The 288,358-nt window shown below is 47.8% G+C and overlaps 2 protein-coding genes across 2 annotated transcripts; one reads left to right on the plus strand and one right to left on the minus strand.

Moving 5' to 3' along the window:
- Positions 1 to 235: 235 nt before the first annotated feature.
- Positions 236 to 177,235, minus strand: VWF (von Willebrand factor). Its single transcript, XM_010330022.3, has 52 exons — positions 177,039 to 177,235; positions 175,706 to 175,760; positions 173,711 to 173,875; positions 162,907 to 163,009; positions 162,415 to 162,623; positions 146,712 to 146,836; positions 124,157 to 124,373; positions 122,468 to 122,590; positions 121,188 to 121,299; positions 120,210 to 120,256; positions 111,981 to 112,117; positions 111,094 to 111,232; positions 109,808 to 109,908; positions 104,342 to 104,537; positions 103,365 to 103,580; positions 99,813 to 100,053; positions 94,058 to 94,152; positions 91,239 to 91,399; positions 83,171 to 83,274; positions 81,210 to 81,348; positions 77,407 to 77,541; positions 74,946 to 75,092; positions 72,179 to 72,319; positions 71,856 to 71,969; positions 69,903 to 70,059; positions 69,044 to 69,202; positions 68,222 to 68,357; positions 64,408 to 65,786; positions 62,556 to 62,672; positions 62,318 to 62,458; positions 61,891 to 62,034; positions 58,134 to 58,298; positions 57,085 to 57,128; positions 56,611 to 56,788; positions 41,408 to 41,628; positions 39,826 to 40,018; positions 39,274 to 39,615; positions 36,864 to 37,063; positions 29,333 to 29,435; positions 28,814 to 28,888; positions 27,343 to 27,447; positions 25,959 to 26,164; positions 20,059 to 20,208; positions 16,900 to 17,010; positions 14,227 to 14,407; positions 13,121 to 13,161; positions 12,479 to 12,595; positions 4,554 to 4,652; positions 3,753 to 3,881; positions 3,203 to 3,242; positions 1,144 to 1,241; positions 236 to 558 (listed from the first exon to the last, which is right to left on the minus strand). The coding sequence occupies exons 2-52, from the start codon at positions 175,758 to 175,760 to the stop codon at positions 370 to 372; spliced, it is 8,442 nt and encodes a 2,813-aa protein (XP_010328324.3). The 5' UTR covers positions 177,039 to 177,235; the 3' UTR covers positions 236 to 369.
- Positions 177,236 to 245,474: 68,239 nt separating this feature from the next.
- On the plus strand, positions 245,475 to 285,006 carry CD9 (CD9 molecule). Its single transcript, XM_003942175.4, has 8 exons — positions 245,475 to 245,692; positions 271,933 to 272,041; positions 279,428 to 279,525; positions 280,262 to 280,336; positions 282,111 to 282,209; positions 282,354 to 282,443; positions 283,066 to 283,149; positions 284,533 to 285,006. The coding sequence occupies exons 1-8, from the start codon at positions 245,627 to 245,629 to the stop codon at positions 284,596 to 284,598; spliced, it is 687 nt and encodes a 228-aa protein (XP_003942224.1). The 5' UTR covers positions 245,475 to 245,626; the 3' UTR covers positions 284,599 to 285,006.
- The last annotated feature ends 3,352 nt before the right edge of the window (positions 285,007 to 288,358 follow it).

Raw genomic sequence — 288,358 nt, forward strand, 5'->3', positions numbered from 1 at the left:
CTAGGAAAATCGCTTTTACTTTGGGCTGAGTTTTGGAACAGGCCTACCCGACACTATGCCTTTTCCCACCCCTGGAGGCAAAGGCATCACTTTTTCCCAGAGGCTGGCAGTATCTTGCACTGACGCTGAGTCTTGCAACGGGGCCTGAGGGGCTTCCTCCCTCAGAACCACTCTCAGAACTCAGCCCCTGCCCACAGTTGGCATCTCAGCCCTAAGACACAGTGCACCCGCAGCCTTTTGCAAGATGAGAGTTGAGCCTTTATTGTGGGCCCAGAAGGGCACGAGAGCAGAACAGGCAGAGGACTGGCAGCGCTCTGGCCTGTCAGGCCAAGGCAGGCAGCAGCAGGCACCCATCCAGCTGCAGCAGCATCACTTGCTGCACTTCCTAGGAGAACATTTGCACTGCATGGCGTTGAGAACCTCATGGTACACAACAGAGCCATTGGTGCAGCGCAGGGGCACCCGCATGGGCTCCGTCCGTGTCGGAGAGCAGCAGGAGCACTGGTCCTGCACATCCTCGATGTCAATGGAGTACATGGCTTTGCTGGCACATTTGCCCTGCAAGAAAGCAAAGGAAGATGGGGGATTCACAATGGTGGGAAGTCCCAGCCTAGGCAGGGCTTTGGGGCAGCCTGCTTTCTCCCTGACCCCTCCAAGCCAGGCAGGTCTGATCTCACCCAGAAGCACTCAGGACAGCTGGGCAATTTGTAAAGGGAGGTCAGAGGCACATCTGACACGTCCTCCACTCTACAGCAATAATATCACACCCACATCCCTCCAGCTGCAATTTTATGCATGTTAATGCATAAAATGTTTTATGCCTGATTATGCATGTTTTATGCAGGCAATTTTTATATGTTTGATTGATCGTCAGGAAATGTAGCCTCCATCTTGCATAAATAACTGTCCATTCTCTTTAAAGGATTTGTTGAGTCTTTCTTCCATTTTTGTTTGTCCTGTAGTCAAAAGTTCCCAGTTACTTCAATAAGGCATTTACTTTAAAAAAGAAATGCTTCCAGTTTACTTCCCTTCTCCTCCCTGTGAATTTTCCAGATCCTTCTAGAATGTAACTAAGGAGATGTATCCAAGCATGAGGAAGGCTCAGCCCTCCCCACCCAGGCCTTATTGAAGCAGAACCCTTACCTGGCAGTAGTGGATGTCCACCTGTACTTCGGACTTACAGCTTCCCACCTTGACATACTGCAGGCGGGCAGTGATGTCTTTGCACTCGGGCACCTCACCTATAGGACAGGTGAAACGTGAAACTTGAGGACTGGCTGGGGTTCTACAGGGCACTCTTCAGCTCCGGTGCCCTCACTGGACTGGAAACTAGGTCCCTTTCACAATAACCAAATAACCAAAGCCCGCCACAGGGAGGGAATTCACTTATCCTGGTTCACCTTGGCCATTCCTGGCCCCACATATGCAGAGATATAGTTATTGCTGGACTTACTTAATGGTACGGTTTTAATTGCAGGAAGAGCCTAAATTCTCTGTGCTATGGTGATGTAAAATGAGCAAGACTTGCCTTTATATCATTGTAGACTCTAAAAACCAAAATGACTAAAGTGACCCTCATGTGCTTGTAACTACATTCAGAAGCTAAAGGGCAATGAAGTAGCCAGTAAATATAATTACTATCTATTCATCCCTCCCTTGGGGTAAGAGGAAAGGCAAAGTCATGGTGATTTAAGGGCATACCCTGCCTCTGTGGGGACCGAGAAGATCCCCAGGCACCTTTGTAAAGGTACTGCTGACTCCGGGTTGCAGACATGGGTTTCCTTTGGCACAGGAGTTAGTGGCATTCAGATCGGAATCTCTACCTGGCCCACTAGGAATTCAAAAATTTAATGATAGCTTACCATTCCAATCTGAACACTGGGAGTTTTCTGTCCTTAGATGACTCCAAATCTAAATCAACCCTAAATACATATTAATCTGCCTCCCAATTTCCAGATAATTTCATTGTAAAAGGGAAAGCCTGCCAATTACCTTAAAAGGATAAATAAGAAAAACATATTTAGGTCAACATACTATATTATATTGCTGTGGATTTAAATCCCTGAGGCTGGCTTATTGTCCTCATTAAGGATCTCGAAGTCTCTTGAATACACTGACCAACAAAGGCCCTTTGAGGTGCTTCTGAAGATAACAGTCCCTTAACCAAACTCCACATGCAGTGTGCCTAGAGAGAAATCCTCTCCTCTGATGGTTTCCTGACTTCACATTCTTAAACCATTCAAATGGGAATCACAGAAAGACATGCTTTCAGAGTTTTTCCTGGATCTGAGATTTGGTTACAGCAATGGCAGGGGCTGTCACAGTAAGCCATCAAGAAAAGAAGGAACTATTGAAGACTGAGGGATTTCTTGTTTTCACTCTTCCTTTCTCTACCTGAAAATAAGCATGGACCTGTGAACCCAGGACAAAAAAATCATCATAAACCCTAGCCTAAAAAAGTATTAGTCCAGGCAAGTAATTCTATATTCAGGAAATTCGGCATTAGCACTGGGATCCTGAAAGTTATTTGTGCTCATGAACACAAACGTGTATGGGAAGAACACTGTCTAATGTGCAGACTTGTGTCTCGTCTCCAAAGCTGCTGCTGTGAGCAATGAGAACCCAGCAGTATGACGCAACTACAAGGTCAAGAGGAGCTCAGAGTGAAGAGGTGGGGGGGGGAAACCTAGGCCAGCCCCCAAAGCACATGCGGGCTGTTGTTAGCCAGCCGGTGGCTTCCCTTTCTCTTTGAGATAGCTTTAGCACACTCATAAATAGATACGTGTTGAGAGTCGACCCCCGCAAGATCATAGATCCGAGGTGCCTGTCTTCAAGAAGCTTTGGTTGGAGAGGGAACACATTGTCCCAGGACAGGACTATGCACAATCAAAGACCCTAAGAGGGGAAAGGCAGGTAAGAAGCTGGAGACAGGAGGGAGTTTGCAGGAGGAAAGAGAGTGGTCCATGGGCATCTGAAAGGGGTCTCAAGAGGACAGTCTGATGACATCCAGGAAGGGGAGGCTGCTCCCTGCAAGACTGAACATAATGACTGACCAGTGGTCAGAAATATGTTTTTGGAATACAGCTTACTCCAAAGAACAGTCACTGGGCTTGCTCCAATGGGCTTCAAGGAGCAAGCTGAGAAAACCCAGTAGACTTGCTCTGGTGGGTTTCAACGGACAAGATAATAGTAATGTACTCACATCTGTCACAGCAGGTGCCTGGAGTTTTCATAATTTTACCCTAAGAAAACAGCAACATCACAGGTTAGGCACAAACAGTACAGAGCGGACAGCTTTCAGGTCACTCCGGGCCAATTTTTAGCTGTAAACTCACAGCCCTGGCTTAAGTGTCCAGATGTAAACTATGCTTTCCTACCAAAAATGTGAACAGCTCGACCACCCTACCTGACCAGGCTGAAACAATTTTGATTACTCTGAATGCTCTTCCAATTGAGTCATCAGGATCATCATTCCCAGGGAGACTGGAAATCAGTTTGATCTCACATCTTCCTATTTAAGAATCAAAAGTCAGGCTCCCTCAAGGAAAATATATATTTTTTTAACATCCTATATTGTGGAGAATTTTCTCTCTCCATAGGCTTTGATTTTATAAGCCCACTGATTCTTCAAGTAGGCCAGAGATCTGCCTTGGACACTGGGAAATTATGCCAGAGCTAGGATCCAGGCTGTTCAGAAGGATCATGTTCTCAGAGACTGAGGCAGTGAAGAGGAAAGCAGGATGAGTACTCACTCCGTCAGCCAGACACTCGTGTTCATCAAAGGGCGGGCAGCTTGCAACCCTCTTCTCCCAGATGTACTCTCCTACCTCATTGACCTTACAGGAATGACTATCACAGCCATCCTGGAGCGTCTCATCACGCTGGAAGGAAAGAGGAGTAAAGTCAGAGACAGCGTTTGGTTCACAAAGCCACTTAAACCACAAGCTTGACCCCACGGAGCTGATGAAACAATCTGGAGGACCATGATATAAGAATGAGACGGGGTATTACAAAGCCCCCACACCCAGAACACAGACCAGAAGTGGAGTCTCAGTTTTACAGCTTATATCCTATGAACGCGGCTGCTTAAAGTAGACAATATGTAGACTCTTCTGACCAGTTAAATGCTGATAGGATTGAGAAACAGCAACAGCAAGCTGGCTGGTCGGTAAGTGAACTAGAGATGAACCAAGGGCACTACCTCCCAGCCCCCCAGCTAGTCCCGATTTCCTAGCTCAGAGTTTGTTTCACCCTGACGGCCTATCCAGTCTTACAAACTCCTAAGGCTAGAGAAAAAAAGATCAACCAACTTCAGATCACGTGGCCCTACACCAACTACACTCTTGTCAAGAAGAGCAACAAAATAACTAAATAATTGAGAAAATTCTGTGCCTGCAATAAGTCATCTGTCTTTTCTTTATAAAATCAGAAAGAAGTGGAAAAAGAAGCTGATACTGAACCAAACTTAGTCCCTCTTTCTTGAAGAAAAATGTCCAAAAAAGGAAGCTAGATGGTGACACGAGAGGGAGCCCCGGCGTTCAGCTCGCTCCTACCTTCAGCATCATGATCTGCCCTCCTCTCAGCTGAATGGTGCAAGCTGTAGGCAAACACCTCCCGCAGCATTCACCTGGGTTATTTTCTTCCTTGTAACCCTGTATCCAGAGGGGGTAAAAGCAGCCTCAGTTAACCTCCCTTAAACATCCCAATAAGTAGGCTTACTTTGCTGGCCTCTTACCTCTCCTACCCAGTAGTTTCACCTAGAATTCAGAAAGTCAACATCCAACCAGCTTTTGTCAGTTCTCAGTCCCCTACGTAGCATTCCGTCCCTCTGCATATGTACATCTCACTCAAGTTGTGGCAGCCAGAGCTATTAAATTAGCCCTTTTCTCTGAGCTTCAGACTTACAAATTCAATTGTTTCCTGGACAATTATTTTACTGTCATACTGAGACTTGCATCCAAAACGAAATTTGATTTTTGCCCTAACTCTCATCCTTCTATGGTATTCCCTGTTTTGGTAAATGGTGTTATCACCCAGTCTTTCAAACAAGAAATCTGAGAGTTATCCTTGACTTCGCCCTTTTTCTCATTCTGTGCTTAGCACCAAATCTTGCCAAAAATGTATCTCAAACTCATCCATTGCTTGTCCTGCCCTGTCTCCTCTTTCATCATCAAGTCTATTATACAACCATTATCTACCAGAGATTCTGGTAACAGTCTTCTTTTGTCTTCCTACCTTCATTCTTGCCCCCCTGCTACAGGTCACCACACATCTGCCGGAATGACCTTCTTAAAGCCTAGGTCTACTCCTGTCACTCATCAGCTTAGAAACTTCTGATGAAGGTCCAGCTCTAGTTACGACACAGTGGCTTGCATTGGACTAAATCTCCTGCAGATGATGATTATAAACAATTAACTAAATATTTAAAGCAACTGTTCAAAAGCTTTGGAAGAAGACCAAAATCAAAAATGAAGTATAGATTATTTGATCCTTGAAATGCAGAATCATAATGGACAAGATTCATGTTTAAATGGCTTTTCCCACAAGGACTGTCTGTATGCCACTGGACAGCCAGAACTCAAGCAGAAAACCGTAGTTGCATTTGCCTGAGGACTCAGCAGGCAGAGCTTGGAACTGCTAGAATAGCTAGAAACTGAAGGGAAAAACATCAGAAAAGAGGAAGTCAGAAAGAAGAAGCCCCCAAATCTGCATATAAACTCCTCTGAACTCTTTGGTTGATTCCTTAATTAGACATCTATATTAGAGCTACAAGGAGCCCAGAGACAAAACAACAGCTGGAAAGCTCAAAGACCTGAGCAGACATTTCAGTTGCCACACACCACACAGGAGAGTTTGCAGTGTGAATTCTAACAAGTTGGAGGGGCTAGGTAAACACCTAGGTTTCCACTGGAATTTCATAAGGGCTACACCTTCAGAGTAAAGACTATGTCTCAGAACTAAAATATTCAGCCTAGGGCTAAGAAAAATGCAGAAATAGACCCTCTACAATGTAGTTTCAAAATCAAGACTTCTATAGTTCAAAATGAACCACCAACAATCTAATCACCTTCTAGAACCAAACTTAACCTTTATTATAAAGAAACAGCAGAATTAAGAGTCTCTTAAATATATCTTTCACCAATGTCTAATACATAGTAAAAAAAAAATCTTCATGCAAAGAAATAGAAAAATTTGATCTGCACCAAGAGAATCAACACTCAGTATAAACAGACACACAAATGGCCCTGATATTTCAGTTAGCAGGCAGGAAACTTAAAATAACTATGATAAACATGTTAAAGAGTTTAAAGGAAATGATGGATATAATGAAAAAAGAGGCAGGGAATTTTAGGAACAACCTGGAAACTTTAGAAAAAAAATCAAATGGAAATCCTAGAACAAGAAAACACAACACTCTAAATCAAAAATTTACTGGATTGATTTAACTGCAGACTGGACACAAGAAAAGAAAGGATCCTTGAATTTTGAATTATAAGATAGATCAATAGAAATTGCCCAAACAGAAGCAAGAGAGGAATAAAGATGCAAAAATATATATACAGAGCCCCAGGGACCAATGGAATAGTATCAACTGTTTAATAATATATGGTCATGAGTTACAAAACAATGTTTCAGTCAACAACAGACTGCATGTATGACAATGGTCCCATAAAATAATAATGGAGCAGAAAAATTCCTATTGCCTAGTGACTTAATAGAACAACACATTATTCACCTGTTTGTGGTGATGCAGATGCTGCCAGTCATATAAAAGTATAAGACATTCAATTACATACTTGATAATAACAAACAACTATGTTACTGCTTTATCAATATTTTAGATATACTCCTATTAATTAAAAATATAAAAAAGTTAACTGTAATACAGCCTCAGGTAGGCCCTGTAAGAGTATTCCAGAAGAAGGCATTGTTATCACAGAAGACAACCTCTGTGAATGTTACTTCCCCTGAAGACTTTCCGGTGGAACAAGATGTGGAGGTAGAAGACTGATATTGATGGGTCAGCTATGGGTGGGCCTAGACTATTGTGCATGCTGAGTTTTCATTTTTAACAAAATAGTTTAAGGATTTTTTTAAATGCCTATAGTTCTACCTGTTTGGGAGCCTGAGGCAGGAGAATCAGTTGATCCCAAAAATTTAAGCCGCAATGAGCTATGATAATGCCTCTGCACTCCAGCCAGGGTAACAGAATGAGACCCTGTCTCAAAAAAAAAAAAAAAAAAAAAAGTTAAAAACATTAAAAATTTTAAAAATAGGAAAAAGCTTTTAAAATAAGGATATAAAGAAAAAATATTTTTGTACAGCTGTACATGTGTTTGTGTTTGAAGCTAAGTGTTATTACAAGAATCAAAATGCTCTAAAAATTTTTAAACTTCATAATGTAAAAAAACCTACAGTGAGCTAAAGTTAATTTATTGTTGAAAAAAAGTCATTGCAAAGAAAAATTAAAGAAGACTGCTAAGATGTGAGTGTGTGTGTCCCTCCAAAATTCCTACACTGGGATTTAAACTCCAAATGATGATATTAAGAGATGGGGCCTAAGTGATTAAGTCATGAGGGTTCCACTCTGATGAGTGAATTTGTGCTGTTATTTAAAAAATAAAAAATTTAAAAAAAAAAGGTAAAAGGGAATGCCCTCTGCCTTCTGCCTCTCCACCTTCTGCCACACGTGGATGCCATGAGAAAACCCTGCCTATGAGGAACAGGACATCATCAGACATCAGATCTGCTGGTACCTTAATCTTGGACCTCTAGAACTGTGAGAAAATTAATTTCTGTTCTTAATCACTCAATCTCAGGCATTGTGTTACAGCAGCACAGACTGAGAGCAGGACCTAAATAATTTAAGAGACATACGATGTTCATAGACTGAAAAACTCAACATTGTCTCGACATCCTTTATCTCCAAATTAACCTATGTATGTATTCAATACAATGCAGCACACCTTAAACACTTTCTTTAAATAAAAATTAATAAGATGACTCTAAATTTAGAGAGAAATTGAAAGGACATAAAATAGCCAAAACAATATTGAAAAAGAACAAAGTTGAAGAACTTAAATTATCTAATTTCAAGGTTAACCATAAAATTACAGTAATCATGACAGTGGTATGACCATAAACATAGACAAATTGAGGATCAGAAAAAAAAGGAAGCTAGCAATAGATCCATATATACACAGGCAATTCATTTTTTACAAAGGCACCAGCATAATTCAATGAGGTAGGGGATAATCTTTCAACAAATGGTGCTGGAACCACTGGATTGCCATATGGGAGACCCCTACTTTATACCATATTTAAAATTTAATTCCTCATGAATCATAGAACTAAACACAAAACTAAACTATAAAGCTTCTAAAAGAAAATATAGGGGCTATCTTCATGACCTTAAAATGGACAAAAATTTCTTAAACAGGACATAAGAAGCACTAACCATAAAAGAAAAACAACTAAAAACTGAATTTTATCAAAATTTAAACTTCTGATCTTCAAAAGACACAAGTGAGAAAAATAAAAGCTGAGCCATTGGCTGAAAGAAAATACTACATTAGATACCTTATAAAGGACTAGTATCCAAAATACAGAAAAAAAACTCATAATCAATAATTAAAGTGCCAACAACCCAATTTAAAAATGGCCAAAAGCTTGAACAAACACGTCACAAAAGATGATATGGACAGTAAGTATGTAAGATGCTCTACATCATTAGCCAACAGAGGAACACGGATTTAAAATACTAGAAGATTCTGAAATTACAGAAGCAGTAAGGAAAAAACGCTAGCAGGTATCACTTTCACAAAGGCTAAACTTAAAAAGCCTGACAATACCAAGCATGGGTGAGGACGTAACTGGAACCCCCGTACAATGCTGGAAAAGACTTCTCCCGGGGGACCATGTAAGTTGCAAACTGCGTCTCCGCTGTTTCCTTGTATCCCCAGCATCTGGCCCCTCGTTGGCTCTCCTCCACTCACAGAGGAGAGAAGTTCAGCTAGGAACTTGTTTTCTTGTTTGTTTTGTGTTGTTTCTGAGACAAGGTCTCGCTCTGTCGTGCAGGCCAGAGTGCAAGTGGTGTGATCATAGCTCAGTGAAGCCTCGAACTTCTGGGATCAGCTAGGGACTTGTTGACAGTGGCATAAGGGAAGAGCCCTTTACTTATCTCTGTATCAGACAAAGAAGCAGCTTCAAGATAGCAGGACTGGGTGACAAACAGGGTTGGCAACTTTTTATTTCGCAAAGTAAGAGTGTCCTAAACAATTTTAATGCAATAAAAACCAAAAAGCTACCATCCACTGTCTCATCATTCCCTAAAAATTAGTATCAGTGTTGCTTTCCTTAGAAGAAAAAAAATTAAAGTTCTTTTGACCGTTTCCACTTTTGTACCCCTCACAAAGAGAAAAAAACGTAATCACATAATCACTGAATTTTTTAAAGAATAAATTTCGTTCTGTGAGAAACCAACTCCGTTGTCATTCTTTTTCTCACTTCGCCACATTTAGTGATCACCATTCAGCGATCCAGTCATTGGAGTGCTGAGGCTTTTCTATTATGAATCACCAAGTCAGTGTGGAGCCCAGACAGACAACCTGTCCCAAGATCAAGGTTAGGAGTCAGTAAGCTTGCTCAGAGATTAAACCATTTGCCCTCATAAATCAAGCCATGAATTTGACATGTCTTCAGGGAGCAGGCAGGAGGGAAGGTCAGTGAGGACAGAGCAGTCAGGGAGGCAAAATCCACACAGCAGGAGGCAGAGGGCAAAGTTAAGCCAAGAAAAGGAAAGGTGGAGGGCTGTTTACAGGAGAAGAAAGATTTAGAAGAAAAGGGAAAAGGGGCAGAAAAAAAAAACAGAAGGGGGCAATGGTGGTGAGGGTGTGGCAGGGGCTTGGAAGAGGCAAGGTTGGCGAGGAGACGGCATGGAAGTGAGTGGAGGAAATGGCCCGCCCTGCAGCACTCCTGCTGCCCGGCAGGGCCAGACCACAGCTGCACACGACGGACAGGACTTGTTTGGGCACTGCTGGATTTCCTGGCTGCTGCTGCCTGCGGGTATGTGTTCCACAGGCCTCTGCACACGGAGAGGGCAGAGCTGCCCTCTGGGTTTTCCCCAGAACATTTAATCACTGCAAGAAACATCCTTCTCAGAAGCAGCCCCTTCCTCCTCCTGCTGAGTCACGTGCCCAGCCAGCCCCGGAGTCCACTTGTTTAAGTCTGAGCAGCCAATTAGTCCTGCCTTCCTCACCCAGTGGTCCTCCTAAAACTGCCTTGCACACCCCACCTGGCCCCTTTCCACGCATTGCATCGGCTGTGCACAGCCCTCCCATCCCTCTCCCCACACTTCCCTTTTCTAGCCCTGGCTTCTGGCTGTCCGTCATTCATTCACCATGCCCTTCCATGGAAGGTCTGTTCGACATTAACCCATTCATTGCTGTAGGTCTGCTCAGAGTCACCCTCCTCCGGGACGCCTTTCCAGGGTTCCACGGCAGGGTGGCCTCTCCCGCTCATGCTTTCCTGGAGGGGTCGGCTGTCAAGCCTTATCTCAACCACCATCAGCACAAACCGCCTTCTTCCGGTCCCACTTTAGTAGAAGCACTGTCTCCCCTGGGGGGCCACAGAAGACTCCTATCTCGGGCAGTGCTGGCACTTCAGCTGGATGTGGGCAGTTCAAGCTGACCTACCTGGACTTAATTCATCACAGCTACCCCCGCCCCCAGGAAGTGTCCCAGAGACCCTTCATGGCCGAGGACATAGTAGGACCAGCAGAGGATGCTGAGCGAGAACGGAATCAGCCGAGGCTGACTTCAGCAAGTCTTGAGAGATGCATAGGGGCGGGGTGAATCTAAGGGATCTCAAGAGGAAGGAGCACCTGCACTCCCCTGGGGAGACACCAGAATTTTGGAGGAAAAGAAGAAGAATACACAAGCCAAACTGGGCCATGGATTTTAGAATATTTGGAAACCTACACCCGAGACTGGATTCTGAAGCTGGATTTCTCCAGACACGGAGGAAGTGGCTGTGGGTCCCTCTGAACACCAGAGGGTGCCGCAGGAAGCGGGCGGGTGAGCCCTCCCCAGGCCGGGATTGGGGTGGGCCTCCCCCTCCCCACCCCGGTCTCCTGGCTGCCTTGACTGGACTTGGAGGGACATCCCAGGAAAAAGGGAAGCCACAGGACTCCAGGCAGCATCGTTCCAGTCCACGTGGAAGTGCAGATCTGTTCTAGCAGGGCTGTTACACAATACGCACAAGCACACACCCGTGCACGCAACTGAGCCCCAAACCCTAAAACATCAACTGGAATTAAAAACAAAAAAAAAAAAAATAAGCAAAAGCAAAAACACACACTTAGCTTCTTCCTAATTAAGAAACGCTCTCTCTGAACCATTCTCTCAGAAACAGCTGTGTCTCCTACAGACCCCTCCACTCCATACATCGGTTATGAAGCCTGTACTTTGAGCCTGATACCTCTAAGTGCCATGGAGAACACCGACACAGAACACCTGTCCCTTGTCCTCAACAGTGTAAAACGCACCTGCACAACCTCCTGGCCCCCACCCCCTCCCCTCTGGCCACCGGGCTGCCTGCTTATAAGGGGCTCCACCCCACGTTGCTGGAGCCCCCCGACTGCCTCACAGAGCTGAGAGAGACAAGCACTTCCCCGTAACCTCTGAAAGGGCCATCATCATGGTTCACGCATCTAGCTCACAAGAAACTCCTCTGATCAATGGCATTTTCTAAAACAGCAGAAGCCCCACATACAGAAGGGGGCTCAAGGAAGAGGCCAAGACCCCCTCCTGAGCTGCAGACTCTGCCCTCCCTCCATGGGTCTCAAAACTTCCCAGTGAGCTGGGACTAAAAGTCACAACTGAAACCATGGAATGCCAGTTTCATCTCCCAAACTAGACACGATGAGTCCGCCTCTCAGAACCACCTGGAAGGAAGTATTCAGAACTAGCATCGTCAGCATGGCCTGGCAAAAACAGGGTGAAATATTTGAAACCACCTAAATGTCCCATCCTAATAGCTCAGTTGTATACATGAGGCGCATCCATCGAAAGGAATATTGTGCAAGTCTTACACATAGGAGGTGTCTGATAAATATTTGTTGACTAATTTTCAGTATTTTCAAAGATTGGTAGTGATGTTTCTTCAAATATATACAAAGGGATACAGAACTGTAAACAGTATCATAGGCCTGGCAAATATTGTGTTCGTGTTGAAAACTCAGGAAGAAAATTGTGTTTATGTTGAAAACTCAGGAAGAAAAACTCTTTGCCACTTCAAAAATTGTCATTATTTCTGAGGCATGCGATTTGGGTGGGTAACTTTTAGTTTCCTCTTTATTATGGTCAAATATTGTTTATAATCTGAAAATTATGAAAGCTTTATTTATTTAAAGACCCCAGTGAGGTCCCACCGCCTGGGTCCCAGTCCATGCCTTCGGTCCCCGTGGAGCCTGTCTTACCAGGGGGCAGGGCTTGCAAGTGGTCTTCCTGCACTCCAGCTGGAATCCAGAGGCAGCCCCCGCCTCCACGATGCAGTGGCAGGCGGTGCACACATCCACCATCACACTCTTCCCGGGCTGGAACCAGAGGCACGATGGTCAGGCAGCCCCAGCATCCCCTGACCCGCCCCCCCATGTCATTCCCATAAGCCATCTCCTGCCCATCCACCCACAGCTCCCATGAGCCATCACTCTGCGGCTCCTCCTGTCTCTGTGGCCCACTGCCTTCCTGTCCTCCCACCTCCAGTACAGAGATGGTAGGAGTGAGAACTTTCATGCCAAAGAGGCAGACCAGGCAGCGGCAGAGGGGACAGACTGACGTGTGCACAGTGACCTCAGAGCGCTTCTCTGTGCACAGAAGAAATGCCCAGGAGCCTCAGGTGGGGGCCAGGAAGTGAGTGTGAGATGGGCCTGGAGAACTGGGAAGATGGTCCTAGGCTGGGCTCCAGGATGCCAGGGATGTCCCGCAGGCAGTGGGGGGCTGCGGTTAGGTCTCTCCGGTTTCTTTCATTTCTGCTTTACAATGACTGGCCTGCTACCCTTCCTGCAGCACCCCGTTCCCCGTCCCCACCACTTGCTCTGGAGAAGAGGGCAGCAGCTCACCCCGATGATTGTGCCATTGAGCATGCAGGCCTCCACGGGCTCTGGGGGAGAGAGAAGCACAGAGTGAGCATGGGCAGAACACGCCCTGGTGAGAACGGCCAGCGGCTGCTCTCTCTGGGGCTCCTCCTCCCTGTCCGGGCCTCCCTCCTGTATCTGCTGGCCCTTTCTCGCACCCCACACCCCAGCGCTGGGGGTCCTACTGCTGGAGCCCACGGCAGCCTCCCTTCCCCAAGCAGCCCACAGTGAGAAGAGTTCCATACATTCTCCAAGCAACAGTGCTTGCTTATGTGAATTTACATTTAAGGGATGGGACGAATGGGAGGATGTTTGGGTTTATGAAAGAATGAAATGCTACTCTTAAAACTTCCAGTTTCAAGAATTCAGTGGCTGGGCACAGTGGCTCAAGACTGTAAGCCCAGCACTTTGGGAGGCCAACGTGGGCATATCACTTGAGGTCAGGAGTTCGAGACCAGCCTGGCCAACACAGAGAAACCCCATCTCTACTAGAAACACAAAAATTAGCCAGGCATAGTGGCACATGCCTGTAATCCCAGCTACTGGGGAGGCTGAGGCAGGAAAATCGCTTGAACCCAGGAGGCAGAGGTTGCAGTGAGCCAAAATCACACTACTGCACTCCAGCCTATTCAGAGATAGTGCCACTGACTCCAGAATGAGAATCCGCTTTAAATAAATAAATAAAATACAGAGCAGGATGGCAGGGTGAACTGGTTTCTTTTGTTGTTGCGTTCGTTTGCTGAGAGGGTCAGGGTGGCAAGCTGAACGCCTTCCCCTAGGTGGGACATCACAGCATACAAAGGTGGTCTCCAGATCAGAGAAGCCTAGGATCAAATCCCAGTCCTGCCATGAAGTGACCTTCAGGAAATTCCTATGGTTTTCTCATTTTGTTTGCTTTCTCATAAAAGCATTAGGAGGAGATGGGAAGATTTTGGTCCTATCAGTTTCCCTAAGTTGCTAAAAAGGCAAGGAATTCAGGAGCCAAAGGTAGAAGGAGAGGCGTAAAGATGGGGCCCAGACCTGCCTGGCCCAACTCCCCCCTCCACCCCCCCAGCACCGCCCCCAGCCCAGCCCCGGCCTGCATGCCTTACCACAGCCACAGCGGGGACAGCATTTGGAGGTCTTACAGCTCAGCTGGAAGCCCGGGGGGCAGAAGGGGACCTCCAGCTGGGGGCAGGAGACGTTCCTTTGTTGTACAAAGACCTCCTCCTTCACTCGGACACACTCATTGATGAGGCAGGGGTTCTCCAGCGAGGCCCAGCGGGAGCCGACCTGCAGAGCACCAGAGTTAGTCCAGGAGGCTGGGGCAGGGCTGGGGCCCAGGGGCCCCTTGGGAATGTGCTCTGCTCTTAGAGAGTTGGTTTGGACGCTGGATGTGAGGTGTGGCTTAACATCCCGGTGAGCACCAATCAAAGAGTCTGGGTCAAAATCACCTGACTGAGTTTGCACCCAGGCAGGCACCTTGGAGAAGCCAGGGGACTCGCTCTGCCTTTCTCAGCATTGATTTGAGCTGAGCTCAGACACTCTGGCCAAGAAGCAGCAGCATGGGCCATCACAGGAAGGTACCGAGGGGAAGCTCATCCCCCTTCCCAGCCTGGTGCCACTTCCTGTGATAGGGGGAGACAGGGAGCTGGCAGAAGCCTGGCAAGGCTGGCCCGGGACCCCTACAGCCCTGCAATCTTCCATGAAGAGTCTGGGGCTGCGCATGGGTAGCCTGACCTCAGGGTTGTCACCATGGGCAAAAAGCACTGGAAGGACCTGAGACCATGCTTCAGAAAAGTCACCAGGGAGGCCGCCAGGGGGATCTCCCCCGGAAAATATCTCTCCGAGTGCCCTCAGTGTTGGCCAACACCCAGATATGTAACTAGGCGCACTCTGCCGCCGTCTCAGGCCTGAACCCACTTCTCTTGGTGCCTGCTTATTTCTTCTCCTTCCAGATGAGGTACAGAAAATGTGGCTCACACCTGTAATCCCAGCACTTTGGGAGGCCGAGGCGGGTGGATCACGAGGTCAAGAGATCGAGACCACCCTGGTCAACATGGTGAAACCCCGTCTCTACTAAAAATGCAAAACATTAGCTGGGCATGGTGGCGCGTGCCTGTAATCCCAGCTACTCAGGAGGCTGAGGCAGGAGAATTGCCTGAACCCAGGAGGCGGAGGTTACGGTGAGCCGAGATCGCGCCATTGCACTCCAGCCTGGGTAACAAGAGCGAAACTCCGTCTCAAAAAAAAAAAAAAAAAAGAAAAGAAAGAAAGAAAAAAGGAAATGCCCAACGCTTGCAACCATTCTCTTCGCCTCCCACTTCTGACTCCCCGTGGCCAAACCTTCTCATCACAGGCCTGATTCCACCCTCCAGACCTCTCGCTCCTCTGATTACTCACTCATTGAGCCTTGGCCATGGGTGCATTAAGAGGACCCATTGTCATCACCCCCGCTGACCCCTAACACAGTTCAGCAGCAAGACCATTGCCAACGCCCAAGTCTTTTGGGTAGGACAGAGACTCGAGGCAGAGGAGAGAAGCCCAGGTCACCTTACGCTTTGCCAACACTGATGAGGGGCGGGGCGGGGTGAATCTTGAAGGGAGATGAGAGATGGGGAGTGGGGCAGGAATACTGAGTGCAAAGGGACTGGCTCTCGGCCCCACCAGGATGGGGCAGCCTCTGATCTGAGCTGGACCTTGGCCCTGGGGAGGAGGAATAAAACCTGCTCCATCCAGGGCGCACGGGGGCAGAAGCACTAAAAGGTGGGGTGGGGGTAACACAGGGAAGGGAACCCACAGGCAACTCCGACCAGACGAGGAAGTGGAAACCCACCTGGAAAAGCCCAGTGAGTCATTCTGTTATCACCGGGGAGGAGGAAGGCAACGGGCCTGGGCAGGAGACGGGGAAGGCTCAGGACAAGACAGCAGACCCTTGGCTTTCCTCTCTAAAGGAAGCGCATTGGCCTTGCTGAGGGACACTGAGGGAAGGCCCCTACAGGGAGCTCACCTCTTCCCAACTCCCAGGACTTGGCACTACCCACCTTATCCTTCTGGCCAGACTGAAAGAACTGTGATTCTCCTAGCATCTGGACTAAAATCCCAAAAATGGAATCCTCTGTGTTTAAGAAAATGGCCTGATGAGCATCAGAGTCTAAGAGAGCACCTCGCGGCACACAAGGGACAGCTGAACTGCTCTGTCAGAAGAAGGGATGGGCAGGGGTGGTGGGCCAGGCAGGAGAGGACGAGAGTGGGGTGATGGGGGGCTGGCAAGATGCCCCAAACAGACCTTCAGAAATAGCTGAGGGACTGTGAGAACAGAAATACTGTTTCCTTTTCTGGGTTGTAAAGTTTCCCACCTCCCTAAAACCACCAGGGAGGTTTCAATGGAAATCAGTGAAAAGGTCTGGGGACTCTGCCTGAGTCAGTGTGGTCTAGAACAGTACTTGCAGCCCCTGGCACTTCGGAGGGGTGGTGAGGCCATCCCAAAACCAACCACTCACGTGACACAGCACCTCAGATTCACGGGTGAATGAGAGAGCATGAATCCCCCTGGGAGGGCCCTGGACTTCTCCCGAAATCTACAAAATGGGAAGCCTGAGGTAGTCTTAACTAGTTCCTAAGGGGCAAGGTCATCCCAGCTGGCATCTGGATAACACCAACAGCTGGGTAAAATGCCCTGTGCGGAAAGCAAAGGGCAGGGAATGAGATGAAACCAAAATTAGTGCTGGTCCCCAGAGTGGCCCCAGTCTGCCCTCCTCCCCCTCCCCAGGGCCTGGACCTACGCTCTTCCAGGAAGACTGGGAGTCCCCCCGACGTGAGCCTGTCACCACCTCACAGGCAGATGGCAGACACCTTCCACAGCACTCGCCCTCATGCAGAACGTAAGTGAAGCCCTGGAGAAGCAGAAAAAAAACAGAGTAAGGACAGGCCAGCAGCAAAGACACAGGGGCTCTTGCCTACGCCTCCTGCATACTGAGACCTGGGGTTCTGCTGCGAGATGGCTGCTCTGGGCATTTTCATCTTTGTTGTCAACCAGCCTCAGCACCATGTCAAGAAGCAGCAAACACTGGGTCACTAAACGAAGTCTTACGTCAGCTACAGAGACAATTCTGCCCCCTGAAAGATCCCACTTTGAGAGGGAACGTGATCCGGTCCATGGGAGTGTTCAAGACAGCCCAGAGTTCACCTAGCAGCAGCTTACGAACCTGGCCCTTATCATGGCCAACTCTAGGGCCCTTCACTGACCGGGGAGAACATTCAGGATGGCTGGGATCCAGTCTCTGCTCTCACAGGGCTAGCCTTCCATACAACATGAACGCTTGATCCCAATACTGCTCATCAACGTGCAGAGCTGGGCTTCCCCAAGAGGTTACTTGACATTTACCTAGTAACATATAGGATACGGTGTTCTTTCCAAAAGAAAAGTGAGATGACAGAGCAACAGACAACCCTTCCCCAGAAAGCATGCCAGGGAGACCAGCATCCTGGGAGTTTGTCAGCCCATCTTGTCTCTAGAAGGTCTTCCAATCTGGCCAAAGCATCAGGAACATGGACTGAAACCCTCCTCTGAAAAGTCTATACAAAGAACAGTAGTCAAAGCAGTGACACTGTGTGTGTGTCCCGGGAGCCAAGAGGAAAGAACCCAGGACTAAGCTCCATCCTGGAGCTGCATTCTTAAGAGAAAAAGAGTAACCACAGCTGCTCAGGACGAGCGCAGACAACAGCCTACTCTGCTCCCCATGTGCCTCTCTCTGGAAGGGCTCAACACTCCCAAGACTCGGCTCAACCCCTCCCAATCTCCACGAGACCTACTGACATCCCTGCCCATCTCCCAGCAGTGTGCACTGAGCTGTCTCCAGACTTTCACCAGCCAAGATTCTAGTCATTTATTGTGCACCTATGATGTGCTAGGTACTACGGAGGAGACAACAAATTAGGATGACTCAGGCTACACACCCTCCACGATACAGCAGAGCACGCAAATGCCATTAAAGAAAGAAACAAGGAAACGAGGTCTCAGGGGCAACAGAAACAGAGGCTCAAAGAACACAGAAGAGAGTAATTAACACCTTTAGGGATCTGCTATCACTCTCGCATACCTCTCTAGAAGGCTGAGTGATGGGGATTTGCATAGTATTTTTGTTTCCTCTTGACTCTGACCACGCACAAACAGTGTCAATAGTACAGATGGCTCCCAGGCCAGATTCCTGTTCCCCAGCCCCACTAGCTTCTCACATCCAGATACTCTTAGCCATGCCTCCAAATTTCCATCTTTCTAAGTTTCCCTAGAGCAATCACATGGTCGAGAGTTCTAGGCATGTTTTCTCCTCCACTCCCGCCATGACCTCCGTACTCATCGTCTTTTTGAAACTGCCTTGAGCTTCACTGCCTCTACACAGCCAGGATTACACCCCAAGACCTGAAGCTCCCCCAGCAGGTGACTGGACCAAAGCATGAACTGGACAGTGGACCTGATCCAAGGTCTGAGCTGGGCCTGTCAACTTTCCTCTTGAGAAGCGAATCCATAAAACACAAAGACAACTAAGTCTGATTGGACAGAGAGGAACTGTGGATCTGAAAAGCCACAGCTGAAGTGAAACTTGACAAAGCTGTGTGCAAACGAAATGTATGAAAAAGCAAACTTCTGCATAGAGGAAGGCTGGCCTGCAGCAAGGAGCTGGAGCCGATGGACAGACATCCCGGCTCTTAGGACAAATGGAGAGAAACGCTGTAGGACTGTGGTGCCCATCTACAAATCCTGCATTTCATGTCTGAGAGATCCTCCTGTTTCTGCTCTTCAAATCCCCTTGTATTGTAGCTAGCCTGAATGGGTTCTGTTCTTTGCAAGCAAAACTCCCCATTGAAACATGAAACATACTGGGTGTCAATTTTCTAAAAATGAACTCTAAACAGCACTCTCTCTATTTGACAGCAAGTTATTTCCCCGGCCTCAGGGGACCTGGGAGAGGAGATGAAAACCAAAGCGTTTCCAAAACTTAGTGTTTTCCAAAGGACACCCGCATACCACGGCAGCATCCTCTCCCAACGGTACGGAGCACCTCTTCTCACTCTCCATACCCAAATGCAGGCAGAAAAGCAGGTGAAGGGCCTGGACTCTCTCCTTTCTGGATTTGCCCCCAGACCCTCATCTGTCATCAAACCATTCACCTCCAAAACACCATCAGGAGCTCTGTCTTCACCCCCGCTGATATTTGCAAAAGCAACCACAAGATGTAAGTGCTTGCCTGCCCTGGCACCTCTTCTCCTAACATCATTATGTGCTGATAGTAATGCAGTAATCACAATCGCCTTAAACCAGCAAGCAGAACTTGACCCACAATCCTCCCTGCAGACTGCTGCTCCCGTTTTCTCGGGTCTGATCAGTCTTAAATGCACAAGAATAGGGGGCCCCAGCACACACAGGGGCCTCAGGGTCAGCCACCACAAACTGGATTTGGGGAACAGGGATGATGTTTTCCATATCTCAGATTATAAACACGGCCTGAAAATCCACACTCTACATGGAAACACCAGAGTGCACTGAAACCAGGACAATCCCAGAAAATTCAGAGCATACATTTGTTGTAGGGACAGGCGAAGGTGATACATGAGAGTGGAAGAAAAAGGAAAGAATCGAGTCCTCTTTTCTAGGCATTTAGTCCTCCCCATGTCTCTGCTCAAACTTACTCCGCCAGTCCTTTAGACTTAAGGCCGTACAACAGACATGATGGTTCGCCAAGGCCTGAACCACAGAAGGATTACATAGAAACCCTTCCCTCGTGCCTTTTCTTCTTATCCAGACCTAACCCCCTCCTTCTTCCTCATCCCTGGCCTTGAACCAGAGGTCACTAAAGAACTTTTCTTGCCCTTTCTGAGATGCCCTCCTCTACTTTCCTGCCCTGATTGGCTCCAGGCGTGTCCAGCCCCTCTGCCCCACTCACCGAGCGACAGCTGTCCTCACAGGGCTTCTGGGAGCACTGGGCCACGCGGAGGCCCATCACGGCATCCTCCATGTCGGTGCAGGTGCACACATCGCAGCCCTCCTCCCAGAACTGGCCCACAGGGTAGATGGTGCCTCGGTGAACACACACCTGTAGACATAAGTTTTCATGAGTGAACTAATTCAGTTCATTGAAACAGGTGGTCAGTTAGCACCTGCTACATGGAAGCCACTCTAGGTGCTGAGAAGGTGGCAATAAATAAACCCAAATATGGTCTCTGCCCACATGCAGGGCTGCTTATGGGGCAGATTCCACCCTCTTCCCTTCCCACCCCACCAGCCATAGAAAAGCCATCCCCAGTCTACTCGGGAGCGGCCCCTCGTGAGGTCTTCATGGTCCACAGACTTGAATACAACGCTCTGGCTGCCTTGGTCTTGCTTCGTCACTGCCTTAACTGCACTCTACTCCTTCCTGTGTCACAAAGAAGCTGCACCCGGATTCCCAGACCCAGTTATGCCCTTGAACTGGCAGCCCCTCTTCATCTAGCCCTCTGCTCACTTGGGAGCTATGAATGTGTGTCCCCCGGCCCACAAATGACTAGGAAAATAACAAGCAAAGGCTCTGGGGCACAGAGCATGGGCTACGTTTGGGACACAAGGGGTCCTGTTTGGAAGAACCATAGGCTCTAGGAGAGATGTGGGAAAGGAGATTACAGACATTGGTTGAATGGGAAGTGTGGAAAGCCTGGGACATACACCACAGACAGTGCTCAGACATCGTTTTGTTAGAATGAGGGGCCAAGGAAGCTGCTTGATCAGGGGACTGTGGGGGATGTTCCCGTGTGAGACCCCCAAAAGGCATGGGTCTCACTATACGGTGAGCTTGATCTCAAACACAGTTTCCTGCTGGAGGCAGTCGAGCTATGGGGAAGAAGGAACTGAAAGATGGATGATCAGTTTCTAATATCAACCACGATATCGTTTGGGCCTAAACTATGCGGTGCTGCTAGACTGAGTGACTCCATACCAGCAAACAGTTTCTGCTTTTAACTTTTTTTTTTTTTTTTTTTTTTTTTTTTGAGATGGAGTTTCGCTCTTGTTACCCAAGCTGGAGTGCAATGGCGCGATCTCGGCTCACCGCAACCTCCGCCTCCTGGGTTCAGGCAATTCTCCTGCCTCAGCCTCCTGAGTAGCTGGGATTACAGGCACGTGCCACCATGCCCAGCTGATTTTTTGTATTTTTAGTAGAGACGGGGTTTCACCATGTGACCCGGATGGTCTTGATCTCCTGACCTCGTGATCCACCCGCCTCAGCCTCCCAAAGTGCTGGGATTACAGGCGTGAGCCACCACGCCCGGCCACCTTTAACTTTTATGACTCTTTCTTTAAGAAAAGCTTTAACCTTTTCTTTACTTGCATGACTGCCTTGTACCCTAGATAATGGTTTAACGACTTAGCTTGTGACTTTCTGATATTGTCATCTGGACAGAGACCCCTTCTGGAAAAATAGATGAAGTACACCACCTGGTCACTTTTATGAGCTGCGATCATAAACCCCCTGCACAACAAAATGTACTTGTGACTTTTTGATTTTGTAACTTTCTGTTCCCTTTTATTGTTCTTCGCATACTGTGAGGATGATGTCATTCACTTTGATCTTAAAATACATAATGAGACCCTGGACAAGAATAAGCTCGCTGTTTAGGCACTGCCTTCTCAGCCCTCCAGACCCTGGTTCTCTCTTTCTTTATTTCTATAAGTGCACGCTCTCTTCCAGGTTTTGGAACCCTCTTGCAGGTCGAGAGATCCCCGGCAGCCGTGCCATCCCGACCATCCCCAAGAGGGGACTTCATGTCAGTTTTGAAATTAATCCCAAGTATTCCCTCCAAAGCTATGCAAAATAGGTCTCCACCCTGTGAATGTCAGAGTAGCAATTCAAACATTTTGAAACCATTATCATGTATCTTCTCAGTCTTCTAGTTTCTATATAATGAACTTATTGAATGAGACCCCTCATTCCATCAAAGGGCCTGCAGGAAAGTGTTACCATCCCTATAGAGAAGAACTGTTTAGCAATACTTGGCAAAAGTAAATATATATTTACCATTTGACCCAGAATCTCACTTCTAGGAATCTATCCCAAAGAAACACTGGCAAGACCACAAAATGACAGATGCATATGACTGTTTGTTACTGTAATTAATAATAGCAAAAGGCTGAAGCTACTCAAATGTCCACCAATAGGGGACTTGTTGAAAGAAACTACAGTGCTACCATACAATGGAGTACTATGCAGCTATGAGAAAGAGTGAGGCTGATCTCCACACACCAATATAGAATAATCTCCATCAAATATTGTTAAATGAGGAATGAACAATTTAAAATATAATTCATAATATGCTTCCTTTCTATGAGAAATGGGAAAAAAACATACATTTATAAAATTCAGTTATATTTCAGAAAGAAAAAACACTAATAAAAATTGTAACAGCTGGGCACGGTGGCTCAGGTCTATAATCCCAGCACTTTGGGAGGCTGAAGCAGGCAGATTGCTTGAGCTCAGGTGTTCCAGACCAGCCTGGGCAACGTGATGAAATCCTGTCTCTACAAACAAATGCAAAAATCAGCCCAATGCGGTGGCACATGCCTGTAGTCCCAGCTACTCAGGAGCTGAGGTGAGAGTATCGTCTGAGCTTAGGGGTGGAGGTTGCAGTTAGTTGAGGTTGCATCACTGCACTCCAGCCTGGGTGACAGAGCAAGACACTGTCTCTCTCTCTCTCTCTCTCTCTCTTTATATATATATTATATGTATATGTATAATATATTCACATATATAAATTATGGGGGTGGGGGAGGAATAAGGTAGAGAAAACAGAGTAAGACTCCTGGGAATATGTCTTGTTTTATAATTTGGGCTTTAAAATCATGTATATGTTTTACAACATAGTAATTTTCAATTCTAAAAGAAATAAAAAGAAATCCCTAAAAATGGGAAAAAAAATTGAAATATCTCATTGACTAGATATCAAGTTAGTGGCACAATCACACAGGGAAAATAATTATTTCAAATAACTTCAAAACCTAGTATTTACACCATATATTCCCCACTGAGGTTTTATGACAAGACAAACTGAAAGGAAATTTTAAACAACTTTCAGTAGTCATAAATTAGTAGTAGTAATATTAACACTATTATTTTTGAAACTATTACAGGTATATTGCAAGATAAAGTAAGTAATTAGTTAATCATGTAGGAAACCAGAACTTTCAGCTTAGAAGAGAAGTGATACAAGCAAAATATCAAAGAAGGGAAGCCCTGTAATTAAATTTGAATCAGAAATACAAATTTACGAGTCTTTATCCTCTCTAAATATATGCATTTCTTAGCTCTGTTCACCAAAAAGGCCTGAAGGCAATGGCAACCCAAGAGCCATAAATTTTCCCAGCTCCCAGATCATACTGAAGAAGGAGACCCAGACATGTCAGATCAACTTCCCCTTTTCATTGCTAAGACTGTAAACTTCCCCTTTCCATTCCTAAGACTGTAAACTGAAACCCTTTTCATATGTAATTCCTAAGACTGTAAACTGAAACCCTTTTCATATGTAATTCCTAAGACTGTAAACTGAAACCCTTTTCATATGTTAAGCTATAAACCTAAGATTCTTCCACGTGTAACATCTAAAAGCATAAGCCTATATAAAGAAGGAATCTTCCTTTGTTAGGCGAGCTTGGCTATTAGGCAAACATGCCACCTTGCTCCCGGCTGAATAAACTCCTTCCTCCTGTATTCGGTGTCCAGGAGATCCGTTTCCCGCGGCTGCTCCTGCTACAATACCGCCTAGACACCACTTTTACTAAAAAGTAGAGAGACTTTTGTCAAAACGGCAGATCCGAGGACTAGGGCGGGAAATGCCGAGGGTGAGCCTAGCACGCCTTTACTGTTTAAGAAAGCAAGAAAGCTATGGAAGACTAATGAGGCCATGCCAACAAGCTCCAGAGCTGACTTTAAGGAGCCCTCATTTACTCCAGGGAGGACAACCTGAATATCGAAAAAAATTAAATAAAGTTTACAATGAATCAACACACATCAAATACATAAGCATCCATGAGTTCATAATGATGCTAAAAACAACAACAACAAAAAACTCTTTGGCTGTCCTTGATAGTTGCTGGGGCATCAACTCATGGCTCTGAAAACTGGTAAAGAAAAAAATCAAGCACTTATTCAGCTTTACCTAAATTAATTTTATTTCAGGGTAACTGAAAGCAGCTGGGAGATAGTTCTTTCTTATGGAAGAATTCCAGTTAATAAACCCAATGAGTATGACAGAAGTAGAGAAAAGTCACAATTTTGAAACTCCTAATGACATACTAAATCTTATACAACACCTATACATGTTAAAACTATAAATTGTTGAAGGGGTAAACTTCATGATGCAGAAATAGACTGACCTCATCTGAACCCATAATCAGTCTTATCTTTGAAAGTGGGAAAGCTAAGTCATTATGTGCCTCTGGGTGTGATGTGCATGGCACCTTTGATCAGGTATTCTTGCCTCCCCACTGCATTGACCTTGAATATAATGAACCCCCTGTGTCTAACTTCTAGTTTACTGGAAATACGGGGGATAGAGGAACACATTATGCAATACCATGAGGTAGCTGCTAGTCAGATCCAGAATTCAAGACATTCTACAGAACAAATGACCCAGCTTCCCCAACAAATCAAAGGCATAAAAAGGGGGCATGGCATTACGATAGATTAAAAAGAGAAACATTGATAGAAGAATGGCAAGGTGGGAGGGGTGGGCAGGAAGATGAGGAGAACAGAGACATAAGAAAGCAACAGTAGACTTGTTCCCACTTCTCCAGAAACTGCATGCTTAGAACCCCTGAGCTGGAAGCGCATCCAGAGGAGAACAGAGGTCTTAAGCATTCCAGACAAATAAAGATCTGTTCCAGCTCTAACAGGCTCCAGGGAAAGAGGTCTGCGGCTTCTCTGTCATTCATGTCAGGACTTCCCTCAGTGCAGCAGCTGTGACTATGCTGAGGTCTTCCTGCTGTTCTGGTCCATTTCAGCTCTCACTCTGCCACTTTCACACCCTTCACTTCCCACCCCACCAACTAAATCCTTCAAGATAGCTCACCTTGGTGGCCCTTTCCCCTATTAGACTGCTATTTGCATTAAAAATCTGCACCACTTGTTGACACTTTTTTGTATTCAGTTTATAGACTATTGTCATATATACTAATAAGAGCACACATAGGCACCTCATCTTAACATTTCTCCCATAGCACCTAACACAGTACCAATTCTGTTAGAACATAGTAATTGCTTAGTAAATATTGGATGGGTAGATAGATGGATGAATGGATGGGTGGATAGATAAATAAACTGACAGCAATAAATAAATAAATGAGTAAACTATTAACCGATCTTAGCCACATGTGGTAGAGTACACTTGTAATCTCAGCTACTGGGGAGGCAGAGGTGGGAGGATCACTTGAGCCCAGGAGTCCCAAACCAAAACCAGCCTGGGCAACATAGCAAGACCTCATCTCAACAAATAAATAAGTATATATATGTACAACAATTAACTGATCTCTACATAATTCACCCAATCACATTATTTCCTTAGCTAACCTGAAAATAAGCTCTATAAAGGTAAAGACCATGTCTTACGCATTATTCGAAACCTCAGCATGTAGCCATGCTTAGTACATAGTAGGCTCACAAGAAATGCCTCCTGAGTTAACTAAAATTCCATTCAGGCTGAGCTGGAATGCTGACTGCCCACCCACCAAGCCTTGTAGGAAGGGAAGGCTGAGTAGGATGCAAACCTTCCACGAGGAGCGCGTGTTTGGCCATTGTCCCAGCCCAAGCTGAGCAGCCCTTACCTTGTCGGGAAGGCAGGTGGTGGTGGAGCAGCCACAGTCATTGGTGGCAGTTGAGGCCAAGTACCCGAGGGGACAGCTCACTGTGGAGTTGACACAGTTGCAGGCGCACTCATACTCATCACAGCACTGGGTCTTCCGAAGGGTGAGGAAACGGTGAGGGGGGCAGGAGGGTGGAGACGCCTTTTCACACTCCTCCTTCCTGCAGGCTGAGGGTAGGACAGGGACACACTGAGCACTGCGCCCAGGTGGGGCTCGTGAGTACTCAGCTATGCTATACGGTGCTGGGGAGCTAGACTCAGAAGACTAAGTCCAAAATGCATGAGAGCCAAGCTCGGGGCTGGGAGACATTCAATGTTGCCAAAAAAGCAGTCCATCTGCAGAAAAATATGAACATTAGTCAAAAAGGGACATGTGAAGCTAGGAACGGCGGAGAAGTGAAGGCTGCTCCGTCCCTGCTCTATCACTTTCCCACCTAAGTCTGGAAGGGGTGGGTTCCTTGATTCTCAGAGGCGTCAGATGTAGAATCCATAAGGCTGGGTGGGCCTGGGTGCACCATGTCCTCCTAAGCACTGTTCTATGCCTGGGGCTTTTGTGATCCTATCCCCACCTCAGTACCTTGAACGATACCCTCAGTTTTAGGCCAGCCAGCAATCAGTGTGGAATGTAAGATTGCCAGCAATCTTGTCAAAGCCGCAATGTCGCTTAAAAAAAAAAACAACAAAAAACAGATCCTGTCCCTGTGTCCTTTGCCTGTTTCCAGCTCCCTTTGAACACAACATGTTCTCCTCCCACCCTTGAAGTCTCACATCTAGGAAGTCAGGTGAGAGCCCACACCAGCAGAACAAGAACACCAATGGAGTAAGGGTGGGTATTCTCAGGAGCCACATACAGAATTTGGTTTCTTGTCGTGTCTTACGTTAGTCCAACTCTATGTTTAAATTATTGTACATAGTGATTAAATGTATACATCTTCAGAGAGGAAAAAACGATCAATTTGTCTGGAAATAAGATCCAAGGATGAGGGGAAGGCAAGGAAACATTCCCTCTCCTCAATGACATACAGGAGGATGGGTGTAAATAAAGATTAGATTTGGAGGCCTCCTCATCTCAGCCCCAGCTGCTTCTTCATAAACCCAAGAAGGAGGTGCCCATGGCTGTGCCCACACCTCGTGTCCTTCAGTAACATGCAGCCAGAAGAATTCTTGTAGGATTCAGTGCAGGTGTGACCCTAACCAATCTGTTCTAGATGTACTCCAAACCCAGACTGAGCTAGGTGGAAAACAGGAAATGACATGATCTTGGAACAAGTCCCTGAAAAAGAGGATGGCCTCTCCACACCAGGAGAGAGAGGCCGCAACACCCTCCTCATCCGTAGAGGCCTTACCACAGGTGAACTTGGGTCTGCACTCGCCAGGGTTGGTCAGTATGGGCTGGAGGCCACCTTCGCAGTGAGGCACCGCGGGCAGGTCACAGCTCACTGGGTCACACACTGAGGGCCAGAAAGAGAGACGTCCATGCAGAGTTCAGCAAGGTTACTCTTTTATTACCTGTGAGTGGGACACTACACTCCTATTCATGCAGACTTCTACTATCTTAGGTAAGTGTTGATGATGGAGACAGAGATTAGGGTCAGAGACAGAGAAAACAGGGGAGAGATATAGATAGATAGATACAAAGATAGATACATAGATACATAGATACATAGATGATAAATAGATACATGAGATAGATAATAGATTAGATAGATGATAAATAGATACATGAGATAGATACATAGATACATAGGTTAGACAGAGATAGGATGATAAATTGATACATAGGTTAGACAGATCAGACAGACAGATAGATGATAGATATATAGGTAGGTAGATAGATAGAGATCAATCAATTCAACTCATATATTGACTATTCTTATCATCTATTAGGGCTTCCACATCTCAGCCAAATCTACCTGGATCCTTTAGACCTCAGTTTCCTCTTCTGGAAGGTGAGAACTCTACCTTATAGGGTCGGTCTGAGGATTTCACAAAATAATGAGGGCAAAGCACCCGGCACGTTGTAGGAGCCTACCAATGTCTATCAAATGAGGGCCTTGAAGTAAATGGTCCCTCTAGTTCTCTCTACTGCAAACATTCTGAGTCCCCCTTTACATAAAGTGTTCTCAAGCCACATCTCCCTCCCCATGGGACTTCTGTTTATTTCTGATCAATTTCATGAGCATCAATAAATTTCTCCTATTATATGATTTTCTTGTAGTGGCTTGGACTGTCTCCTGATGCTCTCCCTTGAAGATCTGCATCACTGCAAATGCTACAAGCCTGTGCTTTACATCTTCATCTGTACAAGCAATAAGCACACCGGACAGCGCAGGGGCAAGGCACTAGTGATTTCCCACCATGTTAACCGCGATTTCATCAGCTCTGAATTCACGGACTTAGACCATCACTCACCCCGCTATTCCCCGAGTAGCCTGTCAGGCTAGCACGAAAGCCTCTAGCAGATAGCCTGCTGCCTTCTCTGTATCTGGTGGCCTCAGAGTCTTATTGAAAAGGAAAACGAGTTGCTTTGGCATGAGCTTTTCTTCAGCATAGCTCTGTAGCCCCCAGCAATCACCCCATTCTTGTATTAATGCTGCCAAACCTATGTTTAATAATTTACACCAGATTCTTCTAGGAAGCAAATCCTATTCTCCAGAGGTAACCCTTCCTCTATTTTTGGAATATCTAGTCAGTCCTTACCCACCTCCTGCCACACACCCTGTGCCTGGGAACAGAGCCACCTTTCAGCACCCTCAACCTGGTGCCCCCCGGAGCTGGGGTTGTACCCGGAAGACACCCTTCCCATGGGACACATACCACACTCAAACTCTGGGCAACACTGGTCTGCATTCTGGCGGAGGCGGGCCACTTCACACAGGCCACATGTGGGAGCTGGAGGAAAGGAACAGCCACAAAAGTCAGAGAAGTACGTAGTGGGACAGCCTCAGAGAGGTTTGAAATGCTCTCATTCACTGAAAACCAGTAGGAGCTCGGTGTGGCCGTCCCACAAGGATCCAGGCCACAGGACCTCTGGCAGATGAGTGCCCTCCCCACGTCCCTGTTGACACCCTCGCATTTACCCTCCAGGGGACTCTAAGTCTAAGCGTTGCTGGGGACCGGATGGGAAAGTTAATCTCAGAGTGTCTGCCCCAGGTGCGGAATGGGGCTCCCAAGCCTGGCGAGGCGAAATGCAGGCTGAGCAAGGAAGCCCACCCACTCTAGGACTCCAGATGCCAGCGTTTGGGTCTGATCTGCCAGGGGTGAAGATGGGTGGCTGGGGGGCCTTGTGGGGGCCCTTGTTCCTCCATTAAGGCAGGGAGGGGTGGACTCTCTCACCTTTGGCCGTGGGGCAGGGCTGCGTTGTGCAATTGATCTTCCGCCCACTGAGGCATGTGCAGATCTGACAGGGCTGGTGGTCCGGGACCCAGGCTTCCAGGAACTGAGGAGAAAGCAACGTTCAGAGAGGACACAGGACATTCTAGGTAGAAAGCCCAGAGCTGATACAGGTCAGCTCTCCCTGTCTCCAGCAAGGGCTAGTTTCTGAGCCAGCCCTCTGACAGAGCCTCACAGACGAACAAAAGCACATTAAAAGGAGGTTGTGAGGTTCTAAGGGCTTCCAGAAAGGTGGGTCGCCATACTGCTTCGTAAACTCAGGAAAACGACAAACTACAGATCCTGGAAAGTGCACTTCCACTTCCGCCTTCTCTGTCGGCAGTGCTCAAACCAAGCAAAGAAGGAAAATGAGGGTTCTTGGATCACACTGCTAGTCGTTTCTCAAGCCAAAGGAGAAATCGGGATGTTGCCTGGGGAAAAAAATCCCATTTATCTCTGAAATTGACTTTAGACAATAGGATAGGAAGAGTTGTGGGGAGGACAGCAAAACTCTTGAAAACATCACACTCTTGATGCCAGCCATGACTTTGGAGGCCTGAGAACAGTTCTCTGATTTTTCAAATGAGAGACAGCCCAGCGCACAGAGCAGCCTTCTCAAAGTTACACACAGCCCCACAGCACAAAGCTTTGAAGTCGGGAACTCCCGAACTCTAATGCAGGCTGCATTCTGCTGTGCCTCAGTAAAACGAGGGTGCTCAAGCCAGCCTTGCAGGACGGTTGTAAGGAGTAAGAAACTGTGATTAGCACAGGGTACACAGCAAAGACCTCCACTAAGAAGCAGCAGCGCCAGGACTCAGTCTCCCTCTGGATTCAACCATGAAGTTAAATTTAAACTTAAAATTAAATTCAAGTGAAATTGCCCTGAAGAAACACATTCTTATCCAGTAGCTCAAAGGCCTCTAAGAAGTTCCCAGGTCAAGAAGGTCTTACTTATTACTTCCACGGTCAGCAATCAGTCAGCTAAGAAGGAAGATCAAAGACCCCCAAGTAAGGCCCTCTTCCCCCAAAGTGCCCTGCCCTCCTTCAGGATTAACCCCTCTGGTCCTGCCCTTGACACCTTTCACTCACTCAATAAATGATAGCAGCTAACATTCAAATACCACCTGCTATGTGCCATGGTGTTGAGGGTTTTATTTAAATCACTCATGTAATCCTCACTGCAGTCCTGTGGTGAGGGTATTTTTTACCATTATCCTCACTTTTCCAGTGAGAAACCTAAGGCACTTGCTAGGTTTGCACAGTTACAGTGACAGAGTGAGGATTTGAACCCAAATCCATGGTTTCTTTCTTTGTTGTTTATGTTTTGTTTTGTTTTGTTATGAAATGGAGTCTTGGTCGCTCTGCCACCCAGGCTGGAATGCAGTGCCATGATCTCAGCTCACTGCGACCTCTGCCTCCCAGATTTAAGCGATTCTCCTGCCTCAACCTCCCAAGTAGCTGGGACTATAGGCACGAGCCACCATACCCAGCTAATTTTTGTATTTTAGTAGAGATGGGATTTCACCATGTTGGCCAGGCTGGTCTTGAATTCCTGACCTCAAGTGATCCACCTGCCTCAGACTCCCAAAATGCTGGGATTACAGGCATGAGCTACCACATCCGGCCCAAATTCATGATTTTAAACCATTATACCCTGCTGTCTCCCACAATAACTAATAAAAAATATGTTCAAGATACGTTTCTAAGAGCTTTACATTTATTTACTTTATTTTCTTAATATTGGTGGTATTATCTATATGTACAAATAACCAAGAAGTTAAGAAATTTAACCAAGTGGCACATCCAGGCTTTGAACCTAGCATTCCGGGCCCAGACACCACAGGCCCGTCCTCTGCACTACAGCTGCTTCTCATCAACAGACACAGTGCCCGTCATGGGCAGATCTGAACACAACACACCATCCCAGCCCTCAAATGGCTGACAGTCAAGTTGAGAAAATAAGACTCACTGGTGAACATCTGAATGAGAAAAAAAAATCGTGATACACAGACACCATGGAATACTACCTAGCAAGAAGAAAGAGAAAACTATCAAAACACACAGCAGCATGGATGAATCCCAAAAAGCGTTATGCTGGGTGAAGGAAGCCAGGCAGAGAAGAAGTGTATACGCATGGTTCCATGTATGCGAAATTCCAGAAAATGTAAACGAATCTATAGTGACAGAAAGTAGACCAGTGGTTGTCTAGGGTTGAGGGATACATTTAAAAGGGGCATAAGCGGCTGGGCGCAGCGGCTCATGCCTGTAATCCCAGCACTTTGGGAGGCTGAGGTGGGTGGATCCTGAGGTCAGGCATTCAAGACCAGCCTGGCCAAGATGGTGAAACCCCATCTCTACTGAAATACAAAAATTAGCTGGGCATGGTGGCATGCACCTGTAATCCCAGCTACTCGGGAGGCTGAGGCAGAGAATTGCTTGAACCCAGGAGGCGGAGGCAGAGGTGAGCTGAGTTGGTGCCACTGCACTCCAGCCCGGGCGACAGTGCGAGACTCCATCTCAAAAAAAAGCGGAGGGTAGGGGGGCATAAGCTAACTTTTGGGGGATGGAAGTTCATTATCTTGGTTATGAAGATGGTTTCACAAGTGTGTACATATGTCAAAACCTATCAAATTGTACACTTTAAATATGTGCTGTTTGTGGCATGTAAATTATACCTCAATAAAGCTGTTTATAACAATAAAAAATTAAAGAACAATAAGACTGTAAAAGGAGAGTCCGATAAGGTTGGGCGCTCCAGAGAGGTCTCACAAGGACATAGGAATTCCAGGTGGGAAAGAGCTAACAAAGGCACAGATGAGGGCGGGGGCAGTGGCTCACGCCTGTAATCCCAGCACTTTGAGAGGTAGAGGTGGGTGGATCACAAGATCAGGTGATCGAGACCATCCTGGCCAACATGGTGAAACCCTGTCTCTACTAAAATACAAAAAATTAGCCAGGTGTGGTGGTACACGCCTGTAGTCCCAGCTACTCAGGAGGCTGAGGCAGGGGAATGGCTTGAACTCAAGAGGCAGAGATTACAGTGGGCTGAGATCACGCCACTGCACTCCAGCCTGGCGACAGAGCAAGACTCGCCTGGAAAAAAAAGCACAGACGTAGGAACGCTGGTGTGGTGCCCAGCACCAGAGGTGAGGCAGGTGGCTGAAGACAACGGAAGAGGCCCCACATGCTCACTGCAGGAACTTGCCTTACCTCAGCAGACAGGTGTGGGCCCGGAGGCACAAGCAGGACCCTGATCACCGAGAAGAGCTAAGTAAAGATAACCCTGGCGACAGCGTGCAGGATACAAAAGGGAAGGACTAGGACTAGAAAACCAGAAAATATTAGTTCAACCATTGTGGAAAACAGTGGGGCGATTCCTCAAAGATCTAGAAACAGAAATTCCATTTGATCCAGCAATCCCATTACTGGGTATATACCCAAAGGATTATAAATTGTTCTATCATAAAGACACATGCACATGTATGTTCGTTGTGGCACTGTTTATGATAGCAAAGACCTGGAACCAACCCAAATGCCCATCGACGATAGACTGGACAAGGAAAATGTGGCACATATACACCATGGAATACTACGCAGCCATAAAAAACGATGAGTTCATGTCCTTTGTAGAGACATGGATGAACCTGGAAACCATCACTCTCAGCAAACTGACACAAGAACAGAAAACCAAACACCACATGTTCTCACTTACAGGCGGGTGATGAACAATGAGAACACTTGGGCACAAGGAAGGGAACAACACTCACAGGGCTAGGTGGCGGGGGAAGGGGACGGGGGGACCACACGGGGTAGGGAGGATGAGGAGGGGTAACACCAGGAGAAATGCCTGATGTAGGTGACCGGGATTGGGGGGATGGAGACAGCAAACCAGCATGGCACGTATGTACCTATGCAGCAATCCTGCAGGATGCAGGACGTGCACATGTACCCCACAGCCGAAATACAATTTTTTAAAAAAATTAACATAAGCCGATTAAAAAAAAAAGAAAGAAAGAAAACCAGAAAAGGTGCAGCGGCTGCCATTCCATCTGGGAAGGTGGAGGGAGGGGCCCGGGGTGCTGGTCTCAGAGAGCTGGGGCAGAGGGTCAAAATGGCAGGCGTGAGGGGATGAGGAAGGAGAGGGTCATGTTTTACATATGCTTCACTTTTTTTTCTCTCTTTAAATGTAGACCTCAGATTTTTAAACTGAAGAATAAATCACACAATTTTCCAGCTATCCCGAGAATGGGGAACACACAAATGACCAAAAGCAGGTGTCCGACCTCCTTCACTGGGGATCTTCATTCCCCAGGAAGTTTAAGGCCCACCCAAAGCAGGGGAAATAATAAGAGTAAAAATTAAAATTATAAAACAAGGTAAGGCCAAGCTTCTAAAAGCAACTGTGGCCGCCCTCTGGGCCTGGCCAGGCTCTGCCGCGAGGCGGCCGGCAGATGGCGCTGCTGCACAAGCTCCGGCCAACCGCAGGCCGGCCTGCGGCAATCGCCGGGTGCCAGGGCCCAGGCGAAACTATCGCCAGGCCGGAACGGGTCTGAGAGCCAGCAGGAGTCAAAGCTTGAACAAAGGTGACAAAAGAGCGGCCTGCAGAGAATACGGTGGGGAAAACTGAAATCGTCAAGGCCCAAGGTCAAAGAAGGACACAAGCAATTCACATGCACCACTCATCACCAGCCAGTGTGACGGGAGACGCGAATGAAACGCACACACGGAGCCCAGCTAGGGGCAGCAGAAACTCTGAGAGAGTAAAGGAGGCCACAGGCCAGAGCTTCTGGGCAATGGACGTGGTTCCTGCTAAGCTTGTGCCTGTCAGTACAGCACCCACCACTACCAGCAGCTGTACTGAGCCAGGGACAGCCTGTGCAGGCTCTTGGTCCCTTCTGAGCCTGCTGCAAAGCCCCACCTCTTTAGACTATGTTTTGTAAAATAAACAAGAGCTATGGGAAACGAGTGAATACTTTGCTCTTCTGAAAGTACTACAATAGTTTTATACCCTGGTTGATTTCCCTCAATAAAAGGTTTTCTGGGCTTTGTTCTTCAGGCAAAAAAGTTTGTTTAATGGAAATGTTCTTCATATTAGGTTTTTATTCTTTCTCTGCTTTGAAAGTCAAAGCTGAAAATGCACGTGGCTGGATACGATCTTTGTTTTCATCCATTTAAAGTATATTTTCTGAAATCACTACAAGTGGCTATGTTCTATTCAAAGTTTTCAATTAACTAATTTTATTTGATTTGATTTTTAAGATATATTTACAAGACAGTTTCTACATCCAAAATATTTGGATGAACCCTTTATACAACTTGAATGTATATTCTAATGTGTTGGACGGAAGATGAGGGCAGTGAAAGGGGAAAATAGGGCCAAAGAGAAGAAGCAAAGGGCAGGGGTTTGGACACAGTACGATAAAGCTGACAAGCTTCCTACTCTCAAGACCCCGCAGACATCTGACATCCATGGAGTCAGAAACACTGCAAACTTGACCTCACCTCCTATCACAGAATGCCAAGGAAGATACCCTTTCTGTCTCCTTCTGAGAGCAAGCATTTTGCCACTACTAGTCAAACCAGTCTGAAATTAGCACAGGATGCTAGCCCCATTATGTAAATAGTTCACATCCTTCACGCCCTGCAGGAGCTCAAGGGCTATACAAATCAGGGAGAGGAATCTCAGGTTCTGTCAATTCATTTAGGGAACGAGTCGGGAATATCACAGAACAGGCAATTACTTAACCTGGCAAGCTGAAATGTGGTAGCAGAGTGGACTGCAGCTCACCTATTCCTCAGTGCAGGCAAACTGGATCCGCTAGGATGAAGCCCAACAACTAAACCAGAGCCGATGAGATCACTATAAGTAATAGCCCTAATGGATACCATGCTCCAGTGAACGTGAGTTAGCCCATAGTTCAGTTCACGGTTCCAGTGAGGTCAATGACAGGGTCGGGACACTATGGGACAGCTGGTGTTAAGACTGTAAATCCCAGCTTTGTCACCTCATGCCACTGAGCTTCAGTCTCATCCACTCAATAGGATGTGCGATTATGACCCCACAGAGCTTTGGGGAGAATCAAATAAAATGGTCCATTTCCCGGCTTACAACATCAGAGACGGAATAGTGTAGTTACTGAAATGTTGTTTTCCTTATTCTCCAGGTTGGTTAACTAGATTTTCTGTGCTTCCTCCCATTTGTGGTTGAATACAGTGGGAAGTCACTCTTCTTAGTCCACTTAGCGAGAATGGTCCTCCTTGGTGATGAAGACATTAGGTCTTGGGTGCAGCCCATGATCACGGAACACTTTCTCCTTTCCTAGAAGCCAAATATGCTTTCTACCTCTACCATGCTCTGTGGTATCACTGTCAAGGATGAAGGACAGGACCACTGCACACATTCACATGTGCACAGACACACACGGCCCCAGATCCTACAAATATATGTGGGGTCAACTTTGAAGAGAGATGATATCCATTTTAGGCCAAGATGGGGGTATTTGGTAAATCTCCTCTCAAAATATACTCAATAACTCCCAAAGCGCAAAAAAAAAAAAAAAAAAAAAAAAAAATTGATGACTCCCAAGCAAATCAGCCCAAAAGAGATGCAGCAGAAGAGCCATTTCATATAGTCGAAAGAGCCAGACCTCTGGAGTCACACAGAGCTTCGAATTCTGAGACCAAATCCATTACTTACAAATCGTGTCCATGGGCAACTTACTAAGCTCCTTAGGTCTTAGTTTCTTCACAGAATGTTTGTATTTATGAGTGATATAGGATACACTAGTATATTCTGTGGAACTCCAGTCCCAAGGAATTCTCTCTCTCTCTCTCTCTCTCTCTCTCTCTCTCTCTCTCTCTCACACACACACACACACACACACACACACACACACACATGCTCCATGGTCAAATAAGTTTACGAAACAAAAACCCTCTTAAATATCTGCAATGTACAGTATTATATTAAAAACTCTGAAGAGTTCTGCAATAAAGAAACCTGTTTAACTATGGTTAGCTAGTGTTCTTTAAACTCACTTGACCACAGGTAACTGAAAATACCCTGCAAAATACACCTTTGAAAAACACTGAGATAATGACTATATTGCATTTAGTACAATCAAGGTACACTATTTCTCTTAATAATGGCAGACATTACCATACAAATATTACTTTCCCTTTCCCCCCTGGGTTCCTATATCATTCTACTTAAATGACAACAATAATAAAGACAATAGTAATAATAATAGTAATAATGTGGTAATACCACTTTGGTGCTTAATCCCACAGGTGACACATGACAGCTGCAGGATTTGAACCGAGAGCTATCTGAATGCAAAGCCATTATGCAATACTCCTCCCTATCCCTAATGATCCCCTTAAGAGTCAGCCCTGCTGCCGCAGTTGGAAGAGGCCAATCATTGGGGAACGCGCTTCTCCCTTTTGACCCAAGAAGAAAGCAGCCCCATGGGAGGTGAAAGGTAAAGGCTCCTACCTGGTGTCGGACTCCATCCTCACCAATGCACTGAGTGCACGCCTCTTTAGGAACACAGCTGCCTTCCAACATGACCTGGTTTGGAGGGCAGAAGCAGCCTTCCGAGGGATGATCCCCACAGGAGCTCACGTTGCCATCACAGTGCCGGGGACAGCCATGCTCACAGTGGTTGTAGACCAGGGATGACGGACATGACATAGCTATATACAGAGAAGGAGTTCACTCACAAAGGTCCACGCCAGCCAGAGTGAAGCAGGCACAGCTGATTCAACACGGTTAATCATCAGACAAATTTGCTAGGGCAGAGATGGCTATTTTCTACCAATCTGCATCCTCCTCATCTTCCATAGAAACAGAACTTTAGGCTGGGCATATGATCGCCAGAATGAGGACTACATTTCCCAACCTTTCTTGCAGCTAAATGCAGTTACGTGACTAGTTCTGACCAATGAACTGTAAGAGGAAGTATATATATATATCCCATGGCAGCCTCCAGGAGTCCGTTTAAAAAGACAGCTGTGCATGCTCCTTGTCCCACTTCCCTCCTTCCCTCAGCTTGTTGCTTGGAGAATGAATGTCATGGCTAAACCTCCATTTTAAACTGTGGAGAAAAATAACAACACCCAAGTGAAGGCAGAGCAAAGAGCTAGAATCCAGTTTCAGGCCCAGAATCCGCTGGAGCCACTGCCTCCAATCAGCTATATGACAGAAAAATTTAACTCTCTGCTACTTGGAGCCAAATCTAGTTCTAACAAATGATGTGAACCTGTGTGTCTGTAGCAGGTTTTGTGGTCCTTTCTTGAATACAGATGTCTTTTATGCTTAAAAAGCATCTTGAAATTAATTTAGGAATCCACAGCTATGAAGAACGGCCTTGGGAGAGAAGCTACGAGGTGATCCATTTCCCTCATTCTGATTCACTCAACTTCCTCACATTCTCAAGGCACCGAGGCAGGCAGGTGGCAGAGGAAGTTTCCAAGGATTTGGAGTACCAAGGATTTCCCCCTGTGTGCACGGTAAACCAGGAGGTACGTAAAGAAATTAGTACGCAGAGAAAGTGCTTCCAGTAACTTGGAAACTAACATTTGCCATTTGATTTGCAGGCTGATTGGGAGGAGGCAATATCATCCACATGGAGTCAGAAAATCAGAGTCCAAAGGAACCTAGGGGTTATGTAGGCCAACTATCTCGTTCTAGGATGCAGAAACTGAGGTCCAGGAAGATTAAGAGGACAGCCCACCCACCAGCTGAGCTGGGACTAGGATGCTCAAGTCCTATAGCCCCAGCTCAGAGCTGCTGACAGTTCTATGATGATAAACTCTAAGACTCCAACGTGCTTGCACGTATTGATTTCCCTCAAAACACAGTAGGGGATATTTGACGACTGGGGATTTCAAGTGCAGTGTTCTTTTCTCTCTAGCACCCTTGTGGTACAGGAGCCATATCTGATTCATTTCAGTTGCCCCTACACTTTAAATAAATGCCAAGCCCAGGTAGGGAAGCTGACCTTGGGGAGCTTCAAGCAGTAGCAATCCTGCAGTGTTTGTAATTAAGAAGATTCTTGGCAACCAAATGGCAAGATTCTACTCGCCCTTCAAAATCCTGCTCAGTCACGCCTGTAATCCCAGCACTTTGGGAGGCTGAGGCAGGTCGATCACAAGGTCAAGAGATCGAGATCATCCTGGTCAACATGGTGAAACCCCGTCTCTACTAAAAATACTAAAAAATTAGCTGGGCAAGGTGGCGCGTGCCTGTAATCCCAGCTACTCAGGAGGCTGAGGCAGGAGAATTGCCTGAACCCAGGAGGCGGAGGTTGCGGTGAGCCGAGACCGCGCCATTGCACTCCAGCCTGGGTAACAAGAGCGAAACTCCGTCTCAAAAAAAAAAAAAAAAAAAAAAAATCCTGCTCAGGCATGGCCTATCCTGTGAGCATGTGCTAAAGCCTGGTGGAATTTCAAATTCAATGTGACTGCTTACACAGCGCTTTGCAGATGCTTATATGTGTCTAATGTGTTTAACACATTAAAATCACATTTGTCCAAACTATAGAAATACTAATGGAAAGAATCAGCATTCATTTACATACAATTCTACATGCAGAGAGTGTGTGTGTATATATATATATATATATATCTCAAATAAGATGATATATATATCAAATAACATGATATATATAGATCAAATAAGATGGAAGACATACATATATGATACATATAAGATACATTCATTTTATATATATATATATATATGTATATCTCCCGTCTTATTTGATCCTAACTGGAATCCCAGGTCATACAACATACAGCGATTTTCATACTTATTAGCCAGATAAACAATGTGGGGCACAGAGCGGCTAAGCAAGCCCAGTCAGTTGGTCTCCAGGATTTTCAGAGGTAACCTGGAAACTCACCACAGAAATCAGGTGTCCTCCAGTCAACGCAGACCCCACTGGTCCGACAGAGGTGGGCATAAGAGGCGATCACCTCACACACTTGCTCCTGGTGGCAACTGTCCTGCTGGCAGATGGCATAGAATGTGGCTGGCGCCAGGACTTTGTGGCACTCGGCAAACAGTGCTGAGAGGAGGACCTGGCACTGGGAGCTGTCGGACACAGGGCACTGCTCCTCCAGAATGGGCTGGCATGTCTGCCCAGACTGCTGCACGGTCCATTCCTGAACAAGTGTTTTCCAGTCTGTGGTGACCGTGCCATCCCTCAGCATGAAGTCATTGGCTCCGTTCTCATCACAGATCCCTAGGGAAACAAAACAAAAAAAAAGATAAACTGAGCATCCCTGGGTACAAGAACACTGATGCCAGAGACAGGCTATTTTTCATCCTCATCAGATTCTGACCCTTGCTACTGGACCCAGAAATATAAGCATCCAAGAGCCCTCAGAGTACAGCAAGTAAGGTTCCTAAATGTATAGCAAGGCGAGAAGAGGAGACGAAAACATGTTCTTACCGCAGAGACCATACGTCTTTGAAGCGAAAGTCTTGGGGCTGAGCTGCAGTTGGAATTCATTGTTTTGTGGAGTGAATGTGAAGATGTGACCAAGATGGTTGAATCTGACCTCGTGCATGATGGCACCATAGATGCTGACTTCCATGTTCCCACCCACGTAAGGAACAGAGACCAGTCTCCCATTCACTGCCACCTGAGCAAAGAAGAAAGAGCTCATTGGGAGTCCTAGCAATGAGGAATCCTAGAACTTCACCCTTAGGTTTTTAGTGAAGTTACTGAGAGTCCCACTCAACCACAACAGTAGCCCGCAAACCTTGGTATCTGTCGGCAGCTCTTCTAAGATAAAGAAGAGCTTGATTAGAAAACAGAGCTTGACTTCACAGAGCTTGGCCAGAAAACAAACTGTTACAATACTGACCAGGTGGCCACGCACCACGAACCTGAAAGCCCAGGGATGAAAGGGAACCTTGGGTCTACCTGACTCAACAGGGAAGGGCCATGCCTTTAAGACAGGCTGGGAAAGTCACCTCGGTGCCAACTCATCAGGGCAGTGTCTCCAGGAGCATCTAGCAGCCGTGTCCAACGCTTTGAATGCAAGGACATTTTTGCTTCTCTGTGGTGGTGGATATCACAAAAATTATGCACAGACTTTTTTTTTTTTTTTTTTTTTTTAGCTCATCAGCTACCGTTAGTGTTAGTGCATTTTATGTGTGGCCCAAGACAATTCTTCTTCCAGTATGGCCCAGGGAAGCAGTGTTTTAATGGGACCACTTGAAGTCTTTTTTGTGTGTTTGTGTGCCACTGGAAGCTCTTTTCTTGGGTGGTCCCACCATCTATCATATCAAACATGCTAAAATGTACTCACATTCCACGATGCATATAATTTTCCTGTAAAAATTTTGGAAGGATTTTTTAATCATTTTGATTTTTTAATTTTTGGCTATGAGTTACTCACTTGATATATGACTATGATTTTTATGCAATTATTGTTCAAATTCAGGAATCTTTGCAAAGTGAGAAAATCTAGCCTACAAGTTGTTTTCACACAATGAAATATTTATGATTTCTACATGAACAAGGAAAGAAGTTGGCATAATGTAACCTTTTGTAAGCATTTAACCAATCATGTATGTATCAGTTTTGCAGTTTTCTTTTCAAATTCTGGAGCCCGACATTTTATGCAGGCCTTAAATATTTACAAAGGACCTAATTTAGGCGGTAAGTGTTTCCCTTTGGAAAGCTTACAGGGCTTAGGCATTGGGCTCATAATACCTCCCGGGTAAACAATCCTGGTGCCAATCCCGATTCTCTACCAGTGCCAGAAACTGGCACTCAATTCACAATTTCACGCTACCTAAAAGTGATTCCGTCTTCCAAATCTGAGCCCGGAACAACATGAAATCATGCCAAGACAAGGAGATGGCAATAAACCTTTCTAAGAAAGTGGTACTCTTCTCCTCTACTTAAGCAGAAGGCTGAGCTCCTAACAAGAGCTCCAAATAAAACCAGCTGCCACCAGGTCCATGTGGTTCCCCTGACATCCTACTGCCTTGCCACGGGACCCACAGAAAGCACGTCTCACCTCCATGTCACTGTGGAGCTCGACTGAGAGGGCGCTGTGCTTCACCTCGATGGATTTCATGCAGCCCTGCCTTGCTCCGGGGCTGCAGGCACCATTATGGAGAATCACCTCCACGTCCTGCTCCTTGTTTTGAAACAGGACATAAGAACAGCTGCCAGTCAGCTTGAAATTCTGCCCATCAAAGGTCACGATGTGCCGAGTGGAGCTGCCTGTGCACACACCTGGACAGGGAGGAGCAGAGGGTGGATATGACATTATCGAAACCCCCATGCCTGCTACATGCAGACAGGCAGGTGTGACCAAGATGCACACAGATAAATACGGTGGAGACTGGAACAGGCCCTTTGAGGTCATACAGATCAATTTCCTCTGTTTTTACAGATTAGGAAACTGGGGTTCTGAGAGGTAGAGAGGTTTAGGTTAGTAACACTTGCCCATTAAATCTTTTCCTGGAGAATGTTTAAAATATTACATAAAATGTGGCCAATTATAGAACCACACTTCTAAAAAATGTAAATGTGCAGTGGGAATGATCTGCTCTACAGGGATGCCTTGGCCCAGAAAACAAAGTTAAGTTCCAGAGGTATTATGACTCGTTGAAATTAAGAAAAGCTAAGCAAGCTATGAGCTCATGATCTCATTGTAAAGAAAATTTGGCTAAAGACACATGTGTCCTTTCTGCTGCCAAGTGACTAAGGTAATGGTACAAGTGGCCTCTCTTAATCCCTTAAGACATTGTGGGAGAAGTAGTTCCAGAGCTTAAAAAAAAAAAAAAAATAGTGGGTCTCAATGCTCCCTCATTTGACCCTGATTCATTCACATAATTGGCAAATTCTCAAGGTTCCTATTAAAATGTTATTGGTGAATACTAATCGTTTTGCACCTTCATAAGATGATTTGGTAAAAACCCTCACACAGAAGGCACCACTGCCACAAATGATTTGAAAGCTAAACTTGGACCTAAGTAAAGTTGGAGATGAGCTTTCCAGACAAACCATGACCACATCTACAATGGCAGGTGAGTACATGCCCAAGAACTGAGACGCAGATTCAGCAGAGCAATGAGGCACCACTAATGTCCCTTACTCATAGCCAAGCCTGGGCCAACCTCTACGTATGGGGGTGACTGTCAAGCAGCTCATCCACTGACAAAGGATGGGTCTGGATGCACCATCGGAGCTATGCAATCTCCCCAGAAGTTCTTCTACTCAAAATCCCCTCTGTCCTTGAGCAGTCAGTCATTTCTAAGTGACAGTACTAAATGCTACTGGCTTACTAACATCCATGCTGCAAGTGATACCCAACACGCAGCTGTTGATATCATCAAGCCAGGGAGTCAGCCCAACTAACCATAAGGATGAAATAAATCACAAGGCCAAGAAATGATTTGAACTCACACATGGCAAGTTAGTGAGAATGGCTCTGTCCACCCTGAGATGAACTGTGGAATAGATACTTTACAGCCAGAGAAACCAGAGGTTGGCTTCTGTTTCACTTCCTTGCACTGTGACCTTGGATCAGTTACTTAACTTCAGTGATCCTCTCCTATCTCCTCTGCATAACAGGCCTATAATAGATACCATTTAGTATTATTGTGAGAATTTGTTGCACTATAGATGAAATGCCTAATAGTGCATGACTCACGTGTGCATGTCTAACAAACAGATCTCCAAATCTTTACAAATAAGCCGCCAAAGAAATTCAATAGTTTGTAAACTGCTGTGTTGTAGGTATATTAAAACGTGAGGTCCCTCCATCTCCAGAATACCAAATTACCTCCCAACAAGCCATCACATTATACTCCAGTTTAGTGATTAGCTTTAATAAGCCACATATATTAACACATTCCAATGTTCAGCACATAAAGTTAGGTTGAACCAATTAAAAATTAATACATTAGAGTTATGTAATAAAATGTTACTGCACAGTTATAAAATATTATCACAGGGTAAAGTATATCACTCATAAATATCTCCTGGAATCATTTTATCTCACTTCTCTCCTTTTTTTCAACATCTTCTTACTCATTATCTTTCTCAGTGACAATACAAATATTTGTGATTGAATATTATATTCAAACTTTTGACTGATTGTCAAAATGTAATGATGTCAGATACTAAAGTGAATTGTTAGCAAAATGCAAATGTTCAAAAAGACATCCAGTTGGCCAAAGTGGGCCCCAATACTCCAGTTGTTAATATTGTCAAATCAAGGAGCCAGCCCCAATGGCTGTGAGAATAAAATAAACCACAAGGCAAAGAAATATGCAGAGAGATCTATATCCTCTGAACACAATGCAAAACAGTAAGAACAAATTAAACTACTATGAAAAAAAAAAAGCATGCCTTCAGCATAACTAGAAAACAAGAAAATACAGTGGCTCAAGCCTGTAATCCCAGCACTTTGGGAGGCCGAGGCGGGTGGATCACGAGGTCAAGAGATCGAGACCATCCTGGTCAACATGGTGAAACCCCGTCTCTACTAAAAATACAAAACATTAGCTGGGCACGGTGGCATGTGCCTGTAGTCCCAGCTACTCAGGAGGCTGAGGCAGGAGAATGACCTGAACCCAGAAGGCGGAGGTTGCAGTGAGCTGAGATCACACCATTGCACTCCAGCCTGGGCAACAAGAGCGAAACTCCATCTCAAAAATAAATAAATAAATAAATAAAATAAAACAAGAAAATACCCAAACTTTAAAATAGCTGTAAATAAAGTAAAAGATAAAAAACACCAAATCCCGCCCAGCAAAAACCTCGCATGCTCTAGCTGTGAGCCTTTGTCATGAGCAAGGACAATCCAAGGAAAAACTGTAAAGAAGAGAGAAGAAGGGAGTGGGCAGCAAGCCTAAAATTCCTCTGTGACCACCACCACCACCAGAAAGAAAAGCCCATCCTAAGTGCAAAAATATTTTAAAGTATCCCAAGAGACCAGAGCAGGTGCTAAAAACACACGCAATATTCAGTGACAACCTGAGAAGCATAGTTTCGAGGGGGCTGGGAGAAAAAACAATGGAAAGGTGCTTGGAAAGTGACTGGAGACGTCAAAACAAGCAAAAGGGAAAGTCAGACTCCAGAAAAACCTGAAAAATCAGAGGCCACACAACCTTTCAGTATGCGTATGTACACACACACACACACAGACACACACACACACACACACACACACATACACACCACTAAGGAAATGACTTTTCTATACTGATACAAGGGAGGGTTCCTGAACTAGGAATCTTGTAAAACCCGAAATTCACAAAATGAACAGAAGATTAAGCAAGTCTGTAAAACCTTTAAAAATCGGCAAATGAGAATCAACACTCCTCATCTATTGAAAATTCCCCAAAAAGGAAAAAACAACAAAATGCTATGACACAGAAGAAAACCATAAGACAACACTCAAACTAAATTAAGTGTACTTGAACATCTGCAAAAATGAAAACCACCTTGAATCAGAATTTCAAAAACTAAGAAGAGAAATGAATGAAGACAAGAATAAATAAAAATAGAATTTAGTGAATTTGGTGGGGGTGGGCAATAAAAGTACAAAGTCAACTCAGAAATAAAGACGAAATTATAAGGACCCAAGGGAGATGACATCAAAATAAAAATTTAACTAAGAGCATCAGAGAAAAGCAAGAAACCAATCAAGAGAATGAAAATGAGTTAATGAAGGAAGTAAAAAGGGCAAAGCGAAAGTAATGAAAACGTAAGACAGGAAGAAAGATGGAGTCTTAAAAGGGAAAACAAAACAATGGAACAGAACTAACACTTGAAGACTGTAACTCATGAAAACATTCTGGAAATCAAAAAAGAACCAAATCTGTGTATGGGAATCATGTGCCAGATGTCCAGAAAAATTAACCCAGAACAGTCAACTCTGAAACTTATTACAGTACACTATTAGATTTCAAACACAAAGGAAAAATTTTCCAGGCCTTCAGGCAAAAAGATCAAATAATTTACAAGGACAAAAAAAATTTATTGGTATCAGAATTTTCAAAAGCAATACACAAAGCAAGGCAACAATGGAGCAGCGTTTTTCAGAAATTCAGTGAAAGAAAGTGTGAATCAAGAATTTTATATTCAGCCAAGGTGTCCTTCTAGCATCAATACTGCTAGAAAACAGTTTTAAATACGTAAGAATTAATGGCATTCTGTATTCATAAGCCCTTCTTGATTAGATTTAAAAATAAGAGCCTGACGGCATTTTAGAAAGGTACAACTTCAAAGGTAATGACAGGAACAAAAGCATAAACCTTCCTAGACATCAAATACATGACATATCACCACATTTATAAATAAAAATATATAACAAATGTGATTATAAAATATAATGACAAAGGAAGACCAAAGACAAGATGGCAGTAAATAAGAATGGGCTTAACTTGTCTACTAAAACAAAAAGGTTTTCAATTTGGTTCAAAAGCAAGACCCAACTATATGCTGTATAACTAAAATTCAGACAGGCTAAAGTAAAGGAACAAAAAAAGGATATGAGACAATAAGAAAACAGAGATGGAGATTCTGATATCAGACAAAGTAAAATTCTAGCCAAAAAAAGTTTAAATGTGACTAATAAGAGCATTCTGAACACTATAATTCACAATGAAGCCGTAACAGTTGTGAATATCTATGCCCCAGACAATATAGCGACTATCTTTATAAAGCAAGAACTGTAGAGGAAGCAAAGAGATATTGGTAGACAAACTAATAACAGAATATTTTTATACAGCCCTTCCAGTACCAGATAGATAAAATGGGTAAAAGGTAAGTAAAACTATAGAAGACATGAACAATAAAATCAAAATAGGTAGTTCTCATGGAGGGATGGCAGGCAGAGAGCCAGGGATCTCAAACTCTAACCCCTGAGAGTAGAGAATACACCTTCACAAAAATTGAACATGTATTAAGTCATGAAGACAGTAACAGTAACTTCCATAAAGTAGAGCTATTAAAAATAGTCTTGTCAGAGAATAATAAGATTAAAAACTTTTTAATTATTGTTTAAAAACATCTTTATACTTGGAATTTTTTAAATGTATTATATAAATCCTGAGTGAAAGGGGCAATAAAAACCAATAGTACAGAATTTCTTTTACATATAAAATAATAAATAAATAACAAATAATAAAATAATAAAAATACTACATATCAGAATCATTGGGATACGTATAAAGTGATCTGAGGAAAATTCATAAAAGTAAACACATCTATCAATAAAAATAAAGCAATGAAAATGAATGAAATTCCTAGTTCCAACGAAATAGCACAAAATGTAAACTAAAAGAAAATTCAAGGAAATAAATCATAAAATAGCAAAGATAAAAGCAGAAATCAATAAGGCAGAGAACAGTAAACATAATAAATTGAAATCCTGATTTTTAAAAAAATCCAGAAAGACAAATCATGAGTTAATTTGATCAAGAAAAAAGATAACAGACATGTATATAAATTAAGAAATGACAAAGGAAGATCACTGTTTAAAAAGAATTTGTAATACTAGGAAAGATTACTGTGAAAATTTTTCTTGTACCCTAGAATATATACAAAAAAAATAAATAAAATTTCAATTTTAAAAAAAGGACTACTTTGAAGACCACTATACAACAAATTTGAAAATCTAGATGAAATGGATAATTTCTAGGAAAATGAAGATTACCAAAATTAACTCCCGTAGATAGGAGACAAATCTTAAGCATACCAATTTACATGGAAGAATTAGAATAAGTTAGTAAGAATTAAAGAAAGTTACTCCACAAAAAAAAAAAAGAGAAAGAAAAAACAAAATACCAACCCCAAATGATTTCACAAGGAAATTTTCCTAAACTTCCAAAGACCTGATAGTCCTGATGCTCCATAAATTGTTCCAGAGTATTGAGAAAACTTCTTAAAGCATTTAATGAAACAAGTTTTAACACTGATATCTAAACTAGATTAAGACAATATTCTGGCCCCCAACAACAACAACAACAACAAAAACCTACAGGGTGGGAGACAGAGGGAAGATGTGGGGTAGGAAGCACCAAAAATCTGTCTCCCCCTAACCTAGACAACAATAGCACTGGCGGAATCTGTCTGGTGTAGTAAATCAACAGAAACCATCCCTGAGAAGGACCAGATGGTGGACTTACTAAAGAAAGATTTTAAAACAACTGTCTTAAAAATTATCAAACAGCTAAAAGAAGATGTAGACAAAATCAAGAAAATGATGTATGAACAGAATGGAAACGTCAATAAAGAAACTAAAATTGTAAAAAGGAACCCAAAAAATTCTGGATATTACTGTAATCTTAGTTTATAACTTTACCTTTTATTTTCTACATGATTTAAGAGACTAATGCATTAAATACATATATTTGTCTGTTTTTGAGGAAAAAATATATAAAGATGTGACTTCATGACATCAATAACTGAAACACTGTGTGGACAGAGCTGTATAAGAGCTGAGTTTTGTATGTTGCTGAAGTTGAGCTGGTATAAATTCAAAGTACAGCGCTATAACTTTAGGATGTCAAATGTAATCCCCATGGTAACCATAAAGAAAATAGCTATACAATATACACAAAAGAAAAGAAAAGGGAGTTAAAATGTTTCACTACAAAAAAAAAAAAAAATCAACTAAACACAAAGGACAACAACACGAATGAACCTTGAAGAATTATGCTAAGTGGAATAAGCCAGTCCTAGTAGGAAAAATGCTGTATGATTCCACTCAAAGGGGGTGTTTAGAGTCGTCTCATTCACAGAGACAGAAATCAAAACGTGGTTGCCAAGGGATGGAGGCCTAATGAATAAAGCATTTCAGTTTTACAAGATGAAAAAATTTTGACAATGGATGGTGGTGATGGTTGCACCACAATGTGGATGTACTTAATGTTACTGGATATATATTTAAAAATACTTAAAAGGGGCTGGGAGCGGTGGCTCACACCTGTAATCCCAGCACTTTGGAAGGCCAAGGTGGGTGGATCACAATGTCAAGAGATCGAGACCATCCTGGCCAACATGGTGAAACCCCGTCTCTACAAAAATACAAAAATTAGCCGGGCATGGTGGTACGTGCCTGTGGTCCCAGCTACTTGGGAGCCTGAGGCGGAAGAATCACTTGAACCCAGGAGGCAGAGGTTGCAGTGAGCCGAGATTGTGCCACTGCACTCCAGCCTGGCAACAGAGCAAGACTCCATCTCAAAAAAAAAATAAATAAATAAAAAATAATTACAAAGTTAAAAGGGTAAATTTTATGTTATATGTATATATTACTGAAAAATCTAAGAAATAATTTTACAATTACAGATCAGAAATACTTATGAATATCAAAACCAATGTACTAAATAAAATATTACCAAACAGAATCCAACATCACATTATGAAAATAACAAACCATAACCAAGTGGGATCAACGTTAGGAAATTCCTTCAAATAATATGCCATATTAATATACTTAAAGAAAAAAATGAAGTGATTACCTCCACAGATGCTGAAAAAGTCTTCACCAACACCAAAATTCCACAATCATTCTTGGCAAAAAAGAAAACATGCAAAAATGAGAATTGAGGGATACTTAATATAATAAAATATGCGTGTGTGTGTGTGTGTGTGTGTGTGTGTGTGTGTGTGTACATAGCCCTGGAGCCAGAATCTTAATGACAAAATATTAAAGGTATTTCCACTAAAATCAGGAATAAGATACTCCACTACTATTCAACATTGTACTAAAAAGTTTATTAATGCAATTATGCAAGAGAAATTAATTAGAGGCACAAAAATGGACAAAGAAGAAGAAAAAGAATTCTACTTTCAAATGATACACCATCATACCCAGAAAACCCTAGAGAATCCATGATTAAACTAACTCAATAATAAAGCAATTCAGTAAAGCTATAGGATATGGAATTAACATATATATATCAACACCCCTTATATACACAAACGATAAGTAAAGAACACAATGGAGAAGAAAAGACATCTCATTTATAATAGCAACAAAGAAGATTCAATACCTGGAATGAACTTAGCAAGAAACGTGCGAAACCCAAGTGAATAAACCCTAAAACACTTGCAGAAGACAAGAAGTCAGCTTGAATAAGTGGACATAGTTGTTCTTGGATAGGATGATTTAACATCATAAAAACGCCAGTTCTTCCAAAGTTAAATTTAATGTATCAAGTTAAATTAATGTATAAAGTTAACATATAATTTAATGCAATTCTAATAAAAAAAATACCAACAAACTTTTTATGGAGGTAAACAAGTTGACACTAAAGTTTATATGGGAAAAACAAACATAAAAGAATAGCCAAGAAAACACTTTGGAATAAAACTATGTGGAGGCACTAGTCCTACCAGATACTAAAACATACTATAAAGCCTTTAATGACAAAACATTAGCAGTATTTCCTCTAATTAAGACAGTGTGGTCATTAAGACAGTGGAGTTCTGGTATGTGGATAGCTTACAGTAAGTGGAATCAGAAGAAAAGTTCAGAAATAAGCCCATGCACATATGTAAATTTAATATATGATTAAAGTGTTATCTCACATCACTAGGGGCAAATACTGACATGTCAATAAATAGTACTGCAACCGATATCACAGATAATGGACTAATAGTTCCAATATTTAAAATAAAGGATAAGATTAAAACCCAATGGCAAATAGAAATAATAACAAATTTAGGGAAGAAAATAGACATCCAGCATCAAGTAGTCCAAAAGACTCCAACTAGAATGAATTTAAAGAAGTCTGATGCAAGATATATTATAATCGATTTGTCAAAAGTCAAAGATAAAAAGAGAATTTTGAAAGCAGCAAGAGAAAAACAACTTTTCATATAAAAGGGGGCCATTGTGAGGCTATTAACAAATTTATCAGCAGTAATCTTGTAAGCCAGAAGGGAGTTGGATGATATATTCAAAAGAAAACAATGGCCAGCCAAGAATACTATCTCTAGAAAAACTGTCTTTCAAAAATGGAAGGGAGGCCAGGCGTGGTGGCTCATGCCTGTAATCCCAGCACTTTGGGAGGCCGAGGCAGGGGGATCACTTGGGGTCAGGAGTCTGAGACCAGCCTGGCCAACATGGTGAAACCCTGTCTCTACTAAAAACACAAAAACTAGCTAGACATGGTTGTGGGCACCTGTGATCCCAGCTACTCAGTAGGCTGAGGCAGAGAATTGCTTGAATCCCAGAGCTGGAGGTTGCAGTGAACCAAGATTGTGCCACCGCACTCCAGCCTGGGTGATAGAGTGAGACTCAGTCTCAAAAAAATAAATAAATAAAATAAAATAAAAATGGAGGGGAAATAAAGACTTTCCCATGTGAACAAAAGCTCAAAGAGTTCATTATCACTATTTCTGCCTTATGAGAAATGCTAAAGGGAGTCCATCATGTTGAAATAAAAGAATGCTAGGCAACAACATGAAAACATATGAAAGTATAAAGTTCCTGGTGAAGGTAAATATATAAACAAATATAGACTATTTTAATACTGTAATAACAGTGTGTAAATCTTTTAATTCTGAAATAGAACTTAAAAGAGAGTTATAATAATAGCTATCACTATAAAAATCAGTTAATGAATGTACAACATTAAAAAATGTAATTTGTGACATAAATAACATACAGTAGGGGAGAGGCAGAAAAAGAATAGAGTTTTTGTGTGCAATTGAAATTAAGTTGTTATAAGCCTAGAATAGACTGTTATAAGTATAGGTTGTTTTATGTAAACTTCATGGTAACCACAAACAAACAAACAAACAAAAAAAACCTATAGAAGATACACAAAAGGAAATGAGAAACGAATCAAATCTCATCATTACCCCACCCCTGCCAAAAAAAAAAAATCCATGAAACACAAAGGGTAGCAAGAATAGAAAAGAGGGATTTAAAAGCTACAAGACAGACCAAAAATTGTTACCAAAATGGCAACAGTAAGTCCTTCCCTATCGGTAGTTACTTTAAGTATAAATAGAATAAACTCTTCAATCAAAAGCTATGAAGTGGCTGAAATGAATTAAAAATAAAATAAAAGGGCCAGACATGGTGGCTCATGCTTGTAATCCCAGCATTTTGGGAGGCCGAAGTGGACAGATCACAAGGTCAGGAGATCGAGACCATCCTGGTTAACACAGTGAAACTCCATTCTACTAAAAATACAAAAAATTAGCCAGGCATGGTGGCATGCACCTGTAGTCCCAGCTACTCAGAAGACTGAGGCAGGAGAATCACTTGAACCCAGGAGGCCAAAGTTGCAGTGAACCAAGATTACGCCACTGCATTCCAGCCTGGACGACAGAGTGAGATTCCATCTAAATACATGCATACATACATGCATGCATACATACATAAATACATAAACAAACAAGATCCAACTATATGCTGTCTACAAGAGACTCACTTTAGATTTAAGGATGCACATAGGTTGAAAGTGAAAAGATCGAAAAAGATATTTCATGCCAATGTTAACTAAGAGAGAGCACAGGTAGCCATACTTAGACAGAGGGCCTTTAAGCCAAAGATGGTCACAAGAGACAAAAGGCAGACATTACATAGTGATCAATGCATCAGTTTGCAAGGAAGATATAATGATTATAAATATATATGCACCCAGCATTAAAGCACACAATGTGAAGCAAATATTAACAGAACCAATGATAACAATATAACAACATAATAGTGAGAGATTTTAATATGTACTGACAGATTTTAGTATCTATTGACAGAAGATCAATAAGGAAACAGAGAACTCAAACAAACATTATGGCCCAAGTGGACCTATCAGACAAACACAGAACATTCTACCCAACAATAGCAAAATACACATTCTTCTCAAACACGCATAGAACAGTCTCCAGAAAAAGTCACATGCTAGTCCACAAAATGAATCTTAACAAATTTAAAGAGATTAAAATCAAGACAGATATCTTTTCTTATCACAATAGAATGAAATGAGACACTGCTAATAGAAATAATTTCAGAAAGTTCTCTAATATGTGGAAATTAAGCAACACTCTTGAAAAACCAATGAGTTTTTCAATAAATCAAAAGAAAAATCCGAAAATATTTTGAGAAAAACAAAAACTAAAGCACAATGTAGCAAAGCTGACGGGAAACAGCAAAAGCAATAATAAGAGGAAAGTTTACAGCAGTAAATGTCTACAGTAAAAAGGATCTCAAATAATCTAATTTTACAACATAAGGAACTAGAAAATGAATAAAGTAAGCTTTAAGTTAGCCCAAGGCAGGAAATAATAAAGATTTGAGGAAAAATATATGAAATATAAAATAGCAACAAAACTTAGAATTGGTTTTTTTAAAGGTCAACAAAATTAACAAACCTTTAGCTAGATTAACCAAGACAAAAAGAGAAGACGCAAATAAACAAAATCAGAAATAAAAGAGAGGATATTGCAATTGATGGCACAGAAATAAAAAGGGTTGTAGGAGACTACTATGAATCGTTATACACTAACACATTGGATAACCTAAAGAAATCCCTGAAACATACCACCTACCAGGACTGAATGATGAAGAAACAGAAAATCTGAACAGCCCCACGATTAGTAAGGAGATCAAATTAGTAATCATAATCTCCCAACAAAGAAGAGCTCGGATGCTTTCACTGGACAATTCTACCAAAGATTTAAAGAATAATTAATGCCAATCTTTCTCCAACTCTCTACTTCATGAAGCCTGAATTACCCTGATAGCAAAGCCAAACAAAGACTTTACATTAAAAAAAAAAAAAAAAAAAAAAAAAAAAAAAAAAAAAAAAAAAAAAAAAAACACCTACAAGTCAATCTTCCTAATGAATATAGGTGCAAAAATCCTCAACAAAATGATAGCAAACTGAATTCAATAGCACAAAGAATCATACGGTCTGACTGCGTGTGATTTATCCCACAGACAGGAGAATAGTTCAATGTCTAAAAATCAATAAATGTGATACATAGCATTAACAGAACAAAGGATAAAAATCATACTATCATCTCAATAGATGCAGAAAAGGCATTTGTCAAAATTCAAACACCATTTTATGATTAAAACATTCAATAAACTAAGAATATAAGGAAATTACCTCAACAAAATAAAAGCCATTTATGAAAATACCACAGATAATATCACACTGAATAGTGCAAAATGAAAAGCTTTTTCTCTAATCAGGAAGAAGGCAAGGATGCCCACTCTCACCACTTCTATTCAACATAGTACAAGAAGTCTTAGCTAGAGCAATGAATCAAGAAGATATAAAAGTCAATCACATCAGAAAAGAAGTAAAATTATCTCTATTTGCAGATAACATAATCTTACGTGTAAAAAACTCTAAAGATGTCTCCAAAAACATTGTTAGTAAATTCAGCAAAGTTGAAACAAATCTGCTGAAACAAATTCAGTTGCAGAACACAAAATCAACTTACAAGACCAGTTGTTTCTCTACACCAACAATGACCTACCCACATGAAAAATAATCAGATTGTACCCTTATCTTATATCACACACAAAGTTAACCTGAAATCAAATTTAAACACTGAAACATAAAACCTGAAATTTTAAAACTCCTAAAAGAAAACACAAGAATTTACAACATTGGTCTTGGCGATGAGTTCTTGGATATCATTGCCAAAAACAAGGCAACAAAAGCAAAAATAGACAAGTGGGACTACATCAAACTAAAAAGCTTCTGTGCAGCAAAAGAAATAGTCAACAGAATAACAAGGCAGCCTACAGAATGGAGGAAAATATTTGCAAACCATACTTTTGATGAAGGGTTAATATCCAAAATATATTAGGAATGCATATAACGCAATACCAAAATAAAAATAAAAATAACCCAATTTAAAACTGAGCAAAGGACTTGAAAATACATTTCTCCAAAGAGACAGAGACATACAAAAAGTCAATTATATGAAAAAATATGTATCCAACATTACCGATCATCAGGGAAGTGCAAATCAAAACCATAATGAGATATCACCTCAGGCATGTTAGAATGGCCATTATCAAACACACAGACAAATACCAGGAAATACCAAGTGTTAGCAAGAATGTGGAGAAACTGAAACCCTTGTGCATTGTTGGTGGGAACTGAAAGTGGTGTAGCCACTATGGAGAATAGTAAGAAGATTCCTCAAAAAATTAAAACCAGTATTAGCATATGATCCAGCAATCCCACTTCTGGGTATTCATCCGAAAGCATTGAAATCAGGATCTCAAAAAGATACCTACTCTTCCACTCATTATAAAGTTCTTGTGTTTTCTTGTAGGAGTTGTATAATTTCCATACATTGCAATTTCATTGCAACATTATTCACAACAGTCAAGAAGTGGGAACAATCCAAATGTGCATCAGTGGACAAACGGATAAAACAAATGTGGTCTATACGTGCAATGGAATATTATTCGGTCTTTAGAAAGGAGGAAATCCTTTCATATGCCACAATATAGATGAACTTTGAGGCACTGAGCTAAGTGAAATAAGCCAGTCACAGGATAACTACTGCATGAATCCACTCATAGGAGCCATCTAAAATAGTCAGATTCACAGAAGCAAAAAGCAGAATGGTGGCTGCAGAGGCTCAGGGGAAGGGGACAATGGGAAGCTGCCGTTCAATGGGCATGGTTTCAGTTACACAAAGCAAAAAAGCTCTAGAGATCTGCTGTACAACTTGCAAATAGCTAACAATATCGTATTGCACACTTGAACATTTATAAATGGGGTAGATCTCATGTTATGTGTTTTTTACCACAATTTTCTAATGGGAAAACAGGGAAAGGCATGAGCAGAAAATCCACAAAAATAGACATAAAATGGCAATCAAGCATATGAAAAAAATGTTTAACCTCATCACTAGAGAAATAAATTTCAAGTACACTGAGATGCCATTTCTTACCTGAAAAGTAAGAAATTTGCAAAAAATAAAAACTGTAGCAATACGCTCTCTTACCAAGGCTGTGGGGAAGCATGAACTCCCATACCTTGCTGATGAAAAAGCAAACTGATAGAAATTCCAGTTTTGCACAACCACGTCTCTCCTGTTGGAGGAGAATCTGGGAATATCTAAGGGGAACTTCATATATGCTTATCTTTTGACCCAAGAATCTCATGTCTAGGAATCTACTCTGAAGACACACCTCCAACCATATGAAAATTCATATATTCAGGTTTACTCTGTCACTACAAAATACTGGAAACAGCCTAAATGCACATACATAGAAGAACAGTTGGGTAACCTATGGTACGCAGTAAAATACTAGGAAGCTCTCTTTGAAACGACATCGAGTAATTTCCAAGATATGCTTTTAATCAAAAAGGCAAAGCTCTTTGTACAGAAGAAAGCTGACCGTATCCTCTTTCCCAGAGGTAGGCAGCCCAAATTGGGATGGGGAGGTGTTTTAACTCTAATCAAATTCAAAGTTATGATTATTACACAAAAGTGGGCATCCAATTATCAATTGAGACTTTGTTTTATGACTTAAAGTAATTATAGAATTCTTTATAAATAAACATAAATAAGCAGAAACAATGTAAGGTCTCGTGGAGTTTTCACCTACACCAAGAGGGAAATTTATCTCACTAAATAAATTCTAAAGGGAGAGTGAGCTATAACATACAGTTTTGATGCATCCCACCAGTTACGTCTGTTCAGCAGAAAGATTACAATCCACTACTGAGTTATGGTCACCATAAAATTATTTCTCCCAAACATGAGACAGAAGGTTAACCCAGCCCATGGAAGAAATGCTCTCCACAAGTGTACATGAGATGGATTTAAGTATTTCCTCCTCTCAATCCAGGCCACCTTGGTGATGTACTGTTGCTCTTGGTGTGGTTGGAGAGTTCTCTGGAAGTGTCTCTCTTACTGCTATACTTCCACTGCTATACCCTGAATACATAGATTCCTAAAGGTTGACTTGCCAACAGCCAAGCTGAACACTGACCTCAGAAAAGTGATTCTTCCTTCTGGTTATACATAATCTGGGGAAGTGCCTTCCAAAGACAGAGAAAAGGGGCAGTGATCCCTGAGACTGGCTGAAAGCATGTCCAGAGAGCACAGGCGGCAGGAAGGCGAGTGAAGGTGGCCCGGCCATGTGGTAAGGAAGGACAGGGCACTTCTGGGCTGGCTGGTGCCTGCTCTACTTTTCTGCACAGCCAAGCTCAAAGCACTGCCTCTTTGACACTGTCCAGGCTGGAGAAGCAAAGGACTCACAGGGGCAGGTCCAGCGGCAGCCACAAGTTTCTTCCACTTTTACAGGGGACTGGCTGTTGGGGCATGAAGGCCTCGGCCCCCGGTCACAGTTGACCCGATGACTCTTCAGCAAGGTCTGGCCATCTGGCTGGCAAGTTACGGTGTGGCACTGGTCTGGCAAGGTCCAGACGTCCCCAAGCTGCAGAAGAAGAAAGCAGATTCAGGCAGGGAATACGATGAGGTACTCCAACTCTAAGCCCATCTGCTGGACAGCTGACCCCTAGCATTGAACACAGGCCTACGCAGCAAGGAGGCCTCCTGTACATGAGACAGGAAGCAACACACAAGATGTACAGATGGATCCCCAAAAAAAACCAGGATAATAGTAAGAGGAAGAACTGGCCTAAGACCAGCGGAGGAAAAATTAACCAGTGGGAAAAAGAGCCTCAAACACATCTCTGATCTTTCTTTCAAAGTCAACAGAAAGGAACTTACCCTCTTCTCATTCCCATCCTCATCCATGCAAATCCTAACAAACCCTGCAACAGACACAAATAAGATCTTAGTTCCCATCTATCACCCAGAAATTCTAAACCATTCACGGTGTCTGCTTAAGCAACCTGGTCTAGTTTTTGAAGTCAACTCTGGAAACAATCTGAATGAGTTTAACAGTGGAGACATAGGGACGCAAGGCTAAGAGGTGGTCATCCTGGTCATCCTGTGGTTCTTCAGACATGCTCTGCAGTTAATAATTATGATGCCAACAATAGTGATAATATGGTAATAATCACAGCTTATGCTGTCATTATCTTGGTTCACATGTAGATCACTGCCAGGGATGGGGAAGTGGGGATGAAGTCAGATACTGGGAACCTGAAAGAGACTTACTTGATGATTCCTACCAGGAGAGCTGCCCTCTCTCCATATGGTTAATGTTACTAGCCATAAGTCAAAACTTGCATAGGGTTATTGCCCTTAAGGGCAAACTTGCATTGACTTATTCCCCTGAAGGACAGTAACCGTGCAAGTTTTGACTTACGGCTAGTAATGGGAAAATATACAAACCCAGGCTCAAAAAACAAAGCATATTTTTTTGTTTCTAACCAAAAATCAACATAAACTATGGTACTTTGATATGAGTCTCCGTGTTACTGTATTTCTAAAGCCCTTTATACCCACGTTGAGAGTGAGTTTAGAGCCATGGGAAAGAAGATCATGATCTACGGGACGCTGGGGTTCCCTGCTTATACCTTCTGATTCTTTTGTCCAAGATCCCTCTGCACAAATAAGCCTGGGCTTTCTCTGCCAAGTTCACATGGACATTTGGAGTGGAAACAGGACCATACACAGAAATCTTTCTGCTGGCCCACGGAGCTTTGTGGTATACATCTCCCATGAGCAAAAACTTAAAGGTCCTGATCCGTATCATAATCTCCATTCGAGGCCAAATCTCATGCGTGGGCACCCCAGGGTCCCTTGAATGGTGTTTTTGTTTCTATGGTGGGTTTTTTTGAGAGGAGTAAGAAAGGGATTATAAGACTCACCAGAGCACAGTTTGTGGAGGAAGGAATTGCCCAAGGTGACCATGGTAGGGAGGTCTTCGATTCGCTGGAGACTCACCACGTTGGAGTCGGCTGCTGGGCCGGCCAAGATCCTTAGCTGGGCAGCGTCATACCGATCTCCAATTCCAATAGGGAACACTGTCACTCCTAGAGTAAGCAAAGGGACAAGAAAGGATCTGTGGGCAAGTGGGCTCCAAATGGACTGGCCTGACACGATACCCAGCATCTGAATAGAGCCTCATGTTTTCCAGACTGGTCACATACCCAGCCCCAGGAGGAAGACATTCAGTCAACAGATATTTATGAGCTTCTACTCTGTGTCAGATAGTATTGCAAGCAATAAGGATACAACAGTGAACCAAGCATATGAAGTCCGTCCCTGTCTCCTGTCCTCATGGAGAGATAGGCAACAAACACACAAACCAAGTAAATATATAGAATTTCAGATGTGGATAAATGCTTAGGAAGAAAACAAAATGTGGCCGGGTGCAGTGGCTCACGCTTGTAATCCCAGCACTTTGGGAGGCCAAGGTGGGCAGAGGTCAGGAGATCGAGACCATCCTAGCTAACATGGTGAAACCCCATCTCTACTAAAAATACAAAAAATTATCTGGGCATGGTGGCACGAGCCTGTAGTCCCAGCTACTCGGGAGGCTGAGGCAAGAGAATCACTTCAACCCTAGAGGCGGAGGTTGCAGTGAGCCGAGATCGCACCACTGCACTCCAGCCTGGGTGACAAAGCAAGTCTTTGTCTCAAAAAGAAAAGAAAAGAGGAAAAAACAAAATGAGATAAGGAGGATGGGGATGCCCAGGGCTGAGTTGTGGGTTACCATTGCATCTATGGTAGTTAGACAGTGTTCAGTGAAAACATGGCGTCTGAGCAGAGGCCTGACATAAGGATGGAAGGAGCCAAGAAGATGTCTGAGGGAGGGACATCCCAAGCACAGAGAACAGTGAGTGCAAAGGCCGCAGAGCAGAAGTGTGACTGCATGCTCGCAGGGGCTGGAGAGAGAGGGAATGGGCATGGATCAGTCCATGTTCTGTGAATGAAACAAAGCCAGCCAAGACCACAGAGCAGAGGGACAGGAGCTGACTGATTTTAAAGGGCCACTGCAGCTGCTGTGCTGAGAATGAACTGCTGGGGACAAAGGTGGAAGCTGGGGTTTCAGTTAGACAGCTATTTCAATGGTCCAGGTGAGAGATCATGGGGACTTGGATTGAGGTGACCCTGGTGGACACGGTGTGGAGTGGTGTGACTCTCAATGTATTTTGAAGATGGAGCTTGCGTGGAGGTATCAGGAACAAAAAAAAAAAGAAGAATCAAGGATACTGAGCTTTTTGAACTGAACAACTGGAAGGCTGGAATTGCCATTTTGAAAGATGGGTGTAAAAATCAGTTTAGTTAAATTGGCTGTTAAAACATGCAAGCTGAGTTGAGGTGAAAGGTTAAGCCTGGAGATACAAATTTCAAAGTCAGAGATGTATAAATGTATCTAGACCCATGACACTGAACTAGACCATCAAGGGAGTGTGTGTAAGAAGAGAAGAGGGCCGGGCGCGGTGGCTCAGGCCTGTAATCCCAGCGCTTTGGAAGGCCGAGGCGGGTGGGTTGCCTTAGTTCAGGAGTTCAAGACCAGCCTGGGCAACACGGTGAACCCCAGTCTCTACTAAAATACAAACAAAATTAGCTGGATGTTGCAGTGTGCACCTGTAGTCCTAGCTACTCAGGAAGATAACTGCTTGAACCAGGAGGCAGAGGTTGCGATGAGCCGAGATCACACCACTGCACTGCAGCCTGAGGGACGGAGCGAGACTCAGTCTCCAAAAAAAAAGAAGAAAAGAGAAAATATCACAGGGCTGAGCCTGGAGAATGCACATGCTCATTTACACAGGAGAAACTGAGGCTGTGGACAGTTAAATGAGTTACTCTGGATCATGTTGGCTTCCTCCAGACCACAACTGCCTCCTTTCCGGACGAAAATCTTTCTTTCTTGATACTAAAGGAGAAAAATCTCCATCCTGAAATTCTTCAATTCAGTTCTCTAGGAAGTTCTAAGTATTTGCAATGTGCTTCACGTCGGACAGTATTTTCCACTAGCGACTTTTCAGCTCTTGTAAGTTCGTCATATTTTCCAAATATATATCCTTTCCCTTTTAGTGTCCTTTACCCTCAAGGCTGGGCACGGCAGCTCACACCTGTAATCCCAAAACTTTGGGAGTCCCAGACAGACAGATCACCTGAGGTTGGGAGTTCAAGACCAGCCTGACCAACATGGAGAAACCCTCTCTCTACTAAAAATACAAAAAAATTAGCCAGGCATGGTGGCGCATGCCTATAATCCTGGCTACTCATGAGGCTGAGGTAGGAGAATCGCTTGAACCCGGGAGGCAAAGGTTGCAGCGAGCCGAGATCATGCCATTGCCTGGGAAACAAGAGCGAAACTCTATCTCAAAAAAAATAAAAATAAAAAAAAGATTTCATAAACATGTCACACTCATTCATTTAACAAAGGTTAAATGATCATCTATTTTGTGCATCATACACAGATGATAAAAAAAAAAAAAAAAAAAAAAAAAAAAAAAAAAAAAAAAAAACAAGCAAGATCTTCCCTTCCCTTGCCTTCAAAGAACTCTTAGTTTTTTGCAAGGAACAGATATATTACAAATACAACACAATATGCTTTGCACATTTTGAGTAGCTCATATGTGGCACAGAGAACGGAGCAAATAACTTTCTCAGGAAGACGGCAGTGAAAATACAGGGCTCTGACAGAACTCCCAGGCAGGTTCTGAAAGATAAAGTTTTCCAGGAGCCCGCAAGGGGACTCGATGTCACTCTACTCACCCAGACCTCCCTCAGCTGGAAGGTGGTCCCTTAGACTCTACCACCTGTCCCAGCTCACATCCTGCTGATACTAAGAATATGATAAGCACATGTTCTTATGGAGCACAAGGCTGGACATCTGGATCCTTCCCTTTACCACAGCATGATTCTTTGTCTCTTATCCATTCAACCCTGCCAAGCCCATTAGCCTGGTACCGGGAAAGAACTCTGAACACATGAAGGTCCCCACTGATTCTCAAGGCCCCACAGTGAATCACTCTGGCCTAAGACATGACGTTTTAATTAGTAAGAGACCACAAATCCTACTTTAGAAAGAAAGGGCATAGAGGTATGATGACCCCTGGACACAAAGAGAAAACGTGGAGAAATTAAAGGTTATAAAGATATAGGATTGGCCGGGCGAGGTGGCTCAAGCCTGTAATCCCAGCACTTTGGGAGGCCAAGGCAGGTGGATCACGAGGTCGAGAGATCGAGACCAACCTGGTCAACATGGTGAAACCCCGTCTCTATTAAAAATACAAAAAATTAGCTGGGCATGGTGGTGCGTGCCTATAATCCCAGCTACTCAGGAGGCTGAGGCAGGAGAATTGCCTGAACCCAGGAGGCAGAGGTTGCGGTGAGCCGAGATCACGCCATTGCACTCCAGCCTGGGTAACAAGAGCGAAACTCCGTCTCAAAAAAAAAGATATAGGATCTACATACACACTCTTGCTTGGTTTCCAAATCACACAGTGACTGGATAATTTCCTGCTGTTTGAAACCAGGCCAGAGGTGGGTACTGAGCATATTTAATATCAGCCGCAACATCCAAAAGTAACCCCAGCCCACTTTTAACCCTTTATCATTTCTGAAATCTCGCTGTCCTGGATTGAGGACCGTTCACCAGATTCTTACTGTTGGCTCTGGCGGCATCAGCTGCTGCACCCACTGAGTCCACAGAGACATCCGTGACTAGGATGACCACCGCCTTCGAGGCTCCCGGCCTGGCACCGTGCACTTCCGAAGTCAAGTATCGCACAGCGAAGTCCAGACCATTCCCTGAGGATGGAGAAGAGATCACGCCAAGTAAGCACTGACTGCAGCTGGACACCCTAGCTCACGGTGGATCCTGAAGTCACTCAAAAGCTGAATGACTCAGAGACTCTGAGGAACACCCAGCTGAGATCTGGAAGAGACCTGGAAGAGCATCTAGCCCCTCACTTTCCAGGAGAAGAAACTAAGGCCAACAGGCAAAGTGACTGGCCGAGGTCACAGAGTCACTTATGCCAAAAATTAGGACCAGAATGCAGGTCCTGCCTCCAGCCCGTGGCACCAACATTACCGATTTGGCTGGGGCCTCCCTCCCGCTGCATGACGTCCACAAGGCTCAGCAAATGGGCTTTCTCCGTGGCCACATTCCATGGCACATCAATGGTGGTGATGCTTCCGTACTGGAGCACTGACACCCGAGTGAGATGAGGCCCTAAAAGGAAAGAGAAAATGGGGATTATTTTGAATCAAGTGGTGCCCCTAAAAGATCTTCTTGGTCACCTGCAGCTTCAGGTGCCTCCCTCACTCACCTAACTTGGCTTTTGAAATAAAAGCCTTGGCAAAACTCTTCATTTCATCAAAATACGAAGCTGGAGAACCGGAGGAGCCATCTAGGAGAAGGACCACGTCCAGGGGCTGGCTGCAATCTACAAAGACAACCAGGAGGGTGAGCACGCAGGTGTTTGTGGGGACAGTGGCCACCAGGCCTACAGCCTTACATCCAATAGGATCTGCAGGGCATGCTGACCACGTGGCACACCAAGCGGAGGGCACGTTCATGAGTGCAAGGACAACGTGGGCCAGGGAGGAGGGGATTGGGGAGATGGAGTTCCCGGGGCCTGGCTATCTCAGGTTTGGAGACATTGGGAAGACTCCAATTCTACCCAAAGGAAATTTAAATGCCTACAAATAAAAGCAGCAGGCATGGACTTCTTGGTAACGGGGGGCTGCCACTCTTCTAGAATTGAGTAAAATACTAGCCTGGCAATATAGGGAAATCATAAAAGGAAATGGAACGGCAGCCTCTCCCTGGACAATGAGCTGCTGTGTCCTCAGGTCTTGCAGGCAGGTGAACGTACTGTGACTATTCCAGCTGTAAATGCCTAGTGCTCTTGTTAGTGTCTGAGCACATCTGAGATTTGATACAATGATGTAATTGTTGTTTTCCTCAGCAGAAATAATACAAGAATTTAAATAAATCTATGGTTCTGATTAAAAACAAAAACAAAGAAACAAAAGCACTGACAAGTATGAGACTCAAGAGATACTAAAAGAATGTTAGTTATAGGCCAGGGGCAGTGGCTCATGCCTGTCATCACAGCACTTTGAAAAGCCAAAGCGGGTGGATCATCTGAGATTGGGAGTTCGAGACCAGCCTGACCAACATGGAGAAACCCTGTCTCTACTAAAAATACAAGATTAGCCAGGCGTGGTGGTGCATGCCTGTAATCCCAGCTACTCAGGAGGCCGAGGCAGGAGAATCGCTTGATTCTGAGAAACGGAGGTTGCGGTGAGCTTAGATCATGCCATTGCACTCCAGCCTGGGCAGCAAGAGTGAAATTCCATCTCAAAAAACAACAACAGAAAAAAAACGCTAGTGACTCAGTTCTGGGATGGTCTCAAACATACCAAATAAAGATGTTCGGGAACTAGGAAGAGATTAGATGCCAGTGTCAGTAAAAGGTAGTAATAACAACAGTGGGAGCACAAAATTTTTTTTTTTTTTTTGAGCACTTGTGATGTGCCAGGTACTGTTTTAAGCACGTAGGTACTATTATTATCCCCATTTTACAGTTTGGGAGACTGATATACAAAGAGGTTAAGTACTTGCCCAAAATTACCCAGCTAACAAGTGGCAGAGACAAGATTCAAACTAAGGCTGACTCCAGAATCTGAATACTGCGCCCGCTATTGGCACCTGACCTCCTGGTCTCGCCCTGAAGAATGTCAGCTACTCAGAATAATTCCACCTACCCAGTGTGGTCAAAAGGGAGCTTATCGTCACAGCTTTAACAGAGATTACCCTGGAGGCAGAGGGTGGAATTGGGTGGGAAAGAGGCTGTGTGATAAAGTAAACCTTGCATTTGTTTTTTCACTCCTTACTGGTTAACAATAGGCTTGCGTTACCTCTGAATGTATTACCTCTGAATGTATATAAGCACACACAATAAGAAAAGATCTTCCCCCAAGAGAGGATCACGTTGAACTTCCCTTCCAGGGAGGTGAAGAAACACAGGCCCTTTGAAGGCAAGGTTCAACCAAGGGCACAGAGCAGGGAAGCCGGGATTAGAACCCTAGTCATATCTCAGCAGATGCATGCAGCCCCAAAGCCACGCCAGCCCTCACCCAGCCCTCCCACCTGCACACAAGGTGCCAGCGTACCAGAGGCAGGGGCAAGGGTGGGGATCTGCAGCCCCTCTCCAGAGCAGCACCTCTGTAGCACCAGGTCAGGAGCCTCTCGAGGGAGTGTCTCAAAGTCCTGGATGAGGATGGGGGCATTGGGCCAGCCGATCCTCTCCAGCTCCTGCACGTTGGCATGAGGGCCCACTCCAATGGGCACCACCTGGATGTCTCCAGGCAACCTCTTGATCTCATCAGAGGCGGGATTTCCAGTGACCATGTAGACCAGGTTGGGCGCCTGCTCCCGGTCACCCTGGCTGACCAAGAAGCTGTGCTCGGAGAGGTGCTGCAGGGCCAGCCCGGTGTTGGTCCTGTTGCCACCCTGGTAGCGGATCTCTCGCACCCGCTGCAAGATGTCCCCTTTGGACTGTGCCTCGCTGAAGGGGTACTCCACGGTCACCATGTAGGAGTACTGCAGCACCGTGACATGGATGCCATCCTGGCCCACATCCATCCGCTGAATCACCTCCTCCATGAACTCCTTGGTCCTGTTGAAGTCAGCTTCGCCAATTCTGTCTGATCCTTCCAGAACAAACGCCACATCCAGAATCATGGATTTCCTCTTGTGTCCCAAGGGTGAAACCTCCAAGAGCCCTGGGCCCATGGTGACTTGTGCCATGTTGTGGGGGATGGTGGGGGGAGGGGCTTCAGGGGCAAGGTCGCAAAGGTAGCTAACAATCTCATCCCTTTGCTGCTCCAGCTCATCCACACCACTCAGCACGAAGGCCTTGTTCTCAGGGGCCTGTTTCTCAATGAGGCGGATCTGCTTGAGGTTGGCATGGGGCCCAATGCCCACCGGGATCACGATGACCTTCTTCTTCTTCAGGCCCTGGACGTAGCGGGCGAAGTTCCGGGACATCCGCTGGGGCTCCTGGCTGGCCATGAGGAGCAGGATGATGCGAGAGGCTTCAGGGCGGTCAATCTTGCCAAATATTTGGAAGAGTGTGTATTTCAAGACCTCGCTGGTGGAGGCCACCTGGCTGCCCGCATACTTCACCTGGCTGGCAATGCGCCGCAGCTCTGACGGTCGCTTCCGGTCCTTGAGCCCGATGTAGGCGTGGGAGCCGTCGTGGTACTCCACGACGGCCACGCGGACCCACTTCTGGGAGATGCGCAGCCGCTCCATCATGTCCACCACAAAGGCCTTCAGCACTTCAAACTCGGCCTCAGACAGCCTGGAGGAGCCATCCAGCAGGAAGACCAGGTCCAGCAGCTTGCTGCAATAGAAGTCATGCAAGGGCGCTTCCGAGACGTCCTCCACGTACGCAGTGGTGGGGCTCACCGGGGCATCTGTGGGAGGCATCACCAGGCCTCGCGGCTCCTGGCAGGCTTCACAGGTGAGGTTGACGCCATCACAGTGGCTGCAGCAAAGAGCAAAGAAATTGAAATGGTTCAGGAAGAACCTATGGACACTTCTGAGCCCTGCAGTATAGGACCACTTCCACATTCCCATAGAATCTCCTTCCTTCTCCATCTGAACTTGAGAGCCCGTGGACCATTCCACACCCAAGTGAGATGTCACTATTTAACATCAGTCCCCAAATAGCATGCCACCCTCCAAAACACACACAGAGCAGACTTCCTTCAATTCTAGAAAACAAAGCTTTAGCCCATCCTAAGATATGGAAAAGACAAATGTTATTCTAGGCCATGTACACAGCCACTCGAAGCTGATTTTTTTTCAACCTACATCTTCAGCAACATGAATACTTAATGAAAGTCCAAGCCTTCTTACAAGTGTCTCCAAAACAACGGTTACCAAAATGTGGACACTAACCTGTGACTGTCAATGTTCTGCTGAAGATAAATGCTTCACAGTACCTATTCTAACAGAACATAACTTGTATGAGTTTTGAAACATGTTTCATATGTTGGGCCCTAAGAAAGAAAAAACCGGAGCAAAAACATTGCGGAAAGATGAATAAAGATTCAAAACCTCAGCTTTATCTGGCAGAATAAATCATTTGGGAGTAGCAGGCAGGGGTCCCCAAGGTGTCAGGCCCAGGAAAAGACATTCACTCGTTCCTTCAGCAGACATGGGGTGAGCACCTCTCACGTGCAGGTACTGGCCAGGCTCTGTGCCCAGCCTCAAGCACACACCACAAGTCTGTAGCAGAGCCGTGGCCCCACACACGCAAATTCCTACGCTATCAGGCCAAAGTTCCAGGCTCTGCTGGTAACATCACCTTTTAGCCAGTGTCCTAGAACGTGGCAAGACCCGCCAGACTGTAGCGAAGTCAAGTGGCCCTGTGCTGGAGACCAATGTGCACCAGGAGCGTCCCCTCTGTGTACCCTCAGCCTTGGAGGAACCTGGCCTTCAGGACCCCCAGTAAAGCTGACAAGGCAGCAATGCCCTGAGCCTGGGAAATGCCCCCCTGTGGCTTGATGCCAAGCGATGCCCCCAGCCTGCTGTGCGGGACTGCTATCCACACACTGCTTGCAGCTTCAGTATGCACCGTGGTGGCTGCTTCTGCCCGTGTGCCAGCGAAGGAGGTGGGGAGAGGGCTCGAAGCTCTCACGCCCTTTTGGCACAGAACCCCAAGCCGGCATCAGAATCACCCCATCCTTTGCTCCCTCCAGGCCCTATTTCAGCATAGAGACGGAGCGCAGGCAGAATCTTACTAGGAAGTTAATTCCTCCTTCCTGTGATCCGTGAGATTTATTGCTTCGATCCCAGGTTAACGGTGCGTGAGTGACATACTTTCTAGTTTCCTGTGTTTGCTAGAAAACTCACCCCAGGCAGTGTTCACTCTTGTTTGTACAGATGGCGGAGGCAGGATCTGACTCTGGCAGCTGTGGCGATAGCCCCTCCCCAGCGAATTTACGTTCTCAAGTTTAAGTTCCCAGAAGGCTTGAACAGTGTCAGGGAGTGGTGTTGAATAGATCAGGATTTTAATAAAAGTTCCCTACTTGAGGGCAGGATGTCAGAAGGCTCAGAGCTCACCCTGAGGCCTCCTCATCTCCCAAAAGGCCAGTTTCCCAGAGGCAAGTCCAGTGAGAACTCAGGGTGACAGCAAGAAGCACCTTCCCTCCCCATTATGAAAGCCACACCCTGCGACCTGACTGTGGCCCCCACGATGTTCCTGTTACCCTGAGGGCCCTAGGTTCCACCTCGCTTTCCTCTCCTGAGTCCCCATCGTAAGTAAAAGAGAAATCTAATTTTTTGGCCAGGGGTGGTGGCTGATGCCTGTAATCCCAGCACTTTGGGAGGCTGAGGCGAGCAGATCGCAAGGACAGGAGATCGAGACTATCTTGACTAACACGGTGAAACTCTGTCTCCACTGAAACTACAAAAAAATAGCCAGGTATGGGGGCACCGGGAGGCTGAGGCAGGAGAATCGCTTGAATCCGGGAGGCAGAGGTTGCAGTGAGCCAAGATCGCGCCACTGCACTCCAGCCTGGGAGACAGAGCGAGACTCCATCTCAAAAAAGAAATCTGATTTTTATAGACACCTGTACTCAGACTAGCCATAACCTCCAAGGACAGTAAGTGACCATACTTCACCTTCAGTGAGAAAGGCAAAAACCTCTTAGGACTTAAAAACCTAGTAAGAAATACACGTAGGGGAAGCAATCTAGTCCGTCCCTAAAGAAAATGTAGCAAACTCCAGGAACAAACAAAGCCATAAACTATACTAAATAATGAATTAATGAATTAAATAAATAAACAAATACAATAAACTCAATCTCTCAACTCACGTAGAGAGGACGTTTTACCCAAAACCCAGTCTCTGGGTTAGCCCCCAGAGGAGGCAGTAAGACCCATCACTTCAAACAACCCAGGGATCTGTTTTACCAAATCTGGCAGTGCTCAGGGTCACCGGGATTCAAGGTAACTTTCTTTCCGGAGGCTAAACGCCGGCCAGCCACTTCACACACCGGGCAGTCTTCAGGGTTGATGCAGGTCTGCAAAAGCTCGTCCAGGATTTTCCCTGCACAAGAAAACTGCCATTAGGAACCAAAACGCTCCCCCTTCCCACAAGGAAGCCTCACTTTTAACTAAAAGCCCTGGAAGCCCACTCCTCCTGCCCGCGCCCCCAGGGGGTCAGCCCCCCCCACTCAGGAAGCATATTTCCTCCTTGTGCCTTGATTGATCCCTCTGCAAAACTGGGAGGGATTCCTTCACCCTACCTCACCTCCCCAGGCCTTACGACAAATGAAATCTTATCTATAGGGCTCTTTCCACCCTTCTGAATAACGCCTTCCGTAACTCTAGAGCTGTGCCATACCATATGACAGTCACAAACTGCATGTGGCTACTTCAGTTAAACTAAGTAAAATTCAATAAAATTCAAAACTTCAGTTGCTCAGACACACTCGCCACAGTGACCTTCAATAGAACATTCCCCCACCGCAGAAAGTTCTATCAGCAGGGGCTGCTCTAGATGATAATCCCATAAATAGGCACAGAAAAGCATTTTGGAGGAGCTCAACTTGACAAAAGTCACGGCTGGCCTGGCTCTGATGAAATGACCCATGAAGACAGAACCTGGTGCAGGGCTGGAGGTCAGAGGCAGGGCGTGGCAGGTGGAGGCTGAGATGAAGCAAAACTGAGATGCCCTTTGCATCCATCCCTATCTGATCCCACCAGCCCAACCCCCAGGGACAGAGGCCTCACCTGGAGGGCAGTGGGCATGGCAGCCCTCCACGCACTGCACAGGGCAGGCCAGCGGCTCGGGGTGCTGGCACGTGACTCGACAGGCAGGCGCACAGCTGTTATAGCGCCACTCACACTCATACCCGCTCTCCCGGAGATTCCTCTCCTCGCAGCTCTGAGCTGTGTAGACAGGAGACAAGGCTGTGACCACAAACGTCCCAGGACTGCAGACCTACGTGGTGATGGCCTGGGAAAATCTGGAGATAATGTTGGGGACATAAGGGATGACAGGAATTGCCAATATTAGAAACTTCTGGATTGTTGAAGCACCTAAACCAGGATCTATTGGATCAGAATTCATTTCTTTTTTTATTTTTGTAGAGATGGGGTCTTGCTATGTTGCCCAGGTCTTGAACTCCTGGGTTCAAGGGATCCTCCGGCCTCAGCCTCCCAAAACGCTGGAATGACAGGTGTGAGCCACTGTGCCTGGCCCAGTTTTCTAGCATTAATTTGCTTATGTCCAAGGAAGGAAGACTCCATAGACATGAATGTACGAGTTGATCACTCATATTGGCAAATCTAATATTGCCTAATTAAAGACATAAATCGACTTCCTTCTTTTCATCAATATTCATCAGACTCTGCCAGAATCTCTCCAGAAGCAATGTTTCCACATACTCATGCCTTGAATCCATGTCCCCCCTCACCCATAATATGAACTTCTTACTCAGCCAATGGCTTAACCCTCAGCCTTCCAGTCCCATGCCAGGACTCTGTCTTCTCTCCCATGACGGTATCCCGCTGCACTTGCAAAGTCTTAAAGCACAGACGCATGGGAAGAAGGGAGAGCATCTGAGCACACGAGGGCATCAGGACTCACGGCACAATGTGGTCGTCCTCCAGGTCACCACCTTGCCGTGCTGGGCACACATGTGGGCATAGGCAGCAATGGTGTCGCAGAAACACGTGCAGTCCCCAGTGGACTCACAGGAGCAGGTGTCGTAAATGCAGGCGTCCAGGTACGGCTCGGGGTCCACCTGCAAAGGCAGCCTCAGGTGGCCCAGGCCTGTGGCCAGGTGTTAGGAACTCTGGCTTTTGGTCTGGGTGCAAATGTTCTGATGGTCAATTTAAGGATAAGGGGTGTTCAGGTACAAGGAGAAATGCAGCTCAATGGTCTCAAAGAGGGAATGAGTGGGAAGGCAAGATTCTTCATTTCTAATCTGGATTCCAGCAAGAAAAGTTGAACAGAGCAGTTTTGCTAGCCTTTTGCAGAACACGATGAGCCAGAGGACTTTCCAGAACATTCCCTCTGTCCCTCTGCCTCCCTCCCTGCTCGGCCACCTGTCTGTCCTCACAGCCCACTCCTAGCCTCATGGGCATTTGGGTGTTTTTACAGAAACACAAACACACACACGTGCTGGTCACTGTCTTTCTTTGCCTCAATTCAGCAAAGAGAATGGGGAAATACACCAGGCCATGCAGCTGCCTCACTGCAGCGCTATGGGGCAGGTATGCCGGACAACAGGGCCTAGCCAGACTCTGACCCCAAATCCAGTTCAACCAGTTCCCACCTTTCCTCATCCCCAAAATACGCCCCTACACACACCGGATGTTTTCAGGACAGTGATGATAGACACCGAGTGGATCATTGTTTCCAAGACATTCCAACAGTCTCGATGTCCCCAACTCCTCCCCGTCCTCACTCTTCCAACTCAGATGCCCATGATTTCCACCAAACCAAGGAATGTAAGTTTCCTTTGGAGTCCTCAGAGACTGAAACTCATTGGACAGACAGAAAGAGAACTGAGATCCATGTTTTCAACCAGTCTCTCCCACATTGGTGACGCCACATAGCAGCATGTATGTGTGCATGGCTATGTGTGTACATAGATTCATGTATTCACATATACCCATGTACACGCCCATGTCCAAGTGCGTGTAACACATACATGCAGCAGATAAGAGACAACTGCAGTATAGCCAGGCATGTTGGCTTACACCTGTAATCCCAGTACTTTGGGAGGCCGAGGCACGTAGATCACAGAGGTCAGGAGTTCAAGACCAGCCTGAACAACATGGGGAAACCCTATCTCTAATAAAAATACAAAAATTAGCTGGGCGTGGTGGCAAATACCTATAATCCCAGCTGCTCAGGAGGCTGAGGCAGGAGAATCGCTTGAACTCAAGAGGCAGGGGTTGCACTGAGCTGAGATCATGCCATTGCATTCCAGCCTGGGCAACAGAGCAAGACTCCATCTCAAAAGAGAGAGAGAGAGAGAGAGAGAGAGAGAGAGAGTGAAAGACAACGGCACTTAACTTTGGGGAATTCCTCCTTAGCATTAGAGATCAAGACACAAAAATACGTCATAAAACAAGGACTCAAAATTACCAAAATTAAGGCCGGAAAAGATTTCTGTGAGACAAGAAATGGGCACCAAAGGGTTTTTGAGGGGTGGGAGAGGAAGGCTTTTCAGTCTGGACAAATGCAATAGCAACAGGAAAAGGAAGTCTCTGGCTCTGGGGTTGAAAACAAGATACTGAAATAAGGGAATAAATCGTGAGACTGGGGCTGAAAGAGAGGCGCTGGCACACGCCAAGAAGAGTGACTTCTCATGCAGAAGGAAACGTTTCCCAGGCATTGCTTCCTCGAGAAACTGTTGATTTTACTTTTTGTTTCCCAGATTGAAAGCCAAGAAAAGACTGAAGTGGTGTCTTGATGCAGAGCATGCCAAGACACCAGGGTGGTGTGCACGTTAGAAGGTCACACTCCGTGTCCGTACCACCGGGCCAAACCCTGGGACCATCTGCTTCCCATTACCCTCAAGGTCCTCACCAGCTTGTTGCAGTCCTGGAAGATGTCACTGGTGAGGATTCTACAGGAGGAGTCCACCATCGTCTGCTTCATGATGTTGTTGCGACAGGTGGCCGGGGATGAGTCCAGAGGCACCTGGGACCCAGGCAAGGGACAGGCCAGCCGTCGGCTGATCAAACTGGAGTTACTCAGCCCAGAAAGAGCCAAGGACCCTCCTCCCTGCCCTGCAGCCACCTGAAGGTCATACCACCCACAACGCCCTTTCCAGCCCTCATGAGAATGGGAACGGGGGACATCCCAGGAAGCAGGCTCTTGGGCTCTGTCCACACAGATCCCAGACGTACTTTTCTGGTGTCAGCACACTGCGAGCTCACTTTCCAGGAGTTCCCAAAGTCCACGGAGTCTTCCTCCACTTGGAGGTTGCTGCTGGTGAGGTCATTGTTCTGGATGCCATCAAAATTCCCACACAGGCCACACACTTGCTCCTTGAGAGACAGGTCGAGGGGAGGAGCACAGTCAACCCCAGGGGCATGCTCTCTGGCTCAGGGGGAAAAGGAGCGTTCCTGACAGCAATGGAGGCAGAGAGCATTTGAGGAAGAAGAGGAGCCAAAGAGCAGGACAGAGACTCAGAGGAGGCCCAAGGTGAGCAGCAAGGCCCTGCCCTTGCCAAGACCTATTCCTGAGCTTCCTTGCTGACCCTATTTTATTTAAAGCCACGGAAACAAAGAGAGGCAATTTGCCCACGTCACAAGGTCAGTCAAGGGCAGGGGTGGGAATCAGGCAGCTTTGGCCCTGGGATCACTGGTGGGAACTATCACTCTCCCCAACAAGGGTAGAATCAGAGAGGGGGGCCAGTTCCACTGCCCCACCAGTGGAGGTGGAGGGGTCTGAGGAGAGAATGTTACAGAACTGCCTTACTCTGCGTAGGTGAATCCCCTCACCTGGAGAACTGCAGCCTGTTCAGAGCAGGTTGGGCAAAATTCTGCCACAGCATAAATGTAACCAGAAAGATACATCTCACCTGCCTCCATGTTCACCCATCACGGTGTGCAATATACAAGGAGCTCTGAAAAGCCCTTAGTAATGAATGAAAACAGCAGAAAAAGGAGGGATAAGCTCTAGTGTTCTGTAGCACCATGGGGTGACCATAATTATCAGCAATTTTCTGTCTTTTTCACGTAGCTGGAAGAGCAGATTTTGAATGTTTCCAGAGCAAAGAAATGGCAAATGTTTGAGGAGATAGATATACTAGTTACCCTGATTTGATCATTACACTTAGATATACTAATTACCCTAATTTGATCATTAAACATGTATTGAAATATCACTCTGTCACCAGTAAATACATACAGTTATGTGTCAACTAAAAGTAATAGTAAAACAAAAAAACTACGGAAAGAACTGGAAATATTTGTCTGGAAAAGAAAAGGTGCTATACATTTACAACATATTTACAGCCCTGGCTTTGAGACAAAGAGAAAAAAATGTATGCTATTTTGCTTCAATAAGCAGAATTTGGCTTGGTACCAGGGGTGTAAGTTACCGAGAAACATAAAAGAAAAATGTTCTCACTGTTGGGCAAAAGGCCAATGATCTTCACATGGCCTAGAAGCCCCCACGGTGTGGCTCCTGCCCCTCCCTGCCCTCATTAACTACCATTCCCCCCAAGTCCCCCCTGCAGCCACACTGGCCTCCTCGTACAATCGCTCCAGACCCCTACCACCTTAGGGCCTTGACACACGCTGCCCCATCTGCCTATAAACTCTCTTCCCCAGATACCAGCATGACTCATTCTCTCCTTTCCCTACGTTCCCTCTTCACAGGGATCATCAGCCCAAACTATCTAAAGTAACATTCCTGCTAGAATATGATCCACACTAGGGTTACGGAAGGCAAAAGAGCGGCTCCCCTGAGATGAGGAGATTATCCTGGATTATCCATGTGGGATGAATGTCATCACCGGGTCTGATCAGAGGAAGGCAGGTCAGAGTGTGAAAGGTGCTGTGACAGACAGAAGCAGAGAGAGACAGAGAGTGGAAGATGCTACCCTGTTAACTTTGAATATGGAGGATGGGGCCACAAGCCAAGAATGCAGGCAGCCTCCAGAATGTAGAAAAGGCAAGGAAAGGGATCTCTCTCAGAGCCTCCAGAAGGAATGCAGCCCTTCCCACCAATTTTAGCTTTCCCACCTCCAGAACCATGAGATAATAAATTTGTGTTGTTGTTTTAAGCTACCAAGTTTTTGGTGATTTGTTGTAGCAGCAATTAAAAAACGAATACAAGGAAGACACACACACACACACACACACACACACACACACACTCACACACACACACACACACCTGATTTTTCCCCTGCTGCATCCACAGTGCCTAGGACAGTGTTTGACACACACAGGAACTTAGTATTTGTTGAATAAATGAATGAGTGATTTGTTAACGCTTTCTGGGAATGAGATGGGCTGCCTCAGGAAGTGAGGGCAGTGCAGCCTCACTGGCTTGTACAAGCTGAAGATGGATGATCTTATCAGGGAGGTTGTGGAGGCCATTCCTGCCTGACTAAATCAGCCACCAGAGTAGGCAGAGCCACTTGTCATATACACGCCACTTAGAGAAATCATTCAAGTTCCAACAGCTGTTGGACCCTAAATGGTGGAACCATTCTCAAAAGTTGGTTATTAGCAATTTTACAAATAGCTCTCAAAAATATGCTGGCCCACAGCTCAATCGTAAGGCAACACCCTAGAATAGTCTGCAGTGTGATAATAACATCGTGCATCATGGGTTTGCCTCTTTAGGGTAAGAAACCTTAAGAAAAGTTGATATTGTCTAATCTTCTTTTGCAGACATAAACTGCATGCCTAGCAAGGCCAGTCGAGACGTTGTTTGCGGTGGGGAGCCACACTCAATCCTTCCCACGTGCAGCTAGCCTCAGTAAAAGACTAACTCTAAGGCTTTGTATCCATAGCCCCGTTTGTGTGGGGAAGGCAGCTGGCTTAGAGGGCCGCCCTCCCGCAAGACAGCAGACAGGGACAATGGGTTGCTACTGAGGGAGCAGAAAAAGCGCCAAAGGCCAAGTTCCCAACAAGATGAAGCAAGGAAGCCACTGACCTGGTATGTCTGCTTCAGGACCACAGAGATGCTCAGGTGGTGGTCCCAGACCACGGAAAGGGCTTTGCCCAGCAGCAGAATGATGTACCGGCCAGACTCCACCACCTCGAAGTGAGTCTCATCCTTCATGGGCCTCTTCACATTCACCTGGAGGAAGATGAAACAAGAAATCCGGAAGGATGAAGGGCAGGCTCGACAGCCAGATCCTCCCTCCACTCCACGCCTGCCACCTGTCTCCTGTGCCCATGAGCACAGGCACCGCCACCCCTCCAGGGCCACCCGTGCCACTGCACCCCCGCGGGACCAGCCCCATGCCAGAACATGTCCGTGGCCATCTCATCACCACTCTCCAGGCGTCCGTGACCAAGAGACGATAACAGAGGTAGCAGCAAAACCCCGACTATGAAATTAAAGTACTATAAAACCAATGAGCAGAAGAAACCATCCATCGCTCCACAAAAGGTGTTTTATCGGCGATTGGTCATTAAACAAACAGCGGTCCCCTAGATAGGTTTACAACATGGCAATGATTTTAAGCATCTCTAGTCGATTTTTTAAAAATCTATTCCTCTATAAAAATAAGCAGGCCGGGCATGGTGGCTCAAGCCTGTAATCCCAGCACTTTGGGAGGGCGAGGTGGGCGGATCACGAGGTCAAGAGATCAAGACCATCCTGGCCAACATGGTGAAACCCCACCTCTACTAAAAATACAAAAATTAGCTGTGCTTGGTGGTGTGTGCCTGTAGTCCCAGCTACTCGGGAGGCTGAGGCAGGAGAATTGCCTGAACCCAGGAGGCGGAGGTTACAGTGAGCCGAAATTGTGCCACTGCACGCCAGCCTGGTGCCTGGCAACAGAGTGATACTCTGTATCAAAATAAATAAATAAAAATAAGCAGTAGACTCTCACCTTTCCTGTATCCCACTACTTCCCCCTCCCCAGAGCCACGGTCATCAGGAGGCAGAGCTGAAGGGAAAGGAAACTGAGGAGCTCAGGGCTAGCGCCAGGAATCACATATTGCAGGTTCGAGAAGGGCTCTGACCTGAGTCCCTGACTCGGCCCAGTCCCAGCCAGTGCTGCACCCTCAAGGCCCATTTCAGCATGCGTGGCGGACTCCCCAATTCATCAGACTGAGGCCGAGCCTGAGAACCACCATCACCCCCTTGCAGAGGTCCTCTCGTTAGTAACATATCACATGCAGAGCTAATCACGTGCGCAAATCTGTCCCTCACATGCCCGCACACCCTGTTCAACGTCATCACTGTCACTCTGCCCTAAAGAGAGCTGTTCTTTGACATGGAGTTGACACACCGCTGCCCCACAGTTAATACGTCATGCTTGCTAAGCAGCTTTCTTCCGTAATGGTGAAGAACTCACCTCCCGTCCCCTGAGGTCAGTGGTGGGTATTTGGAAGAAGGCAGAGATGCAGGCTGAGGCCATGGGGGAAAATGGAGAAAATGAAGACAGCAGGACAGGTTTGAGCCCAGAGCCTGGGCCTTCCTAGCACCACATGTAGTCAGAGAAGCTGAACCCAAACTGTGGCCTAGGGATGACCTGCAACTTTAAATGCAGGTTCCTGGGCCTCACCCAGCCCTACTGAGTCAGAATCTCAGGATGGAACTCCAGGATCCACGTTGTAAATAAGATCTCCTAAGGGAGTCTTGTTTATACCCCCGAGAACTACTTCTTAAGCTCTTAGTACACAGGGGACTGAATCCGTTTACTCCTCCTTTGAGCTCCTTTAAATATGTTTATCTGGTCAGGCGTGGTGGTTCACGCCTGTAATCCCAGCACTTTGGGACGCTGAGGTGGGCAGATCACCTGGGGTCAGGAGTTCGAGACCAGCCTGGCCAACATGGCAAAACCCCATCTCTACTAACAATACAAAAAATTAGCTGGGCGTGGTGGCATGCGCCTGTAGTCCCAGCTGCTGGGGAGGCTGAGGCAGGAGAATCGCTTGAACCCTGGAGGTGGAGGTTGCAGTGAGCCGAGATCGCACCATTGCACTCCAGCTTGGGCAACAGAGTGAGACTCCATCTCAAAAAAGAAAATGTTTCTTTTTCTCTGAAAAGAACATAAAAACATAAATGAAACATATCCCGTAACATCATCATTTCATACACACACACACACACACACACACAGCCCCGCTACCCTCCAGTTCCCACCCCACTCCAGAGGTGAGCATGGGTTCTTCCCATGTTTGTGCAGACACATGCACACATCCTCCTCACACACTCTTCACTGTCGCTAAAGTGGGATTGCGTCATCCCTATTGTTCTGCCACTTGTGTTTCTCATAAAATAATACGGCACAGTCCGATGCAATAGCTCTACCTCATCTTTCATGGCTGGGCATCATTCCATTCACACAAGTTCTAAAGGAACGCTTGGAAAATGTTCCCAGGAAGTGACAGATGCACACGGCGGGACGTGAGGGTGGAGTAGAGGAGGCTGCACTTACCTCCCCGTCGAACAGCTCGATCTCTCCTCCCTCCACCAGGATGGTGACCCGTTTCTTGCATTTCACTGAGGGGTGGCTGCATCCCTCATTCCCCACCAGGATCCGAAAGGTCCCAGGGTTGCTGCCACAGTAATCCTGGGGAAAGAGGCGTGCCAGGAGAGGGCCGTTATCCCCACTGGCTCTCACCAGACCGGAAGATTGGCATCTCTTCATGGCAGGCCTCTGAATATGTGTTGCAGGATGTTGCCATGTCCGTGGCTGTGCGTATGTGACTCTGTCTGTGCGTGGGGGAGGCGGGGGATATGCCCAGGTCAACGCCCAGGTGTGTCAACCTCACTCACGACAGATGAGCCAGGTGCCCGCAGTGAGTGGAGTAGGGGTGAGGAAGGAGGGGGAGGGAGGGAAGGTGCCATGTGCCTGCTTTGATGTATGTACCAGGCTCAAAGGCCTTTCCCAGAGCCCATTTGTGTCCCACTGGAGCCCATGCCTAGAGTCCCACCCAGGTTAACTGGGACAGTTTGACCACAAGGCATTTTGTGGCTTTAAATTCTGGTTGAATCCCTCTGAACTGCTGGCCCAGAAATGGAACCAAAGATGTTTTGACACAGCGCCACAGGTCCTGAGCTACCGGCTTGAGATGTAGAGAGGATAAGGGAGCTCCGGTCCTTGTTGGTCAATTGCATAGAAAATTAAGCAAAAGGGGTCACATTCCTGGCAAATACCTCCCAGCAAACACCTCCGTGGTGGTTATTATTGTGGTATGATGGGAAAAAAGAGAAAACATTCAACTTAGAAAAACAGGTATGAATCTTGATTCTGCCACCTATTGGTAACGCTCAACAAACCACTTACCTTTCTGACACACACACCCATACACACATACACACACACACGTATGCACATACACTCACACACATGCACATACGTACACTCATACACACATACACCCATACTCACAACACACTCACATATGCACACACACATACACACACACCCCCATACTCATGACACATACACTCACCTATACACACACACATGCACACACACACACCCATACTCATGACACACTCACATATGCATATACACATACACACACACCCATACTCAGGACACATACACTCACATATGCACACACATATACACACACACACCCATACTCACAACACACTCACATATGCACACACACATACACACATATACACCCATACTCATGACACATACACTCACATATGCACACACACACACCCATACTCACAACACATACACTCACATATGCACACACACATGCACACACACACCCCCATACTCATGACACATACACTCACATATGCACACACACATATACACACACACCCATACTCATGACACATACTCACATATGCACACACATGTACACACATATACACCCATACTCATGACACACACTCACATATGCACACACACACACCCATACTCACAACACATACACTCACATATGCACACACACATATACACACACACTCATACTCATGACACATACACTCACCTATGCACATACATATACACACAAACACACCCATACTCACGACACATACACTCACATATGCACACATACACACCCATACTCAACACATACACTCACATATGCACACACACATGCACACACACACACCCATACTCATGACACATATACTCACATATGCATATACACATACACACACACCCATGCTCACGACACATACACTCATATATGCACACACACGTACACACACATACACCCATACTCATGACACATACACTCACATATGCACACACACACCCCCATACAACACATACACTCACATATGCACACACACATACACACACACATACACCCATACTCAGGACACATACACTCACATATGCACACACATATACACACACACACCCATACTCATGACACATACACTCACATATGCATATACACATACACACACACACCCATACTCATGACACACTCACCTATGCACACACATATACACACACACCCATACTCACGACACATACACTCACATATGCACACACACATACACATACACGCATACTCACGACACATACATTCACACACGCACATACATACACCCATATACACATACACACACACATACACTCAAGTACTCATACACACATAAACTCACACACTCACACTCATGCATACACACACACACACTCACATACATACATATGTCTGTACAACACACACAATCTGCACCTCTGTAAGATTCCATTCAACTTAATGAGATTGTTAGGTTAAACGGCTTTGTGTTAGGTTGATGGATGGTGAAGGTTAAAAGAGGGAACAAGGGTGTGAGTGCTTTATTTGTTCTTATCCTCAACTGAGATTTCTGAAAAGAGAGGGAGTTAGGTCCTGATACTCCCCAAAGGAGGATGGCAGAAACAGGAGGGGCCCCAGAACACCACATCAGAAGACAACAGAACCAGCTGTGGGAAAGGAAGAAGCCACACACACAGGGCACCGTTTGGAGGGGAGTCTTTCAAACCGGTCCACTTGGGAAAGCTAGCCTGGGCCGGGGAGGGCTGGGAGTAATAGATGCTGACCGGCTGGTCCTCATTGCACTGAATTAATTGTTTTTTCCTGGATGTTCAGATTTGAAATTGGCTGGGTAGTTGCTCTGCAAAGCTGATGTTGCCTCATCATTTGCAGCTGAGGCTGGGAGACTTTATATAAAATCTGTGGGAAAGCTCTGGCAGGTGCATACCACCAGCTCACAGGTTCCTTGCCTGGTCTGCATGCCCTGTGTCCCCAGCACACTGCCTGCCTCTCTGGGTCAGCCCGAGTGTGGTGGGGACTGCAGAGGCTGCTGCTGGCTCCACCCCATCCCCAGAACGCTCTACGAAGGTGGTTGTTTCGCAGTCACCCATGCTACCTGACTCACCAGCTCCTGCAACTCAGCCTCTGGAGCTGGGGCTCCTATGGGTTTGTGGTCTTCCATTCAGACCACGCCAAGCCCCCACCCACCCCCTCCTCCTGGGAATGGAGACAGAGGGACCATATTTGTTTAAATCTTCACAAAATCAGCACCTCGGCTCTGGTGAGAAAAACACTCTTACTTCCTTGCTTACATACTTGATGTCAATCAGCAAGAGAAACTTACAAGAATCCACACAGTGGGGAGTGGGAGGCAGAGGGGCTGCTACCGCACTCACCAGTGGGTGAGGATTCCTGGGATGGGTCTCATCCGCTGGGCAGGATGACGTTCCTGTGTCCCATCCTCCCACTCCTCCCATTCCGAATTATACCAGGTTAGAAATTAAAATGGCAGAGAATCCCACAGAGCCGTACCATGGAATGCAAACTCCAGTGGTCATTTCAACCAACCCCCTGTCCAGGGCCACCACACAACACCTGCCACCTGCAGACTGTGCACTGCAGAGGGTGCTGAGCTCCCAGCCCAACCCACTCCCTGAGCTATGCACCCGGACTGAGGCTGTGTCTGCAGAAGGAACAGACACATTTTTCTAATTCCACATCCGTGCCGAGGTCACCTGCCGGTAGCCCTTCCCCCACACCAAGCCTCATCAGCAAGCAAGCGTCTGTCTTGTTTTATAATTCTCCAGGTGAGCAGAAGGAAAATGGACATTGATTTTGAGTTTCAAGTCCCGTATCGCTTCAGGACTTCTGTGAAGGACTGGAAAATAGTCCAGTAGAGGCCAGACCCCAGAGTTCTTTCTGCAGACAGACCCACAAGGAGGAGGTGGAAGGGCATACCTCCCGCCCCTCCTAGAGAGAGACAGCACCCTCTCCCCATGTCCCCGCCTCTCACCTGCACCAGAACGTACTGGCACTCCCCAGGGAACATGTATTCGAGCCCGTCGAAGGTGAGGTAGTGGGCCATGCCGATCGTGGAGCACGTGGCGTCACACACGTGGCCTGTGCAGTTCCACTTCCGGTCCCGACAGACACTAGGAGCAGTCATGGCAGGTATGACAAGTCGGGTACCTTGGGTTTTAGTGGCCCATCTGGGCAACGGAGACAATAAAGGAAACAGAACACTCTGGGTGCCTCCCAACCCTCCAGAAAGTCCCAGGATCTCGAGGACCTGCAGCCTGGAGTGGCCAGCACAGGGCACAGCAAGGAGAGAGGGTAGCCTAGCTGCTCTCTCTACAAGGGGGAAACTGAGGCAAAGCAGGGAAGGGGTTGTCCAAAGTGAGTCAGGCAGCCAGAGAGAAAGCTCGGATGCTCTTTAGGCCTTCTATATAAATTCGCTCAGCCTCACCCTAGAAGCCACATCTATCTGAGACTGGCCACAGGTCTCCGTAAAACAGACACACTGAGGTTGAAATCCTGAGGCTAATGGGAAAAAAAAACAGACAAAACAGCAAGAACGCCCAGAGTCTGGAAAAGAGGGATGAAGCGTGCGCTTCCGCCAGGAGCAGTTCTGTGTGCACAGCTACATGGAAACACGTTCGTAGCTACATGCTAAAATCTAGGGGGATCTGCCCATTGCCACGTGTCCCACCCTGCTACCACCTGGAACCAGAGCGGACATCAAGAAGCCCCCTTGTGCATCAGAGGTGGTAAGCTCAGACCTCAAGCACAAGGGACAACCCTCTCTGCCTGTGTCCAGTGGGCCTCTTTCCAAGGCTGTGCACAGCCATAAAGTCAAAGGCAGGGTGCGTGAACAGGGCAAGGGGTTACATGCAGGAGAGCCAAGGAGAAGAGAAAAGGCAACCAGCCACCCTCGCCTCAAACCACGCCATTGCAGGCACACTCACAATGTGCTCATGGGCAGTGTAAGGCCTGCAAGGAAAGGACCCTCCAGACCCCGTGCCCACTGGCAGCTTGGCCACAAATGCAATGACTGGTATGGCAAGGTCCCTGTCTTCCCCGGGGCCCGTCTCCCTGAACAGAAGTACAAGTTCAGCGTTCCTAATCCAAAAATCTGAAGTCCAACATGTTCTGAAACTCTAAACTTTGAGCACCAATATGACACCACATGGGTGGCTGAGAGGGCGACACCTTCACTTACTGATGGTTGTACACAAACTTGGTTTCATGCACAAACATTAAGAATATTGTGTAGGTTGGGCACGGTGGCTCACACCTGTAATCCCAGCACTTTGGGAGACCGAGACAGGTGGATTGCCTGAGGTCATGAGTTCGAGACCAGTCTGGCCAACATGGTGAAACCTCGTCTACACTAAAAACATACAAAAAAATTAGCCGGATGTGGTGGCACATGCCTGTAATTCCAGCTACTCGGGAGGCTGAGGCAGGGGAATTGCTTGAACCAGGGAAGTCGAGGTTGCAGTGAGCTGAGATCACTCCACTGTACTCCAGCCTGGGTGACAGAGCCAGAGTCCATCTCAAAAAAAAAAAAAAAAAAAAAAAAATGTATAAAATTACCCTCAGGCTATGTGCATAAGGTATTTATGAACCATAAATAATGTCATGTTCAGACTTGGGTCCCATCCCTAAGACACCTCATTACGTATATGCAAATATTTCAAAATCCAAAATAATCCAAAATCCAAAACAAGTCCCAAGTATTTCTGCTAAGCAATACTGTACTAACCTGTTGAACAGTGTCTGTGCAGGAGGGGCACAGGTGATGAGAAAGATTCTCCCCATTTTACAGATGGAGAAACACAGGCACAGAGGAACGGCCGACGGAACCAAGTTCCCACAGGGGGCTGGAGGCAAGTGTGGAAGGCCCCGTGGCCGCATGTGCCCTCGATCCCCCCACAGGGCTTGGGTCCCCGGGCAGCCGTCACAGAGCCTCACCAGGTGTTGCAGTCAATCTTCACTGTTTCTCCGGGGGCGTACTCCTTGCCCTGATGGAAGCAGGGGCACCTTTCCAGGGCCACACATCTGTTTTCATGCCGAACCTAAGCGAAATGAATTCAAAAGTCTTTAGGCCACAGTGACCGATCTAAAGCCCTCCTCCAGCCCGCTCCAGGAAGGGTTGTCTGAGACTTGAGCCTACGGGCAAGCCCAGCAATGGGACCGGCACTGGGACCAGGGCTGAGCCGGGCACAGCTTCCACCGCAGGCCACGCCAGGGAGCGCAAGCCCAGGCTGGGGCTTGGCAAACGTGGGTTCCCATCTACACGGCTCCTGCCCATCAACTAAAAACGGCCCTCTGCCCTCTCATGCCCTGCTGGGGCACTGTAACCTGGACACTTCCACGAAGGTACTTCAAAACGTCACGTCCAGAGGCCTTGAAACGCACATACTCTTCCACCCAGACATCCCAAGCAAAGGATTTCTCCAGGGGAAACAGAATTATGGACAAAGGTTACCGGAGAATTATTTATCGTTGTAAAAACATTGGAAACGCTTAGTAGGAAAATGGCTAAATCCATTAAGGAATTACCAGGTCCTCATATCCTGTGGTGCTATGACAATGGCCCTTTGGAAGCATCTTAAATGGTTTAAGAATCTTAAATGAGAAATACTTATGCTGTTAATTTTTAAAATAGGAAGAAAAACTGTATGTACATATGGTTCCAAATTTATATATATTTCACAAAAGACTAGAAGGAAATATAGAATTTACCTCCAGGTGGTGAGCTGGGATAGGGGAGTGGGAGGATTTTATTTTCTTTTTCAGTTTAAAAAAATTTTTTTTCCAAATGGTCTTCAATGAGCATGTATTATGTTTATAATTAAAGAAAATGTATGCTGTATTGAATAAAATTAATATGTACTTAATATTCTAGAGGTGAGGGCTGAATGCTGGGCATAGGTAGAAATAGATCAAAACGAGAGTCCGGGGGCTGGTCCAAGCCATAGCCCGCTCCGGCCCAGTCTCCAGGATTCTGATTCACTCTCCACGGGGTAAGCTCTACTTCCCTGTCCTCACCCCTTGGGAAACGATGTATGTGAGCCTGCTGTATTCCTCAGGTCTATTGCGGCTGCGGGAAAAAAAAGAACGAAGAACCACCAACACCAGTGGGCTCAGGAAGAGCCAGCCAAACCCACTCTGAGTTCCACATGCAGACATGCTTCTGTCCCAACTCTGGGGGGCAGCCCTGGATGCCTGCCCTGGTGTGGCCTAGGCTTGGGGGCTCTCAAAAAGCCTGGGTCACCCCCAAGTGAAGGACTGTGGCACCTTGGCCCCAGAGCTACCTGCAGGGCGAGCAGCTCCTGGTCTGGACAGCTCCAGCTCCAGAAGACCCAGTCACTCCCCAGACAAGCCTGAGTTCCCAGGCCTGGAACTAGACAAGTCCCTAGGAACTGAGCAATCTTGGGCTGAACAAAGGGCTTTCCACGACCCAGGCTAGAATCATATGTGAGTGTCTGAGCGTTGTGTGTGGGAGGTGGTGGGGGGGGTAGAGGGGAATAGGAAGAATACTCCACTACTTAAGGCCACCTTCCCCCAACCTCAGGAGGTGTTCCTGCGTCCGCGGAAGCCCAGCTGATGGGGCAGCTTGACAGTGCAGAGAAGCAGCAGCAGGTGGATTCCACTCTTGGTAGCTCATACCTCCCAGAACATCTGTTCTTGGGAGAGAATGACCTTAGGCACCCAGGAGGAAAGATGGTACCTTGGTAGGAGCTGGGAGGGGCTGAAAAACCTCTCTCTAGCAGAGCCTGCAAAGCCTCTGTCACAATTAGGGTTCATTTCCACATCACCCCCACCTGTGTTCGCTCCGACTTAAGCCTGAGGCCTGCCACCTAGTGGCTGCTATAAGAATGACTGAGGCGTGGGATCTTACAGTCCACGGAAATCAGATAATAAGCCTCCTTGTAGCAAATGTCACGTGGGGCAGAAGTGATGCAGGGATGGACTCCAGCAAACAGAGTCAGGCTCGCCTCACCTCAGCAGCACGTGTGTTGCCCCTCACCCTCAGGCAGGCGAGTTGGGGGCTTCCGGGCCTCTTGGTCTGCATGCTCTATGGTTTTACCTCTCGCCATGCTATTCAACCCATGGGCCAACCCACCATGCATCCATGGCCCAGGGAGTCCCTGCTTTCACCCAGGTGTGGGTCTGTAGAAGCCCAGCCCAACTCCAGCAGACAGAACACTCAAGTCCAGCTCGGCTGTGAGATAACAACGCCTTGACTCATGACTGCAGCCACCACCACCTCCCCCTCCTTTTTTTTTTGAGACAGAGTCTCACTCTGTCACCAGGCTAGAGTGCAGTGGCACAATCTCAGCTTACTGCAACCTCCACCTCCAAATTCAAGTGATTCTCCTGCCTCAGCCTCCCGAGTAGGGACTACAGGCACACGCCACCGCGCCCAGCTAATTTTTGTATTTTTAGTAAAGATGGAGTTTCATCATGTTGGCCAGGATGGTCTCGATCTCTTGACCTCAAGATCCACCCACCTCAGCCTCCCAAAGTGCTGGGATCACAGGCGTGATCCACCGCACCCAGCCACCTCCTCCTCCTTCTGAGCACCCACTGCAAACCACCTGGCTGCTTTCTGCCCTGACTCGTGTTAGCAAGAGGAGATTATTAATTCATGGACAGCAATATTAAAATAGGACCTTGATATTAAATGAGAACTGCTATGAAAGCCACAGTGGTGTGAGTTAGGGCCATAAGAGAGCCAGAGAGGAGCCAAACACAGCCTTAAAGGAGAGGAAAGGGATTCCAGGCCACAGCATGAGGCTCCTGACTTGGGAGAGAACAGCAGGGGACAAGAGCCCAGCTAAAAACACCCAGAGAATCCCAAAGCGTTACAGACATTCAGGGAGGTAGAAATTCACGGAGGTAGAAAGGCGTAGAAATAAAGGGGTGATTCAGGGGATGGAAGGAACCCAGAAGGGAGTTGTGCAGAGAAGAGGGGCAGGCCAGTGCAGCAGTCCCTGACCGAATTTTGTGGCAGGTCACTCAAACCTCACAGTTAACATGAAGAGGACCATCTCTGCCTAGGGTTAATCCCTTTGGGACATCAGAAGGCTACTAAGATAAAGTCTATGAATGTCTCTTGAAGACTTCAGAAGAAAGCATGGCAGAAATACTCATCACATCATTCATCACCTCATGACATCTTCAGTCAGAAGGGGCTCGGCTGAGAACGTGGTCCTACATGCTGGTCAGTCCAAGAAAAATTATAAAGTAGGAAAAAACTAGTTTTGCTACCTTCTCTGAAAAGGCTCCATTGTCTCTGAACTCTCCATACACGAACACCATCGTGACCCGCTCCCCAAAATCTTTTTTACCTTCCAACTGCCCCTCACTCATTCACCTACCCCATCAGTACTTTCAGGCCAAAATAGCTGAATTCAGCCAGAAGTTTGCTAGGAGAAGAGCAATCTGAGGAAAGAACTCCTTGTTCAGTGTGGGGGCTCTTCCTATGAGAACTTATAAAGTTCCGCTTTTTTTAAACCTCTCGCTTGTTAACCAAAATGAATTTTTTGCTTATTATATTTCAGTAAGCCTGATTGAGTGACAAATTGTGGAGCATGCAGGAGATATTTCTGAAACAGGCCCTTCCTTGGACCTTTTAAAACGTGCAATGCCCCCATGTGAGGCCGCCTCTGGGCGTACCCCCGAACCCAAGCTCTGAGCTTTAAGAAGTGGTGCCTGGTAGGGTGTGGTGGCTCATGCCTGTAATCCCAGGACTTTGGGAGGCTGAGGCTGGTAGATCATGAGGTCAGGAGTTCGAGACCAACCTGGTTCACCAACATGGTAAAACCCCGTCTCTACTAAAAATACAAAAATTAGCTGGGCATAGTGGCACGTGTCTATAGTCCCAGGTGCTCAGAAGGCTGAGGCAGGAGAACTGCGTGAACCCAGAAGGCAGAGGTTGCAATTGGGCCTCAGGGTTTCTTTGCCCCGGCCCTCTGTGATGCTCCTGGAGTTACGTTGGCACTGCACTCCAGCCTGGGTGATAGAGCAAGACTCCATCTCAAAAAAAAAAAAGCGGTGGCCAACTGTTTAGTCTTCATATGTGGCCAGTGAAGAAACTGGACATCCTGGGATCAGGGACATAAACACACTTCTCACTGCCAAGAGGCCCCTAATACTGGCAGACCCGGATGCCAGTCTGACAGACGTAACTGCTAGGTTTCAACGGGTAAGTGAGCATCTCCCCGACAGTGGTACATTTCCACCAGAGCCTTAAGTGTTTCAGACCGGAGGAGCCCTGATCAGGAGACCGGAATTTCCACTGTACAACTATGAAGCCTTGACCCAGCTCAGGGTTTCTTCTCCCCGCTCTACGACGGTCCTGGAATTACCACTGTGGTCGGACTCTGGAAGGGTGAGCAGGGCAGTGGGTTGTGCTTTGCTGTCACCTAGTGGTGGGAGCAGATAATATTCTAACTTAAAGGGGCAGACGCACAGATGGATCACCCAAGGTCAGGTGTTCAAGACCAGCCTGGCCAACATGGTGAAACCAGGTTTCTACTAAAAATACAAAAATTAGCCAGGCATGGTGGTGGGCGCCTGTAATCCCAGCTCCTTGGGAGGCTGAGACAGGAGAACTGCTTGAACCCGGGAGGTGGAGGTTGCAGTGAGCCAGGATTATGCCACTATACTGCAGCCTGGGCAACAGAGCAAGACTTCGTCTCAAAATAAAACCGCCACTCAATAAGCACCTCCCATGTGCTTGCGGCTCTCACCTCCAGTCTTCCCGACAGCCTGCAAGCCAATTTTACAGATCAGAAAATTAAGGCACCGAGACGTTAAGTAACATGTCACTCAAGTAGATGCCAGGAGCCAGAATTCGAACCTAGAAGTATGAGGCTCTTTGCACGATGACAGGAGCAGACAGAGCCTGCAGCTTGTGGGGTCAACAAGAAAGCCTCTGCTCTAAGCAGGTGCGGGGCCTGGGACAAATCAGAAAGAGAGGGGCTCTTTCTCTGCCCCCCAACATTTTCAAACAGATGGTTCTGGGCGTACAGTGGACACGGAGAGACGCCGTACAGGAGGAGAGACCATCTTCGGCTGAGGACAGAGCTACTCAAAGTGCAGTCCCTGGGCAAAGGCCAGCCCATGAGGACGTAAGCACAGAAACTTAAAGTGTTCAGGAAATCTTAGGGAAATTGGCAGAGTCATGTCATATCTGTTATATGTCATAAAAACTGGGGGGTGAGAGTCTAGATTCGGGGATCCTGAAAAAAAGGAAAGAAAGTAGTTTTTAAGGTCGGGCGTGGTGGCTCACACCGGTAATCCCAGCACTTTGGGAGGACGAGGTGGGCGGATCACCTGAGGTCAGGAGTTCAAGATCAGCCTGGCCAACATAGTGAAACCCCATCTCTACTAAAAATACAAAAATTTTCTGGGCATGGCGGCACACATCTGTAGTTCCTATGCAGGAGGCTGACACAGGAGAACAGCTTGAACCGGGGAGCAGAGGTTGCAGTGAGCCAAGATGGAGCTGCTGCACTCCAGCCTGTGTGACAGAGCTAAACTCTGTCTCAAAACAATATTTTAAAAGAAAATATTTTTTAATTGGGTGGGATCATATTATTTTTTGTCATTGCTTTCTGTTTTATTTTTATGAGAATTCATTTTTATTGTATTTACAAAAGCATGGGTCCACAACCGATTGGAAATCTAAGAAAAAGCATCCTTCACGGGTCTCTTGGATGGACAGCAGGAGGAACTGATGGGTGCAGCCTCTGAGACAGCCTTGGATAGTTACAAAAACAATTCAAGCTATTCCTACAATTCTGTAGCACTCTCTGGCTTTCAAGTGCTCTCACACACATCTTGGGGCTCACAGCCATGTATCAGGGAGGCAGAACAGGAATTAAGCATCTACACAACACAAGAGGTAACGGGACTTCCAGTGAAGACTGAATGACTGTGCAAGGCCTGACAGGTCTGCCCTCTGCACCCCATTCCTGCTCGGTGCTCTCTCTGCTCTCCGCAGATCTGCCTCCAGGAAAAAAGACACTTCCCTCTCCCCTTTCCAGTCCTCAGAAGAATGCAGAACCCATGACCCCTTCCCCAAACCCTTAGTGACATTCCACAATCCTGCCACTTCACATGGGACAGGCTGGACAGAGAAATGCCCCGAGGGGTAACATCGGCACCATCAGATGGGCCCAAACAGGGCGTTTCCAGGCCCAGCCCCATTTTCTTTGCGTTACAGCCAAGAACACATGTCCCGTGCTGCAGCCAGCACGCTGCGCACACTTCATAAATTACACGGACTTCTCTGCTCTCTCAAATCTGGCCTCAGTAATTTGCACACTCGCCGGCATCCTAATGAAGCAGTTGTGAAAATAACCCAATCTCTTACAATATGAACTTGCGAGCTGATAATCCCCTGTGGTTGGAGTGCGAGGCACCTCGTCATGTGACAGGTATCCAAGTGCTGTCCTCAGAACGGATGCCCAATGCTTCAGGAATGCCAACAGAGCGCCTAACGGGGCAGCCACATCCTGCATTTGAGGTCTCACGCTCCTCTTGGGATTTGGAATCATAATGCAATTATTGTGGTTATTAATATTTAAGGCTATCTGTATTTTTTCCTTCATGACAAAAAAGTTCATTTCAAAGCATATCCAGTGCTGACGCCGTCCTCTGAGTGATGTTCCTTTTCTTGCTGAGTATGATAAACAATGATCTATGCCTCCACCACACCGAAGCTCTGAGACACCGCGTAAGAGGCCCCAGGGATAAGAAGAGCAATGAGGAAGATTCCCCTGCCCTCTCCTATGTTTTGTTCCTACCCAGGTCTGAGTTTCCCCTCCTTAGAGACCCTTCGTGATACCCACCTTCAGCAAAGGCACCAAACAACCCTTCTGGTTCAAAGGTGCTCACTGGCCAATCACTAGCTCTCCTCATCAGAAAAGACAGTTCCAAAGCCCTCAGAGGCTAAGGCAGAGGAGGAGAGAATTACTAAGAGTTGGTCTCTCTGTTTGGGAGAAGGAAGAGTTGAAGAACTAGAAAAGAAGCATGTGTCCTTCACACGCTGCAATCCCAGCCTTCCTGAGAGACACTGGTAATTGGTCCACGTTCCCTCTACAGAATACGACAGGTCCCACAGTCCAGGACCCTGCCCCTCAAGCGGCGTCCTGGGCATAGTAAGTCACCTTCACAAGAGCCACCCTCTCCCATTCTGGCCTGCCCCGACCCCTCCCCGCTCACTTTGGGTATAAGGAATTGGGGTAAGGGAAAACAGGAAGACAGGATGCATTTGAAAGAGAAATATCCAGAAGTTGCATCCTTCAGGGTGACAAGAATAACGGATGCATCATCTATTTAATACAACCCCGACCTAAGATTAGACTGGGGAGGGAGAGTAGGAGGAGTAGGCATGCTCAGATCATCGCCACCAGCAGCGGAAGATCCACGCAGGACCCAGAGTCGAAAACCAGCACAGCCTCGGATGCGTGGCCTCCATGCCTGCTTTCAGTCACAGCACCGGAGTCACGGAATGTTAGGAGCTGGCAAAGACCTCATGACTCACGTTACAGGTGAAGAAAACAAGGCTCTCGATGGGGAAGAGACTTGTTGGGCCCATGGCTTGTTAGTGACACGGCAGGTACCTCAATGTCTTTTCTTGAAATAGAAAGTTATATGCATATATGTAAATCATATGCAAATATGTGTGTCCCTCCATTTTCATAGCATGGAAGGCAGCCCCTGGGAAAATCAGAGTGGAAATGCTTGTTTTTCCTTGCAGATATTTTCTGGATATTCTTTTTTTTTTTTTTTTTTCTTTTCTTCCCATGGCACTCCGGTCAGCTGAGTTCTTCCGTTTTTGTCAGACCCCGTGAGGCTCAACCCCAGGCATTTTCCTAACAACCCCCTCCCTGACTTTGGCAGCATGCCCATCCTTGTTTAGCACCTCTTTCTTCCTCTCTCTGGCTCCATAGCCCCCTCACTCATTCCTGCCTACAGGAAAACTGAAGGGCAGGCATCAGCTCTGTGCCTGGTGACTCACCATGCCGGGGGGGCAGAGGCAGCCAGAGACACAGCCCGTGCTCATGCACTCCAGGTCGTAGTTCTGGCACGTCTTGGCACACTCGAGCCCTTCAGCCCGCGGGTTGTCAGCGGGACATACCAACTTGACCATGGGGGGCCGACAGGATAGGCTCCTTTTGCCTTGAAGGTAGGAAAAGCAAAGAGGTGATCAGTGAAGGAGAGAATGGACCTACCTCCCACACTGTCCTTTGGTCCCCTGGATGCTGTCACTTAATTCAGGAGACTCAGAATTGCCCACTCGCTGGGACCAGCTGCTGCCTGAGCCGGAGTCCCTCTGTGGGACTGGGAGGGCAGCCTCATCTGCTCACTTGGGCTTCTGACCTCTGGCTTACACTGGTGGCTCCTATTCTGCCTCCAGCTGTCATCTGATGTCCCATACTTGTCGTCACCCTTGACCTCACTGTAGCAGGTTACATTAAATCCAGATGCATTGCAGAAATTTCCAGACTCAGGCTTGAAAAGACCTGAGTTTGGGGCTAAAAAGGAGTTTTAATGCGACCCAACAGAATCATTCCCAAATGGTTACAACTAACGTGGGGAGAAAAGGCCGTTTGACCACAATCTTTAAAAGAGGTCTTCACTTCAAAGTAAGTGTGGTACGTATACACCATGGAATACTATGCAGCCATAAAAAACGAGTTCGTGTCCTTTGTAGGGACATGGATGAACCTAGAAACCATCATTCTCAATAAACTGACACAAGAACAGAAAACCAAACATCGCATGTTTTCACTCACAGGTGGGTGATGAACAGTGAGAACACCTGGGCACAGGGAGGGGAGCAACCCTCACTGGAGTAGGTAGGGGGAAGCGGAGGGGAGGAACAGTGTGGGGGCGGGGAGGATGGGGAGGGATAACACCAGGAGAAATGCCTGATGTAGGCAACGGGGTCGGGGGTGGAGACAGCAAACCGCTGTGGCATGTATGTACCTATGCAACAATCCTGCAGGCCGCAGGACGTGCACATGTACCCCAGAGCCCGAATACAGTTAAACGTCAGCCCTGCCCTGCCACTTCATTTGAATCTGCGACACTTGCAACACTCCATCTCCTGTCATCCCGATCTCCCCTCCCTGCTGCTTTCCGCCTCTGATACCCTGTATATGCTCTTCTCACCATCTGACACACTGCACATCTCACTTGTTCATGGTCCTCCCCGGGCCACTGGGCCTGCTAGAGCACGCGTTCCATGGAGCCAGGGATTTCTGCCTACTTTGCTCATTGACATCCTGTTTCTTGGAAATTAGCAGGCATCAATGGCGAACTGGGTAATGCTGACAGCAGATGACTGATACAGCACCTTTCTTTCAAAAGCCCAGGTGCACTTAGTAGCATTCATATCTCATACTAGCTCCTGTGGGCAAAAAGTCAACATTTCTAGACTTTTATTTTTATACAGAAACTTGTTAGGAAACTGAAACTTCAAGAGGCTAAATGGCCTCTCCCAATCTGCACAGAATCCCAGGAGTTTCCTGACTTTGAAAAATATTTCATTTTCCAGTGACCAGAGTAGGAGATTCTGAGCAGCCCCGAAGGGAGGTCTGAGAGGCAGAACGCAACAGAGAGAGTGGGTCGGGGGGAAATGCTCTGAGAAGGAGAGAAAGGGAGACGCAGAAGGATGGAGTGACCTTGAGGTCGCAAGTTCTGGTCTCAACTTTTGAGCCACCCACACCCTCAGATCTTGCCCAACTCTAGGCTCCCCAGTCAGTCATGCCGGGAGCCTGACCTCTCACACCGGGCAAGCAAACAGCATGGCACAGAAGTGGGTCCCTCGAACAGAAGGAGCCTTATGGAACATGAGAGGCAGAGAGAGACGCAGTCACACTGGAGGTTGAAGACGGACATTTATCTCTCTCCCACTGGAAGAGTCCTTTCTAAGCAAGGATGAGCCTTCCAGAAGCAAATAAGGCCCCTGTGATCCACAAATGTGACCGTGAAATCCCCAGTACCAGGTCAGCACCTTCTCCCTTCTGCGCCTGGTCCTTCAACAGTACAGCAGGCCAGACGTCGATGCCTGTAATCCTAGTGCTTTGGGAGGTTGAGGCAGGCAGATCACTTGACGTCAGGAGTTGGAGACCAGTCTGGCCAACATGGCCAAACCCTGTCTTTAGTAAAAATGCAAAAAAAATTACCCAGGTGTGGTGACATGTGCCTGTAATTCCAGCTACTTGGGATGCTGAAGCATGAGAATCGCTTGAACCCAGGAGGTGGAGGTTGTTGCAGTGAACCAAGAGCACACCACTCCACTCCAGCCTGGGTGACAGAGCAAGACTCTTGGAAAAAAAAAAAAAAAGACAGTCCAGCAGCCATCAGGACCTTCAAATGGAAAGCAACAGACCCAACCCTTCTTTCTCTCTTTCAAATCCATCTAAGAACTTTCTAAGGAAAGGGCTGTCTTCATCAGCAAGTCCACAGGAAACAAGAGGCCGTGAAAGAAGGGTGACGGTCATGACAGTCACTCACAGCTATTCACTGGGTTAAGGTCACCATGGGCAAACTAGAGGTCTCATAGGATCCACCTGCTTATAGAGAAGTCCTTCCCCTTACACAAAACAAAATACTTCTTGCCTCAATGATTTGGATTTACATATGCAAAGACATGTCTTGGCCGGAAAGTCCCTCACACAACCCCAGAAATTGCAGTGATCCTGGTCGGAGCCAGAGCCGGGCCTGAATGCACACGCGTATCAGATGGTGCCACCCAGCTCTCCCCCATTCCACATGCGAGGAATCTGGGCAGGATGGAGTCCAGGGGCCCTCCAGGGGAAGAGTACTCACTGCGGTGAGACAGGGGACTGCTGAGGACAGCGTCGGGCAGCAGGCTTCCGGGGACTTCACTCATGGAACAGTGCATGTAGCCATCCTCACAGTAGCTGCAGAGAGGAAAATCATGGCCCAGCTTCACGAGACTGGTCTACACTCGCCACCTCCACATCCTCACCTCCCACTCTCTGCCCCTTCCAACTAAGTCCCAGTCCCAGAACCCCGCCTGAAGCACAGCTTGCTAACATTACCAGTGGAGTGATCCCCATGTCACTAAATCCCATGGGATTTTGTTCAGTTCTTTTTTTCATTGATCCCATTCAACATTATTCATCACTGCTGACCACTCCACTCTTCTAGGAAAACAAATGTTTATCTCTGCAGGCTTCCCTCCCACTTCCCTGGTTCCTCCTTCTCAGCCTCAGCTTTCATGCGCCCCCGCTGCCTGGCCTTGAAATATCGGCCTTCCCCAGGCTCCGTCCTAGGCTCACTCCTCTTCTCACATTCTGCTGCCATCCACATCCCCAGCTCTAATCACAGATGTGACTCACAAACCTCCATCAGCAGCTCGGACTGCTCCTTTGAACCCCAGACGCATATACTCAAATGCCTACATGATCTCACTAACGTAGTAGGTCTCAAAAACATTTCAAACTCGGCACATCCAACACTAGACACAATCCCCAACCAAAGCCCATTCTCTTCCAGGGCGGATTCACTGAATGGGGGTGACACCATCCAACTAGCCTCACCACCAGAAACCCAGGGTCATTCCTGCCACTTTCTTCTCCCTCATCCTCTGTATCTGATCCACCACCACGCCCTTGGACCTGGCCTCCTCTATGTCACTGAAATTCATATCCACTTCATCTCCACTGTCATGAGACAAGACACCATCATCTCTCACCCGGCCTAGGCAAAAGTCTCCTGGCTGACTGACTATGTTTTAATAAAATGTGTGTGGTTGCTTCGTATGCATGTATGTTTAATTTGTGTAAATGACATCACATAGCACACTGTGTTTTGCTTTTCCTGTTGAGCACCTTGTGTAAGATTCACCCGTTAAGACACGTACCACTTGTCTGTGGCTTCTGTTACACAATACACCTTTTACCGATTCAATGTCCCAGTGATGGACACAGGTTGTCACCTGCTCCCCAGCACCACAGACAAAGTTGTGCTGAACAGCTGCAGACCTGGGTCCTAATGGACGTGTGTGAGGATTTCTTTAGCCTATCTGCACAGAGCAGAAGAGCAGGGACAGCAGGTGTGAATACCTGGCTGGCATATACCGTGCCAAATGCTCTCCTAGGTGGCTGAGCCAGTCTATGCCCTACAGCAGCAGACGAGGGCATCCATGCCCCTCAGCTCTGCCAATACTTGCCATTATCCAGATGTCCAATTTTTCCAGTCTAGTATGAAGTCATACTCGTTGCTTTAATTTGCATTTCTCTGACTGCAATGATTTTTATTGTTGTTTTAGGTTTGTTTTGTTATTGTTTTTTGGGTTTTTTTGGGATGGAGTCTCACTCTGTCACCAGGCTAGAGTGCAGTGGCCTGATTTCAGCTCACTGCAACCTCTGACTCCCTGGATCAAGTGATTCTCCTGCTTCAGTCTTCTGAGTAGCTGGGATTACAGGCACACACCACCATGCCCAGCTAACTTTTGTATTTTTAGTAGAGATGGGTTTTCACCATGTTGGCCAGGCATGGTCTCGATCTCCTGACCTCATGATCTGCCTGCCTTGGCCTCCCAAAGTGCTGGAATTACAGGCATAAGCCACCGCGCCTGGCCTGTTTTGGGTTTTTGAAACAGAGTCTTGCTCTATCGCCCAGGCTGGAGTGCACCAGTGCGATCTCAGCTCACTGCAACCTCCATCTCCCAGGTTCAAGCGATTCTCCTACCTCAGCCTCCCAAGTAGCTGGGATCACAGGCAGACATCACCATGCCCAGCTCATTTTTGTATGTTTAGTGGAGACAGGGTTTCACCATGTTGGACAGGCTAGTCTTGAACTCCTGGCACATATTAAGTGATCTTCCCACCTCGGCCTCCCAAAGGGCTGGGATTACAGGCGTGAGCCACATTGTCCAGCTGATTGTAATAATTTTGAACATTTTTAATCCACCTGCTGTTCAATAAATATTTGTTGAACGAACAAGAGAATCAGCCCTTCCCTTTCTGAGCACATGCAACATCCGTGCTGCCTTCTGGTTTTTAACTAATACCAAGTTTTAAAAGAGAAAATCCCCCCTGCCCCCATAAACGTCATGTTCCATCTGTCATTTAGACATGACCCAAAAGCTTAATTTTCTTAAAAGCCTTGAAGATAGGTTTAAAATCAACGTCCAGCCCTAAGCCTGGTCTGCAGAAGAATAAACACTCCGCTGTGATGGCTGCTGGGATGACCGAGCACGTGGTCCGCAGAACTTCCAGGCCACTGCGTTCCACCTTCCTGCCACCTTTTCACGGCCACAGCTAGTACCTGCTGCAGTGAGGCTCATTCTCCAGTGTGTTGTCTAAAGAATAAAAATGAACAGCCGCACGCAAGCCCTGAGGTCCTTCCGACACACCTTCTCCGTGAAACCCAATTTTCTAAACCAAGTGGAAAGACAAGATGCTTAACCGCTTTCAGCCCTGGTGCCCGAGAGAGACAAGGAAGTGGATGTAGACACAAAGAGGTCACTGATGTCAAACCCTTTGCCCAAAGCTAGGGTCACTCCCCGGCCCTGTTCACCCAGAGGCCAATGCACTCCATCTCCCACCTTCCCTGTTTTAGTGAAACAGCCAGCAACGGTTGCTGCCCCCACAAGTCATGCCGGCTTCCTATAGCCTAGGCTGTTTCCTTATCACTGAAACACGGGGGCCACCGTGACCTTCTCATCACGATTCATTTACCTATTCTCAGTGTTATAGGGAGAGTTCAAGAACCTCTAGGTTCTAGTCACTTGCTGGCTGATTTAGGAAAGTGATCATCTCCCCATGCCTCAAACGCTTTACTAAAAGAGCAAGCCCTGCCTGCCCAACAGCGTTGTTTTAAGGCCCCAAAGAGAAACTCCTTGAAAACGATAGCCAGACAACTATAGTAAAACAGCACTGGGCTAAGGCCGAATGATGGAACCCCCAAAGCATGTCCTTACTCCCTTCTGCCCTTAATTTCCATGACACGGCGCTGCCCTGGTTGTGCCCTTTGTACTGGCCTTTGATCTCTGGCCTCTCACATGCAATCCCCTTTTTCTTCCTCCTGCCCTCCCAACATTCCCCCGAGGCCTGACTCAGTGCTCTTTTCCACCCCTTGGCCCACTCCCCTTAGGGATCCTCCCTACTCCCATGGCCGTAACCATCACCTCCACGCAAACCTTTCTCTCCAGCCCCAATCTCTCACTCACCTTCCATACCCATTTCAAGCTGTTGATTCCATTTGTTCACCAAGATGGTAACTCAAAGTCACTAGGGCCAAAACCAAGGTCGTCACTTGCCCTCTGCCTCCAGAGGGCCCTCTTGCTGTTCTTGCCATCACTGTCCTCACAAGCCTTCCGGTTCAGAACCCCAGGGCCACCTGCAGCAGCCCCTCCTCCTCTCAAATGTCCCACCAGTCCATCTGATTTCCCAGCGTCTCTGGCTTCTGGCTTTCACTCTCCATTTCTGCTGCTATGTTCCAGGGCCTCGCTACCTTATCCGTCTATGTCAACGTTTTTTTGCAGATACTCTCTCCACCATCACGCCTCATGCAGCTCCCAAAACCCACTCCCTGAAGCTACTCTTGGATCCTATTTGCTCCCTGCTGAGAATGTTCCAGGAGCCTATTCCCACTGCTCCAGCATCAGTGCTCACCCCCTCCTTCTGAAGACCCCTGAACCTCATCCCAGCTTTCCTCCAGTCTTAGTCGTTCTTCATACAACACGTGTTCGCGCCAGAGGACTTACCTTGGGGATTGTGGTGTACTCCTTGTGCATTTAGTCCCGAGACCTCTGCTCCACCTCAGAACAACCCTCCTCCATCCTGCCAGCCCACCTCTGCTGCTGGAATCCTCTCCAGGCTCAAAACCACCTCCGGCACAGAGTTTTCCCTAATTCCTCCCACACGGACATGATCCTCCCCTTTTCTGAATGAGTAGGGATTTTTATGTCTCTGATATGACACATCTACCAAATGTTATACTTATTTCATCTCAGTAACTATGTTTTGTGTACCTACTTTATGCCAAGACTGTGTTAGGGACTGGGGATCGGGACCTAAGATGTGGTCTGTACTCCAGGGGTGGCCACAGTCTAGAGGGGAGACACGACACGCTTGACTGACAGCCAAGTCCAACAGTGATGACTGTTTCAATAGAAGGGTAAACAACCTGCTTGAGGTAAACAAGTCAGGAGGGGCTTCAAATTAATCTCAGTGGAGTGATGAGGAAGAGTTTTATATCAGATGTAATGTGCAGATTCTGTTCCGGTCTTGATGGAAACAAACCAATTATAAAAGACATTTTGAGAAAATCAGAAAGAAATGAACATGGATTGAATGTCAGATGTTATTAAGGAATTATTGTTCATGTTCAGGTTAATAATGGTCTTATGATGATGTTTACTTTTTTAAGTGCTTATTTGTTGAAATACGTACTGAAGTATTTGCAGGTGAAATGATATAACATTCACAGGTTTTTTAAAACTATTCCAGCCACACAGGGGAGGAGTCAGTAGACAAAATAAAAATGGCAAAATGCTGATAATCACTGAAGCTGGGGATGGATACGTTGGGGCTCCTTATACTATTCTATTTTACTGAAACTTTCCATAATCCGGACATTTTTAACTGGTCTCCCCTCGTAGACTATTAGGTACTGTATCTGGTTCTTTTTTTTTTTTTAAGTGACAGTATTTCCCTCTGTCGCCCAGGCTAGGATGCAGTGGCACAATCCCAGCTCACTGCAGCTTTGACTTCCTGGGATCAAGCAATCTTCCCACCTCAGTATTGCAAGTAGTTAGGTCTACAGGTATGCACCACCATGGCCAACTATGTTCTTTCATTGTATGTAGAGACAGGGCCCCACTATGCTGCCCAGGCTGCTCTCAAACTCCCGGGCTCAAGCACCCCTCCCACCTCCACCTCCCAAAGTGCTGGGAGTACAGATGTGAGCCACTGCTCCAGCCTGGTTCATCTTTAGATCATTAATTCTTAGCCAGAACTAAGACAGAACAGGGGACAGTAAGTGTTTGTCCAACAAATGTCCTATTGTAAATTTCTTCTACGCTCATGGCAACTCTGTGGAAATTGGCCATCACGAAAGGCCTAGGCAAAGAGCTGCAGGAAGCAAGCATGGTTTGGAGCATTTTGGGAAAGTGCATGAAGCAGGTCAGTGTAGCAAACCCCTCAGAGGCAGTGCTGCTGTGGTCCCCGTTCTTTCGGTGTAAACACTTCAGCCTGAGAATACTGCAAGGAGGCGGGTAAGGAGGGTGACAGGGCGATCTCCCTTTTCCTGCTGCAGAAGAGGAAAACTGAAACCTAGAGCCTAGAAATGGGGCCCAACCCACGATAGTTGGCAATAAAACTCAAGAATTCCTACCGCCAGCCAGGAATCCTAGTCCCCTGTGTAGTAAGGAAGCCAGAACACCTGGACCAAATCCCAGCTCTGCTTCTGACTTGCTGTACAATTCTGGACAAGTCACTTCCTTCCTTGGGCCTCAGTTTACCCATCCACGAAGTGAAGGTCTTGCGGGCCCGTTTACCTCTTCAGCTCTGCTGTTTCAGAGTTCCCTGACCCTGCTGCCTGCACTTACCACATGGTGTGATGGTCTGAGAAGATGTCTTCAGGCTGGAAGATCTCACCATCGTAGTAACAAGGGCACTGAGCCTTAGGCACACAGTCCCCCCTCTCATCCATGTAGAGCCCTGGGGGACAGAAGCAGCCCTCAAGGCAGTCCTCACTGCATTCCTCATCCGGGTAAGAGAGAGAGCGGCAGGTCAGGTTGCAGGGGGTCCCGCACTGCAGGAACACCTGGCCTTTCGGGCAGTTCAGCTCTAGAGGAGAGAGAAGGAGTGAAGCCTCAGCGGGAATGTTGCAAAGCAAGGACTGTGTTCTAAGACTTACCGCCCTTGCAGCTGTGACCCCCACACACACAATTATATCTGTAGGGTCACCAACTTCCTTTCCCACTATGAGCAAAACTGTATTTTTCAGCCTGCAAATGTGTATTATAATGATGGGGGCACACATTTTCTCCTCTCCTCAACCAGAGGGAATGTGCATTGGTCATTTCTGAATTCTCAAAGCCTAGGAGGTAGTAGAAATCCCGGTAGGTTTTGAAGTTGTGACTATTAAGAAGAACTGGCAGTGACAGGCTAGGGCATCTCTGTGATGATAATGACAATACTGGGTATCATTTATGGAGCACCTACTGAATACCTTGCTCTTACATGGGCTCACGCTGAGTTAGCTCCCATCACCTCCTTTCAGGAAGCTGAGGCTGAGTGACTTGTCAAGGGTATACCTCACAGAGGAAGCAGAGGGAGGATCTGAACCTAGCCCTCTACAGCCCATGCGCATAACCATCATTCTCTTGAAAGAAAACAGTCCCTTTGAGGACATGCTGGTCCCACAGAGCAGGGACACTCATACCTACCCCAGCAAAACAGGTAGCACACATCTGCCCGCAGCCCTCACCCACCCTACCCTGCCACAGGGAAATACAGAAACACGAGCTAGGAGGAAGTGTAGCAAAGCAGTAACACAGCTAAGGGAACAGGCTCTATATTCCAAATACACCCACCACTAGTTGGCTATGTGACCTTAGGCAGTATCCTCGGTGAGTAGGATAACCACATCCTTCTGGGCAGGGTAGGGCGGACAGGGAAGGTGTGTGGGGAGCATTTTGCCCTTTCAAAATACCTTCCCGTTTGCAGACCAGCTGCTGCCCAAGAAATGAGAACGTCACCCTGGGCATGCTTCTTCTGAGACCATGAGAATCCTTCCCCGCTCTGTTAGAATTCATTGCTCCAGCAGAAACCCACTGGCAGAGCATTTCACAGAAGCCGTAAAAGTAAGACCTGGCCATGAGCCTGAGCAGTGGAGCGGGGGCCTTTGGAGAGACCCTGCAGTTTCCCGCCGCTGCCACCCCCCTGCACCTGGTGTTTGAAGGTTGCTGGGAAGGGTGGGGCTCTTTAATCCTTTTAGACATTGATTTTTCTCGGCAAGGAAAGAAAGATTGGGTCATTGGAAGATTATTGAGGGAGCGTAGGTGAAGATGGGATGTGTTAGACAATAAAGATGAAGATGGCTTTCAATCCCCTGAGCCTACGATGACGAGGGCACGATTTACCCCTTAAAGAGCAGCGAGACCCGAGAGCTTGCTTGGTTTTGATCGGCTATCTCTAGCGCCGGCTTAGTCTTATCACATTTCTCCTTTAGCCTTCTTCCCCAAAGAAACAATGCGCATCCCGGTTTAGCAGACACGTCTTGCGTATCCACTGCCTGCCAGGAGCCATGCTAGGCCCAGGGAAGCAGAGGTGGTCCGACCTGGTCCTTGCCTTCAGAGAGGCTGTGTTCCTGTCTTCCCAAAGGAAACACAACCAATTTGCAAGAGGACAAAAAAAAGTGTGTGCTTCTCCTGAATCTCCTCACAGCATCCCACAAAGTAGCTACATGGTAAGTCTGTGCTCCCTAAATGTCCCCAGTTGGTATGACCTCTTCTTAGGAATAGATTCACTGGTTTAGGGAGCTCCGTTCATTTCTCCGGAAGAGAAAGTGAAGTATGGGTGGAGGGGACAGCTGAGCCTCAGCTCTTCTCCAAGTCAAGAAAGGATCGGGGGCCGGGCGCTGTGGCTCACGCCTGTAATCCTAGCACTTTGGGAGGCCGAGGTGGGTGGATCACCTGAGGTCAGGAGTTCAAGACCAGCCTGGCCATCATGGTGAAACCCCACCTTTAAAAAGAAAGAAAGAAAGAAAGAAAGAAAGAAAGAAAGAAAGAAAGAAAGAAAGAAAGAGAGAGAGAGAGAGAAAGAAAGGAAGGAAGGAAGGAAGGAAGGAAGGAAGGAAGGAAGGAGGGCAAGAACCCAGGAGTCTTGCCCAACTGCCTTGGGTGCAAAGGGACAGCCTAAGACCATCTGGCCAGCCTAGCCTCTTGTCACAAAAGCCCCCAGAGACAGATCCCTCTTGTGCTTAAAAGTCTCCAGGGAAAGCTCCTTCCCATCCCCCTTTCTCTCCTATCATAAAGCCTCAGGAGTCAGGACATTCTTTAACTGAACCTTATCCCCACTACAGAAGCCTTAGCCCGTTTCCCCTGTTCTGTTCAGTGGCGGTTAAGAATGGCTGTTCGTGAGAGATTAAAGAATATTTCAGTGGACCCTTAGCGTTCTGGGACAACATCCTAAATTAGGAAATCCTGCCGATGCTGCCGCTTACTGATAATGCGTCATTTCTAACATTGGTGGACAAGCAGATAATATTCATAAGCGGCATCTCATCCACTCCTCATTACTTTCCCCAATTTCTAAATAGCAAACGCTAAGGAAGAAACTGAAGTGCAGAGGGGTTGTTAAAACCATAGCCAGGTACACGTCCTCCAAAAAGCCTGCCTTGGTTTTCCCCGCCCTGAATCTACTCATCCTTTTACTTAGCGTGACAGACATCTAGTAGGGCTGCAGTTTCCATCCCTGACTCTAACAGTAAATTTGGAGTTGTACATCATCACTCTTGCCCGACCTCACAGGGCATGCAGCAAATGTCCCCTCAGCAATAACAAAAACAAAAAAAGCCCAAGCCAGCCACCCAGGGACCAGAGTGGGAGCAGATACCAACTCTGGTCCCCAGTTTCCAGCAGCGCGGAGTGAGAATCTAAAGCCAACTGGGGACAGTGATGTAATTCACCTTCATATAATTCTGTACAGTGCCAGAGATTTTGCCTATCGGCGGTTTGCCTGGAGTTATAAGCAAAGGGTTTGAATGCGAATTTCCCCCTTGCCTTCATCGGACTCTCAGCGGGTGCGTGGACCCAGCGGGATCTGGGACCCACTCGCTCCCCAGCCTGACCTTACGTGTACCGCACGAACACCAGGTGGCAGCAGCCACCGGAAACCCCTGCTCGCCAAGGATCCCCAAGTTCTAGGCCTCCAGGTACAGGGAGCCAACTTGTCCAGGGACAGGCCCCAGGAGGTCCCCACCGCGTGTCCTGCTGGGAGGTGGAAGGGAGAGGTGGATGCCAATGAACCGTCCCCCCAACCCACGCCTGTCACAATGCCCCAGGCCCTCTTTCCACAGAAAATAATGCAGAGAAAGAGCTTCGAAAAGGACGCGTGGCCGGATTTGGGGGGCGCTGGGCAGGGAGGGCACGCACCGCAGCGTCCCGGCCCGCGCCAGGCGATGCGCACGCCTCTCCCCGCGCAGGCCGCGGCGTAGCTGGCCAGGGCGCCGCACAGGCACTGGCGGCCGTCGGAGCAGGAGCACACGTCGTAGCGGCAGTTCCGCAGGTAGGGCCGCGGGCTGACGGCGCGGTGGCAGGCCTCGAACGTGGGGGACGTCAGGACCGCGCACGCCTCCTCGGAGAACCTGGCTGTGGGGGCGAGAGGAGCGAGCCGGGATGGGGCAGGGAGTGGGGGGCGCCACGGCCCCCAGGCCAACCCCCCGGGAAATAGCCCGGCGCTGCCGACAGAGGGCCGCGAGGTCGCGCAGAGAAATCTGCAAATTCCACCCCCCCCACACCCAGCCCATTTGTCTTACTATCGTCTAACGCTGAGTTTGTGAGCTGCTGCTGCAGTAGACTGGGAACGTCGAACGACAGGGACTATGGACTACGGTATTTTATTTTATTTTATTTTACTTTACTTTATTATTTTATTTTAGAGAGACACGGGCTTGCTCTGTCGCCCAGGCTGGAGTGCAGAGATGCGATCTCGGCTCACTGCAGCCCCGACCTCATGGGTTCCTGCGACCGTCCCACCTCAGCCTCCTGAGTAGCTGAGATTACAAGCGCACCCCACCACGCCCGGCTAATTCTTAAAATTATCATTTTAATAGAAATGGGGGCTCCCTACGTTGCCCAGACTGGTCTCGAACTCCTCGCCTCAAGCGATCCTCCTGCTTCCTTGGACTTTTTTTTTCTTTCCCGGGGCTGGGCGCGTGGAGGGCGCCCAATAAAGGGACTTCGAAGAGCAAATGACCCAGTTCAGATGACCGAATGCTGATGGTGAAAACAACGCCCCACCCCTTTCCTCGCTCCCCGCCCCCGCCCCCGCCTCCCCGAGAACCCACTGCACTGGCTGTGGGGACCTCGAGGCTCTGCGGGGTCCCTGCCTTGCCCCCGGGCTCACGTACTCATGCGCGGGTTGAGGGCGCAGGGATCGCTGTGCTGCTTCTGCAGGTCCTGGCAGTCCCCCTGCAGCTTCCAGGCGTTGCCGAAGTCCTCCACCCGGGGCTCCGCCAGCCCGGAGGGAGTAAGGAAGTCGTCGCCCTGGTTGCCATTGTAATTCCCACACAGGCCGCAGGTCTTCCCGGAGTAGACGGGGGCCAGCTGTGGGAGAGACCAGGCCACCCTGGCACCACTGCCGCCAAAGCAGCGCAGGGTTGTTTCCCTGATGAGATGCTTTTCATCAAAAAAGTTCCCCGGGTGAAAAATAAATATGAATTTAATAAAAAGCAGCTAAGCCCTGGGCTGCAAAAGGGGTTGGGGGGAGTGAACTGCAGTGTAAACTTACCGGCTCCATCCCTGTTCCCAAATCATCAGAGCCCTGTCCTGCCACAAGGGATTTTAGAAATTACCAGATCAGCCGGACGCGGTGGCTCATGACTGTAATCCCAGCACTTTGGGAGGCCGAGGTGTGTGGATCACAAGACCACCCTGATCAACATGGTGAAAACCCGCCTCTACTAAAAAATACAAAAATTCGCCGTGCATGGTGGTGCGCGCCTGTAATCCCAGCTACTCAGGAGGCTGAGGCGGGAGAATCGCTTGAACCTGGGAGGTGTAGGTTGCAAGGAGTCAGATAGTGCCACTGCACTCCAACCTGGGACAGAGCAAGACTGTCTAAAAAAAAAAAGAAAAGAAAAGAAAAGAAATTATCAGATCATTTAAGGATGGAGAAGCAGAGGTCCCGAGAGGGAACATGACTTGCCTCGGGTCAGGGAGGTCGTGGCAGAGCCCGGGTGAGTGAGTAGGCAGGTTGAGCCCAGCCCAAAGTGCTCTGCCCTCCATGCCATCCACACCAGTGGGCCTGACACCTCCAGAGTCACATGCAAACTCAAGACCCCTCTATATAGCGAGACCTTGAATTGGTCACTCGGTGTAACCAGGAGGGGCCCAGGGTTCAAACTCCAGGCCATCAGCATGTGGTTTACTGTCTATTATCAGAACTGAACAAAGTTCTGAGCCCAAAGTGCACATTCGGGGACAAGCAGGAGAGTGGAACCGAGCTTTCCCCCACACAGCTGGGGGTATCAGCTGCTTTCTACGGAGAGGACCCTGATTCAAAGATGGAGTGGGGGCTGGCACCCAGGAGTCCTGACTCCCTCTCCTCGTGTCATTACCAAGGCAGGACGACCTCCCTGCATTCTGAATCCTCAGGGGCCACGGTCAGCTCTCAGAGCCCCTTTTCAGCTTCCAGCTCCAGCCTAACAAGATGCAGGATTAACAATCCAGTAGAAGGTCCTAGGCCCATAGAAAGGGAACGCAGGTAAACATCATTAAGAAAGGGGACAGAGTGGGCGGGCGCGGTGGCTCAAGCCTGTAATCCCAGCACATTGGGAGGCCGAGGCGGGTGGATCACGAGGTCGAGAGATCGAGACCATCCTGGTCAACGTGGTGAAACCCCGTCTCTACTAAAAATACAAAAAAATTAGCTGGGCATGGTGGCGCGTGCCTGTAATCCCAGCTACTCGGGAGGCTGAGGCAGGAGAACTGCCTGAACCCAGGAGGCGGAGGTTGCGGTGAGCCGAGATCGCGCCATTGCACTCCAGCCTGGGTAACAAGAGCGAAACTCCGTCTCAAAAAAAAAAAAAAAAGAAAGAAAGAAAGAAAGGGGACAGAGTTTCCTTGTTTGCTTGACAAGTATCAAATGTTGTCACATTAGGCCTTCTCCCACCTCCCTATTTACAATTTAAATCCCCACAACCTAGCATATCCTGCCCCTTTCTCTGCTGTATTTCCCCAGGATCTATCATTTTCCGATCTATAATATAATTTACTTGTTTTGTTTATTGTCTGTCTGTCTCCATTAGAACTGAAGCTAAATGAGGCAAGAATTTTTGTCTGTTTTGTCTCACTGCTGTAATCACAGCATCTAGAATGGTACCTGTCTTAGGCCTTTCAGGCTGCTGTAACTGGGTGGCTTATAGACAAGTGATACTGATTGCCCACAATTCTGGAATCTGGGAAGTCCAAGATCAAGGCACCAGCAGATTGGTGTCTGGTGAGGGCCCTGCTTTCTGGTTCACAGGTGGCACCTTCTAGCTTCGTCCTCACATGGTGGAAGGGGCTAGCTGGCTCTCTGAGGTCTTTTGTAAGGGCACACACCTCATTCTTCATCACTTCCCAAAGGCCCCACCTCCAAATACCATCACCTTGGGGGTTAGGATTTCAACACAGAAATGTGGAGAGGACATGGACATTCAGTCCACAGCATGCCAGCAGACACTGAATAAGTGTTTGTTGAATGAATGAATCGTTGAACAAATGAACGAATAAGTAAGTGAATAACTAGGTTCTCCTCCTGGTGGTCTGGACTGCAGTGCCCACAGTCAGGGCTCCCTGGGTGAGGCGGCATGGCTGGTGGTACGCCTGCACTCCTCCCCATCTCTTGGCATCTTTTCTTTCTCCTTTCCCGAATTTTGATGCTCCCCAAAGGTGCTTTCATTCACCCCCAGCAGGCCGTCTATCACTCCCATGCCTCACTCTAAAACCAGGTCTTCTCCGATCCCCTCGGCTTGTCTGAGGTTGGCTCGGCCAGGGTTAGGGGAGTGGGTGTACCCAGGGGCGGGACACTTAGAAGACACTGGCTATCTGAAATAAACCTCTGCTTAGTGACAGTTTTGACTAAATGAAGCCTGTGCAAAGGTCTTTTCCACACTCTGCCTAAGGCACACCCGGGCCCTGCAGGGAGCCAGCAGGGCAGGGAAACAGCACACAGAGGGCGTGATTTCTGCTGGCCAGAGGCTTGCTGCCTGGACCGCCAGCCCCACGGGGACAGCGTGCACACCACGCCCAGGGGGAGGGAACCAGAGGAACCCTGGCAGTACCTCCTCTGGCACCGCCTCTGCCCCAGCCAGCCTCCCTCCAGCTCTTGCCTCCACACTGCAGTCCCCAAAACCCTGGGGTCAGCATTCTGAGGCTCCCCACCTGCCCTATATCAAACAGCCCCTTTCCTGCTTCATAATAGAACCCACAAGACAGACTCTTTCTATGAGCACCAGGAACTTGTAGAAGGAAAAAGAAAAAATATACAAAAAGACAGTTCTATAGGCCATGGGGTCATCTGACCCTGTCCTGAATCTTGGCCGAGGAAATCGCTTCTTGTTAGCTAAACTGACACAAACTCACCCACAAAGAAAGAAGTTGGCTTCTCATCTCCTCAGGCAGAGACAAAGACCAGAGAAACCTGAGGGGAAGAAGGGAGGCTGCCCAGGATCCGAAGCTATAGCCCCGCTGATTGAAGGGAGAAAGCACGTGGGTGGAGAGCACCCTCTCTGAGGTGGGAGGAAGTGGATTGACTGGCCAGGTGCGGTGGCTCACGCCTGTAATCCCTGCACTCTGGGAGGCCAAGGCAGGTGGATCATTTGAGGTCAGGAGTTTGAGAACCAGCCTGGCCAACATGGTGAAACCCCATCTCTACAAAAAATACAAAAATTAGCCAGGCATTGCAGGCACCTGTAATCCCAGCTACTCCGGAGGCTGAGGCAGGAGAATCACTTGAGCCTGGGAGGCAGAGATTTTGGTGAGCCGAGATTGTACCACTGCTCTCCAATCTGGGGGACAGAGTGAGACAAAAGGGGAGGAGGGGAGAGAAGGAAGAAAGGAAGGAAGGAAGGGAGGGAGGGAGGGAGAGAGGGAGGGAAGGAAGGGAAGTGGAGTGGTTAAAGTGAAGCAACTCCTTGAAGACCAGGTTGCAGGAGGCAAGGTTAGACAAGAGCCAGGAGCCCGAGTTCTAGTCCTCACCCTGTAACCGAAGGACCTTGATACCCAGGGCAAGTTACTCCTGCTCTGGAAATAGTGGCTCTTTATTTCCTACTAAAAATGGGAGGCTGACAAGAGGATCTCCCAGACCTTCCTTCGCATGGTCTATGGTTGCAGGTTTATTTTTAATGAAAAGATAAAAAAAAAAAAAAAAAAAAAAAAAAAAAGGAGTTAGTTTGAAATTGCCTCAGGAGCTCTAAGACAAGAAAAAGAACATGGCCACAGGAGGAGGTCTCCTGGGCAACGCCCGACGGCCCCCCACCAGGACTACAGCAAGGACCCTGTGGAGCCCCGGACCCCAGGAGGCAGGAGGAGGCTCTCCAGGGATCCAAGGCATCATCTAGCACAGTGGTTCTCAAAGTGTAGTCTTGAGACCCAGGGGGGTCCCTGAGACCCTTTCAAGGGGTCTGCGAAACCAAAACAACTTTCATAATGCTATGAACACATTATTTGCCCTTTTCCTCCTCATTCCCTTACAAGTATACAGTGGAATTTTCCAGTGGCCACATGACATGCAATATTGCAAAAGATTGAATGCAGAAGTAGATGCGAGAAGCCAGCTGTCTCCTATTAAGCCAGCCATTAAAGAAATTTGCAGAAATGTACAACAGTGGTATTATTCTTGTTGCTTATTTTCGTTCTGGCAAACAGTTATTTTTTTCCCAAAACAGTGATGTTTGTATGAACTTGTAGTGGGCTTATTATTACAATGTTTGAATGAGTTAATAAATATGTATTTTAAATGTCTCTAACTTAATTTCTAATCTGGTAAATATCAATAGATATAATCCTCCTACAAAAGTCTTGGGGTTCTCAATAATTTTGAAGAGTGTAAAGGCATTAGAGACCAAAAACTGTTCCGATGGGAAAGTCACAAGGTAGAGAGCTAATCCTCACTCATCCTGGGTCATTCAGAAGGGTAGGGGTGTCAGAGTGGGAAATCCGATGGGTCTGGAGTGCCGGACCATCCCTCAACTTCCCTGTGCCCTGGCTGCCTCATTTATAAAGTGTCAGTAATAATATCTGCACTGTCCACCTGCCTGAGACATTTCCAGGCAAACAGTGCAGATAGAAGCCCCAGGAAAAGCATGGATTGCTATCCAGTGTGATTCTAGGACCACCGAGAACAAGAAATGGCCCATGCATGCAGAGTCCAGGGCCCAGGGGAGGAATTTGGTGGTTTCCTGTGCAACCTTTCCCAGGCAGTCGGGAAATTCGGCTTTCTCTTAGCTCGGAGTGCCAGTCTGGCTCTTCCCTTACTACCCATAGTGGGCACCCGGGGAGACAGCCCTGCTCCCGGGGCCTGTTTCAGCCAGGAGATTGGACAGTAAACCTGCCCCCTCCCCAACCCCACAAGAGCCCACCCCAGTCTAGAGGCCCTTGGGATAGCGGAGCCCAGCAGGGAGGATCCCCCGGGGCCAAGAAGGCGCCTCCAGAAAACAAACACCAGCCTCATAAACAAGAGAGGCCTGTTCCTCCCTCCGCTCCGGGGGTGTAGGGCCAAGAGGAGAAAGGAATTCTTTTCCCACCACACAAAGCCATTCTGCCCAGAGCACAAAGTGGTACTTTGTAAGGGTCGGGCTGCAGGGAGCCAATGCCCCATGAGGGGGACCTACCTTCACCAGCAGCCTCCCGCGGCCATCCCAGTCCATCTGCAGGTACTCCCCATAGCTGATGTGCACGGAGGTCGTCACTGTGTGCTGGATGCGGAGGTCACCTGGGACCCAGCAGGACAGGATTCAGGCAGAGGTGGGGAGAGGACAGGGTAGTGGCAGGCAGATGTATTTGGGGGGAAATGGGGTGTCTCAAAAGGATGGTAGCAATGAACAGCAATGACTTAGGGGCAGATGGGGTGGCCATGAGGTTTACGGGGGTGTCAGGTAGAAGGGTGATCAAGGTGGACAGAGGGCCTTTAGGGTCCCCCCGGAAGAAGCCTCTGCACCTGTGCTGTGACCTGCCATTCCCCCTACTGCCACAGGAGGGAGGCAGAGGCTCCTGCATCCTCAGCTTTAGGTGGGTGCCCTGGAGCAAAGGGGGTCTGTCTAGCATCGACACCACAACACCTGCACAGGCCTGGGACACTCTGCCACTGCACACCGCCTCCTGTCTGCACAATGCTGTGTACAACATCGAATACAGCAATTTTGTTGCTTCTGTGGGAAGGGGGAGAGAGATGGGCGCATACCCCTTGCCCTGGGGGAACAAACGTATCTCATTAGGAGACACACACAGCATTGACACCCATGGACAGGCTGGGTACCCACTGGCTGGGTGAACCACTGTACACGATGCTAGGATAGTGGGCGACAACGTGGCCAGCAGTCACGGAGAGGGACGAGTCTGGGAGCCATTTTGGGCGTGAAGCTTTGGAGCTTCACTATGCAAACGCAGGTTTGCTTTGACAGGCACAGGGCAGCCTGGGTGAAGACACTGGACAGGTAGGTTTTTTGCTACCTCTAGACAGGCCAGAGGGTCACCTGGCCTTGCCCCAAGTGGCATCCTCTGGTGTGACATCACCAGTCACCCCCCATCTCAGCATCAGCTTCTGCCCCTTTCCCACCCCAAAGTAAACCAGAGCCACCTGCCCAAGACTCGACTCGCCCCTTTGGTTCAAGCCAAACAAAAACCCGCTTGGTTTCCTCTTCCCAGCTACACTGTCCCGGGCCTAGAGCAACATCTTCATCTGCAGGCTTTCTTCTCTAGTCTTTCTCCTCCAGGAAGCCTTCCTTTCTTGCAGGGATGCATGCCAAGCACCCCACCATGCCCTCCAAGGATAACTCCCCATCACATTCCCACAGAAGAGGCGAGCAGGTCCTTAGGGACAGTGGCCAGGGCTAAGAAGGAGGGTGCTAAGGGATGCGCCTGGCCAGCCTCAGGTCTGGTGGAGCAGGACGAAGCACACCTTTCAGGAGGGGGAGCTGGACGTCCTGGCCATCCATGGCAACTCCGCCCCCGTGCTTCAGCTTCACAAGGCTGTTGTGCAGGCCAGGCAGCCGGACGGTGACGAAGCGGGTGCACACAGCATCAGGGTCATCGGCACACTGCCAAGAGGGAACACAGGGTGACTTTGCTGCACCCCCTGCCCGTCCAGCACCCCAGCCCAGGACCCTTTGAATCAGAGAAAGTCCCTGACCCCAGAGAGCCTCTGGCCTTCTCACAGCCTACAACCCCATTCTCCCAGAATACTGCAGGTGAATGGGGCCCCCTGAGTTGCGCAGCAGAAGGCGCTGAGCGCATCGTGCCTGCATCTTTTCCCAGCCTGGCCTGGTCTTTTTTAAAGAACCATGGGCCTCTGCTTCATCGTGTTCCTTGGACCTATCGTTCAAAGGGAATCAGGGACTTTGATCTTCGGGGGAAGCCCTGTGCACTCTATTCGTTCTCATCTTTGCTTCCACCCCTAGAGAAAGGAACCCACACATGCACCATAGAGTTCAGAGCAGACGTCAGACCCTCTGCTCTCACCCCAGCCACCCCCAGCTCCAAACATCAGAGGGTTAGTTATGGAGGCAACAGGCTAGACCCGAAGAGATGCTTCCCCTGGGTGGGGAGCGGAGCCAGCCCTGAGTAGGCATTATTGGCAGGGCAGGATGCCTTCCCACAGCGTCTAGGAAGAGAGGGGATGGGCTGGGTTTCTGGATGAATGAAGGGCTAACTGAAGTGTGGAAGAAGAGGCCTCCCGCCTACACAGAAAGCAACGTTCCATGTCTTCCAGGGGCTGCCCTGTCAGCCTAGCAGCTACGCAGCACCCTGGGCTGCTCCTCGACTGGCCACCGGCCTGGCAAAGCTCACCTGCACTGTCTCAATGACAATGGAGAAGGAGTGGTCCTGGCAATCCCGGGCCAGCAGGTACTGGCAGATCCCACTGAAGGTGAAGTATTTGTTGTCAAAGCTCTTGAAGTGGGATTGACCTGTGACCAGGCACTCCCCTGGAAAGACACAGAGGAAGGGAGAAGAATGGGAGGTGAGGGGACGTCAGGGTGGCCAAGGTGGCATGCATATGCAAGCAGGACACCTTCTCCCCAAAACTGCATGGATGTCCTTTCACCACGCCAGTCTAAACATGAGTTCTACACAAGGACTCAGCTCCCGCTCCTGAAACTGCAAGATGTCGGAGCTGGGGCATTGAGGTCAAGGCCTCATTTTACAGATGGCGCAGCTAAGGAAGGTGACAGAGCCACACTCAGTCAGTGGTGGAGCCACGCGAGAACCCACGCTTCTGCTTCTGGGTTCCCTGCAGCCTCCCCTCCTCCCTCACAGCCCACTGGCCTGGGTTTCACGCTTCCCACAAGCATCAGTGCCACGCCAGCCTCAGACTGGTGCCAGCAGAGTGCCCTGCCAGGGAGAAGCTGCCCAGTAGCACGCGGTTCTCTGAACCTGAGTGTGGAGGGACTCTGGGACACAATGCCACCCCTGGAGAGTCCCTGCAGGACGGGGTCAGAGTAGGCAGCCCAGAGACAGGATAAGGTGGGAGGGTGAGAGGGGACAGTCATGGAGCTCAGCAGTGAAAATGGGGACTCCATCCTCCTCCCCAGCGGAGGGACGACTCTGAGGCCATTGCTTTCTGTGTCCTCAGAGGGCCAAGCCCACGCTGTGACTCCAGTCAGGACCAATGGGGAACCAGGAGGCCATCTGCCCATGATCTCACCACCACCCAGGCAGTGCTGACCTCGACAGGGCCAGCTTCCCAGCCCAGGCTGACGCATCTGTGGGTGGGGACTAGGACTCCCCTTCGTCACCCTGCAACTCAAAACCCTCAACTGTCCCCATCCTAATTCCTACTCCGCCTCCCCCAGGCCCTAGCCTAGGCCCCATACTTCTGTCCCGATGCACCTCCAACCTGAGATCACACAGCCTGGATGGGTCCCGGCAGGGGGAGGCCTCTGCCAATGACTCCAGTGATTCTCCACCAACCTGTCCTGGCTCGAGGCAATCCCATCTTTAGGGCCAAACAGGGACCCATAAAGGCTGAAAAGGGCATCTGGATCCCTTCCCAACCTCCTCTATATATTTCCTACACCTGCTCTCATCTTTGTTACCTACTCTACAGAAAAAGAAATCTGTATATCTAGAAACCATTGCCATTTGGTAAAGGAGGAAGACTTTGCCCACCCAGCCACTCTAGGGGCGTGTGTGAGTTCTTTTCTCTAAGGACTGAAGCAAAGATGAGGATGCTTAGAGTGCACAGGGCTTCCCCCGGGGCGCTCGCAACAGTGGACGCGTGGCTCTCTATGGCACTACCCCAGCCTCCACCTGAAGTTCCCCCTACAGACCAATGCTAGAGAGACAAAGTCGCATGTGGGCCCAGCTCCCGGGCTGATACTAGGCCCTGTCACACAGCCGAGGGGTCCCCAAAAGGTACGGAGAGATTCTAGCTGTCGGTCTAACAGGCCCCCACTGCCTGGCACTTCGTACCCGCGTGTGCCCTGACAGGCCCGGCCAGGGGCCAGGCTAGACTGCGTAGGCTTGGACCCAGGCGTGGGCCTGCCTTCGGGATGTGTGTGAAGGCAGGATTAAGGATGAGTGCCCAGGATGCATATGTCCCTCTGCCCGGTCCCCGGGGCAGCGTACCCCTTCCAGGAGGGCACATCTAGCCCAGAGGAAATTAGGAGAATGTGGAGAGGCCCCAGATCACTCCCGTCAGCATGATCCACCTTCACCATTGCCCCCTGGAGAAGGGTAACAGTGAGGGGTGACTGTTCATGGAGATCAGAGCAGAACAGGCCACAAGATAGGGGATAGGATCGTCCCAGCCCATTTTGGATGTGCTGGGATTTCAAGTCGAGTGAGGTCTCTGGAACGCCTTCTTGAACGGACCATTTTTCAGAAATTATCATCATTCTACAAACAGCATAATATGGTTATTTGTGTCAAATGTCTTGGACCCAGTGCAGTAAAAATGGGTGGGAATTCTTCCCCCAATCTTCCCCTGTTTTCTCAAGTGCAGTCTTATCTAAGCGAGAAAACTGACTTCTGTTACATTTAACAATACCCAGGAAAAGAAGGGTCAATGAGAAATGTGGAAATATTCAAAAGGAAAACTTTCAGGGCCAGCATCTAATCCTCTCATCTGATTTCCTTCGCTGACCCCGACTGACTTGTGTTCCCAACTTTCTCGGGAATCAGAAGTCTAAATATTGTATTTAGCTTATCTCCTCGGTACAATTGAGGAACAGAGCCACAAACACAGGAAAACGGATGAGTGAGCTGCCAGGTAGGAGTCAGCCACGGGAGCTAGAACCATGGGTCAGCCAGAACCATGGGCCATGCAGCCAGGCTCACCCATCCTCCACCCAGGATAGGACACTTGGAAACTCCCCATCAGTCAGCAACAGGCAGACCCCGATGAACAGCGGGCCCACCACTACACGGGGATGGGCGCTAAAAGTTTGGTGAACAAATGAAAGGCAGGTGATTCCCAAAATAGCATTAAAAAATCATCTGGAACTTAACGAGGATCCACTTCTATGTAAATAAAGATCCTCCCTCATGAAAAAACAAAAGGGAATCTCTCATCTGATGGAAGTGCATTACCTCTTCTAAACAAACCCTTTTGCCTGCAGTAGTGAGCCCCAGATGCCCCTGCTCTGCTCGGGGCCATTTGTTTCCCCAGCCTCACAACCCTTCACCTCCCAAAGCCTTCCCTGCAGAAATGCCAACCCTCGGGCCTTTAGCAAAGCAACTCTTCCACCAGACGCAAATTATCACCAAAGCCTGCAACATAATCTCTACCAAATGTGCAAGATGTGTTTCCTTCTTCCTCCTCCTCTCCTCCTCCTCTCCCTCCTCCTCCTCCTCCTCCCTCCCCCACTCCTCCCTCCCCCCCTCCTCCCTCCCCCCCTCCTCCTCCTCCCTCCCCCCCCTCCTCCTCCCTCCCCCCCTCCTCCTCCTCCTCCCCCCTCCTCCTCCTCCTCCTCCTCCCCCCTCCTCCTCCTCCTCCCCCCCACCTCCTCCTCCTCCTCCTCCTCCCCCCCACCTCCTCCTCCTCCTCCTCCTCCTCACCCTCCACCTCCTCCTCCTCCTCCTCCCCCCTCCTCCTCCTCCTCCTCCTCCTCCTCCTCCCCCCTTTTTTTTTTCCCGGAGACAGAGTCTCACTCTGTCACCCAGGCTGGAGTGCAATGGTGCCCTCTCGGCTCACTGAAACCTCTGCCTCCGGGCTCTCACGATTCTCCTGCCTCAGCTTCCCGAGTAGCTGAGATTGCAGACGTGCACCACCAGGCCCAACTAACTTTTGTGGGGGTTTTTTTTGGTGGGGGGAAGGGGTAGTATAGGCAGGGTTTCACCGTGTTGGCCAGGTTAGTCTCAAACTTCTGACTTCAAGTGATTCACCTGCCCTGGCCTTCCAAAGTGCTGGGATTACCGGTGCGGGCTGCCGTACCTGCCACAATTGCATTTTGGTTTTTTCTTCCTCCTCCTCTTCTTCTTGTTCTGCTTGTTTTGCAACAAGGTCTCACTCTGTCACCCAGGCTGCAGTGCAATGGTGCCATCACAGCTCATTGCTGCCTCAATCTCCCAGGCTCAAGTGAACCTCCCATCTCAACCTCCCAAGTTCCCGGGACTACAGACACACACCGCTACACCTGGCTAACGTTTCCAAGTTTTGTAGACATGGAGTTTCACCATGTTGCCCAGGTTGGTATCCAACTCCTGGGCTCAAGCAATCTGTCCACTCAGCCTCCCAAAGGGCTGGGATTACAGGCGTGAGCCACGGTGCCTGGTGTTAGTTGCATTTCCAAGTGCTCTGTGGAAGCCATCTCATTGATTGCTCCTGTGAGGTGCTCATTATTATTCCCAGTTTACAGATGAGGAAACTCAAGCATAGAGAAGTTCAACTTGTCCAAGTTCCCAAAGAAGCCAAACAGGGATCTGAATATGGGCACTCTGTCCGGCTACAGAGCCCAAAGCCCTTGATACCACCTAAAACAGCCTTGTGGGTTGGCTCCTGCAGTTTCTCATAAGCCTGATTTCTTTAGGGCCAAGCCTAATGTCATTCTAATCCGGGGGACATCCCAAGGGGCATAGGGACAACTGGGTCTCTGAACATAGAGATCAGGGGGAAGAAAGCCTTGTCTATGAAACATGATGCCCTGGCCTGGCCTGAAAGGGGTCTGATGGGACTCTAGAAACCACAGCAGGAGCGAACAGGCCACCAGAGACTTTCTGTGAACTCGAGGAGTCAGAAACCCCAGGCAAGCACGGGCCCCGCAAAACGCATCTTCCTGTGTCAGAGGCGTCTGCTCTGATAACTCATCGCTGTCTCTGTTAGCCTGGGATATGGGGTGTATCTTTCCTCCTGGAGGCTTCAGAACAAACTGACCTTGATTCCCAAAGTCAAATTATTAGGCTGTGTTAGAATTCATCAGAAATGATCTTGAACCAAATGAGTAACAGGCAACTACAAGGCCTCCCTTCCAACTGACCATGGCAGGGTCACCAGCCTCCCCAGGGAGGCCAGACCTCCCTCTTGCCCCACTAGCCCAGCCACCCCGTAAAACACACACCACCCCTCCCCATTCCAGGCTCCTTTGGGCTTTCCCCTATGTCTCCATCCTTCTCTGACCCTGCTTAATGAGACAGCTGCCTGTGTGCTCTGTGAAGATAATAACAGCCCACATTTGCTGAGTACTTGCTATGTGTTGAATAGTAACAGTCTCACAAGAGCTACGGGATGAAGCTGCTGTCGTGATCCTTACTTTACAGATTAGGAAACTGAGGCTGTACATCATTAACTTGGCAAAATTCACCCAGCTCCTAAGAGATGGAATCAGAATTCTGTGCTCCCAGCTCCCATTCTTGGCCACATTTATAGTCTCATGGGGTTTGGGACACAAATGAAAAGCCTTCCACTTACCACTTCCCAGCTTGAGAAAAGTTCATGCCACACACTTCCTCTAGGAGTTGGAGATCCTATAACAAGAGTTGCTTCCATTTCGAACAGACACGCTCCTTTCAATGGGAACTAAATTAGCAGAGCTTCCTCACACAGTGTGTTTTGCAGAGGAAGGGAAAGGAGGCTCAGGGTTACAGAAAGGGAAGTCTGCAGGCTATGGGGAAGCCACGGTTGGCTGGAGGCTGCCCTAAGTCCTAACCAGTAAGTAGGGATATGCAGAGACCACAGAAGGTCTAGGAGCATCCTGCGAAGACCAGCCCCTCTCCAGTCCAGATGGCTGCTCTCCCAGCCCATTTCTTTCCTCTCCCATTACCCATACACAGCACTGCACTGCACAGCCTCCACCATGGCCCCCAGGGACCCATCTCTTCCTATATTCATGTCTTTGTGTAACTCCCTCTCCCTGAATGTAGACTACATGTGTTGGCTTGTTTCTAGTGACTATAATACAGCAGCAGTAAGGAATGTCACTTCAGAGACTAGGTTTTTAAGACTGTGACTTCTGTCTCCACTGCTCTCCCTGTTGCTCACTCTGAAACAACTCTGCCCACAGAAGCTAGCTGTCATGTCACGAGGAGGCCCCAGGGAGGGTCCACATGGTGAGAAAGCAATGCCTGCCACCAGCAGCACATGAGTGAGCTTCAAAGCTGTCCCCTTTACCCCCAACCTCCATCAAGACCTCAGATGAGACCACAGCCCCAATCAACGGTGTGACTGCAACTTTATAAGAGATCTGGGGCCACATGCACCCAGCTAAGCCATTCCCAGATTCCTGAGGTACAAAAACTGTGAGATAACACTTGTTGTTTTAAGATGCTACATTTGGGGATAATTTGTTACACAGCAACACAGCAATAGATAACTAATACACTCTCATCTTATGCCAGAAAATCAAAACCCAGGTCTTCTTTTTTTTTTTTTTCTCTTTTTTGAGATGGATTCTCACTCTGTGACCCAGGCTGGAGTGCAATGGCGCAATCTCAGCTCACTGCAACCTCCACCTCCTGGGTTCAAGCAATTCTCCTGCCTCAGCCTCCTTGAATAGCTGAGATTATAGGCATGCACCACCACACCCAGCTAATTTTTATATTTTTAGTAGAGAAGGGGTTTCGCTGTGTTGGGCAGGCTGGTCTTGATCTCCTGGCCTCAAGTGATCCACCTGCCATGGCCTCCCAAAATGCTGATATTACAGACAGAAGCCACCACACGTGACCCAGGTCTATTCCTAAGATGCACAATGTCCACTCCTCCAGGGCCTGCAGAGAAGCTCTGGCCTGCTCTTCGCTTTACAAGCAAAGCCAAGCATATCCTCTTCCAGAAACTTCCTACCTACTCTTTCCATCAGAAGCTCTATCAGCAGTCATCACACTGGGAGCCTCAGACAGCCCCACTGCCTGCTGAGTAATGGCAGGGTGTGAAAATACGCTCATGTGCAGGGGTGCAAATGGATGAGAAGGCAATGATTGACAAAACTCCCAAACTAGAAGACGAGAGTCAGAGCCAAGGTTTTGAGAATGCAGGAAGAGCTTAGTGGTTTTGTTGGCAAAATACCAAAGCACTCGGTGGACAGAATTGAAACTGTTTATCTTTTCATCCAGGCATCAAGAGAACATCTTACATCCTCAGCAAAGTTATCATCCAGATTTTGAATTGAAGATCAGGGGATTGTACTGTCTGCCCCAGAAAACAGTCCATCACGTACACAGTGAGTGTCCAAATAGTACTTGGACGAATGGACGGTTGGAGGGATGATGGATGGAAGATCCATCCTACAGTAAGAAGATGTTAAGACTCCCTAACTGGGGGAAGACTTCCTCAATCTGGTGGTTACAGAAGTCTAAAAAACGCACACACACAATAAACTGAATTCCTAATTCCATCCACTGTGGCTCACAGATCTCATACAATGAATGCTTATTATTTAGACGTTAAAAGTGTTTTCCCAGGTTAATTGCAGCAACTCATATGTCTTCCAAAGAGCTCCTTTAGTCTTTCACATGGTGTAATTATGTTAAATGGAACACAAATATCACTTTCAAAAGCAGTATTTTCTCCTTCGTGCTTTCTTCAAGGGTTGCACAAAAAATAACCTGGCTGGGTGGCCATCTCTTTGCTAGACTAATTGATCTAGCCCACATCTAGTTCCAGAACTTTCCCAGTGTTGAGGGCACTGGATAAGGCCCTGAGTGATCCTAAAGCCTTTAATTCACAAACCCTAAATTCAATCCCAGGTATCCAAGCTCAACCCACTTCAGGCCACCAAAGGTCAGGACTAGGCAGGAGAAGAAAGGGAAGAAAAAAAAGCAAGAAGTCAGGCCGTTGTGAGTTCAAGTCATGGCTCTGCCTCATAGCACCTGGGTGACTTTGGGCAAGTGATTTAACCTCTCTAGGTCTGTTTCCGCTTTCATAAAAAGAGAATAAATTGCACCTGCCTCATAGGTTGTAGCTGGAAAGCGTTTAGTGCAGTGGCCGGCACATAGAAAACACCACGTGAGTGGCACAGAGGGCAAGGTCGAGGCCCACGGAAGGTGGGGCAGAAGGGAGCTTTGAATGGGCAACGTTTCCAGTAAACAGAACAGAGTCAGAGCCAAACAGAGGAGAAAGCGAATGGCAGAGATTGCTCAACAATTTTCCCTAAGCAGATTTTCCGGGGCAGGGACAGGATGGGAGGAATCACTTGGTGACCTGGTTATCCTAGCTCTTGGACCATGCCATGGTCTTCATATCAGACATTCTGGAAAATTCCATTAGAACTCTCCCTTCAAGACTAAAGAATTACCAGGCCTTTCTACCTCTTAATTTTCCAAAGAATTTGTATCCTCTTTGTTTAATCGGTCATGACCATACTCATCAACCTTGATCCTTTCAGCCAACGGGTGATGAGGACAGACAGTAACACCTGGTCCCAGGTGCAATCTCCCCTTTCAGCTGTTGCCGGGCTCCCTACCTCTGGCCTGTGAATGGGTTAGCATAGCTGCTACCTGAGAGCTGGGGTCAGGTGGTTGCCTCCAACTGTGCAGAGAGGACAACTTCTCGCTGCCTTGATGTGTGACCCTCCCTGTCTGCTAAGAGAGGAGGAGACACCGCCTCATTCAGAGAAGTAGGAAGAGAATGGGCAGCAGGTCGCCTACCTGGACATTCTTCATTGCTGCAGATCCACTGGCTGTTTCGGCAAATGCTGTTGGGGAAAGAAGCACAGATCACTGGTGGTTCTGCAAACACAAGGGTCTGCAAATGCATTTAGAGCTCACGGTAGTAATCACAGTCCCCAGACGAAGGGATGAGGGAGAAGAAAGGAGCCGGTGCCAGCAGAGTCTTCATAGGGTTAACATTGTACAGGACAGGAATTTGGCCACAAAGGAATCTTACCTTTGTGGATATTCCCCAGGGGAAGAAACCCCAGCAGAGAAAAAGAAGAAGAAAAAAGAAACCACCTGATGCCAAGAAGTCAAATTCCTACCCCACACACAGTGAGTGGCAGAGGGCAAGAGAGGGATATGGAAAGAGGGAGTTCCCAGCCAGAAGTGTGGTGGGCGGTGGCCAGCTGAGAACCTAGGGCTCAGGACGCAGAAGGCTGCTCTGCAGGGAAAGACAGCAAAGGGAGGATGCCTGGGCGCGAAATGAGTTGTTGTCCCTGCTGTGCAGGGGACTGGCAAAGCCAGCCAGAGGCGACATCCAGAAGTGCTTCTTCAGATGACAGAAGGCAGGCTGGGCCTGGCTATTGCAGGGACCCAGTACCGCCTAGCAGAGGAGAGATTTCAAGGAGAGAAGGACCTACGTGCTGCTGAGTGACACGGTCCTCCTCAAGGGGGAGAGGGTCATTTATGAAGGCACAGTTTGGACGGACAGCTAGAGATGTTGTCCACATGTGAAGAATCCTGCCCTTCCTGACCTCCCCCTCTTCAAGGCTTATTTATCTGTAATATCTCTTTGCTCCCCAGCATTGCCTGTCACACCTGTCCCTAGTCCCCACCAGTAGCCTCCAACTCAGTCTCTTCTTCTTGGCACGGGCCAGGTTCTTTTCCACCTGCCACCACCCCTGCAGACCCAGCTTCCCTCCCCAGTCCCCTGGGCAGCTGTCCCAAAGCACGCTGTGCCGCCCCCATTACCAGGTGTTGCAGTCTCGAGAAAGGGAGGTGCCAGGAGGGTAGCGCTTTCCAGAATGCACGCAGGGACACTCGGTGCTCTCCACGCAGACACCTTCATCGAGGAGCTGTCCCTCTGGGGTCAAGGGCATCAAGACAAAAATCTCAACACTGTCATTGCATCACTCATCCCACAACTATAGAATCCCCAGGGGCCATGGTTGGGCTTCTTCCAGGAAGCTCAAAGAACTTGTTCTGTGGTGTTTATCTTTCACATAATGCACTATGAGGAAGGGAGATTCCTCATCTCCATTCTGCAGATGAAGAAATGAGCAAAAGAACTGTGTTCCAGGCCATCCAGTAGGGGAGGCACAAGTCTGGGATTGGGGCTTTTTCTAGGAAGCTCAAGAATGTGTGAGCTGCTTCCCTTACACATTAACGCGAAGTGAGAGAGAGATTACTCATCACCATTCCACAGATGAAGGAAGGGAGTCAAGAGGTTTGTTTAAGTTCTTCTAGTAAAGAAGCCATGAGTTGAAACACCCAGGACTCACTCTCGTAATTTTTTTTTTGAGACCCAGTCTCACTCTGTCATGCAGGCTGGAGTGCAGTGGTGCAATCTCGGTTCACTGCAACTTCTGCCTCCTGGGTTCAAGTGATTCTCCTGCCTCAGTTTCCCAAGTAGCTGGGATTACAGGCCCGTGCCACCACATGCAGCTAATTTTTGTATTTTTAGTGAAGACCGGGTTTGACAATATTGGCCAGGCTGGTCTCGAACTCCTGAACTCAAGAGAGCCACTCACCTCGGCCTCCCAAAGTGCTGGGATTACAAGCACGAGTCACCGCACCCAGCCTTGCTCTCAATGATTAAACAGGGATTTTCCCCAAAGTCCACCAAGCCTCCCCTGAGAAAGACTTTCAGTGCAGAGCCCGTTTTCAGCTGAGCTCACATGGCAAGTCCAGATCTTTTTCCCAGATCCGTTCCCTGACACACCTAATTGAGAAAACAACTGCAGCTCAGATGGGCCACGAGTTCCCCAAACAAAGTGACTGTTGGGGCCCAAACCACCCTCTAGTTTCCCTAGACACAAGTGCGTTCATGGCTACAGTACAACAGAAAAGAGTACATTAAAAATAAAGAGCAGCTCAATCCTGATCACGCTGGACAAAGACATTTAAAAACTCAATAAAAGGCTTCTGATTTCGGCAACGGGGAGCAAACACAAGTGCCCTTCATCTCACTTCCCAAAGCCAAGGGGGCTGGCGAGGTCTCTGATTTGTAAATAAAGTGGGAAGTTCATTACCAGGGCAGCTGCAGCCATCCACGCACCGCTCCTGACACACTTCATTGATGCGCAGGCTCCGGCAGGTCCTGGTGCAAGGGGACACACACTGCTTATACTCCATACCAGCAGGGCACACTGGGCCTGAAAGGAAAATAAACGGGTGTGCCCAGAGCAGCTCCCACCAGCCTCACGCAGCCTGAGCCTCTTGCTCCTACTCTGATCGCTCCCCTCTGTCTCAGGCTTCCTGGGCCATCTCGGCCCCAGTGAGCCATGTGCCCCTGTGAGACCACCCCTCCCTTAGACAAACATCTTCCATCCTGTGAGGCCCTTACTAAGCCCCACGGGGGCAGCAAGATCACCAGCCGTCCCCTTGGTCATCTGCTCACCATGAACCAACTTGGCATTCTTTTGCCCTCCACCTAAAACCCTTTCAGAGTGACACCAAATTCCTCTGGGCTCAAAAGGAGTGGCTTCCTAGGACCAAGCAAGGAGTCATGGTGCCCTCCATCCCAACCCTCCTCAAGGCTCCTTTTCCCCATGAAATTGGCCCCAATCAAATGCCCTGCCCAGCACAGGGCACATTTGCCTGCCTGGTGACACTCATTTCATGTTTATTTCCACTCTGCCGCAAGGCCGCCTTCACAGATATCACCTAAGCATTCTCTGTTCTTCCCACGGGAACCAGCTCCTCACGGCAGGGACAGGCTCTCCTCCTTCCTCTCTCTATCCTGCAGCTGACTGATGCTCAGGCAGACTGAAAGACTGGAACACACGACCACTCTTTCACATGTTTTCTGACACCAAACTATTGCCCCGCAACCCTTCTCCAAGATACATCAGGTATCTCCCCTACCCTACATTCAGAGACCTGAAAAAAAAACAGCCGCTCAGCTTTACAGAGGAGAAAGCAGCTGCCAGCACCCTCCTTCCTCACACCCCCACCACAGGTGGAAGGCTCTGATTCAGCAGCTATTTGCCACACACTGAGAACACATGTGCAGTGTAAAGATGTGGCCGGCTCCTCTGTCTCTTTACGGAACCACCGCAGACTGCTTGTCCAGCTGCATAGCCTTTAATCACTGGAAGGGCTGGGGAAAGAGGAGACTTCTTGCAAGGTGACCAGTGACCACAGAAGTCCCTGCTTAATCATAACTTAAGGATAGTGAGTGTAAGTAGGGACCCAATGAGACTGGAAGATGAAATACACAGCACCACGAGTAAGGTGGGAGGGATGGCAGTCATCAGCCTGGAGGAGAGAAGGCTGATTTAATAAAAGAGAACTTAATCAAAGCTTTCTGCTCTCTCAAAGATCACCACGCAGACAGGCAGGCCAGCGCCCTGCTCATCGTCAGTTCGGGTGGGCAGATGGTGGAGACAAAAACCAAAACCCCGCCTGCCGAGATCTTGGTGGGAAGCAGAGAACACTGCATAGGTACAGGGGTTGGATGTCCTGAGGGGAGTCATGGGGCGCCGAAGAAGGCATGGGGGTGGGACAGGACACAGGGCTTTGGGAACGCCCTTCGACAGAGGGCAGGAGCCATTCAGGAAATGCGTGCAGGACACGTGGCTTTGCAGTGACTGACTGGCTGGGTGTGGTAAAGCTGCAAGGTAGGTGACACAGTCCCGAAGCGCCCTGAGGGACACCACCCAGGACAGATCATTCATCCCCGGAAGGGCAGGGCAGGACAGGGCAGGCGGCCAACTTACTGCACGTGCCGTGGTTGGTCCAGCCGTACAGCACCATGCCCTCCTGGGCACAGGTCCGGGCGTACTCCAGGAAGGCAGGGCACACGCACTCCAGCCCCTCAGTACACGCGCACAAAGTCTTCTCACACAGGGCCACGAAAGGCTCGGGGTCCACCAGAGGGTGGCAGCGGGCAAACACCGAGGTGCTCTTCAGAAGCTGGCACTGCTCCCACAGACCCTGCAGGAAGACGGGCCGCCTCAGCAGTACGTTCCCTTCATATCTCCCTGAGCGTGGTGCTGAGACTGAGCCCTGCTAGGGAAACCAAGGCAGCTCCCTCAGCACCTGGGACGGGCTGGCGCCAAGCAGATCCACAGCAACCTGTGTTCAATGCACCAGTCCATCGACAAGGGAAAAGACGCCGGACTCGTGCAGTGTAAAGTAGACCAAGGCTAAGGTTACATCCAAGACCGAGTCCTGGAAGTGTCGACTCCAAGGCCCTGGACTGCCGTGGCAGGCAGGGCCGTAGGAATGGAGAGGATGGAGAGAAGCACAAAGAGCGCCGGCCTTGGGGCTGGGCTGGGTGGCGGCAGAGTCCAGGAATACAGTCAGAATCGGTCCTGCACGGACCTGGCCAGCTCCCCTCCCTGACCTTGATCTTCCTCACTATGAATGAGGGGGTGGGACAAGGGGCTTTACAGAGATTCCTGGCCCTTACCCTAAGAGACCTGGATTCAGTAGGCTGAGGATGGGGATCAGCAGTTTGTTTTTTTTTGAAACACTCCCCGGGTGATTGCTGAGGCCAGATGAGACCCGTTCCCATCAGCGACAACGTGCAGGGATTCTGCGGAATGCCCCAGACACACCGCAGCCGGCAAGGGTACTCCTGGTTCTACCACTGTGTTGATGCCCTCAACCTGATAACACAGGCAGCTCTCGAACTGTCACCATTTCCTACCTCTGTTCACTCACAAGTGTAAACAACCCTACATGTTTTACCCAGAAACATCTCTCCGTTCTATGTATTAATGAGTCTAAATACACCTTTCTCCCACAGTGTCACATCTCTGAGGTCGGAGTGCGTCCTCTGATGGCTATCATATTTAAATTGGTAGCCTTTCGTTTCTGAGCGATGCATAGAACAATGGTGTGTCTTAGGATCCATGATGTCAGCCAGGTGCGGTGGCTCACACCTGTAATCCCAGCACTCTGGGAGGCCAAGGTGGGTGGATCACCTGAGGTCAGGAGTTCAAGACCAGCCTGGCCAAGAAGGTGAAACCCCCTCTCTACTAAAAGTACAAAAATTAGCTGGGCGTGATGGTGGACGCCTATAATCCCAGCTACTCGGGAGGCTGAGGCAGAGAACTGCTTGAACCCAGGAGGCAGAGACTGCAGTGAGCCGAGATTGCACCACTACACTCCAGCCCATGTGACAGAGCTAAACTCTGTCTCAAAAAAGAAGAAAAAAAAAAAAACAAGGCCTGTAAATTCCAGCACTTTTGAAGGCCAAGGCAGTGGATCACGAAGTCAGGAAATTGAGACCATCCTGGCTAACACAGCGAAACCCTGTGTCTACTGAAAAAAAAAAAACACACACAAAATTAGCTGGCCGTGGTGGCAGGCCCCTGTAGTCCCAGCTGCTTGGGAGGCTGAGGCAGGAGAATTACTTGAACCCGGGAAGCAGAGGTTGCAGTGAGCTGAGATTGTACCACTGCATTCCAGCCTGGGCGACACAGCAAGATTCCATCTCAAAAAAATTTTTTTAAAAAAACAAAAAAAGGAATCCATGTTGTCTTAGCTTTGGCACAACACAGAGTTATGGATATATATAATCCCCATGATTTCTTCCTTGCATAACTTCTTGGATGCGTAACGCATGCTCTCCTACAGAGCTGACAGTTCATGAAAGGACTTCTGATCTTCAGCCAAAAAGAAAAAAAAAGTGCAGGAGTATCTCAATGGAAGGACTGAGTCCCGAAGGGTAAAACTGGAGCCAGTCGGTGTTTGGAAAGGGGATAGTGAAAAAGAGGAAACGACCCGTTTTGAGTAGAGGGAAATTTAATGAGCTCGAATTGTACAAAGGGTCTCCAGAGCAAGCCTGTGTGAATCTGCAGCCGGGGCCAGGAGCCAGGCCCGTGGGTCTCCTGATTTGCAGTGCCGCAGAAAGCCCAAAGGAATAGAAACCTGACCCCATCTGCTCACCTCCTCGAAGTCCAATCCGGCAGCACAGGGATGTCGGTCCCAGGGAAATCAGTGTCCTACCCCCAGTGCCTGGTGCTAGGGCCCTGCCCCTTGCTAGGCTTGCACACATTCCACCATCAAAGCCAGGCGAGCAGGCCGGGTGCAGTGGCTCACACCTATAGTCTCAGCACTTTGGGAGGCTGAGGTGGGCAGACCACTTGAGGTCAGGAGTTTGAGATCAGCCTGGGCAACATGGCGAGACCCCATCTCTACTAAAAATACAAAACTTAGACGGGCGTGGTGGCACGTGCTTGGAATCCCACCTACTCGGGAGGCTGAAGCAGGAGAATTACTTGAACCAGGGGGTGGGGGCGTGGGGAGTAGAGGTGGAGGTTGCAGTGAGCTGAGATGGTGCCACTGCACTCCAGCCTGGGCGACAGAGCAAGACCCTGTCTCAAAATTAAAAAAAAAAAACAAAAAAAGCCAGGCAAGCAGAACAAAATGTCCCAGCCACACCCAGGTCGCAGCAGGCCCTGGGGTTCCCAACAGGGAGGTCCAGGCCCCAGCTGGCCCAGAGCTGGGAGTGGCTGGTTCCCTCTGCACTTTAGGAAAGCAGCCACTGGCATGGGCTGCTGAACTGCAGAACTCAGTGGGCAGGCTCACGGGGACGGCCATCAGCTGCTCTGCATCTAGGGGCCAGGAGCCCACAGCAGCCTCTCCACGGCCCCGCCTTGCCCAGTCCCCTCCTGCCGGGCCGTACCCACTGTGTGGCTGTGGGAAGCTTAGGCCTAAGGCCCAGCTCTGCCACTTGCTGGCCATGGGGACCCAGGCAGATCAGCTCACCTGGTCGGAGAAGTGTGTCCCGGACTGAGAGTAACTTGTGGAAGTGACCACAGTCTCAGATGACCTGGTGGGGCCGTGTGAAGACGCCACAATACCAGCACCACATAGGTCAGCCATGAATGCAGGCCACTGCTGTGGGTCCCAGGACCACTCAGGTCTCAGGTGGTTACATGCAGCCTTCAACGGGTCACCCTGAGCCTTTTACACAAGGGGAATCTGAGGCTTCTGAAAGCAATGACCAGGAAGACTGACAGAGGTGGGCAGGCTTGTCTTGGTTTCATCATGACTTCCACAGCCCCAGATTCAGCCCGGCATCTTCCACAAGCTAGCTTGAAAGCTCAGGCTGTTTACTCAACCCCTCCTCCTCTGCAAAACCAGGGAGAAGAGTAACAGCTCCTATGTGATAAGACTAGTGTAGACCGAACAGAATATGCACGCAGAAGACTTACCTTAATAAATAATGACCCCTATCATCATCATCATCATCATCATCATCATCATCATCATCATCATCATCTTCTTCTTCATTGCCTGGCTACCAGAGAGATCCCTTTCACTGTCCCTCCAGCCACTAGGCTTACCCACTAGAAGAGTGAGCAGGTCCCCAGCAGAACAGAAGGACACCTTTGCCCTTTTCCCCTTATCTCCATCTCCCTGCGCTACACTCAGAGGAATGGTTGCCAGGGCAACATGATCACTTCCTGGTATCGTGGGTGCTCCTTAGGGAACAGAGGGGCTGCTTTGTTCATCTTCTATCTGGGAAGTTCACGCTCCCCCAGAACCAAGGGAGTTTCTTTCTAGTAGCAGGGAGGGAACCTCTCTTCTTTGCAACAGGCAGAACTTCCATCCTGATTGCCAAGTTGGGGCTCAGGAAAGGAGGCTGAGGCCTCCAGTAAGCGGCAGAGCTGGGCCTTAGGCTTCCCACAGCCACACAGTGGGTACGGCCCGACAGGAGGGGACTGGGCAAGGCGGGGCCGTGGAGAGGCTGCTGTGGGCTCCTGGCCCCTCCACACAGAGCAGCTGATGGCCGTCCCCGTGAGCCTGCCCACTGAGTTCTGCAGTTCAGCAGCCCATGCCAGTGGCTGCTTTCCTAAGGTGCAGAGGCTGAGGCCTCCTTCCCTGAGCCCCAACTCTCTTCCCATTGTGTCTTTCTGTCCATTTCCTGTGTCTTTCTTTCCATTCTGCCGTGCTGCCCACCCCATCAAAAATGCCACTCGGGAATTAGGTCACTGAACTCAGAGTGCAGATGAGGGTGTCCCAGAGAGGGTCATGTGCTCAGGCTCTTGTCTAGCCCTTTCTCCACCCACAATTTGAAACTAGAGAAAACCTTAAAAAGGCACTCCCTGGGGTTTTTCTGGTAATTGCTATAACTGCCGCCATCACCCGGGCTGTAGGGCAGGTGCTCAGAGCACCACAGGACTGATCTCTGCAGGCACAGTGATGAGGAACCAGGGATTCTCATCGGCAGGGTGCAGTACCAACCGAGGGAAAGAGGAGACCCAGGATGTCCGCACCCTCCCCTCTCAGAGCCCAGCATGGCCCATCGCCAGCATTTCCAAATCAGTCTTTCCCACTCAGAGGGATAATGGGAACAGCACCCTAGCACATTTCCTGGGAGGTCCCTGGAGGTAGTAAATGGCTTATAGAAAGCCTCAGCAAAAGGGTGTTTCTGATGATTTGCCTGCAGGATGGGAGTGGATTTCTGCAGAAACAGCCACCTCCCTTCTTAGAACAATGCCTTTGGCCTCCATCGTAAAAACTTCTGAAATCTGCCTAGGGTTTCTTTCTCAACAGAAACAAAAGATGAAGTCTGTCCTCCCATTTGTCCTTCGGCCTTCCTCTGGTCAGGGATGGCCTGAACTTGGTCCACCTGAGTGGTCACAGTGTGAAAGCCGGGCAAGACTTGCAGAGGCCCGCCCAGCCCCCGAGGCCGGATCCGCCCTCACCTGCAGCCACACCACATGGTATGTTTAGGTGGCTACCTCCGCTGCTCCCAGCTTCCCTGTTCTGCCACAGGTAGCCCTGCCAGGCCAGACCAGGTCCTGAGACAGGGCACAGAAATAGGTCCAAGGAGGAGTTGGCATCTTGTACTCTCAGGCTCGTGGCAGAGACACTGGCAGGCAGGTGGCGACCAAATCATTCACTCAGCAAGCGTTAGCAGTGTGGTCTCTGGGTCTCCAGCAGGGTGTCCAAGCCCATATAAAATGCGAGTCTAACTATGTACGTCCCACCCTGGCAGACAAAGCAAAGCTCTAGCTCGTTAGGAGGCAGCAAAGTCAGGTTGCTCACCCTTCATGATCTGACCCCAGCCTGGCTCTCCAGCCTCACCCTCCCTGCTCCCTGCTTCATACACTGTGCCAGGCTCAAGGAATGCAATAGAAACGGTCAGGTCCCGACCCTCAAAAACCTCAGCAGGGGAATCTGCCCCTCTGCCCTCCCGCATTTCCCCCTTCTTTGGCTCCCACTAACTCCCACCCCACACCTCAGTTCCAGAGCCTCCTTTTCCAGGAAGCCTTCTCAGACAGGTCCTTCTCCCCACTCTGCCCAGTTAGTTCTCACAGCTCCCTGGGGGCCTCTATGCTTGTACTGAAATGGTCCATTTCTGGGGCCAGCTCCTCCATTTCTCTGCAAGCTTTTCAAAGACAGAAGCTGTATTCCCAGGGCACACATGGAAGGCAATAAGGACGTGCTGGATGAAACCTAACAGTGATGAACGCAGACAGGAGTAAGCCATGCCCTCCAGCTCTTAAATGGCACTCGTTCCACGTGAACCGGGTGCTTCTATGGGGATTTTTGCATAACAGCCTGGAGAGTTGGTCCTCACATAGGGGTGTCTTCCCAACGGTGCAGCCAATGGCAGCAGCAAGAAACCTGCATCTGAGAAGCCAGGGAAGGCTGCCTAACAGGAGGCAGTCTGTGCCAGGCCCTGGATGCAATGCAGGACTTAGCTTGCAGGGCAGGAGGGAGGCCACCCCAGGTGAAGCCAATGGCATCAGCTCAGACAGGAGGAGAAACAGAGTTACTACGGCTGAGCCGAGCACTGAGACTCCAGCCCAGTCTTGCCAACAGATTCCCCACAAAAGGCACAGCTGCCCTCTGAGAGGCCGTTCCCAGCCAGTGGCCTTAGCTTCTTTTAGCAAGTAGGTATGGCCCCCATCGTAATCCAAACCCAGCCAAGCTCTCCTTGAGTAGGTGTCTGTTTTCTGCCTGCTCCCGTGCCCTCGGACCTTTCCATGAGTGTTCCTGCCTGCACGAAGTTCTCATAGGCTCCTTTCTCTCACTCCTCCCAGGTGATGCCCTCCATGGCTTAGAAACGGCTCTGCGTGCCCTCTTTTCCTGTGGGAATTGGGCACAGTCAGGCACACCAGTGGGTGGGGAGGGCAGCAGGAGCAGGAGGGAAGCCTAGGCTCTCACCATCCACTCAGTCATGGGGGCCTGCTGGCTTATAGAGCTCCCCAGCCAGAGGGCCCTCCACAGATTCTACCCCAATCCTCCTGCGTTCTGCAAAGGCTGAGGCAAACCTCGCCTCCTTCTCCACTGCTGACCTCTCTTCTAGCCCACCTAGTTTCAGAGACCACTTCATCACCCCCTGCCACAAACTGGCCTGAAGACACCTTCAAAAAACACAGCTCTCCTCAGATAAAGGCTGATACAGCCTTTCAGATTTGGAAACTGAGGCACAGAGTAGGTAAAGAATTTAGTAGGTCAGCCAGGCATGGTGGCTCACGCCTGTGATCACAGCACTTTGGGAGGCCAGGGCAGGTGGATCACGAGGTCAGGAATTCGAGACCAGCCTGGCGAACATGGTGAAAGTCCATCTCTACTAAAAACACGAAAATTAGCCAGGCGATCCCAGCTACTCGGGAGGCTGAGGCAGAAGAATCGCCTGAACCTAGGAGGCAGAGGTTGCAGTGAGCCAAGACCTGACCATTGCACTCCAGCCTGGGCGGCAGAGCAAGATTCCACCTCAAAAACAAACACACAGAAAGAACTTACTAGGTCAGCGGTTCTCAAGGTGGGGTCCAGGGATCCCCTAGGGACTCCCGAGAGCCTTTCAGGGGTACACAAGGTCAAACCTGTTTTCACAGTAATACCAAGATGCCACTTGCCCTTTCTTCTCCCACTCTTTCACCAAAGTGCAGCGCAGTTTTCCGAGACTGTGTGACGTCAGATAATCACAACAGATTTAAATGCAGACACAGATATGAGAATCCGGACGATGTATCCGAAGCCAGACAGCAAAGAGATTTGGAAAACTGTAAAACAGTGTCATTTTTCCCCCAAAATTATTTTTTGGTTTGGAACATATAGTTGTTTTTATTTAAAAATATGTTCTTTACATTAAATATGATAAGCTTGGGCCGGACGCGGTGGCTCACGCCTATAATCCCAGCACTTTGGGAGGCCGAGGCGGGTGGATCACGAGGTCAAGAGATCGAGACCATCCTGGTCAACATGGTGAAACCCCGTCTCTACTAAAAATACAAAAAATTAGCTGGGCATGGTGGCACGTGCCTGTAATCCCAGCTACTCAGGAGGCTGAGGCAGGAGAATTGCCTGAACCCAGGAGGCGGAGGTTGCGGTGAGCCGAGATCGCGCCATTGCACTCCAGCCTGGGTAACAAGAGCGAAACTCCTTCTCAAAAAAAAAAAAAGATAAGCTTGTTATTTTTAAATGAATCAATAAATGTTTTAAATTTCTGTCTTAATATCTAATATGATATCAAGAGATAAAACCCACATAAACAAAATCTCTTTAAAGTCCTTCGTAATGTTTTAAGAATATAAAGGGGTCCTGCGACTAAACAGAACTGCTATCCAATTGGGTTTTTTTGTTTTCCTTTGGTTTTGTTTGTTTGTTTGTTTGTTTGAAATGAAGTCTCATTCTATCGCCCAGGCTGGAGTGCAGTGACGCAATCTCGGCTCACTGCAACCTCTGCCACCTTGCAGATTCGAGCAATTCTCCTGCCTCAGCCTCCTGAGTAGCTAGGATTACAGGTGCCTGCCACCGTGCCCAGATAATTTTTGTATTTTTAGTAGAGATGGGGTTTCACCATCTTGGCCAGGCTGGTCTTGAACTTCTGACCCTGTGATTCATCTACCTCACCCTCCCAAAGTGCTGGGATTACAGGCATGAGCCACTGGCCCGGCCTCAATTGTTAAATTAAGTTTAGCCAAAAGCTGCCTCCTTAGACATTTTAAATTAGGCTTAAAGGTTTCTCCCTGCGTAATCAACTATAATCTAACTGGAGGTGTAAACACACTGCAGCCTACTCTTGGGCCAGCCACAGTTTTGGTCTGTCACAGGCAGCCCACTCAAACCAGGTTCTAATAAGGCAAACGCTGAGCAGTGGCCAACCCAGCTGTGTCGCTACCTCACTTCCAGTTTCTGTAAGTCACTTTTCTTTTTCCGTCCACAGATCTCCTTTGACCATGAGGGAGGCCAGAGTCTCTCTGAGTCTGTTCTAACTCCAGGGCTGCCTGATTCCTGCATCATCTTTGCCCAATTAAACCCTGTTACATTTGTCTGAGGTTTTTCTTTTAATACTCGTGACGAGGTGACTAAGCAGGGCTGCAAACCCTGAGTCCATTCCAAACCACAAATTACATGGCTTTCCACCCTACTCTCCCTCCACCCATTTCCTAACAATCAGATTACAAGATGGGGTCAAACACTGGATATAGTTCAGGTTTTAGAAGCACGGTTGGGCGAGAATCCCAACCCATCACTTTCAAAGTGTGACTTTCAATGTGTGACTTTAAGAAAAGTATCTCAGCCAAGCGCAGTGGCTCACCTATAATCTCAGCCCATTTGGAGGCCAAAGTGGGCAGATCACTTGAGCCCAGGAGTTCAAGACCAGCCTAGGCAATATGGTAAAACCTCGTCTCTACAAAAATATCCTAAATTAGCCAGGTGTGGTGGCACATGCCTATAGTCCCAGCTACTCAGGAGGCTGAGGCAGGAGGATCACTTGAGCCTGGGAGGCAGAGGTTGCAGTGAGCCGAAATTGTACCACTGTACTCCAGCCTGGGCAAGAGAGAGAAACTCTGTCTCAAAAAAAAGAAAGAAAATTATCTCACCTCTCTGCACCCCCATTTCCCCACCTATGAAAGAGTGGGAGAGTGGAAGAGGTTAAAAGTTGTCCAGGATCTATTCTCGCCTTCTTTCTTAGTCACAGAATCCTCAGTTTTCAATTTTCCTCCTGGGTACAGAGCTGCTGGGAATAAGATTCCACTTCTCAGCATCCCTTGCAGCTGGGGGCAGCCATATGACTAAGGATTGCCCAGTAGGGTATAAGCAGAGGGGTCTTGCACAATCACCATTATGTGTCCTCAAAATAAGGGGCTTCTTAGTCTCTTCTTTTCTTTTTTTTTTTTTTGAGACTGAGTCTTGCTCTGTTGCCCAAGCTGGCATGATCTCGGCTCACTGCTACAACCTCCATCTCCTGGGTTCAAGCCATTCTCCTGCCTCAGCCTCCAGAATAGCTGGGATTACAGGCACGGACCACCATGTCTGGCTAATTTTTGTATTTTTAGTAGACACGGGGTTTCACCATGTTGGTCAGGATGGTCTCGATCTCTTGACCTCGTGATCCACCCCCTTCGGCCTCCCAAAGTGCTGGGACTACAGGTGTGAGCCACCACACCCAGCCAGTCCCTTCTCTTTCTACCGCAGGAATGTGGTTGTGATCGCTGAAGCTTGAGCTGGCATCCTGAAGCATGCGGTAGACAATGGGACCCCGGATCCCAACACCATGAGATCCTACACCGGCCCTGGACATCCTACCCCAAGATTACCTTAGATTATCAAGATGACCCCTTACCTTAGATTGTGTAAGTCCTGTCCCTCACAGCTGAACCTACTCCTAACGGACACAGATAGCAATACTCAGACCTGCCCTAGAGGGTTGCTGCAAAATGAAATCGAAGGAGATGACACCAGGAAATCAAATGCTCATAACTATTCTCATCTGCCTGCTGCCCAGTCTGGCTCCTCAGTTCTCTGCTAAACCATTCTGGCAGGGATGCAAAACAAGGGCCAGCTAATTTGCGCACTTCCAGCATCTCCCTGGCTCCAAAGCCCTGCATCGGCTAATCCTGTCTTCTTTCAACTCCCGTCTGCGGTGCCAGAAGCTGCGGGAGAGCGGCTGCCCCAGCCCATCCAGCCATGACATCACCATGCCTGGGTTGGTGTGCAGACCCAATTGTGGCCCATCCTAATCACATCTCCAGTTCATTAAAGAAGACCAGGCATCTTCCCTGGAGACATCAGGCAGGCGCAGGAGGACATCAGCAGGGAGGAGGGAAAGCAGAGCCAGAGAGCTGAAGCTTAGCTATTGTGTTTGCTCCCAAGCAGCTGACAAAGGAGTAGGGAGGGGGACATTCCTAGGACTGAGTGAACAAAGAAAGGAAAGGCCAACACATAAAGCGTGAGATTGTTCCGCAGGGCCTGGTCTTTCTAGCTGTGGGGTGGGTTGCCCTGCAGCGGCCCCTGGTAGGTGTGGAGGCGCCTGGAGCCTGAGCTGCTCCAAAGTGGTGGGTTCGAGAATTCACCCTGGCAGGGAATACCTTCTCATTGGTCAGCCTGTAACGACGGATGAGGGAGGGTTGCTGATTCCATTTATAACTTCTGGCTGGCCTAAGATTCCCACCCGCATTCCAAGGTTCTGACTCACAGGGACCCGGTAAAACCGGTTGATAGACTTCCACCAAACGAATGGTTTCTGCAGAGCTCAGCGTTCCTCTCCCTAAGATAGTTGGGGTACAGTGCTCATGAGAAGCAGGAGAGTTGGCCATGGCACTCTCTAAGGGACCCTCCTCACCTTCTGCTTGGGGCTCCTGGGAGGCATCTAAGCAGTTCCCGGGGATTACAGCATGCTGGCTGGAAGGAAAAGGACCAGGTACTATTCCCTGATTCCCAGTCTGGGGCCTACCAAGCTCTGGGGATGGAGAGCAGCACCATCTGAATCACTCCCCCGTCCTGCTCCCAGCAAGAAAAGAGCATCAGCTCTGTGATAGGAGCTGATCTTCCTAAGCTGCACTATCACTTACCATTCACTTGGCAATTTGTCATTTACTGACCCCAAGCAGTCTTTCATGGTTTAATTTCTCTTACGTGTCTTGCTCTTTAGTCTACCTGGTATCACCCAAGCCATATGAAACATCTCAGTGAATATACACTCATGGGCACCATCAGATTCTTGTTCATTCTGTTCCTCACCAGGGAGAAGGAAAAGGGAAAGGAAGCCACCTAAGAAAAAAAAATTTTTTTTTTTAGATGGAGTCCCACTCGGTCACGCAGGCTATAGTGCAGTGGTGCAGTGGAGTGATCTCAGCTCACTACAACTTCTGCCTCCCAAGTTCAAGCAATTCTCCTGCCTCAGCCTCCTGACTAGCTGAGACTACAGGCACGTGCCACCACGCCCAGCTAATTTTTTGTATTTTTTGTAGAGACAGGATTTCACCGTGTTAGCCAGGAAGGTCTCGATCTCCTGACCTCATGATCCACCCCGCTCAGCCTCCCAGAGTGCTGGGATTACAGGCATGAGCCACCACGCTCGGCCAGAAATATTTTGTTAAAGGATTCTAAGAACGTTGAATGCATGGGTACTAGGACCTTATCCAACTCTCCTCAAGGGCTTGTCAAATTAGTAACATAAAAGGCCAAGTTCTAATGAAAACACATGGTCACAGGGATGTGAACACACACCAGGGCCTGTCGAGGGCTGGGGGTCAAGGAGAGGGAGAGCATTAGTATAAATACCTAATGCATTCGGGGCTTAAAGCCTAGATGATGGGTTGACAGGCATAGCAAACCACCAAGGCACGTGTATGCCTATGTAACAAACCTGCACATTCAGCACATGTATCCCAGAACTTAAAGCAAAATTTAAAAAAAAAAAAAAAAAATCTTAATTTTTAAAGGCCAAGTTCTGTGTAACTCAAGGGAAATCTGCAAAACCCCATGGTAGCCACTGACCTCTGCCATTAGGCTAGACCCCCAGGGGAACACTGACCAAGGTCACCACTGTTTCATCACAGCCATTGGCTCCCTGCCCTTCTCCCGCCCACCCTGCACTCAGGTAAGCAAATTTGCTGTAAAGGAAAGGGTACCCATCCACCGGGGGCTTCCATGGAGCTCTCTTTACCTTAGAGAGGGAAGGCTGAGATGCAGAACAGAAGCACAACTTACACGCAGAGAACTGGGCCAAACCAGGAACTGCCCCCTGGATTCCTGGACCTCAGTAGAGCACTTGAAATAAGTCCTCATTCCTTAGCCTATGGATGACTCAAGAAAGAGAGACTTGAGAGAGCAGTTCTCATCAAAACAGAAAAAGATGCGTGTGTACTTATTGCAAACTCCAGCTCTGAGCTCAGTGTCAGGGGGCATAGCGGGTGGGCACCTCTTCTGTAAAACCATGGCACGGTGCCCCCATCTGATGACTAACTTCTCTGGGATCCTACATTCCAAGGGTCCTTCCTGGAGGCCCACTGACCTTCTCTGGGCCAGACTCTCCCCTGACAACTGGACTCTGAATGGCAACTGTGCTACCAAGCAAAGGAATGTAATAAAATTCTTCCCAGTCTCCAAGAAAAGTCCATTCCAGACCGAGACTGCCCATTATATGAATAGAAGAGGCAAGGAGAAGAAGAAGGGATGGCAGAAGTGGGCCCAGACGGTGAGACCCAAGTCCACTGGGCTTACATCGCCTCCCTCCACGCCTGTGAATTTCCCTTTCAGTGCCACCATGAGCAGAAATAGCAGAAAGGGTTGGTAAGCCCTTTGCAAATAAAAGGCTTGGGCAATATTTAATGAGAACATGAAGAGTGAGTTGCTTTGTCTCTAACAGAATGGTATTTTCTGGGCCTCTTTGGGCTATTGAGGAGGCATGTTGTGATTATTCAAAGTCAGCATGACTGTTTACAAACGTTAGCTCAAGCAGGACAGGTGATTTCCTGGGAGGAAGAGGAATTACTGGTGAACCACAGGCTGTTTCAGAGGAGGGGGAAAGAGTTCTACGAGATAATGGACGAAGCGAGAGAATGTGAAGACAAGAATGGCCAAAGAAAATAAGGCTTGTGTTCACCTAATAAACACCAAATTCAGAGACCAGGAAAACAGGAAATCTGAGGCTATTCAGTGACTGACGGGACTGCAATTGATGTGACCTCATGAGCAAGGCCTGGAGAAACCAGACCTCAAGCACCTGTTTCTCCAGTATTCAGGGACATGGAAGGACAGAGTTTTAGCTTCAAATGGACAGAATGAAAGAAGGAATTTACTGGGGAGTCAAGGAGGGCTGCCTAGGGCTGAGCTGTTCAAGATGGCTGGGAAGAGCCCAGCAAGGGTGTCTCAAAGACTTCACTCTTAAAGTCAAGGTCATAGCATAACCTGCCTACCTAGGCATAGTTTGTGGAGAGCATTCATGCAGCAGGCAGGGGGTTGAACCAGATATCTACTAGACTCTTCACCAACTGAGTTTGTATGAGCCTAAGATTCCTAACATTAATTAAAACAAATGTCTTCCACTTTAAACACCTTTCGGAGTTGATGCTGCCAATGAATGATTCACCACTGGTAGACAGAGTGATAAACAGTGCTCTCAGTTTCTCAATAGAGACCGATCATCTTGAGGAGGTGATCCTGAGCGAGGAGATGATGGTCACAGTGACTGTGCCTCCCTGAGGAAGCCAGGCTAACACTATCACGTGTCATGATGCAAACCACACAGTGCACACAGTGGCAACATACAAAGTGACAACTGTTCATATGGTAGACACTGCACATGTGTATACACGTACATCATATGTTTAGTTATTATGTTAATCTTGGCCTTTTCCCAGTTGGTGGTGGTGACGTTTCTTGAGAAAAGGGTGCCTTTTTCCAATTAGCAAAAGCATGGTATGAGCTGGCTGCAGCCCAAGCCCAGTCCCCTAGAACCTTGGACTTCCTGTCACAGACAGGACTGCAGGACACAGCCGAGATGCCTTTGCAAGGTTCAGCCCTTGCTGGCATTCCCCAGACTGACTGATTTTTTTTTTTAAGTGATCTAAGGATCTTTCTAAAGTGTACACTACGTGACGGTTACCTGCAAGTGAATATCAATTATTTGAATGTTCATAGCTTGGGGGTCCAGACTCCAACCGTCCTGTGTTCAGTTTGAAAAACTGAAAAAACTGCAAATTTGCAAGCAGTCAAACCAGGCCATTATCAGTCCCAGTGGACACAAGCATTGGGTTTTGCTGGCATAACAAGGAAACATTCATTCCCCGGGTATAACTAATAAGTAATATGATCTGGCTCTCAGAATGAGCTGACTCCTTGCTATGCCCTGGAAAGACAGAAGGACCCAGAGTGTGGGGGCGTCGATTCTGGAGGCTGTCAAGGAAAGTTCCAAGGTCAGTGTGGACTCCCGCACAAAACACTCTGCCACCCAGAATGGCGCTTGGAGCTATAATGGCAGACACTTGTAAATGATGCATCATTTACCAGACCTGACTTCTGAACCTGGGGGCCCTGTGGGACTACACAGGCTGTGAACAATTCTGAAGACCACATTAATCACGTCCTGGGAGACGAGTCATTGCGCTTCCTGGCCAATGAAGGAGCCCCGGTTGTGGGCAAACACTATCTGACTGGCTGAGGACAAAGCAGTACTCTCTTCTCAGGTAAACAGCCTGAAACAGGGAGTTCTGAGCTGGGAGGAGCGTGTACCTCTGGGAGGTCTCACGTGTTTGCAGCCTCAGCCCAACACTAAGAACCTGGCACACAATTTTTCAGCTGTTCCCAGGACACTGGTTAGTAAGGACTTTAATGCACCCAGGAGACAAAGTGAGTAGCAAGGGTACAGCTGGAGCCTCAGAAAGGTGACCCAGGAGGCAAACAAGGCTTCTCTTGCATTCTCCCTCCCTTTCGTCTCCAGGAGACAAACCTCCTAGTCTCCCGCCTCAACCTGGTCTCGGGATCAGGTTTTCCACTTGAGAATCCTGTCTTTACCTCCCACTCGGTATGGATAAATGAGACTATTCCTTTATATTCTGAGAACAGGTGAATATTTGTCAAGCACTTACTCTGCTCTGGGCTATATTTGCAAAATAAAATGAGGCCAAAATAAGAAAGCCTTGAAGGCATGTTTCAGTGTTAGAGGTACCTCCATGGCCACCCCAACCCCACGTCACCAACTGAGGAAACCACCACCTCCCCTTCATCTCACCCCTGCCTGGAGAACATTGAAGGGCAGCTGAGGGTGACCCACCAACCAATAGCACAACTGTAGGTTTGGGGAGAACAAGAAAGAAATTGTGAAAATCTGTCCTCTCTTACACAGTACCTCAAGTACACTAAATTTGAAATCCATCCGGGGTCACAAGCAGCTCTAGAAGGAAGGCTGGTTCCTATCACTTACCCACCTGGATGTGCGGAGATGGCTGGCACCTTGCTTTCCTTCTAACCTCAAGCTGTGCTCAGCTACCCAAAAGGAATGGGTTATAGTTGGGAGGGGGAAGGAGAAAAATAATCAATGTTGAAGCTTGTGTGCAGGAAGCAGAGTTCAAAGTTTCCTTTCTTGTTAAAGAATAAATCGTTAAGTGTTAGAAATAGTTTGTTTTAAAGACTTTCTTCAAAGCCTTCTTGCTTTTTTGCTAATAACTCTTTGTTAAGCCCTATCCTGTGTAGCTGTTAAACATGCTTACAGGCACATAGTACATCCTATGTCCTTGTCCTTTAACCAAGATATTTGTGCCATTACTTTTCTAAGTTCTTTCACAAGCAACTTCCTGTCCCTTCCTTATTTGGACTTCCTCTTTTCTTTTTGTTCTCCATTTTCTTTACCTATTCAAGAAAGTTTTAAGTTATTAGCCAATCAGGTTCACTTTTAGACTGTGAGGTCTGGCTCTAACCAACAGAGATCAGACACAGCAGTAAGGATGGCGCCAAATGAGTAAAGGATAAATATGTCTGCTTTTCCTTTGTTCATTGTACTCTCATGGCAAGATGGCTAACAGGAGCACCCTTTCTGCAGAAAGTAAAATTGCCTTGCTGAGATATCCTTTGTCTCAGTGCTGATTTTTCTTTGTGGCACTGAGCATCTGTTTCTAACATTATACTTAAAGCCTGTTGTGTGGTTGGCCTGCTTCTCAGCTCCCACTCTCAAGGCAGTGCACTCCAATGGGAAACACAGGACAGTGGGAGAACATGGGGAGCCAGCTGACTCCTTCTCCTTCTCCTCCTCCTCCTCCTCATCATCATCATCATCATCATGTCTCCTAACAGTCGAGCCTCACTGGGCTAAATACTATAAATATTATCCCTCTCTTGGCTGGGTGTGGTGGTTCATGCCTATAATCCCAGCACTTTGGGAGGCTGAGAAGGGCAGATCACAAGGTCAGGAGTTCAAGACCAGCCTGACCAACATGGTGAAACCCCGTCTCTACTAAAAATACAAAAAAAATTAGCCGGTTGTGGTGGTGCAGGCCTGAAATCCCAGCTACTCAGGAGACTGAGGCAAGAGAATCACTTGAATGTGGGAGGCAGAGGTTGCAGTGAGCTGAAATCGTGCCATTGCACTCCAGCTCAGGAAACAGTGTGAGACTCTGTCTCAAAAAAAAAAAAAAAAAAAAAAAAAAATAATTATCCCTACCTTACCTTTTCAATTACCCAACAGGTACTATTTCTGTTTTACATATGTGGAAACAGGCTCAGCAAAGGCACATGTCTTGCCCAGAGTCACAAAGCCAGTAAGTGAGCTGACTCAAACCCACACCTTTATCACTATGCCCACGCCAAGGTCCAGGGGTGAGAGAAACTCAAGGGGTTATCAAGGGCATGGTTCAGGCACTCAGGACTTTTACTGGAAAGAAGAGGAAACTCCTCCCTTCCACATGACAGCACCCTCCCCTCACATGCTAGAGCTCAGTCCGCCTTTGTTAGTGCTGGTACTGGGCTAGGATCCCGGTGATGCAGACTTTGATGGACTAACCAGAAAACCTAGCACCACCAAAGCCCAAGGGAAAAAGTCTTTTGGAATGTACTTGTTTATAAGGTGGAGATTGTCTGATCACAATTTAGGCAGCTGGATTTAGCATCAACTCAGAATAGTTTTCTTGGCCTTACATAGGCCTTGGTCAGAGGTCAAATTGTTCCATGAAGATGAAGACTCATTGAATGAGTAGCCAGCTAAAATGAAGCTTTCTTATGTTAAGGTGATGGGGGCAGTGGGAGGAGGGTGAAGTTGGTGTGCTTTAGTTTGTTTCTGGATAGGAGAGGGCTGGGTTTCTCTGCTTATGCCCTTACTTAGATAAATCAAATTTTTACAAGCAAAGGACTCTGGATTACTGCGTTGGTCACAGTCCCTAGGTATATACCACCACCCATTTCCATTCATCTGCCCATCCAATATTTATTAAGAACTATTATATAGGCCAGGCGCAGGGGCTCACGCCTGTAATCCCAACACTTTGGGAGGCCGAGGTGGGTGGATCACGAGGTCAAGAGATCGAGACCATCCTGGTCAACATGGTGAAACCCCGTCTCTACTAAAAATACAAAAAATTAGCTGGGCATGGTGGTGCGTGCCTGTAATCCCAGCTACTTAGGAGGCTGAGGCAGGAGAATTGCCTGAATCCAGGAGGCAGAGGTTGCAGTGAGCCGAGATTGCGCCATTGCATTCCAGCCTGGGTAACAAGAGTGAAACTCCGTCTCAAAAAAAAAAAAGAAAGAACTATTATATACTGTCTCTCTAGCCCAATTCACAGAAACACATAATAAAGGAGTTTCATTTTTTGGTTTTGGTTTTGGTTTACAGACAGGGTCTCACTCTGTTGTCCAGGTTGGAGTGCAATGGCGCAATCATAGCTCACTGCAGCCTCCACATCCTGGGTTCAAGTGATCCTCCTGCCTCAGCCTCCTGAGTAGCTGTGTCTACAGGTATGAGCCACTGCACCAGGCTGATAAAGGGTTTTAGAACTTAAAGGAACCTTAAGAACCTGCAGAGCCCAACTCCTCAAGAGAAACACAACGACTTGAGTAGCCTGAACCAATGTGACCAGAATGAGGAAAGGGAGGGGAGCCAGGCAGGGCGTGAGTCCTGGCTCTGCACCTTGCTAGCTGGCGACTTTGGGAAGCCACTTAACCTTCTATGGCTTTGTTTTTTCATCCGATCAACAAAATCACAGAGCACCTCTCTGCTGCCCTGCTGAGGGGCTGCGCGCTTGGGTGACTGCTGCATGTGCCCACACTCTGCAGAGCTGCCTGTGCCCAGACAAAGGCAACTGTGGCCTGTCGAGTGCATGATGACAGTGGTCCTGGGTATAGTCAGGCACCGTCCTCTTCGTGCATGGTTGTAGGTTTTGAGAAGTAAAAATAAAATCCTAAGCTCCCCAAACCAACTAAACAGATGCTCCCTTGGCCAAAGGGACCCCAGAGAAATGTTAAAACTGAGTTCCTAGACATGACAGGATGGGAGGTTGAACACACCTCATTATACCCTCCTCTTGCCAACTGCCATTAGACTTTCTATCCTAAGAGTTAAACAGAACCAGCCCAGCAGGAGGGACTCCCCTCCTTTTTTGTGGGTTTTTTTTTTATTTGAGACAGAGTCTCATGTTTTCACCCAGACTGGTGTGTAATAGTACAATCAACTCACTACAGCTTCAGCCTCCCAGGTTCAAGCCATCTTCCTGCCTCAGCCCTCCAAGTAGCTGGGACTACTGGTGCACCACCATGCCCAGCTAATTTTTGTATATATGTAGGAATAGAGATGGGGTTTCACCATGTTGCCCCCAGCTGGTCTTGAACTCCTGAGCTCAAGCTATTCTCCTGCCTTGGCCTTCCAAAGTACTAGGATTACTGTGCAAGCCACCACACCTGCCCTTTTTGCAGTGTTCACACAATTGACCAGCATTCCTTCCTGGCAGGAAACCATCAACCATGGAATGGTTCTGGCTGATTTACAGAGGCTGGGCACAAGACGCCTCTCTGTCCTTCCTTTCACCTTTGACCTACAGAGGCTAATTTTAATGCATTTAAATGTTAAGTCACCATCTCAAAGTGGATGTGGGCTGTATGTAACATGCATGTTTGCTTACTGTGTATGCAAATACCTCCTCCCATTATGAATATTCATAGCTTCTCCTATAGCCTGTTAAATATGTATACTGAGCCAACCCTTTTGGATTAAGTTCGTATTCCACTGTTTTCTCCCTTCAAGTGCCTGCTTTCAGTTTCTACCAGAGCCTACACTTCCCAACCTGCAGGGGACTCTCAATAAGAAAAGCCCTCTTCTCTAAGTTCATGAACCTTGTGATTCTTCAGCCGACATTTTTGACAGTGTGGTTGCTCTCTGGATGTGGGCAGGGAGGTGGTGCTGTCAAGTAGAGCAACGTTACAGAGGGTGTCAGGCCACAGTGTAGGTGCCCATTCAGGGCCTGAGGACTCATCCACCAGCTGCCCAGTGCTGGCTGCCAAGGGCTTACCACTGAGTCATTCCTCAGGAATGGCCTTCAGCCCAAGGGAGTCCCACCTCCTCACCCAGGGCAGCCCACATTCAGTGACCAACAGAGGCCACTCCAGCTTCCAGAGTTCCTTGAAGGATCAGCTGAGTCCTTATTGTAGCTCTATCAATGCTACCACAAGCAGTTCAACTTGTCCCACGGCCCAATTCTGCTTCTCTCACTTCCTTACCAAGGCTGCTCTTGAGAGGTTTACCAGTAAACCACCTGCATATAAACATCCCTCCCAGGGAGGCTGACTCACGGCACCACCAAGGAATCTTGCTCCTCAGATCATGAGCCACTAGTACAGTCCCAACAGGGTAACTCCTGTTGCCCATGGGTCCAGCTTCACAGCTGTACCCACCTCCCCAGCCCAGGTCAGCCTGATGCACAGTGGAGAGGGAATTGTCCATTGAGGTCTTGCTCTACATAAAGCATTCTTGTGCCAAACACCCACACACAGAGAGGCACAAAGACCATCTTTACCTGTGCAAGTGAAGTGCAGTCCTGGCCACCCTTTCCCACACCTACCCCTTCTTTCCAGTGTGAGGTCCTGGTGAGTAAGATCACGAAGGGCAACCCTGACAGAGAGAGCTGCTACAGGGCTGCCTCGTAAGTGGCAATAGGGCTCTGTGGAAGGAGTGGGGTAGTCCTCCCAGCCTTGCCAGGGTTGGCAGCCATTAGCACACACAGAAGAGGAGAAGGCCACGTGACAACAGAGATTGAAGCCATGAACGCAAAGACAAGGAATGCTGCTGCGACCCCAAACTGGAGGAAGCAAGAAACAGATTCCCCCCCAGAACCTCTGAAAGGAGCAGAGCCAGCCAACACCTTGATCTCAGCTCAGGGAAAATAATTTGGACCTCTGGCCTCCAGAACTGTGAGAAAATAAATGCCTATTGTATTAAGCCACTGAGTTTGAGATCATTTGTTTTTTGGGGTTTTGTTTGTTTGTTTCTTCTTCTTTTGAGACAGAGCTTCGTTCTGTCACCCAGGCTGGAGTGCAGTGGTGGAATTTCAGCTCACTGCAATCTCTGCCTCCCAGGTTGAAGTGATTCTCCTGCTTCAGCCTCCTGAGTAGCTGGGATTGCAGGTGCCTGCCACTATGCCCAGCTAATTTTTGTATTTTTAGTAGAGACGGGATTTCACCATGCTGGTCAGTCTGGTCTCGAACTCCTGACCTCAGGTGATCTGCCCACCTCAGCTTCCCAAAGGGCTGTGATTACAAGCATGAGCCACTACACCCGACCAAGTTTGAGATAATTTGTTACTGCAGCCTCAGGAAGCCATCCTGATATCTAAACTGTGTCACTTCAGGCACAGCCTCAAGCTCAGACTCCCCTCAGTGTCTGCATCTGTAAAGTAGTTTTCCTTCCAGCTGATCTCATATGAGAGGAAGCTTTCCCTCCTATTTCTAGTTTACAACAGCCATTTAAGCAAAAAGTGGCTTTAGGCTGGGCCCGGTAACTCACGCCTGTAATCTCAGCACTTTGGGAGGCCAAAACAAGCAGATCATGAGGTCAAGAGATCAAGACTATCCTGGCCAACATGGTGAAACCCTGTCTTTACTAAAAATACAGAAATTAGCTGGGCATGGTGGTGCGTGCCTATAGTCCCAGCTACTCAAGAAGCTGAGGCGGCCGGGCGCGGTGGCTCAAGCCTGTAATCCCAGCACTTTGGGAGCCCGAGGCGGGTGGATCACAAGATCGAGACCATCCTGGTCAACATGGTGAAACCCTGTCTCTACTAAAAATATAAAAAATTAGCTGGGCATGGTGGCGTGTGCCTGTAATCCCAGCTACTCAGGAGGCTGAGGCAGGAGAATTGCCTGAACCCAGGAGGCGGAGGTTGCGGTGAGCCGAGATCGCGCCATTGCACTCCAGCCTGGGTAACAAGAGTGAAACTCCGCCTCAAAAAAAAAAAAAGAAGCTGAGGCAGGAGAATTGCTTGAACTCGGGAGGCAGAAGTTGCAGTGAGCTGAAATTGTGCCACTGCATTCCAGCCTGGTGACAGGGTGAGACTCTGTCTCAAAAAAGAAAAAGAAAAAAGTGGCTTTTTTCTACTGGTAAAATTTCAGACACATGGCAGGTGATGATGGACATATGTAGGGACAAGAGAGGGCACTGGAGTCTAAAACAGAAAAGCATAGTGACTCATCACTACGGTTCAACTGTATATGTCCCTCCAAAATCTGTGTGTTAGAAACTAAATCCTAAGGTGATGGTATTAAAAGGTTGAGCCTTTTGGGAAGTGATTAAGTCCTGAGGGCTCTGCCCTGGCGAATGGATTAGTGCTCTGATCAAAGAGGTTGATAAGAGTACTTCAGTGTATCTTTTTTTTTTTTTCTTTTTTTTTTTTTTTTTTTTTTTTTTTTTTACTGGGATGGAGTCTCACTCTGTCACCCAGGCTAGAGTGCAGTGGCACAATCTCAGCCCACTGCAACCTCCACCACCCGGATTCAAGAGATTCTCCTGCCTCAGCCTCCTGAGTAGCTAGGATTACAGGCACATGCCACCACATCCAGCTAATTTTTTTGCATTTTTATTAGAGACAGGGTTTCACCATGTTGGCCAGGCTAATCTTGAACCCCTGACCTCCACACACTTCAGCCTCCCAGAGTGCTGGGATTCCGGGTGTGAGCCACTGCACCCAGCTTCAGTGTGCTTTTTGCTCTTCTACCTTGTGAGGACACAGCAAGAAGGTCCTTGCCAGACACCAAATGCTGGTACCTTGATCTCGGACTGCCCAGCCTCCAGAACTATAACAAGTAATTTCTGTTCCTTAAAATTACCCAGTCTCAGGCATTCATTATAGCAGCACAAATGGACTGAGACACTATACCAAGTCATTAGCCCAGACCCATTTTTAGAGCTCCAGACCCAGAGACACGCTAGAATTAGAAATGATCAAACTCTAGCCACAGTTAGTTTTGGAGGGAAGTGGCCTGTAGGACCTGCAGAGTAAGTCCATTCCTCCCCCAAAGGGAAAGATAGAAGACTGAGTCCTTCTTTTAGATCCAGAAATCACACACCATCCAGGTGCATCCAGGCCAGGCCACACCCACCTTCTGCATTTCCCCAGAGGAGATGTTGCACGAGCCGCTGGGAGGAGATGCCCGTTCACACCACTGTTCTCCACTGCTCAGGGCCCATGAGTTGGCAAAGTCATAGGGGTCTGAGGTCAAGGTGCCTGTGAAGGAAAGTTTCAGGAAAATAACACTTCAGTTATGCCTGTCCCAGAATTTCTGAGTGAAAACTCTAGGTCTGTTGGTGGTTTTGCATTTTTTGTTTTAATTTTTTATAAAGAGACAGGGTCTGGCTGTGTTTCCCAGGCTGGAATGCAGTGGCTACTCACAAGTGCAATCCCACTGCTGGGCAGCACAGGAGTTTTAACCTGACCTGTCTCCAGCCTGGCTAGTTCACCCCTCCTTCGGCAACCCAGTTGTCCCCCACCCCCTAGAAGGCCCCCATATTGATGCCAAGCTTAGTGTGGGCATCTGATCAGCATAGGGCTCTGCAGCCCAGAACTCCTGGGCTTAAGCGATCACACATCAGCCTCCCGAGTAACTAGGACTGCAGGTATGGGCCGCCATACCAGGCTCTAGGTCTGTTTTTACCTGAATCTAACTTGTATTAAATTAAACAACAAGAATGCATACAGTGCTCAGCCTAACATTATAGGGCATGGGTGTCAGAGCTCAGCAGACGGTTGGAGACTGAAGGAGGAAGGAAGGAAGGATGGATGGATGGATGGATGGGTGGATGGATGGATGGATGGATGGATGGATGGATGGGTGGGTGGATGGATGGATGGATGGGTGGGTGGATGGATGGTAGATGGATGGATGGATGGGTGGGTAGATGGATGGATGGATGGATGGATAGATACAATTACAATGAGGGAGATGAGGTGAAAGATGATAAGGAGAGGCCCTTTCCCTCTCACATCTCCATGCCTTCATGTTCCTTTCTCCCTCCATGTGGAATGTTCTCCTCCCCGTATTGCTTATCTACCTCCATTCCTCCTTCAAGATACAGCTCAAGAACCACTGCCTCCAAGGAGCCTCTCTGAACAGCTCTACTCCCATTCCTCACCCAGCCTGCTTGGGTGTCCCTTCTCTGTGCCCCATGCTACCCTGGGCAGCCCTCTACCAAAACGCTCATCACTCTTTGATTTATATTCTTTTTGCTCCTATTCATCCCCCCATTCAACTGTGAGCTCCTTACTTAAGGGCATGGGCTGTGTCTCTTGTCTCTAAATTCCTATCTGCTGGATTGTGAATGCTCAAAATATTTTTGCAGAATGAAGGTAAGAACATGACACAGAATCTAAGTCCAGCCCCCAGGTCACTGCATGCTCCAGGGTCTCGCGGCATCTGTGCTTTAATGTTACAGTGCTCATGCTACTGTCAGCTACTCACAATAGACTGTGAGGGCCTCATGGACCTACACCACCTGGTGCAAAGTAATTACCTAATAGTACTGCTGAATCTATATTAAAAGCTAGTATGAGACGACTACCTTTGCAGTATTAGGATGAGCAGTTTTTTGCATAGCCAGGCCTGGAAGAGTGAAGTATGTCTCAAGGTCAAGTAATACATTTTCAAATAGTAAATAAACTGCCCCAGGGAAAGAAAACTATAAATGAGACCTTAGAATATAGTCAGCTGTTATCTGGGGTTTGAAAGGTAGAAACCACCCCCCACCACCACCAAAGATATATTCACTTCCTGATCCCTGGAACATGTAAGTATTATCTCATATGGCAAAAGATGTGCTTAAGTGAGGGTTCTTGAGAGCAAGAGTTTCTCTTGGATTGCTTGGTTGGGCCTAATTGTGATCATCTTTATCCTTGTCAGAGATGAATAACGGGAGACCGGACAAAGCCACATGCAGAGCACAAGGCAATGTGAAGACAGAGGCAGAGGCTGGAGTCATGTAGCCGTGAGTCAGGTATGACTGCAGATGGTGGCAGAGGTTAGGAATAGATGCTTCCTGAGAGCTTCTGGAAGGAGCTTTGGGCCTCCCAACACCTTGATTGCAAAATTCTGACCTCCAGAACCATGAGAGAATAAATTTCAGTTGTTTTAAGCCACCCAGTTTGAGACAATGTGTTGGTAGCCACAGGAAACTGATATACGACACACCAATATGATATATTGGTAGCAAGAGAACTTAAATTTGTGGCATGTTAACTGTGTACCAGACATCGTGATAGGTATTCTCTGGATTTTCAGTCACTCCATACCACATAGGTTTTCACACTTTCTAATAAACCACATTAAGATAGGGACATAGAGGAGGCTTTGTGATGTTGCCTGGGCAAAGCCCTTCTATGACCCCGTGTGATCTAGGCTGATTCCAATTCCTCACATGCAAATAAGGAGTTAGACTAGATGATGTCTAGGGTCATTTTTAGCCCTGACCTTCTACGAAGTGAAACTTTATGGGGCTAGATCTGAAATGAGACATAGGCTGTCCAAGAGATGGAATTACAAATATTCTTGCTTGGAGAAAACTCTCTGAAAGCCAAAGTAGAAGCCAAGCTGAGCAGATTCTTAGAAGTCAGGAAGCCAGATTAACTGCTTGGGAACAAATATTGCTGAGTCTTTAACAACCAAAGACAACTAAACCCCCAATCCTTTAAGGATGGTTTCTGAAATATCACCAGAGTGGTGAATTTTTCCCAACAACCGTGACCTTATTCTTCACACCATAGACCCCATTTTTAGTTTTTAAACCTAGGAATATGAAAGACATTTTAGGGCCGGGACATCTATTTCTAGCAGTATGACAGGTTAGAAAACACTGAAATATGTGCCTCTACAATGGACAAATGCCCTATTGAATTCTATGGCTAATCTCACAAAAAAGTAGAAGAAATTCCAAAAGACGAAAAGGAGGAAGGAAAGGATAAGGAGAGAAAATGGAAAAACAGAACTGGCGAGTGTTGAAGTCAGGGCAATCTTGCCAAAGTGGCTTGGGTTTAACATCTTTGGATCTGTATCATGTAGGAAGAAGATCCTGAGACCCCCATTGTGGAGCTGGGACCCTGAAAGGATGAAAACATGCCCCACAATAAAGTTCACAAGAAAAAAACCCTACTCTAAGAAACAATGGGCCAGGCGCAGTGGCTCATGTCTATGATTCTAGCACTTTGGGAGACCGAGGCGGGTGGATCACTTGAGGTCAGGAGTTCAAGATCAGCCTGTCCAGCACAGTGAAACCCTGTCTCTACTAAAAATACAAAAATTAGCTGGGCTTGATGGTGGGTGCCTATAATGCCAGCTACTCAGGAGGCTGAGGCAGAATTGCTTGAACTGGGAGGAGGAAGTTGCAGCAAGCCCAGATCACACCACCGCACTCTAGCCTGGGCAACAGAGCAAGACTCTGTCTCCAAAAACAAAAAAAGGAAACAAGTCTGTTACCTTAGTCTGGCCTCTGAATAAATGAGGGAAAAAAAGGTCTCCCTCAAAATCCGTAGCTGTGGGAAAGCCCTCATGTGGATTTGAGATTCCAATTTATACTTCTTACAAGATTTAGTAACTCCATATTGAAATATTAACACAAAACCCTTCAAAGATGAGCTCACAATTCAAAATTATGAAACACAGGAAACAGTCCACTCTAAGCAAGAGTCACTAGACACAGAAATAACAAGATTAGAGCTTCGAAAACTTCAGCTATTAAAATTTCTATATAGAGGTTATAAAACAAATATTTAAAATTATTGTTGGGCTGGGCGCAATGGCTCACACTGGTTAATTCCAGCACTTTGGGAGGCCAAGGCAGATGAATCACGAGGTCAAGAGATCAAGACCATCCTGGCCAGCATGGTGAAACCTTGTCTCTACTAAAAAATACAAAAATTAGCTGGGCGTGTTCGCATGTGCCTGTAGTCTTAGCTACTAGGGAGGCTGAGGCAAGAGAATTGCTTGAACCCAAGAGGCAGAGGTTGCAGTGAGCCGAAATTGCACCACTGCACTCCAGCCTAATGACAGAGCGAGACTCCGTCTCTAAAAAAAAATTATTGATCCAAGATGGCGGATCACTAGCAGCTCGGGATTGTAGCCCCCAGTGAAAGCACAAAGAACCAGAGGACGCCACACCTTCACATGAATTCTTGCTCACGTACCAGGAGATTCCCAGCGGAGGAGCCCCACGGGTCGCCAGCACTACTCGTGTGACCGGTGAGGCAGTTTTGCCGGCGCCTCGGAGCATCGGTTCTTGGTGCAGAGTCAGAAAAGCACCGTCAATCTTAACGCTGCTGATTTAGTCGGCTCAGTGGGTTGCTCAGATTTCGGCGCTGAGAATCAATAAGTTGGACGTCCACTCGGAAACCCAATTACAAAGACAGTAATTATAAAGACCACAGATGGATAAATCTACAACGAAGGGAAGAAAACAGCCAAAAAAGGCTGAGAATACCCAAGATCAGAACGCCTCTCCCTCAGCGGGGGATCCCAGTTCCTCATCAGCAACGGAACAAGGCTTGATGGAGAACGAATGTGTTCCAATTACAGAAGCAGGCTTCAAAATGTGGATAATAAGAAACTTCTGTGAATTAAAAGAACTTGTTCAAACCCAATCTAAAGAAACTAAGCACTTTGAAAAAAGGTTTGACGAAATGTTAACAAGAATACACAATTTAGAGAGGGAAATAAATGAATTGATGGAGCTGAAAAACACAATACGAGAACTACGTGAAGTATGCACAAGTTTTAACAGCCGAATTGATCAAGCAGAAGAAAGGATATCAGAGGTCGAAGACCAACTCAATGAAATAAAACAAGAAGACAAGATTAGAGAAAAAAGGATAAAAAGGAACGAGCAAAGTCTCCAAGAAAATGGGACTATGTGAAAAGACCTAATCTACGCTTGATAGGTGTACCTGAATGTGACGAAGAGAATGAATCCAAGCTGGAAAATATGCTTCAGGATATTATTCAGGAAAATTTTCCCAACCTAGTAAGGCAGGATAATATTCAACTCCAGGTAATACAGAGAACACCACAGAGATATTCCTCAAGAAGAGCAACTCCAAGGCACATAATTGTCAGATTCACCAGGGTTGAAATGAAAGAGAAAATACTAAGGGCAGCCAGAGAGAAAGGTCAGGTTACCCACAAAGGGAAGCCTATCAGACTCACAGCAGATCTCTCAGCAGAAACCCTACAAGCCAGAAGAGAGTGAGGACCAATATTCAACATCCTTAAAGAAAATAACTTTCAACCAAGAATTTCACATCCAGCCAAACTAAGCTTCATAAGTGAAGGAAAAATAAAGTTTTTTGTGAACAAGCAAGCACTCAGAGATTTCATCACCACCAGGCCTGCTTTACAAGAGCTTCTGAAAGAACCACTACACATAGAAAGGAACAAACAGTATCAGCCTTTCTAAAAAATACCAAAAAGAGCATCAATATAATGAAGAATTTACATCAACTAATGGGCAAAACAGCCAGCTAATATTAAATGGCAGTATTAAACTCACAGATATTATTATTAATTCTAAATTTAAATTGACTAAATCCCCCAATCCAAAGACAGGCAATTTGAGTAAAAAACTAAAACCCATCAGTATGCTGCATCCAGACCCATCTCATATTCAAGGATATACAAAGATTCAAAGCAAGGGATGGAGCCGGGCGCGGTGGCTCAAGCCTGTAATCCCAGCACTTTGGGAGGCTGAGGCGGGTGGATCACGAGGTCGAGAGATCGAGACCATCCTGGTCAACATGGTGAAACCCTGTCTCTACTAAAAGTGCAAAAAATTAGCTGGGCATGGTGGCACGTGCCTGTAATCCCAGCTACTCAGGAGGCTGAGGCAGGAGAATTGCCTGAACCCAGGAGGCGGAGGTTGCGGTGAGCCGAGATCGCGCCATTGCACTCCAGCCTGGGTAACAAGGGCGAAACTCCATCTCAAAAAAAAAAAAAAACAAAAAACAAAAAACAAGGGATGGAGAAAGATTTACCAACCAAACAGAGAGCTAAAATATATAAATAAAAAGCAGAAGTTACAATTTTTGCCTCTGATAAAATAGTCGTTAAAGCAACAAAGATCAAAAGAAGCAAAGAAGGACATTATATAATGATAAAAGGATCAATGTAACAACAAGAAGAGCTAAAGATCCTAAATATATATGCACCCAATACAGGAATACCCAGACATACAAGACTAATAAAGAGACTTAGACTCCCACACAATAATAGTGGGAGACTTCAACATTAATATTAGACAGATCAATGAGACAGAAAATTAACAACGATATCCAGGACTTGAACTCAGATCTGGAACAAGTAAACGTAATTAACATTTATAGAACTCTCCACTTTAAATACACAAAATATACACTCTTATCAGTACCACATCATATCAACTTAGAAGTTTAAACGAAATGTTGGTTGGCTCCTTGTTTCTTATTCTCTTCCCTCATTTTCTTTCATGTCTCCATTATTAAGGACAATGATAGGCATGCCCATATTTACACTGCATTCTAGCCTGGGCAATGAAGCAATACCCCCATTCTATCTCCCTCTCTTCTTTCTCTTTCTTCCTCTTCTTTATTCTTTTTCCTATTATTCTTTTTTTCTTTCTCTAAAAAAAAATATTGTAAAGAATAAATAAAAATTTTATAAAATAAGGCAATAATAAAAACAATAAAGTAGAAAAGAGCCAGGTTTACCTTCTAAAATTACAAATATAGTTAACAAAATAAAGACAAACCTCTATTGATCATTAGACATCACCTGCCAATTAGAAACAGTTGAGAGAGAATTAGTGAATTAGAAGATAGATATAGGTAGAGATGAGCTGATAATCCCCCTCTCCAGGAAAAAAATAAAAGCTCTGATTTATAGCATTTGCTGATTTCCAGTGGGTAAATAACTCCTACCATAGCCAGTTTCAAGTTACCAAGGTAACAATAGTGAATGTGGAGCCGGAAAGAGATACACATAATTGATTCTCACCAACCAGCATGAGAACAACACTTGAGCCAAGCAAATGACCTAAAATGCAACACAGAGGGATAAAGAGCCAGAAAAAAATGGAAATAAGGTAATGATAACAAGGGGGATGAAATAAAAACATTCAACACATTTCTCATAGTTACCAAAGGAGAAAAAAACGACTGAAAATGTACTAAATCTGATGAAAGATAGAAAGCATCAGATTCAAGAATCACAGTAAGTCCCAAGCAAGATAATAATAATAAAACCTACACCTACCCACAAATAATAATTAGACTGACAACATACTTCTCAACAGCAACAATGGAATTCTTCAAAGTTCTATGAGAAATAACTTTCATCCTAGAATTCTGTATACCCAGCTAAAGTGTCACATAAGAAAGAAGCAGCATTTGCTTCAGTTCTAACTACCAGGCCCTGAATGAAGGAACTACGAAAGAGTGTTTTTTTTAAAAAAAAAAAAAAAAAAAAAAAACAGAAATTAAATCCAAATGAAAGGAGAAATTATAAGTAAAGAATCTGTTAAACATGAATGCAAATCCTGCCAGGCATGATGGCTCACACCTGTAATCCTGGCACTTTGGGTGGCCAAGGTGGGAGGACTGTTAGAACCAAGGAGTTCAAGACCCGCCTGGGCAACATGGTAAGACCCCCTAACTCTACCAAAAAAAAAAAAAAATTAAGACATATCTAAACAAGCACTGATGATGTAAAGCCATAATAATAATGCCAAACTTAATACTTATTCAAATAAAGTAAGGGAGACAGTGAGAGTCACAGGAAAAGAAATAACACAGAAAAAACAGCAATAGTAGAAAACACAAAATAAGGATGGTAAATGTAAATCCAAATATATGACCAAAACATTTAAGATAAAATGAATGGAAAGATGCAGAACTTTATCTTAAAAGGCAGAAAGAATCATGTTGCATTAAAATAATAAATAATAATGAGATACCACTATATATATTAAAATAATAATTTAAATATATATATTTATATTAGCCATTTAATATATATGCATATATATTAAACAGTAAAAATATATAAATATATATTTGTATATATTTATATATATATTATATATTTATATATTTAAATATATATATATATATATATATTTTTTTTTTTTTTTTTTTTTTTTTTTTTTTGAGACGGAGTTTCACTCTTGTTACCCAGGCTGGAGTGCAATGGCGTGATCTCGGCTCACCGCAACCTCCGCCTCCTGGGTTCAGGCAATTCTCCTGCCTCAGCCTCCTGAGAAGCTGGGATTACAGGCACGCACCACCATGCCCAGCTATTTTTTTTGTATTTTTAGTAGAGACGGGGTTTCACCATGTTGACCAAGATGGTCTCAATCTCTTGACCTTGTGATCCACCCGCCTCGGCCTCCCAAAGTGCTGGGATTACAGGCTTGAGCCACCGTGCCCGGCCATATTTTTATATATTAAAAATAAAATATATATTTATATTAAATGGCTAATATAAATATATTTAAATTGCTAATATATATAGTGGTATATATTATATATATAAACTTAAACAATAATTTAAGTAATATTTAAATTTATATATAAATAATATATATTTTTATATATTTTAAAGTATTTAAACTATATAAATATATTATTTATAATTTAACCTTATTTAATATTTAAAATAATTTAATATTATTATTTAAATATATATATAATATATTATTTATATATAAATAAATATATATAAATATATATAAATATATAATAAATATAATAATAAATATAATAAATATTATATATCATAAATATAATATAATTAATATTATATATTATTATATTATATATTATTTAAATTATGTTATATATTATATTAAATATATAATATTAAATTATTTTAAATATTATATATAATATATACAAATAAAATATATATTTTAATATACATTTATATAACATATAATTTATATAAAATTTATATAAATTTATATAAAATATAAATATATATTTAAATTATTACTTAAATATATATTTTATTTATATATTGAATATGTAATGTATATATTATATATTATATATCTAATATTATCTATATAATATATTTGATATATGTTATATTAAATATATATTATATATTTTTAATATTATATAATATATATAATTTATATTTAATTTATATAATATTAATATTTAATATTATATAATTTAATACTGTATATATTATATTAAATATATATTATATATTATGTGTATATAATTAATATATGTAAATAAAATATAGACACAAAATATAGACATGTTTAAGAGACACTTAAACATATGTCTATACAAAAATCTGTACATGAATACCGCCTCATACCTATTAGGCTAGCAATTATCAAAAAAAGCAACTGTAATGTTGAGAAATTGCAGCTCTTTGGCACTGTTGGTGGGAATGTCAAATGGTACTGTTATTGTGAAAAATAGTATGGTGGTTTCTCCAAAAATTAAAAATGGAATTCCATGCTAATGGATCAGAATTAATATTGTTAAAATGACCATAATGCCCAAAGCAATCTACAGATTCAATGTAATCCTTATCAAAGTACCAATGTCATTTCTCACAAAATTAGAAAAAACAATATTAAAATTCATATGGAACTGAAAAACGGCCCAAATAGCCAAAGCAAACCTGAACAAAAAGAACAAAGCTGGAGGCATCACAATATGTGACTTCACAATACATTACAAGAATATAGTAACCAAACAGTCTTGTATAAAAACATACACGTAGATCAATGGAACAGAATAGAGATCCAGAATAGAGCCAACTGATCTTTGACAAAGCTGACAAAATGTAGACTAGGGAAAAAACAGCTTCTTCAACAGATGGTGCTGGGAAAACTGGATTGCCATATGCAGAAGAATGAAACTGGACCCCTATCTCTGATCATATACAAAAAAAGTCAACTCAAGAAGTATTAAAGACTTACTGTAAGACCTGAAACTAAAAATCCTGGAAAAAATCCTTGGGAAAACTCTACTTGATATTAGTCTAAGCAAGGAATTTCTGACTAAGACTTCAAAAGCAAGCAACAAAATCAAAAATAGACAAATGAAACTTCGTTAAACTAAAAATCTTCTGCACAGCAAAAGAAATAATCAACAGAGTGAAGAGAGAACCTGCAGAATGGAAGAAAATATTTACAAACTTAGCTGGGGGTGGTGGCTCAAGCCTGTAATCCCAGCACTTTGGGAGGCTGAGGCGGGTGGATCACGAGGTCAAGAGATCGAGACCATCCTGGTCAACATGGTGAAACCCCGTCTCTACTAAAGATACAAAAAATTAGCTGGGCATGGTGGCACGTGCCTGTAATCCCAGCTACTCAGGAGGCTGAGGCAGGAGAATTGCTTGAACCCAGGAGGCGGAGGTTGCGGTGAGCCGAGATCGCGCCATTGCACCCCAGCCTGGGTAACAAGAGTGAAACTCCGTCTCAAAAAAAAAAAAAAAAGAAAAAAAGAAAATATTTACAAACTTATTCATCCAATAAGGGACTAGTGTCCGGAATACACAAGAAACTCAAAACCTCAGCAACAATGAAAAATAAACAATCTCAGGAAGAAGTGGGCAAAGGACATGAATAGGCATTTTTCAAAAGAAGACATACAAATATCTGACAGGAATATGAAAAAAAAATGCTCAACATAACTTGTCATGAGAGAAATGCAAATTAAAACCACAATGAGATACCATCTTACCCTAGTCACAATGGTTACTATTAAAAAGACAGAAAATAGCCGGGCGCAGTGGCTTAAGCCTGTAATCCCAGCACTTTGGGAGGCCGAGGCGGGTGGATCACGAGGTCGATAGATCGAGACCATCCTGGTCAACATGGTGAAACCCTGTCTCTACTATAAATACAAAAAATTAGCTGGGCATGGTGGCGCATGCCTGTAGTCCCAGTTACTCAGGAGGCTGAGGCAGGAGAATTGCCTGAACCCAGGAGACGGAGGTTGCGGTGAGCTGAGATCGCGCCATTGCAATCCAGCCTGGGTAACAAGAGCGAAACTCCGTCTCAAAAAAAAAAAAAAAGACAGAAAATAACAGATGTTGGCAAGGATAAGGAAAAAGGCGAACTCATACACTGTTGATGGTAATGTAAATGAGTACAACCTCTGTGGAAAACTGTATGGAGATTTTTGTAAGAATTATTAATAAAAATAGGAATACCATTCAATCCAGCAATCCCACTACTGGGTATCTACCCAGAGGAAAAGAAATCAATATATCAAAACATAGCTGCACTGGTATATCTCTTGTGCATTATTCACAATAGCAAAGACATGGTATCAACCTAAATGCCCATCAACAAATAATTAGGCAAAGAAAACGTAGGCCAGGTGCAGTGGCTCACGCCTGTAATCCCAATCCCAGCACTTTGGGAGGCTGAGGTGGACAGATCAGCTGAGGTCAAGAGTTCGAGACCAGCCTGGCCAACATGGCGAAACCCAGTCTCTACTAAAAATGCAAAAATTAGCTGGCCTTGGTGGCACACAGCTGTAATCCCAACTACTCAGGAGGCTGAGGCAAAGAATTGCTTGAACCTGGGAGGCGGAGGTTGCAGTGAGCCGAGATCATGCCACTACCCACCAGTCTGGGAGACAGAGCAAGACCCTGTCAAAAAAAAAAAAAAAGAGAGAGAAAGAAAAAGAAAGAAAGAAAGTTAAGTGTGGTGCATACTATGGAATGCTATTTGGCCATAAGAATGAAATCACATCTTTTGCAGCAACATGGGTAAAATTGGAGGTCATTATGTTAAGTGAAACAAACCAGACACAGAAAGTCAAATATTACATGTTCTTACCAATAAGTGGGTACTAAAAACTGTGCGTACACAGAAAGAGTAGAATGACAGACATTGGAGACCCAGAAAGGTGAGAGAGAGTGGGGTACGGTGGATGATGAGAAATTACTTAATGAGTACAAAGTATATTGTACCCTAAAAGTCCTGACGTGACCGTTACACAACCTATGCATATAACAACACTGCACTTGTACCCTATAAATTTATACAAAAAAAAATTTTTGGGACAGAGTCTCACTCATTGCAACCTCCATCCTCTGAGTTCAAGCAGTTCTCCTGCCTTGCCTTCCTAGTAGCTGGGATTACAGGCATGTGCTACCATGCCCAGCTAATTTCTGTGTTTTTAGTAAAGACAGGGTTTCACCATGTAGGCCAGGCTGGTCTTGAACTCCTGACCTCAAGTGATCCATCTCTATCGACCTCCCAAGGTGCTGGGATTACAGGTGTGGGCCATTGAGCCTGGTCTCATACAAATTTTTAAAAAGAAAAAAATTTTAAAAATGCTTTAAAAGAAATTGCATATCAAATTTTTCTCCTTTTAAGTAAAGAGAAATAGACATTATAAAAGGTAGTAAATTTTCACATACTTGAAAAATAAAGAATTAAATATATGAAGAAAATAAAATTGCCACACAATCCAGGAATTCTGCCTCTGGGTATATACTCAAAATAATTGAAAGCAGGGTTTTGAAGAGTTATTTGCACACCTATGCTCATTATTCAGCAGCATTATTCACTACATTATTCACTACAGGTAAAACGTGGAAGCAATCCAAATGTTTATTGATGGGTAAATGGATAAGCAATGTGTGGTCTGCATGCATAATGACATTTTTTTTTCCTCAAATTCCTCTGATACAATGGAATATTATTCATCTTAAAAACAAAGAAAATTCTGACTTATGCCACAACATGAATGAACCTTGAAGACACTATGCAAAGTGAAATAAGCCAGTCACAAAAAGACAAATGCTATATGATTCCACTATATGAGATACTTAAGAGTAGTCAAAATCATAGACAGAAAGCAGAATGACAGCTTCCAGAGCCCAGAGGGAAGAACAGGAAGTTATTGTGTGGTGAGTATAGAGTCTCAATTCTGCAAGATGAAGAGAGTTCTGGAAATGGATGGTGGTGATGGCTGTATAACAGCATGAATGTACCTAATACATACCACTGAACTATATACATAAAAATGGTTATGATAGTAAATTTTGGCTGGGTGAGCTGGCTTACACCTATAATCCCAACACTTTGGGAGGCCAAGGTGGGGGGATCACCTGAGGTCAGGAGTTCAAGAGCAGCCTGGCCAACATGGTGAAACCCCATCTCTACTAAAAATATAAAAATTAGCCAGATGTGGTGGTGGGCGCCTGTACTCAGGAGGCTGAGGCTGGAGAATTGCTTGAACCCAGGAGACGGAGATTGCAGTGAGCCAAGACCATGCCATTGCACTCCAGCCTGGGCAACAAGGGCAAAACGCTGACTCAAAAAAAAAAAAAAAAAAAAAAAAAGATGGTAAATTTTATGTTATATCTATCATAACACAATAAAAAATGGGGGGGGGGTTAGAAATCTATACACAAATGTTTAAAGCGGCTTTATTCATAATTTCCCCAAATTGGAAAGAACGAAATGTCCTTCAACTAACTGGTGAATGGATAAACAAATTGTGGTGACTACTCCTTAGCAATAAATAGGAACAGACTACTGATACGTGCACCAACATGGATTAATCTTTAACAGACTATGTTAAGTGAAAGAAGCCAGACTTACAAGACTAAATACTCCAAATAGTGTATGATTACAGTTATATGAATTTTGGAAATATCAGAACTACAGAAACAGATGAAAGATCAGTGGCCACCAGGGACTAGGAGTCGGGGGAGGATTTGACTACAAAGGAGCATGGTGGTTTTGAGGGTGATGAACGTGTTCTACAGTTTGATTGTGGTGGTTACATGACTCTACACTTTTGTGAAAACTCAGAGAACTGTACGTGAAAGGGTGAATTTTACTGTCTGTAAATTAACTTCAATAAATCTGACTTTTGAAACAGCAATAATAAAATTGAGCCATGTGGTGCTTCCATGACACACATCTGAAACAAAATCACACAGAAAGGTTGAAAGAATGGGAAATGATACATCAAACAAGCACTAACCAAAAGAGAGGTGGAATAGCTATATTGACATTGGACAGATTAAAGGCAAAAAGCATTGGTAAAAATGAGAGTCATTACATTACAGGAACAATTCCCTAGAAAGTTTCCATATTTCTAAACACTAATAACAAAGGCTCAAGATATACAAAGCAGGCTGGGCATGGTAACTCATGCCTGTAATCCCAACACTTTGGGAAGCTGAGGCAGGCAGATGACTTGAGGTCAGGAGTTCAAGACTAACCTGGCCAACATGGTGAAACCTCATCTCTACTAAAAACAAAAATTATCCAGGCATGGTGGCACACGTATGTAGTCCCAGCTACTCAGGAGGCTGAGGCAGGAGAATTGCTTGAACCCAGGAGGTGGAGGTTGCAGTGAGCTGAGACCTCATCATTGCATTCCAGCCTGGGTGACAAACCAAGACTCTATCCAAAAAAAAAAAAAAAAGCAAAACTTGACAGAATTGCATGAAGAAATTGATAAATTCACACCGTTACAGAAAAATTTAGCTCTCTTAGTAATGGGTCATTACTAAGCAGACAAGAAATAGTAAACACACAGAAGATCTGGAAAATACAATTAAAAAGCTTAATTCAACAAGTATAGAGTCCTGTACCAATTAGACAATACATTATTTTTGAGCATACATAGAACAATTGCAAAAAAAAAAAAAAAAAAAAAAAGATTAGGTACTAGTCTACAATTTTTTAACTAAATTTAGAAATTAATTACAAATACGTAACTTTAAAAATTTCAAACATTTGAATTTTTAAATGCATATAGGTTCAGAAAGAGCTCAAAATGAAAATTAGAAAATTTATAAAACTAAATATACATATCAAAATTGGTACAGCTGGGCACAGCAACACATACCTATAATTCCACTTGGAAGGCTGAGGCAGGAGGATTGCTTGAGTCCACAGGTTCAAGACCAGTTTGGGCAACTTAGCAAGACCTAATCTTTAAATATATATATACACACACACACATATATATGTAAATATATACAACATATATAATTACATATATATACATATATACACTATATATATACACATACACTATACACACACACACACACACACACACACACACACACAGTGCAGCCAAACTGATATTTAGAGGGAAATTTATAGCCCTAAATCTACATATCACACAACAAAATCAGTGCTGGAGAAAACAAAAATAAACTACCATACCTTTATAATACATTCCAGTGAAAGGAACAGTCAATTGTTTCTCTACATGCTTACCCTCTAATCAGAAAGTAGCTGGGTCACAAGGAAGAAAGATAACTTATATATAAGTGTTCGGCTTTGGCAAGGGAATATCACTGATTGAATGTTTATGTAACTGAAATTATCTAAAGAAGATTGAACTATTCATCTTTAATGTTTTCACATTATCACATTACCCATATTACCTCCTATTGCTCGTGAACACACACACACACACACATAAACTGGCCTTCTTGGATGGTGTGGAGGACTGCTCCATAGATTTTATCCACTCTACTATAGTGGGCTGAGGAGGATCGACTCAAACCATCCAGCATTGACCAACCATCTACCACGTGTAAGTTGCTATCCAGAATTCAAAGCTGAACAAAGCCAGCTTTGAGGAGCTCGAAGACCTGGTTTGACTGGAGGTCCAGGCATTGGAATGGAATGCAAAGAGATGAGATTGGCAGCATCAGTTGAGGTGTGGTCACAGTGAGGCTTGAATGTCAGGGGAGGCATGATAGTGAAGGTTTATGAGCAAGGAAATAAAAACCACGGCCACACGTAGGGAAATGGTATCCCAGAAAATCGTACCTTCTTGGGTCATAAAGTCATCTTCAGCAAAGATGTTAAAGTTGCCACACAGCCCGCAGGTCTGGTTGAAGTATCTGTCTGACAGCAGGACTTGAAAGTTGCCGCTGCCATCAATCCTGGCCACAAAGCCATAGGCCTCACCGGACAGCTTGTAGTACCCAGCCTCAGTTTCTAGATACAGCCCTTTGGAGGCATAGGGCATGGAGACTCTGGAAGGCAAAGGCTAAGTTCAGAAGTAGACCTCTCGTGCATTTTCTGGATGTCTCTCCCACCTTCTAACCCCAACCCCATGTTATAGGGTTCAGACCATGGTGCGAAGTGGCTGAGGGCCTAGACCAGTAATTGGGAGCGCTGGCTGTCTCCCGGCCCTGCTACTCACTTCACTGCCACATTTGCTTCCATTCTCTGGGCCCCAGCTTCTTCACCTGAGAAATGAGGGCTTGTGCCAGGGGGTCCCTAGGGTCCTTTCTAACTCAGACATTCTAGGCTTACCTTTGGTCCCCCTGTGTCACAGTACCATTGACAAACAAGCGGATGTCAAAAAACTCCCCGAGATACACGGAGAGGCTCACTCTCTTGCCATTTTGGAAGTCGCCTGCAAGAGAAAAAAGTCAATAGCAGCGATTATTACTCCCCTCAAACTGAAGACGTTGATTAAGAATCATCATCTAGGGCCGGGCGCAGTGGCTCAAGCCTGTAATCCCAGCACTTTGGGAGGCCGAGGTGGGTGGATCACGAGGTCAAGAGATCGAGACCATCCTGGTCAACATGGTGAAACCCCATCTCTACTAAAGGTGCAAAAAATTAGCTGGGCATGGTGGTGCATGCCTGTAATCCCAGCTACTCCGGAGGCTGAGGCAGGAGAATTGCCTGAACCCGGGAGGCGGAGGTTGCGGTGAGCCGAGGTCGCGCCATTGCACTCCAGCCTGGGTAACAAGAGCAAAACTCCGTCTCAAAAAAAAAAAAAAAAAAAAAAAAAAGAATCATCATCTACGCAATCTTTTCACAGCAGAAAATGCCCCCATAAGTCTTAACAAGTGAGCAACAAAAATCTCCCTAAAAATCTCATTTTCTCACCCATTTTTCCATTCATCTAAAAATAATAATATATTGAGTGACTTCTGGATACATAGCCCTCAAGTGGGCTCTTACATATCACGAAAGAAAAATGTAATAAAAGCATGATCTCTTGCTTATGGGAATTTACAACCTGCGTATAAATAGAAAACAAACACGCGACATTGTAAGGCAGCAAACAACACTGTGAGTTACTGGTAACAGCTGCTCTAGGAGAGTGTCATTCATTCATTCATTCATTCATTGAGACAGGGTTGTGTTCTGTTGCCCAGGCTGGGGATGCAGTGATGTGAACATGGCTCACTGTAGCCTCCACCTCCTGGACCCAAGCAATCCTCCTGCCTCAGCCTCCCAGGTAGCTGGGACCACAGGTGCATACCACCACACCCACCTAATTTTTTTATATATATTTTGTAGAGACAATATCTCACTGTGTTGCCCAGGCCGGTCTTGTGCTCCTGGATGCAAGTGATCCTTCTGCCTCTGCTTCCCAAAGTGTAGGGATTAAAGGCATGAGTCATTCTCCCGCCCCACCCAAGCCTAGCAGTGCTATTTAAAATGGTACCTTAGGACAGCTCAAGTCAGATTCCCTGGGCTTTTTGTTTAAAATGGAGATTCATGAACCCCACCTAAGTTTACTGAATTTGATTATCCAGAAGTTTAGAGATCGTGTGGGTCAAGGGCCTTACACAGCACATGGAATTAATAAGGACATACTAAATGATTGACAGGGGAAATGTCTGAAGATCCAGACACATGATAAAATAGGCTCTGGGAATGGTGTGGGTGCGAGTGCTGAATAGGACCACAAAGGTGATGGTGGCCGGCAGGAAAGAGGAAACACAGACAAGAGACATTTTTCACAGCATGACCAAAGCTGAGCAAGCCTCACATAGTTTTTGAGAACTGCTGCTACTTGTGCTGTGTCTTCGATATTCAAAGATAACTAATTGGTCATAAGAAAGAAAAGAACCAGAAGGGAAAATACAGAGTCTGGTCTCAAGCCTTGGAGACAGAAATTGGTAAAGTTAGTCTTAAAAATGAGCAAATACCAGCCTGATCAACATAGTGAAACCCCATCTCTACTAAAAATACAAAAATTAGCTGGGCATGGTGGCATGCAACTGTAATCTCAGCTACTCAGGAGGCTGAGGCAGGAGAATCGCTTGAACCTGGGAGGTGGAGGCTGCAGTGAGCCGAGATCAGCTACTGCACTCCAGCCTGGGCAACAGAGCAAGACTCTGTCTCAAAAAAAAAAAAAAAAAAAAAAAAAAAAAAGCAAATCTCTCTTCTCCTAGAAGGGATAGGAGAGTGTGGGCTGTTTCTCAGCAAGAAGAGGTTAAGATGTCTGTGGAACCAAGCCCAAAAGAGCCACAAAAACGGAGCTGGGGCAAGGGTCTCCTCACTCCTAGCCAGGAGAGGAAGAGCCCCCAGTAGGGCTCTGGGCTGAACTGAGGCTGCAGGAGGACAACCACACACACAGACACACACGCGCTCACACACACACACACACAAACACACACACACACACACACACACACACACCCTGCACACTGCAACACATGAACACTCCAAACCAACCAGAATGAGCTACAGAATAGACTTGTTTCTGGCGGGAATTCAACAAGGGCTGTCCCATGTAAATAACTAGTCTATTCTAGGAACAGTTTTGAATGACACGCCAGCAGCAGCAGCGACCAGAAAAGACACGCAGACCACCCACAGTCCATAAACCATGTTCTGCAGGGCTCCAGATCAACGCAGCTGGGAGAAAGAGGAGGTGCGCGCCGCGTGAAAGGGGACTTGTCCTGTCTGAGCTGAGGAGTCTCCCTTACTCTGCATTCCCATCTAGAACAGTTTTTAGAGCAAGCAAACCTTTAAAAGCTGAACCAACAAGACACTGGCCAAAGAAAAACAACTAGAGAAGTGATTGCGTAAATAGAGTAACTTATTTTCAATTTTATTTCATTTATCAGTAATGTTAGAATCTGAGAGAGGATTATATGGATCTTGAAAGTCTTTCAACTTTTCTGCATGTTTGAAAATTTCCATAATAAAATGTTGAAAAAAAATAGGACAACCAGGTAACAACCCCCAATTGGCACTCCCTCCCAGGAGCTCTCCAGGGCATTGGGCCCATGACCAAATCCTTCCCTCGGCCTTTCCTGGATCTGGCTCTCTGAACACTACACACAGCCCAGCGTGCGCCCATTCGACAGGGCGGGGATGCGCTCACACTCCTCACTGGAGAGCTGCCACAACAGAAGCCCCCACCTGCTGGACAGCAGACAAATGAGCCCATGAGGTCTGTGGCCCCGGGTCCCTTATTACCACTGAGCCTGGCACCCCATCAGCGAATCCTCCTTCCGTCCCATCTCACAGGGCAGAGGGAGTTCTGCCCAGCTTCAGTGGGTAACTCAGCCAAGATGTCACCTCTGAGCCAAAGGCATCTCCCTCCCGGAAATGGGAAAGTGACCCCGGGAGCCTCTCCTCCTGGGGATGCAGAAAGCATGGGTGGGACCAAGTCTACCAGGGACTGTGGCTGGAGGATGGGTAGGGAACGCTTCAGAGGCAGCCAGGCAGCTTGGGGCTGGCATGGCCCTACAGCTGGGGACCTGCAGCACTTAGAGGCTTTCAAAGATGCAAAATCACTTGAGCAAGGTACTGGCTCCACAGGGGACAGAGCAGAGCGTGTGCCACAGGAAAGGCCCGAGGTCACTATGGCTGTAAGTTTGAAAAGTAAGGCCTGCAAGGCTGAACAAACCATGAATTCAGCAGAAGCAGAAAACGCAAACAGGAAAGAACCAGGAGAAGTGTGTGGGAGGGAAGGGGAGCCCCGCCCTCCTGGAGTAAATAACGGAGGAGCCTGCCCATGCAGGCTGCGGGGCTCGGGGCCAGCCAGGTGGCAGACCCTGGGGTAACCTGCCCATCACCACAGAGCCAGTCAGTGATGACAGAGCTGGGACTCCAACCCGAGTGCTGTTTTAAGTATGTGAAGGGCGAGACCAGCATTAGGAAGTCCAAGCGACAGCCCGGGGCTGAGCCCCTGTGAGGCAGCGCCAGGCAGTCAGGGGAGGTGGTGCTGGCTGCTCCCCGAGCTTCACCTACTGCAGGAACTGGGGCTCCTGAAGGGGCTGATTTAGGTTGTGGTAACCAGCCCCCACCCACCCGGAGACAAACCAAAAACAGCAGTCTAGGGGCAGGAGTGGGGCTGCCTCGTGCCCTTCAGTGATGACTGAACTGCATGGCGTGGAGAATTCCTGGCCCGGGATGGCGGAGGGGGGCTTGAGGAGCAGTCAGGCCACTCCTGGAGCACGGGAGTGATAAGGGAATTGGGGGTTTTGTTTTTGCTTGTTTTGAGGTCTTGCTCTGTCGCTCAGCATGACGTGTAGTGATGTGATCACAGCTCACTGCACCCTTGAACTCCTGGGCTCAAGCAATCCTGTCACCTCAGCTTCCCAAATAGTTGGAACTACAGGCGTGTGCCACCAAGCCCAGCTAATTTTTGTATATTTTTGTACAGATGGGGGTCTCGGTATGTTGCCCAGGCTGGCCCCGAACTCCTGGGCTCAAGCAATCCTCCTGCTTCAGCCTCCCAAAGCACTGGGATTACAAGCATGAGCAACTGTGCCCAGCCTGGCGGTGGGATTTTTCAAAGTGTAATCTAGAAAGGCCTACAACTCAGAAAAACACACAACAGCAGCAGGAAGGATCTAAACAAGCGGTTCTTAAACTCGTTTGCTCAAAAGCATAGTAAAAACACAATTTTTACACACACACACATTTCACATCTTCACCCTTGCCGACCAGGCACAGTGGTTCAAGCCTGTAGTCCTAGCACTTTGGGAGGCCGAGGCGGGCAGATCACGAGGTCAGGAGATTGAGACCATCCTGCCCAACATGGCGAAACTCCATCTCTACTGAAATATAAAAATTAGCTGGGTGTGATGGCACACGCCTGTAGTCCCAGCTACTCGGGAGTGTGAGACAGGAGAATCTCTTGAACCCAGGAAGTGGAGGTTGCAATGAGCAGAGGTCGCACCACTGCACTCCAGCCTGGTGACAGAGCAAGACACTATCTCAACAACAACAACAACAAAATCTACTCTTGCCATGTACTATGCACTCCAGTATTTTCTGATGGTTTCTATCCTATTCTATTTCACCTTTTTAAATGCTAGTTATTAGCATTAAACTAATTTTAGGATCCATGGCTCATGACTCAGTTCGAAAAACACTGATCTAGGCTGACTTTGTTTTATAGACGGAGAAACTAAGGCCTAGGTTTACAGCAGGATGTCTCCACTTCTCCACTGCACCACTCGAATTCGGGGCCAGACACTTCCCTGTGCATGGCAGGAGAACCAGTAGCCTCCTGGCCTCTGCCCACTAGAGGCCAGCAGCACCCTCCCTACAGCTGTGACAACCCAAAATGTCTCCCGACACTGTAAAATATCCTCGGGGGGACATCCCCCGACTGAGAAGCCCTGGTTTCCACGGTGGGCATGGAGCAGAGCCTACACTCAGGCTTTTTTGACTCTGTCCGAATCCCCTTTTTGCAACACAAAGCCACGTAACGGGGCATCGGAGTGTTCTAGATTGCGCTAACCACTAATGCAGGGAGAACTCCAGATCGCCTTGCATTTTATTTGCCTGCTTCCCTCAATGCAGAGCTCAGGGGGATCAGATAATGTGAAGCCATTAGAAATCGCCAGTGAGCCCAGGAGAGACCCCTGCACTCCACAGACCTCCAGGTTAGCACTTCCTATAACTCTTAGGAAAAGAGGCTGGCTATCACCCCACAGAAGCAAGACAGGGCAGTGAAGCTCCTCCTCCAGAGGCTCCCACCAGGCCTGCTGAACGCAGTGATTAAGGCGCTGAGTGAGGAGTAAGCTCCCAGCCCATGCCTTAGAGGGAAAGGTATCCGGGACCTTCAGAAGCAGGCCAAGAGCTGGAACCTCAGTCAGACGTGGATGCTTTCTCAGGCTTTAGCGTGAAACTCACTCATCTGCATTTCCAGTAAACACTCTACCTTCTAGGCCTGTGATTCTGATGCAGGTGATCCTTCCTCCAAACTGAGAACAAGGGTCTGGTCTAACCACGCCATGGAAACTAAGGGAGAAGTGACTCAGCAGACTGTTGGCTGTTGTTGATGCCTCTCTCTTGGCTGGTTTGGGAGCCAGATCCTGCAGCCGTAGCTGAGGAAGAGCAGTCTCTAAGGAAGAGCACGAACCAGGACTCCCACGGTCTCTCCCTGGCCCCCGTGCTGCCTGGCAAAGAGCCGTGTCGCCTTGGCCTTGAACCCTGGAGCCTGCCTCGCCAGAAGCCAAGATCAAGGATGGGGGTCTAGCCGTGGCACCAGGTGGCCCTTCATGTGCGGACATAAACACTTTACCCAGGATGTGAGCAAGGGCCACAGGCACTCGGGAGGAATGTGGATGTGGGACTTACGGTCAAGGAGTCAGGATGTCACTGCAGAACAATGGAACAGAAGGTGGGTATGTCCATGGAAACCGAAACTGCAGGGCCCAAGTCCTGGGCTCCCCTCCCCTGACCCGGTGCCCCTGGTTGCCCTGACGAACCCGTGCCAGCCCGCCCCCTCCCATTCTTCCTCTTCTCCCACATACCCATCAACAACAGCAGGCAAAGCAGCCACCCATTCTCTATGGCATCACCAGCATGGTTTCGGTGGAAATTAAACCAGTTTACATTAAAGTGTGTTTGATCCCTAACCTGGTTTAGGCAAACAGTCTCCCAGAAAATGGATACTTCACAAGGGCAAGTTGCTTATAAGAAAAGAATAGTGGCCTAGTGGGGAATCTCACAAAGAGGTTTTGAAGTAGACAAGCCTTCCATCGCCCTTCAGACTCCTCTGTGGCCACCGAAACATGGAAAAGGGTGGCCCAAGAGGCCGGACCTCTAGCACAAACCCATGTGGATCACGTGGGCCAGATGGAACTGAAGTGACACTGACCTCGTGGAAATGCCCGAGGGCGAGCAGCCCCCCGGTCCCCACAGGGCGCTTCCAAGTGAACAAACACCCCGTGTTAACCCGGCTGCTTTCAATAACTCAGCTTGGCTAAGCGATCACGCTTTCAGATAACCTGTCTCCCTTGATGCTCACGGTATCTCCATTTTAAAGATGAGGAAACTGCGCAGCTACCCTCAGAACACTCAGTAAAGAGGGAGAGCGGAGGAGAACACGGGTTTTCCAACTCCAATTCTGGCTCTGCGCTTCCATTTCCTGCCAGGGGCAGAGCCACCCAGTCCTGCAGGATGGAAACCAGTGAGCAAGAGTTGGTGAGCCCAGTGCTGGGTGGGCAGAATGGGCACAAGGGCTTCCTGAAGGAGGTGACAGAGGCAGCCCAGAGGCACCAGAACAGCCTACATTTCCCCACCTGGGAGGGCTACCCTGACGTGGTGCGGGGTCTGGAATTGGGCTCAAGTAGGGGAAGGGAGCTTCTCCAACATGCTAACTTGGCTCTCTGACCCCGGAACATGAGCTCTGTGCCTGGGATGAAGATATTAGTACATGTTGTTTACAAATCCGTCTCCAGACAGGGAGCCCAGAGCAGAGCTGAACTAACACAGATTGTGGAGTCAGACAGCAACCCCCACCTGGGCACCGCAGCATCTCCATCAAAATCTTCCCCCGGCCACTTTTTTCTTTTTTTGAGACGGAGTCTTCATCTGTGCCCAGGCTGGAGTGCAGTGGCTCTATCTCAGCTCACTGCAACCTCCGCCTCCTGGGTTTAAGTGATTCTCATGCCTAAGCCTCCCAAGCAGCTGGGATTTCAGGCATGCGCCACCATCCCCAGCTAATTTTTGTATTTTTAGTAGAGATGGGGTTTCACCATGTTGGCCAGACTGGTCACCAACTCGTGGCCTCAGGTGTTCTGCCTGCCTCAGCCTCTCAAAGCACTGGGATTACAGGTGTGAGCCACCGTGCCCGGCCTCCTCCGGTCACTTCTAGCCCTCCATTCCTACTGACCCCAGAGCCATCACAGGTAGGGGTCTGTATCAGCTTTGCTGTGGTTTATATAATGGGAAAATCCACTTAAAACACAACTTGGGGTCACCAGAGGTAGGGAGAGCCTGAGTCATCAGCTTCCCGGAGGCAGGGGTGGGGAATTCTCTCCAGCTGCTTTTCCAGTTCCTCCCCAGCTGCCACCTCTGAAGCAAGTTGGGACCCCTCACGGCTGGTGTTCAGGATGGCTTCCTTGATTTCCCTGGGGTGTTTCCGGCCTTTTCACTGCCTGCCTGGTTACCACGGCCAAGTCCACCACCTCCTACCTCTCCCCTTTTCAGGACCGTCTTGGCAAAGCACCAGTCTCCTCTCACCACTTTCCTGCTGCACAAGACCCGACACGAATTCCTCACAGCCTGTGGAATCGACTCAGATTCCCCATCGGACTTCAAGACCCTACACTGTGGCCTCGCCCTATAGCCCAGCCTCTCCAGTCCCGCCCCTCAAAGTTTGGTTATCCAGTCTAAGAGCAGCAGCAGCAGCTGGGAAATTGTTAGAAATGAAATTTTCAGGGCGCCTTCCACATCTACTGAGTCAGAACTCTGGGAGCAGGGCCCAGAGATCTGTTTGTCACAGCCCTCCAGGTGGCCCTGATGCAGCCTGGACTTTGGCAACCGCTGCTCCAGCCACACGGACCTCCCCAGGGCTCCACATCAGGAGCACGTGCCCCTTCTGCCTCCCCACTTCTCGTGCGGTCCCCATGGCATGCAGCACCCTCCCCTCCTCTCTAGCCAACCAAAGCTCCTTCCCCAGAGCTCCTCACACACCACCACTCTGTAAACATCTTCAGGCCAGGCAGGGTGGCTCACCCCTGTAATCCCAGCACTCTGGGAAGCCAAGGCAGGCGGATCACAAGGTCAGGAGTCCAAGACCAGCCTGGCTAATCCTGTCTCTACTGAAAATACAAAAAAATCAGCCGGGCGTGGTGGTACATGCCTATAATCCCAGGTGGTGCATGCCTATAATCCCAGCTGCTGGGGAGGCTGAGGTAGGAGAATTGCTTCAACCCAGGAGGCAGAGGTTGCAGTGAGCCGAGATTGTGCCACTGCACTCCAGCCTGGGCAACAGAGTAAGACTCCATCAAAAAAAAAAAAAATAAAATCTTCAGCACAACAGAGACTCCAGTGAGCTAAGCACCAAGAAACACAGATGAGTGAGACATGCTCCTTGCCCCTGAGGAGCTCACAGAGGAGTGGAGAGGGTGGCAGTGCCAGGAAGTCATATGTGATAGGTTTCCCAGCAGAGTCAGAGCAGGTGGCAAAGGTGGTCTCAAAGAGAGACCAGGAATAGAGGGAGCTCATAGCTACGGCCAGGTGCCAGACAGAGCTTGGTCCAGCACTGGGCACACAGAGGACCCTGCATCAGTCCCTGCTGACTGATGGTGCAATGACCCCAGCAGCCCAGAGCCCAGATCTCAGGTGAGTGTCTGGGTGCTGCCAAAGACTCCCCCCTTGACCAAACATGTGTGGGGGCTTCTGAGCCCTCTTCTAGACTAGGCCTTGGCCTTGTGCTCTGTCCTTGGCCTGCTCAGTTCAGTTTTAATAAGAATCCTGCTAGTTCGACTTAGCAAAGACACCCCCACCCTCAGTATGTAATCACTCTGGCCTGCCTTCAGCAAAACACCTGTCAAGCTGGGTTAAACAGAATCTCTCTTACTCCTGACGTTTCCTCTTTGAAATTTTCCATCACTGGCCCCTTCCCTCCTCCTTGGCCCTAAATCTTCACTTTTCCTTGTTGTATTCAAAGTTGAGTCCTCTCTCTCTCCCTGGCTACAAAAACCCCATGGCAGCAGTCCCTCCTGAAAGTCTTCCCTACTGGCTTTAACAAGTGTCATGAGGCTGAGCACGATGGCTCACATCTATATTCCCAGCACTTTGGGAGGCCGAGGCAGGTGAATCATAAGGTCAGGAGATCGAGATCATCCTGGCTAACATGATGAAATCCTGTCTCTACTAAAAATACAAAAAATTAGCCAGGCACGGTGGTGTGCACCTGTAGTCCCAGCTACTGGGGAGGCTGAGGCAGGAGAATTGCTTGAACCCAGGAGGCAGAATTTGCAGTGAGCTGAGATTGTGCCACTGCACTCCAGCCTGGGCAATAAGAGCAAAACTCCACCTCAGAAAAAAACAACAAAAAAAGACAAGTGTTATGAACACTTTTTCTGTCACAGCATGAGCCTGTCCTTTGCCATCTCATGCCACACACCTTGGTTAGTTTTTACCCTGTGGAGGTCACCAAACCATAATCCTGTATCCCTGCCCCTCCCAACCTCGCCAAGTGTCCCCTCTCCTTAATCCAGAGGAACATGTTGTCAATCTGAGAGGCCTGGGATCAAAATCCAGCTCCACCTTTTTTTTTTTTTTTTTTTTTTTTTGAGACAGAGTCTCGCTCTGTTGCCCAGTCTAGAGTGCATCTCAGCTCACTGCAACCAGGTTCAAGTGATTCTCCTGCCTCAGCCTCTGGAGTAACTGGGATTACAGGCGCCCACCACCATGCCAGGCTAATTTTTGTATTTTTAGTAGAGATGGGGTTTCACCATGTTGGCCAGACTGGTCTCAAACTCTTGACCTCAGGTGATTCGCCCACCTCGGCCTCCCAAAGTGCTAGGATTGCAGGTGTGAGCCACTGCACCCAGCCTCAGCTCCACATTTTATTGTCTGTCAGGCCTTGGAAGGATTATGCAACCTCCATGGGCCTTAGTTCTCCACTGGTAAAACTAGGGTGATTATGACTACATCCCAGGGCTGTTGTGGGGATGCAGGGACAGTAGCAGTCCTTCTCCAAGAATACAGGAGGTGCTCAGCATAAGCTGATGTTCTGATCCACAGGCCACCAAGAAAACAACAATGAGTCTTCCCTTTGGCAACGAGGTTCCAAAGCACCTTTTTCTAGTTCATCATGCTCCTTGATGCTGTGTTGCTTTCAGGGCATCACCTGGGCCCAGAACAATGGACACAGCGAACTACCAGAGAAGATAAAGACTCTCTTCATCCATCTCACCGGGCCCCCGTGGGGAGAGACCCGGGTAAAGCCAAGAGGTGCTACATGTCATGGAAAGGCTGTTCCTCTCCTAGTTCTCAGCGCTGACCTTTCAGCTCAGGCCCTATCCTGAGAGCAGGAATCCTCCCCCACACCAGGGCTGAGCTCAGCCAACCCTCTGTCTGAATTCCTCCCTGCAATGCCAGAACTCACCGATAATTGAGAAGGAACGTTTCTGGCAGTCCCCTGCCAGGAGGTAACTGCAGTATCCCGCAAAGCTGTACATGCTGCCGTCAAAGGTGTTGATGAAGTCACTTCCGAAGAGGCTGCATCGGGCCATGGATGACCTGTCGCGAGTCCCTTCTGCACAAACGATCCCTGGAGGGAGAGGCCACAGGTTGGGCTGGTGATCACAGGCCACAACTGGGACCGTCCACTCAAACCTCTCTGGCCCCGTAGAAATTAGACTGCCTTTGATAGAAATTGGGCTGTGGGGAGGTATTTTCCATCCTAAATGAGACTAAAGCTGTTGCTTTCAGCTCCCAAATATGAACCCAGATTCATAGCAATAACTAAGGAAGTTTTTCAGGAAATCTATCAGTGTTAATAACATTTACTTACTGATTTAAAATGTCATCATTATTAAAAATTTGGAGCATACAGAAAAAAACATAAAGAAGTTATCTGGGCATGGTGGCTCACGCCTGTAATCCCAACACTTTGGGAGGCCGAGGTGGGTGAATCACCTGAGGTCAGGAGTTCAAGACCAGCCTGGCCAACATGGCAAAACCTTGTCTCTACTAAAAATAGAAAAATTAGCCAGGTGTGGTGGTGGGCACCTGTCATCCCAGCTACTTGGGAGGCTGAGGCAGAAGAATCACTTGAGCCCAGGAGGTAGAGGTTACAGTGAGCTGAGATCGCACCACTGCACTTCAGCCTGGGCGACTGAGCCAGACTGTCTCAAAAAAGAAAAGAGAAGAAAGCACAAAGAAGCTAAAACCATCTGTAACCCAACACTCAGTGATCATTAGAGTTAACATTTCAATGTTCACCTTTCCATTTTATTTTACAGCATACACACAATTGTGGGTTTTTTACAAATTGGTGACCACCTTGTGCAAACTACTTATAACCTCTGTTTATTTCTCAGTAGATTGTAAATAATTTGTCATGCTATTGTATATACTTCCAATATGTGGTTTTTAGTGGCTGCATCATATTTTGCATCTAAATATCTATAATACAGCCCTCTATTATTAGGTTTCCAGCAATTTTCCATATTTTAATATTATAAACAGATTGCAGTGAGCCCCTTTGTACATAAATCTATGATTATATATTGAGCAGGTTAAATTTTAAACAGATCAGACTGTGTGCCTGACACATAGACTCTATGAAGTGTGAATTCCTCCAGGGTCACATGCTAACTCCTTCACTGACTGCAGGGGTGTGTGTGTGTGTGTGTGTGTGTGTGTGTGTGTGTTGGCAGGTGGGGAAACACAGCAATAAGTCTCTAAGTTTCTGGGTTCCCTGGCAAAAGACTCGCCTGGTAGGAAGATTCAGAGAGTGTGACAAATGTATATCTCTTTCCCCGGACTCACCTGTGGGCAGCAGCTGGATACTGCTGACCTGAGAGATCTAAGTGGAAAGAGCCCGAGGTCAATAGTCCCCTCCTGCCATTCACAGGCTCGGAATCTTAGCAAGAGAAGGGCAGCAGTGACATGCAGTGCCGTGGAAAGGGACCCAATGCAATGCAGTGCACCAGCCTGGGACCCAGGAAGACTGACCTCTGACTTGGCTCTAGGACACTTTGGAGCAGTCACTTCTCCTCTCCGACCCTCAGTCTCTTCATTTGTACCATGGGAGGGTCAACTAGGTGACCTCCACAATCTCATCTAAAACTAATAATCCATCCAAGTCTTGGGTTCCTTCTTCCTCGTCCTGTGCCCCCATAATATAGGATAGTTCTGTGCCACCCTTGTGCTTCCTAATCCCCCAATAGGAGATGACATTTGCAGGCACCTCATCTCTGGAATACTGGTCCAGGGTGGGAGCTCCGCAGAACCTTCACAGGAGACCACCAGCCTGCGCCTACTTGTGGCTGGGCAGACGGGTGAGCTCCAGACACACCTGCTTATTCCCAGAAAGGGGCACTTCAGATAGCCCTGCGGGGTGGGGAGTGAGAAATCGAGGCCTTTTGGTACCTACCTGGCAAGGTGAGGGCCACAGCAAGCAGCACCCTGGCAAATCTGGCAGGAATCATCTGCACAGAAGCAAGAAACATGAGCTGGTCAGTGTTGCCCAGGGAGGAGGCTGCTGGAGCAGCCACTGTCAAGGCATGCAGTAGCAAAAACATTTCTTCAAAGCAGAAGAAAAGATTGATCTCTGTGACCCTCTCTTCCCCTTCGAACATGGCCTTCTGGCCCCGCAAAACTCTTCCTGGCCAGTACTAGGCCCAAGGATAATAATCGCTGTGTGCTGGGACCTGTGGGCACCCTTCCACAGACAGCAGTCAGAGCACCAAGACAGGTGGAAAACCCTGCCCTCCCTCCAGGCCAGCCGGGCCACTCTCACGTCCCTGCCTCCTGAAGCAGCTGGGACCTGACACATCTCATTCCTTCCTGCCTCTGCATCCAGACTGGCGAGTAGGAACCATCTTACACTGTGTGCCCACCACAGCACCCCAGACATAGAGAATGCTGAGGAACTGCCAACATGACAGTTGGCCCCCAACTCTGTACCACAAGCGCCTCCAGAGCAAGGGCTGTCTCTCTTGTCTCCAAGGCCTGCGCCTGGCAAGATGCTTAACATCCAGGAGATGTCCAGCAAATGTTTGCTGAGCTCATCTAAAAAAACGGACAGGAGTCCAGCGGCCCTGGACTCAGGCAGGCATCTCCACTGTATGACCCCCCAAGAGAGGGACAATTGATCACGGCTGGCAAAGCATACCCCCAAGTCCCTTAGAGCCCCTGCTGTAGCCCCTCTCCTCTGGAAAATGTCGTTAAATGAAGTGCCGAATCTGTTGCCTGAGATTCACTGGGGGGTGACTCCTTTCCTACCCAAGGTCCCATCCAGACAAAGGTGAGATAAAGTGAATCTGTGATGTATCTGTGGAAGGAACACTGAGATGTCAAATAAGGCCAGGTCTTGATCTCCAAGCAGCTGTCCCCTACCAGTCCTAAGTTAGCACAGCTACATTCAGCCGATCCCGGAAGGTTCCCACAGGCGAAGGCAAAGCTCATTCCATCTCATTTGAGTGATGTACTATCAAGCAGTAAAACCCACTGCATGAAGAAAAGCAGCCCCAGGACCCTCAGAGGCAAGTAGAGGAGGGAGCATTGGGATCATCCCTCCCTGAATTGAATCGCCCCTCCAAACAAAGCCCTCCAGGTCCAGAGACAGAGAACCCCAGCTCCCCAGGAGCAGGGATCAGTCAGTCCTGCATATTCCTCCCACAACTGAGCCAGCTCTTCTTCCAATGGCCATACCTTCCTCTGCAAATGAGGGCTGCAGGTATCTCCAAGGTCCCTGGGAAACTCACCTCTGGACAATGGGGCCGCCCACCCTAGGCCATGCTCCCAGCCGCTGCAAAGGCTGAATCAGGTCTGCTACAGCTCCGGACTGTCTGGCTGTTATGTAGCCCAGGGGCTGTGGAGTCCCCACTGCTGGGGGAGATAAAGCCCAAGCTGTGACATCCACCAACCACCCTCCCTTTCCCACCACAATAGGCTGTGGGCTGCCACAGCAGGAGGTTGGCCTCCTCCTCCTAATTACCAAAAGGAAACAATGAAAGGAAATGGTATTAGAAGTACCTCGGAGCTGATAAAGCTTTGTAGAGTTTGGAGGGAGACCTCCTGGCAGCTGCCTTAATGAACTGCCTTGCCCTCCCCAAACACCCCCAACCCCTCCACCCCAGCACTTGATCCCTGGTCTTCCCAGAGTGCCCCGCACGTGTGGGATAACCAGGAATGCTGGTTTTCTCAGGGCAGACTGATCCAGGCAGTGGGGAATCACACTAGAACAACACAGCTTCCTGATCCAGCTTCCAGGACTGGCCTGCAGGGAAGTTGGGAAAAACATCTCAACCTGAGCCAATTTCTCTGCTGTGTTTGGAGGAAGGAGAGCTCTAACACTGCCTATGCACCCCAGGTGCGAAGCATCCGGTCCTGGCGCTGACCAAAACAGTCCCTTTGGGTTATGGCCAGGGCTGAATGGACCGGTTAAAGATGAAGGTCTTGGGCACAAGCCTAGGCCTTTGTAAAACGGTGAAGGTGAGGAGCCATGGTTTAAGTCTAATACTTTTCGATTTTTGCTAGATTTGAATAATTCTAATTCTCAGGGATGCTTCCACCCACTTCTGATACCCTGACCTTACACACACACACACACGCGCGCGCACACACACACACACAAATTCTTCTTCCCAGCCTCCCAGTCCCAAAAGCCTAATTCTCAACATCATCTGCTGAACGAATTCCCACTAAAAGAAGTAACTGATGAAATGGGCAGGAGTAGGGTAAGGTGACTCTCGTGCTGGGGTTCCACGCACTGAGATGTGCATCTCGCGCCACGGCTGGGCATGGAGGAGCTCCTCTCCGCTTCTCCACGATACCGCCTGCCCTACCACTATGAGAAACCACTAGGTGCCAGCCTCCTCCCTTCCCATATACATCGCACTCCTCCACTGCCTTTACCATCCCAGGAGAGGAAGAGGCACCTCCCAAGGAAGAAAAATGGCACAAGAGGCAGAAAGCACAAGGCAGTAGAAAGGCCATCGGGATTTCCACTTCCAACTTTAAAAACAACAACAACAACCTGAAAACCCTCTCATGACAAAATACCTTTAATGCTGTGCTAAATACAGCAAATGTTCTTTAAATGCACAGCTGATCTAGGAGGAAAGTAAGGAATATCTTCAAGGGTCAATGAGGAAAAGGAGCCTAAATGAGCATGAGGCAGGGTAGGCCCATGGGGGTCCAGTGTTGGCCAGTCTGGGAACCGTCCAGACTTGAGGCTGCAAATTGCAAGAATGGGAAATGGGACTACCGGCCTGACCCACAGGGAGAACTAGGATGGAGACCCCTGCATAAAGCTGAAACTTTGAAGAGAAACGTCTTCCAAACAATGGACCAGAAAAAAAAATCCATCCCCCAACATAGAAGATAAGGAAGCTTGCCTGTCTCCACCTGTTTTAGGGGTGGGAAAATGCAGTCTTTCTTTAGAATTTTCATCCTTTGCACTCATGCAAATAAAACTTCATTGCGGATGAATTCAAAATCAAAAATTTCACAACCCTTGAGAAAATCTACCATGAGCAGGAATTAGATCCCTAAGAATTTCAGAAAATAGGCCAGGCAAGGTGGCTCACGCCTGTAATCCCAGCACTTTTGAAGTCCAAGGCGGGCATATCACAAGATCAGGAGTTCAAGACCAGCCTGGGCAACATACCAAGACTCCATCTTTACAAATAATAAACATTTTTTTTAAATTAGCTGGGTGCAGTGGCATAAGCCTGTGGTCCCAACTACTTGAGATGCTGGGGCAGAGGAATCACTTGAGCCCAGGAGTTCAAGGCTACAGTGAGCTATGATCACACCACTGCACTCAAGCCTGAGTAACAGAGTGAGGCCCAGTCTCTAAAAAATAATAATTAATAAATAAATAGTAAATTAAAATATAATACACTAAAAAACAGGAACTGAAAACAATAAAAAAGAACAGGAAACCTTGAAAAAGAACTTTAAGGCCAGAGGTGGAGGCTCACACTTGTAATTCCAACACTTTGGGAGATGGAGGCAAGAGGATCATCTGAGCTCAGGAATTTGAGAGTAGCCTACGCAACACAGCAAGAACCCATTTCTACAAAAAATAAAAATAAAAAATTAGCTGGGTGTGGTGGTGCACGCCTGTGGTCCCAGCTACTCAGGAGGCTGAGATAGGAGGATCCCTTGAACCCAGGAGGTTGAGACGGCAGTGAGCCATAATTGTGCCACTGCACTCCAGTCCAGCCAGTGGAGTGAGACCCTGTCTCAAAAAAAGAAAAAAAAAAAAAGAACTTTAAGAAATGAATATAAGTAGTAAATTAATTGAAAAACACAAATTAAAAACCAGATATTGCTGAAAAATAATTCTAAAGAAATTACTCAAATATGGAGACAAAAAAAATGGAGGGGTGGCCAGGACAGGTGGTTCACGCCTGTAATCCCAGCACTTTGGGAGTCTAAGGCGGGGTGGATCACTTGAGGTCAGGAGTTCAGACCAGCCTGATCAACATGTTGAAATACTGTCTCTACTAAAAAAAAAAGCAGCAAATAGCCGGGTGTGGTGGCGCATGCCTGTAATCCCGGCCATTCGGGAGGCTGAGGCAGTAGAACTGCTTGAACCCAGGAGGCAGAGGTTGCAGTGAGCCGGGATCACACCACTGCACTCCAATCTGGGTGACAGAGTGAGGCTCTGTCTCCAAAAAAAAAAGGGGGGGGGAGGAACAGGAACTAAGAAAGAAACATGATAGACTTAGAAGATCCAAAGAGAAGAGAGAAGTGCTGAGAGAAAAAGTCCCTCCATGGAGAACTCTATATGCAGTCTCTTAGTTTGAAGTCCCAGAAGCAGACTCTGAGTATTTTAGTAAAGATAATTGATTTGAAAGGGCAAGAAGTATAGGCCATAGGCAGTGAAGCTGATCCTAAAATGAGGACAAACTGATCCTAAAATCCATGTGGGAAGCAAAAGATAAAGAGTAGTTAAAAACAATTTCTAATGTGGCTAGGTGCCGTGACTCACGCCTGTAATCCCAGCACTTTGGGAGACCGAGGTGGGCTGACATGGGGCCGGGGAAGCAGCCAGTAAAAGATGTTTATTATGCCAGCCACCAAGTGGACAAGGAAGCTTCATTCTGGAGTACAGTCTGGGAAAATGTACGGTCCATGCCTCCGAATCCTCCCACTCTTGGGTCAGGGAGCAGAGGTGTTTCTACCCTTACTCCTTCCTGTCAGTTACTGTCAGGGCTGTTTCTGGAGGCATTCAGCCCTCAACACTTCTGGCCCCTTGGGCACGGAGCAGACACTGGTAGTCTAGAAGAAATAGGAAGAGTTGGAGTCGGAGGGACATGGAAGGTGACTGTAACATCTGGTCTACCTAGTAAGTTATCGTTCAGAGTTGAGGAAACATAGACACTTTTTTCTTTCCAGAAAAACAGAGAGTGGGTTTAACATTAATAGCCCTTTCTGAAAGAACTACTAAAGAGGTTACTTCAGGGAGAAAAAAGCATTTTTTGTTGTTGCTTTCGACACAGGGTCTCACGCTGTCACTCAGGGTGGAATGCAGTGACGCAGTCACAACTCACTGCAGCCCCAAACTCCTGGGCTCAAATGACCCTTTCACCTCAGCTTCCCAAGTAGCTGGGACTATGGGCATGCACCACCATACCCAGCTAGTTTTTGTATTTTTTTTTTTTTTTTTTTTTTTTTGTAGAGACAGGGTTTTGCCATGTTACCTAGGCTGGTCTCGAACTCCTGGAGCACCTGGGCTCAAGCAATCTTCCCGCCTCGGCCTCCCAAAGCACTGGGATTACAGGTGTGAGCCACCTTGCCCTGCCAGGAAGAAGAAAATTCAGCCCAGAAAGAAGATGCCAAAAGAAAAGTTAAAGAAAATAGTAAATATAAGGGTAAATATGAGCAGGCAGTGATTCTATAAAACAATAACAATAGTAATGATAAATTGGAGAGTTTTTATAAATTAGACAGAACCAAAATATCAGACAGCAATAACATGTAAGACAGGAGTAAACGTATATTAAGGTCCTTGTATTGCTTAGAAGGAAGAAAGTGGTCGTGATCAATTTTTTGAATTTTTCTGTGTAGACATTAATATCTTCAAATAATAGAAGATAATAGAAGTTTGCTACAGGATTCCTTTTTTAAAATCTATGTTCCTCACTTGTACACCATTGGTGGGAGTGTAAATTAGTTCAACCACTGTGGAAGTGTGGTGATTCCTCAAGGACCTAGAAATAGAAATTCCATTTGACCCAGCAATCCCATTACTGGGTATATATCCAAAGGATTATAAATCATTCTACTATAAGGACACATGCACACGAATGTTCATTGCAGCAAAGTTTACAACAGCAAAGACCTGGAACCAACCCAAATGCCCATCGATGATAGACTGGACAGGGAAAATGTGGCACGTATACACCATGGAATATTATGCAGCCATCAAAAATGATGAGTTCGTGTCCTTTGTAGGGACATGGATGAACCTGGAAACCATCATTCTCGGCAAACTGACACAAGAATAGAAAATCAAACACCACATGTTCTCACTCATAGGCGGGTGTTGAACAATGAGAACGCATAGACACAGGGAGGGGAGCACTACACACTGGGGTCTGTTGGGGGGAAATAGGGGAGGGACAGTGGGGGGTGGGGAGCTGGAGAGAGAGAGCATGGGGAGAAATGCCAGATATAGGTGAAGGGGAGGAAGGCAGCAAATCACACTGCCACGTGTGTACCTATGCAACAGTCTTGCATGTTCTTCACATGTACCCCCAAACCTAAAATGCAATAAATAAATAAATAAATAAAATCTATGTTCCTATATGATTATAAAATACAATCTTTGAAGTGACCCTATTGGTAAAGCAGCGATTACTGCAGACACTTAATAATAAATAGAATGGGCTGGACACAGCGGTTCATGCTTCTAATCCCAGCACTTTGGGAGGCTGAGGCAGGCAGATCACTTGAGGTCAGGAGTTTGAGACGAGCCTGGCCAACATGGTAAAACCCCGTGTCTACTAAAAATACAAAAAATTAGCCAGGCATGGTGGCATGTGCCTGTAATCCCAGCTACTTGGGAGGCTGAGGCAGGAGAATCACTTCAACCAGAGAGGCAGAGGTTGTAGTGAGCCAAGATCACACCTTGGTGACAGAGCAAGACTCCATCTAAAAAGAAAGAATAATAGAATAAAATCTTTCCAATAATAATATGAAGAAAATCATGAATCTTGTTGTAAGATAGAAAACTCAATGAAGAGATAAGCTGTGTTCAAATTTACTAAGTCACAATATTGTAAAGATGTCCAATATTCTCAAATTAATCTGTAAATTAAATACGATTTAAATCAAAATCCAACAGCATTTTTCATATAATTAGACAAGCTTATCCTAAAAGCCATAGGGAAGCAAAAAATCAAGAATAGTTAAAAATAATTTCAAAGGTGGCCAGGTGCGGTGACTCACACCTGTAATCCCAGCATTTTGGGAGGATGAGGCAGGCTGATCACCCGAGGTTGTGAGTTTGAGACCAGCCTGACCAACATGGAGAAACCCCATCCCTACTAAAAGTATAAAATTAGCTGGGTGTGGTAGCACATGCCTGTAATCCCAGCTACTCAGGAGGCTGAAGCAGGAGAATCACTTGAACCTGAGAAATGGAGGTTGCAATGAGCTGAGATCGAGCCATTGTACTCTAACCTGGACAACAAGAGGGAAACTCCGTCTCAAAAAAAAAAAAAACAAAAACAAACAAACAAAAAAAAAACCCATTCAACAACTCCACTGGTCGGTCATCAGGGACATCTAAAATAAAACCACAATTAGTTATCTGCTTTTCAGAATGGCAAGGATGACAACCTCCTGAATTCCTATATGCTGCTGAGGACAAGAAATAAAGCACTTGGAGAAAGTGTAAAAATATCTGTAAAATTTAAAGATGCTCTTCCCCATAGCCCTGCAACTGCACTCCTGGGCATATCTCCTAGAGAAACTTTCATGCATGTGCACAACCGGCATGCACAGAATGTTTACTGCGGCAGGATCTGCAGTCACAAAGAAGTGAAACAACCAGGCTAAATATACTTTAGCAGAAGAACTAATGAATAAATTGTGATACATTGATCCGGTGAAATAACAAATAACAATTAAGAATAATCTAGGGATCCAAGATGGCTGATCACTAGCAGCTCGGGATTGTAGCTCCTAGTGAAAGCACAAAGAACCAGAGGACACCACACCTTCACATGAATTCTTGTTGCTCACGCACCAGGAGATTCCCAGCAGAGGAGCCCCATGGGTCGCCAGCGCGACTCTTGTGACCGGCGAGGCGGTTTCGCTGGCGCCTTGGAGCGTCGGTTCTTGGTGCAGAGTCAGAAAAGCACTATCAATCTTAAAGCCGCTGATTTAGTTGGCGCAGTGGGTTGCTCAGATTTTGGCGCTGAGAATCAGTAAGTCGGACGTCCACTCAGAAACCCAATTACAAAGATGGTAAATACAAAGACCACAGATGGATAAATTTATAACGAAGGGAAGAAAACAGCCAAAAAAGGCTGAGAATACCCAAGATCAGAACCCCTCTCCCTCACCGGGGGATCACAGTTCCTCATCAGCAACGGAACAAGGCTTGATGGAGAACGAGTGTGTTCCAATTACAGAAGCAGGCTTCAAAATGCGGATAATGAGAAACTTCTGTGAATTAAAAGAACTTGTTTTAAACCAATCCAAAGAAACTAAGAACTTTGAAAAAAGATCTGACGAAATGTTAACAAGAATACACAATTTAGAGAGGAATATAAGTGAATTGATGGAGCTGAAAAACACAATACGAGAACTTCGTGAAGTATGCACAAGTTTTAACAGCTGAATTGATCAAGCAGAAGAAAGGATATCAGAGGTCGAAGACCAACTCAATGAAATAAAACAAGAAGACAAGATTGAGAAAAAAGGATAAAAAGGAACGAGCAAAGTCTCCAAGAAATATGGGACTATGTGAAAAGACCTAATCTACGCTTGATAGGTGTACCTGAATGTGACGAAGAGAATGAATCCAAGCTGGAAAATACGCTTCAGGATATTATTCAGGAAAATTTTCCCAACCTAGTAAGGCAGGATAATATTCAACTCCAGGTAATACAGAGAACACCACAAAGATATTCCTCAAGAAGAGCAACTCCAAGGCACATAATCATCAGATTCACCCGGGTTGAAACGAAGGAGAAAATACTAAGGGCAGCCAGAGAGAAAGGTCAGGTTACCCACAAAGGGAAGCCTATCAGACTTACAGCAGATCTCTCAGCAGAAACCCTACAAGCCAGAAGAGAGTGGGGACCAATATTCAACATCCTTAAAGAAAATAACTTTCAACCAAGAATTTCACATCCAGCCAAACTGTTTCACAAGTGAAGGAAAAATAAAGTTTTTTGTGAACAAGCAAGCACTCAGAGATTTCATCACCACCAGGCCTGCTTTACAAGAGCTTCTGAAAGAACCACTACACATAGAAAGGAACAAACAGTATCAGCCTTTCTAAAATAATACCAAAAAGATCATCAATATAATGAAGAATTTACATCAACTAATGGGCAAAATAGCCAGCTAATATTAAACAGCAGTATTAAACTCGCATATATTATTATTAATTCTAAATTTAAATTGACTAAATCCCCCAATCCAAAGACAGACAGGCAGTTTGAATAAAAAACTAAAACCCATCAGTACGCTGCATCCAGACCCATCTCACATTCAAGGATACACAAAGACTCAAAACAAGGGATGGAGAAGGATTTACCAACCAAACAGAGAGCTAAAATAAATAAATAAAAAGCAGAAATTACAATTAAGCAACAAAGATCAAAAGAAGCAAAGAAGGACATTATATAATGATAAAAGGATCAATGCAACAACAAGAAGAGCTAAAGATCCTAAATATATACGCACCCAATAAGGAATACGTAGATCAGTACCACATCATATCAACTTAGAAGTTTAAACAAAATGTTGGTTGGCTCCTTGTTTGTTATTCTCTTCCCTCATTTTCTTTTATATCTCCATTATTAAGGACAATTGCAGGCATACCCATATTTAGACTGCATTCTAGCCTGGGCAATAAAGCAATACCCCCATCCTCTCTCCCTCTTCCTCTTTCTCTTTCTTCCTCTTCTTTATTCTTTTTCTTATTAAAAAAAATACAGATACCTAGTTTCTTTTGAAAAAAACTGGAAGCTCTAGCTATATGTAGCCCTCAAAAAAAAAAAAAAAGAAAAAGAAATAAAATCTGTTACTCCTGCTGGGATCAGAACAGTTGTCAGCATATGTGGGCAGCAGTGGGTGAAGAGTTCTTGAATGTAAGGCATATAATCTAAATACCAAAGTTGAATTATAAAGTCATTGTTGATATAGGAGAAATCTTATATCAATGATATTTATGAAGACATCTGTCATGTAGTTATCTACGATACAGATGAGGACAAGACTCTATGTACCAGCCCTATGCTATCCATTCTATCAAGATAGACCAGAGATACAAAAAGAGAGGGGTATTAGGAATTCCAACTAGATTTCAGAGCTATGTCTGGGTCCCTTTAAGATGCCATGTATTACTGGGTTGGATATAGGGGGATGTCATTAGGTTCTGCATTTCTCTTCTATGTATTTATAACTGTGTCCATTATGTATATTAGAAATTCAGGCAAAAAAAAAAAAAAAAAAGAATAATCTAGGGTACGTGTCCCAACATGGAATAACTCCCAAAATAATGGTGAGCAAAAAACAAAAGCATGCATCAGAGGATATGTACCATTTAAGTAAAGGAAAAGACCATGTAAAATAAAACTATATATTATTGCTTATAAATATGTTCAATTGGCCAAGCATGGTGTCTCACACCTGTAATCCCAGCACTTTGGGAGGCCAAGGCTGGGGGACTGCTTGAGGCCAGGAGGTCAAGACCAGCCTGGGTAACATAGGCTGGTCATATTTTTTCTTTATGAAAACATGGTTTTTCTCTATGGAAAAAAAAAAAAAAAAAACACCAGAAAACAAAACCTAGCTGGGTATGGTGGTGTGCAGTTCTAGTCCCAGCTACTTGGGAGGCTAAGGTAAGAGGATCACTTGAGCCTGGGAGTTCGAGGCTGCAGTGACCTGTAATCAAGCCATTGCACTACAGCCTGGGTGACAGAATGCGACTGTCTCAAAAAAAAATGAATAAATAAATATGCTTACTCACAATAAAAGAAACATGCATGTAGAGTGATAACCTCTAAATTCAAGATATTAGTTACCTCTGGGGAAGAAGAGAGAAGATGGAATCCAGCAAGTGGGACGTAGGGGGGTTCATACCTCTCTGCAAATATTTTCTTAACGTAATTATTTCAAAAATATAAAGCAAATATGGCAAAATGTTAAGATGCAGCAAGCTGACTGGACTGTGGGTGTTTTTGGATTATCTGCTCTAGTTTTCTCTCCGGTTGGAAATTTCACCTAAAAAATAAAGCTCTGAGGCCAAGTGATGTGGAAATGTGGGTTTTGCCTTGCAAATAGCAGGGTGACCAATATCCTGTACATAAACCTTCATGCACACGGCCCATTTCCTCAAAACGAATTCCTAGAAATACAGGAAATGGCTGAACGAAAGGGCATGAAAATTGTTTAGCCATTTATATACCCACCCAAGAAAAACTGTACCAATTTACCCTTCTATAGCATTATTATGTTTTATTACAGATTTAGTAATGTAAGTGGCAAAAACTATAAGATTATTATTTTAATACTCATTCCTTTCATTATCAGGAGAACATTTTCTAACATTGTCCATGTATATTTCTTTCGTGAATTTCTTGTTCATATCTTTAGCTCATTTTTAACTGAGATGCTTATCTCTCTTATATTGATTTATAAAAGCTCTTTAAAGATTAAAAATGTTAGTTTTGTGTCACATTAATATGGGGATTTTTCTTCACTTCTCCACTTACCTTTAATATTTATTGAGGAGGGCTAGATACGCAGTGAAGAGTATACTAAAGACACACAGTGAAGAGTACACTAAAGATACACAGTGAAGAGTATACGAAAGATACACAGTGAAGAGTATACGAAAGACACACAGTGAAGAGTACAGGAAAGATACACAGTGAAGAGTACACGAAAGATACACAGTGAAGAGTATATGAAAGACACGCAGTGAAGAGTACACAAAAGACACACAGTGAAGAGTATACGAAAGACACAGTAAAGAGTATACGAAAGATACACAGTGAAGAGTATACGAAAGACACAGTGAAGAGTACACAAAAGATACACAGTGAAGAGTATATGAAAGACACACAGTGAAGAGTATACGAAAGACACACAGTGAAGAGTACACAAAAGACACACAGTGAAGAGTATAGGAAAGACACACAGTGAAGAGTACACGAAGACACACAGTGAAGAGTATACGAAAGACACGCAGTGAAGAGTATAGGAAAGACACACAGTGAAGAGTACACAAAAGACACACAGTGAAGAGTACACGAAAGACACACAGTGAAGAGTACACAAAAGATACACAGTGAAAAGTATACGAAAGATACACAGTGAAGAGTAGTCAGCTCTCCTTTCCTTCTGATGAATGACCAATCCTCCCAATTTGCCCTGGATTGGGGGACTCACACTAAAACTGGGACAGCTCTTAGCACACCGGGACAGTTAGTCACCCTACTAGCCCTCTGGTTCCCTTCTCAGCAGCAACACTGTTACCAGTTTCTTAGCCTTCAAAGACAAAAGAGTTTTAAACATTTATCTTCAATTTTTTGTGGAGAATATGAATGTCAGTCCACAAACTTGCATTTGTAAAAAATGTCTATCATTTTACTCTCTTTAAGCTGATTAAATCTCACCTTCTTTTTATTTGAGACGGAGTCTCGCTCTGTCACCCAAGCTGGAGTGCAGTGGCGTGATCTCGGCTCACTACAACCTCCACCTCCTAGGTTCAAGCGATTTTCCTGCCTCAGCCTCCTGAGTAGCTGGGATTACAGGCATGTGACACCAAGCTAACTTTCGTACTTTCTGTAAAGACAGGGTTTCACCATGTTGGCCCAGCTGGTCTCGAACTCCTGACCTCGGCCTCCTAACGTACTGGGATTACAGGCATGAGACACCACGCCCTGCCTAAGGATCTAGTAATCAAGGATGATCTGTCTTGCCATCTTTAATTACATCTTCATAGTCAGGTTGACTGAAGAATCCAAGGGGTTACCAGGTGCTCAGTAAACAAAGTCAAGGACCTCAAATTTTCACTCCATCCCGCTTGCTGCTTCCTTCTTCCCAAGTTCATATGACTCCTTTAATGACCAGCAGCACAGCAACTTTCCTCTGGCATGGCCCCTGGGTCCCCAAGCACGGCTTCAGCTCCATCATGAGTACCAAGGCGGTGGAGGCCAGGCAGGAGCAGCCCAGGTGCGGGGACACCACAGGAGGAAGACCCCAGGGCAAGGAGGAGCCTCTCTAGCCTGCCTCCTTCCCTTGCCATGGGCCCTTTTTCTTCTCTGACCTTCCATCCAACACCCTGCTGGGCACACGCCCATGCCCACCCCTGCCCCATACCATGCACCCTAGAATGTCTGCTGGGTGCCGGGCAGCATTACTCCCCAGACACCTGTGCTCGGCCCACACTTCCACCATCCAAACGTCCTGCCTCTTCCCCACTCCTCCTCTCTCCTGTTCATCCCTCCACGTCTCCCTCCTGTAGAGGGAGAATGTGCTATTTGGTGAACACCTTGCAAGTACCAGCCACTCTGCTAGCTGCTTGTGAACACTGCGTTACTTCATCCTCCTGTGTGAGTGTCTCAGCACTGCTGTAACAAATCACCACAAACCAAGTGGCTTAGAACAGCACAGTGTATCCTCCCACAGTGTTGAAGGGAACAAGTCTGAAATCAAGGTGTCCACAAAGGCTGTAAGGGAGAGATCTTCCCCCCCTCTTCTAGCTTCTGGTGGCTCCAGACATTCCTTGGCTTGGCTCGTGGCAGCACCACTCTAATCTCAGCCACCATCTTCACATGGCTCCCCCCTCTTCTCCCCTGTATGTCTCCCTGTGTATCTCTTATAAGAACACCTGTCAGGTCGGGCGTGGTGGCTCACGCCTGTAATCCCAGCACTTTGGGAGGCCGAGGCGGGTGGATCACGAGGTCAAGAGATCGAGGCCATCCTGGCCAACATGGTGAAACCCCGTCTCTACCAAAAATATAAAAATTAGCTGGGCATGGTGGCGCGTGCCTGTAATCCCAGCTATTCAGGAGGCTGAGGCAGGAGAATTGCCTGAACCCAAGAGGCGGAGGTTTCGGTGAGCCGAGATTGGGCCATTGCACTCCAGCCTGGGTAACAAGAGTGAAACTCCGTCTCAAAAAAAAAAAAAAAAAAGAAAAAAGGAAAGGAAAAAAAGAACACCTGTCATTGAGTCTAAGTAATCTAGAAGGATCTAGTAATCTTTTTTTTTTTTTTTTTAAGACAGGGTCTTGCTCTGTCGCCCAGGCTGGAGTGCAGTGGTGTGATCTCGGCTCACTGCAACCTCCGCCTCCCGGGCTGAAGCGCTTCTCCTGCCTCAGCCTCCTGAGTAGCTGGGATTACAGGCATGCCCCACTGCACCCAGCTAATTTTTGTATTTTTAGTAGAGACGGGGTTTCACCATGTTGCCCAGGCTGGTCTCCAACTTCTGATCTCAGTTGAGCCACTAGCCTTGGCCTCCCAAAGTGCTGGGATTACAGGTGTGAGCCACCGTACCCGGCCTTTATTTGTTTTTTGTTCTTTTTTTGAGATGGAGTCTGGCTCTGTCACCCAGGCTGGAGTGCGGTAGTGCAATCTTGACTCACTACAGCCTCCACGTCCCAGGTTTCTCCTGCCTCAGCCTCCCCAGTAGTGGGGATTACAGATGTCCCCATCACACCCACCTATTTTCTTTTTCTTTTCTTTTTTTTTTTTTTTTTTTTTGTATTTTTAGTAGAGACAGAGTTAGTTTTGCCATGTTAGCCACTCTGGTCTGAAACTCCTGGTCTCAAGTGATCTGCCCACCTTGGCCTCCCAAAGTGTTGGGATTACAGGCGTGAGCCACCACACCGGCCGAAGGATCGAGTAATCCAGGATGACCTAACTTGACATCCTTAATTACAGCTGCAAAGACCCTTTTTCCAAATAAGGTCATATTCACAGAGTCCAGGAATTAGAATGCAGACATGTCTTTCGGGGTCACCATTCAATCCACTGTACCTTCTAACTACCATCTGAGAAAAAGAGAGCATTACTCTCATTTTACACTGAGGATGCTGAGGCTCAGACAGGGTAAGGGTCTTGCCTAGGCTCACAATGCAACCAAAGACAGCCGGCATCTGAATCTAACTGATTGCAAAACCCGTGTTTTTCCACTATACCTGTAACTCTTCCATACGTCTTTTCTCCTTTCCTCCCTCCCTTCACCCCATTTTTGCTGTCTTTGCACCACCTCTGGGTGTCTCTGTGGCGTTATCTTTTCCTGTATTTTAATGTTTGTCTTATCTCCTCCAGTCTGAGCTCTCCCTAAACAAAACCTTGCCTTACTCATCTCTGCGTCTTCCAAAGTGTTCTGTCTGGAGCACAGCACATGTTAAGTACCCCATAAATGTTCATTCAACTCCCTGCTAATAGAACAATGGTGTGGGTTAATTAGCATATAATATTAACACGTAGCTACAGACATGAAACTGCAGAGAAAAAAATTGCTCAATACCCCAAAGAAGTTGTTGCCTGCTCTCTAAATGGTCAGCACAGAAGACAGCATTCGTCACTGTGGTCGGGGAAATTGCACAGTGAAAGTCACAGGATGGCTCTGCAAGGGGGCAGGAACATCAGACTGGGGTCATGTTCCCATGTGACCATAACTGGTGTGACACTCTGGCACTATTTCTAAGTAACACTCAACTGTCTGTTTTATCAGAGTGTAACACACTTGGATGAAATATTAAGATTATTTTCTCTGAACACAGGGGAACAGAGATGAATGCACTTGGAATCCTGACCCCAAGGACTCCTGCTCTAGGAAGAGAGTTGCAAAAACCCACCTTGGCCGCAGAGCGTGCAGCTGATGCAGGGAGGAACAGGGGCCATGGGCTCAGGCTGCAGAGTGACCAACTCTCCAACCCCTTCCACTGTTCAGCAATCCCAGAACCGTGGTCATCACAAGCACTATTTTCTTCAGAAAACTGGAAGTCAGAGGCCAACCCACCAAGTTTTACATTTTTCAGTTTAATCCTTAGTGATTTTAATAGATATTTTATATGTGATGCAATTGATCAATGAATAAATATGAAAATCAGGGCTGGGCGTGGTGGCTCAAGCCTGTAATCCCAGCACTTTGGAAGGCCAAGGAGGGCAGATCACAAGACCAGAAGTTCAAGACCAGCCTGGCCAGCGTGGTAAAACCCCATCTCTACTAAAAATACAAAACATTGGCTGGGTGTGGTGGCACGCGCCTGTAGTCCCAGCTACTCGGGAGGCTGAGGCAGGAGAATCGCTTGAACCAGGCAGATTTTTGCAGTGAGCTGAGATCCTACCACTGCACTCCAGCCTGGGTAACAGAGCAAGATTCCGTCTCTCACACACACACACACACACAAAATAAACAAATAAATAAAATAAATATAAAAATAATCCCAGGAAGCTTTTCTGAGGATATTTTCATGGAGGGTGCTAGTTTTCCTGAAATTATATAATAGGATTTTTTAATGAATAAAATGTCACTATTTGAAATTAAAGCTGTAGCCATTAGCAAACAGCCCTAAGCCCCATGAAAGTATCTGAGCTACATTTCTATACAGTCTGGGGGCCTGAGAGCAATGGCCTGATGCTCCAAGTGCCCAGAGCACTTCAACTCTTCTGTGACCCATGGTGACTTCTTCCCTCCTTTTATGTCACACCATTCATTTGGCAGGGACTCACAAGAAATTTTTGTGTTTTTTACAAACATGGCATGCGTTATTGCCTTATCTCCCCATCAGATTACCAGTTCAATGAAAACAGGAATGGAATTTTTGAAAGCACACTGCCTTCTCAGACCATACCAACCTCCAGGCACGAGGTAGGACCCTTAGCAAAAGGGACGCCCCTAATCAGCGCACCTGGCTCCAAGCTGGAACCCCTCACACAGATCCTCACTAAGCCCCGCCTCCCTACCTTGCACTTAAGCTTCCTACTGCAGGGGGTGGGGTACCAGAGGGGGCATTCCCACTCCAGGGAGCATCCTGAGGGCAAAGGAGAGCCCCGGGCTCTTATACCACAGAGCTAGAGCTTTATACCTAGAAGTCTCCCTGTATCAGTCTACAAAAGAAAAATAAAGAGGGTGCATTAAGACAGAGCTGTACACACAGCTAGGGGGTCAGAGGAGAGAACTCACTTCATCCAGGATGATCGACACTGAAGGCTTCAGGAAGGCGTTTTGCTTGAGTAGGGTGGGTAGAATTTTTTTAAAATAATTTTAATTACTTTTTATTATTATAAAAGTGACGTGATCATTGCAAAAAAAAAAATGGACAAATGAAAATCACCCAAAATCCCACTTCACACAAACACACAAAAAAAACCCACCATCAATAGTTAAGGCCCAGATGTGGTGGCTCATGCCTGTAATTCGAGCACTTGGGAGGCTGAGGTGGCAGGATCACCTAAGGTCAGGAGTTTGAGACCAGCCTGGCCAACATAGCAAAACCCCATCTCTACTAAAAATACAAAAATTAGCCAGGTGTGGTGGTGCACACCTGTAGTCCCAGCTACTCAGGAGGCTGAGGCAAGAGGATCACTTGAACCTGGAAGGCAGAGGTTGCAGTGAGCCAAGATCGTGCCATTGCACTCCAGCCTAAATGACAAGAACAAAACTGTCTAAAAAAAAAAAAAGTTCAGCATATTACTTTCTGTTTGTAAAAAATGTATATGCCACCAGACACAGTGGCTCATGCCTATAATCCCAGCACATTGAGAGGCCAAGGTGGGAAGATCTCTTGAGTCCAGGAGTTCAAGACCAGCCTGGGCAATGTAGCAAGACCCCCATCTCTACAAAAAATTAAAAATACACCAGGCATGGTGGTGCACCCCTTTAGTCCCAGCTACTCAAGACGGTGAGCTGGGAGGATCATCTGAGACTGGGAGTTTGAGGCTGCAGTGATGTGATCATGCCACTGCAATCTACCCCCAGCCTGGGTGACAGAGCGAGGCCTGTCTCAAAATCAATCAATAAAAAGGTAAAAATTCAAAATATATGATTAAAACATGTATGTGGAATATAATTTTTAAATAAAATTTTCCTATACAGAGGGTTTTGTAATCTTTTCTGTTTTGAATATATCATAAATCTTTCAATTCTTTGATACTTTTGTGTTCTGTTGCTTTTGTTCACTGTATAATAGTTCACTTATTGACATTGCACAATTTATGTAACCAGTTCCACATTATGGAATATTAATATTAGGTGAGTGCTAGTGCTACTTTTCTTTTTTTTTTTTTTTTTTTTTTTTTTTGAGATGGAGTCTCCCTCGGTCGCCAGGCTGGAGTGCAGTGGCACGATCTCAGCTCACTGCAACCTCTGCCCCCCCGGGTTCAAGTGATTCTCCTGCCTCAGCTTCCCCAGTAGCTGGAATTACAGGCGCCCACCACCACACCCGACTAATTTGTGTATTTTTAGTAGACATGGGGTTTCACCATGTTGGCCAGGCTGATCTCCAACTCCTGACCTTGTGATCTGCCCACTTTGACTTCCCAAAGTGCTGGGATTACAGGCGTGAGCACTGCCCCCGTCCCATCATCCACATTTTAAGGCGTTTGACAATAAGGCCAAATGACCCCTCTGAAATTTTACAATGGCTTACAATGATTGCAATGGTTTAATTACCCATTTGCTGAGTAGAATTTTGCCAGCTGGAAATGAGAGCAAAGGGCACATCAGCTGCAAAGAACTAAGGCTTAGAAGCAGGCAAGCTCTGAGCATGTTAAATCAAGAAGAAGGTGAATAAACCAGTCGTTACAGCCCGTAAAGGAGACTCACAGGAGATGAGAGCAGAGAGGGGAGTAAGAGGCAAGTCCTCAGGGACTGTTCATCCTGTGACACCAGATGAGGCCCTCTGGCAGCAGTGGCATGTATTGTGGAGAGGTCAGATGGAGAAAGGGAGGCCTGTCAGTGGCTGATGGAGCCTTCCCGGAGAGGGAAGACGAGGTCCTGGAGGAGACCATGGGCTTGACGAGAGAAGAGCAGATACAGCCCACCACTTAACACATGATGGTAGCCGCAGAAGAGCCAAAGATGTCTACATCCCACCTCACACCTATGAAATGTACCTTACATGGCAAAAGGGACTTTGCAGATGTCACCAAGTGAAGGCTCTTGAGATGGGGACATTATCCTGGCTTATCCTAGTGTATCCTGGTGGGCCCAGCATAATCACGAGTCTTTTTTTTTTCTTTTGAGACAGAGTCTCACACTGTCACCCAGGCTGCAGTGCAGTGGCGCAATCTCGACTCACTGTAACTTCCGCCTCCCGGGTTCAAGCAATTCTCCTGCCTCAGCCCCTCAAGTAGCTGGGACTCCAGGTGTGTGCCACCATGCCCAGCTAATATTTTTGTATTTTTTGTAGGAACAGGGTTTCACCATGTTGGTCAGGATGGTCTTGATCTCCTGACCTCATGATCTGCCCGCCTCGGCCTCCCAAAGTGCTGGGATTACAGGCGTAGGTCACTGCGCCCAGTCCACGAGGGTCTTTATAAGAGGAGCAGGAAGGTCGGCGTCAGGGAAGGAGGCGTCATGACAGGAGCAGACGTCATGCAGTGCAGGGCCACGAGGCAAGGAATGTGCGCCCCTAGAAATGGGTGGAGGCGACGAACAGGTTGCCCCATGAAATCTACAGAAAGAATTCGGTTTTTCCAACACCTGGATTTTGACCCAATTCGCGCTTCTTACAATTACGAAGTGTAAGATAAATTTGTGTTGTTTTAGGTCACCAAGTTGGTGGTCATTTGTCACTGCAGCAATAGAAAATTAATACAGGCAGAGGCATCATGCCACACAGACTTGCTCCCTTGCTCTCGTGGAGGGTGTCCCAAGGCAGCTTTGCCAAATAATTGAGAAGAGAATTAATGCTGTGAGGCTCAAGGAAGAGGGATCCCTGAGGGCCACAGTATGAGGCCACTAGAACACGGTCTGAAAGATGGGCTGATGTAAACGATGCTAAGCACACATGGGAAGGGTTCCTGGCCTCTGGGGGCTGCTTGCAGGCAGGGGGATGGGCAAGTTGACCTCTGTCTGAGAAGTTCTCCAGGTAACCAGTACAAAAGCAAAAGAAACTCAGGGGAGGAAAGGTGTTCTAGGAGGACCCATCTTTGCCTTTTCCTTGTATATCTGTAGCATCTCTCTTACATAAATTCTGCAGGAAAGAGAATTTTAGTACGCACCAAATAAATAAACAGCAGTATTTCTCAGGCCCGATGACCAGCTCCCATCGTAAAGTTCTAGCCCCCAGCAGAGAGGAAGCTGTCCTCTGCTTCCTCTCTTCTTGAGACATCTTTCACAAGAATAGCATGCTCACTTCCTTCACAACAGAGAACAGAGAGGACATGCCCATGCTACCATGTCAGAAGAACGCCACAACTTCAAACGAATCTTCCCAGGTTCTCAGTAACAGTGACACCACGTTATTGCTGCTATCGAGTTAGAGAGAACTCAGACCATAACATCTGGGGGCGTTCCTGGCCCCAGTAGCACAGCAGAATTCCTGACCCCAGAACCACCATCTCAAGACCTGGGGTTCTAATTTGAGAGACAGAAAGTTACAGCAACTCAAATTTGCATGCATCTTACAAAATAGCCTCAAAATGCATAAATCAACGATTGACTTCAAAAAGGCTTTCGGCCAGGTGCGGTGGCTCACACCTGTAATCCCAGCACTTTGGGAGGCCGAGGCAGGCAGATCAAGAGGTCAGGAGGTTGAGACCATCCTGGGAAACCTGGTGAAACCCTGTCTCTCCCCAAAATACAAAAACTAGCCTGGTGTGGTGGCACGCGTCTGTAGTCCCAGCTACTCGGAAGGCTGAGGCAAGAGAATTGCTTGAACCCAGGAGGCAGAGGTTGCAGTGAGCTAGGATCGCGCCACTGCACTTCAGCCTGGGCGACAGAGCAAGACTCCATCTCAAAAAAATAAAAAATAAATAAAATAACAAAAAGGCTTTCTTAATTATCCATGTGTCAAACAGATAAGAAAGCAGTAAAGATAGAAGTTTTAAAACAATCATCAGCCTAGGCAACAAAGTGAGACCTCATGTCTACAAAAATTAGCCAGATGTGGTGGCACACACCTGTAGTCTCAGCTACTTAGGAGGCTGAGGCAGGAGGATCACTTGAGCCCCAAAGTTCAAGGCTGCAGTGAGTTATGATTGCACGGATGCAGGGCAGGTGAGCTCCCAGACTGGGGCTTAGCCCTGGATGATTCTTGGCTTTGCTCAGGAAAAAATTCAAGAGCCAGCTGGAGGTAGAAGAAAACAGCTTCATGGAGGCAGCTGTGGGACAGCTTTGTGACTGCTCCCACAGAGCAGAGCTAACCCCTAGGTGATGTGTCGAGAGTAGCAGCTGAGAGGCAGGTCTGCAATCATATGTATACTCACTGAATTACACGCAAATTAAGATACGGGTTATTCAGAAATTTCTAGAAAAATAGTGGTAACTTCAGGTCGTTGCCTTGGAAAGGGGTGGTAACTTCTGGGTGTTGCCATGGCAATGGCAAACTGGTGGCCATGTCTTTTTTTTTTTTTTTTTTTTCCCTGAGACAGTCTCGCTTTGTCACCGGGGCTGGAGTGCAATGGCATGATCTTGGCTCACTGCAACCTCCACCTCCCGGGTTCAAGTGATTCTCCTGCCTCAGCTTTCCCAGTAGCCGGGATTACAGGTGCCCGCCATCATACCCAGCTACTTTTTGTATTTTTAGTAGAGGCAGGGTTTTACCATGTTGGTCAGACTGGTCTCAAACTCCTGACCTCAAGTGATTTGCCCGCCTTGGCCTCCCAAAGCGCTGTGATTACAGGTGTGAGCCACCACGCTGGGCCAACTGGTGGGCTTGTCTTATGGATAGATGTCTTCCCTGTTTCAGCCAGTATTCAATCTGGTACAGAGTAAGGTCCCACCTCCTACCTGAGCACTACTGCATTCCAGCCTGGGCAATAGAGTGAAACCCTGTCTCAAAAAAAAACAAACAGACCAGCGTGGTGGCTCACACCTGCAATCCCAGCACTTTGGGGGGCCAAGGCAGACTGATCACTTGAGGTTAGGAGTTCGAGACCAGCCTGGTCAACATGGTAAAACCCTGTCTATACTAAAAATCCAAAAACAGGCCAGGCACAGTGACCCACGCCTGTAATCACAGCACTTTGGGAGGCTGAGGTGGGCAGATCACAAGGTCAGGAGATCGAGACCATCCTGGCTAACACAGTGAAACCCCATCTCTACTAAAAATACAAAATATTAGCCAGATGTGATGGCAAACACCTGTAGTCTCACCTACTTGGGAGGCTGAGGCAGGAGAATCACTTGAACCCAGGAAGTAGAGGTTGCAGTGAGCCAAGATCGAGCCACTGCACTGGGCAAGACTCCATCTCAAAAAAAAAAAAAAAAATTAGCCAGGCATGGTGCCATGCGCCTATAATTCCAGCTACTCAGGAGGCTGAGGCAGGAGAATTGCTTGAACCCGGGAGGCAGAGGTTGCAGTGAGCCAAGATAGCACCACTGCACTCCAGCCTGGGTGACAAAGTGAGACTCCGTCTCAAAATAACAAACAGAAACAAAAAACAATGGTTAAATCCTGCTATTGCATTCTTGGGCAATACCAGAGAAACGAAAACAGTTTCATGCTAAATCTTGTACGTGGATGTTCACAGAAGCTTTATTTATTTATGTATTTATTTATTTAGAGATGGAGTCTCGCTCCGTTGCCAGGCCGAAGTGCAATGGTGCGATCTCACCACAACCTCTGCCTCTCAGGTTCAAGCGACTCTCCTGCCTCAGCCCCCCAGGCAGTTGGGAATACATTTTTAGTAGAGACAAAGTTTCACCATGTTGGCCAGGATGGTCTCGATCTCTTAACCTTGTGATCCACCGCCTCAGCCTCCCAAAGGGCTGGGATTATAGGCATGAGCCACCCACCGCGCCTGGCAGAAGCTTTATTTTTAATAGTCAAAAACTGGAAGCAACCCAAATGTCCTTTATTGGGTGAACTATGGTACATCCACACCATGAAATACTACTCAGCAAACACACACACACACACACACATATTATTGATACACACAACCTGGATGACTCTTCGGGGAATTATGCTAGGAAAAAAAAAAAAAAAAGCCAATTCCAAAGGTTATATCCTGTATGATTTCATTTCTATAAAATTACAGAAATGGAGCACAGATTAGTAGTTGCCAAGTGCTAAAGACAGAGGAGAGGCTGAGGGGCTGTGAGAGGAGTGTGGTTGTGGTTATAATGAAAACAACCTAATAGGTTGGGTTTTTTTGTTGTTTTGTTTTGATAAACATAGAAATTGACTTTTCTAGTCTTTGTTGTTGTTTTTTTTTCTTTTTTTCTTTTCTAGTCTTAAAGCTTGAAAGATTTATATGTATTTTATCTGAGTTCCTTCCTCAGGAAAGGACCTTCAGACCTTTCAAGAAAAAGTATCAAAGAACTGAAATTCACCAGATCACCACATCCAGACAAGGAAATGCCTGGACCCCTCATTCATCATAATTGTTTCCTTGCCCTGCCCTACTTCCTGTTTTCCTACACATTGTTACCTTTCTTCCCTGCTACATAAATCCCTGCTTTTCATAGGTCAGGGAGACGCCTTTGAGACTTGAGTCTGGTCTCCACTCCTGGCTACAGCACCGGATGAAAGCATTCCTCCTTGGCAACAATCATTGTCTCAGTAATTGGCTTTCTGTGCTTCAAGCAGCAAGACCTAGACCAAACTCCTGGTGTTTTGGTAACAAGAGGGCAACAGGAGGGGTCTTTGTTTGTTGTGATGGCCGTATCTCCACTGCAGTGGTGGATACACAAGAACCTACACACTTTATCATAAAGTTGCACAAAACTAAATACACAAACAAGTACAAGGCAAACTGATGAAATCCGAATTTCCCTGTTGTGATATTCTACAACAGTTTTACTATTGGGGGAAACTGTGTAAAGGATATAATGGATTCCTCCATATTTCTTACACACTGCATATAGATTCCCAAATAAAATTTTTAATTTAACATTGGTTTTTAAAAAACAATAAATGAGCTTGATACAATGCGTACATTGAGAACTCTGCACCGAACAATTTGAGAATACATATTATTCTTAGATATGGATAAGGTACCAACCCATCCCACTTTGCCCAGAACTTTCCCCCATTTTAGCACTAGAAGTTCTTTGTCAAATCCTGCCATCCCAAACAAACTGGGATTGTTGGTCACCCTAACATTTGCAAAAATTGGTTACTCACAATTCTCAACATAAAACAATTCTCCACACATTTCAAAGACTAGGTAACATAGACACCATAGTCTCTGACCACAATACAATTAAATTTAAAAGTCCATGAAAAAGATTTTAAAATCCTCATACATTTGGAAATGTTAAATCACACATCTGAATGATGCATGGATTACTTATCAAAAATGAATCATAAAAGAAATTATAAAATACTTAAAAACAAGACACCTCATATTAAACAATATTCCTGCTGGGTTCAGTGGCTCACACCTGTAATCCCAGCACTTTGGGAAGCCGAGGTGGGCAGATCACCTGAGGTCAGGAGTTCAAGACCAGCCTGATCAACATGGCGAAACCCTGTCTCTACTAAAAAATACAAAAATTAGCCAGCCGTGGTGGTGCAAACCTGTAATCCCAGCTACTCAGGAGGCTGAGGCCAGAGAATTGTTTAATCTGGGAGGCAGAGGTTGCAGTGAGCTGAGATTGCACCACTGCACTTCAGCTTGGGCAACAGAGACTCCAACTCAAATATATATATATACATATATAGATGTATATATATATATACACACACACACAGACATCAACATATATTACATAGTATAGTACAGCTTGGCTTAAAGGGAGTGAAAAAAAGGTACAAACACTGGGCTCATTCAGAGAGGAGACTTCTCTTACTGGGTGTCTCATTTTCAGTACCTTAATCCAGAAACCTAAATTCAGAATCCCTGCAACCTAGATTCCTGGACCTAATTCTGCAATCAGTAATACTTATTTGGTATCTGGGCTAGGCTCTTGGGATACGAAGGTGAGTGAAACACGTCATTCTCTGCTGTCATGGAGTTTATGATCTGTTGACAGGGCGGACATTAATCCAAACAAACTGTAACTACCAACAGTGATGAGAGTAAGACACAGGATGCCAGGGAGGCACACAGGTAATAGAGAATCCCCACCCAAACTGAGGGAGCCGGGGGCTGTGGGCAGAGAATTCCTCCCTCAGCTGTACCACGAAGAGGTACAACTGAACTGAGTTCTATATGATGATTAGGAATAAAACCACGCAAAGGATGGTGGGCACACTTCAGGCCATGCGAATAGCACGTGCAAAGGCCCAGCTGCAGGAGGAAGCTACCTACCAAGACACTGAAAGACATTCTGTGTGTCTGCAACACAGAACACAGAGAGGGGACGAAGGATGGACGATGGGGCTGGAGAGGTAAGAAGGGGTCAGATAAGACGTTACTTCTTTCTCTGGTGCTTTTCAGTTTTGGCAAGAACAGGCAGTATTGTTCCCAATGTGCAGATGAAGAAGTGAATGCCCAGTAAAGTTGTCAGAGGCATTTGAACCAGAGCAACTCCATTTTGAGTGAGGGCTAGGAAAATGAAGCTGAGACTTGCTGGGCTGCATTCTCAGAAAGTTAGGCATTTCTAGCCTCCACATGTTTATGGTTAAGGGAAAAAAATAATCATGTTTACTAAACAGACACAGACTTGGGCATGTCTAGATATCCCAACAGCTGGAGAACAAAGGGATTCCTAATTTTGCTTTAAAGATAATAATATCAATTCTTACAAAATATAGTAATTAAGAAATCAGTTCTGGCCAGGCGTGATGGCTCACACCTATAATCCCAGCACTTTGGGAGGCCGAGGCAGGTGGATGATGAGGTCAGGAGTTCAAGACCAGCCTGACCAACATAGTGAAACCCCCGTCTCTACTAAAAATACAAAAATTAGCCGGGTGTGGTGGCATGTGCCTGCAATCCCAGCTACTCAGGAGGCTGAGGCAGAGAATTGCTTAAACTCGAGAGGTGGAGTTTGCAGTGAGCTGAGATCTTGCCACTGCACTCCAGCCTGGGCAATGGAGAGAGACTCCATCAAAAGGGCCAGGTGGGGTGGGGCGGGGCGGGGCAGGGTGGGGTGGGACAAGCCCAGGCCAGGACACCCGAGCCCAGGCCAGGCCAGCCTAGGCCAGGACACCTAATGCCAGGCCAGGAGAGCCCAGGCCGGGACACCCGAGGCCAGGCCAGCCGAGCCCAGGCCAGCCAAGGCCAGCCCAGGCCAGGTGAGCCCAGACCAGGCCAGGTGGTGCCGAAAGAGAGAAAGAAAAAAGAAAGAGAAAGAGAAAGAAAGAAAAAAAAGAATGAGAAAAGAAGAAGGAAGAAGGGAAAGAAGGAAGGAAGGAAAAGCAAGAAAGAAAGAGAAAGTAAGTTAATGCTTTATCACAAACCTTGTAGCAGAGCACCTCTCCCCATATATACCAGCATGGACCTAGGGTGGATGCGATCCTCCTCTTACTTTATGTCCTGCTCTGTCTATGGAGTGGCTGTTTTTGCACCACTTTACTTTCTTAACAAACTTACTTTTACTTTGCACTGCATATTTACCCTGAATTCTTTCATGCTTGAGATCCAAGAACCCTCTCTTGGGGTCTGGATCAGGATCCCTTTCCTGTAACATATTTCTGGAAACCACAGAAGGGACTATAGTGCCGATACCCTGACCCAGCAGCTACCTTTGGGTAAATGATGGGGTCCTGTAACGAAGTGACTTGCCAGAGGCCACACAGTAAGGCAGTGGAACAGCCCATGCCCACTCCTTCCTTGCCCTCTGACTCCTGGCCCAGTACTGTCTGCTCCCACTGCCTTTTCCCAATGCAGTCCAATCTTCCTTATGGCTCAGCTCCCAAATCCCAAAGCGGAGGCATCAGGTCTCACAGCTAAAAAAAGATTGGCCAGGCCCAGTAGCTCACTCACAACTGTAATCCTAGCACTTTGGGAGGTCAAGGTGGGTGGATCACAAGGTCAAGAAATCGAGACTATCCAGGCCAACACGTTGAAACCCTGTCTCTACTAAAAATACAAAAATTAGCAGGGCATGGTGGTGCATCCCTGTGATCCCTGCTATTCAGGAGGCTGAGGCAGGAGAATTGCCTGAACCCAGGAGGAAGAGGTTACAGTGAGTGGAGATTACGCCATTGCACTACAGCCTGGGAGACAGAGCGAGACTCTGTCTTGAAAACAGAAAGGCACAGTCAGACTCCTGGACATCTGAGGCTCTACCTACTTCCTCCTCCAGCTTGAGAAAGTGACTAACTCTCTCTGGCACTCTTTTACCCAAAGTAGCCAGGGTGTGTGTGTGTGTATGTGTGTGTGGGTGGGGGGGGGTGTGTGTAATTCTTTTTTTTTTTTTGAGACAAAATCTCACCCTGTTGCCAGGCACCAGGCTGGAGTGCAGTGGCGCAACCTCGGCTCACCGCAACCTCTGCCTCCCAGGTTCAAGCAATTCTCCTGCCTCAGCCTCTGGAGTAGCTGGGACTACAGGCACACGCCACCATGCCCAGCTAATTTTTGTATTTTTAGTAGAGATGGGGTTTCACCATGTTAGCCAGGATGGTCTGGATCTCTTGACCTCGTGATCCACCTGCCACAGCCTCCCAAAGTGCTGGGATTACAGGCGTGAGCCACCGCGCCCAGCCTGTGTAATTCTTATCTGCGTTTTTAAATGCGGGTTTCCAGCTTCACTTGGGAGACTGGAAGTTGCTGGAGATGCAGGTCTTCTCTCTCGGGATGGGCCTGTTCTCTTCAGTTTCCAGTTCCTCCTACACCCTATCACATCTCCAACATGAGGTCCAAACCAGTTGTCATTTATCTTTTTCCTTACTTTTTCTTTTTATTAAAGTACAGAAACATTTCTTTGTAGCACTTCTCTATCAAGAGGGGAAAAAATAAGATACACCAAGATAGCTGTGAGTTTGAAGAAAAATGAAAGGCCGGATTCTTTGTAGCAGCTGACGAATATTCCTGTGCGCTTGGTTGGCTTCCTCAGTGGTTCTACTTCAGGATCCCTCAGAGGTTGGCTAAGGCTCCATCAGCCAAAGGCGTCAGCATGACTGGGACTGGATGATCCTCTTCCAAGGCAGGACATGCTCGGTGCTGGTCAGCTGGTGCTGTAGCTGGCAGGAGGCCTTGGTTCCTTGCTGCACTGACCTCTCCGTGAGGCTACTTGAATATCCCCATAACATGGTGACCAGATTCTCCCAGAGCAAGAGTCCAAGAGAGAGCAAAATGAAAGACACAAGGTTTTTTATGATGTGGCATCAGGAGTCTGTTATTTCCACAATTCCTGTTGGTTATGCAGGCCAGCCCTACTCAATGTCAGACTACACAGGGCAGGACTGGCGAAGTGAGATTCACTGGAGGGCTGTCTTCAACACCGGATACCACATGATTCCATGATGTCTATAAAAGATATCCCTGAGGCCAGGCGCAGTGGCTCACGTCTGTAATCCCAGCACTTTGGGAGGCCGAGGCGGGTGGATCACTAGGTCACAAGATCGAGACCATCCTGGTCAACATGGTGAAACCCCGTCTCTACTAAAAATACAAAAATTAGCTGGGCATGGTGGCGCGTGCCTGTAATCCCAGCTACTCAGGAGGCTGAGGCAGGAGAATTGCCTGAACCCGGGAGGCGGAGGTTGCGGTGAGCCGAGATCGCGCCATTGCACTCCAGCCTGGGTAACAAGGGCGAAACACCGTCTCACAAAAAAAAAAAAAAAAAAAAAAAAAAAAAGATATCCCTGAAATATAAAGACATGAAAGTGTTTGAAGCAAAGCTGGAGTAGCTGTGACGAATGTCAGACAAAATGGACTCTGGGGAAAAAAAGCATTATTATGGCTAGAGGATGATGTTAAATAATGGCAAAAAGTACAATCTACTAAGATTATTATAAATCTAACAAAACAAGAAGGTATGATTACCACAAACCTAAAAAAAAGGTTAATAAAATCCGTTTAAAATATATAAACCAAAAATTAACAGAATTCCAGGAGGAGTTGACAAATTTGCCATCACGGTGGGAGATGTCAACACACCTCCCTCTATTACTGTTAGATCAGGAGATCAAAACTTAGGAAAGACAGAAAACTTGAATGGTACAATTAATCAGCTTGCTCTATTGGGCATACATAGAATTCTCTACCCAACAATTAGGGATGACACATTTGGAACATATATAAAAACTGAAAGGCTGGGTGTGGTGGCTCACACCTGTAATCCCAGCACTTTGGGAGGCCGAGGTGGGCAGATCACGAGGTCAGGAGATAGAGATCATCCTGGCCAACATGGTGAAAGCCCGTCTCTACTAAAAATACAAAAAAATAGCTGGGCGTGGTGGCGCATGCCTGTAGTCCCAGCTACTCAGGAAGCTGAGGCAAGAGAATTGCTTGACCCCAGGAGGTGGAGATTGCAGTGAGCCAAGATGTATTTCCCTGCATAATACATTTAAATAGAAGTAAATAACAAAATATAATTATGTTTTATTCCCATATGGGTAGAAACTTTTTTTTTTTTTTAGATGGAGTCTCGATCTGTCACCCAGGCTGGAGTGCAGTGGCACAATCTCAGCTCACTGCAACCTCCGCCTTCCATGTTCAAGTGATTCTCCTGCCTCCGCCTCCTGAGTAGCAAGAATTACAGGTGCCCACCACCAAACCCAGCTAATTTTTTTTTTTAGTGGAGACTGAGTTTCATCATTTTGTCTAGGCTGGTCTCAAACTCCTGATTTCAGGTGATCCACTCATCTTGGCCTCCCAAAGTGCTGGGATTACAGGTGTGAGCCACCATGTCTAGCCATAGTTAGAGACTTTTAAATATATTTCCAATTCATGGGTCAAAGAAGAAATCATCATGAAAAATCCCAGCACTTTGGGAGGCCAAGGTGAAATTAATCACTATTAGAAACAAATGCCCTCAAAGACCTATTTCTCAAAGCTGGAATCATAAATCTCAGGACTCAAAATGACAAAGAATTGACTGACAATGGTGCTGATGAAGGGAAGCTGGTCAAAACTTAATCACATGGCCATACCTACCTATGGGGGGGCTGGGAAATATAATCTTCAGCTTCATATCCAGCTAAAAACTGTGGTTTTGTTGTTAAAGTTAGAAGCCCAGAATAGCCGTTAGACAACCACCAATGGACTCTGCCACAGAGAAAATTAGCTCTAATTCAGACAATGAATCCAACATAGTTTGAACTCAAAAACCAGACATAAGCAGTATAAGAGAAAGAAAATCCCGGGCAAAACTTACTCATGAGCAAGGTGCAAAAGTTCTAAACAAAATACTAGCAAGTGAATCCAACCGTTTTCTTAAAAAAAGAGAGTGCATTGTGACCAAGTTTTATTTATTCCATAAATTTAAGGGTGGTTTTCACATTTAAAATTGTATAATTATCATATACTGCATTAACAAATTAAGGGGCAAAAATATAAGCATCTCATAGCTGCAGAAAAAGCATTTGCCAGGTTTACTTATTCGTCATAAAAACTCTTAGTAAACTAGTAATAAAAAAAGAAGAATTTAACCTAATTAACAAAACATGTGTGACTCATCATTCTAGTAAGGACATGTAAGAAATGGGAGATTATGGCCGGGCGCGGTGGCTCATGCCTGTAATCCCAGCACTTTGGGAGACCGAGGCGGGTGGATCATGAGGTCAAGATCGAGACCATCCTGGTCAACATGGCAGAGGTGATTATCTATCTAACAGAGGTGACATTGTAGATCAGTTGGGAAAAGTTGGGCTGTTCAGTAAACGATGCTGGAATAATCAGTTATTCATTGTCAGAGAACTCTTACATATACTGCTGGTGGGATTGGAAATTGGCAAAATTGTCTGTGAACTTGAGCATTTACATGCCTTAGAACTCATCAGTTCCACTTCTCCAGGAAAAACGCTGGTGCATGGGAACTTTTGCATACAGAGATTTATGCAGGAATACTCAGCATTACCGTTTATCACAACCAAAAAAAAAAAAAACCTATATGCAATATGACACCATTTTTACAAAACTCAAAAACAAGCAGAAGTAAACAAGTAAGTTTGTGGATATAAACACAATGAAGCTGCTTTTTTTCTTTTTTTTTTTTTTTGAGATGGAGTTTTACTCTTTTTGCCCAAGCTGGAGTGCCATGGCACGGCTGACTGCAACCTTGCCTCCCAGGTTCAGACAATTCTCCTGCCTCAGCCTCCAGAGTAGCTGGGATTACAGGCACATGCCACCACACCCAGCTAATTTTTAGTAGAGACGGGGTTTTGCCATGTTGATCAGGCTGGTCTTGAACTCCTGACCTCAGGTGATCCACCTGCCTCAGCCTCCCAGAGTGCTGGGATTACAGGCATGAGCCACCATGCCCAGCTGATGAAACTACTTTTCTAAAGCAAGGAAGTAACAAACACAAAAACTCAGGATAACAGCTATCTCTTCAGAGGAGGCAGGCATATAGAACAGGAAAGAACATGTAGGCACATGCAACCCTGTTGCTAATGTTCTGATTCTTAGATGGGGTAGTGTGTTCACAGAAGCTCATTTTGTTAGCAGGTCTCATAATACATACTTTGCATTTATTATATATATATAATTTTAAAAGAAAAAAAACTCCCTGAAAGTAAACAGCCCCCACTTAATGACAGTTATAGAGGGTGAAAGACGAGCTCTATCAGCAGCCAGTTTCCAGCTGAATTTGACTTGAGCTGCTAGATTCGGCTGGAAGCCTGGGTGGGCAAGATGCGAAGGGAATCAAGCCAAAAGGTGGAAGCTCACTCTGTATCCTGGGAAGTAGAGAAGGGGAGAGGCGTGCCCAGTGCCACACAGCTCACTGATGGAGATTCAAGGTTCACAGACTGACCAGCGACGTGCAAGGAGCCAGAAGGGAAGACGTGAGGGGTGGCGGGTAGCAGCAAGGCGGGCCGGGTCAGGCTGAGGGCTGCAGCCATCTCTGGCATATGGCCCAATACTGATCACAATCAGATTCCCACCAGAACGGAAGAACAGGGCCCGGCCAGAACCTCCCAGATCCAACCTGCCAGCTCAGACAGGAACCAAGCAGAACCTCTATCATCTTTGGGGATCAGGCTTCTTGGAGGCAAAGGAACCAGAGGTTAGGGATGGAGAAAAACAAGGGAGGGGGAAAAAAATTCTCCCTTTAGGGTGGTTGTGAAGAAAAGGGTACGCGCTCCACCCTGTAGAAATACTGCCTGGCCCCTGGCTCTCTTTTGATCCTACCCCACCTCCACCAGCCCTTAGCCTAAGACTGCCTGTTGTGGTTTGAGGACAGGGTGGACACCTCTCCACTTAGCCATCTGCTAACGTCACCAGTAGCACCCAGTATCTTAGTTGAGGTTTTCTCCCCTCCCTTCTCTGATGTTCTTAAGGCACTAAAGCTGCTTAGAACAGTCCTGTATCTATATGTCCTGCCTCATTTTATGAGTATTTGCCTCATTTCATGATTATTGCATTCCCTTTGGAGGGCTGTCAGCCCGTGAAGGTCAGACCTGTGTCTAACTTCATGGTATTCCCTAGCAGCTTCTTCAGAACATTACACATAAAATAGCTCAATAAATATTGATAAAATGTAATTAAACTATTTAAATCTGGAGAGGAAGGAAAACACTGTAAAACTATTATTGCCAGCCACTAACCCTTTGATATAAATTAACTTTAAGAAGGTTTTTGGTTTTTCGTTTGTTTGTTATTTGTTTTTGAGACAGAGTCTCACTCTGTCGCTCAGGCTGGAGTGCAGTGGTACGATCAGCTCACTGGAACCTCTGCATCCCAGTTTCAATCAATTCTTCTGCCTCAGCCTCTCGAGTAGCTGGGGTTTCAGGCGTGCACCACCATGCCTGGCTAATTTTGAATTTTTAGTAGAGACGGGGTTTCCCCATGTTGGTCAGGCTGGTCTCAAACTCCCAACCTCGGGTTATCCACCCCCCTGGGCCTCCCAAAGTGCTGGGATTACAGGTGTGAGCCATTGCACGCAGCCAGAGATGATTTTTTTTTTTAAATCATGATTTACTCATGTCCTAAAATACTATGGATACATTAAAAATAATGAGATCTCCATAGACTGACATGGAAGAATATCAGACATGCTACTAAGTTAAAAACAAAACAAAACCCTGCAAAACATTTACAGTGTGACCTTATTTTTTACTAAAAGCAAAATTTTTAAAAATACACACATCTGGGCCAGGCACAGCAGCTCACGCCTGTAATCCCAGCACTTTGGGAGGCCAAAGTGGGAGGATCATGAGGTCAAGAGATCAAGACCATCCTGACCAACACTGTGAAACCCCATCTCCACTAAAAATACAAAAATTAGGTGGACGTGGTGGTGTGTGCCTATAGTCCCAGCTACTCAGGAGGCTGAGGCAGGTGAACCACTTGAACCCGGGAACCGGAGGTTGCAGTGAGCCGAGATCGCGCCACTGCACTCCAGCCTAGTCACAGAGTAAGGCTTCATCTTAAAAAAAAAAAAAAAAAAAAAAAAAAAAAAATCTGTGTTGTTGAAAAGATCTAAAAAGAGATCAGTGATACAATAAACAGTTATTTCCTCTAGGGCATGCTTTTTAAACTCTAATGTATAACGTATGTGGATTACCTGAGGGTATTGTTACAAATGTTAAAAATCAGATTCTGACTCAGTAGAGCTGGTAGAGCCTAAGAATCTGAATTTCCAGCAAGCTTATAGGCAGTGATGTGCTAGAGCCCCCTCATCCTGGCTTATAGAGCTAAATGTCACATTTTCAGTAATTTTGTGAATCTGTTATTAAATACATTGATTATTAAATATTAAAAAATTTATAATCAAATAAAATAAGTTACGCTTAAGACAGCGATAATAATGACTCAAAACTCATACTTTCCAGTTATTTTACGTTTTACTATTGTCTATACCCTAGAGGTTATCCATACCAATGCCTGTATCTGTGTGATGGAAATGACACACAGTGGTGTGCTACTGTGCACGTCTTCCCAGGTTTCCGCTGAGTAACAGCACATGGGTAGCATGAAATCTGACATGCTGAAAGTAGTTACACCATGGAAATTGGCAAACGCTACAGATCATGGATTTTCTTCCGAAGGGCCACTTGTTAAGCATTTATCAGCACACAGCCTAGGACACGAAATTGATGTGGGGAAAGATATTTGGTGTTTTTTTCTCTTTCGTTTTTGGTTGACAATCACTGTCCATTTTTATGGGGTATTTTGATATGTGCGTATGATGTGTAATGATCAGATCAGGGTGATTAGCATATCTATCATCTTGAACAACCATCACTTCTTTGTGCTGGGAATGCTCGAAATCCTTCCTTCCAGCTTTTTGAAAATACACTTGAAATCATTGTTAACTACATTCACCCTAGAGTGGTACAGGACAGTAGGGCTTATTCTGCTCATCTAGCTGTAACTTTGTATCCATTAACCAGCCTCTGCCCATGAAGAAAGGTTCTACAAGTGAGAGTAGGAAAGGGAAGCTATGAACATTAACGATTAATTTTTCTACACCAAGGTTGTCCATATTCCTAGCTTGTTGGTGGCATGGAGTACTTAACAAGTAGTTGCCCACGAAGTGAATGAATGAATGCTGGCTGCGAAGAACCAAGTAAAGTTTCCGTTGGAAAGCACAGGAAACCCACTTCATTCCCACAGGAGCTGGAGATGAGAAAGAGCAGGGTGGGTATCTGCTCCAAGGCCCCCTGGCAGGGGAAGCCCAGGACTGGCCCTCCTGCTGACTGGCATCTCCATATTTCCTGTATGGTTTTAGTTCCTGCACCTGAGAGCCAGTATTTACTTAAATCCTTCTCTGGAGGTCAGCAAGAGAAGCCCACGGCTGCGCAAACTACTGGTCAAATAAACAAACAGCCAGGCCAGGAAGCAGACAGCAGGGCCCCGGCAGACTCTGGGACTGCAGCAGCCGCAAAGTCTGGAAAAGGCTGAGCCAGAACTCACACGCCCATCCCTTTCTTCGCCCCCAGCCCCTCCCCTGCTACCAGAACTTTCCATCATCTAATGCTGTCTTTCCCTCTAACCCCTGCCTTACTCTTCTGACCTCTCTGGGTAAAGTTCTGTGATTAATGGAACCATCCATCCCTCAGCTCCTGCCCATTCCCTTGCCTCCAATCCGAACTCTCCAGAACTGAGGTCCGAGCAATAGCCTGGCTGGCCTGGTGGCCATCGTACAGACCCAGGCCAACCATTCCTTCCATGTCCCCCTCCGAGTCTCAGGTCCAGCCATCCCTCCTCTGAACCTCAGGCAGGGGTGGCTCTGCTTCTGGGCCCTGCACAGCAGCCCATCCAGCACCCGCCGCGCAGCGTCCTGCAAGCATCTGCTGAGCCCCGGCTGCGTGCTCACTGCATTGCTGTCAACAGTGGAAGTACAGGCTGCCAGACAAGACGCTCAGAGAGCTTACACTCAGTCGGGGGAGGAAGTCGAAAAACAAGAAAGCAAATATAAATCAGATGGTGATAAGGGCTAGGAAGAGAATAAAGTAAGGTCAGGGGGACAGCAAGTGACAAGAGTGGGTGGTATTTATGCAGAGTAGCCCCGGAGGGCCTCTGCGACAGGTGCCACTTGAGGAGAGACCTGATATGATGGACAAGCCCTGGAGTAGAGTACATAGGCAGAGCCGGCTGCACACCAGTGCCCTGAGGCAGGAGCGTGCCTGCTGTGCTCTAGGCACCCCTAAGTGAAATGGGGAGGAGCAAGGAAGGAGCATCAGGTGGGGCCCTGGGTTTAGAATGCCGTCTGACAGATGGGGACCACTGGAAAGTCGAGCGGAGCAGTGACACGGTCTGATTCACGTCTTAAGGAAATCGTTCTGGGTGCTCTGCTGAGAACAGACTGGGCTGGTGGGGGTGGAGATGAGGGCGGAAGCATGGTGAGCTGTTAGGGACTAAAGAAAAGTTTAGGCGGGAGATGACGGGCGTGGAAAGGAGAGGAGGCGTGGAAAGGGGTGATCTGGTCATATTTTGAACTAGCTCTGGCAGGACGTGCTGACCAAGTCTTATGGGGCAGATGAGAGGGAAGGAGGGAGGATGGCCCTGGGTTTGGGAACTGAGAGGCCTGAGTCTGGATCACAGCCAGCCTGCAAGGCGGAAATGGGTCTCATTCTTCCTCACCATATTCTCGGTGAGGTGGAGCAGGTACAGGGCCAGGACGGTGACCAGGGAGAGAGGAGGGGAGCAAGGACAAGAAGGACACGTGGGGGAGCCGGTAGGGAAAGAAGGAATTTGACACCGTGGACATTCCTAAAGTCCTGCCTCCCCCTCACAGTCTGTGTGCCTAATCCAACAAGCCTGATGACTTCCCTCCCCTTCTCAAGGGTATTCCTGCACCCACCTCCACTCCCCACTTCCCAGCTTTAACTCTCATCCTTGAGCCAAACAGTACATTAGTAAGTCACTGGTTGGGAAGTAGCCTAAGTCACTGTGGGGTTCGCTATGACATGCTCAGGCTGTAAACCTGACTGTTGCCACAGGCCCCAAACACCCATGAGGAAATGAGCTAGGACGCATTTCTCTCTCATGGAATTCTCTGAATGTGAGTAGTCCAGGGCTGCACAGCAGCTCCACAAAGCAGAGAGGAGCCTCCGCAGTTCCACCGTGGGAGGCTGGCAGCATCTCATGGGCTCCGACAGCCCTTCACCACATCTGCACTCTGGATGGCCAGAACGAGGAAGGTGGGGTGGGGGTGCAGGGATGGGGCAGGAGGAATGGAAGAAGGAGGCCCCCGCCCTTTCAGGAAATACCCAGAAGTTGCCCTCACCCCTTCTGCTCACATCCTATTGGCCAGACCTTGGCCCTGAAGCTACCCTGGGTGTAAAGCAGCCTGGGAAATCGAGATTTTATTCTGGGGAGTCATGTCCTTAACTAGATCAGTGACTACGATAGAAAAAAAGGTGAATTTGGGATCAGGCATGGTGGCTCACACCTGTAATCCCAGCACTTTCGGAAGCTAAGGTGAGGGGATCACTTGAACCCAGGATCTCAAAACCAGCCTGGGCAACATAGTAAAACCCCATCACTACAAAAAAATGAAAACTAGCTGGGTGTAGTAGCGTGTGCCCATAGTCCCAGCTACTAGAGAGGCTAAGGTGAGAGGATCACTTGGAGCCTGGAAGTTCAAGGCTGCAGTGAGCCAAGATCACAGCACTGCACTCCAGCCTGAGTGACAGAGTGAGACCCTGTCCTGGGGGAAAAAAAGGGCGGGGGGAGAATTAGGGAAACGGCTAGCAGCTCTGGCACAGTTCCATCTAACCTTAGGGTCAGATTTCTACTCCCTGTGTGAGCATCTCAGGACAGAGCTCAGCTTAATTTTGTGCCTAATGTTCCATTATTGGAACGCTAAGCATGTGGGAGTTATTTATAGCCCACTGCTCAAGGTCATTGTGAAGTCTGATTTTTCACACGTCTGCAATTAAAAAAAAAAATTGCGACCTCTGGTATAAATCCCCTTCATTTTATGCACACACTTCTTCAGCATATGAAGCATGGTCACCCACATAATTGTACTTGGTCTTCACAATATTCCATGAAGTAGGTAGTTTAATTTAATTTTATCCATAGGAAATCAGGGTTTCGCAAAGTGAGGTGATTAGCACGGGTCCACAGGCTGATGAATGCCGGAATCTGAACTCAGACCTTCTTGCCTAAAATATTTGTTCTCACCCTTCACTAGCAGAGAGTAATGGAGTTGCTGTGATGTGATACCACCACCACCAGAAGCTTTCAGGAAAGACAGCAGCTGGCTGGGCACAGTGGCTCACGCCTGTACTCCCAGCACTTTGGGAGACCGAGGTGAGGCGGGCAGATCACAAGGTCAGGAGTTCGAGACCAGCCTGACCAACATGGAGAAACCCCGTCTCTACTAAAAATACAAAAAATTGGCAGGGTGTGGTGGCACATGCCTGTAATCCCAGCTTCTTGAGAGGCTGAGGCAGGAGAATCTCTTGAACCTGGAGGTGGAGGTTGCAGTGAGCTGAGATCACGCCATTGCACTCCAGGCTGGCCAACAAAAGCAAAACTCCATCTCAAAAAAAAAAAAAAAAGACAGCAGCTAAAGATGGGTGTGACTTGATAGAGCACAGACAACCTCATCACTCTTGTAGACATAGAAAAATCTGCTCCAGTCCTGCACATCAGTGTGATATGGAGGAAAAGGGACAGGGCAGAGCAGCCAGAACAGGGCCTGGGACCATGCCTGACTCAGCCAACATCCCCCCGTGCAGACAGCCTCCATATCCACAACAGCATCTGTGATGATCAGCTTGTATCTGTGCCACACCACTGCTTAATATTTTTAATATCATCCCTGGTCAATCTGTTCCTGGTCAATCCCACAGTGTCCTGTCATGTTGGGAAAGCTCTCTGAGCTTCAGTTTCACATCTACAAAAAAAAAAAGAAGCCATCCTTCCCCTCCCAGCCACCCCCAGCTCCAAGCACACCAGCACAACCAAGAGACGTGACATCCAAGGTCCTCCTAAGCCCTCGGCATCATCCACCCCAACAGCCTCCCTGCCATGCCCGCAGCTCATCCATCCCAACGTCCGGTCCTGAAGCTGCAGCTCCCCGCTGCAGGCCTGCAGACCCAGCCTGCTCCTATGTGCAGAGGAGCTTACGAGAGCAGGCAAAAATTGCAGGGCCTTAGAATATCCAAGTGGAAGGGACATGAGGGACAGTCTAATCCCACGGCCATGGGGCCCCCTGAGTGGCAGAGCCTTGATGAGTGTGCATGACGCAGAGGGGCTGCCCTTAAGGCTTTCTGCTTGTTGCCCTGTCTAATTCAGGAGTAGCTAGGGACCCTCAAGGGCCCACTGCCTGGCGTTGATTCCAGCTGTGCCATCCACATGGCCTCAGACAAATTAGACAGCTTCTCTGTGCCTCGGTGCCTCAGTAAAATCTAGACAATAATGACAGCAGAGCACCCACCCACTATGGTGGTTGTGGTGAATAGATGAGTGAATACTGCTGGGTGTGGTGGCTCATCCTGTAATCTCAGCACTTTGGGAGACTGAGGTGGGAGGATTGCTTGAGCCCAGTTTGAAATCAGCCTGGGCAATATATCAAGATCCTATTTCCACAAAAAAAAAATATATAAATACAACAAAATTTTCAAAAGATGAGTTAATACAGTCAATTCTTTTTTTTTTTTTTTTTTTTTTTTTTTTTGAGACGGAGTTTCACTCTTATTGCCCAGGCTGGAGTGCAGTGGTGCCATCTCAGCTCACTGCAACCTCTTCCTCCTAGGTTCAAGTGATTCTCCTGCTTCTGCCTCCTGAGTAGCTGGGATTGCAGGTGCCTACCATTACATCCAGCTAGTCTTTTTTGTATTTTTAGTAGAGATGGGGTTTTACCATGTTGGCCAAACTCCTGACCTCAAACTCCTGACCTCAGGTGATCCACCCACCTCGCCTCCCAAAGTGCTGGGATTACAGGAATGAGCCACTGTGCCCGGCCAAGACAGTCAATTCTCATTATTCACAGTGCCTGTGTTTTATGGAGTCACTGTAAACGCTGAATTAGTGAATGCCAAACCAGTGCTCCTAAGGGAGACACAAGGCAAGGTTCCTGTGAGCCTCTGGTCACAACATTTTCGTCAACAGATCAATGCACAATCTTTTCTTATGTGTGTTTCTGTTTAACAACACCTTATTTAACATACATTGTTGATTAATTCACATTGGACTCATGGCCAACAGCACTATAACTCATGCCTGCTCGCAGCTTAACTACCAGACATAGCTTTCTCTCACTTAGGAACTCTGGACAGCACTTGAGCATGTTGCTGGGACCATTTTAAACAGCAAAATCACCAACACGCAGCAGAAAAATGCAAAACACAAGGTACCAAGCAGACCTTGTAAAGGACACTTGTTTGCGGTATGAGCTGAAACAAGAAAGCAGACTGTCGCCTTGTTCAGCCTCTGCTGGGAATGTGCCACTCAAATTTTTCTCTGCTCTGTGTTCGTAGATGGCCACGCAAGTACTGTGAGTGTTGATTTCAGCAATACAAGTAAATTGTATGCAGTAGACAAATTTTTAAATACAGAATGTGTGAGTGATGAGGATCAACTGAATACAGAGAGCCCCTAGCACAGTGCCTGGCCTGTAAGAATCATTCGATAAATCATGTTACTTTGTCAGCTTTACAACAACCTGCTGAGATACTGCTATTTGCATTTTACAGATGAGGAAAGTGAGTGTCCGAGACGTTGAAGACCTAGACCTGGTTCCCATGGTTGGTCAGTGGCGGTGTTGGTACTCGATCCCAGGTTCAGACCTGGTTTAACTTTGTACATTGCCTAGAACCCAGGCCGCTGTGCCTTCTACACTGCCTTTCTGCAGGAGCACTGGCACGTGTTGTACGTGATACACACGCAGACGCAGGTCCCACACACATGCAGAATCCCTGTGTTTACTCCATTCCCAAACTTCCTTAACTCTGAGGAACCTTAGAAACAAAGACATTTCCCAGCTTCCTACCCAGCCCACGGAACACCTCCCTCCAGCTGCAGAGCTCCCACCTCTTCTCCTCTGTTTCTGCCTCAGCATCTCCCATCCCACGCTGGCCACCAAGGCAGCCTGGCCAAAAGATGCTAATAGTGGGTCCCCTCGGCTTCCTCTGCGGCTCAGCCAGGGGCCAGAGCTGGGCCTGTCCAGCCTCACTTAACCAAGAACAGAAATCCCAGGAGAAAGGAAGGCGAGGCCAGGATGGTGACAGGGTGGAGAAACTGAGCCTCCAGTGACCCCCCCCAACACACACAGAGTAGGACACAGAGGGACGATTGTGAGGGACCGTAACTGCCCACAGGAACAGTGGCCATGAGAGAGACACCATGGTGCCCATACCCTAGTAGGTCCTCAGTAAAACTAACGCCAACCTGGGCCACACAGGTAGCCCTGCCACCCTGCCACTCATTCTTTGAGTGAGTTTTAGAACACCTCTGAAATCTGGGAAGGCATACCAGCCCGTAGCAATTTGCATTTTTTTGCTTTTCTGTTATCAGGGGTGAGTAAACTCTGGCTTTCAGACCAAATCCAGCCAGCAGTCTGCTACGTACAGCTCACTAGCTAAGAATGTTTTTTTACTCTTTTTTTTTTTTTTTTTTTTTTTTTTTGGACAGAGTCTTGCCCTGCCGGCCAGGCTGGAGTGCAGTGGCATGATCTCAGCTCACTGCAACTTCTGTCTCCCCGGCTCAAGCTATTCTCCTGCCTCAGACTCCCCAGTGGCTGGGATTACAGGCATGTACCACCATGCCCAGCTGATTTTTGTATTTTCAGTAGAGACACAGTTTCGCCAGCCTGGTCTCAAACTCCTGACCTCAAACGATCAGCCTGACTCGGCCTCCCAAAGCGCTGGGATTACAGGCATGAGCCCACGCCCAGCTGGTTTTTACATTTTTAAAGTGTGGAATAACAAGCGATAGTCTTGGAGGAGAGAAGGAGGAGGAGAGACCATATGCCCCACAAAGCCTAAAATATTTACCTGTTGCGGAAAAAGTGAGTTGCTAACCCCTGCCCCAGATGGATTCAGCAGTAGAACCCTGGCCAACCAAGTGTGAGGCAGGGTGGTGAGATCACCAGCCCGCATCCACCCATCCCTGGTGTATGACGTCAGGCGCGTTACTTAGCCTCTGTAAGGCTCACTTTCCCCTTCTGCAAAGTGGAGGCAATAAGAACAGCTGTGTCCCAGGGTTGTGAAATTACGTTAGGTGTCATCTGTCAAGCCCTTAGCCCTGGGCATCCTGGGTTACCATGTGGGCAGAGTGAGGGGACCGGTGATGGCAGTGGCGGTGGTGGAGAGGCGGAGACGAGGGAGAGGGTCCCTTCCTGACTCCATAGTGCAGAGAAATGGGGAAACTGAATCATGGGGGTGACTTATCTGAGGTCACAGGCTATAAACAGTCCAAAGACTCATGACAGCCCACGAGCAGGTCCTGGAGCCCTTCCTTCCACAGCCCCTGTCTGTGTCTACCCCGCCCGCCCACACACACCCTTCCCCAGACTTCTGCCTTGGACCCCATTCTCACGGGACTTTGCTCACAGCAGCCAATTGATTGAACGCTTTTGTTTGTTTGTTTTCTTTAGGTTTTGTTTCATTTGTTTGAGATGGAGTTTCTCTCTTGTTGCCCAGGCTAGAGTGCAATGGTGCAATCTCGGCTCACTGCAACCTCCGCCTCCCAGGTTCAAGTAATTCTCCTGCCTCAGCCTCCCAAATAGCTGGCTTGTACGTGATACACATGCACGCGCAGGCCACACACACATGCACCCACCACCACGCCCGGCTAATTTTTTGTATTTAGTAAAGATGGGGTTTCATCATGTTGGTCAGGCTGGTTTTGAACTCCTGATCTCAGGTAATCCACCTGCTGTGTCTGTGTCTCCCAAAGCTCTGGGAGGTGTGAGCCACCACGCCCGGCCGCCTCTGTTGTCTTAGATGCCAACAGCTAAAGTTATTTCACATTCCAGGGCCATTTCATTTAAACAGGTACATTCTAAACCCCTAAATATTCACAGATATTCACCTCTAACTGTGTGTCAGACACAATGACAGGACCAAAGCACCCCTTGATTTTCCCAAGTTCCTCCCAACATTGGGACCAACATCTGGGGTCAGCTCTCCAAATTCTCCCGGTCTTGGATGAGTAGCTCACACGCTGGTGGAGACAGACAGAGGCAAGCATACGGCTTGCCTGGGGAGTTCAGTTTAGCTGTGTGCCAGCTCCTCAAACCTGCAGTCTCCCGCTGGCCAGCCTGCTTGTCCCTCGGAGGAGGACATGAGGCCCCTTCAACCCTATGAGATTCTCAGCACCTATACTTTGTGAAATGAACAAATATCTAAGCAGGATTGCAGAACTCGTGGTCTATTTGATCCTCATTAGTACAGTGGTGAGCATCAAAAAAAAAAAAAAGAACTTGTGATCCATTTGAAATAGCTACATAGCAAAGTTAACACTTTTAACCCCAAAGCATAATACAATCTAAGGATGCTAAGCCGCAAAAATAACTTCAGGATGTATCATAAACATTACTCTATCCTGAACTCTTAGGCAAAGTCAATGCAGCAGCATGGTAGTCAGTGGTGGCGGTGGAGAGGCGGAGCGGAGGGAAAGGGTCCCCTCCTGACGGACTGCCATCTCCACACCTCAGAGAAATGGCAAAACTGAATCATGTTTCTGATGGATGGGAGTCTCATGTTGAACAGCACGTGTTGTTTTTCATTCTGTCAGGGAGTCTCTGTGTCTGATACAGCATTGCTTTACAGGGAGATGAAGTCCCAAGTCCCGAGGTGAAGCTCCTCTGGGGGGCTCCACCGGGACGCCTCGATGGCTGTCCCACTCCTGAGCCATGCTGAGATGGCTGTTCTTGCCAGAATCCTGGCACTGGCTCTTCTCTCACATAGGCACCAAAGGCCTCCAGCTTCTCCTCCCACTCAGGTGCAGTATTTTTTTCTGTTCTAGAGCCCCTGTCACCACCCTGCCCCGTCCTTTCTCCCCTCTTCCTCATTCTAGGAGAGTTTCCAGTTTCTTCCTCTTTTTTTTTTTTTTTTTTTTCTTTTTGAGATCAAGTCTCACTGTCACCCAGGCTGGAGTGCAGTGGTGTAATCTTGGCTCACTGCAACCTCTGTCCCCCAGGCTGAAGTAATTTTCCCATCTCAACCTCTCAAGTCGCTGGGATTTCAGGCACTCGCCACTGTGCCCGGCTAATTTTTGTATTTTTAGTAGAGATGGGGTTTCACCATGTTGTCCAGGCTGGTCTCGAATGCCTGACCTCAGGTGATCCGCCTGCCTGGGCCTCCCAAAGTGCTAGGATTACAGGTGTGAGCCATCACACCTGGCCACCAGTTTCCTCTTTTAGTGCTCAAAATATGATTCTTGAAAACAGCGTGGAAAGGGAGCAAAACAAAAGAGTAACTTTGCAGTAAAGAAACAGGTGACCAAGATGAACACCAACAGCCATGAGTCACATTGAGAGTGCCCTTGATATCATGTGACGAGAATGGCACTTACCTCTGTGGTCTCCCTCCCCGAAACCCATAATCTCAGTCTACTCAGGAGGAAAACATGAGACACATCCCAATTAAAGGACATTCTGCAAAATCCTAACCACACCCCTCAAAGTAGTCCAGGTCACCAAAAACAAAGGAAGTCTGTGAAACGGTCACAGCCAAGAGGAGCCTACAGAGACAAGATGACTAAATGTAACATAGAATCCTGCTGGAATCCTGGAACAGAATGAGGACAATAGGTTTAAAAAAAAAAAAGGAAAGAAAAAGCTTAATAAAGTGTGCACTTTAATAATATTAGCTCATTAACAGTGACATATGTGCCATACTAATGTAAGATGTTAATAACAGGGGACATTAGAAATGGTGAGAAGGGATGACTTCAAAATAGAACAACAGGGCTGGGCCCGGTGGCTCACACCTGTAATCCCAGCACTTTGGGAAGCCGAGGCAGGGAGATCACCTGAGGTCAGGAGTTCAAGACCACCCTGGCCAACATGGTGAAACCCTGTCTCTACTAAAAATACAAAAATTAGCCAGACATGATGGCAGGTGATTGTAATCCCAGCTACTTGGGAGGCTGAGGTGGTAGTGAGCTGAGATCAAGCCATTGCACTCCAGCCTAGATGATAGAGTAAGACTCCATTTCAAAGAGAAAAAAAACAAGGCCGGGCACTTGGGCCTGTAATTCTAGCACTTTGGGAGAACAAGGTGGGCAGATTACGAGGTCAGGAGTTCAAGACCAGCCTGGCCAACATGATGAAACCCCATCTCTACTAAAAATACAAAAATTAGCCGTGTATAGTGGCGTATACCTGTAGTCCCAGCTACTCGGAAGGCTGAGGCAAAAGAATTGCTTGAACCCGGGAGGTGGAGGTTGCAGTGAGCCGAAATGGCACCACCGCACTCCAGCCTGGGTGACAGAGTGAGACTCCAACTCAAAAAAAAAAAAAAAAAAAAAGGAAAACATTAAAAAGAATAAAAATTAATAACAATAGGGGACACTGGGCATGGGGTATACAGGAATTCTCTGCACTATAATTCTATAAATCTGAAATTGTTCTAAAATAAGAAAGTTACTATTTTAGAAAAGACTCCTGAACGCCTGGCTATGTCCCATCCCTCCCTGTCTCCAAAGCACAACGCACCCGGCTCACCTAAGAGGGCCGCACAGCCGCGCGGTCAAGGGCAGAGACGCCGGCCTCGGCCCGGGAGGTTGGAGTCCTGGCTCCGACACTGACTGCTGACACAGACCCCTCTAAGATTCTGTCTCCTTTATATTAATGGGGAGGGGGTGATAACAAGAGCATTTATGTCATGGAACAATCTAGAACATAAGTAAAGCGCTTAGTGCTGTGTCCAAGTCAGAAAACAGGAGTTAAGAACACGTGGCCCAGAGATGAGAACCTGTGGGATCAGGGCTGCCTCACGGAAGAGCTCTGCGGGCTGGACCCCTCCGGGTCCCACACTTCACACCCTGAAGACAGCGTCCTCCTCCTGGGGAGGATGGAGTCGGGGGGCGGGGAGGAGGAAGGCGGCGTCTGGGAGACCTCCTGTAAGTGCCATGCTCCGGCCCTCCTTGGAATGCTGGGGAAGTACAGGGTGTTGCTGTGACCGCTCCAAAGGCATCCTGGTCTCTGTGTTCATGACCGGGGCACGCTGGTCAGCACAATGCCCGGAAGAGCCACGCGCGGCCTAGCAAAACACACAGCATGCCTGCCTGCCTCCCCTCGCCACCCCCGAGAGCTGCTCAGCCAGCCCTGCCGAGGCATCCTACCTCTGCCAGGAGTGCTGGACACACCGCGCCACAGACTGCAGGGGAACCTGGGTCTCCAGCGCCCCCGCCAGCTAGGCCACAGCATGGCCTTCCAGAGTGGCCAGGCCAGAACCACCCTGGAGCAATCTGGCTTCCTCGGAGCCCGCTCCCTGGGCAAGTACAGAGCATTCTCTATGAGCAGGTTCCTGAGGGCTGCCTGCTTTCCTGCAGGTGGATGGAGCCTGTGATAGGCCTGAACCGGAAGTCAGAAAACGTGGGTGTGAGTTCTGCCTTGTCTCTAATGAGCCAGATGGCCCTGAGCAAGTCACTCACCTTCTCAAGGCCTTGGCTTCCTCCCCTGTCGACAGGAGAAACTGAAGTATCTCACGGCCTGGGAAAATCAAAGCGAATCATGTGGATGCGGGTGCTTGGCACGCCCTGAAGCATCACCCCTGGTTACCCACCAGACCTTCCAGACATGCCTCTCCCCGTGTGATGCAGCAAACACACTTGCAAGGAATTTTGTACTCTGTCAATGACTTATATAGAACCCACAGGTCTTCATAAGGTGAGGATTAACCCTGTGTGAATGACTAGGAAACTGACGCCTGAGGCCCACGGGGAGAAAGGGATTTGCTCAAAGTCGCCCAGCAGGTGACTGGTAAGGCTGCGGCTCTGACCAGCCTCCTCCATCTATGTCTGGCAGCCTCGCGGAGGGGCGGGGTTTGACTGTGGGACTCAGCATGAGGCGGGGGACAGAACCCCTGAGTGTGCTCCTGGCCAGTGGCTTGACCTCTTGTCTCTCTGTGACTCTGTTTTCCTTACCTGCCTGTAGGAAGAATAAACACCGACAGGTAAGAAATGTGAGAAGCATTCAATCTGATTCAAACGGAAGCGCTGCATGTTTCTCTGAGCACCTGCTTTGTGTGAGACACTTCAGCTACCTATGGGGTACACACACAAAAGCCCACCGTCCGGACCCTCAAGAAGCTATTATATAATGACAATCATTAAAAAATGTGAAGATCTCGGCTGGGCGCGGTGGCTCAAGCCTGTAATCCCAGCACTTTGGGAGGCCGAGGCGGGTGGATCATGAGGCCAAGAGATCGAGACCATCCTGGTCAACATGGTGAAACCCCATCTCTACTAAAAATACAAAACATTAGCTGGGCATGGTGGTGCGTGCCTGTAATCCCAGCTACTCAGGAGGCTGAGGCAGGAGAATTGCTTGAACCCAGGAGGCGGAGGTTGCGGTGAGCCGAGATCGCGCCATTGCACTCCAGCCTGGGTAACAAGAGCGAAACTCCGTCTCAAAAAAACAAAAGTGAAGACCTCTTTACAGTTCACCTTTACTTCTGATGTGGTTTGGTTCTGTATCCCCACCCAAATCCCAGCTCAAATTGTAATCCCCACATGTTGAGGGGGGACCTGGTGGGAAGTGACTGGATCGTGGGGGCAGTTTCCCCATCCTGTTCTTGTGACAGTGAAGGAGCTCTCATGAGCTCTGATGGTTTAAAAGTGTTTGGCTTTGTGAGGCTGAGGTGGACAGATCACAAGGTTAGGAGATCGAGACCATTCTGGTTAACCCGGTGAAACTCCATCTCTACTAAAAATGCAAAAAATTAGTCAGGTGTGGTGGCATGTGCATGCAGTCCCAGCTACTCTGGAGACTGAGGCAGGAGAATCACCTGAACCTGGAAGGAGGAGGTTACAGTGAGCCAAGATCGCACCACTGCACTGCAGCCTGGGCAACAGAGCAATATTCTGTCTTTTAAAAAAAAAGCTGTTTGGCAATTAATTCCCCCTTCACGCTCTTTCTCCTGCCTCCTTGTAAAGAAGGTGGTTGCTTTCCCTTCACCTTTCACCATGGCTGTAAGTTTCCTGAGGCCTCCCCAGCCCTGCAGAACTATCAGTCAATTAAACCTGTTTTCTTTGTAAATTACCCTGTCTTAGGTGTCTTTATAGCAGTGTGAGAACAGACTAAATACATCTCCTCCCACTTTTTCTTCAAAATTGTTATTGATTAATAATAATTGATGCTATTTCACAAACAAGTTATTGATGCTATTTCACAAATGAGGACCCTCATGGAAGGAGCTGGCCTACATGGGAGAAATGGTATTCTGCTGGCATCCCATTACTCTTTCTACCTGAGGCATCGTCCTTAAGCACCAGGACATCAGGAAAACGTAATGATGACTACTGTTTCATTTAGGGCCCTCTCAGCTGCAAGTACAAAAAAGTAGAAACCAAATATTAGGTTTTTAGCTGAGAAGCCCAACTTCTCAGCTGGGCCACCATCTGTGCATCCTGTCTGAAGTTCATAAACAACAAAGACCTGATTTCTCTCCAGTTCTCCGCTCACCTTCATGGTATCCTGGAGCTGGTGTCTTCTCAGCCCACAGGCGATGACAGAATGGAGATCGTGGTTCTGGCTTCAATGCTTCCAGGTTCAAGTCCATGGGGAAGAGCACTGCCTCCCTCTCAGAAGGCTCAGCTCCAGTCTCCTGGGCTTCAGTAGAAGCCCAAGCCCCTCTAGGAACCCCTTACTGTTACCTCGAAGGTGGAATACGGCTTTGGCCAATTGAGGCCACCTTATAGAGCTAGATCAGTACCCCTAAACCACAAGGGCTGAGGGTGGGACCAGACATGTTATTAAGGGAAATTTGGGTACTCTTTTACCCAGAGGGTGAACAGATACCAAATGGCCCAGCCATGCACATGTGTAGCCCTCCAATGCAACAGTGCATAGTAGTTGCTTAATAAATCTATTTTTATTTAGCAATTGATTTACCAGCAAAATGAATAAAAACTAAGTAGGCTACATGAGAGAAAAGGTAATAAAATACATAAAAATGAATTAAACACTATAATCGGCCTCAAGTGGATTCAGTGGCTTAGTCTGTGATTCTATGAACCTGCTCTCATTGGATAATTTCACCCTATTAGTATATAAACCACAATCTCAGAAGGTAATTTTAAGAGCCAGATGCCTAGATAGCCATATGGAAAAAATGTAAAATTTGATCCATACCTCACACTGTATATCAGAATAAGATCCATATGGATCATGAATCTAAATATCAAAAAATGAAATGATACAAGTATTGGAAGAAAGGATGGGCACTCAACTCATCTTGTTCAAGGTTTAAAAAACAATAAGTCTGGGCACTGTGGCTCAGGCCCGTAATCCCAGCACTTTGGGAGGCCGAGACAGGCAGATCACAATGTCAGAAGTTCAAGACCAGCCTGGTCAATATGATGAAACCCCATCTCTACTAAAAAATACAAAAATCAGCCAGGCATGGTGGGTGTGTGCCTGTAGTCCCAGCCACTCAGGAGGCTGAGGCAGAAGAATCGCTTGAATCCAGGAGGCAGAGGTTGCAGTGAGCCAAGATTAAACCACTGCAGTCCAGCCTGGTGACAGAACAAGAATCTGTCTCAGAAAAAGAGAGAGAGAGAAGAACCAACAACCCTATAGAAAAATGGGCTGGCAAAGTTAACAATTGCTCTCAATTTCTGAAAAAAATGTTCAACATTGCTCATTATAGACAAAATGCAAAATTAAAACTACACTAAGATAACTTTTAGATTGTCAAAAATCCAAAAGTTTGACAATAAATGCCCAGATAGATTCTGGATCAATGGTTAACCCTTAAAGGAATTTGGCAATGTGTAGCAAAATTATTTATGCATTTAACCATTGATCCAGAATCTATCTGGGTGTTTATCCCACAGATACTATGTATTAAAAAACAGAAAAACAGCCAGGTGCAGTGGCTCGTGCCTGTAATCCCAGCACTTTGGGAGGCTGAGGCAGGCAGATCATGAGGTCAAGAGATTGATACCATCCTGGCCAACACAGTGAAACTCCATCTCTACTAAAAATACAAAGTTAGCTGGCCGTGGTGGCACGTGCCTGTAGTCCCAGTGCTTTGGGAGGCTGAGGCAGGCAGATCATCTGAGTTCACGAGTTCAAGACCAGCCTGGCCAACACAGTGAAACCGTGTCTCTAGTAAAAATACAAACATTAGCTGGGCATGGTGGCACACACCTGTAGTTCAAGCAGGAGAGCTGCTTGAACCTGGGAGGCAAAGGTTGCAGTGAGCCATGACTGTGCCACTGAACTCCAGCCTGGTGACAGAGCAAGACTCCATCTCAAAAAAAAGAAACAAACAAACAACAACAACAACAACAAACAGAAAAACATATACACATGTTTGTAACAGAAAAAGACAGAAAATAACTCAAATATCCATTGGTAAGGACCTGTTAAATCAACTAAGCAGTAGAATATCACCCAACTGAATAAAGAAATAGAGAAATGGGGGTGCCTTCATCTCTAGGTGAAAAAAGCAAGATGGAGAAAAATGTGTGCAAAATATTTCCACTTATCCACAAAAAGAGGGGTAAAAGATATATAGATATCTTACATTTCATAAAACAGATAATAATATAATAAACCATAAACTAAATTGAAGGGGATGGAGGAAATACGGCAGAGAAGACACCCAAATAGAAGCTGGTATTTTAATAAATGCATTAATACTTTATTTTGTAGATTTCATTCTGGAATCAGTAAAGATCTTATATGTTTGCTTTTTGGGTTTTCTTGTTTTGTTTTGTTTTTAAGAAACAAGCTCTGGGCCAGGTGTGGGGGCTCACACTTGTAAGCCCAGCAATTTGGGAGGCCAAGGCAGGAGGATTGAGCCCGGGAGTTTAAGAACAGCCTGGACAACATACTGAGACCCCATCTCTACAAAAATTTTAAAAATTAGCCAGGGGTGGTGGCACTCACCTGTGGGGTACAGGCTACACAGGACGCTTGGGCAGGAGGACCGCTTGAGCCCAGGAGGTCAAGGCTGCAGTGAGTTCTGGTCATGCCATTCTAATCCAGCCTGGGCAATAGAGCACGACCTTGTCTTTAAAAAAAAAAAAAAAAAAGAAGAAGAAGAAGAAGAAGGCCCGGCACGGTGGCTCATCCCTGTAATCACAGCACTTTGGGAGGCTGAGATGGGCAGATCACCTGAGGTCAGGAGTTCGAGACCAGCCTGACCAATATGATGAAACCCCGTCTCTACTAGAAACACAAAAATTAGCTGGGCATGGTGGCATGCACCTGTAATCCCAGCTACTCAGGAGGATGAGACAGGAGAATCACTTGAACCCAGGAAGCAGAGGTTTCAGTGAACCGAGATCACATCATTGCACTCCAGCCTGGGCAACAAGAGCGAAACTCCATCTCAAACACACACACACACACACACACACACACACACACACACACACACCAGGCACGGTGGCTCAAACCTGTAATCCCAGCACATTGGGAGGCCCCTAACTCACAAGGTCAGGAGTTTGAGACCAGCCTGACCAACATGGTGAAACCCCATCTCTACTAAAAATACAAAAATTAGCTGGATATGGTGGCAGGCGTCTGTAATCCCAGCTACTCATAGAATTGCTTCAACCTGGGAGGCAGAGATTGCAGTGAGCCAAGACTGAGCCACTGCACTCCAGTGTGGATAACAGAGCGAGACTCCGCCTCAAAAAAAAAAGTACAAAATTCAATTGTACTATACATCCCCAGTGCAGTTTATCTCACGGAAGAGAAGACATGGGGAACATTTTAGGCATTTTCAATATCATATCATTGAAGATCATGCTGGTATTGTCATTCTGGAACTGCTGAGTATGTACTGTGGGATAAAGCAAATGCCTACGTATGTACTGCCCCACAGCTCTGGAGGTCAGAAGCTTCCAGGATCCTTCTGAGTGCTGTGAGGGGGTCTGTCCCATACCTCTCCATCAATATCTCGGGGTTTGCTGCAGTCTTTGGAGTTCTGGCTTGTGGATGGTATTCTCCCTGCGTCTTCAATCAGCTTTCCTTTGTATGTTTCTCTCTTTACATGGCACTCACGTGTGTGTTAAAAGTTACGCTTTTTTCTTAAGACGAAGTCTCGCTCTTGTCACCCAGACTGGAGGGCAATGGCACCATCTCAGCTCACTGCAACCTCCGCCTCTCGGGTTCAAGTGATTCTCCTGCCTCAGCCTCCTGAGTGGCTGGGATTACAGGCACCTGCAATCACGCTCAGCTAACTTCTGTATTTTCAGTAGAGACAGGGTTTCGCCATGTTGGCCAGGCGGGTTTCAAACTCCTGACCCCAGGCAATCCACCTGCCTTGGCCTCCCAAAGTGCTGGGATTACAGGCATGAGCCACCGCGCCTGGCCAAAAGTTACCATTTTTAAGTATATAATTCAGTGGCATTAAGTGCATCCACAAAGTCGTGCCACCATCCATCTCCAGAACTTTCTCATCAGCCCAAACAGAAACGCCGTATCCGTTCAACACTGACTCTCCATTCCCCATCCCCTAGCCCCCGGTCACCTCTATTCTACCTTCTGTTTGTGAATTTCACTACTCTAGGCAGCTCCTCTGTGGAATCAGTCTGCCCTGATGTGATTGGTTTATTTCACTGAGCACAGCGCCTCCCATTTTCATCCGTGTTCACGTGGCACTATTTTTATGAAGGGTCCCACTCGGAGAGGGCTAGGGGCCCACCCTCCTGTAGTCCAACTTCATTTTCACTTAACTAACGCCCTCTGCAGCAACCCTATTATTAACTAAGTTCACATTCTGAGGCGCTGGGGATGAGGGCCTCAACATGGGAATCTGGGGGGACACAACACAACAGGTAGGCCATGGACGAGACAGAGATGGGAGAAACAGAAAAAAGCCACCCAGACAGGCAGCGTGGGAGGGGTGATGAGCAAGTTCTTGTTTGGTTGACCCTCAACCCCTCTGGACTCCTGACAGGAGCCACTTCCCTGGCGCACTTCCCCAGCCTGGCTGACGCATTAGACAGGAAGGGGAAGGGCAGGAATTCTGGCCCACGAGCCAAGGACCCTCATCTCTGGCCAGGCCTGGCACAGCCCACTGGGGAGCCCTCGCACACCAACCCTCCCGACACCACTCGGTGTGTCCTGCCTGGCTGATGGGCAGCCACACATGCCCCACCCTCCCCTGCCCATGCCCACTCATCCAGGGGCCCAGTTGTGTTGGCTGGGAGGCTTCTGCAAGTCACTCCTCCGTCCACACAGACGGACCACTCATGTTCCTCGTTCCACAAGCGAGTGCTGACACCCACCGCGGGGCAGGTGTGGTGGCAGGCCTGGAGATGCGGCAGCAAGCAAAAGGAGCAGCCCCCGCCCCAGGAGGCTCACGTTCAACTGAAGGAGACAGACGAAAGGCCACAACCTTCGAGAGCATGCTGTCAGACAGCGATGAGGGCCAAGGAGGCACGGCAGCGGGGGAGGGGACAGGGAAGGCCCCGGGAGGGCTGGGCTGAGTGAGCCACCTGTGATGAGGACACCTGGGAGCAGAGGCCCAAAGGATTGGGCGGAGCCAGCCATGCGGATCCTGGGGAAGAGGACCCAGGCCGGAGCGGGGCTGCACCTGTCCTTTCCAAGAGGCACCCACAAGCCCAGGGTGTGTGTGTGTGTCTGTGTGTATCTATATGTGTGTCTGTGTGTATCTATATGGGTGTGTCTGTGTGTCTGTGTGTGTATGTGTTTATGTGTGTGTGTGTTTTTGTATGTGTGTCTGTATGTGTGTGTGTCTGTGTGTTTCTGTTGTGTATGTCTGTATGTGCGTGTGTTGTATGTGTCTGTGTGTGTGTCTGTCAGTCCGTGTTTGTCTGTGTGTGTGTCTCTGTGTGTGTGTGTCTCTGTGTGTATCTATATGTGTGTCTGTGTGTATGTATGTGTTTGTATATTTGTGGCTGTGTGTATGTCTGTGTGTCTGTGTGTCCGTGTGTGTGTCTGTGTGTGTGTGTCTGTGTGTGTGTGTCTGCATGTGTGCCTGTGTCTGTGTGTGTATGTCTGTGTGTGTCTGTATGTGTATATGTGTGTCTGTGTGTGTCCGTGTGTGTCTGAATGTGTGTCTGTGTGTCTGTATGTCTGTGTGTCTGTATGTCTGTGTGTCTGTATGTGTGTCTGTGTATGTGTCTGCATGTGCGCCTGTGTTTGTGTATGTCTGTGTGTGTCTGTATGTGTATATGTGTGTGTGTCTGCATGTGTCCGTGTGTGTCTGAGTGTGTGTCTGTGTGTGTGTTGGGGAAGGGGGAGTGGCAGGTGCACCATATGGTGGAGGCACTGGTTTTTAGGCTTTAATGAGTTTGGGTTTTACCCCAAGAAACTGGGGGTAAAAGAGGGAATAAAAACAAAACATCCTATGCCGTCAAGGAACGTCTAGTCCAGGATTAGAAGTGGGACATTCCCGGGAAGGAGCCGTGTTGACAGTGAATTCACGTGGAAGAGCCCAGCTGGCCTGGAGAGACAGAGGTGCTGTGCAGGGCCACGGAAGCCAGCACGCAGGTCTCAGCCAAGAAACCTGGTTTTCTGTCTGTGTCGGTTGAAGACTCTTTGTCCCAGAAGGAGTCGCTTGTTTGCCTGTTCATCTGAAGTTAAATTGAGAGGGGTTAGCGCTGAGAAGGCAGCCTGGCCCTGCAGCTAGCCCCAGGCGGCAGAAGGACGATGGCAGGGTGTGTGTTGTGGGGTGCAGAAACACACCTTCCCCAGCTGGCCTCACAGGCCAAGAAGCAGATAATGTCTTCCTTCTGCCACCTCCCCTGCAGCCTGGTTTTCTTGGGACAGTCCCTCTGCTGGAAGAAGGGACAGGGGATGGAGGAGGAGTTGGGGAGACCCTTTGGAGCGTGTCTGTGGCAGACACACATGTGTACAGGCTGGCACATGAGTCACTGAGGCAACAGGGTGGCAGCAGGGAGAATTTGAGCAAGCTTATGCAGTTGTGAGTGAGTGCATTCTCGCGGCTCTGAGGATTTGGGAAAACAACTTGCAGATCTGGGCTTGTTTATGTAGGGAGGGTGCAGTGCGCTGGACCAGGTCCAGAGCTGAAAATAACGCAGCATGTCTGTGCCCGGCAAGAGCACTAGCGTCTGTGGGGCTCCTGTGGTGGGGAGAGTGTGGTTTCAGCTGAACCAGGTGTGGTGAGACCAGAACAGCAGGAGGGAAGGTCAGGCCTGGGTGGGAGGCCCCAGGGTGGGTGGGGCGGGACTGAGGGCGAAGGCCATCCCATCCCACAGCAGAAGAAAGGCCCCAGGCAATCATGGGCGGCCACCGTGTGAGGCCGGATCTGGGTCCTCCTGCACATCTGAAGCAGCACAGAGCAGCTGGCAGCCTCCAACCCTCCTCCCCAAGGGGCGGTAAAGGGATCCAGAGGGTGTGGCCTGGAGCAGACGGAAGGGAAGAAGCAACATCTGTGGGGCATTCGTGCGTGTGGGATGCCTTCCCCAGGGTCCATGACGACCCGGACAGGTAGGCGTTTTCCTTCCCTGTTTACAGATTATGAAAACAGCATTCAAAAAAGATTCATGTAACCCTGGGGCCACCCGGCCACAAAGAGGCAGGGCTGGGACAGGCCCCTGCAAGTCTCCTCTGGAAGGCCAAAGGGCTGCCACCAGGAAGGGGTGGCAGACTCACCCCTCGTGGCCTCAGAGCGCAGGACACAGACAAGGGCTGTGGGAAGGGAGGGACACTTTCCAATAACCAGACTGCACAACAGTAGAGCAGCCTGGCTCAGGAGGGGTGAGCTCCTGTGAAAGCTGGCTGCTGGGGACATTGGAGGGACTCCGAGTCTACACTGTGTGGGAGGCTGCCCAGGACTCCCTGTGCCCATGATGTGCCCTTGGCATGGGAAGCAGGGAACCTCAACTTTGTAAAGAGTGAGGGCACAGTAACACCCAGCCACTCCCAGAAGCCTTCGGTTAATGCAGCAACCCCTCAGGCGGTGTGCGATCCGCAGACCAACCCAGGCCGTCAGAAACAGGGTCCCTGCCCTCACACAGAGGAAACCAAGCACACAAGACAAGAGAGGGTGTGTGCCACGGAATCCTGGGTCTGCAAGGAGTCAGAAGAGAGGACAGTGAGGCTTGGAGAACTCAGGCAACACTCTTGTTGTAATCATCACAATCGTGTTAATCATATGAGCAGCTGCTCTTTCGTGAGCATTCCCTGTGTGCCGGGCTAAGTGTTTCGTACACACTGTATTTCATCCTAGAGCAACACTATGAAGCGGGAGCCCTTCTTATCCCCCTTTTACAGATGAGGAGACAGCCTCAGAGAGGTAACTTAACTTGCCCAAAATAATACAACTACCGTGTGGGAGAGCCTGGTCAGGTTAGGTGCGGTGGCTCATGTCTGTAATCCCAGCACTTTGGGAGACCAAGACAGGTGGATTACAAGGTCAGGAGTCCAAGACCAGCCTGGCCAAGATGGTGAAACCCCATCTACACTAAAAATACAAAAATTATCTGGGCTTGGTGACAGGCATCTCTAATCCCAGCTACTCAGGAGGCTGAGGCAGGAGACTCGCTTGAACCCAGGAGGCAGAGGTTGCAGTGAGCCGAGATCGTGCCACTGCACTCCAGCCTGGGTGACAGAGGGAGACTCTGTTGCAAAAAAAAAAAAAAAAAAAAAGAGGGGGCCGGGCACAGTAGCTCACGCCTGCAATCCCAGCATTTTGGGAGGCTGAGGAGGGCAGATCATGAGGTCAAGAGATCGAGACCATCCTGGCCAACATGGTGAAACCCCATCTCTACTAAACACAAAAATTAGCTGGGCATGGTGGTGTGCACCTGTAGTCCCAGCTACTCGGGAGGCTGAGGCAGGAGAACTGCTTGAACCCGGGAGTCAGAGGTTGCGGTGAGCCGAGATCGCTTCACTGCACCGCAGCCTGGCACCTGGAGACAAAGTGAGACTGTCTAAAAAAAAAAAAAAAGAGGGGCCGGTCGCAGTGGCTCAAGCCTGTAATCCCAGCACTTTGGGAGGCCGAGGCGGGTGGATCACGAGGTCAAGAGATCGAGACCATCCTGGTCAACATGGTGAAACCCCGTCTCTATTAAAAATACAAAAAATTAGCTGGGCATGGTGGCGCGTGCCTGTAATCCCAGCTACTCAGGAGGCTGAGGCAGGAGAATTGCCTGAACCCAGGAGGCGGAGGTCGCGGTGAGCCGAGATCGCACCATTGCACTCCAGCCTGGGTCACAAGAGAGAAACTCCGTCTCAAAAAAAAAAAAAAAAAAAAAAAGAGGGAAAAGGGCAAGTTGTAAACCAGTAGCAAGGTGCTTCTTCTGGTGTTAAAAAATTTTTAAGTGAGAATAATAATATATACTGGTATTTGCTTGTATTTGCATAAAGAAGAATACATTAAAGAACCAGTATTGGTTACTGGGGATGAGTCAGACTGACAGGGACAAGTCTGGATGAAGATTTTTGTTGTTATTGTGGAACTGTCCAAACAGTCCCAAAAGTAGAGAGAACAGTGTAATGAATCCCAGATACTCATCACCCAGCGTCAATGATTTTGCATTCTTATTGAATTTTATCTTTCCACTTTTGGTGAAGGGGGCTGAAAAATTTAAAGCAAATCCCAGACTTCATAGCATTCTACCCATAAAAACTGCAGTGTGTATCTCTAAGAGATAGATAGGGTTTTCTAGGCCAGCCGCAGTGGCTCACACCTATAATCCCAGCACTTTGGGAGGCCAAGACCGGTGGATCATGAGGTCAGGAGTTTGTGACCACACTGGCCAATATGGTGAAACTAGATATCTACTAAAAATACAAAAAAAAAAAAAAAAAAAAAAATAGCTGGGCATGGTGGCATGTGTCTGCAGTCTCAGCTGCTCGGGAAGCTGAGTCACTTGAACCCGGGGGGCAGAACTTGCCGTGAGCCAAGATCGCGCCACTGCACTTCAGCCTGGGTGACAGAGCAAGTCTCCGTCTCAAAAAAAAAAAAGAGATAGGGTTTTCTCAAAAACATAACCACCATGCCATCATCACACATAAGTAAGAAAGTTAACAATATTTCCTTAACATCATCTAACACTTAGTCCTTATTTAAATTTCCCGAATTGCCTACAAAACCTTTTTTTAATAACCAGTGTGTGGATGAGGATTCAGATCAGGCCCACACATTGCCCTTGGTGGGTAGACCTCCTTCATCTGGCCTACAGATTAACAGTTTCCAAGAGGAACACATTTCCCTCTCTCATATCTTGTTTCAGTTACGTAAACAAATAATCGATTTTGGCCGGGCACGGTGGCTCAAGCCTGTAATCCCAGCACTTTGGGAGGCCGAGGCAGGTGGATCACGAGGTCAAGAGATCGAGACCATCCTGGTCAACACGGTGAAACCCCGTCTCTACTAAAAATACAAAAAATTAGCTGGGCATGGTGGCGGGTGCCTGTAATCCCAGCTACTCAGGAGGCTGAGGCAGGAGAATTGCCTGAACCCAGGAGGCGGAGGTTGCGATGAGCCGAGATCGCGCCATTGCACTCCAGCCTGGGTAACGAGCGAAACTCCGTCTAAAAAAAAAAAAAAAAAAAAAAAAAAAAAAAAATAATCGATTTTTGGCCGGGCGTGGTGGCTCACGCCTGTAATCCAAGCACTTCGGAGGCCAAGGCAATACAAAAATTAGCTGGGCATGGTGGTGCATACCTGTAGCCTCAGCTACCCGGGAGGCTGAGGTAGGAGAATCACTTGAACCCAGGAGGCGGAGTTTGCAGTGAGCCAAGATCACACTACTGCACTCCAGCCTGGCGACAGAGCGAGACTCCGTCTCAAAAACAAACCAACAAAAAATTAGCCGGGCTTGGTAGTGTCTGCCTGTAATCCCAACTACTCAGGATGCTGAGGCCGGAGAATCGCTTGAACCTGGGAAGCAGAGGTTACAGTAAGCCAAGATCATGCCACTGTGCACTCCGGCCTGGGGGACAGAGCGAGACTTCGTCTCAAAAAAGAAAAAAAAAAAAAAAAAAAAAGGCAAAATACTAAATGCAATGTGGAAACTTGGATTGGATTCTGGAACAGAAAACGGACATTAGTGGAAAAACTGATGAAATCTAATTAAGTCTGCAGTCTAGTTAATAATATTGTACCAACGTTGATTTCTCAGTTTTGACAAACATACCATGAGTACCTAAGACATTAATGTTAGAAAGAAGCTGCACTATCTTAGCGACTTTTTTTAAGCTAAAATTGTTCAAAAATTAAAAGCTTATGAAGAAAGAGGGTTGGCAGGAGGTGGAGGCTGCAGCAAACTGGGATCATGCCACTGCACTCCAAGCCTGGGTAACAGAGGGAGACGAAAGCAAGAAAGAGAGGAAGAAAAAGAACAGAGGAAGGAAGGAAAAGAGAAAAGAGAAGAAAAGAAAGAAGGAAGGAAAAGAAAAAAGGAAGGAAAGAACCAAGTTCACTACCCTTGTACTCTGAGATTAAAATTAAAAATCCAGTTTGTAAGCACCCTCACAGTTTACCAAGCACTTACCCATCCAGGATTTCACTTGACTCTCTTACAACCGCGAAGTAGGCATTTTTATTAAGCCCATTTTATGGATAAGAAAATGGAGTCTCAGAAAAGCAAAGAGACTTGCTCAGGTTGTCACTGCTCCCGGTAAGTATGCAGTAGGGCTTGCACGTGTGACTTCTAATTTCAAGCCCCATCCTAATTGCCTACAGCTTCTCTACCCTCTTATGCAGGAAATATCACAAATACGCAGCTCCCAGAGTCCCTGCTCCACCTGACCCCAGAACCACCACCCAAGACAGAAGCCAGCAGCTAGAGAGTGGAGAGAAGCTGCAGCTGCTACCCATGGGCTGGCATTGCCTCCCCCTGAGCCAGGGGCAGGCCACCTGACCCCAGAACCACCACCCAAGACAGAAGCCAGCAGCTAGAGAGTGGAGAGAAGCTGCAGCTGCTACCCATGGGCTGGCATTGCCTCCCCCTGAGCCAGGGGCAGGCCACCTGGACACACACCCTCCCATCCCCACCCCTCATGGTGGAAAAAGAGCAGTAATGATCCTTGCTTTGCAGCTGTGGAAGGGGAGGCTCAGAGGAACAGTCAGGCACCTGCAGAGGCAGGACCAAGGGCAGGCTCCCCACCTGTCAGCAGCCCTAAGACTCAGAGAGTCGGCTGGCAGGGAGGCACCTTCAAGATGGCACAACTTCAAGAGGTGTCATCTGCAGCCCCCTCACCCATCTCTACAGTCAAAGGGCAAGAGTGCCAGCATAGTGCCAGTCCACCTTTACCTACCACAGGAAGAGGGAGCTTAGCACCTGGGCTCCAGAGCCAGGCCACCTGGGTTTAAATCCTGGCTCTGCTGCTTCCTAGCAAGAGCATGGACTGCCTTGTGACTTGGTTTCCCCAGTTGTAAACCTAAGCCTATCAAGTTCATAGGATCGTTTGTGGAATAGAGCAGTTAGAACAGCATCAGTTGCATCTCATATGCCCATCCAAGTGTTAGTTCTTCAGACCTACTACTTCATGAAGTGTTTGGAAGATACCTACTGTGGGTACAACAGGAACTGGTAATCTAGCTGGAGAGTTTATTTATTTGTTTATTTTTTGAAAGGGAGTCTTCCTCTGCTGCTCAGGCTGGAGTGCAGTGGCACAATCTCAGCTCACTACAACCTCTGCCTCCTGGGTTCAAGTGATTCTCCTGCCTCAGCCTCCCGAGTAGCTGGGATCACAGGCATCTGCCATCACACCCCGCTAATTTATTGTAATTTTACTAGAGGTGGGGTTTCTCCACGTTGGCCAGATTGATCTCGAACTACTGACCTCAAGTGATCCACCCGCCTCGGTCTCTCAAAGTGCTGGGATTACAGGTGAGCCACCGTGCCCAGTGGATTTTTTTTTTTTTTTTTTTGAGACGGAGTTTCGCTCTCGTTACCCAGGCTGGAGTGCAATGGCGCGATCTCGGCTCACCGCAACCTCCGCCTCCTGGGTTCAGGCAATTCTCCTGCCTCAGCCTCCTGAGTAGCTGGGATTACAGGCACGCGCCACCATGCCCAGCTAATTTTTTGTATTTTTAATAGAGACGGGGTTTCACTATGTTGACCAGGATGGTCTTGATCTCTTGACTTCGTGATCCACCTGCCTCGGCCTCCCAAAGTTCTGAGATTACAGGCTTGAGCCACCGCGCCCGGCTGCCCGGTGGATTTTTTAAAACAGATGCGTGAAACCTGAAGTTACCACCCAGGACAAATTGTATAAAAGTCTAGTTGATGATTCAGAAAGAAATTGTTCCAGGAGTGTCCTGAGAGGGAGGATCAGAGCAGACTAGGATGACTGTGGATGCTGGGGAAGGCAGGGGTGGCCAGGCTGCTTGCAGGGCAGGAAAAAAGGGGAAGTGCCAAGAGCTGGGGCTTCGGACAGAGGAGAAGGGGACCCAGGCATAGATCTGAGGATGCATGTGATATCCAAAAAGAGTGAACAGAATTGCAAACAGAGGTTAAGGCGAGAGAGCGGAGGGCCTGTATGATGACCTTAGAATTGGCTTTTCAGACATGCAATAAATATTTATGGGGCACCTACTTTATGTCAGGCACTGTTCAGAGCCCTTGGGATACACAGAGAACAAAACAGCCGTGTGGATTTTACACTCTAGCTGGAGGAGACAGATAAACAGCAGTGCACATACTAGGAAAACACTCCACTCTGTGAGAAGGTAAGTGCTATGAGAACATTGTTTAGAAGCAGAACAAGGTAAGGGGAGCAGGGTATTTAGAATAAAGAGTAAAGCTGAGGCCGGGTACAGTGGCTCAAGCCTGTAATCCCAGCACTTTGGGAGGCCGAGGCGGGTGGATCACGAGGTCGAGAGATCGAGACCATCCTGGTCAACATGGTGCAACCCCGTCTCCACTAAAAATACAAAACATTAGCTGGGCATGGTGGCACGTGCCTGTAATCACAGCTACTCAGGAGGCTGAGGCAGGAGAATTGCCTGAACCCAGGAGGCAGAGGTTGCAGTGAGCCGAGATCGCGCCATTGCACTCCAGCCTGGGTAACAAGAGTGAAACTCTGTCTCAAAAAAAAAAAAAAAAAAAAAAAAGAGTAAAGCTGAGCTTCAGGAGTCTGATGAAAGGATGAAGAGATGAAGATAAACATTGCTTGTTTAGAATTGCTCCCTGCCCACCCCAACCCCCACAGATGAGGGAGGACCCTGAGAGCCATGATTTGTTTTGCTGGGCCGGGAGAGGGGAAGTGGGCATACAAACTGGAAATGCCAAGCTTAGAGGTAAATTGGTCCACAGACACGTGCAGGGGACATCCACCGGGTGGGGGCTGGCTGAGGCTGGGCTGGGGGGCAGATGACAGCCACAGACTGCACGTTTGGCAAGAGCTATCCAGAGGGATTCTTAGAATGGTGCTCTCTGGCATGTGAGAGGGAACCCCTCATCCACCTAACTGTGAAACCTTCATAAAACCACACTTGATGTAGGCGGTTTCCAGGTTAAGTGTGTGTGTGCTTAATGTGAAGAAAAGAAGTTACGGGGCCGGGCGTGGTGGCTCACGCCTGTAATCCCAGTACTTTGGGAGGCTGAGGCAGGTGGATCACAAGGTCAGGAGTTCAAGACAAGCCTGGCCAAGGAGATGAAACCCCGTCTCTACTAAAAGTACAAATATTAGCAGGGGGTGGTGGTGGGCACCTGTAATCCCAGCTACTGGGGAGGCTGAGGCAGGGAATTGCTTGACCCGGGAGGCACAGGTTGCAGTGAGTCGAGATCATGCCACTGCACTCCAGCCTGGGCAACAGAGCAAGACTCCGAGACTCCATCCATCTCAAAAAAAAAAAAAAAAAAAAGAAAAAAAAGAAAGAAAAAGAAAAGAAGTTCCAGAGAGAGGAGGGCAGCCCACCCCCAAGGACACACGCGGCAAGACTCTGTGCGTTCAGTGTTGTGTGCATCCTGGGCAGGTGAACAGCAGAAAGGCAGGGGCAGAGGTAGAGCAGCTGTCTGGGCTGCAGACGAGCTTCGAGGACGCAGCCCCCATTGAGGGTGGCAGGGTATCAGGAGGAACAAAAGAGCAGGACCCAACCCTGGACTGAAACCAAAAGACCCGAGGTCTGATCTACGCTCAACCACTAAATCACTACATCCTGCCATAGCCCCGGTGCCTCATTCTTTCTTTTTTCTTTTTTTTTTTTTTTAATTTTTCTTTTACATTCATTTTGTTCATTTCTATTGCTATGATGGTGCCTCATTCTTTAAACTGTACAGCATGTGTGGTACCTCTCAGCGATGACTAAGAACAGCTAAGAAACAAGAATCACATTCTCTAAGCAGCCGTGAGGCTGGGGGAGGGAGGAGCCCCAGCTGATGGGAGGTATTGGTGCTGACTAATCAGAGACAGGGAGGGCTGAGGAGAAAGGAGCTGCGAGCCTAGGAAGCCCTAGGAGATGATGAACTCTGATCTTGCTGTTTACATTGAAGTTACTATATTTATGTCCTATTGCTTCTGTCACAACCACATATCTAGTGGCTTAAAGTAACAATATTTATTATTTCACAATTCTAGAGGTCAGAAGTCTAAAATGGGTGGGGCAGGGCTGTGTCGGATCCTTCTGGCAGCTGCAGGGGAGAATTCGTTTCTTCACCTTCTCCAGCTTCTAGAGGCTGTCCTTGTTCCATGACACACAGCCATGCGTCACCACGACCTCAGCTGCTGTCGTACCATCTCCTTCTCTGCCTTTGACACTTCCACCTGTGTGGAAGCGTCTTCTAACAATCCTTTGGATTCCTCTGGGCCCACTGGGATGGTCCAGGCTGATCTCCCCATCTCAAGATCCTGTAACTGATCACATCTTGCAAAATCTCTCATGCCATGGAAAGTGACACATTCGGTTTTGGGGATTGGGATGTGGGCTTATTTGGAGGGCCATTACAAGTGGAAACAGGCCAGGCGTGGTGGCTCAAGCCTGCAATCCCAGCACTTTGGGAGGCTGAGGAGGGTGGATCGCCTGAGGCCAGGAGTTCAAGATCAGCCTGGCCAACATGACGAAACACCATCTCTACTAAAAATATGAAAATTAGCTGGGTGTGGCAGCACATACCTACAATTCCAGCTGTTTGGGAGGCTGAGGCAGGAGAATCGCTTGAGCCCAGGGGGTAGAGGTTGCAGTGAGCCGAGATCGAGTAACTGCACTCCAGCCTGGGCAACAGAGCGAGACTTGGTCTCAAAAACAAACAAACAAACAAGCAAACAAAAAAACCCTGTAGGCTCTTGGATATCAGGACTTGTATATACAGAGCAATGTGTTAAACAGAGAAAACGGTGGGAGGCATAAAAGGGGATGAATGCTCCAGGAGAGAGCTGAGAGAGAAGTGCAGGGGCCTGAGAAGGCTCCACACCCAGCAGTCATTCTTATAGATGTTGGCAGAGAGCCTGCTGTGGGCCGGCAAGGGACTGGGAGATAGGGAGAGAAATTAATCAAGTGCAAATGCACCCTGGAGGAGCTCACCACCAAGAAGTGGACACACAGAGGAAGATGGTGATGACCACAGAGTCATCCATGAGAGACTCAAACAAGTTAACCCACGGAGAAAATGGCCGGCATGCTCTAGGAAGGCTTCATGAGGTGGTGCATTTGAACTTAGCAAGAGGAACAGGAGAGAAGCTTCTCGAAGTGAAGGAGGGAATCAAGATGGCCACTGGTGTGGTGGCTGGAAGGGCCTTAGTGGCCTGTGAGAGCAGCGGTCCTGCCTGTTGCCTTACAAAGTCACTGCCCACAGCTGGAGGGACCTGGGGCGTGGGTGTGATGGCTCCTGAGCGCACCTGGCCTCTGCGTGTTCAAATATGACCACCAGGGGGCGCACAGGAAGGAAAGTGGACCCTGAGCCTGAGCTGGGGTTTCTTTCCCAGAAACAGGATCCCCTGAGGGAGGGGAGGAAAAGTTTTCCCACTCCAGCGCCACAAAGCCTGGAAGGCTGGGCTGCTTCCATGTGATTTCTGACTCAGGGGCTTACCCAGATTTTCCTCTTCCAGTTAAGGCAAAACATCATTTTTCCATCGCTCCCTTTCCTGCTTGCCTGTAGCACCAACTGCCTGTAACAAACACATGTTGGCCCAGAGGTTTATTGCGCCATAAAATATCAGGAGGAATGAAAGACACCTCCTGACCCAAAATGCTGTGAACCAAAAAGTATCTGAGACAGGTCTCAATCGATTTAGAAAGTTGATTTTGCCAATGTTACAGACATGCACCCAGCAGGCAGATCTGTGCCTTCTGCAAAGATGATTTTGAGGGCTCCAATATTTATTTATTTATTTATTTATTTATATTTATTTATTTTTTTTTTTTTGAGGCGGAGTTTCACTCTTGTTACCCAGGCTGGAGTGCAATGGCGCGATCTCGGCTCACCGCAACCTCCGCTTCCTGGATTCAGGCAATTCTCCTGCCTCAGCCTCCTGAGTAGCTGGGATTACAGGCACGCGCCACCATGCCCAGCTAATTTTTTTTTTTATTTTTAGTAGAGACAGGGTTTCACCATGTTGACCAGGATGGTCTCGATCTCTTGACCTCGTGATCCACCCGCCTCGGCCTCCCAAAGTGCTGGGATTACAGGCTTGAGCCACCACGCCCGGCCGGGCTCCAATATTTAAAAGGCGGCTGTTGGGGAAAGAGGAAGAAATTATTTCTCATCCAGTTAAGAAATTAGGTAAGAGACAAATGGTTGCATTCTTTCGAGTCTCTGATCATCCTCTCACTGAATGCACAAGTTACATGGCAGAGGAGGGTAGAGAAATGGTCGCTTATGCCTTGTCTAGCTCAGTGGATCTGCATTTTTACATTGGAGGAAGCAATCAGATATGCATTTGTCTCAGGTGAGCGGAGGGATGACTCAGAGTTCTGTCCTTTTAGTATCTGTGAAGATAAGCTATCCGTTTACGTTGGCCGGGTGAAATTCAACAGAACTGTTTTAGGACAAATACCATAGGGCCCACAAAGAACTTCCTAGTGGGCAAATTGTGAGGGAAGTGCATAGCTTTTTATTATTATTATTATTATTTGAGACAGAGTCTCGCTCTGTTGCTCAGGCTGGAGTGCAGGGGTGTGAACTCGGCTCCCTGCAATCTCCACCTCCCAGGTTCAAGCAATTCTCCTGCCTCAGTCTCCCGAGTAGTTGTGACTACAGGCATGTGCCACCACGTCTGGCTGATTTTAGTAGAGACCGGGTTTCACCATGTTAGCCAGGATGGTCTCAATCTCCTGACCTCATGATCCGCCCACCTCGGCCTCCCAAAGTGCTGGGATTAAACGTGTGAGCCACCACGCCCAGCCCATTCATAGCGTTTCCCCCCACCCCAACTAGAATAACCAGTTTAAATGTTGTGTGTGTGTGTGTGTGTGTGTGTGTGTGTGTGTGTGTGTGTTTGAGACGGAGTCTTGCTCTGTTGCCAGGCTGGAGCACAGTGGCACAGTTTCAGCTCACTGCAACCTCCGCCTCCCGCGTTCTCCTGCCTCAGCCTCCCGAGTGGCTGGGACTACAGGTGTGTGCCACCACATCTGGTTAATTTTTTGCATTTTTAGTAGAGACGAGGTTTCACCGTGTTAGCCAGGATGGTCTTGATCTCCTGACCTCATGATCCTCCCACCTCTGCCTCCCAAACTGCTAGGATTACAGGTGGGAGCCACCACACCCAGCCCATTTATAGTCTTCTTTTTTTTTTTTTTTTTTTTTTTTTTTTCCCTCTCTCTAAATAGATAACCAGTTTAAACGTTTTTTAAAAAATCTTGGTAGCTATCTTATTTAGGAATAAAATGGGAGGCAAGTTTACCTGTGGCAGTTCCCAACTTGATTTCTCCCTTTGGCTTAGTGATTTTGGAGTCCTGAGATTTATTTTCCTTTCACAACACTCTTGTACAGGTGAGGAGACCGATGCCCAGAGAGGAGGCTGCCTGCCTAATATAGACCAAAGGGTCAGGGCCAAGAGTAGAACTAGACCCCCTCACTTCAGATCCAATGCTCTTATTGCATAATAAAGACGCCTTGATTATATGAATGTAGCACTAAACTATAGGCTGCCCCCAATTCTTTCTTCATTGTAAATGATAATAGGAATAGGAGCAACAGCATTTCTGCAGCGCTACTGTGGCAGGCAGGTTCTAACGTCTCACTGTGGATTACCTGTTTCAACACTCAGTTTACTCTAAGAAGTCATTTCTGGACCGGGCGCGGTGGCTCATGCCTGTAATTCCAGCACTTTAGGAGGCCGAGGCAGGTGGATCACGAGGTCAGGAGTTCAAGACCAGCCTGGCCAAGATGGTGAAACCCTGTCTCTACTAAAAATACAAAAAATTAGTCCTGCGTGGTGGCATGCGCCTGTAATCCCAGCTACTTTGGGAGGTAGAGTCGGAGAACTGCTTAAACCTGGGAAGCAGAGGTTGCAATGAGCTGAGGTCACACCACTGTACTCCAGCCTGGGCAACAGAGCGAGACCCCATCTCAAAAAAAAAAAAAAAAGGTAAGTCATTTCTATTATAAACTTAAATATTTACGGAACTCCTCCCACCAGTCTTTGTTAACTTGGGAAAAGGGAGAGATGGGCTAAAACATTTATTTCCCTAAGACCTGTTCTCCCAACACAGATGGATGCAGGCCCAAAGCAGCACAAAGAAACATTGTCTGGTTTTTGGCCTACTTCCCACCCCCTGCCCTCCAGCGGGCTTCACACTCCTGCCCTGTGCTGGAATCATCCTGGACACCGGTTAGGATGTGTAAAGTCCGGCATCACTAGAATTCCTCTGCTTGCCCTCCTTGGCAGTAGGCTCCATTGAGTCCCTGCTTCTCCTTCCTCGTCCTCCTTCCACCCCATCTACCACTATCGGTACCTTCCCCAGTGCAGCCAGCTGCCTGCAGCTTCCTGCTTCTAAGTCTTTGCATACATAGTTCCCTCTGCTTCGAATTGCCTGCTCCGCCTTGCCTACTGACCCACCTTCCCAAGTCAAGTCAGTGGCTGCAATGTCCCCTGCTCTGGGGAGCCTTCCAGACTCAGATTGACTTGGGGATGTGCCCTGTGCCCCTACTTGTTCCTAGCTTCTGCTACTCTGCCTCTGATCTCTCCTTCCCCTCCCCACCCTGACCCCTCAGGGGGTTTTGCCCTGCCCTCTCCAGCCTTTATCCCAATGCCCCACTTTCATTCACTTCTCTCACCTGTGCTACTCCACAGCCTGCTAGCAGATTTGCACCTGGTCCTCAGCTCAACCTTCATCTCCCACTGCTTCCCTCATATCAGCCAACTGCATCTCCCCAAATACAACATCTCCAGGTTCCATGCAATCCCCTAAAGCACTGAGTCAAGGACTGGAGATAATGGTCCTTGTCCTCAAGGGGCTTCCTACCTGCCCCTCCAGCCTTCCCCCACCTAACTGCCTAAAACACAGGCAGAGAACCTCAGAAAAAAACAGCAGATCCAACCATTCCCCTGCTTCGACCCTTCAGTGGCCCCTAATGCTCAGAGTTCAAAGTTCAGGAGCGCAAGGCTCTTCCTCACCCCGGACAAACCTCTCCATGACTCCAAGCTCCAGCCCAGAGCCCGGGCAGCCCCTGCCTCAGCCTTTGCCCAGGATTCTCCCTTGGCAGCAACTTTCCCTGTGGTTCTGCAGCATCACTTCCCAGTCTGGGTCTGAGACCCCTCCTTAGTCACTTGGCCCCCAAGCCTCTCTCTGTAACTCCACCTATCATCCACCACCCATTGTCTGGCTGCCTGTCTCCTCCTGCACCGGACCCTGAGCAGAAACAAGGAATAATCCATTTTTTTTTTTTTCCAGCTCCTACCCCTAATGAAATACCCTAATAGATACTGAAAAATGTTTTTGAATCAATGAGACAGCTCTATGATAATAAACAGGGTAATAACAGCAACAATGTGCTAACAGTGGCTGTTTCTGGTGAGAATTTTCAGTGCTGTGCCTTTTAATTCTTGGTATTTCTGCTGTTTCTGTAAGGACTGCATTTGCTTTTGTAATAATCAAGGACACTAAAGGAAACTTCATTTTGAGGCCGGGCGTGGTGGCTAACGCCTGTAATCCAAGCACTTTGGAGGCCAAGGCGGGCGGATCACCTGAGGTCGGGAGTTCAAGACCAGCCTGACCAACACGGTGAAACCCCGTCTAAAAAAAAAAAAAAAAAAAAAGGGAACTTCATTTTGAAAAAAATACAAAGGGATTCTGGGACTTCAGAAGAAGGAGACTCTCCTCGTCCAGTCCAGAGAATCAGGAAAGGAGTGTTGAAAGACCCACAGAATTTCTACAAGTGCCGCGGGGAGAGCCAGCCAGCCAGCGCGCGCAGAGCTGGGCACTGTGACCGCGGGGTAGGAGCGGGGCTCCGGGTGCGGCAGAAGTCAGATGAGTGCGCTGTACAGGGCCTTGAAGGCAGGAAGAGGAATTTCGACCTAGGTCCTTGAATCTGGAGAGGTACAGAAAGTTTTTGAGCTGAGGAGAAAGGCTCCGAACTCGGCGTCTGGAGCAGTCCAAGGCAGCAGCAAGTCCAAAGACGCAGGAGGGAGGGTGGGGCGGAGAAGCAGAGAACAGCAGCCGGCGACAAACCCTCTGGGGCCACTGACCCTCAAATTAAGGAAGCGCTTGGGGACTGCCCAGCCCTCAGCCCTGTTGTTATTCGGTGATAGGTACTTGCTAATTACTTCCATCCGTCTACCCACCCAGACAGCGCGCTTCTAATTCCTCCTACCCCACGTGCTGTGCCCAGTGAAAAGTATGGCCAGCGAGCGAAGATTTGCAAGGAGACAGCCGGGGGCGAAATTAGGCCAGGCGGCTTCCCTCTAATCCTGGCAAAGCAGAAGGGCCCCTCATTCTGGCAGCCGGCCTCGGGCAAGGGGCCTTTAGCCCAGACGACCCGGGGAGAGTCTCCCAAAGCAAAGCGCCGGGCCGGGCGCCCAGACCAAACGCTGGGGAACCGGAAGGGCGAGGCCTCCACAAAAGTCCCCGGTGAAAGTGGCAGGGAGTGGCGGCTGGAAAGACCAAGGCGGCTGGAAAGAGGAGGGGATGGCGGGTGGTGGGGAGGGCGACTCGGCGGGGCTGTGCGGGAGCGAGGCTGGGAAACACGGAGACGGTCCGGCTCCGCGGGGCGGGTGGGGCCGGGGCGCGCGGGACCTGGGCGGGGGCGGGGGCGGGGTGCGGCCGGGGCGTGGCCGGGGGGCGGGGGGCGTGGCCGGCGGGGGGTGTGGGGGCGGCTTTTCCCGGCACATGCGCACCGCAGCGGCTCGGGCGTCCTAAGGAGTGGCACTTTTTAAAAGTGCAGCCAAGGCCAGCCCGCAGCCGCCTGCATCTCTGTCCTGCGCCGGGTCCCGCCCGTTCCAGCTGCGCGCGCCACCCAGTCCCGCACCCGTTCGGCCCAGCCCAGGCTAGCCCTCACCATGCCGGTCAAAGGAGGCACCAAGTGCATCAAATACCTGCTCTTCGGATTTAACTTCATCTTCTGGGTAAGTGAGCGCGACTGCCGCGCGCCCCTCTCCGGGGCCACCTGTTCGCGGGCCCCGGACACTGGCCGCGGGTGCCTGCAGCTGGCACTGCCCGCACCGGGCAGGCTCCGGGCGGGAAGAGAGAGGGCCCTGCGGCTCCCAGGTGGCTCCACGGCCGGGTCCGGAGCCGGGCGGGACGGGCGCATTCGGGTGGAGGCTCATCACCGCCCAGCGGGAGTGGGATCCCGACCCTCCTGAGTAGGGGCGTGCGGGCGGGTCCTGAGCCCTTTATCGCTCGCCTAGGATTTGAGCCGGGCTGTGTGTCTCCTCCCAGCCCAAGCCTCTCTGACTGCCAGAGGTGAAGGCAGGGAGAAGCGGGGCACCCCTCTTTGGGCCAAGGAGGATGTGGCGGGCAGTGCGTCTCGTGGCCGGGTGGGGTCTCCCAGGTGGTAGGGGGCGCGAGGAAGGGAGGGTGCGGGCGAGGAGAGAGCTCAGCCAAGAGCTGCTCTCACTTTTACACAGGAGCGTAAGGGGTGCCCCGGCGGCGGGTCCGGCCCCTGGACCCAGTCCCTGAGTCAGAGTCAGGGGCCCCTCCGCCCTTGAGGAGGAACCTCGCAGGCCCCCGCGCCCTCAGAAGGATTCTGAGCCTCCGTGAGAGCGCCACGCTCCCTAGAAGCTACCTGAAAGACTAGCTTGTCTTGATTTCTTTCAAAGGCGATAAGTATCTTCACTGGAGAGAACTCTGAGAGTTGGGGAGAGGACGGGCAGATGCCTATCTGCGCCTCTAGTGGGATGAGTCCTGTGTGTGCATTTCCGGGAGAGATCAGGTGCCAGCCGGCTGCCGGCCTGGGAGGGCCTCAGCCTCGTCCCCTCCCCTCCCCTCCCCTCCCCTTCCAGCCAGCCCACCCAAGGCCAGGCAGGGCGCAGAGCGGACGTTCATCTCGAGAGGCCAGCGGGGCCAGGAGCTCCAGGGACACCCGCGGCATGCCACTTAGTGTTTACAAATGGGAAGACAGAGGCGACAGAAGCAAGGAATAGGAAACCTTTGTGTCCTTGTTTCTGTAGCCACATTGCCTGCACACACGTGACAATATTTGCCTCTCTGCAGGCAGGAAAGCGTATAGAGAGGTAGTCTGTGCCACTCTCAGGATAGATGGATGTAGAAACAGGTGCATGCCACCAGAGCCTTGTAACAAAAAAGTGCACTTGGCCAGGCACAGTGGCTCATGCCTGTAATCTCAGCACTTTGAGGGGCTGAGGCAGGAGGACTACTTTCATCCAGGGTTCAAGACCAGCCTGGGTAACATAGTGAGACCCACCCCCCCACCATCTCTACAAAAAATCAAAAATTAGCTGGGCATGTTGACACACATCTGTGGTCCCAGCTACTCAAAAGGCTGAGATGAGAGGATCCTTTGAGCCTGGGAGGTCAAGGCTGCCGTAAGTCATGATTGCACCACTATACTTAGCCTGAGTGACAGAGTGAGCCCTGTCTCAAAAAAAAAAAAAAAAAGAAAGGGCACTTATTCCCCCTGGAGCTGGTCACTCAGGTACCCACAGCCTCCTTAGGCAAATGTCCTAAGATTTACTCCTCCCCAGAGCTGAAGGGGTGGTTGAACTTGCCAAGACTGGCCAGCCCTGGTGCATCAGTCCCCATACCCAACCATACCCTAGTGAGGATGGCACACAGGTGTGCTCCAAACCTTGACTTGCTTTAAAGAGACCCTGCTTGCAGTGGGCACCCCTCCTGTGCTGCCACCCACCCCAGCAGCCAGCCAGCTGCCAGGCTTAGCTTCTTCCTCTCGCCAATCCCTGGTAGCAGAGAACTATGAGGGAAGGCAGCTGGCCTCACCCACCCCTGACCTTTGGGAGTTTTCCTCTCCCCTCCCTGGTACGGTCTCTCCTGCCGGTGTGTTGATTAGTCCTCAGCTGTGTACCTAGACTGCATGGAGGTTTGGGACCGTAGGGAAACACAGACTGCCACAGTGTGCCTCCCTCCCCCCATCTGCCCCATGGCTTACACAGGAAGCTGAGGCAAGGCTCCTAGGGCCACCTGGTATCTGCTCTGTCTGTGGCCTGCTGGCCTGCAATCTGTCCATACTGTCCCCAGCCTGCCACCCTACTTGTATTCAGAACCCCCCACCCCCAGCCCTGGCGTAGGTACAGTTCATGAGCTATGGAGTCTGAAACAGAAATCACTCACACTGGAAATGTTTGGAATGACTTTTGGCGATCGCGCAGTCCAGCCCTCTTATTCATAGTGAGGCAGCAGAGGAAGAGAGACTGGGTGATTTAACCCGGATCACAGAGACAGAGCCAGCAGTACAACCCCTGGGCCCCTTACTTTACTTCTGTCCTCTTCCATCTTCATCAGAGGCAGGAAGGTGGGCAGTAGCCATGTTTTTCTGAATTATTGTTCATTTGTCCTGTATCTGGGACCCAATGGAGGTGAAGCCCTCATCCCCTAGGAAATGAGGTAATGAAAAGCTGTGGTCAGTCCACTTCTGCAGTCTTAGTCTTCAGAGTTCTTTCTTGTTCTAGTCCCATGATGTAGTCAAGAGCAGGAAGCGCTGTCCCTGTGCTGATGATCAGGAAACTGCTCTCCAGAGAGGTTAGGTGACTTTTCCAAAGTGATGGGGCGGGGTGGTCTCAGAAGTGGGTTACCTTACCCAACTGGATTTGGCTGCCGAGTGGGAATGGGAGAAGGGTGGGATGAAGCACCCCAACTCTCTTAAGGGAGGCTGTGACCCAAGGGAACTGCTTGGTGATTATGTTGTCACCACATCCGTTTCTCCTTGAAACCAGGCATTTATAAACTTGGCATTTGAAACCTGATGTGGGCCTTGAAAAGCAGGAATTGTGAGGCCAGGGCCCACCACCTCACACGGAGGATGCCGAGAGGTGGTGTCCAGCCAGGATCCGGAGAGAGGCCAGACTCAGTGGAGTAGGATGTTCTGGGGGGCTGTGCTGCTTCCCTGGCCTGATGGCATCCCTGTGGGTCACTCCCTGACAGCCAAGCCTGCACAGCCTGCCCACCCCAGGTCAGGCGTCTGACGGCCACAGCCAAACCAGCTAATCAGTCCGTTCTTCCACCGCCTCCAGAACCAGCCCTCCTAGCTCTATTTTGGTTGTTTCTACATTTGCTTCAGACCTCCCTGCCCACCCGCCCACCCCCCATAAAACAGTTGAGAGGGAAAACATCTTACTGATGTCCACATGGTAGACAACACAAGTATTTCTCCCGCTGAAAGCGGGGAGCCGGGGTTAGGCCCAGTCCAGGCATATGTCTTCTCCATTCTATTCCCCTGAATCGGACACCTGGATGTCTGCCCTCTTTCTGGTCAGACAAGGGAAAGAACTCCTTAGGGCAAAAGAAAGAAAGGGTTGGCTATTCTGAGAGAGCCCAGTCCCCCCTCCCCACCTCCCTGAGCCTCTTTGCTCACTGGCTCTCTCATCTCTTGATCCCTGATGGAAATAGCAGTGTGGGTCGGGGAGGTCTCTCCCAAGAAACAGTATCTCCTGGACCTAGGAGAAGTGGTGTGAAACACAGAGGCCTCAACTGGGAATTCAGAGACCTGGGTGTGAGCCCAGTTCTGTCTTCTTTTTTTCAAACTCACTTTGAAACCTTGGGCTGGTCACTTCTGTGCTGTAAACCGCAGTTTCCTCATCTGTAAAACAATGACTTGGAACAAATGTTCTCAAAAGTTCCTTTCAAGCTCCGTCTATGAAGCCAACACCCCTACACACACCACCCACAGCATAGGACTTTCCTACACAACCCAAAATCGGAGCCAGTATTGGGTACAAGGTACACTGGGTTGGTGATGGTTCCCCTAAAAGCCCAGACTTCACCACTGTGCAATATATCCATGTAACAAAACTACATTTATACTCCCTAAGTCTATAAATAATAATAGTAAACAAAATACAAGTCAGGAATTGGAAATGGGAGATGGATACGAGGCTTTTCTTCACCTTTACCTCTGGAGCAAGAGCTTGGCTGGTGTGTCTCTTTCCTGCGACCTCTCGGTTCCCTCTCCTCACCCCGGGTGCTGTCTCTCTGTTAGGAGGTTCTGTGTTCATTGCCCGTATAGCTGAGTACTTAGCCTAGTGATCAAAGCACCAGCTCTGGGTTCTGTGTCCCATCACCAGACGGGCCTGGGGCCTACCCCACAGGGTTGCTGTGAGAGTTAAATGGGGAGTGTGTGTGGTGCACTTAGCATAGTAGATAGCACTAGATGCATCTTCCAATGGCAGCTATTGCTATTCACTAGTGGAGAGTAGATTGGGGCCCTGGGGAGGGTGGGAACAGTTCTGTAAGAAGTGTGGAAGTCTGGCCGGGCGCAGTGGCTCAAGCCTGTAATCCCAGCACTTTGGGAGGCTGAGGCGGGTGGATCACGAGGTCAAGAGATCGAGACCATCCTGGTCAACATGGTGAAACCCCGTCTCTACTAAAAATACAAAAAATGAGCTGGGCATGGTGGCGCGTGCCTGTAATCCCAGCTACTCAGGAGGCTGAGGCAGGAGAATTGCCTGAACCCAGGAGGCGGAGGTTGCGGTGAGCCGAGATCGCACCATTGCACTCCAGCCTGGGTAACAGGAGCGAAACTCCGTCTCAAAAAAAAAAAAAAAAAAAAAAAAGAAGCGTGGAAGTCTAAACCGCAGGTGTGGCCAGGAGGATACTCCCAATCCACACACCTGCCTCCTGGCCTCTTCCTGTAGCAGTGCCAACTTTGTTCTGTGCGTCAAAACCCTGCGTCCATTTCATGGGTTGCTACCACTCATCTGACTGCGGGGAGGTCCAGCTCTGAAAAGAAAATCGCATGTCAGAGAAACCCTAAGAATCAGGATTCTGGATCTGGGCAGGGTGTGGACAAGTTGGGTGGCAGCAGCAAAAGCCCCTCCCCATGGCTCCCCTTTTCAAACCTCAGAAGCAAGTTGCTGGGCCATCGCATAAAAGGGCTCCTACCTCCAGCTCCCAGACAGCCTGCACTGGGGTAAAGCTGGCAGGCCTGGGGAGAGGTGAGCTGGGGCCAGGTATCTGCATCCTTTGCCCAGAATCTTGATGGTTTCTTCCCAACACCCACAATGGTACAAACAACAAAGACACAATCTTTTTTTTTTTGTGAGGATTCCTCTGCGCGCGCGTGCACACACACACACACACACACACACACACACACTCTCTCTCTCTCTCTCTCTCTCTCTCTCTCTCTCTCAAACTCACGTTCTCTACCCCTTTCTTTTCAGTGTGGCCACAGCACCTTCCAGACTCTGCTCTATTGTGCTGTGAGGAAGCAGTTACTGGCTCCGGCTTGAATTTGGGAGTGCTTTGATAAGCAGCCCTCTTTAGGGCCTCGCCGGCACTGACTCTAGATGAGCCTATTGGGCTCACAAATCGTCCTTCTCCCCCCTTCCCCCGGGAGGAGTGTTGGGTGGGAATCTCCCCCTTAGACACATGGCTTCCGTCCCGTGTTTGTTTTGTCTGGTTTTTTTCCCCCCCTGTTCTGTTCATTTTATAAGGAGGTGTAACTTTTGGACTTGGTTACAGGGTTGGGTTTGGAACTTAATAATACCTTGGATTTACAAAAGCGCTTTTTCTTCTGAAGAACACAGACCTTGGCGGTTCTTGCCGGGGTGTGGTGCTCACCTGGGTAAGCCTGGCTGTGAGGGTAGGGGGCCTGAGGTCACCCCAACCACCGCTTCTGTGGTCCTACTGGAAGCATATTCTAGGCGACCTGTGTGGAGCTAGGGAAAGGAGAGTGGCGAAGTTGGAGGAAGCTCCATGTTTACGTTCTGTGTTCCTCCCTCCCCCGGGATGGGGTCAGCGGGACTTTATTTGGATCCATCACAGATCTTTTCAACCAAAAAAGCCTCGCAGAAACAGGCTTGACCCTGTACATACAGAAGGGCAATGACTTCAATAAGAGTCTGAAAATCTGGGGGAGAGCCCGTCAGACCCATGCCCTCCGAGAGCAGGAAAAATCCTTTGCAACTAGGACGGAAATTCAGAAGACAAAAAAAAGTGCGGGGTGGGGGGGTGGAGGCGGGGGGAGATGGTGCTCACTCTGTTACCTCTGTGCGGTGGTACAATCATGGCTCACTGCAGCCTCAACCTCCCAGACTCAGGTGATCCTCCCACCTCAGCCTCCTGAGTAGCTGGGACTACAGGCATGTACTACACCCAGCTAATTTTTAAATTGTTTTATAGAGGCAGGAGCTCACTATGTTGCCCAGGCTGGTCTCAAGCTCCTAGGCTCAAGCGATCCACCCACCTTGGCATCCCAAAATGCTGGAATTACAGGAGTGAGCTACCTCGCCTGGACTACGTTTCTTAGATTTATGTTTTAAGGCTTGACTGTAGATTACTTGCCTATTTTATTCCATGGAAAAAGTCATGCTTGTCCAGGGACATTTCTTGTTTTCCATCAAGTGATGGCGCACAGCTGTAGAAAGCAACATCCTGTCCCCAGATGAGATAATTTCACAATAATTACATCTATCCAGTAATTTCCTTCCCTCCAGCTCCCCCCCACCAAAAAAAATACTTAGCTGTGGATAGTTTTTAAGTACTATATGCTGTCATCCTAGACTATTACATCTTAACCTTTTTAGGGAATTCCTTAGATTCAGTAGGACCTGCCTCCAGAACAATGTTATGTCTGTTTCTGGAGACCCATGGACATATTTTCATTTTCTTTTATTTTTTTCCTCTGTTGCCCAGTCTGGAGTACAGTGGCACCATCCTAGCTCATTGCAGCCTCAGACTCCTGGGCCTACACAGTCCTGGCTTCAGCCTCTCAAGTGACTGGGACTACAGCACACACCACTATACCCGGCTAATATTTTGTAGAGAGTGGGTCTGTGTTGCCCAAGCTGGTCTTGAACTCCTGGGCTCAAGCAATCCTCCAGCCTCAGACTCCCAAAGCCCTGGGATCATAAATGTGAGCCACCACGCCCAGCCTGACCTCACGCTGTAAACGCCCCATATTGGTTTTCCTCTATCAGTTTCCAGACAAATCCTGCTCTGTCCCCAGTCCCATATTTCTGCCATAAGAGGCAGGTTGCCTCACTGTTCCATGGGGGCTGCCTGGGGGCATAACAGGGGACTTTATGAAACACATTGGAAACCCTGAACTCTCTAGTGATCAAGTACAGCCCAGATGGGACAGCTGGCCTCTCACCCGTCCCTCTCACCTTAATCATTGCCCAAGGAGCGTTTTTGACTCTCGGTTAATTTAATGAGTGCTCTGTATTTCTAGTCCACAGGAAAAATGCAACTTTATGATCTTCCAGCCAGGTTGGGCCTCTTGGCTTAGCTTTTCCCAGAGGTTGGGTGCTTCGTCTTTGTTCAGGAAGAGTGGAAGTCTGTCTCTCTTCTCCTTGCCTCCAAATGCAGACGGGAAGGCTGGGCCCTGCCTTCTTGTCCTCTGAGGACTTTCAGAAAGGAGAAATTCTCAGGAGGGATTGTTTGGGGATCTGGACTCCTGAGGAGTGGAGAAGCAGCCCGGCTTGGAGAGGCCCCAGATTCACGTGATTCCAGAGGAGGTCCCTGGTAGAGAAGTCTGGGGAGTACTGACTTGGAGAAGAATCAGAAACTTGGGTCTTCAGGGCCCTTCCTGTCCAATCCTCATGCCAGGCATTGTGCCCAGGGGAAGGAATGGTGGCTCTTGTGAGCTCTGTTAGAAAAGTAACCCTTCAAAGCTCACCAGTGCACATCCAAGGTTCCAGTGAACAGCTCTGGGCAGGCTAAGCAGCTGGTGGCTCCTGCCAAGCCCCCGCCTCCAAACCGAGCTTCACAGCTTCGGGCTCCAGTCCCTGGCTGACACTCCCAGTCTGAGCTGCGTGTTGTTATCCAAGTGCAGAAACAACGCAACGCAAGGGTCATAGGAGAAAATCCTTGACCGAAGCTGAAAATACCATAAAGTTCATCAGGCAGTTTTATTTGTTATGAATTTATTAATTCAAAACCTACTTCTAGGATTTTAGTTTAATCTCCTTTACATCTACATTAATTAAGTCTATAGTATGATAATACAGTGTACTGATTTATTAAAACTCTAAATGAAAAGATCATCAAAATCATACTATTTGTGAACTCATCGTTGCTTTTTTTTATCTCCCCCCCCCCCCCCCCGCCCCCACGAGGAGTCTTACTCTGTCAGTTACCCAGGCCAGAGCGAAGTGACATAATCTCGGCTCATAAAACCTCCACCTCCCAGGTTCAAGTAATTCTCCTGCCTCAGTCTCCTGAGTAGCTGGGGCTACAGGCATGCACCACCACACCTGGCTAATTTTTGTATTTTTAGTAGAGATTGGGTTTCATCATGTTGGCCAGGCTGATCTCGAACTCCTGACCTCAGGTGTTCTGCCTGCGTTGGCCTCCCAAAGTGCTGGGATTATAGGTGTGAGCCACCACGCCCGGCCTCATCATAGCTTTTCAAGTCAATAAAAGTCTGGTGTTTGAATCCACGTCATGTCTTCCCTTCTCGGTGGGCAGTTGCAGTGTACAGTGTACATGCACACCTCGGATTCGTGCCCAACGCCACTGGATGTCTTCTGGGTGGGGAGTCATCCATACCTCCTTCAGCAGCCCCATTCCTAGAGACAGGAGGCCCTTCCCACTGAGACATTCCTCCTGCTCCCTGTGGGACAATGTAAACACCTTTCTTGCAATGTGTGGCTGTGGAATTAAATCTATTACTGTTAAGCTCAGATGCTGTAAAGCTGCCTATCTACAAGCCTGGGAAAGTCTCTTCTTACTCTCCTGTCCTCCACTCCAGTCAAATTGTAGCCCTGGCTTCCTAAGGCACACGACCCTTTAGAGACACCGACTCCTCATTTCTTTTTTTATATTTTTTATTTTTTGAGACTGAATCTTGCTCTGCACCCAGGCTGGAGTGCAGTGACACAATCTTGGCTCACTGTAACCTCCACCTCTCTGGTTCAAGCAATTCTCATGCCTCAGCCTCCCAAGTAGCTGGGATTACAGGCATGCACCACCACGCCCGGCTAATTTTTGTGTTTTTAGTAGAGATGGGTTTTCGCCATGTTGACCAGGCTGGTCTCGAACTCCTGACCTCAGGCAATCTGCCCACCTCAGCCTTCCAAACTGATGGGATTACAGGCATGAGCCACCATGCCCAGCCAGGACTGCTCATTTCAAATCGAAATTAGATTCTCTTCCAGGCTGAGGAGGGACACTTAGGCCTTCTTTGTCATGGGAAGCTGGCACTGTCGGACCCTGGGATATGTCTTGAGAGCTCGTGCTCAGGGATATAACACAGAGGCCTGCACTTAGGCCATCTTGTTCCTTCTGCCCTTTGCTGGCAGGATGGTGCTGGGGAAGGGTAAGAGTCTCCGGTTTCCACTCTGGAGCTGGAAGGACCATGGCCGCTGGACGGGCTGTGGTCCTGTCTGTGGACACAATGCCAATGGCAGCTGCAGCAGTGCAGCCAGGGGGAGAGGAGGGCATGCGAGTTGCCCTGGAGAGTCCTTTCCCAGAGCACCGCCTCTGTCCATGCTGACTCTCCGGCCAGTGGAGCCAAAGATGTGGCTGAAGCTCTCAGGCCAAAGGCCAGGGAGAGGAAGCACCAGCTGTTTTTAGACTCTGTTCATGGAGCACCCCCCACTTCCCGAGCAAGACCAGGTGTAGGTGGCATCTCCAACCCAGGTGGTCACTGCAGGTGCCTTGCTGTTGGGGAGGAAGAGGCGGGCATCTGTAAGCTGCCTTCCTTCCTGTGCAGATGGGCTCCCTTGGGGCCTTTAAAAGATAGAAAACGCCACTTTTGAAACGGGATTAGATATGAACAGGAGGGAGAACAGGCAAAAGGGAAAGAATGCTGGCTTCAGAATAGAAGCAATAGATCAAAAACACAAACAGCTTAACGAAATAATCGAGGATCTGGGTTCTGCAGTCGGACCATTCTGGGTTCAAGTTCTAACTCTGCCCCTTACTTGCCGTGTGATAATTGAGCAACTTAACTTTTGTGCCCCAGTTTTCTCATCTAAAAAACAGAAGATAATATTACCTATCTGGTAGGCCTACTGTGAAAATTAAAATAGTTCCAGGGAAGTGCTTAGGATGTGGAACATGGACAGCAAATGTGTGAGTGCTTGCTGCCAATAATTAGGTGACCTAATATGGAGAAGGAGCTTCTGGCAGAAGGGTAGGGCAGGTGATCGATTAGACAGGAGTTTGGGCACCTTGGCCTCCCTTGCTGGTTTGGGGCTTGAAAGATCCTATGTTGGAGGAGGAGGGCCATTCCTGGAAGTGCTTTTGGCCGACCCTGCCACTTCGGCCACCACGTGGCATTGCTTGAAACTGTCAAGGAAGGTGCATCTTCCACCACGCAGGGCCACGCACACACGTGGTAGCCAGCTCCGCAGATGGAATTGAGAGCAAGCTGCTGCAAGGGCTAGAGTGTGTGCAGTCATCGCCAGACAGCTCGGTGAGGCACACGCAATGGAAAACAAATGGGTGGTATTCTGGAATTTAAAGCAAAACATCCAAAACAATCCCCCACATCAGATGATTTTGGTTAAGATCAGAATGCCTGCTTTCAGCGGAAAAGGGATTTATGAGCTGGCTGGCGTATGCTATGTGTCTGGCAAGCAGGCAGTGGAAACTTGAAATGGGATTTCTTGTTTAGAAAGAGGTTACCTTGGGCCGGGGCCTCCCTCCCAATCAGCCCCAACATTGTAAGGCCAGCACACTTCACTGAAGCTTTTCTCCTCTCCACGGCAGAAGAAGGGCTCCAGGTTTTTAAATGATGCTGACTGTCCTTGAAAGGGAGGACTTCTCAACTCTTGAAGTTGTTCAGACCAGGCAGTGCCTAATTTGCAGAAAGGTATGCTGAGAAAAAGCTTACGGAGTTCTTCATCCTCTGCCACACCCTGGAGAGGGGACCAAGCTCCTTTCTGTCAGGGAGGAGACAGGCCAGCAAGTAGCTGATCTCCGCATGGCAGGTACTATGCATAGGACAGAGGAAGAGTGCTAACAGCTGGGTCACTCGTGCCTGCTCTGTGACCATGGGCAAGTCACTTTACCTCTTGGAGCCTATTTCTTCATCTCTCACAGGGATGATCTAACTAGCTCTCAGGCTCTAAGGTAGCCCACTAAGAATCAGAAGGGGCAGCAGGGACTTAGAGTATACTTCCAGTCTCCTCCCTGGGCAACCTCTCATGCATTGCGTTACTGTTGCTCCCATAGGGAATGTTCTCCTGTAAAGTAATCCTGCACCAGCCTGAGGCTGAACCAGGCATAGCAAGGTGGTAGCACCCCCAGGCTGTCGCTGTCTAGGACCACCTTGACCCTTCCACCAAGCAGCCCCCGCAGCTGCACTAGCACCCCTGGAAAGGGAGACCACACAGTCAGCAGGCAGGCTAAGCATGTGCTTAGGGCACCAATAATGGAGGTAGCTCAAGGAATCCAAGGAAATAGGCACTTTTTTGAGCTTTGTAAGTTTGACTTTTTTTTTATGTTGAATTGTACGGGTTGTGCGGTACATACCGTAATCTTCCCAGTGTCTAGTGCACTAAATGGCCACAAAAGGCAGACATTGGCCTCCCCAGGAACCTGGCTTGTCATGGAATGCTGGGTTTCAGAGTGTGGACTCCTCTCCCCAGCCTGCCCCTCATGGTGTAAAAGAGCAACTTATGCCGGGCACGGTGGCTCACACCTGTAATCCCAGCACTTTGGGAGGCCGAGGCGGGTGGATCACGAGGTCAAGAGATCGAGACCATCCTGGTCAACATGGTGAAACCCCGTCTCTAATAAAAATACAAAAAATTAGCTGGGCATGGTGGCGCACGCCTATAATCCAAGCTACTCAGGAGGCTGAGGCAGGAGAATTGCCAGAACCCAGGAGGCAGAGGTTGTGGTGAGCCGAGATCGCGCCATTGCACTCCAGCCTGTGTAACAAGAGTGAAACTCCATCTCAAAAAAAAAAAAAAAAAAGAGCAACTTATAATAGCAGGGGCCATTTATGACCCAGGGACATTGCTGGGGCTTGGGGGAGTGGGCTAGGTGTGGGCAGGGAGTTATCTTGTTAGAAACGCTGATTCCTGTGGGGAGACAGCAAATTAGTGACTCTACATAAGCCTTACTTTTCTTATCTGCGTAATGAAGGTAATAATACAACCAGTGTCTTACGATTGTTACTGGGACTAATGGGATATTTAATGTAAAGCTATTACATGGGCCTGGCTCACAGGTGGAGCTCCTGTGTTAGCTTCTGCTGCTGTTGCTGTAGTTGCCCTTACTGGTACCCGCTTGTTAAAACTTTTCACAGAGTGAAGTTGTCTTAATGTTCACATTCATCCCTGCCTTCTCGCTTCAGTTCATGAAACCACATCACACAAGATCACTCAAAGCTGAAATTTACCTCTATTCTTTCTCCCTCTCAAACATGAATTGGAGGACTTATCATTCCATTTGTCTATAAAACACTCATTTCTGAGACTTTCCCAGTTTGAGAAAGATGGATAAAGAGGGGGATCAGTTTTGCACTTTGCTGGAAACGCCTGTAAGAACGCCCCATTGGCAGAGACTCGCCTTGTGGAGCTCAACTTGGAAATTAATTTGCAATAGAAATTGAAGGAAAATCTATTTCACATCCACCCCAAGAAGGGTGGCCTCAGCACTTCTCTTCAGTTCACTCCTTGTGCCTCCCAAAAGGGAGCTGATTCTTCATACCTAGAATTTTCTGGACACCTAGAACACCCACACCCAGAAACCAGGTCCCAAAGAGATGTGAAGCCACAGTCACCATTTGTGTGGACACTGGGGGTAGGAAGTGGAAGGAAGGTAGCACCTGAGGGTGCACCTTCCTCGACCACCTCTCCCAGCCTCAACAGAGGGAGAGAAGAACAAACCCAAAGGAGAAGCTAGTGGTCGGCGCCCTCCCTCCCTCTTGGCCCCCACCTAGGCTGGGGTTGACCCCCTGAATCGAAAGCATCTGTCGTCAAGCTGCAACAGGCAGGGAAACCCTGTCACCAGGTTAAGGTTTAAGTCAGAGCATTTTCCCAAATTCAACATGTGCAAGCCTCCCGACTTGACCCCCAAAAAAAGTTCTCAGGAATTTGCATCCATCCCGGTCACACCTGGGCCAGTGAGGAAGCAGCGCCCATTGAGAAGAGCACAGCTTCGAGTTGTCTCTGAGGGCCTGGACCTGGTTCTGTTTGAGCCCTGCCTCTTCCTGGCTGTGTATTTTCGAGGGAGTTGCTTAAAACCTCTGAGCCTGATTCATCCATAAAATGAGGGTGATAAGAGGATTCAGTGAGAGACTCTGTATAAACCACCTCCTGTAATGTGTGGTGGGGGTGTGGGTGCTTGTACATACTGTTAAATTGCTACTATGGTGTTCTTTATTTTCCCTAAGCTGGATAACCTACAACTTGACCATCAACCTCTTTTTTTTTTTTTTTTTCGAGACAGGTCTCACTTTGTCACCCAGACTGGAGTGCAGTGGCGCAATCTCAGCTTACTGAAGCCCTGACCTCCTGGATTTAAGCCATCTTCCTGCCTCAGCCCCCCAAGTAGCTGGAACTACAGGCATGTGCCACCATGCTCAGCTAATTTTTTGTATATTTTAGTAGAGACAGGGTTTTACCATGTTGCCCAGGCTGATCTCCAACTCCTGGGCTTAAGCAGTCCGCCCACCTCAGCCTCCCAGACTGCTAGGATTACAGGCCTCACCATTGGTCTCTGAGTATATTCTTTTTTTTTTTTTTTTTTTTTTGAGACGGAGTTTCGCTCTTGTTACCCAGGCTGGAGTGCAATGGCGCGATCTCGGCTCACCACAACCTCCGCCTCCTGGGTTCAGGCAATTCTTCTGCCTCAGCCTCCTGAGTAGCTCAGATTACAGGCACATGCCACCATGCCCAGCTAATTTTTTTGTATTTTTAGTAGAGACGGGGTTTCACCATGTTGACCAGGATGGTCTCGATCTCTTGACCTCGTGATCCACCCGCCTCGGCCTCCCAAAGTGCTGGGATTACAGGCTTGAGCCACCGCGCCCGGCCTCTGAGTGTATTCTTTTTCTTTTTTTTTTTTTTTTTTTCCGAGATGGGGTCTCAATCTGTCGCCAGGCACCAGGCTGGAGTGCAGTGGTATGATCTTGGCTCACTGCAACCTCCGCCTCCTGGGTTCAAGGAATTCTCCTGCCACAGCCTCCCGAGTAGCTGGGATCACAAGCACGTGCCACCAAACTGACTTAATTTTTTTTTGTATTTTAGTAGAGACAGGGTTTCACCATGTTGGCCAGAATGGTCTCGATCTCCTGACCTCGTGACCACCTGTCTGTGCCTCCCAGAGTGCTGAGATTACAGGCGTGAGCCACCATGCCTGGCCTGAGTGTATTTCTTTTAAGAAATTGTTTTTCTAGAGTTTGAGGTGGTTTGAGGAAAAGTCCAGTCGCATGCATAAAGCGGGCTGGCCTGAGGAGCACAGCCAGCTGCAGAATTCAGGGGGAGGTTCTTATCAGGAGTGCCCTGCTGCAGGCTGTGGGAGCCTCTCACTGGCCCAGTGAGTCATTAGGGCCTGTTACCAGAGGAGGGTTCATGCAGGCAGGGCCTGGCTGGTGGATGTGCATTTGGGAGCCAAATTTCAGGTCCCAGCTTGACTCCTTTACCATGACTTCCTGCCTCAGTGGGTTCAGCACGAGAGTTGTCCAGCCAGTGTCTCTCCTTTCTTACCTCTTCCTTCCTTCCCACCTGTCCGCATCCTCACCCTTAGTGGCCATAATGCATTTAAGCCCCCAATGGCGCGATCTCGGCTCACTGCAACTTCTGCCTCCAGGGTTCAAGCCATTCTCCTGCCTCAGCCTCCCCAGTACCTGGGACCACAGGCGCATGCCACCACGCCCAGCTATAGAGCAGTGGTTCTTAAACTTGAGCGTGCAAGAGAATCACCTGGGGAGGTGCTTGAAAACGGAGTGCCAGCCCAGTCCCAGCTCTCTAGAATTTGCTAGACAAATTCTAAACAATCTGGAGCACTCCAAGAGCTGTTCTCAGCCCAGTTTCACTGAATGTGTCTAGTGGGGAACTGCGAATTTGCATGTCCAGGTTTCTGGGTGAGTCTGCTGTTTGTCTGGGGTCACTTTGAGAGCTGCTGGGCTGGCACAGAGAAGAGTTTCCTGAGTTGCGTTTGATGATAAGAATTTCTGAAGATTTGAGCACTGCCTTAAGATAGTAGCTTGATAGAAACCCCAAGAGCGGAAGTTGTCTAGAAAGAAGAGACAGGTCAGGGTTGGTGGCTTCCACCTGTAATCCCAGCACTTTGAGAGGCCTAGACAGGCAGTCACAAGGTCAGCAGATCGAGACCATCCTGGCCAACATGGAGAAATCCTGTCTCTACTAAAATAAAATAAAATAAATTAGCCAGACATGGTGGTACACTCCTGTAGTCCCAGCTACCTGGGAGGCTGAGCCAGGGGAATTGCTTGAACCCGGGAGGTGGAGGTTGCAGTGAGATCGTGCCCCTGCACTCCAGCCTGGTGACAGAGCAGGACTCCATCTCAAAAAGAAAAGAGAGAGAGAAGAGATGGCATCCCCCAGGATGCACCTGACCGACTTGCCAAAGTATTTCTCCAGATGATTCTGGTGCCCACCCCATAGAACCAGGCCCTGGGTGGTGCAGCTGTGCAGGTGACAGCTCACTGTTCTTTCTATTAAGCCACCTGTCCCCTGCTGAAAATTGTGCATTATTTTGACTATGGGCTCAAAGAGTGACCAAGTAGCCACCACTTTTCCAGGAGGACAATGGGAAGTTCCCACAAAAGGGAACTTAGGTTCAACAGGGCTGTGATCTCCAGGGCTTTTCAACTTGGCTCTAATAAAACTAAAGTTAGGAAGATGGCCCGTTGTCATCTAGAAGTTCCGCCATGAACTATTACAGAGTTTACTTGATGCTTAAGGAGAACAAGTCACGGTGGTTTTTTCTGCTGACTGTAGCGGAGTTTGGTTTTCTTGTTCCTGGGGTTTACTGTGTGGCAGAACTGGACAAGAGCATCCCAAGGCTTCTAGTCCTGCCCAAGTGCCTTCGCCCTTCCAAAGACAACAGCCCCAGCCTTCATTTGGAGGTGGGGGAGGAGGACACAGAGAGGGTTAGAGGAGGCTGTGGGCATCAGGATCCTGTTTGTTCTTGCTGGCACTGCCCGGCCCAGCTTCCTGAGAAGTGAATCAGCCCATCCAAGGCTTGGCATGCAGTCGTGAGCCAAGGTTGCCATGGAGATGGGTGAGGCCCAGAGCCCACAGGTCTGGGTGGCCTGACTTGTTTTTAAATGTTGACATCTGCGAACACAGAGGGCCTATCTCCACTTCTGTGGCTTTCTTAAAGCGTGACTGATGTTTGGGGGCCTGGAAAAACGCTGGTGGGGGAAGCTTGCATCCTCAGTATTTGGTGTGTTACTTCTTGGGTGCCATGAATGACTATGACTAATAGTCTCTCAAGTTTAGTACATTACAAAAACAAAAACCAGGGCTGACAAGCATCCTACTGAAGGAGGGTGATAAAGAGGTCAAGGTTTCCCTTCCTGCCCAACCCAGGAAAATCCCTTCCCTCTCTGTTATCTGCTGCTGTAATAACTCCTTTCAGCGGGGTTAATTTGCCCACAGAAGCAGTCTGTAATCCAAGGAAGGACAGAAGCCTGGAGTCTGAGCCAACAGCCTCCCTTGAACCTTCCTTCCCCGCTTTTCTTTGGCCGTTCCCATCCAGTCTTAGTGGAGCTCTGGATGGCAGTTTGTGGGGATGAAGCAGATAAATTTATCCATTTTCCTCCACCACCCAGAGCTCACACAGACTCTCACAGAAACCAGAAAACAGAACCCCAGTGTCCTGAATTCCCCCGCTGCCACCCAGCCGCCTTCTCCGATCACAGGAGGACACAACAGCCGTCCACAGAAGGCCCATGAATTGCCGCACCGTCACCTCACGTCTCTCTCAAGATTTATTATCATTGTCATTTTTCCCCCATGGAATCCGGCTGGCTGTCACACTTCTATACATCCATTACTTTAATTGTCACCTCCAATCCATGTTGAAGGCAGGACAGGAATCATACTATATACTTTTTTTACAAATGAGGACTGTAATGTTCAGAGAAGCTGAGGAAAGTGTGTAGTGTCAGGAAGCTCCCAGGTAGCAGTGCCAGAATTAGAGCTCAAGTTGATACCCATCACAGTGCAGTCATTCTCAACAGAGGCATGCAGTAGAATCCCTGGGAGTACAGAGTCCCCTGGGATAGCCGAGGCAGGTGCATATTCAGAAATCCCCTAGGTAGGCCGGGTGCAGTGGCTCACATCTGCAATCCCAGTGCTTTGGGAGGCCGAGGCAGGTGGATTGCCTGAGCTTGAGACCAGCCTAAGCAACATGGTGAAACCCTGTCTCTACAAAAAAAATACCAAAAAAAAAAAAAAAAAAAAGCCACGTGTGATGGCTTCCACCTGTGGTTCCAGCTACTTGAGAAACTGAAGTAGGAGGATCGTTTGAGCCTGGGAGGCAAGTGAGATTGTGTAGTGAGCCGAGATTGTGCCACTGCACTCCAGCGTGGGCGCCAGAGTGAAACCTGTCTCAAATAAAAAGTATTTTCCCAGATGATTCTGATGCCCACCCCATGTAGAACCAGGTTCTGGGTGATACAGTTATGCAGGTGACGGCTCACTCTTCTTTCTATTAAGTCACCTCTCCCCTGCTGAAAATTGTGCCTTATTTTGACCATGGGCTCAGCAGAGTAACCAAGTAGACATGGCTTTTCCAGGAGGACAGTGGGAAGTTGGGAAGAAAGTTCTCCCTTCTTCCTGGACTCCATCCACTCCCACTGCCTACCTCCAACCCCTTCCAAAGTGTTAGATGTGGCCGCCTCAAGGCTAAGGCAGTCCTCAGCGAGCAACCGCTGTGAACAATGATCTGGGCCTTCCAAGACAGCTGAATAGAGGAAGTGTAACAAATGTTTTTAAAATGGGCTAGGTACAGTGGCTCATGCCTGTAATCCCAGCATGTTGGGTGGCCAAAGTGGATGGATCTCTTGAGCCCAGTAGTTCAAGACCAGCCTGGGCAACATGAGGAAACTTTGTCTCAAAAAATTTTTTTTTAATTACCCGGGTATGGTGATGCACACCTGTTGTCCCAGTTACTCAGGAGGCTAAAGTGGGAGGATCACCTGAGCCTAGAGAGGTCGAGTCTGCCATGAGTCATGATCACACCACTGCACTCCAGCCTGGGTGACAGAGTGAGACCCTGTCTCCAAAAAAAAAAAAAAAATGTGTATGGCCTGTCAGGTCATATTCTAGAAGAGAGGACCTGGAGGAAAAGGGGGCCCACACTAAGAGTATCCAGTTTGTTTGACCACAAAGGATTTTTCCTTGAAGTAGGATTTGTCCCATAGGCAAACTTGGCTTCTCCCACCGGGAGAAGTGGCATGCGGTATGCCCTCCCCCCACACTGAAACCACCACCGTCTTCATTCAACCCATTGCTCTTTCCTCTTCCTCTGGATTACCTCCGATTTCAGCACACTGCTTCAGGAAGTTCCATCAGGAGGCCAGTCTGTCCGTACGCACCTTCCCAGGTTCTAACTGGAACTGGTTTTGCACACTTGGTATAGGGTCCCCAGAGCAGCCAGGTGCCCCTAAGCTCCATTACACTTTGATTTTTTTGTTTAGTCCTCCTTTGAAATCGGAAATGTTTCCTTTAACTCCGGGCATGTGTTTCAGACTTCTGAACCCGTCCCTGCAGCAAGATTTTACAATGTGAGTCACTGAAATTCTCATATTTGCGGGGGAGCCTTTGGTGAATTGCGCTTTCAGTGCTGAGTGGGTGTGGCAAGGGGTGACCAGGACATCATTCACTGTGGGCCTGAGTTTGGGCCACTGTTAGGTTTTCATGTCTCCTGAGGCTCACGTAAGCCCCAGGTGACCAGCTTACCTGTGTTCATTAAACATGAGAGTGTTTGACTGGACTTCTTTGAGGGATAGGGATGCTGGCAGCGTTGCAGATAAAGACTGAGGACAGCATTTCATGGGTTTTGGTGTTTTTGTTTTTGTTTTTGTTTTTGTTTTTGTTTTTGTTTTTGACACAGAGTTTCACTCTTGTTACCCAGGCTGCAGTGCAATGGCGCGATCTCGTCTCACTGCAACCTCCGCCTCCTGGGTTCAGGCAGTTCTTATGCCTCAGCCTCCTGAGTAGCTGGGATTACAGGAATGTGCCACCATGGCCAGCTAATTTTTTGTATTTTTAGTAGAGACGGGGTTTCACTATGTTGACCAGGATGGTCTCGATCTCTTGACCTCGTGATCCACCCACCTCGGCCTCCCAAAGTGCTGGGATTACAGGCGTGAGCCACCGCGCCCCCTATGTTTTTTTTTTTTTGGTAGGTTTTTTTGTGTGTTGGAGTCTCGTTCTGTTGCCCAGGCTGGAGTGCAGTGGCTCGAATCTCTGCTCACTGCAACCTCCGGCTCTCAGGTTCAAGGGATTCTCCTGCCTCAGCCTCCGAGTAGCTGGAATTACAGGCACTCGCTGTCACGCCTGACTAATTTTTGTATTTTTAGTAGACACAGGGTTTCACCTTGAACTCCTGACCTCAAGTAATCTGCCCTCCTCGGCCTCCCAAAGTGCTGGGAATACAGGCGTGAGCCGCCACACCTGGCCTGCATGGGCTTTTTATAAACTTTGTTTTTCAAAAGTCTGTATCAGGATTCGCCCATAAGTCACGTTGGGACACCCTTCACCTACAGAAAAGGAAATCGTTGTCATCCCCCAAATATTCCCTTCAGGGTCTTCCGCAGTATTTTCTCTGGGCAAATAATTGTTCTTTGTGGTTTCTGACTCGTGAGACATTAGAAGATGGATCTGGATAAAATTCCAGGTGGGAAAGGAAGCTGGTCCAAATGAAGAGGACCCAGGAGAAGAGATCCAGGTGGGCTCCAGATACTCTTTCACTGAATTCATTGAATTTACTTATGGAGTAATTATTTCCTAGTGACCATCTGTCCAAAGCATGGATGGGGCAGAGGAGATAAAAGAATGACTCAGAGGTTGCCTGGACCTCAAGGAGCTTGGGCTCTGCTGGGACAGGAGGCAAGCCCCGGGTAGAGGAAGGGCAGAGAGTGTGGAGCGCGGATGCTGGAGAGGACAGGACAGAGGTGACACTGTCCTGCTCAGGTGCTCAGCTTGCTCAGGGACTACATTTGCCATTTGCCTGGGGGGAATGGGGGAAAATGGGTGGGGGAGCAGGAGGCTTAGGTGGCCGCTGCAGCATTCCAGGGGGAGGGTTTTGCATGAGCAGAGGCGCAAGGCAGGAGGCTTAACTCAGGAAACTTGGAGAGGTTCCATCTAAGGAGCAGATCAAGAGTGGGGGGTGGGGGGTTCAGTGGTGTCAGCTGCCGCAGGATCCCAAAACAGGAGGATTCAACAGAAGTCTTTTTTTTTTTTTTTTTTTTTTTTTTTTTTGAGACAGAGTTTCGCTCTTGTTACCCAGGCTGGAGTGCAATGGCACGATCTCGGCTCACCGCAACCTCCGCCTCCTGGGTTCAGGCAATTCTCCTGCCTCAGCCTCCCGAGTAACTGGGATTACAGGCACGCGCCACCATGCCCAGCTAATTTTTTGTATTTTTAGTAGAGACGGGGTTTCACCATGTTGACCAGGATGGTCTCGATCTCTTGACCTCGTGATCCACCCGCCTCGGCCTCCCAAAGAGCTGGGATTACAGGCGTGAGCCACTGCGCCACAGAAGTCTTAAGATGTGTTGACCCCTTTGGGGTTGGGAGAGATGCAGTGACGAGCCAGTGAGGACTTGGAGGTGGTCACGCTGCCAGCTCAGGGGCGAAAGGAAAGCAGAGAGCACCCCGAAGGAACAAAGAGGGTTCTGTTTCCGGTTTTGTTCTATTTGGACTTTTAGGTTAGGGAGACCTGCCTGTGTCTTTGCAAAGGTCAAAATGTGGCAGAGGCAGACCACCTACAGAGTCAGGAAAGAGGTGAATTAATGGAGCGGTTCTTGAAGGAGATGGGAAGCTTTGAAAGAGAGAGGCCCCCCCCCCCCCTGCTTCTTTGTTGTTTTATACCCTTTGCTTTAGAGCAGGCGTCCCCAAACTACTGCCCGTGGGCCCCTGAGGCCATTTATCCGGCCCCCCGCCGCACTTCAGGAAGGGGCACCTCTTTCATTGGTGGTCAGTGAGAGGAGCACAGTATGTGGCGGCCCTCCAACGGTCTGAGGGACAGTGAACTGGCGCCCTGTGTAAAAAGTTTGGGGACGCCTGCTTTAGAGTGTTTTAGATCTGCAGAAAAGTTGCAGAGATAGTGTAGAGAATTCGTTCATCCTCCTCCCAGTTTCCCCCATGGTACCGTCTCATATTACCATGTTTCATTTGTCACAGCTCGGAAACCACCGTTGGTACCTTCTGTTAACTGAGCTCCGGACTTACTCGGATTTCACTCGTTTTTCATGGAACGTCCTGCTTCTGTTCCAGGGTGCTGTCCAGGACACCTCCTCAGTCTTCTCTGGTCTGTGACAGTTTCTGTCTCTCCTTGTTTTCCATGACCTTGACGGTTTTCAGAAGCCCTGGACGAGCATTTTGTAGACTGTGCTGAAATGAGGTGTACCTCATGTGTCTCTCAGAGCCTATTGTTTGCTAAGAAAAAAACTAGCCCCGGTGAAGAAATGAAGAAATTTCCAGTAAAACAATGGGAAAAAATTACCCTTTTCCTCCCTGCCCTCTCAAAGGGATGGAACCATTTTTGGCCAGATAGCAAAGGAGCTTTCGCTTTTCCCAGCAAAATCAGAATGTTTCTGTTTCCATTTGGCTTTTCTTGGAAACAAAAGAGGAAACCATGGGCAGGGCCTCCGGCCAGGAGTAGAAGCTCTGGGCTCTCTCCTGCATCCCCGCCCCACCAGCTGGGGAGACTGCAGGTTGCCATCCTCTCTCCAGAGCCCTGGGAACAGGGCGCTGCCTCACTGAGCATCCGCATCAAACCCGCTCTGCCCCTGTGATGGTGGGCTGGAGGGGGGGCAGCCATCAAGGCGATTGTGTGATTAGCGTGCCTGCCATATGGCTGTTAATTAACCTGGAAGGAAGCCATCGACCCCTTGGTCTCCCAGACCCTTATATTCTCATTTTTTGGAGTCCCTGAGTAATTGACTTGGTGCCGTCTTTTAAGGGTTAAAGCTCTCTCTGTTTCTTGCCGCTGGCCCCTCCCATTTAGTTTCTCCTCCGATTAAAGTAGCTGAAGCTGGGCACAGTGGCTCACACCTGTAGTCCCAGTGCTTTGGGACACGGAGGCAGGAGGATTGCTTGAGGCCAGGGATTTAAGACCAGCCTGAGCAACATGGTGAGACCCCTGGCTCTACAATTAAAAACATGTTTAAAATATGAGCCAGGATTGGGGGCATGCACCTCTAATCCCAGCTACTCAGGAAGCTGAAGTGGGAGGATGGCTTGGGCCCAGGAGTCCAAGGTTGCAGTGAGCTGTGATTGCACCACTGCACTCCAGCCTGGGCAACAGAGCAAGACCCTCTCTAAAAAAATAAAGCAGCTGGGGTGAAAGCTGGATGAGGGCCGGGGAGCCCCTCTATGCCACACCAGAAAGTGAGCTATCCTAGAAAATACTTCAGCGTTCCTTAGATAGCGCTGCCTGACAACCATAAAAGCCATTATTGGGTGGCACTGGTAATACGTGTTTTGTGACCGTGTGACCCCAAGCCATTGTGACTCAGCCAACTGGAGCAATTTCTCCAACAGTATTACAGAAAATGGGGCAGCTAATGGTTCACAATGCATCCCCTCTGGCCGGTTAGCTCAGTCATTCGATCAAGAAAGGCAGCAGGGTTCACTCCTGATTTTTGTGAGCCAAGTGCTCCCAGTCCTGCCCCTGGCCCTCCCTCTTCTCTTGAACCTTTCCCCGCTCTTATTGTGAGTCGTTAAGCATACGAGACACAGATCTATGAACGCTTTTTCCGTTTTTCCAGAGTCAGCTGCTTTTCCCTCCTGGTTGTAGTGAAGTGTTGCAGGTTTAACAACCAAGCAGCGTGATGTAAGGTTTAAAGTGGGGTCCAAATTCGGGGGACTCCCGACTCTAGACACGGCCTGGCCCTTGGCCAAGGTAAGACCCGAGATGCTTCCTTTTGTCTCCTGGTCCCAGTTTTCCAGACCAGAATCTTTTTACCACCCGTGCGCACGGACCGGATCAACGACTGGACTGAGCATATTGGCTCAGGGTCCTTGACGTTGGGGCTCTCTCTAAGATGGAAGGGGCCTTACCCCTGGAGGTTCCACTGGGGTACCCTGTCATCACCCGATGGAACATTCCCAGAGAGACCCGGCTCCTGCCCTGAGAGGCTGCTGTACAGTGTACTTTACCTCATCTTACAGCTCAGTTCCTTGGCAGGCCTGGGATTGTCTTCACTCTTTTCTGCGACTCACTTAGGAGTTTTCCAGCAGATAAGGGGTAGGGTCCTAACTTCACTCATCAGGGAAGATAAGATGATTTGGAGATAATTGCTCGGTAAGCACAAGCCTACAGCAAAAAGGACAGTCATGAGCACTGTCTCTCTATGACCCCATGCCAGCAAGAGCATAACAAGACAGGGAGAGAGGGAGGACCAGCGTGGGAAACAGGTTGTGGCTAAACATGGACCAAAACTGAGCTCCGGCCTACAGTTTTCAGGTTAACGCTTTCATGTCCAGGAGGAGGCCAGCAGCCTCAGGCTTCCATTCCCAGGGGTCTGACTAGGCCTCCATGGGTTAGGGTGGAAGGAGGAAAAGTATCACGTTTGTACTTTCAATGCTCAGGGACCCCAGGGAACCTAGGCCAGGGCTTGCCACTCACAGAGTCAAGACACACCCAGTGTGTACTTGTCCAGTCCCTTGCGTACGTGGATCGGAGCCACATGACTCTTCTACTCAGAATGCTCCCAGCAGGGCCTGCCTCCCCTCCTAAGCTAACTGCGGTGCTCCTGGTGGCCTGGGAACCCACAGTCTGAATGCAAGAACCCTGCCGGGTCCAGGACAGCGGAGACTCACGCTTCTCCCCAGCCAAGTAGTGATCTGTTGCCTGTGGATTAGGCCAGGAGACCCTCCCTCACATGCCTGCCTTTTATTAAGAAGGAAAACCAGGCCGGGCGCGGTGGCTCAAGCCTGTAATCCCAGCACTTTGGGAGGCCGAGGCAGGTGGATCACGACGTCGAGAGATCGAGACCATCCTGGAAACCCCATCTCGATCCTGAAACCCTATCTCTACTAAAAATACAAAAAATTAGCTGGGCATGGTGGCGCGTGCCTGTAATCCCAGCTACTCAGGAGGCTGAGGCAGGAGAATTGCCTGAGCCCAGGAGGCGGAGGTTGCGGTGGGCCGAGATGGCGCCATTGCACTCCAGCCTGGGTAACAAGAGCGAAACTCCGTCTCAAAAAAAAAAGAAGGAAAACCAGACCAGAGCTGTGTTTGAACTCAGAGCTCTCCAGTTCATTTTAACTCTAAAATTCGTGTGCCTTTGTGAGTTTTTCTCCTCTGCCTAGTCCAGCCATGGGGCCTGTGGCGTCGTGCAGTCCTTACCAGTGTTAGAAGCTGCCTGCCCTGAGGTGGGGCTGAGAGGCTGAGAAGAGGGTGGGAGTGCCGGGCTGGTGGGGCTTCGTGCTGGTAAAGTGAGGTGGTTCTCCCAGAGCCCATTTCGTACCTCCCTCTTCAGAGGCAGAGACACTTCTGATATTAACTCCTTTATTTATTTATTTATTTATTTATTTATTTATTTATTTGAGACAGGGTCTTACTCTGTCGCCCAGGCTGGAGTACAGTGGCGTGATCTCAGCTCACTACAACCTCTGCCTCCCGGGTTCAAGCGATTTTCCTGCCTCAGCCTCCCGAGTAGCTGGGATTATAGGCACGGGCCACCACACCCGGCTAATTTTTGTATTTTTAGTAGAGACAGGGTTTCACCATGTTGGTCAGGCTGGTCTCGAACTCCTGACCTTGTGATCCACCCACTTTGGCCCCCCAAAGTGCTGGGATTACAGGCATGAGCCACCGCGCCTGGCCAGCATCTTCTTTATTCTTTAGCCATACATCCCTAACAGGAAGGGGAGAGCCACATCTTACAATCCCTGCTTTGCAGATGGGAACACTGAAGCAATAGAATGTGAAGGCAAACTCTGCATTCCCTCATGGCGGAAACACACCTCCCTGGTAGGAGCAAATCCACCTACGCTCCAGGAGGGGAAGGGAGGTTGTGAGTGCTGCAGGCTGAGATCTGGGGTAGCCCTTCCCAGTGTTGTCACGTCCGCTGTCCACCCAACACGCTCACGCTCACTGCCGTATTGTGAGGGAAAGGAGAGGAGAAAGGAAGGAAAGGAAGAGAGGCCTGTCCACACCATGGACTATAACCAGCTCCTGGAGCCTAGAACCAAGGTTCCTGACAAGCAGGCTCTGACATAAGGGTGCCTCTGCTGAGGAGGGTGGACCAGCAAACCTGGGCCCACCCACTCCTGTGTCTAGCCGGCTACAACACTGGAGGCCTGTGAGTCACTCCCCCGGCAAGCCCTGGTACGGGCAACGACGAGGGAGCTCAGCTGGCACTGGGGCGACTTGGCAGGAGGCCTCCTGCACAGCATCTAGTTCAGCGGTGCCAGCATGCGGAGGCCTGACATGTCATTTACTGCGCAGCGGGTCTCCAGGGACATTGCAGCTGCCCGTTCTGGTGCATGTGGGTGAATATCACCCAGGTCAACAGTTAGAATGCGACACCCGCGGCCACGTGCCACCTCCCTGAGCATAATCTCCTCCTCCACCTGAACGTCACCGCTCACCCGATGATGACAGTGCTTTTCCTTTGTCATTTATAGGTACATGGAAGCATCTGCCTCTGTGTGCATCCCTAAACAGCACAGGGATTTTTAGCTACATGGAATCGTATATTGCATGTGTTCCTGTGGCTCTGGTTTCTTTGGTTTAGCATTGTGAGATGCACTCATGATGTGGCATGTAGCCAGAATTACTCGTTTTCACTGCTGTGTAGTGTTCTGTTGGCGATAAAGTACCCCTTTGGCCAATGGGCGCAGGTGGGTCACTGTTTATTCCTCACTTGCTGGTATTTTTAGTACCTGAATTAATCAAGCACGCCCCACAATGGCATTTACAACTACCAATGCCATTGGTACGTGAGGGACAGAGACCAAGGGTGGTCACATGGCCCTTTGCCAGTCTCACCCTTCAGCGTGCGGGGACCGCGTTGTCCCTGGCAGCCAGAATTAATGCTGACGTCTTGTGTGTCTTGCAGCTTGCCGGGATTGCCGTCCTTGCCATCGGACTATGGCTCCGATTCGACTCTCAGACCAAGAGCATCTTTGAGCAAGAAACCAATAATAATAATTCCAGCTTCTACACAGGTGAGGGGCGGGGAAGGCTCAGTGAATTCAGACTCTGCCTCTAACAAAGTTCCTCCAACTTTTGGAGACCCCATGTTGACCCAGGGACTTGGGCTTGGGAAAGACTTCCGTCTGGCCACGCTGGCCAGTCGTGTCCCTTTCAAGTTGTGCAGTTTGTGTGTGTGTCATCGTGCCTATGAATTTGCATTTAACTGATGTGGTTTCTTTTCCTGATGGCCAAGTCGGGCGTGTTGACAGTTTTCTGATGTGATGTTGGCTCTGCCAAAGTTGCACCCATTCTTGAGGGTTTACGAACCTCTGTTCTCATCTCTGATACTCTCTTTTAATACGTCTTCTTAACCTGCATCGTTTTCTTAATTCAAAAAGCTTTGTCCTGGGGATCTGCAGTGCTAGAAGAAGATATATAGATGACTGTCCTCGCCACTGTTCAGATAGGGACTCTGAGACTCAGGAAAACATCAGCCTCCTGGAAAACACAGCAGCAGCGGGAGAGACTAGAAGGGACTCTGCCCAGCCCTTTGGACCCTTGGTACTGGGGTAAATGCCGTGACGTTTAGTTTTATTTGTTTTTGAAGCGTCTTTTGCTTTGGGGAAAAGGCTTCCAGTTTAAGCCTGCCTGGGATCCTCTGAACATGAACGGACTTGGCAGGTTTCTTTCTACACTCAGGCTTCTTGGCAGCCTGGCTAGCACCATTCTGTCCGTCTCATTGCCGTATCACCACGTCAAAGCTCCCTGCAGAGGAGGGGGGAGCCCGGTGCCTGCCAAGTGCAGTCGCCCGCGTCTGTGTGAATTCAGACTCTGTGGCTGTACCCTGCCTGGCTTGGAGGTAGGAAAGTTTTCGTTTGTGATGAACAAAGGAAACCTCCTATTTTTAGGACGATGCTGACATGTCGTCAGGCTCAAAGTGTAAGTTTGGCCACTTCCTTCCCACCCACCAAAAAAGTTATTTTTACAAAGGAGGGAGAAAACAGTTATCTCTTAGTCCCTCAGGGAGAAGCAAGGCTGGCCAGCCGTGCGGACCTTCCCTTCCCTTCCCTTCCCTTCCCTTCCCCACCTCTTGAACCGGGCAGGGAGAGTCTTGAGAAACAGCTCATTTGATTGCATAACATTTGAGCCCTGTGGATAGTTTTGCTGGTTTATCGCCTTTTGTTGTTACCTGGAGTGTTTTGGGGTGTGTCTGTCTATTGTCAGAAAGAAAGTGAGAGAAAGCACAATGTATGTTTAAAAAAAAACTACACACACACACAGAGAGTTTTTAGGGAACAGGTTTCTATAGCGCCCTGACTTGTTTTAGCAACAGAGCATTTTTTCGAGTCTGTGGCAGACTTGGAATGCTGTCCTGCAGAGCAGGAGGGAGGAGGCGGTGCAGGGCCTGGGGAAGACCCTGCACGCTCCACGCCACATGCCAGAAGGGAGCCCTGCGTGGGGGCAGCAGGTCTGCCGCAGGGCCAGGCACAGGCAGGCCCGCTTTCCCAAGCAAAAGCCGCCCATGGCCGCCACATGTGCCTCTGAAGAGAGACTCAGTCCTCCCTTGTCCCAGCTGCTTCCAACAACCCGCTTTTTCTTTTCTGTTACCCAAAGCCTCTATGGCTGATTCTACATATTTTTAGATGTGGGAGGGAAAAATCTCACGGATAAGAGAGGAAGACACTAACATTTTCCAGCCCCCTTCTTTGTGTGTCATTCATTGCCTTGTGTGTATTGTTATATAATTTAATCCCCTTAACTCTGCAAGGAGTATGAAATGATTCCCATCTCCTAGGTACAGGAGCCGAGGCCTAGAGAGCTTAAATAACTTGTCTAAGCTCATATTCCCTCAAGAGGCCGGGTCAGGATTTGAACCCAGGGCTAAAAGAGCTGCTCTTTGGACTGTCTGTGCCAGGTTGTGGGGTCTCCCTCTGTAGGAATGGAAAGGTGTATACTGGCTGAATGTGCCCCATTAGCAGGGATGGGGTGGGGCTCTCCTGGCCCTTTAACTTCACCCAACTTGTAGTCGGGGAGAGAAACCCCTGCATCAGTGGTCCAGCCAGCAGCTGACAGGTGGGAAAGCCACAGGGTGGCAGGAGAGTAATGAGCACCGTTGGAGGAGCTGGGGCTCACCTCTGGGAACGTCACAGAACTCAGGTCCTGCGGGTCACTGCAAGGCCCCCCTGGTGGCCAGTGGTCCTACGTGAAGTGACCAGGAGGGTGATTTGAAGGCACAGCCCCAAAGAGACACAGATCCCCTAGTTGGAGCCTAAGAGCCGCTGTCCATTTATTTCTGCCAGAGAAATACAGATCCTTTGCAGCTACACCCGGTCCTGGGAAAAGAGCGGAGTTCTGAAGACTTCATTCTGCTCGCGGAAGCGCAGGCAAGGGGGATAATGCAAGTGATGTTAGAACAGCAGCACTGAGGCTGGGCACAGTGGCTCACTCTTTACATCAGATGATCCTCCCACCTCAACCTCCAGCACTTTGGGAGGCCGAGGCAGGCAGATCATCTGAGGTCAGGAGTTCGAGACCAGCCTGGCCAACATGGCAAAACCCCATCTCTACTAAAAATGCAAAAATTCACTGGGTGTGGTGGTGCATGCCTCTAATCCCAGCTACTCGGGAGGCTGAGGCACAAGAATCTCTTGAACCCAGGACGCAGAGGTTGCAGTGAACTGAGATCATGCCACTGCACTCTAGCCTGGGCGACAGAGCGAGACTCCATCTCACTGCCCACTCCTGGACACTGCTTGGGTCTGGGCTCTGCCCTGAACTTCACTGAATGCTTTAGGAAATAATAATCGTGGTCTGTGGGCAAAGGGCCAGGGAGGCGTGGCTCTGTGTCCCCTTCCCCACGAGGGTGTGAGACCTGCCTTCTATATCGGCCCAGAACCCTTCTCCCAGCGCATGAGCTTGGAGTGCCAGCCACATCCTGGCTGCTTTTCCTAATGCCATGGGATGACTGTCCTTGCACTGGGCCATCAACTCTCTGCAGGGCAACCCACAGGCCAGCCTGACCATGCATTTGACTTTTCAGAAAACCTGAACAGCCCAGGGGTGTCTTTTCTCCAGGGGCGCCACAGCTTACAAAGTAGAGAGAGAATATAACCAGGCAGAAAAGCAAGTGAAAACCTTTCCAACATTCGGAACAGCCTGTGGTGAGTCCAGAACAGCCTTATATGGGCCTTCTCTGCAGTCCAGGCCTGGAGATTCAGCCCGTCAGCAGGATCCCTAATCCCAGGCTGCAGTCATGCTGGGGAACTTCATTTTCTTGGTCCCAGGCCAGCAGCCCTTCCCAGGTCCCTGGTGTCCCTCCAGAACGATGGCTGCTGAATGAGGGCATCTGGGGGTCTTCAGCCAGAGGCCATAAATGCCCCCCCCATCCCTCAGCCAGCCCCCCTATCCATGATGAGGTGCCTGGTGATTTTCAGAACACGCAATGCTTGCCCTCAGTAAGCTTGCTTCGCCATCCTGGCTTGTGACCTGCAGCAGTTCTGTTTGTTGCTGTGGGCTTCATTTTCTCCCTCCTGAAACTGGCACAGCTTACACACCCACTGTCCTCTGGGGCAGAGAAGTAAATCATGTAGCAAATGGAATTCCACTGTGACACTTATTCCCGTGAACACGGAAGGGCGGGGAACCAAGACAGAACCAGTGAGGGCAGAGGTAGGGCTCCTTTGAACACCTGATGGAGTTATTTGAATATAATAAACTTTTATTGGAGTCCAGAGGCCCTACCGGATTCTGTTCTCCTTCACGCAAACAGGTGTGGGGAGTGCTGTTTGCAAGATGGAGCTGGGGTAGGGACGGGAGCCTGCTCTGCCCTCTCCCTGGCCTAAGCCAAGAGCCCTGATGAACAGTAAAAAACACTGTTCCCTTTCTTGTGTAAAGGACACCCTGGCATATGCTACTGCTGCGACACCAGCCTTTTTTTCTTTCTTTTTTCTTTTTCTTTTTTTTTTTTTTTTTTTTTTTTTTGCTAGGCCTGTAATGTCAGCCTGAAAAAAGAATAAACAACCCTTAAGCAAATTGATACAGTAATCCTAGAGAAGGCTCTGTGATGGATAACTTTTTCCATGACTCAGACAGCAAGCTGACATTCACTTGTTTTATAAGGGGGAACACTTTGTCATTTATCATCACCAGCCTTGGCTAACGAGCTTTGGGGGTAAGCAATGAGTGGCCTTTCCAAAGGCCCTGAGCAGCCCTTTTCAAAAGCAGCCCAAGCCCTCGGTGGTTCTGTGACTTCCGTGGGGCCTGCTTTCAGATGAGCCACGCTAAAGCGTGCCAGCTGCCGCTCAGTCCCCAAGAACAGTCACCAGGGAATGGCTTCTCTTCCCCTCGACTAGAGAGGGCTAAAGCGAGGCACTGCAGATGTGTGGCCATCCACGCAAGATTTAAAGCCCACAAAACCCTTGATCTTAAAATCTTCCTCTGCTGAGCCCTATCATGAATATTTAATATTAACCAGGAGGCCCATTAGGAGAATGTTCCCTCTCTCTGCATGGGAAATGCTTTTCCCTTTAGTAGCTCACTTGCAGCTTATCCAACTCCCATAGCCTCTGCAGGTCACCAGGCTCATGATCTGCGATCTGGACTTAGAGAAAACATGTCTGCCTGTTCATTCCCCTCCGCTCTATTTCATGGGCCTGTAAATCCTTTCGATCTCTTAATACCTCCTGTTTATTCAGCCCCTGCTGTGGAGCTCAAAGGAATGACCTCATCCTTCCTTGTCTTGCCACCTTGAGATGGGGAGAAACTGGGGCCTTTCCACTGTCCCCATGGGAGAGAACTGAAGGAGGCCGCCCTCTTACCCAGTGCCCCATGCGTGGGGCTGCACAGCCTCCCCAAGCCGAGCCTGTGGCCCCACAGTGTTTGACTGCCTAGGAAGATGCGACCTGACTTGAGGACAAGCTACATTTGTCCCCTTGCCCAGTCTGGGCCAGGCATGCACAAGAACAATACCCATATTCATGCAACATGGGGTTTGCCAGTAACCCCACGTGACTTGACCTCACGACGGATGTGGGGGAGAAGGGAGAGGCACAAACGCTCTCTGTGTGCATTCTGCTCTGTGCTGCCCGTGAGCCTCAGCTGTGGGCAGACTGCATGGTTTGTTGCCTGCAAAGCCTCAGCCCTGCTCGGTGCAGATGTGGGACAGTGAAGTCAGTGTGTCACCTGCCGAGCTTCTCATCGAGTGTCCTGCTGTGTATTGTGGGGAAACATCACAGACACACACACACACACTCTCTCTCACACACACACACTCACACACAATCTCTCTCACACACATTCGCACACACACACAATCTCATACACTTTCACACACAGTCACACAGACACAATCTCACACACTTTCACACACACACAATCACACACACTCAATCACACACACTTTCACACACACACTCACACACACACTCACACACACACAATCTCTCACACATTCTCACACAATCATACATTCTCTCACATACACACAAACACACTTTCACACACACAATCACACATACACTTTCACACACACACTCGCACACAATCTCACACACAATCTCACACACACACTTTCACACACATACATTCTCACACAATCTCACATACAATCACACACGTTCACAATCACACACACACTTTCACACACACAATCACACACTTTCACACACAATCACACACACACTCACACACAATCTCACACACAATCACGCACTCACACACAATCACACAGTCTCACATACACTTTCACACACAATCACATGCACTCACACAATCACACACAGTCTCACATACACTTTCACACACAATCTCACACTTTCGTGCGTGCGCGCGCACACACAATCTCACACACACACTTTCACACACACACACAATATCTCACACACACACACACACACACACACACACACATACACATTTTCAGCCCCTACTTCAAGGAACTCTCCCTGGTCCCAACTAAAGGAGAATAGAAGTGAGGAGACAGCAGCAGGTTAAAATTCACTGTGGTGGTTACTAATGATGGTTACTCGTGCTCCGTGTAACTGAGAGTAACAGCAGCTGGCATTTGTTGTGTGTATGTGGATTATATCACAGCAGTCCTAGAAGTAGGCATTATTGCTACTCCTGTTTTACAGAAAGAAAACTGTTTCACAGAGAGGAGTCACAGAGCTAGCCTCCAAACTGAGGCATCTGGGCTTCAGAGCTGGTACTCTCGACACATGACAGCAGCCTCTCCCAAGGCTAGACAGAATATGCCTGCAAGAACAGGGAGGCATGGCGACGTCTCTGCTGGTTTTCCCCGGGGACCGGTGTAGGGTGCTGACTGAAGGAAAAGTCCCTGCAGGGCAGCTGTGGCTTCTCAGGAACATAATTGTGAGGTCGCCCCTCTGGGCCTTGGTGGGCTGTGGAGTGAATGGGCTGGCCTCCTGCTCCACTGAGCTCCTGTCCCAGGAATTTGCACTGTTCTGGGTTTGGGCAAAAGTCCTAGAAGTCACTGCCCCTCTCCCACCTCCTTCCCTTCGGCCGCTCAAATCAAGGGCTTAGTAATGGTGTCATTCACCCTCTCCTTAGCAAGGAGGAGCCTCTTCACCCTTAACCTGGAGTAACTGAGTTGCAGCTGTAAGATCTCGTTAGCATGCTACAGAGATCTTTTGAAATTGCCAGCCACATACCACTTTAATTTTACTGGTAAGGAAATTGAGGGCCCGAGAGGGAAAATGCCGTACTCAAGGTCACACAGCAGTTAGCAGCAGTGTTAGGACCCAAAGAAGGGTCTTCTGACACCCAGATCTGTGTCCTTTGCACTAGAGTCAGGTATTGAACCTTTGCCAAGAGGTGGCTTTGGGTATTCCTGACTGTGTGTGCCTAACTGCCACCCAGCAGCAGGGCAGGGAGGGCTCCCTTCTGGGAACAGGCAGAGTTGGTGCCCCCCAGGGTAGGGGGAGTGCCTAGGTGTGCACAGCCCCTTCCTACTGGAAATCTGCTCTGACAGCATCCTCTATAAGGCAGAGTCCCAGAAGGTAGCCGAGTGTGCCTGCTCTGTGCTGATTAGCTCGAGTGGGTCCATCTTGCTGGAAAGAGCTGACAGACTGGACCAGTTTGCGTTCCGAATGTGGGAGTTCCCATGGATGTTCTCTGTCCTGGGTTGAGGGCTGATGGGCGCCTTCCAGAAGGGGTGAGGGTTAGGTAGGAGGATAGGCCTGGTGAAGCCGAGTCACGGAAGAGAGTCTGGTGGGAAGGAGACCTAGGGGCAGAGGCAGAAGGGGAGGCTGTATTTTAAGGAAAGGGAACTTCTTCCCTGGGATGAGGGGACTAAGAAAGGGGAGGCGGGAGTTAGGCAGAGGAAACCAGGAATCGCCTGAGACGCCCCGGCCTCTGAGCTGGTGTCTCCACGCGTGTGTGCTTCCCGTGTCCTCCCGCAGGAGTCTATATTCTGATCGGAGCCGGCGCCCTCATGATGCTGGTGGGCTTCCTGGGCTGCTGCGGGGCTGTGCAGGAGTCCCAGTGCATGCTGGGACTGGTGAGTATCCCCGCCAGCCACCCTGACCCCCACCGCCCAAACCTCAGTAGACCCAGACCCAGACCCACAGAACAGATGGACGGGGATGGAGCCAAGAAGGTACCCAGAAGCCATGAGCTGTCCTCAGCCTCCCCAGTGTTCCTCGCTCCAGGCCCCCTGAGCCACTTGGCCAGGCAGCCACACTGTCCTCAGCCCGGGCCCCTCCCCAGTGTGGGGCATCACCCCTCTTCCTTTCTGGAGCCTACTTTATTGCTTCCCCTGGGCAGCTACAAGGACTTTGTTTCTCCTTTTCTCGAGGACCACGTTTGCTTTTTTCCCCTGAATCCACAGGTACCTTTGCCTTCTCTTTGTTTCAGAATCTGTTTCAGTCTTTTCCAGACTCCATGGAGTGGATTCATTCCCTTTATGTCCCCAAATCTCTGTGGCTTTTGTGAGCAGTGGCAGTTTCCTGCTCCCCGACTCTTAACCAACACCTCGTAAATGCTAGTTCTGGGCTTGGCTGTGCTCAGCTTTTTCCTCCCGCCCAAGCACCTGGCCTCACGGTGGCCTCTGCCCTCTCCTCGGTTAACTGCCTGTTCTGCGAACTTCCTCCCTGCCCCTTCAAGGCTGTTCATTTGCGCCACCAGATACCGGTTCCCCAGGGAGTTGTCCTTCTTCCTCGTCCCAAAATACCCTTCAATTTTCCTGGCTGGTGGGCTGGGACTGTGCCTCACCCCATCCCCTCATTGCCTTCCAGTTCTTCGGCTTCCTCTTGGTGATATTCGCCATTGAAATCGCCGCGGCCATCTGGGGATATTCCCACAAGGATGACGTAGGTTTTTTTTCCATGAGATCTCTTGGGTTTGGGAGTTGGGGGATGGGAGACAGTGCAGCAGGGGGCAGGTCCTGGCTGGGCACTTTGTTCAGCTTTCAGCTGTTGACCAGGCCCCTTATCTCATCACGTGCCAGTGAATGTGCCCCCCTCGGGGCAGGGACTGTCAGCATGCTTACTGCCCTGTGCAGGATTGTGCCAGCTGTGGTGCTGGCTCATAGATGTTCAGGAATGACTCGCTGGGCTTGCGTGTGTGTCTTTCCGTCCGTCTCACACCTCAGCAGCCCTTCCCCACGACTCTTAGAAAGATTACTCAGGAAATACAGGCTTTCTGTGGGCTGGAAACTCTCGCCTCCTCCTCTCATTTACAAATACGTGTTCAAGTGCTGCCCCCATGAGCCACGTGCTGTCCCCAAGCCTGTGCAGGGTCCACAGATGTTTGAACTATGGGCCCCACTTCCAGAGGCTTGGCCATCTAGTATAGGAAAAAGACATGCAACTGCCGAAGTGGTCATCAAGGTGATTTATAGCCAAAGTATTATGGGCTTTGAAAAGGTGACGGAATCTCTTCTGGCTTCTTAGAGAAGGGAGTAGTGAACTAAACCTTGAATGAGAGATGCGTTCAGGAGGAAAGTTAGTGGAGGCAGGAGACTTGGAGCCAAAGGGGCTGAGCATGGCTGAACCCGGGCTTCCAGGCGGAGCCCTGCAGAGTTCTGGACCAGCATGGGCCATATCAGAGTAGTGCTTTCAGAAGGGCTACCTTGTCAACGTTTAGCAAGAAGCGGGAAGGAAGAGAGATGCTGGAGGCAGGAACGCTATTATTTTGTTTGGTTCTTAAGACTAGCCTAGCGCAGCAGTGAGAAGCAGGGGAAGAGTGGAACAAGGACTTCCATCTGGAACTGACTGGACAATCCATTGAGATATTCCACTACCTGCAGAGCAGCCGAGCAAACTCTGTTTAAAAAAACATGTATTCAAGCGATGAAAGCAACAGCCATAGAAATAGGAAGGGATCATTGTGAAAACGTCAGAAAGCTGCTGAAGGAAAAATACTGGCTGTTGGTCTGTTCATTGGATGTGGGTGTGCATCAGAGGTGCAGACATACATTAAGTTGGGATGCACCAGGTGCAGGCACATAATAATATATCCCCTATATTATAATACAGTAGCTGACGCATCCTCCAGATTTACTCTTTACTGGATCTAATGGTAAAGACTTAATATGCAATATCTCATTTAAATTCTCATAATAATCTATGAGCCGTAGGGACAAATGTGGAAACTGCTGTACAGAGAGAGGTTTAGTAATTTCCAAAGTCATGCAAGTGGAGAGAAAAAGAAGGAAGCCTGAGAAAATAGTCAAGTCAGGAGTAGTTTTTAAATTATTATTATCCTTTAGATTGTAGAAATTCTCGAACTCCCGACCTCAGGTGATCCGCCTGCCTCAGACTCCCAAAGTGCTGGTATTACAGGCGTGAGCCACGGTACCCGGCTAGGATCACAGAGATTCATTTTAGGAGCCAATAGAGCTGAAGGACTGACCCAAGTGTAAGAGACAGGGAGAAGCGGCCAGAGCGAGTTTCTGCAGGATGTGGGAAGAGATGGGAAGTGCCCGAAGGCCTTGCTAGCCATCTGTCCAGTGACGTTGTCCAACCACAGGCGTCTGGTGGCTGAGAGCTTAAAGGGAGAGAACAAGGTGGAACGGGTAACATTTGTTCATGGAGAAAGATGTTAAAATGCCGTCTCTGCCCCTCTCTGGTCTGCCCATTGTAGGTGATTAAGGAAATCCAGGAGTTTTACAAGGACACCTACAACAAGCTGAAGACCAAGGATGAGCCCCAGCGGGAAACTCTGAAAGCCATCCACTACGCGGTATGTCACCCTGGCAAACACACCCACCTGCGCTCTCTCCGGAATATGCCCGCACACAGGGTACTGACTGCACCAGACCAGTGCAAACACTCTAATCTTTTAAAATGTGTTCCTCTCATCCCCATCCCTGCCTTCTTGCTGCAGTTGAACTGCTGTGGTGTGGCTGGAGGCGTGGAGCAGTTTATCTTGGACATCTGCCCCAAGAAAGAAGTACTCGAAACCATCACCACGAAGGTAAACTCAGAGCAATATCCTGGTGCCCCTGCCCATTGCTCTGGGCAAACCCTGCAAGCATAAAGGTGACAGCAGCCAGTTGCTGCTTCGGAAATACCCAGTCTGTCTGTGAAAAGGTCCCAGAACACCCATCTCTTTCTCCTCTACTTTGGGCCCTCTGTTTACTGAAGGGCAATAAAACAGAGGCCGGACCAGGGGGACGACCAGTGCTCTGGCACCAGCCCCTGCTGCCAGCCCCGAAGCTGTCGCAGGCAGGCTTGCTTCTGAGTCTTGGACTCCCTCTCTGACTTTGTCAGTAGCTCCTGCCTGCAAGCTGGAGTTAATGTCCAACTCCAGAATGATAAAAATGGCCTTACAATCAGATCAGAAATAGATCCCCAAGCAGAGCCTGTCCCACCTCCTTCCCTGATGTCCTGCCCAGATTTTAGGGATCCACCAGCAGAACCATCCCTTTGTTCCTCTTTCCGTCCACCAGCCAGAACATCTCTTATCCCTGAACACTCCTGTCCCCAGCCCACCCTCTGTCCGCCAGTTCTCCTGGGTGAGACGGGTGCCGTGGGAGGAAGGAGGTGCCTGGGGAGCAGGGATCGTGTGTGACCCAGGCCTTGGTTTTTCTCCCAAGTCCTGTCCTGATGCCATCAGAGAGGTCTTCGACAGTAAATTCCACATCATCGGTGCAGTGGGCATCGGCATTGCCGTGGTCATGGTGAGTGGCGGGACGTCGTCCCAGGAGGGGGGCTGAAGAGTTAACATTGATTCAGCCCATGCTCTGCTCAGACACCGTCACGGTCTATGCATTTGTCAACTAACTTTGTCCTCATGCTCTTAGTATTTCCATTTTCCCACTAGGGAATGGAGAGACAGGCCGATGTGCTGATGAAAGCCCCTCACCTCCTGAGTGGAGTATCCAGGGTTCCTCCTGGGTTTCTCCAGAGTCGACTCTCTCAGCCATTAAGGTTCAGGGCACATGGGTGGCAGTGCTGGCGCTGCTAGTCCTCAGAGCATGTCTCCTCACGCACATGCTGTTCTTCTCCCTAAGAAAGTACTTCACTAGAGGCTACCGGCATGGGATTTGTTCCATTTCTTGAGGAGCATCTGAAAATGGGCAGCCAGAAGGCGGTCTCTTGCTAATCAGCCACTAGAAACCATCAAGGGCCAACCAGGTTCCTTGGGGTCATGCCCTCTCTCCCCATGAGGGAGAGCCCCAGATGGAACACGGCCCTCACTGGGACGGCCTGGCTCACGGAGTCTTCCTCCACCCCTGTCCACCTCTGCCCCCTTGCCAGACAGCCCCCAAAAAGAGAACCGCCTCTTTTCTTGGTGGTTATTTGCACCCTTCACTGGCATCTAAGAAAGGCATGAAGCACCTTTCAGTAAAAGATAAAATAATACCTTCTTGTTTTTCTTTGAGATGGAGTTTTGCTCTTGTTGCCCAGGCTGGAGTGCAATGGAGCAATCTTGACTCACTGCAACCTCTGCCTCCTGGGTTCAAGCAATTCTCCAGCCTCAGCCTTCCAAGTAGCTGACACTACAAGGGCATGCCACCACGCCCAGCTGATATTTGCATTTTCAGTAGAGACAGAGTTTCACCATGTTGGCCAGGCTGGAGAATCATTTGAACACAGGAGGCAGAGGTTGCAGTGAGCCAAGATCGCGCCATTGCACTCCAGCCTGGGTGACAGAGCAAGACTCTGTCTAAAAATAAATAAATAAATAAAAATAGAATAGAATATTGAATACACACACCCAAAGACAGATACAAAAGTTCTATCCTGTGTGGACTATAGGAAAGCCTGGAATTTGAGCATTAAATTTGGCTCTGAGCTTACTTGTCCCCCGCCCCCCGAAAGTTCTCCAAGGAAGATGCTTGTGCAGCTAACTGCCGGCGCCCCAGATCCTTCACATCCCGCATCCTTCTCGTTACCTGGCCTGCTTCTCTCCCACTTCAGTACCCTCTAAGTCATTTGGCCTCCTGGATGCCATTCTCCTTGTCATTTGTCTTGGACTGGGTGACCCATGTCTCTCCCTTTCCCTCAGCCTTCCTTCAGATAAAACCACTCTGATCCTCATGCTTCTTCCTCTCTCCTAGATATTTGGCATGATCTTCAGTATGATCTTATGCTGTGCTATCCGCAGGAACCGCGAGATGGTCTAGAGTCAGCTTACACCCCTGAGCAGGGAAGTTTACCCATGAAGATTGTTGGGATTTTTGTTTCTCATTTTTTTGTTTTTGCCACTAACTTTACTATTCATTCTGCATTTCTAGACAAAAGCTAAAGTTATTTCATGTTTGTCTCTTAATGCTTCATTCAATATTGACATTTGTAGTTGAAGCGGGGGTTGGTTTGCTTTGGTTTATATTTTTTCAGTTGTTTCTTTTTGCTTGTTATGTTAAGCAGAAATCCTGCAATGAAAGGTACTATATTTGCTAGACTCTAGACAAGATATTGTACATAAAAGAATTTTTTTGTCTTTAAATAGATAAAAATGTCGATCAACTTTAATCAGGTTGTAACTTATATTGAAGACAATTTGATACATAATAAAAAATTACGACAATGTCCTGGACTGGTTTTTGTTTCCTTTAGTTATTTTGAGAGCTATTTGGTTTGCAAATATCTTTCAACTGCTATTAATTCCACCTGCATTTATATGAGAAGTAGACTGGGAGGTTGCTCACCCCATTTACTAACGAAGAAATCTAGACGTGGAGAGATTAAGGGATTCCAATCCAAAGTCACACAGATGTTAACAGAAGAGTCAGCATCAGCACCTGGTCCGTAGATGCTCCTTCAGCAATGTGGCGTGTCTTGGGGATGTGACAGCACAGGTCACACCATGGTGGCAGGAACTTTGTTTTATTCACTACCTAGTACCTAGTGTCTGGTGCATAGCAGTCCTCGGTATTTTTTATCCGTTACTATTTGTTGGTTGAATGAATAAATGGGTGTGTCTGCACCAGGGGCTCATCAGAGAAGCGGAGCCACTACAAGATATTTGTTTGAAGAGATTTGTTGTGGGAATTTGACCTTACACAGTCACTGGCACCGGGGCTACTTACGTAGTCTCTGCAGACAATTGGGAAGGATGGATGGGTGGAAAGTAAGGGTGGACAAGTGCGAGTGGGAGCCCTTGAAGGCAGACACATCTGTCCATGTCAGGTTTTTTTTGTTTTTTTTTTGTTTTTTTTCTGAGACAGGGTCTCACTCTGCTGCCCAGGCTGGAGTGCAGCCTTGACCTTCCTGGTCTCAAGCAAATCCTCCCACCTCAGCCTCCCAAGTAGCTGGGACTACAGGCATGTGCCACCACACCTGGCTAATGTTTATATTTTTTGTAGAGAAGCGTTTTGCCATGTTGGCCAGGCTGGTCTTGAACTCATGGTCTCAAGCGATCCACCCACCTTGGCCTCCCAAAGTGCTGGGATTACAGGCGGGAGCCACCACGCCTGGCCCCATGTCAGTTCCTGCCTCTGCTGAGGTGAGCCAGCAGAGAAGCCACAATTCATGGGAGCTGTGAAAATGACTGCTGCTTCACTTCCCACCTCCAAACCTTCCACCAGTTTCTCCTCTGTGCTCCACTCTAACCAGAAACACATGGGAAGAGAATTCTGGGAAGTGTGGTTCAGCTTACCCAGGTGGACAGATCACAAAACCAGGGCTGCATGGGAAGTGTGGCCCGTGCTCAGACTGTCTTCACTGTTGTGGGCAATTGGGAGGCAAACAGGCAATTATGGCAGAGAGGGATGAGCAGGAGAGAGAAGTGCAGAGGCATAGGAAACCGATTTTTATTTTCCACTCCTTGATTCCATTTGGGTTTCTCCTTAACACTACAAAAAGAAAAACAGGAAAAAAGGGTCAAAATGTCCCTGAATGCCATTACGTTCAAACATTAGAACACCAAAGCTGATCGCAGCATTATTCATAATACCCAAAAGGTGAAAACTCAAATGTCCATCAACAGAGAAATGAACAATGTGTGGCGTATCCATATGATGGAGCAGAATTCCACCTTAAATGCTGCAATGTGGATGAACCTTGAGCATGCTATGTTCAGTGAAATAAGCTAGACACAAATGAACAAATATTCCACAATTCCCATGATAGGAGGTACCTAGAATTGGTAAATTTATAAAGAAAGCAGATTAAAAGTAACCAGAGGCTAGGGAGAGGGGAAAATGGGGAGTTATGGTATCATGAGTAGAGTTTCTGTTTGGGATAATGAAGAAGCTCTGGAAATAGATGGTGGTGATTGTTGCAAAGCTTTGTGACTATATTTAGTGCCACTACATTGTACACTTAAAAATTGTTAAAATGGGCTGAGCATGACAGCTCACACCTGTAATCCCAGCACTTTGAGAGGCCGAGGCGGGTGGATCACAAGGTCAGGAGATCGAGACCATCCTGGTCAACATGGTGAAACCCCGTCTCTACTAAAAATACAAAACATTAGCTGGGCGTGGTGGCGTGTGCCTGTAATCCCAGCTACTCAGGAGGCTGAGGCAGGAGAATTGCCTGAACCCAGGAGGCGGAGGTTGCGGTGAGCCGAGATCCCGCCATTGCGCTCCAGCCTGGGTAACAAGAGCGAAACTCCGTCTCAAAAAAAAATTGTTAAAATGGGCTGAGCATGACAGCTCACACCTGTAATCCCAGCACTTTGGGAGGCTGAGGTGGGATGATCACTTGAGCCCAGTTCAAGGCCAACCTGGGCAACATGGTGAGACCCCATCTCTACCAAAAAAAAAAAAAAAAAAAAAAAAAAAAACTGGCTGGGCGTGGTGGTGCTCACCTGTGGTCCCAGCTACTTGGGATGCTGGGTTGGGAGGATCACCTGAGCCTGGGAGGTGAAGGCTACAGTGAGCCATGATCTCACCACTGCACTCCAGCCCAGGCAACAGCGAGGTGCTGCGAGGTGCTGTCCCAAAAGAACAAAAAATAGGATCAGAGTGGCAAATTGTATATTATATTTTACTACACACAAAAAATAGCTGGGTTGGCATTGAGTGTCCTTGTCGCTCTGTGGCCTTAGGTCCCTTGTTAATCTGAGGGCTGACTACTGTTCCGATTGTGGAGATAACAGGTCATCCATTTCGTTAATGTTTTCGGGAGACATAGTCTCGCTCTGTCACCCAGGCTGGAGTGCAGTGGCGTGGTCTTGGCTCACTGCAACCTCCGCCTCCCACGTTCAAGCCATTCTCGTGCCTCAGCCTCCCAAGTAGCTGGGATTACAGGCACCCACCACCACGCCCAGCTAATTTTTGTGGTTTTAGTGGAGACAGGTTTTCAGCATGTTGGCCAAGCTGGTCTCAAACTCCTGACCTCAGGTGATCCACTCGCCTGGGCCCAAAGTGCTGGGATTACAGCCAACCGTTCATTTTATGTAGGAGTGGAGATCCCTGAGGAGTTCTAACATCAGCCCTGCATGTGACTGCCAGCTCCCTCTGGAAAAAGCAGGTCTCAGAGGCTACACGCACTTGCCACGCTGCGGCTTTGCTGAAGGGTAGATTCGTGTGAAGCAAACGGCGGCCACTTAAATCCCAGAACACCTCAGGGCTGTCTATATCTTCCCTGTTTGTTGTTAATAATGTAAGGACTATGGGCTAGCATAAGCAAAAGTGAGCAATTAACCCAAGAATGAAAATGGTTGCACCTTAGGAAGATTCCGGAAACATGGACTAGTAACTCCTACGGCTCTCCATTTCTGTGCCACTATATTTTGCTCTCTAAGGAGACCAACTTTGCTACTCAGTCCTCATGGGGCTGGGAAAGGGCTGCCCCTGAGCTCCCAAGCTTACACAGAGACAACCTCCGTTGGCCCCTCTTAAAGTTTTAGTAGAGAAACATTTGACCTAGTTTGAGTCCAATGTCTGACCCTGTCCCTTCAGCTGGCAGCGGGCAGGTTGGGATGAGTGGAGTTAA

Source organism: Saimiri boliviensis, chromosome 7, assembly GCF_048565385.1.
Source record: "Saimiri boliviensis isolate mSaiBol1 chromosome 7, mSaiBol1.pri, whole genome shotgun sequence".
Lineage (NCBI taxonomy): Eukaryota > Metazoa > Chordata > Mammalia > Primates > Cebidae > Saimiri > Saimiri boliviensis.

Bases quoted from the DNA above. Each gene is read 5' to 3' on its own strand.
- CD9 (XM_003942175.4), top strand. From the start codon at position 245,627: ATGCCGGTCAAAGGAGGCACCAAGTGCATCAAATACCTGCTCTTCGGA. The intron at 282,210-282,353 runs GTATGTCACCCT...TTCTTGCTGCAG, and splicing joins TGAAAGCCATCCACTACGCG to TTGAACTGCTGTGGTGTGGC. The intron at 282,444-283,065 runs GTAAACTCAGAG...TTTTCTCCCAAG, and splicing joins TCGAAACCATCACCACGAAG to TCCTGTCCTGATGCCATCAG.
- VWF (XM_010330022.3), bottom strand. From the start codon at position 175,760: ATGATTCCTGCCAGATTTGCCAGGGTGCTGCTTGCTGTGGCCCTCACC. The intron at 146,837-162,414 runs GTACGATTTTCT...TTTCCTTCACAG, and splicing joins TGACTTTATGACCCAAGAAG to GCACCTTGACCTCAGACCCC. The intron at 58,299-61,890 runs GTAAGAATCTGG...TGCTTACTCTAG, and splicing joins TGATGCCGCCAGAGCCAACA to GAGTGACAGTGTTCCCTATT.